General features: G+C 43.1%; 8 protein-coding genes and 1 long non-coding RNA gene across 23 annotated transcripts in view; 5 read left to right on the top strand and 4 right to left on the bottom strand.

The window, feature by feature from the left end:
• The window catches only part of BICRAL (BICRA like chromatin remodeling complex associated protein), a 23,634-nt gene extending 22,131 nt beyond the window's left edge, over positions 1–1,503 (bottom strand). The window contains exon 1 of one of the 2 annotated variants that reach the window (XM_081185973.1): positions 825–1,503. The gene's annotated coding sequence lies outside the window, so the exon portion shown is untranslated. Of the gene's footprint in view, positions 443–824 lie in introns of those variants that run through there. The other variant, XM_081185975.1, reaches the window with a different exon arrangement.
• A 9,725-nt stretch (positions 1,504–11,228) lies between these two features.
• Positions 11,229–15,183, bottom strand: LOC308584560. The gene is made up of 3 exons (XR_014006918.1): positions 14,816–15,183; positions 12,048–14,075; positions 11,229–11,452 (listed from the first exon to the last, which is right to left on the bottom strand). It is a non-coding gene; the product is annotated as an uncharacterized lncRNA (long non-coding RNA).
• Positions 15,184–16,043: 860 nt separating this feature from the next.
• TBCC (tubulin folding cofactor C) lies at positions 16,044–19,448 on the top strand. Its single transcript, XM_081187595.1, has one exon. The coding sequence runs from the start codon at positions 17,042–17,044 to the stop codon at positions 18,047–18,049; it is 1,008 nt and encodes a 335-aa protein (XP_081043721.1). The 5' UTR covers positions 16,044–17,041; the 3' UTR covers positions 18,050–19,448.
• A 6,974-nt stretch (positions 19,449–26,422) lies between these two features.
• Positions 26,423–46,006, top strand: PRPH2 (peripherin 2). Its single transcript, XM_081186099.1, has 3 exons — positions 26,423–27,629; positions 36,175–36,421; positions 43,431–46,006. Exons 1-3 carry the CDS (start codon positions 27,049–27,051, stop codon positions 43,662–43,664), a joined length of 1,062 nt encoding a protein of 353 aa, XP_081042225.1. The 5' UTR covers positions 26,423–27,048; the 3' UTR covers positions 43,665–46,006.
• A 5,245-nt stretch (positions 46,007–51,251) lies between these two features.
• Positions 51,252–106,214, bottom strand: UBR2 (ubiquitin protein ligase E3 component n-recognin 2). Of its 3 annotated transcripts, none has more exons than XM_081185949.1 (47): positions 105,930–106,205; positions 100,728–100,987; positions 99,325–99,403; positions 96,688–96,801; positions 96,001–96,131; positions 94,958–95,096; positions 93,009–93,071; positions 91,718–91,838; positions 91,010–91,117; positions 89,539–89,627; positions 88,085–88,183; positions 86,387–86,550; positions 86,200–86,299; positions 85,802–85,930; positions 84,095–84,278; positions 82,719–82,780; positions 81,530–81,640; positions 80,535–80,600; positions 79,646–79,768; positions 79,078–79,141; positions 77,926–78,050; positions 77,213–77,265; positions 76,057–76,159; positions 75,244–75,292; positions 74,416–74,570; positions 74,199–74,301; positions 72,483–72,592; positions 72,322–72,402; positions 71,567–71,748; positions 70,876–71,075; positions 70,286–70,379; positions 69,041–69,202; positions 65,973–66,070; positions 65,658–65,736; positions 64,551–64,699; positions 64,393–64,448; positions 64,006–64,102; positions 62,032–62,099; positions 61,541–61,676; positions 61,150–61,237; positions 60,228–60,358; positions 59,106–59,214; positions 58,440–58,496; positions 57,461–57,538; positions 56,581–56,751; positions 55,117–55,218; positions 51,252–53,536 (listed from the first exon to the last, which is right to left on the bottom strand). In XM_081185949.1, exons 1-47 carry the CDS (start codon positions 106,062–106,064, stop codon positions 53,395–53,397), a joined length of 5,319 nt encoding a protein of 1,772 aa, XP_081042075.1. In that variant the 5' UTR covers positions 106,065–106,205; the 3' UTR covers positions 51,252–53,394. The 3 variants fall into 3 exon arrangements, with proteins under 3 accessions (XP_081042075.1, XP_081042074.1, XP_081042076.1); XM_081185948.1 differs by lacking the exon at positions 88,085–88,183 and adding an exon at positions 87,917–88,015 and having other exon boundaries at positions 105,930–106,204; XM_081185950.1 differs by lacking the exons at positions 51,252–53,536; positions 55,117–55,218; positions 56,581–56,751; ... (13 more) ...; positions 70,286–70,379; positions 88,085–88,183 and adding an exon at positions 87,917–88,015 and having other exon boundaries at positions 70,876–71,067; positions 105,930–106,214.
• Positions 106,215–131,552: 25,338 nt separating this feature from the next.
• Positions 131,553–210,895, top strand: TRERF1 (transcriptional regulating factor 1). 9 transcript variants are annotated; one of them, XM_081185965.1, is made up of 15 exons: positions 131,553–132,540; positions 182,611–184,267; positions 187,376–187,425; positions 188,541–188,691; positions 189,451–189,711; positions 192,896–193,265; positions 196,531–196,597; positions 199,128–199,267; positions 200,456–200,559; positions 203,217–203,292; positions 203,632–203,720; positions 204,921–205,034; positions 205,395–205,592; positions 206,398–206,603; positions 209,289–210,895. In XM_081185965.1, the coding sequence occupies exons 2-15, from the start codon at positions 182,864–182,866 to the stop codon at positions 209,608–209,610; spliced, it is 3,552 nt and encodes a 1,183-aa protein (XP_081042091.1). In that variant the 5' UTR covers positions 131,553–132,540; positions 182,611–182,863; the 3' UTR covers positions 209,611–210,895. The 9 variants fall into 9 exon arrangements, with proteins under 9 accessions (XP_081042091.1, XP_081042087.1, XP_081042085.1 ...); XM_081185961.1 differs by having other exon boundaries at positions 189,394–189,711; XM_081185959.1 differs by having other exon boundaries at positions 188,538–188,691; positions 189,394–189,711.
• Positions 210,896–218,667: 7,772 nt separating this feature from the next.
• MRPS10 (mitochondrial ribosomal protein S10) lies at positions 218,668–223,666 on the top strand. The gene is made up of 7 exons (XM_081186119.1): positions 218,668–218,781; positions 220,245–220,303; positions 220,401–220,473; positions 221,541–221,680; positions 222,714–222,822; positions 223,166–223,255; positions 223,489–223,666. Exons 1-7 carry the CDS (start codon positions 218,704–218,706, stop codon positions 223,573–223,575), a joined length of 636 nt encoding a protein of 211 aa, XP_081042245.1. The 5' UTR covers positions 218,668–218,703; the 3' UTR covers positions 223,576–223,666.
• Positions 223,667–226,736: 3,070 nt separating this feature from the next.
• Positions 226,737–237,691, bottom strand: LOC308582696 (uncharacterized protein). 4 transcript variants are annotated; one of them, XM_081186131.1, is made up of 8 exons: positions 237,512–237,691; positions 235,750–235,841; positions 234,480–234,572; positions 233,728–233,859; positions 232,624–232,755; positions 230,639–232,324; positions 228,900–228,977; positions 226,737–226,949 (listed from the first exon to the last, which is right to left on the bottom strand). In XM_081186131.1, the coding sequence occupies exons 2-6, from the start codon at positions 235,827–235,829 to the stop codon at positions 232,237–232,239; spliced, it is 525 nt and encodes a 174-aa protein (XP_081042257.1). In that variant the 5' UTR covers positions 235,830–235,841; positions 237,512–237,691; the 3' UTR covers positions 226,737–226,949; positions 228,900–228,977; positions 230,639–232,236. The 4 variants fall into 4 exon arrangements, with proteins under 4 accessions (XP_081042257.1, XP_081042256.1, XP_081042258.1 ...); XM_081186130.1 differs by having other exon boundaries at positions 228,900–232,324; XM_081186133.1 differs by lacking the exon at positions 226,737–226,949 and having other exon boundaries at positions 228,917–228,977; positions 230,639–230,714; positions 237,512–237,690.
• A 410-nt stretch (positions 237,692–238,101) lies between these two features.
• On the top strand, positions 238,102–262,340 carry UTP25 (UTP25 small subunit processome component). Its single transcript, XM_081186002.1, has 12 exons — positions 238,102–238,446; positions 240,528–240,567; positions 241,778–242,030; positions 242,116–242,322; positions 243,954–244,042; positions 244,239–244,649; positions 245,782–246,001; positions 250,812–251,014; positions 252,673–252,855; positions 254,634–254,746; positions 256,751–256,996; positions 261,500–262,340. The coding sequence occupies exons 1-12, from the start codon at positions 238,340–238,342 to the stop codon at positions 261,744–261,746; spliced, it is 2,319 nt and encodes a 772-aa protein (XP_081042128.1). The 5' UTR covers positions 238,102–238,339; the 3' UTR covers positions 261,747–262,340.
• Positions 262,341–288,358: the final 26,018 nt, after the last annotated feature.

The following is a 288,358-nucleotide window of genomic DNA, read 5'->3' as shown; positions in this document are numbered from 1 at the left end:
CGGCCAGGAAAAAACACACAACACCCACCCCAAACACAACAACAACTAATTTTAAACCGGCTCAATCAATGAGTCATTAAAACGGGTTTTTTTTTCCTCCTTCTTTCGCCTTCCCCTCTCTCCCTCCTCTCCTAAATTTGCATGGCATCAGCGAGAGAGAGAGAAGGGGGGGAAGAGAGAGAGAAAAACCCACCCCAGTCCTCTCTCTCTCTCTCTCTCCCAGCCCCCCCCCCCCGTCTCTCTCTCTCTCAGCTATCAGCCTAGACCTGAAACCTTATCTGTCCTCTCCCTCTTCCTCCCTCTCTCTCTCTCTCTCTCCTTGCCTGTCTCTCCCCCTTTAAGAAACAACATTTTTTGGAAGTGCCCTCAGTAGCCGCCGCCGCCGCGGCCTCTCGCTGCAAAAAAGAAATAAATATTTCATTTCCCTGCGAATTAGCAGCCTGCCCACCCGCGCCAAATCGCCTTCTCCTCCTTCATCTTCCTCCCCGCGTCCCCCCTCTCTCTCCTCTCTCTCTCTCTCTCTCTAGATATATATTTATATACATAGCCCCGGAGCCAATAGCTCTCTGGGCTGAAACCTAATATCCTGGTTTTGGCAACTCCTGGTTGTTAATTTGCTCCTCTTTTTTTTCTTTTCTGTCTGGTCTGGAGATAGATTTCTCTCTCTCTTTCTCTTCTTCTTCCCCCCACCACCACCACCACCCCCGCTCGCTCTCTCTCTCTCTTTTCCCTCCCCGAAGGAAGGGAGGAAGGAGGTTGTGTGTTTTTTTTTCTTCCTTGAAATTTTTATCACAAAATTATAATACACTCAAAGGGAAACTCACCGTCATGAAAAAGCAGTGCCTTGTCAACGGGGTTTCTTCGCCATCACATCAGGGGCTGGCAGTGTAAGAGAGAGAGAGAGAGAGAGAAAGGGAGGGGGGAGAGAGAGAGAGAGAGAGAGAGAGAAAGGAAGAGAGAGAGAGTACAACAAGCACACAGTGCGGGAGTACCCAGCCAGCCACAAGGAGATGCGATCGGCGCACCAGGCTGGGGGAAGAAAATGAAACACCGCAGCTCGAGCCGCATTCACAGAGCATTATTAAGGAACGGCGCTTCGGCGAACTTGAGCGAGCTGCCTTTTGCCTTTTGCAAAGCGCGGCGTGAAAGGAGGGTCCCCTTTAAAAGAGCTCGCTCGCTCGCTTGTTTGTTTGTTTCTTGGTCGCAAAGAAAATCAAGCCCCCTTGATCGCTTCCGAGCTGTCATCTGCTGACCCTTTGCAAAACTTAAGTTTGCTCTTAGTTAATGGTGCAGCGAGTGACTAAGTCGCCCGGTCTTAATAGAACGTTTTGCAGTCCGCCCCAACCAGTTCAGTGTGTGACACAGTTGCGCGTTTTGGAAAGAGCAAAACGCCGCTTTTAATTTTCCATTCTTTTTTACATGCACACCCAAAATGATGCACACAAAGGAAACTGAGGTTTGAAATATTGCAAAGGAACTGAATGATAAGCTTTTTATTAATAAAAAAAAAATTCTGTCCGTACACAGTACCTAACTTTCTGAGTATTGTTACTTTGTGATGGTTGTTACCATACTTTGACATGCTATTGACAAGAGCCTATTATAAGTTCATAAAAGATTAAATTAGTGGCCGTGAGATTTCATGTTTTCTGTTGGGGGGATTATTTTAAAGTTAGTTTAAAATAGACCAGAATTCTTAACGCTGTCCATATTCACTGTTCTATTTGTGCAAAAAAAAAATGCTATTGTTCAGCAATGCCCACCTTTAACTTATTTTTTGTTTAAAAAAAACCATGCTAAAAACTTTCCAAAGAATTAAGAAATACTTGATTTCCTATTGAGAAACATAGCAATCCCACCTTGTTTTAACATTACAAAACCTTTTGTTAACTGCCTTTGAAAACACGCACAAAACCTTTTCTGGTGAGTAAAAAAAGGGCTTACAGATTATTTCTCATTGGGATAGATAGATGGATAGAGTCCATTACAATGCGCAAACTCATATACAGTGGTACCTCGGGTTACATATGCTTCAGATTACAGGCGCTTCAGGTTACAGACTCTACTAACCCAGAAATAGTACCTCAGGTTAAGAACTTTGCTTCAGGATGAGAACAGAAATCATGTACCGGCGGCACAGCAGCAGCAGGAGGCCCCATTAGCTAAAGTGGTACCTCAGATTAAGAACAGTTTCAGGTTAAGAACGGACCTCCAGAATGAATTACGGTAAGTACTTAACCCGAGGTACCACTATATCTTGTTCTTCATGTATGTTTCAATAGTCGAAGAGGCAATGTAGCCTATCTTCTTCTTTCTTCTTCTTCGGCAATCACTCATAGTCGAGTAAGATTGTCTTCCATAAACACGGTTTTAACAATGAGTCCGTAAGTGACTGTGGAGGCCAATTCTGGATTCACACATCCTTCCACAGTGGGGACATTGGTTTCCAGGCGGGAGTTGATCACGGTGTGGATTTGCCAAGCATGCCTTCCTCTTAGCATGTTTCTCCCTTGCTTCCTGAGTTCGAGTGTCTTCAAAGCCCATGACACCTTTGGTAAAGGCTGTTCTCCAACTGGAGTGCTCACAGGCCAGTGTTTCCCAGTTGTCAGTGTTTATACTGCATTTTTTTAGATTTACCTTGAGACAGTATTTAAACCTCTTTTGTTGACCACCAGCATTACGCTTTCCATTTTTAAGTTCGGAATAGAGTAGTTGCTTTGGAAGACGATCATCAGGCATCCACACAACTTGACCAGTCCAACGAAGCTGATGTTGAAGAATCATTGCTTCAACACTGGTGATCTTTGCTTCTTCCAGTACACTGATATTAGTTTGCCTGTCTTCCCAAGTGATGTGTAAAAATTTTCGGAGACACCATTGATGGAATCTTTCGAGGAGTTGGAGATGGTGTTTATAAGTGGTCCATGTTTCACAAGCATATAGTAAGGTTGGTAGTACAATAGCTTTGTAAACAAGCCTTAGAAAGTCCCACTCAGCCAGCGGAGAATGAGGTTTTCTGATGGACCGACATAAAGCTTCCCTGGCCCACCAGCCAAAAGTTCTGGCAGCATAGCTTTTCCTGTAGCGGATGCAGAGGAAAATTGAGTGTGCTGGATGCAAGCATGGATCCGTCAAATCTAAACCCACCTAATTCTGACATGCCCACACAAGTGGAATCAGTGTTAATTGCATCCTGCTGTCATCAGTGGGGGAGGAGGAAGAGGAAGGGACCCCCTACTTTCCCATCCTGGCCATAGTGAAATGGCAGGACAATGGATACCATGGCTTCTGCACCCATGGGTTACTCTGCCTAAGAGTGGAACCAGTGGTGTCTGAATGCACTTAAATCAATTGATGGATATGTAGGAAGGTAGATTTGTCATCCCATCTTATCCTTCCTGTATCTTTGCTCTGCTGAGAAGCCCACTCTGTCAGGTTCCTCCCTCCATCAACTGTCACCTGGCAGCCACCATTCCATCAGGCTGCAGGACAGGGAGAGATGCGAACAGTGCTGGTCCAGCCACTGGACAGAAAGAGGCAGCCACTTGAGGCAACAGATGCTGAGGGATGACAGCAAAACATTGGAGGGTGTAGTGTGCCGAGGTGTCTACCCTGTGCCCCTAAGATAGCCTGTTGTCAGTGAATACTTGTTCATGCCCAACTAAATTTGTATAAAGCGTATTTGCTGTTCTTGGTACAAGTGGGTTCAGTATGACTTTGTATTTTAGGTTAATAGGTTTGGTTTATACTAGCACTGGTTTTCTGTTTACATATGTGAGTTTGAGGGGCGTAATATTCAATTGGTTATTCTGAAGTGTGTTTCTTTGTTAAGATTTGTTTAAAAGTTTTCAAGATGTTCCAGTTAAAAAAAAAAAAGATACGTAATGTATTCTTTTTTATATGTTTTAGATTTCCCTGCAGAATCAAACTTTTTCCAAAATGCATTGGGAATGAACAACTATAATACACATTTTAGGGCACTTTGGAAAACCATCTCTTTTCCTTTATTTTCTTGCATCCAGTGATATATCTTCCTTGTTTTGGTTATGGTGAGAAGCAAAAGTTGCAAGATCTGCAACTTTTGGCTTTTCTTTTCCTTCACCTATTTCCATTGGTCTGTAAGAACTTTGTAACTAATAACTAGTGTCTTGATTTTTCCCCCCTCCCCCCAATCTCTTTTCCTCTCAAGTTGTGTATACAAAACTGAGGGCAGGGAGTGTCCCGTTACGGATTTTTGTAAGACACTCCAGAAACCTCTTGTGCTGAAGAGTAAATGCAGTTCCCCTGTTTAGGCAAATGTCCAAAAATTCTGTCATGGGTCTCCAATCCATATTTCAGAGTAACACTTAAGGTTTGGATGAAAGGCTTGGCACCAACCCAGCTTTAGCTTTACCAACCTAATAGTTCATTCCTTCATGGAGTGCAACAGTTTAAGGGATGGAAAGGCAAGGAACAGTACAGACCATGTGAGTTCTAGAAGTATAGGTCCCATGAGTGAAAGAACTTTGCAGGAAGCACTGGATATGTTAGGTAACAACTGGCTCAATATTAAGCAAATACGGTAAGTTCCTTTACCACAAAGACAAACCATAAAAACACAGGCCATGAGAACTTTGAAGGAATTATGTTAGTAGCAAATGTGAACTCTAAAAAGCAAATTTCCAAAATTTACCATCTGTTAATGACTCTGGACATGGAAAACTTACAAGATATGTTGAGATTGAGACCTAGTCAGAGTTGAGTGATACAGCTTCGGAAAAATACATGGAATAGTAAATCAGTTTGCTTGATGTCAGCACAAGTAAAGGAAACAGTACTTAAAATCATATTTTGCAGGAATCTCATATTGGTTAAATTATGCTGCATCTTCCAGTAAAATTCTCAGAAATGCTGGATGTGGGCAAGAATAGGACACATGCTTCCAGCTGTGGTGGAATTGCCCTCAAGTGGCAATCTTCTGAAGTGAGGTGTTGCCCATGAGTCATAAAGCAGTGTGCTCAGCACACACGCCTAGTAGACCTTCATCTTAATCTTGGCCATTAGCCTCACACTCTCCCATACCCATTTGGAAAGGTGTGCCATTGACATGGTTGCCTTGCCAATACGCTTGTCCAGCTTAGTGCTGATGAAACCCAGGTAGACAAAATCGTCTACCACCTCACCAATGATGCTTGGAGTGGTAGCAACATTCTGACCAGGTGGTTCGTCTTCATCAGGCTGATGGCCAAACTCTCTTCAGGCTTGGGCAAAATGGTTGGTGAGCTTCTAGAGTTTCCTTGGAGTGTGCTGTCAAGGCTGCATCATCTGTGAGGAACATCTCTTCAATAGAGAGAGCAGAGCCCCTGAAGGTAGGGATGCAAGGTATTATGAGCTTGTGGTACTCCTAACACCAAGAAATACTTTACATTGGAGATGCATAACTACTTTATTTGGAACTTGGGGTTGTATCCAACCAAGATATACTCAGAGGAGACCCACTGAATTTAATGAACTGGAATAGGGCTGCCATACATCTGGAATTTCCTGGACATATCCGGGATTTGTCCTCCAAAAATAGCATCCGGGCAGAATTTTCAGAAATCAGTTTAAAAAGCTGGACAATTTTGAGTGTATGTATGGCAACCCTATACACGGGACGCGGGTGGCGCTGTGGGTAAAACCTCAGTGCCTAGGACTTGCTGATCGTAAGGTTGGCGGTTCGAATCCCCGCGGCGGGGTGAGCTCCCATCGTTTGGTCCCAGCTCTTGCCCACCTAGCAGTTCGAAAGCACCCCTAAGTGCAAGTAAATAAATAGGTACCGCTTTCTAGCGGGAAGGTAAACAGCGTTTCCGTGTGCAGCGCTGGTGCTGGCTTGCCAGCTGCAGCTTTGTCACGCTGGTCACGTGACCCGGAAGTGTCTTCGGACGGCACCGGCTCCCGGCCTCTTGAGCGAGATGAGCGTGCAACCCTAGAGTTGGACACGACTGGCCCGTACGGGCAGGGGTACCTTTACCTTTACCTTTATGGCAACCCTAAATTGGAAGGAAGAATTCAACAACATGCCAAGGCCAGAATGAGCAACATCACCGGTCAGAATGAGCATTTTGGCTTGCCAGACAGAACAATTATCCTGATCCCTCACTCTTCTCCCCCAGCACACTGTTCTCCTGACTCCTCCCACAATCCATTTTATGGAGCCACACGGGAGGGAGAGAGGAAAACCCCCAATATGCAAGCAAAGTCTTTGTGCAGGGCTTCCACTGATGAGCCTCATTTAGTTAAATCCGATCCAGAGTTTGTCATTATCATTCTTTTCAATGGGTCTACTCTGAATAGGAGTAACAGTGAATAAAAACCCTCTATTGCGGCCCACTAAGGAGGCTTTGAAGAGAGACAGAATAATAAGATGAAATACAGACTTGTGTTTTGTATCCCATTTAATTTTACTTACCTTTGTTATAAATTCTGGGGATTTCTACCACGTGGGTTTTTTTATTATTTGAAGTCTCGTCTTTTACAAAATTAATAAAGATTAATTATTTTTTAAAAGAGTAGAGTAAATGCTACAAACAAACATGTTTAGTCTATATTGTTTCCTCTCCTTGTGGAAGGGCTTATAAAAATCCTTCCTGACACTTTCTTCATCAGCCATCCTGTTTGTTTTCCTGGAGGTCTTCACTGCTTTTCATACCAGTGATGATAGTTTTCTTCTGGCTTGTATTTTTGGAATGGGAATTGGGAGCATGGTGTTATGGTGACTCTGGGCCATCCTACTCAGAGTAGACCCACTGAAATTAATGGACCCGACTAATTTAGGACTATTAATCTCAATGAGTCTAATGTGAGTAGCACTTAGTTGGATATGACCTTGTATGTTGCACAGATGCCCCTCTTCTTTACATGGTTGTCTTCCATTCACTCTAGAATAGCCTAGGAACCCTAGGACCAAAGTGGCAACCCAACAGAGGTACTTGTCTGTCACTATTGCTGCTGCAGGCTTCCCTTGTGGTTGGAATGACAAAGGGTAGAGAGTTTTCTTACCTCTTCAAATGCTCGATGGCTGACTGGTTGCCTGGCGAAAGAGAAGGACAACATACAGAAAATAATGCACTAAGGGTAGCAGCTGCAACCAGAGTTACCTGTGAATGGCCACATGATGAAAATAAATGATTAGGAAAGGATGCCAGCACTGATGTGTCTTCATGGAGCCACACAGGAGGGAGAGAGGAAAAACCCCAGTATGCAAGCAAAGTCTTTGTGCAGGGCTTCCACTGATGAGCCTCATTTAGTTAAATCCGATCCATGTGTCAGCTAGGCTCCCCGACCAATAAATGTGATCTCAGATCTTAGGCCCCCTGGGAACTGCACCTTGTGCAGTGTCACCAGTTGGAACAGATAATATTGCCATTAAGAAAATGTTTCCTGAATTTAACAGTGATCAGAGCTCAGACCTGACTACTGAAGGCCATTGTGCCTGAGGCCGTTGGACAGGAGCCTCCAGAGAAACCTCCCTCTGGTCCTCTAGGGCCAACAAAGCCACAGCCCAGACCCTCATGGGCATTTCCCCTTGAGCCCGAAGAACCAGATGTGTCTCTTCACACATCACCAGTCCAGGAGTGCACCAAGTAGAAGCTATGGAAGAAGAATGGCGCCTGTTTTCAGACCAGATGGTTGGCTTTTTAAGGCTCTGGAATTATCTATGGGAGACAGAGTCTGGAGGAGGTAATCTGCAGACAGGGGCTAAAAAGCAATACAGTGGTACCTCGGGTTAAGTACTTAATTCGTTCTGGAGGTCCGTTCTTAACCTGAAACTGTTCTTAACCTGAAGCACCACTTTAGCTAATGGGGCCTCCCGCTGCTGCCGCGCCACCGGAGCACGATTTCTGTTCTCATCCTGAAGCAAAGTTCTTAACTTGAAGCACTATTTCTGGGTTAGCGGAGTCTGTAACCTGAAGCGTATGTAACCTGAAGCGTATGTAACCCGAGGTACCACTGTAGTCTGCTCTCAACTTTTGCTGGAGTAAGTTGCTCACATGGGCCTCCAAACTTGCCTTTTTCACTGTGGAATCTGGCATTAGTCCAGAACACACACACTCAGTGGAGGAATCTGCATCAGAACTCTTGCTGCTAGCTACAAATTGTTTTCCTGTCACATAGCCACTTCTCCCCATGTAAGCCCACCCACCAACTGTGCTCTAGTTAGACTGTCAGTCCTGCTGACTATATGACCTACATAACAGGTTTAGATGGCATTAGCTACAGCTAAGTCTTCCTGAAGCTATTACAAAACTTTGGAACCACTCTCTGGGAAGAGGTCAGGAAAGTTTCTGCACTAATTAGTTACTACAATCACACTCAAATTTTAACAAGCCCTGGTTCTAGAGCTTACTAAAAAATAAAAAAACACCAACATTTTGTTGTTGTTGTTGTTGTTGTTGTTGTTGTTGTTGTTATTAAAAAGAGTTCAGAGACAGCAGCTTCTTGAAAGCCACCCATTGGTCAGAACACCACGGTGGCAGCAACATTCTCAATATGCTTTCCAACTAAACTGGACACAATGATAATTTTCTAGATACCATAATTTACACTTCATCGTTATCTACACCAAAGTTTCTCAAACAGTGGGCCTCAAACAGTGTTACAGTCTGTCCACTGTCTCCCCACTTGCTGGCCCTATGCCCTAGCTGTGCTTTAACCATTTGGTTAGATCCATGCCAGTACCAGCAACTTATTTACATACTGAGTAAGGCTTTTGACAAAGTCCCCCATGATATTCTCACAAGGAAGCTGGTAAAATGTGGGTTGAATGAAGTACGGTAGCTGTTAGGTGTATTTGTAGCTGGTTGACTGACCGAACCCAAAGAGTACTCATTCATGGTTCTTCATCATCCTGGAAAAATGTGACAAGTGGGGTGCCATAGGGTTCTGTGTCCTGGGCTCGTCGTTGTTCGACAGCATTAAAAATGACTTGGATAAGGGAACTGAGGGGATGCTCATCAAATCTGCAGATGACACCAAACTGGGAGATGTAGCTAATGCCACAGAAGACAGAATCACAATTCAAAATGACCTTAACAGATTGGAGAACTGGGCGCAAGCTAAAAAATGAATTTCAATAATGACTAATGTTAGGTTCTGCACTTAGGCAGGAAAAACCAGATGCACAAATATAGGATGGGGGACACCTGGCTTACTAGCAGTACTTGTGAAAAAGATCTAGGGGTCTTGGTGGACCACAAGCTTAACATGAATCAACAAACAATGTGATGAAGCAGCAAAAAAAGCTAATGCTATTCTAGGCTGCATCACCAGACGTATAGTGTCCAGATCAAGGGAAGTAATAGTACCGCTCTATTCTGCCTTAGTCAGACCACACTTGGAATACTTTGTCCAATTCTGGGCTCCACAATTTAAGAAGGATGTTGACAAGCTGGAACGTGTACAGAGGAGGGCAACCAAGATGATCAAGGGTCTGGAAACTAAGCCTTATTAGGAGCGCTCGAAGGAGCTGGGTATGTTTAGCCTGGATCAGAGGAGACTGAGAGGAGATATGATAGCTATCGTCAAATAGCTTAAGGGCTGTCACATGGAGAAGGGAGAATGCTTGTTTTCTCTTGCTCTGGAGGGTAGGACTCGAACCAATGGCTTCAAGTTACAAAAAGGAGATTCCAACTAAACATTTTGGGGGGAAACTTTCTGACCGTAAGAGCTGTTCAGCAGTGGAACAGACTGGACTCTCCTTCCTTGGAGGTTTTTAAACAGAGGTTGGATGGCCATCTGTCATGGATGATGTAGCTGAGATGCCTGCATTGCAGGGGGTTGGACTAAATGACTCTGGGGTCCCTTCAAACTCTAAGATTCTATGAGTAAAGGTGGTGGACAGAGAAGTTCAGGGGGACAGGAAAATATGTCTCCCCACTCTGAGGAGAAAGGCCCCAAGGTGATGTTGAAAGAAATAAGAAATAAAAGGTTAATTGTTAATTGTTGTTGTTGTTTAGTCATTTAGTCATGCCCGACTCTTTGGGATCCCATGGACCAGAGCACGCCAGGCACTCCTGTCTTCCACTGCCTCCTGCAGTTTGGTCAAACTCATGCTGGTAGTTTCGAGAACACTGTCCAACCATCTCGCCTTCTGTCGTCTCCTTCTCCTTGTGCTCTCAATCTTTCCCAACATCTTCCAGGGAGTCTTCTCTTCTCATGAGGTGGCCAAAGTATTGGAGCCTCAGCTTCACGATCTGTCCTTCCAGTGAGAATTCAGGGCTGATTTCCTTAAGAATGGAGATGTTTGATCTTCTTGCAGTCCATGGGACTCTCAAGAGTCTCCTCCAGCACCATACTAACCACTTAATTGACTAAGTGAGAATAGAGAGAAGCTGTTGTAGGAGGAAGAGGTGAATGTAAAGGGGCCGGGGAAGAAGAATGAATGAGAAAGTTGGGGGGATTGGAGATAAGGGACAAGTTCATAGGCGCCGACTCCATGGGGCCTGAGGGGGCCCGAGCCCCCTCAAAAATTCGTTTGGGGGGGCTCCGCCCCCCAATAATCTCGGGCGCCCCTCCAGCAGAGCGCCACCGCCGCCCCTCCCCCAGCCCAAAATGCACAGGGTCGGGCTGCATGCCTCCTGCCCTCCCTCCCGAGCAAAAGCTCCACCCAATTTCCTTCGGAGCTGATTAATAGGCGCAGCACGCTCTCCCCTATTCGCTCACGCGGAGGCGGTGCCACTTTATCTGCATATTCATGAGCTTATTTATTATTCATGAGCTTTCGCGGGCTCCCCCAATGTTTTTTATAGGTCGGCGCCCCTGGACAAGTTGTATGTGCAAGGAGAATGGGGGAAAGGAATTCAGGAGAAGGGTAAAATTACTTTGAAAGGAATGTGCCAATAGGAAGGGTCATGGGGAGAAAAGGGGACGAAGCAACAATATGTGGGAAGATTAATGGAGAGTAATAAGTGGAAACTAGGTAGGGAAAGAGAGAAGCAGAAAAACAAACCTTTTTTAAAAATAAAAATAAAAGTGGATCCCATAAAGTAGGTTGTGCTAAATCCCAGGTCTCCAGATGTTGAAGACTATTCACACTCATAGTTAAAGTTAAGACAGTATAAACTGAAATGTTGACTTTTTGGGCCACAGCCAACATTATGCAGGACATCCTTCTGCGACTTTACAAAGTGGTACCTGAATGATACATGTCATTGCAAATATGTGTTTATCCCTGGAGGAGCCAGTGTGGTTTGATGGTTACAGTGTTGGAGACCAACCTGGGAGATCAAGGTTTAATTTTTATTTCAACAAAATTTGTATACCTCTTAAGTCCAAATAAAACTTGCAAGTGTGTATAAAATATGCATTAAATCCCAAATCAGCCATGAAGCTGACTGGGTGACCTTGGGTCAGTCTCTGTCTCTCAGTTATCTCACAGCAATGTGTTGAGGACAAATTGGGAAGTGAAAGAACTATGATGCCACCTTGAGCTCTGTGAAGAAAAGGAAAGATATAAATGGAATGAATAAATAAATAAATAATCATATTCACACTTTACATGCTTATTTTTATTAGTTCTTAAAATAACAAACGAAAGAGATGAGTTATTGCAAATATTACCATCAATATTGAAACAAAAGAAAACAATACCATCTGATAACATAACCATCAAAAGTTTCATTCCAAAAGGAAATTAAAATTGCCCAATCAATACATTATCTCTTGCCCGGATGGAATATGTTAATTTATTGTCATGTCCAATATTTTTAAAATATTCTGACCAGAGGTAGTAGTCTTCCCCTCCCCAATACATTGCAATCAACATTTTCACTCCTATCAAAATATTGGTAACTATTTCCACATTCACATATATCCATACAAACAGTTTAAAAGTCAATTTGCTAGATTTCTTGGAATTGAGTATCCAGCAATTTGCTTATTATTTTCTAAGGCTTGCCACCACAAACCTTGAATCTTATAATCTCCTCTATACATGTGTAGACAATCTGCAAGGGAAGTTACCACACCTCCAGCAATTATTATTAGACAGGTTATATATAGGTTTCAATTTGCAAGGCATCAAATACCATTCATGCAACGTCTTGCAATAGTCTTCTTTCAAATGCATTGACAAAAAGTCAAATCTCTGTGTTTCTTTCACATTTTCAGCATTCAGCATGCTTCCCAGGCATAAGAAACTCTGCTGATAAAAATCACAATTTTTTCATGTTCTTTTGAAGGCAGACACACAAACCCATTAAGTTGTGAGCACTGAGCCGGCTAAGTGCTATATAATACACTAAACACTACATTGCCCTTCTACAACCCATCCCCCCCCCCAAAAAAAGCAAAAGGCTATTACTTCTTATATGCTGGAAATCAATTACAAGATGGAAATTGAAATCATTTTAGTTATTATGTGCCTATCACTTTTGCTCCATGATGATTGCAAATCTCTTGCAAAATAAAATGCACTTACAAGCCTTCGTCAGTTTTGTACAGCTTAACATCCATAGCAGTAACTAGTCCAACAGCTCCTCTCGCTTGCAGGCCCCAGAATACTTAAACCCTGGTGAAATATTGCTAAACAAGCCATCCAGGTACAATGCAATTCCCTTGCTAGCTTTCCCTCCTTTACAATCCTTTCCTCTTAGGATTTCCAAAGGTTGGTATTACTACATGTGGGGCTGGAAAACTCCCTAACGTCTAATACTGTAATTTTACATCTGACATAAAAGCCAAACAGAGACTATCTCTAGACAGAAGATTATAGCTTACAACAGTTCAGTCAAATTCAGACAGTCACTCCTCACTGCGAGTATAAGGCTGAGCCACGTTTCTACGCATGTGATCCATTATAGCAGAGTGGAGGAAAACTGGTATTTTTCTGCTCAGGCTTCAATCCTATTCACATTTGTCTGGGAGTATATTGAACTCAATGGGACTTACCTCTGACTAAAAATATGGGGGGAAAGACATAAAGCCCATCACACACACACCCAGGGTATATCACACCCTGAAATTCATGGATGGCATCTACAATTATGAAATAAAACCAAAAGCTTTAATTGATTAGTTTATACTTAACATTAAGCTAGTGCATATTGATATATTTATTTATTCTAAAAATTAAGCTACTCACACTGCAATCCTGTGCACACTTACCTGAGAATTAAAGCCATTGAACATATTGGGACTGCTAAACAAACATGCATAGGACTGTGTTGATTAATTTTTTAAATTGGATTTTTTATCAGCTATCCCTTTTGACTGGTTCCGTGGCTTATCAGTGGCCCTCAAGATGTTGTTGGACTCAAACTCCAATTAGTTGCAGCTAGTATAGCAAATGGTCTGGGATGAGAGATGGGAGTCCTACAACAACTGGAGGAAGATAGGTTTCCCATCTTTAGTCTATAATCTGCCCCCAAGGTTTGCAAATTCCTCCAAACTGAGCAGCTTCAAGATAGGCAGTTGCGTTTATAGAGTACCAGTTGATGACCCATCCAATTCTAAATAATGCTTCCCAATAATGATCTTTGTAAGTGTGACCACAGATTCATACAAATTGTTGCCACAAAGTGGCAATTGTAACCAATAATGCTTTGGTCAGGCATTTCTTCTTCCAAAGGATTGCTTAGGCATCATTCTGCATCAGTAACTCCCATACATAAGAAGCAACGCTGGAGCTTTATTCAAGCAGCAGACTTAGAATGTGTCTCCAAACAGCAAAGCATTGTTCACACATGCACACTTATCACACCAAGGATCCTGCATGTCTGAACCAGGCAGCATAGATTCAACAATACAGAGGAAGCTTTCAAATCACCTCACACACAATTGTTTTTCAGTGTAGTTAACACATTCAGCAGCGAATTCTTAAGGAAGTACTGTAATCAAGTTATAGAAAGTCAAACACAGCAGGTGGTGGTGCATGGTCATTCTTCTTAGCTAGTAGAGGAATGAGACTGTGATTTTATAATTGTTGGAAGACGCCCAGAGTGGCTGAGGCAACCCAGTCAAATGGGTGGCATATCAATAGTTAATTGTTGTTGTTGTTATGATTATTACTACAGTATTAGCATGCTAACTAGTCATGGGATGCCTGTAATTATTTTCTTCTTGTAGCAGGAACCCCCCCACCCCAATCATTCAGTTTGTACAAACTTCACACACACTCACACACTACATACGCCACATTTCTGTTATAAATTCATAGAAAAAAATCAACCATACATCGGATTTGCACTGTTCCATTTTTATTTTACTCCATATGACAAGGACTATCAAAGGGGGGTGGCTTGGTCCTGGTCAGCCATAATCCCTTCACCATCCCAGCACATCCACAGGAGCCCTGCCCAGTTGCTATATCAACCCTGATGATCCCAGACAGAAGACAATCAAGATCACAAAGAACTTGCATATGGGAGTGGATTCAGCATGGACTGAAACAAAGGACAATGATCAGATCTTCCCTCGGGGGGGGGGGCAGGAAACTGCAAACTCCCCTTTGTCTCCTGGAAGTGACTCATGGGGAGGGGGAAAGGAGGAACCAGCCAGGTGACAAGACACTCAGGTTACCACCACAACTCCTCCCTCAACCCCTCCTTTCTGTAATGTATGCATAATGTTTCTGGGGGTGGGCTTGACCTAGAGGAGGGGAATTTCAAAAGTTTTTATAAGACCTTGCACACTATTTTTCTTGGTCTTTCCTCTCACCTGCAAGTGAGGGGAGCACCCTGTCGCGACAGTCTTTCTTCAATAAAGACCAAGCCTACAGGCTGCTGATTTGCTTCAATTTACTCTGGTTGGTGTCTTTACTTTTTGTCCAAGGGAGCCCTCGGATTTTTCCGGTAACATTCTCTAAATCCCTTTTCCTTTTCTAAGCCCAAAAACAAGGACTATCTTATAATGGTGTTTGCATTTGTAAGCTTCTTTGAGAGCCCTTTTTTTCAGCATAAACGTGAGTGAAAACCCATTTCCAACACCTTCCATGGCAGGCACAGATTGTGAGGAATGAGTAGTAATTTTCACATGAATGTGTTTAAGATATGGTTACCAAACGTCCCCATTTCCCAGGGACAGTCCCCGGATTTACAAATCTGTCCCCAGACAAAATCCATTCATGGAATGTCCCTGGATTTCATTTAATGTCCCCGGATTTATATTTTAAGTGTTGTAGTTTTATTAGTAGGCAATGAATGTTGCGTGATTGGTTCAATGGCACAAGACACATCATATGGAGACTTCTGGAGAGGCAAAATGGCAGGCACCACGGCAGTGAACAGCTCCTGAAGCCAACCAGAGCCAACTGGCTGGCTCTGGGCTTTTGAGACTGCCGCTGCTGCTGCTGCCGCCGCTGCTGAGGTGGAACTGGGAACGCCCAGAGCATCAACTGGGGGAACCACTGACCCCTCCCCTGTGACCCAAATCAAGCCAGGTGCGAGAGTGTCTGGCCACCCAGCCGACTGCCCAGCAGCGCTCCGGGGCCAGTAAAACCCTGCAGCCAACACAGGGAGGAGGAGGAGAGGAGAAAGAGAAGGAAGAGAGAGAAAGAGGAAGGAGAAAAAAGAGGGGAGCCCCAACCTTGCCACGCCACTGCCACCACTGAGGAGAGGTAGGAGAGCACCGGGAGGCAAGGACACACGGTCGAGCCCAGGCCCGACCCAAACCTACTCCAAGGCGGCTAATGCTCCAAGAGAGCAGACCAGGGCCCAGAGGAGACCACAAAAGAGATTACTTCTTATTTATTTATTTTTTTAAAAATTAATAACTTTTTTTTACTCTTTTTTTTTTTTAAAAAAAAAAGTGTCCCCGGATTCTTTGGGGGGAAATCTGGTAACCTTAAGAAAATTAGGATGTAACTTTTCTGGGACTTTCCATCACCTCCCATTGCTATGGGTTAAGAACCTAGGGAGTTGTCTTGTACCAAGACAACAGATCTTGGGTCCATCTAAGCTGAGCCTTTGCCAAACTGGTACACTTCAGATATGTTGCACTATACGTTCTATTGGTGTTGGGCAGCAGTTGGACAAGGCTGGCCTAGCATTTGTCAGCTGTTCTCTGGGGTTTCAGAAAAAGAATTTCCCCTACTGGACCTGGAAATGCCAAAAATGGAACATGGGACCTTCTGCATCAAAGCATATGCTCTAACACAAAACCAGTGGATGAGGGCAGTATCATCTTTCAATTGTTTACAGGGGTGCCTAAACTTTTTTCAAAGAGGGCCAGATTTAATGAAGTTTGATGAGTTGTTTTTAGGATTGAAGTTGCTGAGCTTTTTTTAGGATTTTACCCCAGGACATATGCTGCCATGGGGCGGACTTTGGACATCTATTGAATTATTTGCACCAAAATCTCACCTAGTGTTTTAATTATATTGAAGGAAAACAGCTGTTTCTTCTTCCTCTTTTTTTACAAAATGTATTGCATTCCTCCACAACCCTCTGCATCTTTATTTAGACGTGATAATTAAATGCGTGAGGGAACACAACCTTTTCTTTCCGGACAAACAGCAAACTACAAAATGTATGGACCTTTAGAGTGCTTTTGCGGCAACATCTATTACTCTAGAATCCATTTCTGAACACAGCAGCGCCTGATAAATCGCTGGAGCTTAAAGACAGGCTCAATAATTTGCAGTGGGGCAGGCACGCGATTTTCTTTGGTTGCAAATGCAACACCGAAGAGTCCCTTAAGGACTAGCAAACACTGAACGTTAAACAAGCAGGAGCCGAAGTTTACAAAACCCCTTTCCCCGCAAATCCCTCTCTCCTCTTCCGTCCAAAGAGCGCTCGACTTCCTCCAGCCCCGGCCACACCCAGCCGTGTTTTGTTTCGCTCCTTCCACCCTCCCTGAGGAGCAGCCGGATGCGCCGGGCGCGGAGCCTTCATTATTGCTACAACCTCCTCTGCCTACTTTTCCGAGCACCGCCGGCGCGGCGCCTTTAACAAACGAGGCTAGCCACGCCCACCCCTTGAGGCCTCCCCAACCAATCGCGAGCGAGGCCGGGCTTAGGGGGGCCAATCGGCGCCGCCTTTAGTGCGAGGCGCTCGAAGCCGCTCCCTGAGGCGGAGGAACCAAGATGGAGGCTGCTCCAGAGAGGAACGGGGTGTCTCTCGCCGCCGCCGCCTTCGCCCCCGAGGTCCCCGAGAGGCTCCAGCAGCGGGAAGCGGAGCGGAAGGAGGAAGCGAGCCGGCGGCGCCGCGAGAAAGAGTCTCTGGCGGTGCGGGAGGAGCAGAGCGACTACTTCGCTGCCGCCTTCGCGCGGGAGCGGGCGGCCGCCGAGGCCTTGCTGGAGCCGGAGCGGGACGCCGAGGCCGTGTCGGAGGCGGCGCGGCGGCTGCAGGAGCTGCAGCGGCTGCTGACGGACTCGGTGCGCTTCCTGGCCCCCTACGAGGTGCGCCAGGCGCAGGCGGCGCTGGGGAGGCTCCAGGACGCGCTGGCCGAGCGGCGCCTCCAGCTGCAGCCCAAGAAGCGCTTCGCCTTCAAGAAGGGCCTCAGGAAGGAGGCCCAGGAGGCGCCGCCAGTGCCTTCGGCGCAGGAGGGTCAGCCAAGCCGGGCGGAGGAGGAGAAGGAGAAGGAGGAGGAGGAACCCGGGTGCGGCTTCAGCCGGGCCGAAGGACTGGAGCTGGAAATGGGGCCGGCCGAGCTGCTGCAGCGGGACGTGGCGCTTTCGCAGCTGAGCCGCTGCCGGGTGCGGCTGCGGGGCAACCCCAACACGCTGTCGGTGCGCGGCTGCCGGGACTGCACGGTGCTCTGCGGGCCCGTCTCCACGTCGGTGATGGTGGACGGCTGCGACGGCTGCGTCGTGGCCCTGGCCTGCCAGCAGCTCCGCACGCACCGGGCCACCCGGAGCAGCTTCTACGTGCAGGTGACCTGCCGGGCCATGCTGGAGGACTGCAGCGAGGTCCGCTTCGCGCCCTACACGTGGACGTACGAGGGCATCGACGCCGACTTCGAGACTTCCCGGCTTGACAGGAGCAGGGACAACTGGAAGCAGGTGGACGACTTCAACTGGCTGGCTAGGAACGAGCCCTCGCCGAACTGGAGCGTGATCCCCGAAAATGAGAGGATCACGGACTGGGATTGAACCCGTGATTGTAGCCCCTTCGCCTCTGCAGAGGGGACTAGATAGTGCCTGCTGCATTCTGGAAACGGCCTACCAAAGGATGCAGTTAGAGATACCAGATTGATGTCCTTTTCTTTTTCCCGGTATTGGTTTAGGCAGTGTAATAATCAGGGGCCAAACACAGCCTGGTGGCTCTTGCTACCTAATGAATGGTGCTGACGCCTTCTGTTGTGCGCACTCTGTGTTATGCTGTGGCTGCCTTAATATTTCTCCAAATTCTGTTATGGTGGTGCTTTCTCATCTCTGCCCCCGCTTTTAAGATGATAAGATGTGCCATACCACTAAAGTACTCTTGGTTATCTGCCCATTGTGCAGGTTTAAAAAAAGATAGTGCTTTGGATGGTGAAGTGCTTCAGCTCTGTAACACATTAGCACCAGTGCAAATGTTGAGGAAAGTATAACCTTATCTAATGGCTAAATTGATACTTGTAGTTAAAGCTGAAAAAAACGTTGACAACAATTCGTATACCACATGTCTGCCAAATAAGCTTATTCAGGAATGTGGCACATGTATATCAGAGATGCTACAAGTCAGAATAGGGGTGTCAAACCATCCCTGCAAGTGGCTGCCTAACCTTTTAAACAATTCAAATTATGCTTTATTTCCAGAAGCAAACTTTGGATGGACTTCCACTTCAGTTTCAAATGTCCGTAATAGAATATACTTTCGTCTGCTAGAAGACATTAAGGGATTACCTGCACCACCTGCAAAATGTCACCAAAACGTGTTGCTGAATTACGGTGTTTGTAAGCTTTAGTTCACCTTTGCACCTAGAGCTGACAAATACTCTAATCCCGAACAAGTGCATATAATTGGTTTTGGTTTCAATTAACGCTGTACCTGCAAGTTTTTGAAAGGTCTGTGACCAGCCAAAAATGTATACATGCATTAAACAACTAAAGCACATGCTTAATTCTCCCACAAAAATCATTGTGAAATTAAAAGTGCTGAACTCTAGCTAGATTGTGCCCACACGTTTATTGTGCTGTATGCAAGAAAACTACTTTGACAGTAACCATACGAAACTTCATATAGCATTTTCATGTTTCTGTACAAATATGAAATGGTCTGGACATTTCAAAGTCTTGATGTTCTGTCCATGTTATTTCCGCAAATGTCATTTTGGATTAAAACAAACTAGTCACTGTTAGAGGTAATGCCTTTGAGCTCAGTATTGTTGGCCTGTCTATAAACTCTATAAAATCGGTCTTCATTACTGTTTGACTGTAACAAAAATCATTTCCGTTCCTTGTGTTATTTTAGTATTTATATGAAAGTAGTTAAGAACTTACTGGTTTTATAAAATATTGATGGCTTTTCCCTGTTTACAAGATGATCGGATTAAAAAGTCAAAAGTGACTGGTTTCTTGTGAATTTTGTTTTACAAGTGGTACTCAACCGCTTAATATCTCTGTGACTCTGGGAGAAGGTTACACTGTACCATTCCAGAAGATCCCTTGACTCTTGAAGCAGCTTTCAGAAGGGGCAAAGAGGGCTGTAGTGTGTGAATGGGGGAGAAACCAGGCAAAGCTCTGTTCAAGTAGAAGGCCTTTCATAGGTTAGAAAGACACTGCAGCTAGACAACTGACACGGGCAAGCTGATCAGCAGTCCAGTCCTTGCCTCCTACATCAGAACTATTGTTGTTAATTATTAAATTTATATACCACCCTTCATGTGAAGATCACAGGGCAGTTTACAACACAAGAATACAAAATGAAAACACAAAATGCATAACATGATAACAAAAAACAACACAATAACCCCCCCCATGAACACATTTAAAAGACCTGCTGAAGACCTTCCTTTTCCACCTAGCCTTTTATGTAGAAATTTTAAAAAAATTAGGTCCCATCTGCACTCTAGACTCCCCCCCCCAAAACAGCCTGGGAACTGCAGCCTGGTAAGGGTGCATAGGGCAGTCACAGAACTAACATTACCAGAATAAATAAAAAAATTCCTTCCAGTAGCACCTTAAAGACCAACTAAGTTAGTTCTTGGTATGAGCTTTCGTGTGCATGCACACTTCTTCAGATACACTGTGTATCTGAAGAAGTGTGCATGCACACGAAAGCTCATACCAAGAACTAACTTAGTTGGTCTTTAAGGTGCTACTGGAAGGAATTTTTTTATTTTGACTATGGCAGACCAACACGGCTACCTATCTACTACTATTACCAGAATAGTTTTACAGTCAATCACTCTCCCCAGGGAATTTCTGCAAGAAGAGTAGGGGCTTCTAGCAGCCCCCAGCAAGCCACAGCACTTAGGATTCTGGGGAAAACCATGGCAGCTCAAGGAGGTATGACAATGCCTTGAACTTAGGAAGACTAAACTTCAGGAAGTACTTCCTGATGAAACAATCTGATCAGTAACTGAGCAGATGGCTTTGGAAGGGGAAAGGACTCTCCATTAAGAGATTTATAAGTGGGGGTGGAATGACCACTTACAGAATAGTGGGCTACAATGTAAAAAGCATGTTTTGTTTTTTTTAAGCAAGTTGATTTTTCACTGAAAATAGTAATGTTTTTCTCCAGTGCTAAAGTGGTTGTCTGTAATTAAACCTCCCTCACTTAAGAGGAAGCTCCCACCTAAAGCCATATTACGTACAAAATGTTACTTATTTTAATAATTTCTATACCTCTAAGTGCACAAGAGGGATACATTGTACATAGTTAAATCAGTTAAAAGTAACCATATATGTTAGCCATAATTGTTCATATACTCAGAGACTGGCATCTACAGTGACGGGTTTTGTCATTCTTTATCCAGGCTCCTTCCAGTATGGTTTTATACCAAGATTGCTCAGTGCACTTCTGTGTCTCTTGCTCACTGTATTAATGAAGGCAACAGCTTCAAAAGTACACATCACTGGAAATCTACCAATGTAGCTTAGGACACAATGTATTTTTTTAAGTGTTTTTATTGAAAGTTTTCAACATAAAACTAATCTAAATTACAAAAATGGTAAGAAACCAAGAAATGAGAAGAGAGAAATGAAAAGGGAGTGAGAGAGAGAGGAGGGGGGAAATAACTATAAGGGCCCTTTATCACATTTATGAGGGACGCGGGTGGCGCTGTGGGTAAAACCTCAGTGCCTAGGACTTGCCAATCTTAATAATAATAATAATTTATTATTTATACCCCGCCCATCTGGCTGGGCTTCCCCGACCACTCTGGGCGGCTTCCAAAAGAATATTAAAATACTATAATACATCAAACATTAAAAGCTTCCCGAAACAGGGCTGCTGTCAGATGTCTTCTAAAAGCCTGGTAGTTGTTGTTCTCTTTGACATCTGGTGGGAGGGTGTTCCACAGGGAAGGCGCCACTACCGAGAAGGCCCTCTGCCTGGTTCCCTGTAACTTGGCTTCTCGCAGTGAGGGAACCGCCAGAAGGCCCTTGGTGCTGGACCTCAGTGTCCGGGTAGAATGATGGGGGTGGAGACGCTCCTTCAGATATACTGGACCAAGAACGTTTAGGGCTTTAAAGGTCAGCACCAACACTTTGAATTGTGCTCGGAAACGTACTGGGAGCCAATGTAGGTCTTTCAAGACCGGTGTTATGTGGTCTCTGTGGCCGCTCCCAGTCACCAGTCTAGCTGCCGCATTCTGGATTAGTTGTAGTTTCCGGGTCACCTTCAAAGGCAGCCCCACGTAGAGCGCATTGCAGTAATCCAAGCGGGAGATAACCAGAGCATGCACCACTCTGGCGAGGCAGTCCGCAGGCAGATAGGGTCTCAGCCTGCGTACCAGATGGAGCTGGTAAACAGCTGCCCTGGACACAGATTTGACCTGTGCCTCCATGGACAGCTGTGAGTCCAAAATGACTCCCAGGCTGCGCACCTGGTCCTTCAGGTGCACAGTTACCCCATTCAGGACCAGGGACTCCTCCACACCTGCCCGCCTCCTGTCCCCCAAAAACAGTACTTCTGTCTTGTCAGGATTCAACCTCAATCTGTTAGCCGCCATCCAACCTCCAACCGCCTCCAGGCACTCACACAGGACCTTCACTGCCTTCACTGGTTCTGATTTGAAAGAGAGGTAGAGCTGGGTATCATCCGCATACTGATGAACACCCAGCCCAAATCCCCTTATGATCTCTCCCAGCGGCTTAATGTAGATGTTGAAAAGCATGGGGGAGAGGACAGAACCCTGAGGCACCCCACAAGTGAGGGCCCAGGGGTCTGAACACTCATCCCCCCCCACCACTTTCTGAACACAGCCCAGGAGGAAGGAGCGGAACCACTGTATAACAGTGCCCCCAGCTCCCAGCCCCTCAAGACGGTCCAGAAGGATGTTATGGTCGATGGTATCAAACGCCGCTCAGAGATCCAGCAGAACTAGGAAACAGCTCTCACCTTTGTCCCTAGCCCGCCGGAGATCATCAACCAGTGCGACCAAGGCAGTTTCAGTCCCATGATGTGGCCTGAATCCCGACTGGAAGGGATCCAAATGGTCCGCTTCTTCCAGGCGTGCCTGGAGTTGTTCAGCAACCACTTGCTCAATCACCTTGCCCAAGAATGGAAGATTTGAGACTGGGCGATAGTTGGCTATCGTGGCCGCATCTAAAGATGGTTTTTTAAGAAGCGGTTTAATAACCGCCTCTTTCAGCGGGTCTGGGAAGGCTCCCTCATGGAGGGAAGCATTCACCACCCCACGAAGCCCATCGCCCAGTTCTTCCCAGCTAGCTTTTATAAGCCAGGATGGGCAAGGATCAAGGAGGCAAGTGGTTGGTTTCACTCGTCCAAGCAGCCTGTCCACATCCTCGGGGGTAACAGATTGGAATTGATCCCACTCAACTTGACTAGACAGGACTCTAGCACTCTCCCACCCCGGCCCTGCTCCCATGGTGGAGTCTACCTCTTCTCGAATCTGAGCGACTTTATCTGCAAAAAACTTTGCAAAGTCATTGCAGGAGATAATGTGGCCCCTACTGGGCCCTGATGGAGCAGGTGGTTCCGCTAAATTGCAAACCACCTGAAAGAGTCTCCTGCTGCTGTTTTCCGCAGATGCAATAGAGGCGGTGAAGAAAGTCTACTTCGCCGTCGCTATCGCCACTTGGTAGGCTCGACATTGAGCTCTAACCCGTGTCCGGTCAGATTCAGAATGGGTTATCCGCCACCGGTGCTCTAGCCGTCTCAACGATTGTTTCATTGCCCTCAGATCCGTGGAAAACTACGGGGCTGTCCGGACTCCATGCAATCGGAGAGGGCGCTTTGGAGCCAAACAGTCAATAGCCCTGGTTAACTCCACATTCCAGCGGGCCACCAGGAAATCAGCTGAAAGGCCATCAACATGGGATAAAACATCCCCTACCACTCTCTGGAAACCATTTGGATCCATTAAGTGGCGGGGGCGGACCATCTGAATCAGTCCCGCCTCCCTGCAGAGGGGAAGGGTCACGGAGAAGTCCAGTTGCACCAGGAGGTGATCTGACCATGGCACTTCTTTGGTTTCGCTTTTACTTAGTGTCAGATCACCAACATCCATAGAGGTGAACACCAGGTCTAAGGCATGCCCGTGGCTATGAGTTGGGCCAGACTTATTCAGGGACAGCCCCATGGAGGCCATGCTTTCCACGAAGTCCCGAGCGGCCCCTTGTAAGGTCGTGTCGGCATGGATGTTAAAATCCCCTAGGACAACCAAACTAGGTGTCTCCAGGAGGACATCTGCCACAACCTGAAGCAGCTCGGGCAGGGAATCCTTGGTGCAGCGGGGAGGTCGGTACACCAATAGGAATCCTGTACTGCCCCTATTGCCCAACTTCCAGAACATGCACTCAGAGAATTGGGTCTTTCCAATAGGACGCCTGGTGCAAACTAATGACTTCCTAAAAATCACTGCAACCCCCCCTCCCCCGCCCACAAGGCCTGGGTTGCTGTGCGTAAGAGAAACCTGGTGGACAAGCAGCGACAAGGACGGGCCCATCTGCTTCATCCAACCAGGTCTCTGTCACACATGCCAGGTCAAATCCTCCATCCACAATCAGGTCGTGGATGGCAGTGGTTTTATTCATCATTGACCTGGCATTGCACAGCAACACTTTCAGGTCATGTGGGTTTCCCTTGTTGATTCCAGTATCCTTCCGGTCAGGACCAGACCTGGAGGCAGGGATAGTCCTCAAACAACGACTAAGCCTGCTTCCTCGGTAATGACATGGTCTTAGCGTAACTCCTCCTCCTACCCCTGATCACTGAGATCGGTTGTCCGAGTGCATCCCCCCCTGTGGAACCTGCCCCAGCCATTTTGTTTGTTGAGACCCACTCCCAGGCAGCCGTGACCCCTCCACTTAAAATCAAATTAAAGCCTATACAAAAAACAAACTAACAGAACAATAAAACTATAAAAACAAAAAACAAAGTTACAAACACAACATAATTAAATTAAACAAATTCCCACACCCAACTAAACACCCACCCCACACACCCGAGGCCTCCCTGGAGCCCCATAAGCTGCGGAGGTGAGTATGGGGCCTGCCCCCAGGCCCAAGGTGGAAAATGGGCTTCAAGGGGGAACAGTCCTCCGCAAGACTCATAGGCAGAGCGGCAGCAGCGATGTCCCGAGGCCTCCTTGGAGCCTTATATGCTGAGGTGGAGTATGGGGCCCGCCCCCAGGCCCAAGGTGGAGAATGGGCTTCAGGGGGGAGCGGTCCTCCCCAAGACTCACTGGCAAAGCGGCAGCAGCAATGTCCCGAGGCCTCCTTGGAGCCTTATGTGCTGTGGTGGAGTATGGGGCCCGCCCCCCAGCCCAAGGTGGAAAAAGGGCTTCAGGGGGGGAGCGGTCCTACCCAAGACTCACGATGGTTGGCGGTTCAAATCCCCGCGGCGGGGTGAGCTCCTGTCGATCGGTCCCAGCTCCTGCCCACCTAGCAGTTCGAAAGCACCCCTAAGTGCAAGTAGATAAATAGGTACCGCTTTATAGCGGGAAGGTAAACAGTGTTTCTGTGCGCTGCGCTGGTGCTGGCTCGCCAGAGCAGCTTCGTCACGCTGGCCATGTGACCCGGAAGTGTCTGAGGACAGTGCTGGCTCCCGGCCTCTTAAGCGAGATGAGCGCGCAACCCCAGAGTTGGTCATGACTGGCCCGTATGGGCAGGGGTACCTTTTATCACATTTATATCATATATATTATATCATTTATCCACACAAAGAAAGGTAGACCCTGGGAGCCTACTTCTTCCAGTCTCCCACACTGGGAGAACCTTTCTACCTGCTGGGACCACCTTCCTCCAGCTATTCCCTTTCTGTGTGTGTGCTTAGAACACAATGTACAAACGAGTGTTCCTACTCACTAATTCCATTTTGGAATGAAAAATCTGAAGACGTGACAGTAACTGGGAAAATACTGTAATTTAGAAACATCTTTTTTATTGAATATCTGTACTTAGAGATCTTAAAAGTTTGTAGCCAAATTTTTTTAGCATGAGTTGATCACATAAATCTTACTGATGTCATGTTTCTTGGTAATATTATTAGCCACTAGATTGTACAGAGGCATGTTCCACAGCTTCTATTTTCTCCCTCTTTCCATGAAGATCTGCGATCAGTCAGAAGGATAGTTCTTCTTGCAATAGTTTGCTGTACAGAATTTGATGCTTTCTCCTGCTGTTTAAAAAGTTAAATTTTCATTTTCCTATCATTTTCATTTTGCGTATGTTAGGTGGATTGCAAAGATTTCCAAAAGCATGGGTTAGGGTCTACTGGTAGCCCACATACGTCTTTCTGATAAGTATTTCTTATCTACTAGGGTGAATGCAAGAACAAAGATGAGAGAGTCAACATGACTTACAAATTCTTGCACTGAAAATAAAGAAAATAAGGACTTCCCTTGTATTGGCATGTACGCTAGTAAGAAATTACCTATAGCGGGCACACAGTACATAATCATACTCATCCACAAATGAGAGTCTTTACAGCTACTGTCATAATGTATTCTGAGTTCTATTTCCACCACCGGAACACCCTGTTGAGGTTCTCAAGGTCCATAAAAGAAAGCCTTCTTCCTTAAGCAGTGACGTTGGAGCAGAGATTCCCTGCTTAATCTGTGGGGCAACTACATCCCTGGTCTCACACTGCACAAAAGGTTTTCTTTCTTAAAGCCTCAAGTTCTACTCCACTGTTGGCCCAGCGTGATTAGCCTATAAGCTGCTCACAATATCTTTGGGAATTGTTTTTGGTGAGGATCGAGACAGTTTCTCCCATGCTTTTGAACACTTCCAGCTGTGAAAAGTTAGGGGATGGGTATAACATGTCACCCACGCTTCCTAAAACATAAATTTTAGTTCTCTTAAAAGGTGACCTTAATTCCACCAAAAAAACCCCACGTAAACCAGAGGGATGTCATTAAAGGTGAGTGGCAGGACAGGATAAGCAGAAACATGGTCTTACTGGCTTGGCGTAATCGGAAAAAATAGCAATGTCTCTGATCCAGTTTTGAATTCGGAGAGTGTCGGCTTTTCTCCCAAAAAGAGCCTAGGAATGGGACATCCTTGAAATAACTTGGTTTTCAACTGCAGTGTGCTGTAACATATCATGTGAAAGCACAAATCCACTAACTAGTAAAATGAGGGATTATTTCCATTGCTCATCTGCTGGCAGAGATTTCTCTAAATTGGATCACGCTGATTAGTATTAGAATGACGCATTGTAGATCCAGCTTTAATCATTTGAAACCTTGAAGCTGTTTCTCCTTTGCATGGAAGGGACCACTAGAAATAGTTGCATGTGCTATTTGCCAATAATCCTTTTTTTTTATTGTGAAATTTGTTGATTCTTGCCCCTTGGAAAACCTACCCACGTTTCTCCTCCTTCAGGCTCGGCAAGATGGAGGGGCCAAACCGTGGCTCAGTTAGAGCAACGCCATTTGGAATCCCCAAGGCCTGAATGGTGGCAGATCTTCCTGAAGTTGTTCTCTTTCCCCAAACAGGATTAATTTTTGTGAAGTCTTGGTGAGCCTAACACAAAGATGGCTGTGATGAAAGTCAAGTTCAACCAGAAGAAAAGAGTAAAACTAGCACAAGGACTATGGCTCATGAACTGGTTCTCCTTGTTTGCTGGGATCGTTGTCTTCTCTATGGGATTGTTCCTGAAAATTGAGCTCAGGAAACGAAGTGAAGTGATGGACAACTCTGAAAGCCACTTTGTGCCGAATTCCTTGATCTTGGTGGGTCTCCTAGCCTCTGTGTTCAATGGTCTTGCAGGCAAGATCTGTTACGATTCTCTGGATCCTGCTAAATTTGCAAAGTGGAAGCCTGTCTTGAAAGTGTACCTAGTGTTGTGTGTGCTCTTTAACCTCTTCATTCTATTTGTGGTTCTCATTTGCTTTCTGCTGAGGGGTTCTCTGGATAGTACATTAGAACATGGTCTAAAAAATGGCATGAAGTTCTATCGAGATACAGATACTCCAGGAAGGTGCTTCATGAAGAAGACCATCGACATGCTCCAGATTGAGTTCAAATGTTGTGGAAACAATGGTTTTAGAGACTGGTTTGAGATTCAGTGGATCAGCAACCGATACTTGGATTTTGGCTCTAAGGAAGTGAAAGAGTAAGTAGTTAAGTATAACTTATGCTTTAACCCGTGTTTGCATTCCAAGTCCTACTATCGGAATCTCAAGTCATTGTCATCTGAATCCGTTTGGCACCTCTTGTCTTTTGTGTTTCTTCCTTTGCAAGGGCAGCCGCTCTGCATGCAGAAGGTCCCAGGTTCCATACCTGGCACCCCAAGGTACAGCTAGGAGAGACCGCTGCCTAAAACCCTAGACAGCTGCCAGTCAGTGTAGACTAAATGGAGCTAGATGGATGAAGGATCTCACTCAATATAAGGCAGTTTCCTGTGTTCTAACACAAAAAGCCTTCTTCAGGGTGGTGTAGTGGTTAAGAGCGGTAGTCTTGTAATCTGGGGAACTGGGTTCACTTCCCCGCTCCTCCACATGCAGCTGCTGGGTGACCTTGGGCTAGTCACACTTCTCTGAAGTCTCTCACCTCACAGAGTGTTTGTTGTGGGGGAGGAAGGGAAAGGAGAATGTTAGCCGCTTTGAGACTCCTTAGGGTAGTGATAAAGCAGGATATCAAATCCAAACTCCTCCTCTTCTTCTTCAACATTCCAGTGTAATGTGTGTTTTGCCAATGTTTTCTAGGTCATTTAGTTTTTAGTTTGTTTTGTTTTAAAAGTTTTATTGTGAATGGCTAGATGCTCAACTAAAACACACACACATGGAATTAGGGTGTTTTATCCCTCAAAGGAAGGACACTGGCATTTCAAGATGCCAAACCTATTGCTTTGCTGGCTGATTCAATCTCCTAGGTTCATTCATCTCTTTCAGACCTGGTGCTGTAATAAAGTAATTGTGCCAGTTTTGCTCTTAAACAGGTGAGGGAGTAAGGAGGTTCTCCAGCACAAGCCCCATTGAAACGAAGCGATTAACCTGGCTCTTGTTCATTTCAGCAGGGGCTGTGCAGGAGAGCTTCCTGCTTGCACTGAGCCCTAACGTTTGTCTTGACCTCTGTTAAGTCGCTCTGTGGCTATTATTGGCTTTCTTGGCTTATTGAACAGATGGAATCGTAGGGCTCTGCAAAACGGGCATGCCTTCAGAGAGACGCAGCCCCTGTCCCAGTTGATTTTATCAAACCAGCTGGGCAGATTGTCTTTGACGGTTTTGCAGATCTCGCAGTCCTTGTTGTTGCTCCCTTACAGCATGCCTGGACATTGAGATGCTTCATGGGTTTTGCTTCAGATAGTACGTTTTGCTAGCGATGTTTTTCAAGTACCGCATAATCACTGTACGCGCTATGAAGAGGTCTGGGTAATTTACCGGTGGGAAAACACACACCGAGTAAAATTATAGCCAAGGTAATTTTGCAAAAGAAACCCAACAACATAGCGGCAAGTACTTTCAGCGCTTCTGAATGTCACAAAATAAGCGTCACACATTTACGGCACACAGCACCTTTGGAGGTAAATAGATTGGTGGGATTTCCTAGCATTAAATTCCTCCTCCCACTCACTGCACTTCTTAATGTGGATCAGGGCACCACATGTTTGCTTTTCTCTCCCCCACATGAGAGTTGTAGTCACCGTCCCACACCACTTTCATGCAGGGACAGAATGTGAATATATCAATCAATCAATCTTTATTACGGTCCAGAGACCCAACAAATCGTTACAAAGCAATGCACAATTCAGACAGCCTACCTCCAGGTTAAACAAGCATTTTGTTCAGACTTAAAGATAGCGATCATTGGTTCTTGCAACCACCGATAAAAACTTCTCCACTGCTATTGTTCTAGCGTTTGTCCGGTCTTCCAGTAGGAACCTGACATAGTGAGCCTCTGATTTTCCCAGGAAAGGTACCAGCAAGGGTAATATCAGTTCAGCCCTGGCTTGCTCATATTTCACACAGTGCAGCAAAATATGTTTTATGGAATCGATGTCTTGAGCACACGAGCAAAGTCTGTCCTGGTAGGGAACTCCTCTCAACCTGCCAGAATATATGGATATAGCAGCACTTCCCCTCACTGTTATACACCGCAATCAGCAGGAAAAAAAGACACAAACACACACCAGGTTATCAGTTAGCATGGTCTCTGACAACTGGAGAGATTAAAAGAGTTGTCAAAGGCTAATCAGTGAATTGCTGAAAATTTCAGGATTTCATAAAGCTCTTCCAGCTCCTAAGCCGTCCAGCCTGTGGCACAGGAGTGCAGCTCATCACACGAGAAGCCTCTTTTGTTGCAAACCGTGAAAAGGCATCATTCGCTGTGGTGCTTCCAAGAAATGCCCCATTAAAAATAATGGGCTGGGTTCTTTTTCACCCGCAGTGACCAGAGTTAACAGCCCTTTTCTTCTGTGAACTTTTATGTGCCTATATCAAACTTTAGTTTCCATTTAATAACCAAATATTAATCTAGTTACAGATAGGTAGCCGTGTTGGTCTGCCATAGTCAAAATAAAAAAATTCCTTCCAGTAGCACCTTAAAGACCAACTAAGTTTGTTCTTGGTATGAGCTTTCGTGTGCATGCACACTTCTTCAGATACACTGAAACAGAAGTTTCAGTGTATCTGAAGAAGTGTGTATCTACTTCTGTTTCAGTGTATCTGAAGAAGTGTGCATGCACACGAAAGCTCATACCAAGAACTAACTTAGTTGGTCTTTAAGGTGCTACTGGAAGGAATTTTTTTATTTCAAATATTAATCTGTTTCTTTTCGAACATTGTTGGGCATAGCTCACTAGGCACGCAAGCTCCATTCATTTCAATGGAAGTCCTAGAGAAGAAACTCCTTGTGCATTGCGCCTGACAAGACTCTGTAAACCACGGCTGCCACAATACTTTCTCTTTTTTCCAAATCATTTTTATTGATTTTCCAAATTTTAACGAATCAACCACAAATTAAAACAGAATTTATACAAATTTTATGGCTACGGCAATTCTTGTTCACTTTTCATTAAACAAGCATCTTTCTGGGAAGCTGTATCATGTTGCTCAGGAACACCATTAAATACTATAAGATGACAGTAAGGAAGGAATTCATTTCCAACTCATGTTGGTATTTCCCAAAGCAATCAGTGAACACACATGAATTCCTTCGATGAGAAGAGCCCTGGAATATGATAGGCATTAAGGCACCAATCCAGGCAAAGTTAATGTGTTACAATACAGTTCAATCTATGTCTACTTGGAAGTAAGTCCCATTGGCTTCAGAGGGGCCTGATCCTTGATAAGTGTCGCCTAAATCACACTGAAATCAATGGGACAAGCCCATTGCAATTCAATTAATCCCATTACTTTCGGTGGAATTTAAGTATGGCTAATTTTCTTTGAATTGGTCCCTAAATACAAGTGAAAGTGGTAGATGGATGGTGAAGTTACATATACAGTACAGTGGTACCTCGGGTTACATATGCTTCAGGTTACAGACTCTGCTAACCCAGAAATAGTGCTTCAGGTTAAGCACTTTGCTTCAGGATGAGAACAGAAATCGTGCTCCGGCGGCGCGGCAACAGCGGGAGGCCCCATTAGCTCAAGTGGTGCTTCAGGTTAAGAGCAGTTTCTGGTTAAGAACAGACCTCCAGAATGAATTAAGTACTTAGCCCGAGGTACCACTGTATTGGATATGTTCATATTAGTTATATGCTAATGGCTAAGCAATTACATTTAAGTAATTGTATATTTAAATAATTGTAATTGTTTATCTTAAATGATGACAAATATATATAAATGTAAAATATTATACTCAGGTAGCATACTAAGGTTGTTTTGCTTGGTTTTTGGCAAGTTGCCCTGGAGTTTCTTAAATTTGTTTCTTTGGCTGCAATGGTTATGGCCAGAATTTTATTACCTTTAAGCCACTAGCAATATAATACTGTTATTAGCATTTTCTGAACTTTGATGCATGCTATGTCAAAAGTTATACTTGTTGAAAAAGTGTGGGGACAGTTTAAGTTGAAATACCCTTTGATATAAATAACTACTTGAGAGAACCTAATGAGATGTTCACCCTTGCCAGCATTAGCTGAAGATTTGTGAGCTTGCTCTTAATCCATCCATAGCAGAAAGGCAGGGCAGGAGGGGGAAAACAAGATTATGCTGTGCTTAAAAACGTGGGTGTGCTGAGAAATATTGAATGCTGGGCCTCCTTAGACACAGGTTTGGCCCTCAATCCCAATGGTGAAGTTAGGTGCCATAGAAGCTCCTCACCACCCTCATGGGAGTTCACAGAAGGCTCCATTTAGACCCTTAAGAAAAAGTCTGGCAGTTGTAGAATAAATGAATAAAATGAAGTTGCACATTTAAGTTTGGAAGCGAGCCCTTTAAAACCGTATCAGCTGCCTAGAAAACCATGGGTGTTTTGTTTGTGATGATGAGAGTGGAGGTCACAACTAGGCTGTTAAGTGTGCAATATGTCAGGGACTGTAAATGGATTCAGGGCTATTTCAGATGAAATGAGGCCATGTCTCAATATCTCCCAAAATTCACAGATGAAAACTAGGGTGGCCGTGTGTTCTACTTAAGGGGGAGCAGTCCTTTAGTTGTCAATATGAAGTGTCCAAATTGGGTTTATAAAGAACCAAGGGAGTAGGACGAGATGGTTGGATAGTGTTCTCGAAGCTACCAGCATGAGTTTGGCCAAACTGCGGGAGGCAGTGGAAGACAGAAGTGCCTGGCGTGCTCTGGTCCATTGGGTCACGAAGAGTCGGACACAACAAAACAACTAAACAACAACAACAGCAAAGGGAGTAGGGGTCTTGATGTTTGCCCATACTCACAGCAAGTTGCACTAACAGTTTTAAACAGGTCAGATAAAAGTGCAAAAATGGGACAAAATAGGACAGTGATTAACCAGAGACATTGTCCTGGTAAATAGGGACATAAGTAGGATAATGTAATTCTAAGTCCATTTTGGCTTGAAACAGATTCCACTATGTTCAGTAGGGTTTCCTCTTTAGTTAGGGGCTTTAAGATTGTACAAAGTGTGCTTCCCAAATTTGAATCTGCACCTGGCTTTCACGATACCTTTGTGTTTGTACCAATCACAATGGGAATCTATCGGTTCAACATCTCACAGTACCATTCAGGAAAGATGAGAGCATGAGTACAATATATAAAGTCCAATAACTCCTCCATTTCCTTCCTATTCCCCAATGCACATTCTTACGCTTGAATGTTTGGGACCCTTGGCAATAGATTAAGGGATGGCCCAAGGCTGCCTTGGTTGAAATGTCAGTGGTGACCACCCATCATTACCTGGTCAAGTTGCAAAGTACCAAGCCTGGCCCAGATATTTTGGCAACATCTGATGGAGAAAATCCTAATGGGACCTTTTTCCTGGGAGTAGAAATACAATAATAATAAATTTAATAACTAGCTATTTGCTGCCCTTTCACAATACCCCCCAAACTGCTGCCAGAGGCGGTTGCCTCACTCTGCCTAATGGTAGGGCCAGCCGTGAATAGCTTATGATTATACTTCTTCTTGAGCCATTAAAACTTGAGCCATAATCACAAATAAAGAGACACTTAATGCTGACCGACAAGTCTCTCCCCCCCTTATCTTCATGAAATAGGAAAGAATAGAAATACAAGGGAAATACACAGATAAAAAAATAAAAACTCACCAGAACAGTAGTTGAACTAGTGGTGCAGACTAGTGTAATGGGTGAGACTTAACGTCATCTGCAAGCTTCTCAAAATTAAGGGTATATGAGGAGAAGGTGATAATAGTGGGTGGTAGTCAACTAAGTTTTACTCAGAATAGACCCATTGAAGTTAATGGACCTAGATTGGTTCTGTTAATTGATTTCAGTGCATCTAAATGCCACCCAGTGTTTTTGCCTTTGCTTTCCTCTCAAAACAACAACTTGGGAACAACCAGGGGAAAGGTGATCTTCATTGCGATGTATCTGTACTGGGATCTCCTCCCCCCCCAAAAAAAATATGAAAATGAAACAAGCCCTGCTGTGGAGTATGCAGCACAAACAAGAAAAGGGTTGCCATACCCTAACCATCACAAAGTTCAACTGAGCCTCCCCTCAATTAGCAGCCTGTTCCATGTGCCAGCAAGCAGTAAAACAAACAAAGCAGCAATTGGAGGATTCCTGCGTTTCTTCCATCACACCCACATTTTAATAACATTTCTCAAGCAGCTGCCTGCTTTCTGTTCTATGTGTCCAGCAGGCCAAAGAAAGCAAGTGGCAGGCGATCTCACGCTCCTACTCTTACGCCAACACACAGGTTTCTAAAAAGCCTCTGTTGTACCTGGCTGCCAGCTGCTTCATGTGACTGGCAGGCAGCAAAACAAACAGAGCAGCACGTGGGTCTAGAAAAACAAGGCAAAATCAGGAAAAGAGGAGGGGGAAACAGCAGCTCTTTAAGACCGCATGGCGTTCTATAGTTTGGTGTCCAAACAACTAACTTATCAATTACTGTTCTGACTTCACTCTTAGGCTAAAAACACTGACAGACAGGAGCAGCCAGGCCATCTCATTTCACATCAATTGCTTAGAAAGGCGCCTGCACATTTTGTGCCATAGTTTTATTTCAAGGAGGGCTAGATAATTACTTTAAAATAAATAAGGAAGGAGGTCCCGCCAGGTTGGCCAATCCCCTGTGCATGCTGAGGAGCACAAGGATCACAAAAAGCAAGGTGAAGGTACATTTTCTTCTTGAGAAGAAAACAATTAGTTTCATCAGAGTTTATCAGGATTTACTGGTAAGGATTTGACAAGGATCTACTAAAGTTTGGGCACTGTTCAGAATATAAAGATATTTGATTAGTCATGTCCCGGGTTTGTTGCATGAGGGTTTGTTGCATGTTTTATCCACATTCACTGGACCATTCACTGACAATATTATTGTCATTTACTTTCATTCAGCTCCACCCCTCTGAAATATGATGCATACCCTGAACTCCTCATAGAGTCACTGAGCTTATCGAGGACTTGTCACCTTTAGCAGACAAAGGCATGCACACACACAATCTCTCTCTCTCTTTTAATCACTTACAGCAGAAATCTAATCATATCTATTCAGAATATTCAACTCCTATTGAATTCAGTCCGGTGTGCTCCCAGGTAATTGAGGTTAGGGCTCGCGGGTGGCGCTGTGGATTAAACCACAGAGCCTAGGACTTGCCAATCAGAAGGTCGGCGGCTCGAATCCCTGTGATGGGGTGATCTGCTGTTGCTCAGTCCCTGCTCCTGCCAACCTTGCAGTTTGAAGGCACGTCAAAGCGCAAGTAGATAAATATTTCTCTCCCCTCTCATGGATGGTGCCTCTGCCGGATCTTCAGCAATTCCCTCTCTCCACTGTTGCACTATAATTCTGGGAAGTTCATCGACCATCAGGGAATTTCCAGGGAGCTCAGGAGGCTGTTGTGGGGGGGGGGAATTGGTGGGGACGTCATCTTCTGTAGACCCCCTTCTGCCAGCACTTGTCAGGATCCAGCCATCAGGTTTTATTCAAACCATCAGTTAAATTTGTACAGGAGTAAAAACGATAGCTCTGGATGTACTTTGGTTTTGGATCAGGTTTGAGGGAACTGTGGCCCAGACAGCATGCTCAGGGTTCATGCATGATGGGTGTTGTAGTCCAACAACATCTGGAGGACCACGAGTTTCCCATCCCTGCTTCCCATGTGACATAGGAAGCGGCTTTCCCTCCCATGTATGAGAAAAGGGAGACGGCTTCTTCTGAGATGGCGCTTCCCAGATATTACACAAACACATAATATGAGTGCTTACACTGATTATAGTAAACTGGAGTATTCTTCTGGCCAATTATTAAATTATCAAACTAGCTGATTAAGCGTTGTGGAATTTGAGTGGCATTTCCCCCTAATTGGTGAGTGGGTGGGAAACAATGGGCTGTTCTCGACTGATCATCTGAAGGAACAGATAAGGTTCTCAGCAGGACATATGGTGGGACCACTTACCCCCTCACCCAGCATCATTGCTGCTTACCTGAGCGAGGTTGGGGCAGGACGGCGAAGAGATCAGTGGTGTGTGGTTGCGCCAGCCACGTCCCACTAGTGGTGCAGCTACACAGCCCTCTCCACCAGAGTCCCATCCAATTAAGCAGCAGTGACACCAGTGTTGGAGGCCAAAATTGCAGTTTCATCCTACTCCAGGTATCACTACTGATTTCAGGTAACAAAGAGCTATCGGATGTGGGTATTATTTTGGAAGGGAAAGCAGGATGATCATGCAGGGTTGGGTCCAGGTTTGAACACACGGAAATCAATGAGCATTATTAGTTAAGAATCCCCAACTTGACCCAGTGATTGCAATGGTCTACGCCTGTCTAAGGTTGCTCAAAGAGCACATCTGGGCCTTTGGAAACAAGAGTTTAACTTAGCAGATTTTGCCCAGAAAGAGTAAATCTAGATTTCAACGAGGGAGGGAAAATATGGGCTGGCATTTCAATACCAACAACATGATGTGGACTCTAGGGAAAAAGTTGCATGCAGGAGCCACAACCTGACTTTGGATGTGGCACTCTGTGGCCAAGAAACAGTGCGCTGAATAGCAGTAGGAATACATTTGGATCCAAATGCTTTTATATTTGTAACTTGCTGTGCTTTGCCTGTTTACAGCCGCATTAAAAGCAACGTGGACGGCAGATACTTGGTGGATGGCGTCCCCTTCAGCTGCTGCAACCCGAGTTCGCCACGACCTTGCATCCAGTACCAGGTCTCTAACAACTCAGCTCACTACAGCTATGACTTTCAAACCGAAGAGCTCAATCTATGGAACCGTGGCTGCAGGGAGGCTCTGCTTAAATACTACAGCAGCATGATGAGCTCCATGGGAGTCATTGTCCTCTTTGTCTGGCTCTTTGAGGTAATACATCGTCATAGCAGTTTCGGTGTCTTGCATAGAACCACAGTGAAAGGCCAGCCCTCCACACAGAAGAGCAAGAACGGGTGATGGTACCAAGTGGGGGGGACCCCAACGAAATGGCGTGGTACACAAACCCTCCAACATTTCTCTGATGAAAATAGGGACATTCTATTCCATAATGATAATTTTACTATTTATACCCCCCACATCTTATGGGGTTGCCCCAGCCCCTCAAGGTGGCTTCCAACATATATGAAAACATAATAAAACATTAAACATTTTTTTTAAAACCTTCCCTAAAAAAATTAAATATTCCCAGGATTGCCTTCAGACAGCTTGGGGGGTCAGATAATCCCATACCCTCCAACATTTCTCCAATGAAAATAGGGACATTCCAAAGGAAAAGCTGGACATTCCAGGATCAAATCAGAAACTGGGATGGCTTCTCTAAATCAGGGATGCCCCTGGAAAACAGATACACTTGGAGGGTCTGCATTACACTGCAAAAGGAGGGCCTTCTATTCTGAGCTCCATGCTGTTCAGGGCCTGCAGGGGAGGGGAGTCAAGGAAATTTTCCCCTGATCCCACACAAAACCTTCCCAATAGTACTAAAGAGCTTGGTTTTGGGCTTGCAGCTAGCCCCATCCTGAGTGCTTTACTGTTATATTCTGCAAGTAGGGAGGAACTCTTCCTGAGAGTGGGAGAGAGAGGCCTTTAATGCTATGATCCCATCCTATTTTTTCTTTTCCTTTCTGCCCCCCACCCTAAACCAAGTAAGTAAAAAAAAATACTTAACTGACCAATCACGCCCCAGATAGCTCAGTTCTGCCCCCCCCCCCCGCCCAATTCTTGCCTCCACAACATAAATCCTGGCTCTGCCTACACTCTTTGCCTTCATTTTTAACTTTCTTCTACTTCTGACTTAATAGTTTGTGATGTAAATAAAAAAGGACAATGTTCTTAGCTTAAATTTCTATACAGTGGTACCTTCGGTTACATATGCTTCGGGTTACATACTCTGCTAACCCAGAAATAGTACCTCGGGTTAAGAACTTTGCTTCAGGATGAGAACAGAAATCGTGCTCCGGCAGCGTGGTGGCAGCAGGAGGCCCCATTAGCTAAAGTGGTACCTCAGGTTAAGAACAGTTTCAGGTTAAGAACGGACTTCCAGAACGTGGACGCGGAGAAAGCCTTTGACAATATTTCTTGGAGTTTTATGAAAAAGAATCTCCATGGGATGGGGGTAGGCCAAGGATTTGAGAATGGTATGGGTGCGATATACTCTGAACAAAAAGCTAATTGTAAATAATGTGATAACGGAGGAACTTAAGATAGAAAAAGGAACACGACAGGGGTGCCCAATTTCCCCATTGCTTTTCATTTCTGTTCTGGAGGTGTTGCTGAATATGATTAGAAATGACCAGCAGGTTAAAGGTGTACAGGTCGGGGTTAAACATTACAAGTTAAAAGCCTTCACAGATGACCTAGTATTGACCTTACAAGAGCCAGACACTAGTACGAAAAGGGTGTTGGAGATAATCCAACAATTTGGTCAGGTAGCTGGATTTAAACTGAACAAACAAAAAACTAAAGTACTAGAAAAAAACTTAACAGGTACGGAGAAGGAGAAATTTCAAGAAGAGACAGGCTTGACAGTGGTTAAGAAGGTGAAATACCTAGGGTATCTGAAGAAGTGTGCATGCACACGAAAGCTCATACCAAGAACTAACTTAGTTGGTCTTTAAGGTGCTACTGGAAGGAATTTTTTTTATTTTGACTATGGCAGACCAACACGGCTACCTATCTACTACTATACCTAGGGGTTTATTTGACATCTAAGAATTTGAACTTGTATAAGGACAACTATGAAAAATGCTGGTCAGAAATTAAAAAAGACCTAGAAATATGGTCAAATTTGAAATTGTCAATGTTAGGCAGAATTGCAGTGATTAAGATGAATGTATTGCCTAGAATGTTGTTTTTGTTTCAAACTTTGCAGATTCTTGACAAGATGGACTGTTTCAAGAGGTGGCAAAAAGATATTGCGAAATTTGTCTGGCAGGGCAAAAAGCCCAGAATAAAATTTAAAGTACTTACAGACGCAAAAGAAAGAGGGGGATTTGCCCTGCCGGACTTAAAACTGTACTATGAAGCATCAGCGTTTTGCTGGCTAAAAGAGTGGATGCTCCTCGAGAAACAGATATCTTGGATTTAGAAGGTTTTAATAATACATTTGGTTGGCATGCATATCTATGGTATGATAAAATCAAAGTGCATAGGGCCTTTAAGAATCACATTGTCAGAAAAGCGTTGTTTAATGTATGGATAAGATACAAAGACTTGTTGGAAAATAAAACCCCTAGATGGTTGTCACCTTTGGAGGCTAAGGCAGTGAAGAAACTCAATATGGAGGCCGGATGGCCAAAGTATTGGGAAATTTTGGAACAAGATGGAGATAAATTGAAATTACAGAGTCATGAGAAATTGAAACCAAAAGTACAAGATTGACTCCATTATTACCAAATAATGGAGGTTTACAAACAAGATAGGAAAATTGGCTTCCAGGTGGAAAAATCAAAATTAGAGACTGAACTGTTAGAACCCAATACTAAGAATCTGTCAAGAATGTATAACTTGCTGCTGAAATGGAATACACAAGATGAAACAGTTAAATCGGCTATGATTAAGTGGGCACAGGACATTGGTCATAACCAGGCAGTGGTCTTCTAGGATGCTCCTCCTTGTTGGTAGAGAAGGCAGGATGACAGATCTTGTGGACTCATTTAAGAGAAGGAGAGTTTCCTGTCCAGGCTAGATCAGGAAAAGAAAAGGGAACCCTTTAAGCCAGCCTTTGCTAACCTGATGACCTCTAGATATTTTGGACTACAACTCCCATTAGCCCTACCTTGGATGTGTTGTCCTGGGCTTATGGAGGTTGTAGTCCAAAATATCTTGAGTGCACCAGGCTGGCAAAGGCTGCTTTAAACCCATTTCAAGGGCAGTCAATGGAAAAACACAGAAAGTAAATGAGCTGCAACAACCCATAAGAAAACATCCAAAATCCATATTAGGGCAGTATGAAAAGGTCAGAAAATAGTGCAAAAGCTTTCAAGTTAAACCAGAGATGTTCATCAGGCTGTTGTTGTTTAGTCGTTTAGTCGTGTCCAACTCTTCGTGACCCCATGGACCAGAGCACGCCAGGCACTCCTGTCTTCCACTGCGTCCCGCAGTTTGGTCAAACTCATGCTGGTAGCTTCAAGAACAGTGTCCAACCATCTCGTCCTCTGTCGTCCCCTTCTCCTTGTGCCCTCCATCTTTCCCAACATCAGGATCTTTTCCAGGGAGTCTTCTCTTCTCATGAGGTGGCCAAAGTATTGGAGCCTCAACTTCACGATCTGTCCTTCCAGCGAGCACTCAGGGCTGATTTCCTTAAGAATGGATACATTTGATCTGTACAAAGAAAAAAACCACATTCATTGCTTTGCCCATTTTTGCCTCTGGCTCCACCCACTCTGGCATTCCCAGAAGGGATTGTGGCCCTCAGTCACAAAAAAAGGTTCCCCATCTCTGCCATAGGGATGATCAGGCATGATCAAGTCTTTTACATGCACGTGGGCAGGGTGGAAGATGACAGAGGCACTCCACTGTGGACTGGCCCCTCAAGTCACAGCCCACCATAGCAGGAGGGCATCCCAGTAGGTACATTTGTGATAAGACTGTGGTATGGCAGGAGGAGTTAACATACACATACAGGCTAGATTCAGATGCCAGGAACATTGCAGATCTAGTCCCAGGATGAGGGGTGCCTTGAGACCATATTCTCAGATTGGGGTCAAGGGCCATATCCTGCCTAACATAAAGCAGAACCAAACTCAACATTATTTCCTCACTCTGTTAATTTATCTCAGGTTAGTTTACTTCTTTAGCATCAGTTTCGCATTAACACGGGGTTTCCCAAACTTGGGTCTCCAGCTGTTTTTGGACTACAAGTCCCATCATCCCTAGCTAGCCGGACCAGTAGTCATGGATGATGGGAACGGTAGTCCAAAAAAATGGCTGGATAACCAAGTTTGGAGAAAATCCTGGTCTAACAGAATAAGCCTTTTCAGAACTCTCTTAACTGCCCAGACACTATTGTTCTGAAGCAGCCATCCTCCTCTCTGATGGTCAACTTGGGTGACTGACTGCCTATCAGTCTCGAACAGAAATGGGGGCATCCAAAAATAAGGCAGAGGTTTCTATATACCTAGGCCTTTAGGTATGCACATTAAGTGACATTTTAAAAAAACAAAAAACCTCAAAGTGCCCTGACCGGAACTGTGAGCTTCTAGGATTTACAGAGGATTGATGCCGACAGTGACAGAGGGGAACAGTTCAGGACTCAGAAAGAACCGTCAGTGGTCTGCCATTCCCCCGCCCCTCCAGCTCTGCCTGACACCAGGGTTGGCTCTAGGAGAAAGGACATTGGCCTACTTAAGTCCTTGGCAGGATATAGTAAGTATCTTGCAGCAGGGGATTAGGTTTGGATGAGTGCTATGAGGTTAACCTCCCCCACCCCTGACAGCGCCGTGCTGTGCTATTAGCATAAAAAGGGAAATGAACTTTATTTCTCATTCATCCATTCACCTCACCACTGTAAAATGCTCGTATTCCTGGCTGACAGCTGTATAACACAGCAGGAGAAGGCACTGGAATTGGGTGAAGAAGAAGAAGAAAGTGCTCTTCATTCTTTTCCCACTCTAGACACACATAAAAACGACACGAGAAGTCAAAATAGAACTACAAGAAGCACTCCTCTTACCCAGTGGCATCATTCTCTCGGGTTCCACTTCTTATTTTTGAAATTCAAAGTTGAGGGCTTTGCAGCCAGGTGACATAATTGTAGGAGACACAAGCAGGCCAGCCAAGACGTGCAAGAGGGACCTGGTTTCTCTCAGGCTTGCAAGCAAATCCGGCTGTGTTCTTAAAATGGCCACTCTGGACTGCGAGTGGCCATTTTAAATGTTTCATGTTTGCATTTTGCTTTGTATTGGTCAAATCCAACCATAGAACTGCCCCACCCCACCTGGTAACTCTAAAACTCTTAAATTTTAATCTTCAGCAAATAATAGTAATCTGCCGCATAGCTTAATGGGAATGCTTAAATTTTACAATCTAGTTGGTCTGGGAGAGGAGTGGGGATATTCTGAATAATAATAATAATAATAGTAATAGTAATAATAATAATAATAATAATAATAATAATAATAATAATAATAATAATAATAATAATAATTTATTATGTATACCCCGCCCATCTGGCTGGGTTTCCCCAGCCACTCTGGGCGGCTTCCAACAGAACACTAAAATGCAATAACCTGTTAAACATTAAAAGCTTCCCTAAACAGGGCTGCCTTCAGATGTCTTCTAAACGTGGAACTCCAACTTCCACCATCCCTTGAGGGGAGTTATAATGCTACAACATCTGAAAGCCTACAGGTCCCCAACTCCTGTCCTTGACCAGATAACCAGACACTTTATTGTAAAATGTCAAGAGTTCTGGTTGATGGAAGTGACAGAAGTATAACATTTTCACTGAACTTCTACCACTTGCATTCTGAGATTTTACAATGCAAGGGCTGTAGGAGACTCCTCAGGTGACATCTAGCAGGACTGGCCCACCTATGAAGCAAGGTGGGGCAACCGCCTCAGGCAGCATGGTCCACAGGGGCAGCTGATTCCAAAGTCAATCTTTGTTCCCCTCTTCAACATGCTGTAGATCCCCCCTCAAGCCTTCTTTTCTGGTGGGGCATGGGGTGCCATTTCCGGGTCCACCTCAGGTGCCAAAATGTCTACTATCTAGACTAACCACCACCTTGCCCACAAAGAGCTTTCAGCGTACCTGAAAATCTCTGTTGAGATCTCCTCTGCCAGTTCGGAGGAAGTTTATAACCACAAACATCTACTAGAGTAAAATTATCGCTGCAGGACTTGGAAGTTATTGAAGGCAAAAACATGTTTCTTCCCTGCATATGGTTGAACAATTCAAGCACCAGATAGGCTACACTTTTTCCAGGATCTAAACAGGGATGGGGAACGTGCCAATTGAACTTGCCAGTGTAAGTTCTGCCAGCTTCCACTACTTAGGGTTGCTCTGTCCATCCTGTGGTTCTTTGGATCCAGGGATGGGGAACCTGTGGATCTCCAGATGTTGTTGGGTCTCACTGGGGCTGACGGGAATTGGAGTCCATCAACATCTGGGATGGTCACGGGTCCAGAGCAATCCTAAATATAGGAAACTTGCAGAATTTACACCAGCTTAAGTTAAACTTGCATAAGCTTACCCCTGTTTCAAAATCTATTCAGGAGAAGGCCTACTGCAGAGGGGAAACAATCCTTTTAAATAGTGTTTAACTTACCCTGCTGCTGGGCTGCCAGGTTGTGTGACTGAGTTGAAAGATGTAATCACAATAATTTATTATTTATACCCCGCCCATCCGGCTGGGTTTCCCCAGCCACTCTGGGTGGCTCCCAACAGAATATTAATAATAATTTTTAAAAACCAACAAAACATCAAACATTAAAAGCTTCCCTAAGCAGGGCTGCCTTCAGATGTCTTCTAAACGCCAGGTAGTTGTTTATTTCCTTGACATCTCATGGGAAGGTGTTCCACAGGACAGGCGCCACTACCAAGAAGGCCCTCTGCCTGATTCCCTGTAACCTCACTTCTCGCAGTGAGGGAACCGCCAGAAGATGCTTCTCCCATTGCCCCACTCTGCCCCCACTGTGATCCTGGAATGACCCCCCCCCCCATTTTACTTACACCAGCTAAACCCCAATTTGAAAACCTTTTTATTTAGACAAGACTTCCCAGATTTCAGCTGTTCTTCTGATTTCCAGGTTTTGAAAGGCACACTTTATAGTGTTTCGTTGTCTGAATGGCCTTTTGCGGATCACTTTGACATACTTGGATATGAAGGGATTTACACATTCTTTAAATAAAGGCATTTAAATTCTGTTTCCCAACCAGATGTCGGTGATGATAGGGTTGAGGCTGTTGCATACTTCCCTGGAGAGCATTGCCAATCCAGAAGATCCAGAATGTGAGAGCGAAGGATGGGTGCTGGAGAAGAGCCTGAAAGACACTTTCAAATCCACCCTGGAAAATTTAAAAAATATTGGTAAGATGAACCAAGTGGATGCAGGCGCAGAAGGGGCAGAAGGCGATGGCGCAAAAACCCAAGCTGTCTCAACCGTCAGTTGAGTTTATTGGCCGAAAAGACTGTTACCAAAGACTGAGATTTGTGAATATTCGGTTTTTTAAAAAGGTACAAGCTGTCGCAGCTATATATATATATATATGCATGCACAAAACATACACTTTTTACATACGGAGAGAACAGTATAAAGCACTTTGTGGATAATAAAAGCATCCTTACAGTAGACAGCCAAAACCACTTCTATGGAAAATGCTATAACATGAAGTTTAAAGCAGATATTTTCTAGGGTAATTCTATTCTTGAGGCAAGTGATATTTCATAAGAAATTCGGTGTGAATAAGTGGTCGACACTATCTTGTGTTTCGCGTCCCATCACCGGAAACCGAATGGGGAAGTTTAAAGCTAATTATTTTTGTACTTAAGTTTACAAATATATTTGTGAAAAAACAACAATATACTTTTCTGGGGGGGGGAGTAGTCAAAGCACTGCTCTGGATGTTCTTGCTAGAGCAAAATAATATTCAGTTGTCCAAGTAATGGAAAGACATAGAGAATGGTATGAGTTCATAATAGCCTCTAATTTTTTGGATAAACGCAAGTGTTGTTTGAAGTTGTTACTGAAAGGACTACCTTCTGCCATGTTCACATGATGCGCAAAAACAGAGAGTAAAATTGTACTGGATTTCTGTGCACTGAACACGAACTTGTCATTTGATAAAAATAAGATCACACTAGTTTGAACAGCAGATAAACTATAGCCCAAGCTGCCAGCGCTTGCTCAGGTGCTGTGATGCCAATACGTCATTCATTCATTTGGTAGGTATTTCTGTATCTCAACCACCTCAGAGTTTTAGGCTCACTTTGTTTTAAGATACGCACCAACTACAATAAATCGGACATGAGAATTCTGCTGTTTCCTGGGAAGCAATCATGGCAACCAACTTGTAGCGGTTTGGTTGTCAAAGGAAAAATATTGCCACAAATCACCACTTGGGTGTGAGCCTTTCCCCCTCCTATTAATAGGCACAAGCTAATAATCGGAGCAAGTTCATCATTTTTATTCAACAAACTGGATGCAATGCAGAAAAGTTGGATTTTCTGCAGCTTACATAAGACATCATTGGCTCAATGACCTCGTTGGCTCAGTGCACTGTGAATCCAAACACGTTATTCTGCATGACTGTATATTAGAGTAACACTTTTAGTGTTATTCTAAAAGTGGTGATCAGATAGCAAATACTTTTTAAATTTTAGAAGCTGGAATGAAGAATGGGAAAGAGCTTGCTGTGTAAAGAGATTTTTATCTTTGTTCTATATGAAGTTTTATTTCATTATTTGTACATACATGCATGTATTTGCCAGGCAAGCCTTTCCTGAGTGAAAGCAAAAAGCAGCTAACTAGCTTCAGCAGATTCCTAGGTGCTGTGAACAATTGTGGTTGGACCTGGTACTTTGTCCAAAAGACTTGACCATCTTCAGGAAGTGACAGAAGAAAGGGATGGGTGATTGAGAAGAGATTTTGAGTAGTGTACATGTGTGTGAACTTGTGGTAATAAAAAAGTGGGGTATGGTAGTTCAAGGAAGGTCGTTCTGGAAAAAGAGAAGCTCAGGAGGGACTTGCAGAAGAATGCATAGATAGCTTATGAAGCTGCCTTAGCCCAAGTCAGACCAAACGGGCCATCTAGGCTGGTGCTGGCGACAGCTCTCTAAGGCCTTTCCCAGCTTTCGTTATCTGTGCTCCTTTTAACTGGACATGTTGAGGACCAATGGGGATCTTCTGTGTGCATGGACACTTGACAAGAGAGAGTGCAAGGGGCCATAAGAGAAGGTGACCTCTGCTAGGTATGGCCACAAGCCGCATAAGGGGGAGACCTCTGAAATAAGGACCGTGAGACTGAAGCTGTTATGAAGTGAAAAAGGAGGCCAGGGTAGAAACTGAAGCACAGGAGTGATGTGATCACAGAGAAAGGAGCACCAATGTAAAGGAATCATACGGGAGAGATACAGCAAGTGGGGAATGTCAACAAGGAGTAGGGTTACAGTAGTATCCTTAAGTCATGACGGGAGTACAGCCAAGGTTTTTAGCAGCAGGTATCAAAAAGAAGAACGAAAAATAACATAGCGAAATTGACTTGTGAGGTGGTGTGTTGTTTGATAAGAGATTGAGTGTTGGGGGAAGGAGGGCTCATTTAATTTCATTGTACACAGGTTGTACAATGACAATAAAGGTATTACTATTATTATTATTAAGAAGAAGAAGCAGAACTTGGCGATGATTAAGGGTTTGCTGACTGCTTAGGTTCCAGAAGAGGACAAAAGGAAGGGTTCAATGGCAACCTTCATGAAATTCTAGGCAAATTGATGTGTGTGTGTGTGTGTGTGTGTGTGTGTGTGTGTGTGTGTGTGTGTGGTTTTAGTAGTATGCCATTGTCGCACACAATTCATCATCAGCGAGGTCGCATGTACAGTTTTTACTCTTTTTCCAAATGAAGAAGTTAGTTAAATTCAGCATATTCCCAGTTTCCAAATCCATTCTTGATATTTGCAAATGTTTAGAACATTATCATGAATCTTAGTACGAACCTCTTAAAAGAATTCTGCACTTCAGCTTTTGAAACGCAGTTTTTGAAACAGTGAAATATGGATGGCAGGACCAGTAAGCAACAAAACAAAAGATTAGGGAATACAGTAACTAAAGCTAAATATACAAAATCTGTTGTATATAGATCTATAATGGTGCTAGTTAGGTCAACATGAGACATTTTTCAAAGAACAGGCAGCTGGAAAGGAGTTTAATTATGAAAATTTCAAAATGCTCTCCAGGGAGATTTTAGTGTGCTGTGCTCTGTATCTGACATATGAGTAGTAGTCATGAAAAGTTCCAAAGAGTTTATTGTATTGCACCTAAGCTTATTGCAACCCTAGAAGTATTTGTCTGCAACCATCACTTCATACAGAGTTGGGTTATATCCCTCTAATTTGTGTGGGAGTTTTTATTTAACACATTATTTACTGTGATATCAGAATGTATCGGTTCACTTACAAAATCAGCACATTTCACAGCTAATCTCAAGTTACCTCATTATATTGTATTATATTAGGTTATAGAATCAGTTTTTGTTTAAGGACTAGCGATGGGGAACGATTTCATTTGAAGTCACATTTAAAAGTGAACCTACCTAATTCATACTTTCTGAAACAATACACAAACAGAAACACAACCATTTTATAAAATTTGTACTTATATGAATTTTGCAGTGAAGTTCTCCAGCCAAGAAATGTGTTCAAAAATGCATGTTTTAGGGGGAATTCTGCATGAAAATAGACATACAGTATTCGTGAAAATAACTTACAAAAATGCATGTTACAAAAAATGTATATATTCATCAAAATTGCACACAAAATTTGCACTTAAATTGTGTGTGAATATTTATGAGGATTTTTTTTAAAGAAAGGATTTTCAAACAGAGGTGGAACTGTGGAAAACGAAACTTAAGATTGGAATAATAAGAGACTGTGATAATAAGATACTGGGAGAAACCAACGCTGAAAGATTCACCCATTCCTAGTAAGGACACAGGAGACATAGACATTTTTGTTGTTTTTACAGAAATGGGAGGGATCCGTTCTTCTGAATGAATACTTTTTCTTCTTTTGCTGAAGGTGGATAACCTCCACCACTAGGTTGAGCAGATTCCTTTAGAACAAGCAAAAAATTGGAACTGTCACACCCCTTTGGCAGCAATACAACTTAGTGGTGAAGATTACTCATTAAGAAGGAAGGAAGGAATTGGTGGTTGAGAAATGAAACAAAAAATGCACTATCCTGCAAGATAAGATATTCCAGTTCATGTGGGTCTTTTGACATGGCTGTTTTGTATTAATTTGTAATATATATTTATCCTATCAAGAAAGAGGTTCTGTGATATTGTAAATGCCATTTAACATATGTTTGTAGGTGCTATTTTTGCAAATGTGAATGTAGATATTAAAATTATCTATATTTTAAGAGTGTGTACCTTATATATATTTTAAAGTATTATGTGGATTTTGTTTCTTTGTAAATAGTTTTTTGCTGTAAGGATTTGTAATTCACTGTCCAGTTCTCTAGAAAGGTAACATTTGCTCTGCTTTTTTTCAGCTTAAGACTCAAAGGGCCATTTGACATATTAAGTAGTGACAAAACATGCTCCCCCACAAATGCACACTTGACAGAACGGCAGCTGGGGCTGGGGGAGGATTGGCAAATTTATGATCGGCCTTCACCAATTTGGTACCCTCCAGATGGTTTGGATGCCAATTTGCATTAGCCAGAACCAGCATTGCCAGAACCAGTCAGAAATGATGGAAATTGTAATCCACTGTCAGCTAGAGGGCACCGGATTGCGGAATGCTGGACTGGAAGCTCATGATGAAATAACCTTTCTGGAGCTAGCTAACTAATAGCTAAGCACCTCTGAGTTTGGTGAGTCCTGCAATACTGCTTGGTGTTCCTTGATGGAAGGAAGAGGGGACAGAACATTTAGGAGGTATTCTACTAATGAGTTCCATCAGTGCAAGGATTTCCACTTGGTCAGTGGGACTGTCCCATCTCTACTCCCCTCACACATGCCCCCCATTCCCCAAATATGCCCCCAGAAGAGTGGGGGAACCCCTGGAACTGATTTAGGGGACTTGCAGAAGGAAGAGTGGAGAGAAACGGAGATCTTTGTGCTCATGGAACCTTCCCCTGAGCGCTGCATTGGATTCCGTCCTGTATTTCTATACCACCCTTCAGCAAAAATTCACAGGGCAATGAACAACAAATCACTATATACTCTATAACTAGTTTCAGCATCAATACAAAACAAGCACAGCATGAACTAAAATAGCAACAGAAACAAAACTACAGGTGCACACCACAAAACTGTGACCGACTTCACCTGTTTGTTAGCAAACGAGGTACCTGTTCACCTTCCTTCTAAAATAAAGGATAATGGCAAGGCAAGGAGCAACTCAATGAGAAGATTGTTCCAGTGCCTTGGAGATGCCCAAATGGTCTCCATATTGCTGATCAGGACCACCACATGGGCTTCATTGGCTGATCTTAAATATTGGGCTGGTTGGTATGCAACAAGGTATTTTGGTCCCAGAGAGTTCAAAAATTTAAATGTCAGAATAAGCACCTTAAGCAGGAATGGGAAGACAATTGGTAACCAGTGCAGCTGTAAAATGGAAGTAATATGTGAGTTCCCTGCTGCTCCCATAAGACTTGGACCACTGTGTTTTGTACTGCTTTAAAAACGACTTCCGAGTCGAGTGCATTACAGTATGGAAATCCATGGCCAGGCTACCCCTAGCCAGGAAAGTTAGTGCATCAGCCAAAGCGAAGCATAGCTGCTGCTGCTGGCTGCTTAGTTGGGACTTTGGTGATGAATATGGTTCCAGTAGTATCCCCCAAAGTGCACCTCTCCTCCTTTAAGGAAAGTGAGATTCTGTTCAGAACAGGCCATTTCACTAACTGCTGAACCCAGGAACCATCCTCCCTTGGCACATCTGCTTTATTTGGACTCAGCTTCAATTTGTTGGTTCCCCATCCAGTCCATTACTGCCTCAGACACTGATTCAAGATCTGGGCTTCCTTGAAGGCATGTAATCACTAATAAAGTGCATTGTGTAACTGATTTACAGCAGAAGGGTCTCAAGGTTGCTGGCTCATTTGAGATCAAGTGAAAAATATCCAAAATCCAGAAACAAAAATGTTCATTCAGACATGTGGCTCTCATGTAGCCACCTTGCGAACAACACAGGGCTGTTGGGCTGGTGTGCAGTTACTTTCTGTGTTCTATAAATGTCTAATACATCTGACTGAATTTACAAGGAAGTTCTGTGGAAGCAACAGCCCATCTTTTCTGCTCAAGTTTAGAAATGTGTTACTTTAAAATTCCCCAGTTCCTCCAAGACACAGAACACTTGGCGAAACATCCTAAGAGGGAGGAAAGTATACACACAGCTGCTCCAGAGCTAATCGTTTCTAAGTAACCTTAATACATTTTATAAGATTAACCATCATGCACTCCTCTATCCTGCACACGTAATGCTGGACAGTGATGGCTTCTGTGAGCATGTGCCGCTTAGCAGGAGCAGGAGACGGCTATATCAGGCTCCTCAGGCTAAGGATAACCTCTGCTGAACTGGTAACTGGCAGAGTTTACAATGATGCGAGTAGATTTTTTTTTTAAGCATTTCAGAGAAAGGGAAAAAATATTATTGCTAAGTTTGCTTATGTTAAAGCTAACGCCGACCTCAGCTAAATAAATTTAGGTGATGTGGTATTTTTAAAATGCTCTTTAAAAAGAAGAGCATTAGAGGTTAATTGATTAAGAGATAAGGCCAGAGAAATAGAACAATGTCACATGCTAACAGCTCCCCACTGAGAGATAAATGCCTGGATAAGTTTGTTTCCAGCAAGGCGACAGGTTGGGCGATGCAGAGATCTATTTTCAAGTCCAAAATCAAGGTTACCCTTCCAGTTTTGACCGTAATGTTATTTGTTGGTTTTAGAGTTTGCATTTTCAAGAATAAAAATAATTGTGTGTGGTAAGATGGGAGGAGAAAGGAGTGAAGAGCACAGAGTAGGAAAAAGAGAATGATTTATTTTTGTGGAAAACTGCAGTTTTCCATCAGGGAAATTCAGATATACAGAAGTAGATATATAGAAGTCCAATGTTTTGTTGAAACAAGTCCTGTTTTAAGGACATGATCCAATATAATAATAATGAACTTCTATACATCTGAATTGCCAGCATGAAGGACTTTGGATAAAATTCTCTTTTTCGTACCTTGTGGGGTTTTGTTTTTGCTTCTTTTCCTAACCCCACCCCCTTCCCAGCGTGATAAGGAAGATGTACTTAAAACAATGGGCTGAGTCACCACTCAGGTGCACTTGCCCCGTTGAACTGGGAACTAGTAAAAAGTTAAAGGGACCCCTGACCATTAGGTCCAGTTGTGACCGACTCTGGGGTTGCGGTGCTCATCTCGCTTAATTGGCCGAGGGAGCCGGCGTACAGCTTCCGGGTCGTGTGGCCAGCATGACTAAGCCGCTTCTGGCGAACCAGAGCAGCGCACGGAAACGCCGTTTACCTTCCCGCCAGAGTGGTACCTACTTATCAACTTGCACCTTGACGTGCTTTCAAACTGCTAGGTTGGCAGGAGCTGGGACCGAGCAACGGGAGCTCACCCCGTCGTGGGGATTCGAACCGCCGACCTTCTGATCGGCAAGCCTTAGACTCAGTGGTTTAACCCACAGCGCCACGCGTCACGACTAATTTTTAACACTGCTTGCAAATAGGCTAAAGAACCCAGCTCCTTCAAGCATTCCTCATAAGGCTTGGTTTCCAGACCCTTTAATGATCTTGGGAAAGGAGTCTTCACTTCTCCTGAGAAGTAGTCCTGCACTGTGTGGAGGCTTTCTTCTGTGCTTTGCTGTGTAATACTAATTTGCTAAAATGCTGACAAGATGCTTGAACTCAGATGTTTGAATGCAGAAAGAGATGTTGTTGATCCAGGCTATTAATCTTAAAACACAAAAGCTAGTAACTCAAAACATTCGGCACACCTTAAAAAAAAAAATCAACAGGTTTACACATCAATCGAATGTCAACACCTAAAGCATTTATTTTTATACTTTTTATACATATGATACATTTGAATTTTTACAAGTTGTCCACAGATATGAAAGTTATTACAGGTATTAATTCCCTGATACTGAAAGCTTGTTATATAAACATTTCTACAATGAACATAAATACATGCAAAAGGAAAAAAGTCAGAGAAGAAAATGGGTTGTTGAAGAATGAGCAATCCTACAAAAAAACAGGATAAATTTATACACTTTTCCTATGTCATAGGGTCATAATTCCATCAACCCATTTGACTGCCATCTTGGACTAGAGTACCTGAGGGGAAAAGACCTTATTCTCTCAATATTTACTTTACATAGAAACTTGTCAGTTAAATGGCAGCAGATCCTATTTTTCTGTTTTATGCACCCATAAAAGGGGAGCAGGGGAGACTGAGAATCTAAATGCATTGTTACTAAATGCCTCTTAAAGCAAGTTTGTTTTTTTAAAAATCCCAAAGAAACAGTATCAGAGCAGAACTAGTACATTAAGTGTAACATGCACAGCAAATAGCTTTATTCACAACCTAATCAAAGGGAAAATGAAGACTGAATATTTTCTTGCTAGTTACACAACACTCAGCAAAGAAGGAGACGCTCAGGAACTACTAGCAAACACGTGTAGGAAGACTGATCAGATGTCAAAAGTTATTCTCCCTAAGAAAAGGAAGCCGAACTGGTATAGCTTTGAATTTGTGTCCTATGTATTCACTATTCTGAGCCTATAGAAGACTGCTGTAAACACTACTTGATGTGTTAGATCACTGAAAAACCCCCAAACTTAGACTAATTGCTAGTATACTGGCTGTTCATGGGATGCCATCTCTGAACTGAAGATGAAAGCCAGGAAAAATCCCAAGAGTTATCAGAACTAAGATTACAGATTATAGCTATTTATTTTAAAAGGATGCTATTTGGCAGGGACAGAGAGAATGAAACCTCTAGAGAAAGTATAATGTTATTTTATATGGTTTTATTTGAGGCCCCAATGTATATTTAGAAAATTCACTGCCTTCAGGCACCCATGTGCAAAATCTGTGCAGTTATTTCAATATACTTACAAAATATACTATAGACAAACTTCTTTACAGAACGCCAGCCAAGTTCAAATAGATGTAGATGGCAGTGCAAATTAAAGGAAATTCATGTGGTGGGAGGGGGACTGTCCTTGGTTCTCACTTTGCCTTCTATGTTTTTATCTTGGAACTTTAAAAAGGGGAAAGGATCCTGAACCTTGAAGGCTGGTAATCAACAAATGTAAATGAAATGAAATGAAATAAAATTCTTATTTTCTTCCTATTCAATCTGACACCAAATTAATTTTTGCATGACTTCTCTGATGGGTGATGTTACTCAATATCTCAAATCAACTAAGCAGAATGTCAACCTTCTAAACATAGGAGGTTATCAATCACAGAATGGACAACAGCGTTCTGTTTTTGCCCACTATGTCAATATCACAATCCACACAATAATTCTAAAGAGGGCAATATTTCAAAAAAAGAAGATCTTTAAGTTAGTTTTCCTTATTAAAGTGTTCTCTTTTAAGAAGGAGAAAGACAAAGGCAAAATAGCCCTTCAAGGCTTCAGATTACAAAGTCATTTTAGATACAATGAGTGTTCTTCTGCACTCCTATAGATAAACCCATTGCTACATTTTTTTGCACCCCTATTTCATTCCATTACAAGTTTTAAGTCCTAAAATGCAAAATGGCTCAGATTTACTACAAAAGGGTGAACATGCCACTTCAACATTGTGCTAAGTTGCCATTTCAGCAGAGTTTTTCCTCCTCTTATCCAAAAAGTTTCATACTCCAAGGAGATGGCTACTTTTGTAATAGAAATGTTAAATTCAGTAGCCCAAGTTATAGAAATCAAAAGGTTGTGTACGAAAGAAGCAGTGCAAATAATACTATTGATCAAATCTGCTAAACAGAAAAGTTTACATGGTTATGGAAACCAGGAAATATACAAACATGGAAAAGTCATTAAAAGAACTAGACTCTTCTCTTTATTACTTCAATCCTTTGTTTCCTATTCCTCCTTCCGGCTGACAAATTTTGCTGGATTATAAAAGGATGACCATGAAGTTCCAGTCTTCAGAAAGGAATTAGTTATAAATGTTGCCAGTCGATTCCTACTAATGTTTGATTTGCTTCTTGTGCGTGTCCTATTTCCTCCGTAATGCTGTGTTGCTGCCAGAGTTTTTGGATCTTTTTAAATCGCTCTCTGCACAGATGTAAAGGATTCCCTCGCCTAGGGTAGAAAAGTCCATGAAAAAGCAACTATAAGAACATGAAATATTCCAAGTTCCAAATGCTATCTTGCATGTAAACATAAATACATAAAACCATTTGTTTGCAACGTTTATAAGCATGCCCTGGTCTCAGGGCTGAAACAATTAGGCAAACAATAAATCCAAGAAAAATAAACACATTTTTTAAAAAAAAACAATAATGAAAACCACCAGCAGCAGCACTTTATGGAAGCAGGTGACTAAAAGCTATCGGAGAAAAAGGCTCATAACAGCAAAGCTCACCTCCTCCCAATGGCCTGGACACATGCTGAAAGTTGATGTCACTAAGAGGCCAGAAATGCAAGTCACCAGCCAGGCATTCCTCATCATATCCACATCCATTAAGCATCACCTTGCTGACACCTTGGGGTTTCATCTATTCCCTCATATGCCCATGACCATCTGAAGTATTGCTCGACCTTACAAGGCTGATTGTAAAGATTACTTAGTTCAGGGGTCAGCAAAAGGTAGATCTCTGAGTGATCAGAAGGGCCCAGAAATATTTAAGTGTATGTTTTTATCTTGGTGTATATTTTGCACTTGGCTCTGGCTGGTGGATCTTGGGGTTTCAAAAAACAAAACAACCCCAAAGCAGATCCCACAAGCCAGAAGTCTGTCCGCACCTGAATTAGATAATGTACATGAAGCAGTTTGAATACTCAAGATGTGGTATATAGAATGTTAAGTCTTCTTTATCCGAACTAGATGAGGCAGGCAGAGATTGATGCTTTTTTCCTAATTCCAATTAGCTTCCCATATGCAACTGGTACTTAATCCTTGGGGAAATCTATGCTTCTTCAGACCTTCGTTGTTCCCCAAACTACACATTTTGCGGGCCAAACACCAAATAAGACTTGCCCAGTTCCCATGAGGCTGGCACCATAAGACAAAAGGTTCTGGTACATTTAGTAGTAGTAATAATAATAATAATAATAATAATAATAATAATAATAATAATAATAATGTAGAGCACAGGTAGATTGAAGCTTGCACCAGCCCCAGCCAATATGGTCAATGGCCATGGATCATGGGAACTGTAGTCCAACAACATCTGGAGGGCACAATGTTGGCTACCCTTGCTGTAGAGTTTAGCCAGCGTAGAGTTTCCATGATGCTCCCACATGATATTAACAACATCTGCACATTAAGCAGTGCCCTCAAGCTTCAGTTTGAAGGGCATCCGGCAACAGGATTCACTGACTGGATGCTTAACTTTTTGTTCAAAACTTGCAGTGACTTCACACTACCGGATTCAACTCTAGAAATTATATTTCCATATGCACCTGACATCTAGAAGCTATGGCAACAGTGGCCATCCTTATTAACTAGTAACAATTTAAATGACCTCATGGAAGTCCATTTTTGTGAAATGGGTCTATTTCACAGAACTGCGATTAACTTTGAAAATTAATATAACTTTATTGATGGTTTCATGGGGTTCACCATCACGGTGTTTTTCCTTAGTTCTGGCAACATAGGTTGTTTGTTTTGTTTTTTGGAAACAATCGAAACAAATACAACACAGAATACGGAAAGCTACCTGAGTCCCTGATCCGTTTCTCCATAGTCGTCAAGGTAAGGAGGAGCATAGAAGCAGCCCTTTGTTTTTCCAGCTAAGAATAGCACTTGACACTCCCGTACTCTGAAAAGATCACACAAAAGAGGACGTCCTGGTTAATGTAACTCCGTATGTCTCTTAAATCAATAATCCCACCAGCAATTAGAGGTTAAAGTTCATCAAAAGCAGAAGAAATGAGGCATTTTCACAGAACCACAGCCTGTGCCTCCTCAATGAGCAGCTGCGTGAGATGAGTGCAGAGTGAATGCGCAGGTCAATTCTGTGTCCAGGGCAGCTGCCTACCAGCTCCGAGACCCTATCTGCCTGCGGACTGTCTTGCCAGAGTGAATGCTCTGATTATCTCCCGCTTGGACTATTGCAATGTGCTCTATGTGGGGCTACCTTTGAAGGTGACATGGAAACTGCAACTAATCCAGAATGTGGCAGCTAGATTGGTGACTGGGAGCGGCCAAGACCACATAACAACTGCTAACAACACCTTGAAGATCCTGGGCCCCAGGGAAATTAGACTGGCTTTGACTAGAGCCAGGGCCTTTTAGGCTGTGGCTCCAGCCTGGTGGAACGCTTTCCCACAAGAGACCAGGGCCCTGCGGGATTTGACATCTTTCCGCAGGGCCTGCAAGACGGAGCCATTCCGCCAGGCCTTTGGGCAGGATGCAGTTTGATTTACTTTCCTTTGTATAAAACAAGCCTGAAGGAGGCCCCCAACCCGCTCACAGGTCCTTGTATGATCAGTGGAAACAGTTGCCCCTGGCAAGTATCAACCTCTCTGAGTTACAACCTGATAATTGCCACCTGCCCAGATTTTAACTTGTCTGAATTAATTTTAAGATGTATTTTAATTAACTGATGTCTGTTTTTATGCGTATTGTGTTGTTTTTATGATGTTATCCGCTCTGAGCCCAGCCTCAGCCAGAGAGGGTCTGAATCAAATAAATTATTATTACTATTACACTGGTCCTGAAAGACCTACATTGGCTCCCAGTACGTTTCGAAGCACAATTCAAAGTGTTGGTGCTGACCTTTAAAGCCCTAAATGGCCTCGGCCAAGTATACCTGAAGGAGCGTCTGCACCTCCATCATTCTGCCTGGACACTGAGGTCCAGTGCCGAGGGCCTTCTCATGGTTCGCTCACTGTGAGAAGCCAAGTTACATGAAACCAGGCAGAGGGCCTTCTCGGTAGTGGTGCCCGCCCTGTGGAACGCCCTCCCACCAGATGTCAAGGAAATAAACAACTATCTGACTTTTATAATACTCTGTTGGGAGCCGCCCAGAGTGGCTGGGGAAACCCAGGCAGATGGGCGGGATATATTTAATATATTACCTTATTATCATTAAAAACAAATCCTACAACTTAAGTCTCCTCTCGCTGTGGGAGAGGTGTGACTGTCCATTGGAACTATTCAAGTGCAACCACCCTCTTACCTGAGAAAAATTCCTACTCCAGAGCCACAGATAAACGTATGTGCAGTACAGGCTCCTACGTCTTCTCCTTCCAGCTCTGTTTGACAACAGTAGCTCTGAGAACACAACATGGTCCCACATACAAGGCACAACGTTGGTGCTCTACTTTTATCACCACCTGACTTCGGACACCTTTGTAAGAAACAAAAAGATGTGACATTTATATTTAATATCTACTTGGGTAAGTTTCACTGTGACTATTATAATATACTCCATTTAGTTCATGTCTTGGATCCAAAGACGAGTGAATGGAACTTCACTCAGGCAATGAGATTTTCTAACTCCCTTCTCCTAACTGCTTCCTGCTGTCATCACTTTCCCCTCCTCACAAAAGCTGATCCTTGAGTATGGAAGAACCTCTGAAACAGGACAGGATCCAGCAGGGAGGGAGAATGGGAAGAGACTGGAGTTGGGGCACAGGGAGATGCCTCTTGTGAGCCGAAATGCCTTTTTGCTCATGGAGGGGGGAGAAGCTAAGCAACAATGCACCTCACATAAGCAAGAGCAGAAGATAAAGCACTATTTGATACCTCTTTCACAACAAATCGAGAAATCCCCTTTTGCCCATGGAGAGCACATTTGGGCCCAAGCCTTTATTTTGAAAATTTAAAAACATGTAAAATGTGTTTAGTATTTTTAAGGTTACAGAAAGTGAGGAGCTGAACAAAGCATTCATGAAAGTTTTAATAAAACTTTCAACTTTTTCAAAACTTTAAGAACCCCTTCAACTGAAGATGCCAAGGACTGCAAAGGTTATATATCCTGTCGCTGAGCTGCAGCCTGGTTTCAGAATTATTTCAATAAAAATCAAGGTGGTCATAAGGAATTGCATAAGACTTACGAAAAGTTAGAAGCTTGATTGATGAGGCTACTGTAATCATCGGGAAGGTCTATTAATTTGTTAGATTCTCGCGGGTAGCTAAAATGAAACGAACCAATAATACACATTAATACATTTCAAACTTGGCTTCGGTATGTAAACAGTTTGATCTATTACTGTACATTTGGATTCACTGTTAAGCTATTATGTAGTATTGACAATTTTTTATTATTGAAAGACCTTTAACTACAAGCCTAGTGAGATCAGCTTGGGTGACCCTTGCCTTTTTGTGGGAGGGGGCAGTTCCTGCTGCTCTGAAGGAGGCGATGATACAGCCACGCCTGAAGACTACCTTCCCCAGACGCAAGGGTATGCAACAACTACTGCCCAGTCACAAATATCTCCTTCCTGGGCAAGGGGCCTGAGAAGGTGGTGGCTGCCCACATTCAAACATGCTTGGCAGAAATGAATGACCTGGCCTTATTTCAATCGGGCTTCAATTTCAATCTGTCATTATCTGCATCAGGACAGGCAACAAAAACACTGGAAAGATGTAAATGAGATAGCAAACAGAGGCATGCAGTAGAAAAGAGCAATAGGAAGGTATGGTAACTATTAGGAAGAGGGAAGCACCAATGGGACTGATACTTGTCTGCTCATTCAGCTGATGAACTTTTCCGATCATGTTCCCACATTGGTAGGCTTCTTTCAAGGACGGCATCACTGTATGCAATCCCCTTACTCTAGCACTAGAAACTCCATCATGGATTTATACACTCCCTTTTAAGAAAACAGCTAATTAGGCTAACTGGACCTACAATGTAAGAAGCAGGGTAGGGGGAGGATGGGGTACCCACACAGCCTATGAACAAACTCCAACTAAAGGCCAAAAGGGATGTGGCAGACTTGCAGTCTGCCCCATTCACAGATAAAACAGGGGTGAGCAGCATGTCTTACACACCCCTGAATCTTTCCCTCCTGCTGGTTTTCTCTTACTTACCTTATGGCTTGTCTCTGACCTTGCAGGTATCTTTTTACTTCATCATTATTACACCAGCTGTTAATGGAAAGGGGGGCGGGAAGGTTAGGGTTCATTCTTGTAGGAGCCAACTGAGAACTACATGATTCCAGATCCTGCATCCAGAATTTCCATTTGCGAAAGGGCATCTCTGGATCAAACCCGTTGTAATTTAAATACTCTTAATGCTGTGAAATTTCTCAAAAACAGCTTTTAGCATTCCAACAGCAGCAGAAGATTTCACATATTGGGGGGTTGGGGAGGAGATCTCCTGTGGTATAGGCTGTCTATTGCAACCCCATCACAAAATCTTGCAACAGCTGTATGCCACCATTAGAATGATAGCTATCTCCAAGATCTTGCATTTGGGAACTATACCTCAATGCAATGAGGTAGTACCAATCCTTATAGCTGTGTGATGCAAAATACTCACATTTGCCTGTAACAGCACAGGACAGTGCAATTGCTGCCCTGCACTATTTTAAATAAGCATGTGTCTGCTGGCACAGTGATTTATAATGTTTAACTATCAGGTTGTCTCCAAATGCACACACTGCTAGTTCTGTCATCTGATATAAACGCTCTGCAAAAAAAGGTGTTTTTCCACTGTATATTTATTTAAATTGAAATAATAAATATCATTCCCACCTTTCAACTAGCGTATCTGTAATTTTGCTGTTTTCTTGAAAAAGGCAAACGAGGTTGTTTGGCAAAGAGAGATAGCTACATAAATGTTCAAACTGGTTTGCCCCGCTGACTGCAACGGGAGAGAGAAAAAAGAAAGATATATTATGATGATGGTTAGATGAATCAATCATCTGTAAGGAAATCCCCAAACACACATGTACGCACGTGTATAATTTCCGGAGAAGTAGCCATTTTGCAGTCTTTAAGATTCCACAAAAATAGTTATGCTTTGTGCTGCAGTAGACTAACATTTAAGAGGGAATAAGCTTTCATGGACTACAGTTTGCGTCGCTAGATGCTTTTATTTATTCAGTTCATAAAATTTATATACTGCTGGGGAGGGGGGCAGACCTCAAAGAGATGCATTAAATGACATCCTGAGTTACAGGTATATACATTGTTGTGATTCAGCAGTTTCATATTGCAGTTTCCCTTTTCCAGCATGATCACCTTAAGGTTGGTTACAGACTATTTTGTGATTGAAAATTCCCTCCAATGGTTTGCATAGAGGCTCTGTGCAGAAGCTGACCTGTCTGTCCTATGTAGAATGTGCAAGGGGATTGTTGGTAGAGGATATGTATCATATTGTAAGATGTGCAGGTAAAAGAACCCATATTTCCAATGAGATGAACTGAATTAGCGAAATATAGCAACAACCAAGGGTAAACTAATAGGCCCACATGCAAAGCCCAACTGAAGTCCCCTTGAAATTAATGGGACATAAAATTAGTCATGACAAGCTATTTATTTTAATGGCACTTAAGCACAATTAATGTTCTCTGGATTTGAGCCACTTTAGTTTATATTTAGCTCTTTACACCTGGTATGGTAATTCTGCAAGGTTATTGTTTTTCATTTTTGTTCCTTATTTAATTCATATTTTGTTCACAAGTGTAAGCTATCCAAAATTTAATTATCCACTACTGCACTGCCTAGAAAATCACATTACACCTCACTTCCATTTTCAAGACAAATTAGTTATAATACTGAATATACAAAGCTGCAATTCATTCTTTAGTGTTTAAAATTACACTTCACCAGCCACTCACATTATTGCTTCAAAGTGGCTAACTGATTTTATACCTTGCAATTCTGGTGGTACTGGAACACCATTTAAATAGTGGAAGAACATAGCAGAGCACCTCAGAAAAGGCATGATCCCAGCTTTTATACTTCTCCATAGATGCCATCCAGAGGACATTTCTTTGAAGGCACTAAGAATAAAAACAGATATAGAATTTTTGTGAAATCAATCTTAAAAGTTACACAAAAGGCCACAAACATTTAATTGATTTTGCATTTCATCAATTAAGTGCCCCGGCAGGGAAATAAAGGGTGTGATCCAACTGGTGCCCTTGTGCTCACAGAATGACTATTTATCCAGCGGATGCCTTTGCTAATGGGATAGCAGGGCCCTGTTCTGGAATGTCTCCAAATTCTGTAGAGCTGTTTTAGGGGTGCTGTGGAGTCGAGGTGATACAGGAAAATCAGCAATATAATAATAATATTCCTTTATTTTCCATTAGTGAAAGCTTTCACTGGGTGAAACGAGTGCAAGGGCACCAATTGGATTCCACCCCAAATCTTCTGACTTCATTGTTTTTTAAAGTAGATTCAAAGTCAAAACACTATTGCCTGTTCAGTCCCAGGGCTACCCCCCCACATCTTTAATAACCCCACAGTAACTAAGGCCCCATCTACATTATACATGTAAAGCAGTATCATGTCACTGAGCTAGCCCTGAGCTCATTTGGTAGAACATGAGACTCTCAATCTCTGGCGTCGTGGGTTCGAGCCCAACATTGGGGTCTTTCAAGCCCTAAACCAGAACACCTGAAAGACTGCCTGCTCATCAGAGCTTATCTGAAATAGCCAGCAGAGAGTTTTCTCCATGTGGCTCCACCTCTGGAGAATAAGAAATGAGCTTCCACATATAATAAGCTTGGAGAAGGTAAGTGAAGTAGAACAATGTATGGAAAGGCTGCACCAAAAGTTATGATTTTACCTTCCTGCATACCGGCCAATACATTTATGCAAAGCAAGAACTGCTTCTTCTTCACCAGTAGGATTTTCTTGGTCCATGCCATTTTCTTCTGAAAAAGTGAACAAAGTAAGTCTAAACCTAATTGTAGTGACCACAGTTGTGGATGCTTCACCAGAGAACCTTGTGCAATTTGAAAACTTGCTAAATCTATATAACAAGAACATAGTAGCATTAACAAAAAGTTGCACTGGAGCTATGCTTTTCGTTTCATAAAGCATAACCGCAACTATCACAATATACACCTGCTTCACGGTTAACCATTATTTTGCCCAAGAAGCCATAATTATTTCTCTTCCCTTCTCCAGTTTCCCTTCATGCACAAATCAGCATAACTTTAAACAGAACACATTACCTGTGGATGAGGTAAGCATTATTTGTACAATATGTGCCATAGTAACAAGGTGGAAGATATGAATATCTCCAGTACCAAGACTAACTCCTGAAAAATCCTGACTGTGTACAGCAGGGAAAGAGAGCACCAAGCACACCTGTAGACAAGGGGAAAATCTATAAGAGACAGAACGATTGAATTCTCTCATCCATTCCCCATTTACGTCTGCTTAACCCAATCCCGCAAAGCCATCTTTTCAGCATCCTTACATAAAGCAACAATGTTAACTACTGACCCACTACTTCAGTAAACCAAAGGAAAAGTCACTCATACATCAAGTATTTACTTCCTGTTGCGAGACTCTGACCTGCAACCTTTCTTTTCTGCTGTTTTTCATAAAAATATTTTGCTAGACATTATTTCCAGTGCGCAGGACTTTCTTTCCAAAAGTTAAGCTAATGATATATGGCATACAGGATTGCAGCACTGTCAGAATTTATAAAGGTACTTACCAATAAATGAAACATGTCGATATCAAGAATGCAAGCAAGATTCCCACTTTTTTCATTAGGCACCAGCGCTGGATATTTAAAATACAAAATGGTTCCTGATGTCAGAATTTTATTATTCTACATTTAATTTCTGAAACTGTAGACTGTTTTCTAACCTATCTAATGGCACCTGAGCTTCAGAGTAGCATTGCTGAGTCTGAAGTAGATTTAGTGGGTGATAATACACCTAAGTCACACTCAGAAATCAATGGCTATTACTCAAGTCCCCAGTATTACCTTCAGTGGATGAAACTTTCAAAATATGGACCACAGTTACCATGAAGAAACACTCAGCTATGGACAATAATGCTTTGTCTCAGGAAAAATAAAAAAATTCCTTCCAGTAGCACCTTAAAGACCAACTAAGTTAGTTCTTGGTATGAGCTTTCGTGTGCATGCACACTTCTTCAGATACACTGAAACAGAAGTTGCCAGATCCTTCTATATAGTGAGAAGGTGGGGAGGGGTATTACTCAGAAGGGTGGTGGGAATGGGAGATTGGCAGATAGCTGAGATGAGCCTGTTGACGACTCTTAACGACTGCAATAGGTCTTACAGGAAAAGGCAAGGGGTGAGAAGGTGAAAAATGGCTTAGTCATGTATAATGAGATAAGAATACAATGTCTTTGTTCAGACCAGGTCTCTCCATGGTTTTAAGTTTGGTAATGAGTTGCAATTCAGCAGCTTCTCTTTCCAGTCTATTTCTGAAATTCCTTTGTAGTAAAACAGCTACTTTGAGATCTTGTATAGAATGTCCTGGGAGATTGAAGTGTTCTCCTACTGGTTTCTCTGTTTTGTGATTCTTGATGTCAGATTTATGTCCATTTATTCTTTGGCGTAAGGTTTGGCCTGTTTGTCCAATATAGAGAGCTGAAGGACACTGTTGGCATTTGATGGCATACACAATGTTAGACTATCTGCCAATCTCCCATTCCCACCACCCTTCTGAGTAATACCCCTCCCCACCTTCTCACTATATAGAAGGATCTGGCAACTTCTGTTTCAGTGTATCTGAAGAAGTGTGCATACACACAAAAGCTCATACCAAGAACTAACTTAGTTGGTCTTTAAGGTGCTACTGGAAGGAATTTTTTTATTTTTTGACTATGGCAGACCAACACGGCTACCTATCTGTAACTTGTCTCAGGAAGACACAGCACATCCACTTGGAAGACTATCAGCCAGGTGGGTTAGACACTGTCCTTGGATAGGTGGACTAATGGTCTCATGCAATTTAAATCAGCAACATGCTGATTGAGGGGAAGCCTATCTTGTCAGTTTGCATTTCTTAGTGCAGAAAGTATTGATCTGATGTGTAGAGATCTTTCCTATTCTAATTAATTCAAGAGGGTTCTGGAAGCTTCTCTGTGTGAAAGAAACAAACAAACAGAAGGTTCATGACGTTTGGGTTATTCCTTCAGAGAAACTGAGTACAGATGGCCTAAACTGGTTCTGTTCTGTCTTCTGTCAAGGGTCATGCTGACTATAAATGTAAGGCCAGAAGGAGCCTGGGCTTCACTTTCGCTTTCTATCTCTCTTCCTTCTGGTGTAGTGTTCTGTATATAGTGTTAAGCTTTACACTTATTATAAGTTATTATAAGTTTAAGTTAAGCCTGCTGCAACTGGATTTCTTATGGAAAGTGCCAATCCCGAATGTAATGGATTTGTGACCATTAAGCTCATTTGCCTTTAGTAGCAGTAAAGCTCTGCTGGATGAAATATAATTGCCTCTGGTCTATTTTTTGGGACTCTTGAAACGAGTTTAAGTTTTTACTCTGCTAACTATACACTGGAATCTACTCTGGATCCATATTGAGTAGAATTTCATAATTATGGATCCAAAATGTTATTTAAGAACGCACAAGCTTTTCTTCAAGTTTGGTTTCTCTGTCATAATTCTGAAATTGAGAAGAATTACTGTGATCTTGAACTTACATGAGAAAAGCCTGCCAAAGTGACCCTGTACTGCCGAGAGTGAAGAAACTGCCCAGTGTGCAGCTGCAAATCTCGTCAACGAAGTAAGGCAGTCATCCTGGAAGAGGACATAACCACAGTTGCAAGCAAGTACAGCAAACAAAGGGGCAGACAAAAGCAAACCTCGTTCCTTCACGCTGTTCAATGAAAATTAAGCCCTTTGGAAAATTCCTTGCTTTGCTGAAATTGTGGAGGTGACACATATTAATAATCTGTAACAGGTGGTTATTTTGTAATAGATGGCTATTTTTCTAAAACTACAGGGGATCCAAAATAAGTTAAAGTTATAACTTCACTATCTCTACTTATCCCTCAGTGCTTTAGCCTTAGCTGGTCGGCACATCGTACCTGTCTGCAAGATAAGTGTCCAAATAATGGTTTCTCTTCATCTGCTAAAATCCGTTCTGTGGAGGGCAAAAATAATAAGTTAAGTGAGAGTAGCAGAACACCTAAATGGATCTTGCTCCCCTGAGCGCCGACATTTTAACGAATGGTAAATTTGTTACCTATTGTTTGTATTGTATATGCACAACTGCCCCAGCACATTATAGGTACACGTAGATCGTCTTCATTGGGGTGAACCTTCAGGCCCACTTTGTATGTTGCAGTGCCAAATGTTTTCAGCATTTCCTTAATGCTTTCAGAATACGGATTCCTTAAATATGTGAAGAACACATACTATTAACTACAAGTTTAAAGCATGATTTTGAGAAGCTACACATTGGCTGGAATACATTCCTAGTCTAAAAGGTCAAGCATGCCCTAGACACAGAGTCTGTCCCAGCTAATGTGCCCTTTACATTATCTGCCATCCTTGTTTATTTGGATCTCAGAGTTTAGGAAGGTTTTAAACAGCATTTTTCAGAACACCTCTTGCTCACTGTATTCACTGTGAATAAATACTGCAAAAGTCCATTGATTTGGTGATACTGTTGTGCCAAAAGGGATAAGGACAATTAATTTATAATCTGGAGTAATCTTGGCTATGCTCTTTTTGCTAATTTTTGTTGTTGTTAGATGGCAATTTTATTCATTTATGTAAAGTAAAACTAAACATCCTTAATGATAAGTTATCCTCAGCTGTTGGACCTAGGTTTCCAACCAACTGAAAACCTTTGCAAAGTATTCCAGAGTGCTTTTATCACTCTCCACTGCACACTATTTTTAGCCTGAACTTAAATCAATATTTAGATTTATTGCAAATCTAAGTATCAGGATTCTGAACTGAATCTCCTTCTGCACACACACAACATTGGGTGATATCCCATGTCAGGCATACACAGAATATACCCACTGAAAATAAAATAATCTACTTTGAGTATGACTAACACCGGATATCACCCAGTGTCTGGATGTTTTGCTTTTTTTTCAACCACAGTTGCTCATCCTAAAATAAAAGACAAGTCAAGAAACTCACATCATATCCATTTGGCTTCTGTAAATGTTATGAACACCACATGCATTTTATAATTAAAAATGCCAAAATGTGTATATTTTGTCTTGTAGCTTATAAAAGAGTTCTTACATGCCCCTGGCCTGCTAGTGCTGAACAAAGTGTATTTAAATTGGTAGCAGGACAATTTGAAGTTCATTATTAATAAACAGATACATACTTTGGTTGGAACTCTGGTCTAAACCCTTCAGGTAGTTGCAGTTCATCCATTTTTTCTGAGCTACTACAAGAAGGTTTACCTGAAAGGTAAGCAAATGATACATTACTTTACTGTCATGTTAATACTATTGTTCATGATGTCTGCACTCTACAAACTGTAGAAAAAAAGCACTCTTGCCAACAGAGAGACCATCAGAACAGTCTCATTGCCAATTAGACACCCAAAAGGAAAAATCCCTTGAACCTGAACAGCAAACACACTATTTTTCACCACCTTTTCCTGAGAAGTGTGATAATGTAAGCAGAATTCACTTACTAGCACTTTCCTGATCTCGAAGCATACACAATGCTTTGATTTGCTGAGATATTGTTCTTATCCACTGAGCAAGATTTTGTTGACTTGAAAAATCTAACCTGTCAAGAACAAACATATACATATGAGCAGGGCATTCCCACAGGTGATTTCCTCACCAATTCAAGAACTCTGGGACAGGAAGAGAGAGGCAATGCACTTCCATTCCATTCCCTACCAGTTTCCTGAATTGTTTTTCTATCATGCTCTTGCATAACTCTGCTAGAAGGTGAACAAGAGACACAATGCAACCAGTGGTAGGAAATCAATGGTCTGAAACCAAGCATTATGAGGAACAGCTGATGGAATTGGGTATGTTTTTAGCCTCGAGAAGAGGAGACTGAGCAAGCTTGTTTTCTCCTGCTCCGGAGGGTAGGACCCGAATCAATGGAGAATTCAAGTTACAAGAAAGGAGATTCTGACTAAACATCAGGAAGAACTTGCCGATGCAACAGACTCCCTCAGGAGGTTGTGGACTTTCCTTCCTTGGAGGTTTTTAAGCACAGGTTGGCTGGCCATCAGCCATGGGTGCTTTAGCTGACATTCCTGCATTGGAGAGGGTTGGACTAGATGACCCTTCGGGTCCCTTCCAACTATGATTCTGTGAAATGACCACTCCAGGCTTTCATATACCAGTATAAATTAATACTAGCATTTATAAATATCTTGGGTTGGATCTATAGGTGCATGAAGAACTCTGCTAAATGGATGCTTCCATGGGCAGAAGAGAGAGAGAGGTTGGTTTTTGCCAATTCCCCCTTTGCCCTGAAGACCCCCATGTTTCCTGCAGATGGGTCCCATACTATGGAACAAGATGGAAGGTGGTGCAGGAAAGGGAATAGCAAAAATCAAATCAAATGCTCCTCTCCTTTCTCCAGTGGGTGTATCTGCTAGTTCCAAGTCACAGCAGGTCTGAATCTAACCCATTTTGTTTTTTCTCTGAACCACCACTACTAGTTGTTAAACATGTTGTATCTCAGACTTGGAGGCAGAAAACACAATGGATTCCTGTGGCGTTTGCCCTCCTAGGTGCGTGACATCATACTGGGTTCATAAGGAAAGGGTTAACTAATTGTAAAATGACTAACCAATGAGAACTCAAGGGGCAGAGTTAACTGTGTATAAGGTTTAAGCACAGAGGTTTTTTTTGGAGAGAGAGAGCTAGAGTTAGGGTGGTTGAGAAGACAGTCTGGAGTTAGACGAGACAGAGAAGATAAGTCTGTGGGTTGGGCTAGTCTGGTGCGAGAAAGGGAGTGAATTTGTTAAGAGGAGTCAGTCAAACAGTTGAGATAATCAGGCAGAAGGTATTAGGAAGGTATAGGCCGGTAAAGAAACTAAAGTTAAGTTACTGACAGGAATATTATCTGAGAAACCATAAACTTGTTAATGTTTGTAAAATAAACTTGTTTTTTGGTTCACTTTTAACAACTGTCTGGACTCAGTGTTTTACCAGAGAGTAACGGGTTGGTGGCAGCGGAGAAGCGAGCACAGTGGTGGCACAGGGATCAATAGACCGTTAATCATCCGGGGACCCTATGTGATCGCCACAATTACTATCAGAAATCAAATGGATTATGTTAAGAGCTGTTTCCTCAGGAGACTTAGTATCAGTTTCTCCAAAAGTATTTCCTGTGGCCATCATGCAGAAGCCAGTATTCAACAGAAGAAGAAAAACAACAACTATGTCATAAGGATTAGAGGGCGAGTGTGACGGATTCTACTCTGGCACAGCAAATCTTTTAATGCAGCTCTCTGACCTATTAAGCATATGATTACTGATGTTTACCTATCAGCGCTAAGGTTTTGCCACGTGTGACTTTGCTTTGCCAATCTTTTGCAGCTTTTGCTAGGGCAAACCAAAACAAGCTGAAAGCATGCACAACTTTTACAACAGAGCACCAATGATACGTTAGGACTACGTATGTTAAGAGATATCACAGTAATCTGTGACAACATAAAGCATTAATGTTGCCCTTAATGGACAACATTTTTTAAACATTAAGATAAAATGCTTTAAAAATAAAATAGGCTTCTAAATATATATGGTTGCATCCCAAAGCTGTGTAAAGGGAGTTGTGCTAATGCAATGGGACTTCTCCTCCTTCTCCTCCCTGCTGCAGTCCCTGTGTGTTGCCAGGATCTGCTTCACAGTCTTCCCCAACCCTCTGGGGCAGGTTTTGAGAGTGCATGGAGTGGGGAATCCTGGGGAAAGGAAAGGAAGGGGAAGTCCAGTTGTGGGAGCAGAAGTATTCTGCTGGCAACACCGATACAACTTCATGGCTTAATAGTTCTGACAATTGCAGCAGCACTTCATCATAAAACTCTTGAACTCGAATGTGTCCGCAGGCTTCAATCTACCCATCTAGTCTCCAATCAATACAGTCTGTTTTCTCCCACTACACATGTTAAAATGTAACACAGCCCAGAAGGTAATAAGTTAAAAATACAAGGCTACTATAACACAGACAAAAACAATAAAAAGCAGGCATCAACGCCAAATGATACCCTCTTTGGCTTTGCTGTTTACACATTATTTTTATATAAATGTATACATATGCATATACATTTATACACATACATTTCTATACCTATCTGCTAATTCCCTTGTAACTATACTCCTCAAAGGAGAGTAAGATTGCCAGGATGATTGGCCTAGGATTGTTAAGACTACTGAATGATTTCAAGACTACTAAGCATTTCATAACCACACAAAAATCTTTAATAAGCTGTGATGTCAAATTAAGAATACCTGATGTTTCCCCAACATTAAAGAGAACACAGCACACACCCAGCATCTATCAGACACTCTCCGGAGTTGCATCCAATTTGTGCCCTTGCACCAGATCTTTTGAACAAACAAGCAGCATCCACTAACAGAGGTGATTTTTTCCTCTATACACGCCCCTCCTTTCCTGCAGCTCTTGGGACCGATCCTCAAAATCAGTTCTGGGTGGTCCCCCCATCCTTCAGGAAAGAAGCGCTAGTTTTTTTTTTAATCAAACCAACAGTGTAGCTAAGAAAGGGTAACTGACCTGTTAAACAAACTCCTTGGGGGAGGAAGTAGAGGGATGACCGTGTTGCTTAAACATTCACAAAGGGGACAAAGGAATTCACCATTTTCTACATCGTAACTTGTGTGCACACGTAATCTTTGTTGTCGCCTTTGCTCTTTTGCTTGTACGGCGTCAAAATACCTATGGAGAGCAGCATAAGTTAAAACTTTGCAAAATGAATTCCACAAGATACCACTGAACGCTACTTTGCTGCCTTCATCAACACAATAGACATCTTCTCCAGCGTGTCAAGTCCTTCTTAGAAGGTTTGCAGTACTGGCCAGCCAAATGCAGCATACAGAACCTCTCAATTATGGGACACTTCAATACAAGAATAGTATCACCAGCAGGAAGCATGTCTCAAAATGGGAATTCACTGCGACGAAACCTTTCCATTTGGGCACATCTTTAGAAATAAGCTCAATGAGCAAGGTCAAAAACAGCTGGGCATACATAACCTAACATTAGTATATGCTTCGGGAATGCATACATCCTTGGGAAGAATGATGAGAAAACACATAAGTTTCCTTTCACCAAGGTTAGAGGAATAAAGGAAATAGTAAGACACGGAGTGCAAATGTTCTTTACCTAATTTAATTTTTCTTATGCAAGACTGCAGCAACTCAATTTATTTCGGGCTAATGAACAGTGAAGTTGCAGCATTTTTAAAAAAGATGTAGTGTTCTCTCAGCCATGCTTTACATTTGTCTTCAAAATGTTAAAATATATAGAGACAAAATGGAGTTTACTACAGAAACTTTTTTGTACGAAGAAAATTTAAACATTCTTCTGGTGTGGGGATGGTTATAGGTAAAAGGTATTTGCTGCCGGATTGGTCAGTCAATTTCCTTTTCTTCCCTTCATCCAATTCTTGCTCCTAAGCTTTGTTCCTGTTAGAGATTTGTTACAAAATAAAACCAGTGTCTCAAAATTCTTCTCTGCCCCATTAACAGGTAGGCAGTCTGCTGCCCAAAGTGACCCTAATCTTCACCTGACCTTCTGATCAGTCTGCAGATATGCACTATACGTAGAGCCAAAACATTATGAGGCCTGTAACATGCAGCCATGGACTTTGGAAGATGATCAAAAGGGGGGTGAACTTCTCAGGCAGGGACATCATGAATTACTTGAGTGGCTGTACATGAATACTTAGTCAAGTGCATCAGACCACAGAGCAAAACTGTGCTAAATTGACATCTCTTAAATGTTTAAAATGAAAGTTACCTTTGCCAGCAGTGGGCATGCATAATGTGTCCACAGCTACCAGTGTATGTTCCACATGACAGGTCCGGGTGCATGAACAATGGATCATATTTTTCTGCATGTAAAGACATTTTAAGAAAAACATTAGAAGGAAAAACTGCAAATTTTACTCACATCGATTTTGAAAATACTTTTAAATTATTAAGGAATTAACATCTTAAATCAAAGAATTATTTAAAATTTATTTCCCATGTAGCTCATGGCTAATACACATGCACTAGACTCAGCCACTGAGAAAATCCTGGTGGTCCAAGACCTATGTATTAAGCTAGAACCAGGGTAATTTTAAATATTTGATGATGATGATGATATATTTATTTACACCCTGCCTTTTCCCCTGATGTGGCTTACAGATAAAAGCAAGAATCACCAAAAGCATAGAAAAAACATCTATTAAAAACAATTAAACATTAATAGAATTAAAACTACAGTATATAAATACATACATTGAACAGAATCTTCCTAGTTATTATTCAAATCTAGGAGACCTACCGAAATCACACACAACGACAAAGATGGATATCCAGTATCACAATATTGCCTCTACTTACCAGGATCTGGAATCACTTTACTTCTGTTTTTAGACAAGACTGTCGATCTTTGAACAAATGCTGCCAGCACCATGGCTCTGTTATCCACCTTAACCTCCTGTTCTTCTTGGCATAAGATACAGGTAACAACTTGCCTCTGTGCAGTCACTTTAGTTTGCTCAGGACCCAAAGCTGTAAGCTTGGTATCTGAAACTGAAGGACTAGAATCAAATGATATTAGTAAGTATTTCACTGGAATGTTTTCCAAACTAAGGCAATAGTTCAGTTCATCGTATGCAGCTGCCAATGCAAACATTTTAATTTGGATATGATGAAGCATATGCCTTAAGAAAACTTTAAGAAGAGTCCTACTTTTTTAAAAAAATAAATAAATCTAAGGAGCTCTCCATAGTGTCACAGTTAAAAGCAGCACTCTTGAAAGTGTTTAGATTCAAAGCACATAGCATACACAAGCACATCTCATATTATTTTGGTAGAAGTGATTGTGGATGTTTAAGGGCTCCCTCCTCTCTTGTCCTTCTTCCAGCATCCTCCTCCACTGGATTGGAAACTCTTCTGTTTGCACATGACACTCTTAGGATCCAAGCTTAAGAAATTATAAACACCGGCTAGAGTGAAAATGCCGTTGCACAATGTCAAAGTGAAGTGTCTACTACAAAGGGAGAGACACTGCTTGTCACTTTCATCTTACCTATTATCATGCACTCTGGAGGTAGAAGTTTCAAGTTCATCCATAGTCTGCTGGAAGAGCTCTTTGTTCTCATCAATGAAGTGTCGCTGCATCTCAGACATCTGTGCCATGATCTTCTCTCTGCGCAGCCTGGCAATCTCGGCTTTTCTCTTTCTCTCGGCCTTTTCTTTATCTCGTGTGCTCTACAGAGTTGTTACGTTGACAAACACAGCTGATTTTAACCGATCATCGTTTATGCATGGATTTCACAATTTACGGGTGTCTTGACATTAAAAAAAAACCCGCGCAAAATAAGCCAAATTTTCTGTACTTGCCCCACACCTGACGTCAAATATCATGCCAGCTGTGGGATACGTGGATGTGGTTTATGAGAAATGGCCTCATGAGCCAAATATGTATCTGTGCCAGGCCTAACTAGCAGTTACAGTTGCCAGGGTGGTGGTGTTCATCTTATCCCGTTGCCTGTGTTGCTTCTGCTTATCAGGAGGTGTAGGGGCAAGGCAGTGGCAAGGTTGGTGCGGTGCTAATGCACCAGGAGCATTGGACATTTCCCTCCCTCTTTCCCTCCTGCTAGGCAACAGCTGCCCCACTTACTACTACTGCCGATCAGGCCCTTAGGACACAGGTTTCCCATCAACATGGGTAACATAAACTCCTCCCCGCACTACAAATTCCCCTAAATCTATCTGTTAAGATATAAGTGTATTTAATGAATGGTCACTACTAGGTTAAGTACTCAATGGTTTTATTTTTACCTCTTCCATAATATTTCCCTCTGTCTCCGATACAGGACTTGCAGAAGATCTCTCTCTGAGCTTCTTAACAGCATTAAAAGTCTGGAACAAGGAAATTCATATTGTTTGCAATTTAAATATTGTAACTTTCCTGTTACTCATAAAGATGGAGCACAATTTACCTTCAGTATCCATCTGATCATATCTTTGTGGACTTCCAGGTGCGGTGCATTTTGCAAAGTTTCTAGCATTGCTAATATACTTGGGGAATTGCGGGGTGTCTCACCAGGCCCTGTTTCAAACAAGGGTAAGAGGAAACAACAACACTATTACTATACACATTTGCTCTATTTGTTTGACTCCATCGTGTTAGCTTAAATTCAGTATAGCAGAACTGCATTTACTTACAGGATACATGTTGTTTTTAAATCCTATCCCAGGGAAAGTGGTGCATTTCCCCTTCATTCAAGCTCCCCCCCCCCACACACTGAATTGCAAAGTTTATCAATAGTTAATCTAATCAATATTAGAGCAGAGGAACTGAAGACCATTTCAAACATTACACACGAGGCAAACGTGCATTTTACACAGGGAGCCACAGACAATCTGTTCCTGATTTATGTGCCTGAGTCAAATATAGTGCCATATTTATCAGAAGCATACAAAAAATAGGTTTCCTTATTAAAAACCAACAGTGTATAAAGCATCCCTTGGGCATAAAGACAAAGGGGTGTATCCAAATTTGTCCATCTGTGAGCAGAATGGATTTCCTCTTACACAATGGGACTTCACCTTCCCTCGCCTCCCATGTGCCCTCAAAATTTGCTCTGGAAGGATGGGGATCCCTCCTAAACAGATTTTCTGCTCACATTACACTAAATTTTACCCAAAAGGAAATAAGAATTCATATACAGTGGTATCTTGGTTTAAGAACAGTCCAGCTTAAGAACGATTTGGTTTACAAACTCCACAAAACCGGAAATAGTGTCTTGGTTTGAGAACTTTACCTTGGTCTAAGAATGGTATTCGAACGGTGGAAGGGCACTGGCAGCGGGAGGCTGCATTACAGAAAGCACGCCTCGGTTTAAGAACGGTTTTGGTTTAAGAATGGACTTCCGGAATGGATTAAGTTTGGAAACCAAGGTACCACTGTATACAATAAGATGCTGTGCTTTGTATAATTTTATTCTTGTGTTTGAGTTTTACAGGTCTGCTACCTACAAGTTGTCTTTGATGTCAAACTGGCAGAAGGGCAAATTAAGGATGGTAATAAACATAAGGGCCCTATTTGCATAATATTGTGGTTTGCTGTCAGCGAGTGGCTTGTTGGTGCCTGTAGCCTGATCATTCCTGCTTCATTTCTTCCTATAAGAGCAAGATAAACAAACCCAGAAGCCTTGGCTTCCCATTTTGCCAGAGGAAATAATGGTTTGTTGCTCCCTAGCAAACTACAATCAGCAGGCCAACAAACTATGATGCAAGGTTGTCTGGTGGCTTGTTAGGGAACAGCATTACATCCCAGTTTGGATGAAATGAAAAACCCTGGTTTGTTTACCTTGTTCACATCAGGGGACAAGTGAAGCAATCGGGCAGCCAACAGGAGCCCACTGTTCATGTACAGAAAACCATGATAAGCCAGAAAATCTGGCTCATTGCTGCATACAAACACAGCCAATGCTTCTGTCACAACACATGAAAAAACAGATATATTATTCTTGTTCACTTTTGTACTAGTGAAATAGTAAGTATGCATTTTCTTAAAGTACTGCAGAATTAATGTTAGTTCCAGTAGCGTGTTTAATAAATAGTTTTTCAGACGCAATTATTTTAGAAGAGCATAAATGCAGGTACTATGGGAAAAATCAAAGTTTGCAATGCCTATACAACTATCAACCTACTTGAGATCTTCTGGCTGAAAGTAAATGTTATTACATTATCTTCATCAGCATTCTCAATGTGTTGTTTTTCTTCTTGAAGGGCCATTCCTGTCAAGTGCAGAACCTAAGCAAAAAATTAACACGCTTAGAGTTTGTATTTCTAGAAAAAGCTTTCTATACAATTTGCTAATATTTATAAGTGAATTAACAACAGCTGGAGTTTAAAGCTGAAACACACCCTTTGAAGCATGGACTCCGACCAGGCATAACCATTATGCTCTACTGCCCATTGCAGTATTGTCCTCATAATGCACAACATGACGTCACACTGCAGAATATTGATCAGGCTTTCAAACAGAGGGCAGAATGGAGGTAGAACAGGAGGTGGGAGAGCTGAAATAGAAATAAATGAATAAAATATTGTATAGCCCTGCTGCAGCAAACTTTGAAATGTGTATGAAATATTTAAGAATATGTCATGGAGCCTTTCAAGATGACAAAAAGACATTGGGAGTTTTTGTTCTTTCAATAACATCTACTCACTGAGTTTAGTGGGGTTTACTCTCAGGTAAGTGGGTATAAGACTGCAGCCTATCTGATCTTAGAGAATCAAAGCAGTTATGTTGTCATTCTCCCATATCCGGATCCTATGCTGTTCCTAAGAACTGCCGATGAATGAAATCATGCGGCACAGATCATATGCAATGTTTCCATGTCACCTCTCCATTTCTTATAAGGGCTGGTGGAACTAACACAGGAACTTCATGGGATTTCAACTATCCAAACAATACTGGACAGCAAAGGCTCTAAGTATGAAGGAGCAGCCACACCATTCTGATGTGCAGTATTTGTTTTTGCAAATCTCAAGGGAAGTCTTTCCATAGCCTTCATTTTCTATAATCCGTTACAAGCAGGAAGAAAATTTCAAACTCCCCCCCCCCAAAGAATGTACATTGTTGCAAATTTCTTATATCTTGAATTAAGCTCAGCACCAACTTAATTTTTGATGACATTTTAAAAAGCAGAGACAACTGAGGATACCCTCATACACTAGCAAGACAGGTACCTGTATCTTCCCGGTTTTGTCGCCTTATTTTCCTTTGGGCTTCCTCCGCCTTATAAAAAAAAAATATGTATATTTTTAATCTTCCAAACGCTGAAGGCAACAATATTATTTCTGCAAAATTAACAGACACTGCCATTTACTGTCCTCTTCTATTTTTCTGCATTACATTGAGTGCTACAATAATCCTGCAGCTCTGACTCAGGCTTCATTGTTATAAAAGACTGATTTGTAATCAGTTTCGTTTATTTTTGTAGCAGGCCTGTTTACATCCGGGTTTTTACATTTTGTTGCCCGGCATGAATTCCAAGAAGTAGAGATAGGTAATGCAATAAGCTTTATCTTTTGATATTTCCCAGTATTACTTTCAAGGTTTTCCTGGTAACAGAAATGTGGTTCAGCCAAAACTCAATGCCAGGCCACTGGCAGATCAAACAATATCAGATTATTTGGTCATATCAGATGGATCAACAGGAATCCAAAAGTGCTTGTATGGGCTAGGTCTTCCAACCCACACCTTTATATTTTCAATTCCCTTTTCCAGTTAAATGCAGAAGTCTGAAGGAAATGGGATGGAAGGGGCAATAAGAAAAACAAAGGAGGATTGGGCAAAAGCATCACATAGGCAAAGGAACTTCATTAAGGAGTTAGGTAGAGGCAGACATTCTTAGCATGCTAGGAGGAACTGAATGAGAAAGAGGGCAATACAGCTGGTTGAAAAGCTCAAGCGGAGAATGTTACAATTTATTTATATTTCATTGTTACCTTCGATTCCTCTGCCCTTGAAAATACAATTTATTTATATTTCATTGTTACCTTCGATTGCTCTGCCCTTGAAAAATGATAGAAATATAAATTGAAGTATTTAGCACATTCTGGTTTCAGCTCATACAATCCTCTGCCTGTTAGTCCTGGTTTCCTAAAACACAAACAGAACACTTAGAATTCACACCTTAATAACTGAACATTGCTTCTAAAAAGGTTCCATGTATATGAAATAGCAAGCCCTTTGAAAACTCAAGAACGAGGGATACTAGCCTATTCAGGCCTTGCTTTATCCTTTTAACTACTGCACTAGAAGCAACAGTAGTACTCTCTTAAGGGATTCATATACAGTTTCTTTCTGGTAGGTGTGTAGGCAAGAAGAGAGACAGCTATTGTTTCCCTTTACAGTACTCCTTCCTTCCTTCCTTCCTTCCTTCCTTCCTTCCTTCTTGCTTTTTATTTCCTTCTATATAACAAAGAGTCCTGTAGCATCTTAAAAATGAACAAACTTATTATGGCAAAAACCTTTGAGGATTAGAGGTCCACTTCATCAGAAGAATAGTGCATCTGATGACATGGATTTTAATCCACAAAAGTTTAGACTATAATTAATTGGTTAGCTTTTAATTTTAATTTTTCCTGCAAAAGGCTAACATGGCACACCCTTTTGAAGTTTTTTTGTATGTATTTTTTTTTAGCAAAATCCATTGATGCCCACTTGCTTGTATAATTAAAATCTGCTTCTGCTGTTAGTTTCTCATCTCCCTTCCCCAGCCCTCATTCACCCCCAAAATATGTTCAAGGGAAACCCCAACCTGCCAGAAAGAGAAACCCTGAGGTGGGAGCAGATAGTATCTGTGGCTATGTTGGATGTCACCTTTCTTTCACAAATTTGTATATACATTATTTTTTATTAAAAAAAGAAGGGTTTGTTTGTCAACAACTACTTTTGGCAAACAGTGTTCCTATACACCTTGTCAGATTTGCCAGCATGTATGTTGCGAACAGTTCATTCAAAGAATTTACTGTCTTATGAATGCAGTTAAGAATAGCCTTAAGCAATCTGTTGCATTATGATGTATTTGTAAATTGTGTAACCCATCCTGGTAACTCATTATGAAGAAACTGAAAAAAACAAACAAACAAGAAGGCTATGCTTTGTTGTTATTTTACACATTTAGAAAGACGATTGCAGAGAGGACATTACTTGAAACAGGCAACTGCTTCGATCACACTTTCCATTCCAGTCTCCTTGTTCTCCTGAATAATTTAAAAAAGGAACAGAAAATCACTGGATATGCCTATGACTAGCAACTACTTCCCAACTATTTCCACTAGAACACTGGTATATCTATAATCATCATCAAAATTTATCAATCTGAAAGGATACTTTGGTCCTATCTCAGGATCATGCTCTCTATCCTAACTTGCAAATGTGGTGGGATACCATAATTTCTGCTCTGGTTGCCCACTTTCCTGTTGTTTGACCTTTCACAGCGGCTATAGCTCACCGCTATATATATTAACCTGTTAGGATGCAGCAATGCAGATACAAAACAATTTGACGACTAGCTCTATCCATGTTTCTGCACACACCCCTCACCAAACATCCATTTTCCCCTCACAGCGCTGGAAGCTCTCTCACCACATCTGCACTCCCAACGGCAGCAAAATGACTTCAAGTTGCTAAGAAAGTTTAACATACAGTATTGACAGATTTCTAGGCAGCATTAAATTGTAGGAAAGAGTCAAAGAGGAACACAAAAGCCTATTGGCTGGAAAGATATTGTGTCCCATAAGAACAATTTTCTCTACGCCTGCCATGAAAACTGAACCTCTCCTCCCATCTCCACAGAAGCCAATCACAATTCCAAAAGTTCTTTCATCCACTGCATTGAATGTATTTTTAGTGATTCTTACATCTTCAGGCAATGCTTTTACTAATTCACTGTGTGCCATGGGTCTGATGCTCAGTTGATGGATGATCTCCCTCTTGATTTCATCTGTAGCAGTGACTTGTCCAACACCAGGGATAAATCTCTCTCCTGCAAAATAAATCCATAATTACAGCAAACAGGGATCAATTCCTTTTATTAATCATTCATATATTATGTTTTCTGCCTGGCTGGATAAAGACACATTAAGCCACTATGGAGATTATGCACAGAAGAAAAGAAAGCACGGCTGGTGTGCCATGGCAATCCAGACATTGAAAAATGCTGCAGACAAGGGCTTGCTGAAAGCTAAAGCAATGTATCTAAGCTTACCATACTGACAGGGTGGGCTGATGACAGAGCAAACACCAGAGTGGTGAAGAACACCAAGGGAGTGCTCCATAGTGACTGACACGTTAGGCTTGTAATCAGAAGGAATTATTTACCCAGAAAGCAAATCCCTTTTAATTCTTCCCATTGCCAAATCAACTTTTAAAAAGATGCCTAGCACAGAAGTCCTTGGAGCTAATTGTCTCCAATTTGACATTCATCTTACCAAAGGACACTTCCCCTGGGTCTCCAATTTTTAGAGCAATTGCCCACAAACCACTAGGGAAGGTTAAGTTAGGGGTGTGGGGTTTTTTGCATACCCTAAAACTGTAATGGCTACCCCTGCAAGTAAACTTCTTCAGCTGAGCTTATGAAGTTTGGCACAATATTTGCCTTCTAAATGGGTGACGTGTCTACAAATTTCTTTCAATTCCACCCAAAAACAGTTAAGACATTTTCATAATATATTTTTATAGTACCCAACATGAAAGCTCCTAAACCTATTTCCTGTAATTCAGTGGGTATCATATTCTCTGGAGGGTGCCTGTAAATTTCACCTAGTTCTGTCAAATAGAAAGAAGTGAAAGCCATTTTTTTCATTTCCCACTAGTGAACAGCAGAGGAATGGAGTAGGTCTCAGGTGGAACTTAGCTGAACTGGCCAGCTACAAATTGCTTCAGGTTAAGGCAAAATGATTTCTGAAGGGCTGAATTGGGATCCAAACCATTATTTTGTGGTCAGTGCACACTCTTGGTTTCCAAACCCATTCAATCCATAACACATAAACTGAAATAGACAACAAACTTACCAACAATAATTATAATTAGGTACAACATTTCTTCAATAAGTGTATTATTTTGTTGAACCACATCCTGAAAGAAAAGGAAAAATATATTCAGTGGCCTGGTTTACACAGAATATTCAGCCGTGACTGTATAGGCAAAGTATAGTTCGTCTGAACATCCAAACCCAGCCCAGCAGACTAACCATAGTTCATTTTCTGGTAAGCATGACACAAAACCATACACACTATGATTTGACTCTATGTCTGAATGGAACAGTCTTGCTTAATCAAACTTCACTTGGTTATACCACTCCAGACATGTGTCAAGCTATAGAAGCACGAGGCAAGAAGAGATGGAAAACAAACCAAGCTTTGGAGAAACCAGTCACAGTTGGTTTGCTTGTCTATAGCAGAACTTGTGGTTTGTTTAACAAACCACAGTATAGCATTATGCATGAATGCAGTCATTGTATGAGGAAAACTTTTACAAATATGCTATAGATTTCTTATTATAAAATAAGTCTAATGTACAGTAATCCATTTGCAACATTTGTTGTTAAAAAAGCATAACTTTCAACAGCTCATAGCTTACCTTATTGGAGTTTTCAGAACTGAATCTTTTGCCATAATCTGGAGTACTAAATATCTGATAAAGTTCAAAGCGACTCAACATTATCATCAGGAAGTGGTTTGGATCCATCATGGATGCACCTGTCTAATGAAATTTTAAATGTATTTATTACATTGACTAGGTGAAAATAAGAAATGTTTCTGCCTTTTAAAAATAAGCTTTCCATGCTTGTTTTGGAAACATGGATACTATAGTGTGACAAACTATGCAATGCTGGAAATATTCCTTAATTTATGAACGCAAATCTTCATTAGACTTTGCCTAGGAAGCAACACAGGATTTAACAAAACAGCCCTTTTTATTTTTGTCCATTTTAAGAATAAGTAGCAACATTGATAAATGCCTTTTCAAAATTTTGTAGTTTCGCTTATTACTGGTTCTGTTTATAATTTTTTCATATACAATACGTTCATAACCCAAACATGGCAGCTCCCTTAGCTGAAAATACAATGAGAGACTTCTCCAAAGTGTGCAAATGGATTTTAGATGTAGGTGCAAGCAAGAGGAGAAGTCGCAGAAAACCTCTTACATACAGGTATGTGAGGATTTTTACTGAAGCATCAAGCCTCAGGTTCAGGACACGCTGAGTTTGAAACCAAGTAGAGAAACAAAATATGCATCTAGGCATAAAACACTACGATACTGGGGATCCTGCAGCCACCTAAACAGAACCTAAATAATAAATTATTTTCTAAACATCTCAAAACAAATATGAAAATAAGAGAAAGCAGCCTAAGAAACCACCTTTCTAAAGAAAGCAATCAGGGTAGTGACATCTCAGGGTCCTTTAAACAACCATATTCAGGCAACAGGAAAGAGCACACATACATCAAAACGACATTAATGTTACCTGAAGCATCACTATATCTTTGTCAAACATCTCTCTTCTGCATTTCACATTATGATAGTAGTATATCTGTGGAGGAGCAAAGATAAGTTTTTCATAACTGAATAGGTAATTCATATGAAATACAAGATATGGATCAGAAAGAGATATACATAACCAGAATGAACCTGAATAAAGCCTTTCATGCTCACCCCAACCTCCCCTCTCCTTCTGCCACACAGCTGGGAGAAGAACTTCTGCTGGGTTTACTTCCAATTTTCGTAAATCTCATCTTGTAATTACCGTAGATACAAGCCATGGTTTAAAGCAGGGGTTGGCAACGTGTGGCCCATGGGCTGGATGCGGCCCACAAAGACCGTTTTACCAGCCCACAAGCCGCCCCTGAACCGAGCCGCCCACGTGGCAAGTCCCCCGCATGCTGCGCTAAACCAGTGGAGTGCGGCAACTCGCTGAGCGGCGCCGGAAATCACATCTGTGCACGCACAGATACCAGAAATCGCATCTGGGCATGCCAATGTTTGCTGCATTCCCAACTTGCTGATCAGGAACTTGTGGGTCTAGCATAAGTTGCCTGCAGCTTATTTAGTATTTTACTACTTTAAAAAAAAACACCCTTAGGATGAAAAAGGATTATATCTATTTGCAATGTTTATATACATAAACAGATCTTGCATGACAGTTTACAGGAACATAGAACTTTAACTTTCTTGTTCATTGTACATACAGGGTGGAACAAGAAATCACAAGTTCAGATTGACTTGCTTCTTGGTAAACATGTTTAGCAACCATATGAGGACAGAAATATTTGAAGACCCAGGAAAAAAATGGGAGCACACAGTCCCCTCCCCATGTCTTTATCTCTCTAGGAAGCATAACACAAAGCTATGCTGTGAGCTACTGATCTAGAACAATTAACTCCTTATGCAATAGTATCTCAAATTGCCCCGTGACTCTCAGAGATATACAGAAAGAGGGGCAAATAAATGTTCAATACTTACTTGGTTAACAAGTGAGAACCCATTCCGCCTCCACATCCCAGCATGTACTTGAGCACATAGAACGAGACATCGCAGGGGATGTTCTATTAGCATAGGTGGACTAAGTTCACTCTGCATTAAGTGAACATAACACAAGAAAAAAAGCTTTAGACATTCATCATGTTTGGTGAAGGCCCTGAAATATATTTATAAATAGAAAGAAAGCCCATTCTACCTCTTGAAAAAAAACTGCAGGTGTTTGTACAAAACTAGTGGCCAGGAGGGTACCATTTGCACCATTTAGCTTCATTTCTCCCTAATCTTAGAATCATAGAATTGAAGAGTTGGAAGGGACCCAAAGGCTCTTCTGGTGCAACCCCCCCCCCCCCCGCAGTGCAGGGGTGGCTTGTCATTTCAAATGACAAATTATTTTCCCAACAAGCCAAATTCAAAGTTTTATCATGAACTGCAATCTCTGGGTCACACATAATCACAAGCAGAGCTTAGAAGAAACTGAACGCTGCAGAATTTATCCTCCCAGTCATCCAAATGGAAGCGGGAGTGTAAGAGTACAAGCCTTGCTTGAGCTTATACCAGCTCAGGCATATAGCACTAAACCTGTGGACCTCCACATGCTGTTGGGCTACAACTTCCATCAACAACAGCTTATATGGGTCAAGGATGAGAGTTGACAGGCAGAGGGGTTCAGCAACACCAGCAAGGAACCATGTTGACTACCCCTGGTTTTGTGTTATGTGCAAACACAGTCATAGTCATCCCCTCCAGCTCTCTGGAGGGTATCACCCACTGATACCACCCTATAAACTGCTCCAGAGGTGGAACTCAGCACCATATATTCACTGTATCCTTGGGATCTTAACCAGATTTAAGGCAACAAAACATGCTTTAACACTATCTCATTTCGCCAGGCCTTACCTACCATTTGCTGTAGATCACTCCAGTCTCCCAAATAACAATTCTGATCTCCATATAACCCTCCACCAGTGCACTGAATGCTAGGCTACTCCAAAGGCATTCTGGCAGTTGTGGTTCTGGAAGTAAGTATTTAACCAACAGCTAAAGCAACTTTTCTCAAACACTGCTCCGTTTCTTCACCATTACCAGCAACACTTCTTTTTTGTACTCAAAGCAATTTTATTTATTTTTAAAATCTGAACCTCAGAGATACATTTATCTAAATATCACTCACCATTGGAAGCTGTTCTGGAAATTTGTATGCCACTTCACTTTTGCTCAGAAGCACATGCAAACCTATATTGACAAAAGACAAAAAAGGGAAGAATATTTTTTGCAATTTTTGCCACTCTGGGATCTACTGAGGTTGTCAAGCAAAGCTGAAAAGAACTAGAGCTTTACTAGGAAATGCAGTTTCTAACTCTGATATCTAGGACTTCAAAGTCACGCTCTGGAGTGGTCACCCCACCCTCTTCCTACCACAAGTTGTTCTGGAGGGTCTTGCAAGCCCCACAGAGCCAAAAGGGGAAGAGGGAAAGCACTGTTGCTCAAATGGAAGCCTTTCTGCTATACTTCAGATAATAATATTTAATGCAGGGATAACCCCTTGTCATTGTCAGGCTATTGTTAGTGAGCCCATTTGGATTGCCCACCTTTGGAGACCAATGGAGCCTGTTGGGTCATAAACTTAACAGCCTCTTACATGTGTCATATAATGCTTATTCCACACATGAAAGAAATCAATCTCAGTGTGGCAGAACCTACATTCTGGAGCCCCCTGCCCATTGATACAGGGCAGGCAACTTCACTGTTTTGTTTTTGCTGCCTGCTAAAATAGAGTTGCCATATTTCAAAAAGTGGAAATCCGGACAAAAATGATGTTTTTGAGCTATTTTTAAGAAAATTCGCCCAAATCTAGACTTCCGACACGGGTTGCCATATGTCCGGATTTCCCAGCAATTTCCGCCCGGACACTGCTTCCAATTGCTGTATTCCAGCTATGTCTGGGAAATTCCGGATGAATGGCAACCCTATGCTAAAAACTTTTGACATTTGAGCATTTGACGTCTTTTAATATGTAACTGTATATTTGTGTGTCATACTTTATTTATATTATTGAATTTTTTAGGTCAGTTTATATCTAACATCTGGTTTTATCAGTATCTTTAATCTATATTTTATATAAACTGGTTAGAGGCTTTGATGGTTGAGCAGTATACAAGTCCTGTCAATTAACGAAACAAACAAACAAACAAATCCAATGGTATAATACAAGTTAACTTATTTGTCATGATCTGGTTCATTTCCAAACATAATATGCACCAAATGAAAAGTAACCTTGTGCAGATATTAGTGATAGTCGAGTTTGGAAATATCCACAAACATGAAGTTGTTTCATGCAGATTGCAGGTTTATATCATAATCTTGTAGTGCACATAAAAAAAATAAAATAAAGCAGGGGTCTAGAGTTCATATGACTATGGAGAAATCATGATGACAGGAGTCAGCAAACAAACGAAAGTTTAGGAAAATATCTAATCTTTGAGTGAGCTTGTATAAACTGCTTTAAAAACAATCCAGCACAAAACCAACCAAATATGTAGTCCTTACCTGCAAGTAAACGAGAAACAGGGAGATGAATGCTAACTTTTTCCTGAGAAACACAGTATCTGATAGTCTCAACTGAGTGTCCACACATGTTGAGGTCAATCGGTTGCTCTCCATCAGTAAAACCGCTGTGGCATTGCATCAATGTGGTCAAACTTTTCTTATATGCTTCAATAAGCACTTTCTCCTATAAAAAAGATTGAATCTATTCAAAGAAAGCACAGCTCATCTACATAAAGTTACAGCATTATTTATTATTAAAATATACACATTAAGGATGTACCAAGATAAAACCTAGCCCCAGTTTATTTGGTTGAATACAAAAAAGTATGATGTGTGGAATGAGTTTACTCAGAATAATTCTGTGAAGACGTTACATGAAAAGGTATCTGGAGCTGTGTAATAGTAAGCAAAGGGATTATGGAACTACATTTCAAACATGGGGTATTGTGTAAACCAGTGCAAGCAGAAAAACATCTGTGTATTTCAGTTCATTTCATGCATAAAATGCTCTTCCACTAAATTTAAAAGAAGCCTTTCCACATGTGAAAGAGGCGTTTTGCTTGCAGAAGGGAATCTTGTATTTTATCAATTTTCCTTTCCATACCACCAATTTAAAACCCTAAATGGTTTTGTAGTAGGGCAATTGATATTAAGATCCTCCTCAGAAGCCCTTCTTCATGTTCCCCACCCACAGGAGCTAAGGAAGGTGGCAACCCGAGACAGAATCCTTTCTGTTGTAGTACCCTAACTTTGGAATACTCCCTTTTTTATTTCCCCAGGCCATTTCAATTTTTATGCTTTGAAAATTGTATGGCTTGGTTCTGAGATACTTCAGCTGCTCTGTTTATTTCTCTTGTTACAGTTCAGTTATTCAGTATTTAAACTATTATTAGCTACTCAGAGAATCTTCAGTCTAAAGAGTGAGAAAAGAAAGGTCCTAAATAGATATTAAAATTAAAGCTTTCATTAGCATGCATCTTTACACCAATACTCGGTGCACTTAAAAAAAAAGTAATTGCGTTGAACCAAAGGTGAAGTGTTCCAGAAACTCTGCAGACGCCATCTTGGTAGTCAAGATAACCCCACAATTAATTGGTGGTGGTTGTAGCAATGAGATCATATGAGTTTATTTTCACTTGCTTTGATATAAGCTAATTGGCTCGCTTTGATGTTATCCTTGAAGTGCTGGGCTCTGAGCCCAAAAAAGGGAACTATCTGCAAGATATGGGTATTTGCCATCTATGCCCTCATCTTGTCAGGTGGAGCGATGGGAAGTCCTGACCAAAGAGAAAGGCAACTAGATTCAAAGTATTTTATCATTTCTTATTCACAGGAGAAGCTGCAAAATTATGGGCATTGTTATGATCAGTCCTCCTTTTTAGATTAAGGACAGGGGAAAAATGGTTCAAACCAAGATGGCAACAGATAATTCTCATGTTTATATATATCCCCCTTCCTTCTACCCCTTGAGATATAAAGTACTAGTCCAAGTCTGAGTTCTTTTTGCAACATGAAGTCTACAATCTTGTCTATTCCAATAATCATTACCTGAAAAACGTGCACAACGTTGGAGATCCCAATGGTTAAAGCAGTTTGGTTTCACTGATGCACACCACACTGTTTATTTATATACAAGAACCTTAAGAAAATGCAGCTATTTTATTCATTCATATTAATCCAAACACATCTGAAGGAGGTACAACTTACATCTAAAGCGCACCAGTCCTGCATCATTGAGATGACATGGGTTAATTTCATCTGCAACGTGAATGCTGCTTCCCACTCTGGTTCCATTTCGATATGCTGCCCAACTTGGCGGGTTATTGGATCCATGCCCTTCAGAAATAGGAAAAAGCCAAATCATTTAGAAGAGAAGCATCAAAGCAACAGGGTAGGGTCAGTACTGAGACTCAGCAAAGCTTGCCTAGTGATTGCCTACAGAGGGAACTGTAGAAATATTTAGCTCTACTGAAATTGGGGCAACTGTAAAAAATAGATTTCAAAAGCCTAGCAATATTTTAACAGTAATATGAAGAGTCACCTATACCATCTCATTTGTTATTCCTTGATAAATATAAGTACCTTAAGAAGAAGAAACCACCTACCTGCATACACTTCAGTAACTCCAAGAAGACGTCAAAACCATCTAGAAATTTTTGCCTCAGATCATCAGACCACTCAACCGGTTTGCTTATCAACACATACCTGAAGTACAGCAGAAATAAGTTTTCAATCTGATTTTGGGCTATACATGTAAAAATATTTTTGTCTGATTACGTATAAAACACTCACTTTAAATCCAGAATCAGGCTTTGGACTCGTCTGAATTTGAAAGCCTGTAGCGCAGTGTACCGTTCGAACTGAAATCTGCCCTGTATATCTCGATGTCTTAAGTGGTCCATAAATGTTGAGATGATAGTAGTCATGAGGTTCTCCTCTATTATTAACATTCGAGCCTATGTCAAAATAGATATTTAAAGGTTTGTTTCAATCGTGTCTGCTAATGACAGTGATAAGAGACTCAACTAACAGAAGAATGCTCAGGTGTATGGTTTTTATGTGTATATAAGGTAGTCCTATTTCTGTAGCAAAAGCAGTCTGAACAGGAAAGCCAGTTACTAGGTGGGAGATCACCTGAGAATCCTCTGATCCTTGAAGGATAAAATAAAGGTAACTCCATGTCTATAGCTAGGAATTGTACTTTTAATGACTGACAGGGCTTTGTCTATCGCTCATATGAAAACAAGAGAGTCATAGAAGTACCAATTGGCATGATTTTTTGTTCTAAATCTCTATTACCTGCTTTGCATCACTTGGTTTTAATCAGATCTGTAAAAAGGTACCCAATTTGGGCAATATAACAATCTATTTAAATCTCAACCAAGGTGTACATAGGATCTTTTACCAAAAAAAAAAAAAAAAAAGTTTCAGTAACTGAGGCAAAATAAACTGTTGGCTTTAACCTTACACCAAAACATTACCCATATTTATTCAGTCTAACATATCTGAATCAGTTAACAGCCATAATTAGGTACTTTTCTCATTAAAAGGAGTACATTTTCTTCATACTATGTTCAGCACTTTATAATCTTCACTGGAAATTTTCAAGCAGTCACCTTAAATAGCTACACCCATAATTATGCTATTTCTATGGCACTGTAACCCTAATCCAATTTCAAAAGCATAGCACTGGAGCCATACAGGTATACAGAGATCTTTGCACAACTAATTTTGCCTCATTCAATTCCACCTCCTCACTGGACTGAGATACAGAGTTGAAATATAAAAAGGACATTAACATGTGTCTCAAAGAGTGTCAGATCATAATACCTATTATTGCCAAATGCCTCCAACACAAGCATGTTTCATGTATATTCATTCATTATGTTAATATTTCTAATTCCTCAGTACATTACTAAAAGGAGAAACTGTTGCAGCCATACCTGTCACTGAAGTTCTCAACCGAATAAAATTTGTATGAATTAAAAGTATACTAAAGCACCAACCTAATGTCTTGCCCATTCCTTAAAGCACAGATCCTCTGGGGATAGGAATTCATCTATAAAACTATTATACTCTAGTTACTAATTTAACATAAATGAGTCTTGTGATCTAATACTATCACAGAAGTACTAGTAGGGAATCTCTTTCCCCTCCATTTCCTATTTTGGACTGTAATCTCCTTGTGGGTAGAGATCTGTATTTTATCCATGAAACTATGCAAGACTGATTACCTGTGTATAAAACAATAACAAAATATTAATGTTAGATCTGAGTGGGAGTTGGGGCAAAGAGAGTTTCAGTCAGCATTTAAGTACTTACAAGTGAAGGCACTGTGAATATCTGTACCGAAAGGTCAGCAATTGAGTACTCTCTGTCGTGGTCATCTTTCACATAATCATTCTGCAATCGCTCATAATTCTATTAAAGAAGGAGGCAAAAAAGGCAAAGGGTGCCAACTATCAGTTTAAAAAAGGAACCACTACTCACCAGAGTAGGCACAGTGAAGAGCTGAACAGAGAGAGCAGTCACCGACACTGGCCGCTCGTGATCATCCTCCATAAAATCTCTCTGCAGCTGCCGATAATTCTAAACAACAAGGGGGAAATTCACCTCTAATCTGCACTGACCAGATGTTCTAACTAAATTTAAAGCTGGTGATGGGAAGATTTTGTAGTAAAAACTGCATTTGTGCAGAAGCAGTGCAAACAAACTTGCAGTATCATCACAATTTACCAGACCATTAATAAACACATTTATAGCAACAGTTACTTGTGTCCAGCAAAAGGAAGTCAGTTAGAAGTCGTCATAAGGAAATGCTATTGAGTTTAGCCAATATTTAGAGGTCATATTTAAGAATAATTCTTATATTTCAGATTGCATGGTTGACTACTCCAAGTTATTCGAAAATGACGCCTGACTTCATTCCACAACACAACAGCCCTCTTCAGACGATCTTTCAGGCGTCATAAGCCAGTTAAGCGAGGAATGAGAGCTCCTCCCTCCCCAAGCCATTTGCCAGTTTCAGCACAATGATTCCGGCTTGTATTAAGCCAGAGTTCACCATTACGCCTGGTTTAACCTTGGTTAACTGCTTTTTTATTTGGATTGTTAGGCACATCCAGCAAAAGTGGTAACATGTGCCATCCAAATCACATAGGAATATACATTTCCACATTTAGGCTGTGATCCAAAGCTTCCACATTGACTTTAATATTGAGGCCAGCTTTGTGCACACATCTAAACAGTACACGCAGATCTTCCCAAACATCAAGTCATCAGGCAGTCCTTTTGCATGTAGGAATACCATGTACAACCCAGAACTCCAAAATGCATAAGGAGCTTTTGGCACCAGGTTGTTACTATTTAGTGCAGGCATGGCCAAACTTGGCCCTCCAGCTGTTTTGGGACTGGTCCTGTTAGCTAGGGATGATGGGAGTTGTAGTCCCAAAACAGCTGGAGGGCCAAGTTTGGCCATGCCTGATTTAGTGTAGCAATCTATGTGTTCCACTATGTGGTGCTGACCTTTAAAACCCTAAAAGCCTCATCGCAGTATACCTGAAGCAGTGTCTTCACCCCCATCGTTCAGCCCAGACACTGAGGTCCAGCAGTGAGGGCCTTCTGGCGGCTCCCTTCCTGTGAGAATTGAGGTTACAGAGAACCAGGCAGAAGGCCTTCTCGGTAGTGGCGCCCACCCTGTGAAACACCCTCCCATCAGATGTCAAGAAATAAACAACTATCTGACTTTTAGAAGACATCTGAAGGCAGCCCTGTTTAGGGAAGTTTTTAGTGTTTGACGTGTTATTGTGCTTTAGTTTTCTGTTGGGAGCTGTTGGGAAACCCAGCCAGGTGGGCAGGGTGTAAGTAATTAATAATAATAATAATAATACCTGAAAAGTCACACTTTGCATTCTAAAGTAATTTTCATTAAGAAAGTTACTCACCCTTGCAAATCGGATAGCAAAGAGCTTCTTGTACTTCAAATCCATAAGTAGGCTGCTCATGAATAACTGATGGTACACACTTCTAGCTCCTGTTGTTGTTTAAAAAAAGAAAGATACATATCAATGTGGAGTACTATTATATGATAGCACCATCTAAATAACTTTAGAGCAATCATCAAGTTTTGACAATGTGCTGATGCAGAGACTGAAATAGTTAAATCATTTTGTTAAGTTGTCATGAAGATAAGGTGTCCTAACAACTTGAGTGGGGCTCACTCCCTATTAAGTGGGTTTAGGACTGCAGCCTTAAAAGACTTGTTTTACCAAAAAAAGCAACTCCAAGGGCCTTCTGGTGGTTCCCTCACTGCGAAAAGTGAGGTTACAGGGAACCAGGCAGAGGGCCTTCTCGGTAGTGGCAACTGCCTTGCGGAACGCCCTCCCTCCAGATGTCAAGGAAATAAACAACTATCTGACTTTTAGAAGACATCTGAAGGCAGCCCTGTTTTTAAGGATTGATGTTTTATCTTGCTTTTAGATTCAGGTAGGTAGCCGTGTTGGTCTGACGCAGTCAAAATATATTTTAAAATATATAAAAAATTGTCCAGTAGCACCTTAGAGACCAACTAAGTTTGTTCTTGGTATAAGCTTTCGTGTGCATGTACACTTCTTCAGATATCAAGATAACAATTTGTCTTGTTTTTAATATTCTGTTGGGAGCCGCCCAGAGTGGTTGGTGAAACCCAGCCAGATGGGAGGGGTATAAATAATAATCAATCAATCAATGTATTGTTTTTGTTGTTATGCAGCAGCAGCATCTTACACCAGCCATGTGGGAAGATGTCCAAAAGGGGGAAGCCTTGCACAGTACAGCACAGGAAGCATAGCAAGACGTGGCATAGCATTAAGAAGCACCCACAGTCTACATCTCTGCTGCTCCAGAAATTTGGAGGTGTAGGTGCTTGTTTGGCTTACTACCTGACATTCAGGAGACATCTTAAGGCAGCCCTGTTCAGGGAAGTTTTTAACGGGTGATATTTTATTGTATTTTTGGTTTTTATGGAAGCCGCCCAGAGTGGCCGGGGAGGCCCAGCCAGATGGGCGGGGTATAAATAATAAATTATTATTATTATTATTATTATTATTATTATTATTATTATTATTATTATTATTATTATTATTATCTGAGCTTGGCAGAGATCAATGCCTCACTACTTCTAGCCTTGCTTCTTATGATATCCTGAGCAGCACTTTCCTCTTGACAGTGCCTTCCACCAAGACTGCAGTAAACCAGGAGTAAACTAAGATATATGAATTTTGTATCTGAGTACCTAAAGTCTGTGCCCATCCCTCTCATCACAGCTGCTTTTTGCTCTGATTTATCTAGGCTGCTCTAGCTGTGTGAAAGAAGATGCGTTCCCAGCAACCGGACTGTGGTGCAGGTAGATTCTTAAAACAAGAAGGAATAGCCCACCTTTCCAGAGTTTAGAATCGGACAGCATTAGTTTATCCACAAGAGAAGAGTTTTCTCCTTCTGGTCCCTCCTGTAAGCCAACTTGACACAATATTCTTCGAAGGCCATCTAATTAAGGAGAAACAATAATACGTGAACCAAAAGGATTAACTGGTTTGCTTTAATCATCCGTTTTGTGCATAAAACTCAGTTGTACGTAAGACATTTAAATCCCCAACATGCACATTCTTAAAATAGAAGGCATTCATCTTTATTTTGTATGTACTACAGATATGCATGATCTTGCAGAATAGGCTGTCTCCAACATAGAAAGCTTAAGTGATGTAAGGTCATTAGAGGAGAATCATATTTAGAAAGCAGACAAGTGGGACCTGAAATTGCTCAGGGATAGGGATGACTTGCAGTCAGGAAATGGCATGGGAGAAATATAAAACTCTCCCCACTTCAGGTGCCCTTGTGGCAGATTTTAGGAAAGGAAAAGAATGTTGGGAGATTCTTTCAGGGACTTTCCGCATCACAAGTAGCTTCGCCCTCATGCTTTAAGTAAACTGGACCAATAAGCCTGAACACACATATTTTTGTTATGTTTGCACCATGTCCACAAGACCATGTCAGTCTATCATTCTGTCCCTAGAAAGAGGAATTTTCTGCTTTTCAATCACGACTTTTCTCTTTCAGCTATATCATAAGTGTTTCAAATTTCAGTACCTGAATATCCAATAATATTGCCAAGCCAAGTTAGAAGCTTCAAACCAAAACTCTGATGGGCAACAATAGATGAATGCATAACTTGAACCTTCAATGGCTTAGTCTGGCGACTGGTACTTCTCTTAAGGAAAGGAAAAAGGGCAGGGAAAAGAGAAGCCATTAACAGGTTTTGCTCAAACACAGCACTTTTCAAGTTTGTACAGTTAAGATATAGAACAATCCCAGGCAACTGGATTTTCATGGTTTTTACAAGCTTTCCCAATATCTCGTACCATATGGCTACATTTTGTAATGCAAGAATGGTAAAACTTGAATTCTGTTTCTAATACTGAAGGCAAACAGCCTTAGGAACAATTGAAATTAGTCCATCACCACATGTAGGTTCAACTTCCCTTACCCTTTCTGGCTCTGACAGATATGACTACAGCAAAGGGCTTCCAACTATCTGTAACTGCAGATGGAGAGCACATCACTTTTCTGAGAGGCATGGGGAGGCCATGAGTTCAAGGCTTCTTTCCCAACAACAGATTTCAGTCCTCAATCCCATTATGCAATTAAATGACATAGTCAAGGCCAAAAGTGCCAAGTATCTATTCACCACAATGCAGGTCCCAGTCTAGTTTGGACATTGTGCATGTAATTCAGTGATGACTGCAGAGAAACATTACGGCTACGCTCTTTTGAATACACATTTTTTGATCCAGTAGATGTATCTGCTGAACTTTGCTTCTTAGCATGAATCATACATGTTGGACTGGATTTCTTCATTAGACCCCCAGAATCATAGGGAAGACTTGAGCTGAAAATATACATTTTCCCTTTCAATCCTATGCATCTTTACTCACAAACAGTATAGCAATTTGAAGGAAAACATCAGCACTTTGAATTTTGCCTGGAAATAAGACTGGGAGCCAATTCAACACTTTAAGCACTTGTGAGCTGTCATCCCAATACCCACTTAACAGTCCAGCAATTATAATCTGAATTATATTTAGTTTCCAGTCTTCAAAGGCAACTCCATGTACAATACATTGCAGTAATCTAATCTGGAGGTTACCACAATTTTAAAGTAGAATGTGCCAATTTTTAGTTGTTGAAGAATGATAGAACCATCAAGCAAGTGACTTACAAGGCATGCTGCCACTTCCATCAGAGACATTTAACATTTCCTTAACATTCTTAAAATGTCACATACAGTTTTAAAATGTTAATGAGCAGATATGCTATAACAGTGATAATGAAGTAAGGATAGATACCATTCAGTTAAGGGAAATGAAGCAATGTCACTTACCACTATCACTGATTTGGCTTGGTCACAGTACTGAAAGTCTCCATAGCGAACTGACCTGCGTCCCTGTTAAACAGTTACATGGCTATTAACAGCTAATTAAAGATATAACTAAAACTTTAAATAATATGTTTTGATTGCACGTTGAAGTCACCTACATTTCTAACCCTTGAATTAGACTGCTTGAATTAAATCAACCCTATACCAACAATGACTTCTGCTAAATAGCACATATTAACACAATTAAGCTTGTGTTAAATATATTTAACATAAATTAAAATGTCATATGTTCAGTTTAAGTAAGCAGTATGTATATATGATTCACATATGTTTATCATGTAAATTGCATTTATTGCTGATATAGCAAATATCACCTATGAAAACCATGATAACTATATACCGTATTTTTTGCTCTATAAGACACACTTTTCCCCTCCTAAAAAGTAAGGGGAAATGTGTGTGCGCCTGATGGAGTGCACGCAGGCTCCATGGCTTCAGCGAAAGCAAGGAAAAAGCCTCCGGAGCGCAGCGGGAGTTCTCGCTGTGCTCCGGAGGCTTCGGGCGGCTATCCCTGAAGCCAGGAGAGCAAGAGGGATCAGTGCGCACTGGCTTCGCTTCGCTGGAGAGGCTCTGTGCAGCTTTCACTCTCAGCGCAGCGCCCCTTCAGCGAAGCAGGAGGAGAAACGGAAGGGGCTGAAGGGGCACTGTGCAGAGAGGAGGAGAATATTTTTTCCCTTGTTCTCCCCCTCTAAAACTAGGTGTGTCTTATAGAGTGAAAAATACGGTACCTTAAATTATGTTTTGAGCTGGGATTTATTTAAAGAAACAAATAAATAAAAGGGTTTTTTTTAAGAGCGAGAAAGAGAAGCATACGCGTTATGATATCACACCACTCTGGGTGGTTAAGGCTAACCAGGGCTATAGACAGGCAAATCCAGTTTCCTGCCCCTGAATTAGACTGAGGCCCATTTTGGTTTTAGTTGAGTTTCATGTGTTAAATACTTATCCTAAATTACACTCTAGCAGAGGCTTCCATAACTGGAAGGGAGAGAGAGGAGGTTTTCATTGGAGCCAAGAGCCTCTGTGAATGCAGGGACATAATTAAGATACAACCATAGGGTGTGTTTTCTCCCACCCTTCAAAAAAAACAAAAAACTGATTAAGCCATCTTACATGCAGTCTGATTACTGCATGAGAGGGAAATGGTTGAATAACCCTTAAGAAAGATCCAAAACACATTGGTGAGCAATAAACTCACTGATTCTTGTGCATAATTTTGAGATTTGCTCTTTTTTGTGTCCTGTGCTAGTGCTTTCCCTCTGGCTGGTCTTTTATTATTATTATTATTTTCAGATTTCAGCAGCAGCCACACACCCTCCATAATGAACTTTCAGCCTCAGAGTGCGCATGTTGCTTGTAAAATATTCAGTACTACAAAGATTGGAGAGCCTCACTTCGTTTTTTACAGGTTTTGCCTCTATGTTACATTAGAAAAGACTGGCTAAAATATGTTTTCTTGGTGGATGGTGTAAGAAGAGAGGAGGTTTTCTCAAATTTTAAAAAGTGCTTTCCCAGAGACTCACTGTGAAGTTAACTTGCTAAAGCATTGCCAAAGAATCTCAGGCTGGGAAGGCATCCAGGAAGGAAGTGTCCCAACTTTCACAGAATGATTTGCAAAGTGGAGGTGGGGGAGCAAAACTGTATGTTATCAAGTATGCTCCTGCCAAGAGGGCCAATTGCAGCAAGTATAATCAAGGAATGAACTAATGAACTATGCTCCAGTGTTGCTTTGGAAATTGCCTAGCTCCTTCTATTCCTCCAAATAAGGTAAATGGTTGATCAGCTAGAAGGAAGGAAATATGGAAGGAACTACAGGACTAAATCCTCTTAAACTGACCAAGCTTAATCATTTTTATCCAATATTTCAATGGAAGTCTAAAGAGCTTACTTACATCTCTGTCTACAGTTGTTGCGAAACCAATGGCTTCCTTTTGTGTGCAATTGACAGCTTTTTGAAGAGTGTAAATAACCTGTTCGTATGTGTGAACTTCATCATTAAAAAGCATGCAGAAGTAAGTATCCGTCTTCTCACTGTAAAGACAGTATTACGAATAAGGAATATAATTAATTTAAATCAATCAAGGTATTTTCTCTAGCATTTCAATACTTCTATTTACTGGAATCTCTATTAAGGAAACATACTGAATCAGCAATAGGAAGACGGAGGGCTCTTGTGATTTATTTTACTACCGTGCCTTGCATGAGTGGAAAACTACTTTTGCTTGTACATGACAGCCTTGCCAAATTCTTCTAATTTCCCAATCCAACTGACCCTCTGTGGACCATCCCACAGGGACTACCAAGCTTCAGGAGCAACTTGGGGAGGGGCAGAGGGAGTTATAGTGAGGAACATCCTACTGCACAGGTGGAGTTTTGTTTTATGTTCTCTGGATCCAAGTTATTATATTATCCTACGGGATATGCTGGATCCTATCACTATTTTCAATGACATTAGCTTACTATACTGGTGCCAAATTGCATTAGATACTATTGGCAAGAAGCATTATTCTACAAAAAAAACCCCAACCACTAATTTCTTTGGTAAATAAAGGAGGAGAGGGAGAGAGAACAGACTTTTCAATAAGAAAAAATCAATATAATTCTTTAGAGAAGTGTATTAAAAACATTTCCCTTTTAGCCTGAAGGAACAGCTATTTTAAGCATGTTTAGTTAAAGCTATGTCCCACTGAGCACAATAGCATTTACTCTCAAGTAAGATATATCTACTGAGTGCGATCCATAGAAAACTGATCACATTAAAGACCCGCTGAAACTGACGTGATGTAAATGTGTGTCACACTTATTTCAACGGGACTAAACCATTGGCAACTCTTTTTAGGCGGCACACAATCTCATTTATGAATTAAGATGCAGCTAACATTTTCCCATTAAAAACTGTGCCAGTCTTGGAAGTTCAAACAGCAATTTTACTTACACTGGCTCTAAACCAGGTGGTAAATCGTTTTCTTTTTCCCATGTTAAAATATCTACAGCATACTGAAACATGATAGCAAAAATATTGTAAACTTTTGCTATCATATCTTCTGTCAAATGCACAAGAGGATCCTAAAATGAAAAAAGGAGGAAAGTGTTAACATCAAGGTAATAATTTCTAACGTTTCCCCTACAGCTAAAAGAAGCTTAACACATCAAAGTTAATTATTTGAAAATTCTTATACCCTAGTCCAGGCATAGGCAAACTTGGCCCGCCAGATGTTTTGGTACTACAATTCCCATCATCTCTAGCTAACAGGACCAGTGGTCAGGGATGATGGGAATTGTAGTTTCAAAACATCTGGAGGGCCGAGTTTGCCTACGCTTGCCCTAGTCTATGAGATCTGGCTGCTAGTAAGGCTAGAAAAATCATTTTAGTGTTAAAAGCTCCTGAAGTGAAGAACAAGATACTTAAATACAGAAAACATAATAAAGCACACCTGACTGAAATAACAATCTTGATATATTCTCTTCTGCTTTGTACAGGAGGAAGCAAAGATGTCATTTGGGTGGCGTGGCTGGGCCTAGAGTTAGGCCAGAGAGTGAGCTCTCAAATTTTGTTCTCTGTCCAAATCGGAGTTACCTGAGCAACAGCACAAATTAATTTCCAAAACCTGTGTATCCTTACCTCCTCTTCTTCTGTTTCTGACGTGTTATGTTCATGCTTCTGGCAGTATGGACCTTCTTTCCAAGCTTCAGTATCACCACAGTCACAGAAACCTCCTCCACCAGATGTTGTCATCTACAGCATTATTTTAAAATAAATATGAATAAGAAAGTATGCTTCATAAATGAAAACCAGGGTGGTAAACGCTCTATCCGGAACTGATTGGCAATCTGGGACACAGTGAAGAAGACCTGAGAGACAATTTAGAGATTCGTGGTGGTTTTCCAATCCTTGTGATGCTAAGTTAAATGGCTGCTTTAAAGTTTTGTATAACAAATCCTATACTCAATGGAGCAGAGACTACAGGAATGTCCTTTGGGCTCACCACCAGAATAAGGCTCCATCTTCCAGTAATAGCCCTGACAGCTGGCTGCTCCCAGTGCCAAAGGATCAGCAAGTCTTATGAAAGGGCAGAGGGGAAGGAAAGTCATTATTACCTTTCAAAGTAAGGGTAAATCAATGATATGAGCTATAGCAAGCAGAATTCTCCTTGCTTTTAGAGCTAAGCAGGGCGTATTCTCCAGGTCTGTCCTGCCTGCTTTTTTATGAACAAGGGTTCAATAGATTCTGTTCCAGCTCAAGCCTCTACTCGTGATAAAGTGCCTACAGGAGAAGATCCTACTATTGTACTAAAATATGAGGTCATACAGACAAATCAGCAGACATGATCTTGGAATCATACATTATAGGAATTATTGTATAGAATAAAAGAACAAGAATCACTTGAGTTTACTGCATGACTCACTTATTCCAGTTCCAATTTTAGGTTAGATTATGGAAAATACTGACTGGTTGGCCTTATGATTATTAGTTCTGCTAACTTACATACTTCATGAAATGCACTTCCCAAAGAAATTACAGGAAGTTTCTCCCTGCTCCAGCAAGTGAATTAGGCGATAACAAGATAAGGACTATCTTATTCTTCTTCAGTTAGCAGCTATTCTAATGAGACAGTGCATCTGGCTGTTAACCAGTAGGTTGGTAGTTCAAGTCAACCTCGGGTCGGCTGTGGGCAGGATTCCTGTATTGCAGAGGGTTGGACTAGATGACCCTTGGGATCCCTTCCAATGCTGATTCTATGAGTCTATAATCTATGTTAAGCAATCAGAGCAAAAACAGATCCAACTTAAAGATAAGGCCAGGGGAATGGAGAGTGAAGCCTTTCCCTTACTTTAAGTCTGCAATTTATTATGTTTCATATGTGAACTTGTATGAAGCATATTATGGGATGGCAGTGTAGAGAAGCAAAATCTGAAAGGGGTAAAATGCCTGACGAAAGCTATGGGATTAATTTCAGGTTCAAAGTAAATAATAATAATAATAATAATAATAATAATAATAATGCAACCTACAGTATACAAAGACTGAACTACATAACTTCAGACTATCAGTGGTGTGGTGTTTTAAGAACTTGTGTTGTTTCATAGTGGGTTTTTTTTAACCTCATTTGACTTTGTAAGCTGCCCTGGGGCATGGGAAAGGGCATAAACCATTCTTAGAAAAACAAACATGATAACATACACAACGTATCTGCATTGTTGTGCCATCAAAACTGATCACAGCTGATTAGTAGGAATTAACATTTGCAGACCCCTGATAATTTCTGTAAAGGGGAAGGAAATCCAAAAGTTGGGCCGGGGGGGGGGGGGACTGAAGATCAACAAACCACCAAATCCAGAGCCCTACTGGGCACATGGCCTCAGGCTAAGAGGGAGAAGAACCATTTTACCTGTCCCCTTTCTGTTTTTTCAAAAATGATTTGTCTCCTATTGTTTCCAATAGGAAGGAACATGAGCCGGCTCCAGGGCTGTCGTATTAATTCCCTCTGCTTTTGGGGTGTGTGTATCAAGGAAGAAGGGGTATCAAGGAAGTGGGAACACTGACCCATCTCTGTAGCATCTACTGGTTTCAGAGCTCAAAGTTGGTAAGATAGGGCTGTAGAGGTTCCTGTGACAGCTTGGAGGGGGGCAAACTAGGTCAGATCTCTCATGAGTTTGGACCACTGCCTCCACCCTCACAGGGGGAACCGAAACATCCTTGGTCCCTAGGATGCCCTGTCTGGGACCATAGGATTGCAGCCAAAATACCTATTTATTTGTTAATTTCAGCCTTTAGTGCATCATATGTTCAGTGATAAATGGATATACTGGAGATGCTGTTTTCTTCTTTTAAATAACAGTGCTGAGTTATTTGTGAGCATAAGGCAGCTGCTGTGTCATAACTGGTTGACGCATTTATTTATTGTCTGTGATTACTCTCACTAAGCCCCTCTACCTACACCTACACCTATAATCTAAGGAAATGAACTTCAAAGTCAAACTTTTAGTTTCTGAAAGCCGCAACATTTAATGTTACTCAAAGTACTGATCTGTGTGAAAACATCAGGGCTGCCTAGGCAAGTGGGAGTACTTCCTACATACTGAATTTCATAGCTTTTGTAATGCTACATTTGCATTGGGGAGCAGAGGAAGAGAGAGGGAGGAGAGGAAAAGGTAATGGGGGGGAAAGTGTGATAAAATATACACTCATTTGATTTGACCAAGTCACAAATTTGATACTGAATGAGACATCACTAAAATCACACATAGGTTTACTAACCCTGTATCGATGCTCTCTGTGAACACTTCCCAGGAAACATTCCATGCAAAGTACGCAAGTTGGATCAACAGCACAATCTCTGACAAAAAAAGAGAGTAGAAAAATATGTTAATAAAAGGGCCAACTACACAATGTTTAGGATGAATTTCTATACATATTTAACTAAAAACAAGCTCCACTGAATTCAATAGGACACTTCTGAGAAGATCTGTATAGGATTGCACTGTCAACTGCTTGAGAAAAAGACTGTAATGTATATTGGACACAACCTAGGACCTTCTATGCAGATGGAAATATTATATTATGTTGTTGTTGTTATCATTATTTATTGAATTCATATACAGCCCTATACCCGTGGTGAAAAGTCATGTTTCTGCATGTGGGTGTGTCTTTCCGATTGCTTTTTTAAAACTACAGATATAAGGATTACGGTAAAATTTATAATGGTGCTCATTATGGGTGGCTTAGAGGAGAACTGCTATAACAGTGTGTGATTGGGAGGAGAGGGGAGATTGTTCCTTCTGACAAACTGAAATGTTTGCACTGATGGAACAACTCCCATAGTGCTATGTTGAAGTCCCCCCACAGTAGACCCATTCAAATTAATGGCCCCAACTTAGTTGTGTTCATTAATTTATATGAACCTACTCTTCAGTAAAATTTAGTTGAACACAACCCTATATTTCTCTGGGGAGGCTGACAAGTTGCTAAATCTGGAAGTTCTGTATGTATGTTGGGACCCAAGCCTACTCATTTATGTGAGAGGGAGAGAGGGGAAATAGTGTTTAAGTATGGACAACCCACCACAACTTCTGCATTCCTGACACCCAGTTTTGAGAAAGAGCTGCTGAAATTCCAAAGATTCGTGACACTTGAAACTATGAGGACTAAAACTACGGAGAAACAAAAACTGCAGTTCAAAACCACTACCTGCACAGAAACCAAAGAATTAAAAAGTACTAAATGGCAGCCACAAATAACCCAAACAGGTTGGGTTTTTGCTGTTCTTTGGAACCAGCGATCAGATATAAGAAGGGTATCAAATTGTGCCCTCGTGAGTATGTAGCCTGATCTAGTTGGGACCTAACAGAAAAAGGGGAGGAGGCGTTTTTTGCCAAAATCCTGCATCCAGTTACAACCTCCTACACCACCTCCCACGCAGCCCCAACCATCTACAGCATGTAGCTGCCTTTCTTCAACTTCAACTGGTATGCCAACTACGACAGTTCCTGGACAGGGAACCTGCTTTCACTGGATTTACTGGATTGCTTTTATTGTAAACTGCCCTCAATTTTTTAATGAGTGGTGGTATTAAAAATGTTTTAGATAAATAAATAAATAAATAAAGCTCAAATCATTCATCTGTTAAGGGGCTTGACAGTTTAAAAGAAGTGACTAGTTACCTGCAAGAATATGTAGGCTCGCCAACTTTAAATACCCGACCACAAAGATGTGAAGGTTTGTTGGATTGCTCAAGTTTCTGAAAGCCAAATGCAGGGTCTTCACCGCATAGGTACCATTCCATTGGTCCCAGCAAAACCTGTTGCGCAAGCAAATCTTCGCTTTGTGGGGCTGGATTAGGACCCCTACAGTAAATTTTGGGTACATAGTAGGCAAGGTGCTTGTATATTTCTTTTGGAAGATCAGGTGTTTGCAGCCATTTCTATAAGGGGGGAAAAGTTAATACACATTAGCACTGCCTCCCAGAGTTCTTTGCTCTCCTGCCTCTGTCACACGATGAGAGACAATACCCAACCCATTCAGGCTATCAGCAAACATCTCAAATTAAAAAATATTTCATAGCTTTCCAGCATATTTCTTTATGAAAATACTACAGTGGTGGTAGAACTTTCCTATGCAGTATAACATCTCTACAACTATCAATATAAAATTCAGTCAATTTTAATGTCTACAGTCCAGAGAGATACTTTGAGCATATCCAAGAGCACATCCATGACCAATCAGTTGTCAACTTTTTTCCTTTTAAAAGCTGCAAGTTTCAAAGTAGTTTACCATGTGGCAATGCGTACACAGAGATGTACAATAAATACAAGTCTAAAGTCATACTGCACAACTAGCTGTAAGACCCTTTGAAAAGTGGCTGTTGCCTCAAAACTGGTAGTTTCAAAAACCTTTCAAAGAAAGGTGTGACTACATACAAATAAACCCATAAACCTTTGTAAACAACCTCATTTTGGATAAGAGCGCTGCCCAGGAAAAAACCTGCATTTGGCAACAGCCACGAGAAGTCAATGAAGTTCTTTTTGTCGCACAGTTTCATAATCTGTAGTATTAATCCTGTTTACTCTAAAAGTTTTACTGCTTTTAAAGTTTTCTTCAATGGAATTCTGCTGACGGTGTTACATTTAGTATGGGGTGGGGTGGAAGAGAGCCAAGGTGAAGGAATGGAAGCCTTTGAAAGATTTTTTTTTTTTAAGTGTTAATCAGAAGACATGGCTTCAAAGCCCATTATATCACTGCTTTTCTTTTAAAGCTACAGTCATTAAATAACGAAGAATAAGCAAGTGGGTTTTCAAGGCATGCCAGGAACACAAAGTGATTCAACTTCAGTATGCCTGGCCTGAAGTAACCTCACTTGCCACGCTTGACATTTATGCTGTGCCTGCATGAGAAAAAAAATGTTAAGTGGCACCGCACAACTGTGCTCAACCTGAAATAGGGGAGGAGGTTCAAGGGAGTATTCCCCAACAAGCAACCATACCAATGCAGGAAGGATCCAACTGTCTTCTGACAGAAATGCATGAAAGTTATCCTGAAAACTCTTCCTGATTAGCTCTGGTATTTTTCAGCGGTAAAGGAATGAAATAATTTGGTATACCCACCACTGAGCCTTAACAAAGAGAGCGTAAGAATTGTTTTGCTGGATCAAGACAGGATCCAGCTAGTCTTGCATCTCTTTCTTAGCAGAAACCATCCAAATTCTTCTCAAACTTCACAAGCCCAGGGCAGAAAGGTGATGGGCAATTCCTATTACTTTCATCCTGGAATTACCAAACATTATACAGAGTGAAACTTGCCATTTCCAAAATTTAACCTAATATTTAGACATGCTGGTAGCAAAACTAGCTTCTTCTTTGGGGCTCATTTTTGGCAATGGAAAGGGGTAGGATTAGGGTAGGACTCGTCATTTTTATTGTAATGCTGGATGTGCATTTTAGGAATTTTATACTGTATGTCATTTTAAACATTCTGGTTTCTATTTGATTTCATCTGTTTGTATTTTATCTAGCTGTGAGACTTTTTTTGCATAAAGCGACTAACAAATATAATTAATAATAAAGAACATGGGTTTTCACAGCTCCATCCAATACTTCAGTTATTTTCTGGAAATATTTTGACTTGATAAAATATTCAGAATGCAGAACCCGGTTCTGGCCGGGGAGGGCGAGGTATAAATAAAATTATATTATTATTATTATTATTATTATTATTATTATTATTATTATTATTATTATGCATAAAGTACACAAATTACTTATAAGGGGGGAAACCCTAGCTTGAAAAGCTTGATATGTCAATCAGATCATCTGATTTATTTACTGATGAAGTTGTATAGCACTTTTAAGTGAACTCAAAGCAGAAGCCAAGGAGTTGCCATATAATTTGTATAAATGTGCTTGTGGATAGGTCAGGCTGGAATGATACAAAATTATCAACTTTTGCATGTAAATTATTTTAGCCACAATTCAAGAGTCTGAATTAAACAATTTGAATCACCTTCAAGAACTTGATCTTCCATTGATTTTAGATTTTTAAAAAACAATCACTTTGATTAAGAAACAACCTTAAATGAAGTAGATTTAAAGTATCATTTACAGTAAATACACAGAATATTTAATTAGGTTGTCAATGTCATTAATGGTTAAAAGTGCTATTTTTGTCATCACTAATCAGTGGGCTGAAAACAAGTGAACCACCTACTGCTTTTACAACAGCAACAAATTATCTATAAACAAATGTATTTATTAGTTGTTACTATTTATTTCAAAAGGATTACTGCCATAATAATGTTTATTGATGATATTTAAACATACTGTATCTGTAAAAATCCTATAACCATGCTTACAGATTCAAATATGCTACTTTTTACACGAAGATAAAACACTTGTATTTTTCAAGTGCAAATAATTTATAATTTCAAATAAAAATTAAAGCCACATTGTAATTATATTCTTTCTAGGTTTTAATTCTATGTACAGTATACTCAGAGAACATTTAATCATAATAAACTAGTCACATAAAATATATATTTTTAAAACCTATAAAGCTATAAACAATTCCATAAGCATAGTTTGTGATAACATTAGAAAAGTTAAACACAACTGAATATTAGACGTCTTTGGTGACTACACAGGAGTGTCTCGGCTACAAGTTTGCCTTCTACTGTACAAGATATACTTTCCTTTGTTTGACAAAAGGGTGCAAGATACAAAAGATAAGAACATACTGTTTTTTCACAGAAAAAGAAAAGGCAACTGTATGTTACCACAAGTTCCCTACAAAATTTCAAATCTCCACAGGAGAAAAAGAGAGCTTCACATACAAACAAGATTCAATTTTCTATACCAATCTATTTAATAATTAAAACCTTTTATTTAACATGTTACTGATAGCTATTATGAGGACTATAAAACACTCCATATTGCTAAAAGCCCCACAATGGGCAACAGATTCCAATTCCACAATTCTATGTGCCAATCCTGCAAACGGTTGTGGGTATGGGAAGAACCAAATCTGCAAGCACTAGATTCAAGATGTCTAAATATAAAGATTATCAATTACACAGGATGCTACTAAGCTCAATTGTGAATTTATTGAGCTTAACATATAAACATAAAGTAACAACAATTATGATAAGACATTTCTGGGAGTCAAGAGAGTACCATGAAAAGGTATCAAGACTTCAACAAAAAAAGCTAAAATTCAGTCCTGGGAGGAAAGTTTTTTACTTGGTAAAAGAAGTCAGGAGCTCAGTTATAAAATTAATAAATATTATCATGTTGTAAGAGAATTCTGGTCATATGAGGTGCTAAAATGAACAGGCTGTTAGAACATTTTTGACTTGTGACATCTAATTCATCTTATATTTTACGAAACACACAAAAGGAACAGAATGATGTCAAAACATAACTCCATATCCATCTATACAAAGTTACACCATGACACTCCATCAAACTATACATTCTCCAACCTTGCAGGGAACTGCAAATTTTTACTAGGCTGCTCATGTATTACTGGAGTGTTAAAAGTTTTAAAGTCTGGCAACTGGAAGGAATTGTTGTCTGCTTCCCAGAGCTGCTCATATGAACTAAAAGATGGGTCAGATGAACAATTTCAGAGCTACTTAAAAAAAAAACACGAGTTCTGTTTAAGGGGCAACTAGAAAGAATATTCCCCAAAGAGACAGAAGCAACCTGCCCTTAAGACTCTTCAATTATACCCTCAGCAACGCTCACTAGCAGTGACTTACAGACACAGAGGCTTGTGACGAAGTGGTTTAGATGGGAGAACACCTGCCATTTCCCATGATGGCTTTAAACTTAGAGACGAGGAGGGAAAGTGCGAAGCCACCGAATATGCAATATTTTAATGTCAACCACCATAGCCTATTTATGACTGGTACCAGAAGCTCTGTTTACAAATTACGTAAATACAAGTCAAAGAGATCAATCCCAAAATTTATTGCAGGAAGGAATCTATTCCCAATAGCCTTGGAGAAGAAAAAGCAGCCTAAAAATAAAAATAAAAAAGGAGCGCACTTCAGATCGCAGTTTGGTTCACCCGGCTGCCTTGTGCTCCCTCGAATGAAGTCCGTAACTTACCACGGACTCGTAGGGGGCAGCATGCAACCGATCCTGCTTGCAGAGGGGTCACCTCTCTTGCCCCCTTTCGCCGCTACAACCTGTCAGGGTCTCTTTCACACGACCCTTCCCCGCCCCCCGACCCAGAAGACCCGCCGCGTTGCTCTCTGGAGCATCAAGGGAGGGTGAAAAATCAACCCCAGGGCTCTCTCGATTCATGCTCGGTAGTAGCACTGCGGCACAACTCCTTGCCTAACTTCGCAGACCATTTTTATTTGTTTGGGGAACTTGCTTTTCCCCTCCCTCCTCCCTCGCCGTTTCCCCGACGCCAAGCAGCGAAGACCCTCCCGCCTTCCCCGCTAGGCAATAAAACCTTTTGTCACGCGCAACACCCCCTTTCTTTTTTTGCTCGCCGAGCTTTGTCTTCTCAACTCCCTCCTCCTTCTTTTGCGTGTCAACCTGCGTGTCCCCTTCACTGGACGTGGCTCCCCACCCCACCTCCATCGCTGGGGAGCGAGTGTCTGCCCGCCCCCCCAAAAAATTCTAACCTCTCCCCCCCAAAAAAAAACTCCAACTCACCCTCTCCGGCCCCTCGCCTCTTTCTCCGCCCGCAGCCCCGAGCATCCCCTCACAGCCTCCCTCCTCCTATCCTCGTCCCAACCCACACACCTGTCAGCCTTGCCGGGCCTCATAATGCCCAGGTCGGACGCCCACCCCCGGGCCGGCCGGCCAAATACCTCGGTCTCCCTTCCCTCGGCGTCCCTTCCCCCCGAGGCCTCTCACCAGGGCAGTCTCCTCAGCGGAGCACTCCAGCAAGCTCCTGTCAATAGCCGGGACCTCCGTCTCCCGGTCCGCCGCCATCTTCTCTCCTCCCGCGCTGCTGCTGCTGCTGCTCCTCCTCCTCCCCCTCCTTCTCATCCGCCTTCTCCGTCGCCAAGTCAGTGGCACCCGGAACCGGGCCCGGCCGGCCGGCCTGACCTGTAGTACCTGCCTGCCAGCCTGCCTGCCAGGGAAACCCGCTTCCGTTCCGAGGCCAACCCCGCCTCTCCCCAGGCGGCCCGGGCCCTGCTCTGCCTTCCCTTCCCGGGCGGAAAAGACGCCATTTCAGGGTCCCGCGAGGCATCCTGGGAGTTGTAGTTCTGAAGCAGAGGTGCGGTGGGGGGAGCCCTTCGGAGGGGCGAAGCGTCCCCACCTGCTGTGATCTGCCGAGCCTGTTTGTTGTGGGCGCAGCTGCTCAGCTTGCTATTGGCTAGTAAACAAGGAAGGCGGCTTAATTTGGCTTAATTTGTGCAAAGCTTAGGCTCCCCAAGGGCTTTGTTGGCTTAGCCCAAGCGTGACTAGTAGTAAATATTTGAGCAGGCCACTGAGCATGTACAGAGTGGGTTTGAGCGCTCTTTAGCGTGCACATCGTTGGGATTTCAGCGCGGTGCATGGAAGGTACCGCAGCGGAATTTGCTCGTCTAGATGAAAATAAGATTATTAAAACTATTCGTTCATCCAGCGATAGTACTGTACTTCTTTTTGTTTCCAATATTTATCTGCTAGCTTGAACACAGACAACTATAAATGAAGCTCTAGTCATTTTGCAAGACTTAGCTTGTACTGTATCACACCCTTAAGCTTACCCAATTTGGTATTTCTAGTAATTATAAAATAAAATAAAAATATTTAAAACGTAATGGATGAGAACGGGAGAGGCTTGTTTAACACTTTGTCCTGTAGGGAGCAGCAGTGTACCAATATGTATGTTTTTAATTACAGATAGGTAGCCGTGTTGGTCTGCCATAGTCAAAATAAAAAAATTCCTTCCAGTAGCACCTTAAAGACCAACTAAGTTAGTTCTTGGTATGAGCTTTCGTGTGCATGCACACTTCTGAAGAAGTGTGCATGCACACGAAAGCTCATACCAAGAACTAACTTTGTATGTTTTTAATGTGTGTGCATACACAGCACACTGAAAGTTTTAGTCTCTGAAACTGCGTGCATATGCATGCACAATATATTAATACCGGAGGCAATTTAAACTTGCAATGACTGATAGAGTTATCTGTCTTTTGTAAAGAAAGAAAAGACAAATGTCTCGGACAGTCTGGTGCATTTTTTATTTCTGTCAGAAAAGTCTAAAGGTCTGTTTCTAAGCACAATGTTGGAACAACCCCACCGGAATCAATGGGGCGTCTATTGATTGATTTACTAAAACATTTCTATCCTGCCTTTCTGTTGAGTGGCCTCAAGTTGGCTAACAATATACCTTAAGAAAAAACCAATAAACAATAAAGGAACACACACATAGCTATCAGAATAACAAATGGAGACAGCCAAACAAATCAGTAAGAACAACACATTACTTTCTGTACCCCAGGCCAGCTCTACCATTAGGCAGAGTGAGAAAGCCAGCTCAGATAGCTGATTTTGTGTGCCACAAAAGGGCAGTAAATTGCTGCAATTTACCTTCCTCTTATGGCACTCAAAATCAACTGAGTTGCATTATTGTTTTATTTTAACTGACGGGGCAGAGGTGCTTATGGGATTTCAAATATCTATGTGGTATGGAATATACTACAGAAGCTACTGTGGGCAGGGCAGGCTTTGAAATCATTCTCTAGAAGAGAATGAACTATAAATAGGCCCACTGGTGCCAACTATAAGGGGGGCCCTGAGGGGCCGGGCACCCACAAAAAATTGTTGCGGGTGCCTGGCACTTGCACTGTGGGGTCTCCGACACAATTTCCTGGGCCTCACAAAGCCCCAGAAGTTGCATCCAAGGCCTCACAGGTAACATCCAAGGCCTTGTGGGGCTTCCGACTCGACTTCTGGGGCTCCCAGGCGCTGCTGTGGCACATGCAACATAACATAACGTCATGATGTCACGGTGCAGTGTGACGTCATGATGTCTGTTATGTTATCCGTTCCGCTGGGCACCCATAATTTGGGGCCCAAGTCAGCGCCCCTGAATAGGCCTCCTATCGAGCCTTTTGGGTGCTCAAGGAAATGCCCCCTCCTGACATAATCTTCTTTTTTTGGACTATTTAGAATGTGTACCTTTATTTTCCTACGTCATAAACCTTAGCGCCTGCCGTCTGGAACGCACTCCCATCAGATTTCAGTGAAATAAACAACTATCTGACTTTTTGAAGACATCTGAAGGCAGCCCTGTATCCAGAAATTTTTCGTGTGTGATGTTTTGCAAATTTTTGTGCGGTAAGCGCCCAGAGTTGCTGGGCACAATTTTTTATTTTTTGGGCAAAGTGTGTAAGAATAAATGACCCTTCCTGTGCGGGGGTGGGTGGGAAACCCCTGAAAACTACTCTTTATGCCATAGATTCTGCACTGTAGAGAACCAGTGGTGGGAAAACGGACAGCAAAGAAAATTGCTTGTGTTTTACCTATTGTGTACAGCATGGACAGGAAACCTGTGGCCCTCCAGGTGTTGGACTACAACTCCCAGCATCCCTGACCATTGGCCATACTGGTTGTGTCAATAGCAATATCTGGAAGGCCAAAGGTCCCCCATTCTTGATTAACAGAATGCCTGTCTGGGCAATTGATGGAAAACTTTGTAGCTAAACTACCTCACCCAGGCAACTCACGAAGAGGGTGTCCCACTCTCAGCAATGCAGTAGCTTGCTGTGCTAATGCAATGCCCGCCTAGTCTTTCAAAAGGAAGGAGCGCAGGGGGTATGTTGCTCTTTGATTGAATGATTTATCCTTACTTTTGATCTCTCATGTAGTTGCTGACCCTTGCAATCTGTGACTGCCTTCTGTACCACTCTGACCTGAAAATAAAAGCCTTTGGCAAAACCTGTTCTGAGTTCCAGTTCCTCGTTGCGTACAGCTGTCAACCGTCCTTTATTTGGCGGGAAACTCCCTTATCCCAGCGCCATGTCCCGCTGCTGTCCCTTATTGATGATGTCCCTTAAATTTCCCAGGTTTCAAAGGAAGCAGCTCCTCTCCCTCCCTCCCTGCCAGCCAGGGAGGAGGGAGGCTCCAACTATGTTGCTTGGCTGCATTGCTCACCCAATAAGGAGTCTAAGAGCGACTGGGGGGGGTGGAGCTTGTGTTAAGTTGTGGGCGAACATAGCAGACGACACAGCGATTTCTCCAGAGCAGCTCTTTATTTGTAAGCTGGACAGAACTGAACAGCAAACAGCTCAGCCGGCCTGCTTTTATAGGCAGCCGGCTGTCAACATTGTAGCAACAACAACCCAGGGTTTCCCGCCTAAAATAACTGACGTGGACCTGAGGGGAAACTATCTACAGTATCCCCCTGCTGGCCCAGGGTGAGAACTTCAGTACATAACACCCCCCCCCACCGAGATAAGGCGTTAGTTACAATCGTAATGGTTTCCTTATATGCAGCACTACACGTAATGGTTCAATTAGGCACAAAAGCATATCGGTTACATTTCCCATACTTAGACCAACAGTGATACATGTCCAACAACATAGTCCTTTAAATAAGTTGGGCGCTTGGAAACTCTGCCAGACCGCCAGGGGCTGGTAACCAAGCCCGGGGGGCCACACAATTCTTGCTGAGGCTGTGGTGCGACCCTAGGTGGCATTGAAACCAAATCCCCTTGATCCGCTGCTGTGGGTGGAGCCTCTGCAAGTGGAGTGGTCTGAGTCTGTGGTAAGTCTGGCAGACCCTCTGAAGAGGCTTGGTTCGGCTCCACGTTGGCAGTTTGCGAGGGAGGTGTAGGTGGAGCCTCGCCATCTGTAAGTGTCTTTTCTGGAGCCACAAGCGCAGTTGGGGGCACCACAGTAATGTCCAAGTCCCCAACCCTGCGCCTAAGCTGGTCTATGTGCCGGCGCCACAAGCGTCCATCTTCAAGTGCCACCTGGTACGAGCGAGGTCCAGTGACTCCCACTACTGTGGCTGGCACCCAAGGAATGTCCCCCACATAGTTCCGGGCAAAGACCTGGTTTCCTGGAACAAATGACCGTGGCGCGTTGGCACAGCCTGGGGGTTCGGCTACGACAAAGTCCGGGTGCAGCCGGTCGAGCGGTGACCTGAGGCGGCGGCCAACTAGCAGTTCAGCAGGACTCCGCCCTGTGGCCGCATGAGGGGTGATGTGTTGCACGAACAAGTATTCGGTGACCCGCTCGTGTCAGTCTCCCCGGTCCAGGCGCGCCAGTGCTTTTGCCGAGCGCACCATTCTCTCCGCTTGCCTGTTGCTGGATGGATGAAAGGGTGCCATTAGGGCATGGCGGATGCCCAGTCCCAAAAGATACCGCTCAAAAGTGCCTGACGTGAACTGCGGTCCGTTGTCGGAGACAAGGACATCAGGACACCCATGCGTTGCAAACAGGCCTTGCAGCACCCGGATGACGGCCTCGGTAGGGGTGGAGGGCATCAGGGCCACCTCCAGCCATTTGGAATAGGCGTCCATCACTACCATAAAGGTCCGGCCGTGAAAGGGGCCAGCCAGATCGATGTGCACCCTCGACCAGGGTGTCTTTGGCGTCTCCCAGGTGTGTCCCTTAGCTGCCGGTGGTGCAAGCCTCGATTCTTGGCATGCTTGACAGGCGGACACCCAGGCAGTGATGGCATCGTCCATGTTAGGCCACCAGACATAACACCGAGCCACCACCTTCATTTTGATAATTCCCGGGTGGCCAACGTGCAGAGCCTCCAGGACGCGTTGACGGAGTCTTTGGGGAATCACGATGCGGTCTCCCCACAGCAGACAGCCGCGATGAGCCGAGAGTTCATATTGTCTGGTTGCGAAGGGCTGGAACTCCGATGCAAAAGGCCCTTGTAGCCACCCCCTCCACACCCAGTTGAGCACACGGCTGATGGTGCGATCCTGGGCAGATGCGGAGGCCACAGTGGCAGCTGATACAGGCGCTGCCAGAAGATCCTCAATCAGGAGGAGCGATGAAGCTGGAGCCGGGTCTTCCACAAACGCTGGAAGAGGGCAACGGCTGAGGGCGTCGGCATGGCCCATCGATTTCCCCGGGCGATGGACGAGCCGGTAGTGGTAGGCAGCCAGGAAAACAGTCCATCGCAGCATGCGTGGCAAGAGGACCGGTGGAGTTGGACGATCACCGGCGAGGAGGCCCAGGAGCGGCTTGTGGTCAGTGATGAGGTCAAAAGTCCTGCCATAGAGGTATTCATGGAACCTCTTCACTCCAGCCACAAGTGCCAGTGCCTCCTTGTCGAGCTGGCTGTAATTCCGTTCTGTCGGAGATAGCGTCCTGGAAAAGTAGGCGAGCGGTGCTTCTCTTCCGTCTGGAAAACGGTGACTAAGGACAGTGCCGATGACAAAAGGTGAGGTGTCGCAGGCAAGGACCAGCAGCCTGGATTCACTGTACTGTACCAGCACACGGTCCGATGAAAGGAGAGCCTTGACCGCGTTGAAGGCCGCCGTCTCCCAATGACCCCAGGACCAAGGCGTCTTTGTGCTGAGGAGTTGGTGAAGAGGCTCAGCCACCGTGGCTTTGTGGGACAGGAACATGTTATAAAAGTTCAGCAGCCCCAGGAACGCCTGCAACTCCGTCTTGTTCTTTGGGATGGGGGCCTGCTGGATAGCGCGAATCTTGGATGTGGTTGGGTGAAGGCCGGAGGCGTTGATAAGATAGCCCAGGAACTCTACCTGTGGAACGGCGATCCGGCACTTCTCCCTCTTTACCTTGAGCCCGGCCTCTTGGAACCTGGTCAGCACGGCACAGAGGAGCTCGAACAGCTGCTGGTGTGAGTCTGCGGACACCAAGACGTCATCAAAATATGGTACCACGCCCGGAAGCCCTTGCAGGAGACGCTCCATAAGGCTTTGGAAGATGCCAGGAGCCACACTCACCCCGAACTGCAACCGGCGGCAACGGAATGCCCCTCGGTGGGTGACGATTGTCTGGGCTTCAGCAGTGGCATCATCGATGGGCTGTTGTTGATAGGTTTGGGCAAGGTCCAGCTTAGCGAAGAGGACCCAGGGAATGCAGCAGGTGTTGGACAACAGGAACCGGATAAGCGTGCTGCTGAAGTGCCTTGTTGATCGTGCACTTGTAATCAGCGCAGATTCTCACCGACCCGTCTGGCTTGACAGGCGTGACGATGGGGGTTTCCCACTTGGCGTGGTCAACCGGCTCCAAAACTCCTTGGGCGATCAGCTTGTCCAGTTGTTCGTCCACCTTAGTCTTGAGAGCAAAGGGAACCTGGTGTGGCTTTAGCTTGATGGGGGCGACTTGTAGATCAAGGCTAAAGGAGATGGGCGTACCTGTATATTGCCCCAAAGTGCCGTCAAAAACCTCGGCAAAGTCTTTGACCAGACCCTCAGTCTCTGCGTTAGAGATGCAGTTGATGCCGGTGACTTCCAGGCCGAGGGCATCAAACCAGTCTAGCCCTAGGAGGCTTGGCCGCTGACCTTCGACCACCACCAGTCGGAGCAGGCCCGAAAAATCCTTGAAGGCGATCCGGAACCGGCCAACGCCTACCACGGGAATGTCGTTTCCCTGGTAGTCTCTCAGGTGTACGCGGTGAGAGTCGAGTTGCCTTTTGGACACTCTGGGTACCAGTCTTTTGATGGTGCTCCAAGACACGATGGACAGGGCAGACCCGGTGTCGATCTCCATGTCACATGGAGCTCCTTCAATGAGCACCGTGACGTTCAGCTTGCGTCGCGTAGGCATGTCGGTTTGGCCAATCGTGGTTCCAGACGGGCAGCAGCAGTTGGTGAGAGCGAAACAGCTTTCCTTGGCAGACTGGAGTGAAGACTTGGACTTGTGAGTCGGTGAAGGGGGGGTGTCAGACCTTAGTGATGTGGCCCCTTCTGGAACACTTCCTACAGATGGCGTCTCTGAATCGACACTTGGCACGGGAATAGTTGCCTCCGCAGCCGGCACATTCCGGTTGGCCCTTGGACTTCTGTTGGAACTTCCTGCGCTCCCGCTTTGTCTGGTGCACATCATCGTCTTCACTGGAGGATGCCTCATCACTGCTGGCCTCTTCATGATGCACTGGAACTGGCTTCCTAGCAAGACGCGGGCTGCTGGACTTGCGGATCTCCTGGCGGAGCGTTCAGCAGCTTCTGAGGCCGCAGCCTCCTCAATGGCTTTCTGTAGCGTGAGGTCTGGCTTGGCGAGGAGACGCCGTTGCAGATGGATGTCCCGGACCCCGCAGATGATTCGATCCATCAGGGCATCGTTTAAGTCTCGGAACTCGCAGTGCATTGCAGCCTGTCGCAGGGCGGTGGTGTAGTTGTTGATTGACTCCCCCTCTGCCTGGTTCCGGTGGTAGAACGCATGGCGGGCAGCAATCTTGGACGGCTTTGGTGCATTGTGGTTGCGGAGCTTCTCTTGGATCGTGTCCCACAGTGTTGCCTGGACTGCTTCAGGTGCAACCAATGCTCGGGCCGTCTCAAACACCTCAGGCGCACAGAGGCTGAGGAATAGGCCCCGCTTACGCTCCTGTGATACTTGCGTCAGCTCGTTGGCTTGGAGGTAGCAGTCGAACCGAGCGAGGTAGGAGTCCCATGATTCAGAGGCTGGCGCAAACGGCGGTAGAGGCACAAGTGAAGCCATGATTCCGATGCCAGCGTGAAGGGCAATGGATGGAACACCGTGCTCTAGCCAGAACAGTCAGCTCTGAATTGGTTCTGTTCAGTGATTTCGCTCAGTGATTCAGCTCTGCTCAGAGGGTGGCTGCATCTGGCTCTAATGTCCATCGATCCCACCTTTGTTGCCAGTGTTAAGTTGTGGGCGAACATAGCAGACGACACAGTGATTTCTCCAGAGCAGCTCTTTATTTGTAAGCTGGACAGAACTGAACAGCAAACAGCTCAGCCGGCCTGCTTTTATAGGCAGCCGGCTGTCAACATTGTAGCAACAACAACCCAGGGTTTCCCGCCTAAAATAACTGATGTGGACCTGAGGGAAAACTATCTACAGTATCCCCCTGCTGGCCCAGGGTGAGAACTTCAGTACATAACAGCTTGCATACCTTGTGCCGATCAAATCGGCCGCATTGCTTGGGGACTGGCTTTTGCTCAGCGCTTCCCAGCAGAGAGGTGACGGTGGTTTTCCTTGCTGCATCCCCTTTGCTGGGTTGCTGCGCTATGGGAACCACTGCTTGAGGCTTCGTTTGGCTGCTGGCTGGGCTTTCTGCCTTTGGCTCGGAGGGGCTCAGAAGCTGAACATACCTGTGCTTGGAAATCCCTTATTTTGTCTGCTGATCCCTTATTTTCAAGGCTGCTGGTCCCTTATTTTCAAATCTGTAAGTTGGCAGCTATGTCATTGCGATGGGAGGAGCCCCGTGGCATACTTGGCAGTTAGCACATGCACATGCTGAACAATATAGAGGTGCTTTCTCATGACTTTTGCTTAACTAGAAAACTGAAAGCTCTCCTGAAATATCACTGGATCTGGTAGCTGTGTATTTTGGTCATTCATTCATTCATTCTGGAGAATATGGCCCTTTAAAAAATTGTTCCTCCCTCTGTTTTAACCACACAACCCAATTGTCTTATTTCATTCTGTGTCAACTTAAAGCGTTTCAAATGGACAGCTTGGATGAGATTTTATTTTATGGCACAATCTTAAGGTTTCATGGCATTGAGTTCCTGTATTATATTTAATTGGCGGCTGTTTTTAGCTGCCTCATTTGGTTAATATTAATTATTTATTTATAGCACATAAGTGCTTATTTTATTATATGCTTGGTTCATTTTATTTTATCTTCTGTACCCTGCCTTGTTATCTTTATCAATGGGTTATTATTATTTTTTAAAGTAAAATTGACTTTAAACATTCTGTAATTATCCCACTCTCTAATCCAAAGTGATTAGAGGTAATTAAAGAGCTACTTAAGGTGCACTCATCACTATTTGGAAAGGCAAAAGCAAATTTAAAAATAAAAAATGGTCTCTATTCAAACCCATATGCTTCTTTTTTTAATATAAGTAATGATTAGTCACCTTTGACCATACCGCTACATGCCATTATTTATTATTAAGTGAGAAGAATCAGAAGGAACTGGGCTGTTCCCAGAACATAATTGCTGGTATGAGAGTGCATGGGGAGAGTGGGATCACACCCATTTGCCCTGTCTTATGGCACTGTGGGTTAAACCACAGAGCCTAGGACTTACTGATCAGAAGGTCAGCGGTTCGAATCCCCGCGACGGGGTGAGCTCCCGTTGCTCGGTCCCTGCTCCTGCCAACCTAGCAGTTCGAAAGCACGTCAAGTGCAAGTAGATAAATAGGTACCACTCCAGAGGGAAGGTAAACGGTGTTTCCGTGTGCTGCTCTGGTTCGCCAGAAATGACTTAGTCATGCTGGCCACATGACCTGGAAGCTGTACACCGGCTCCCTCGGCCAATAAAGCGAGATGAGCGCCGCAACCCCAGAGTCGGTCACGACTGGACCTAATGGTCAGGCGTCCCTTTACCTTTACGGCCTGTGCACATTTTGCCAAAGATCTGAAAAAGGCCTATGCATGCCCAAGCATTTGGGATGATACATTTTGCAGGGTTCCCAAGTTAACCAAGAGTTATGATGATTGTGCTGATTGCATGTAGGGACAAATTTGGATCTTTGGCTGAGCACAGACACAGCAGAGTCACACCAGCTGGCAGGATCCTGCACCATGGATTCGCATCTGTGACTCGTATGAATAATAATAATAATAATAATAATAATAATAATAATAATAATAATAATGTATTATTATTATTTATTTATTATTATATTATTTATATAGTTGGTCTGTCCCACCCATCTGGCTGGACTTCCTCAGCCACTCTGGGCGGCTTCCAACAAAATATTAAAATACAGTAATGCATCAAACATTAAAAGCTTCCCTAAACATGACTCACGTTTCCTTCACGTTTAAGCCCAGCGGCAAACATGCATTCCATCATCCCTGTGCCTTCAGAGACCACAGTGAAACTCACACAGATATTACTAAAAAGGGTCAGAATCTTTGTCTAAAACAATTATACTAGCTGGAAGACTTCCTTCGCTCCAAACATTTCAGTTTGTAAACTGCAAAGTCAAGCGAAGGACCTCAGCTGCAGTTCCCTTCAGGTTGCTGACTATTTGCTTTCTAGATTGGTGATTATATAAGATGAATTCCCCCATTTATTTTTTTAAAGGTAATCAGTATACCAATTTGAAAATACATGCATGACAATGCTACATTTCTGAGAAGTCAAATCCTGTTGGGGAGAATTTTAAAAAACACATGTTTACAAATCATATTACAGGTGAATTGAATCCAAATGTCAAGATATCTGGAGGACACTGAATTGAATATAAGAAGAGTCTGGAGGTTTGGGTGAATGGCCCATCTAGTCCAGTATCCTGCTCTCATAATGGCCAACCAGATGACTATAGAAAGCCTTCAAAAGTTCAAATAGGATCTGAGCAGAGCATCATTCTCTCCTCCTGGGATTCCCAGCATTCAGAGGCATACTGCATACTTTGCTTTTCAAATGATGTGATTCTATCGACCTACAATGTGACCCACTATTTAAACCAATTGGGTGTGCTGGTGGCACTGTGGTCTAAACCACTGCCGATCAGAAGGTCGGTGGTTCAAATCCCCGTGACGGGCAGAGCTCCTGTTGGTCTGTCCCATCTCCTGCCAACCTAGCAGTTTGAAAGCATGCCAGTGCAAGTAGATAAATAGGTACCACTGTGGCAGGAAGATAAACGGTGTTTCCATGCGCTCTGGTTTCCGTCACAGTGTCCTGTTGCCTCAGAAGCAGTTTAGTCATACTGGCCACATAACCCGGAAAAGTTGTCTGTGGACAAACGCCAGCTCCCTTGGCCTGAAAGCAAGATGAGCGCCGCAACCCCAGAGTTGCCCAGGGGTCCTTTACCTTTTAACTTAAACCAATAGTCAACATAATTTCATAACACAAAAAGACAGGATTTCAGACAATTCCATTTTCCTCTAGTTATATCATGCCATGTTGCATCCCACCTCACATTGTTCCAGAAGGTTTCCCAACCCTCCGAAGCAGATTTTCAGGGGGTCTCGAAGGACTGTGAGAGAAACTGGTAAAAATTGCCTCGCTTTCTTCTGCTAGCTGCAGTCCTCTGGAGCCAATCCCCTATGTTTACTGTAACAATGTTAATCTGTTGCATATTGCACTTAGTTCAAATTATTTAATAATTCTTAGAGATGCTCATGTTGTTGGTTTTTTGTTTTAAAGATTCCTTTACTTAACGCCTTCAGACTGGAATTGATTCCAAAATATAGACCTTCAATAGTCTGAATACAAACGGTCTGTGGGTGGATCTAGACACAGGTTAAAAACACTATAAATAAGTCAGAAATGAAATCGTTACAAGAAAAAAAAGCCTGTGTAAAAATCCTTATAACCTCCTTTTTGTTCTCTGGCGCCATCTGGTGTTGCATGTTTATAACATGTTCAAAACGTATTATTGTGGTGAATGTAAGAGGAAAGCACTCTCAATAATCTATTTTAGATTTCAAAATAAAGCACAAATAGAAGCTGATTTATTATACCATATGTCAGTCAAAATAGTTGCTGTAAACAGCAACTAAAAAAAATCTAGTCTCTTTCCAGCTTACTGATACCATCAAAGAACTGTTTTACCCTTTCCTATCTGCTTTTTCGTTCCGGCAGTGGTACAAACTGTGGTAAACAAAAAACAAAAAAATACATCTAAAGGAGATAAAACATGGTTGTACTTCATGGTCACAAATTCCAAGGTGGTTGCTGTGTTAATCAGCAACTACTACAGCTAAAAAAACAACAACAAGCCAGTGTTTTGTGGCACCATTCAGACTAGGGCTAGATGTGTTTCAGTTAAACGTGTTACAAACTTTGCATGAGAAATTGGGTAAGCAAAAACTGAACTCCACAGCGCCGTCTGGTGTCACAGTGTTAGAAGGCATAAACAACTCGTGTAAAGCATTTTTTCTTTGCCAACGCAGCTGAGTCCTTAGGGCTTAAATCCTATATGCAAGGCATCCCCAAACTCGGCCCTTGAGATGTTTTGGGACTACAGTTCCCATCATCCCTTTTTAAAAAAATAATAATATTTATTCCTTTTACAACAATTTAAACACTTACAGAAAAAACAAAGAAAAAACAGTACATTACAATACAAAAACACTACATAAAAATTAACAAAACAAAACAAAAACAATTTAAAAACACATCAAAAGAGAAGAAAAAACAACAACTTCCAATATCTTATCTTTCTTTCACATATTTCCACAGCCTCCTCACACCTCCCTTTTTGTATTCCACTTCTATTAATTATTTCAGCAATTCCTTTCCATCTTCCCCTGTTTTCTATCCTATAATTATCTTAACACATTTTAACCTTATTTTCCTTTAATACTCTATTAATCTATTTATACTTAATTCCTTATAACATTTCTACTGAAGCCATATAACTTCATTCCAACATTCTTCTAACATTCATTAATTTTACAATATTTCTATAAATAATCTTTAAACTTTTCCCAGTCTTCTTCCACTGACTCTTCTCCTTGGTCTCGGATCTTGCCAGTCATTTCTGCCAATTCCATCTAGTCCATCAACTTCATCGGCCATTATCCAACACTTCAGTGCTTCCAAGAGACAACCATTCTCTCAGCCAGCAAAAAGCAGATGGTTCACAACAAAGTTTAGGGGTCTGGCAGGGCAGGTCCACCTCCTTCTTTAGCATCCGTCAATATCTTAAATTTTACTTGAGGCTTCCTGCCCTGCCAAACAAATCCAGAAACATCCCTCTGCCACCTCCTGAAACAATCCATCTCATCCAAAACTTGCACTATTTGGAACAAAAGCAACATCCCCGGCAACACAGCAACCCTCATCCCCACCACAACAGCTCGACCCAACAATAGCAACTTCAGATTTGTCCATATTTCCCAATCCCCCTTCTCTTCAATCCAACGTCCTTCACAGTTACCCTTAAATAAATTCACATTTTTGGCGGTAATACTGACCCCCAAAAGCCTCTCTTTCTCAACCGATGTTAGTCCTGTCTCCTCCTGAAGCTCTGTCAAGCTTTCCTTTCCCAATTCAGGTAGGGCTCTGGTCCTCAAATTCATCTGTTTTTATTTAAGTTCCATCATAACAGATGTCAACTTATGTTCATTGAGTTGCCTTTGAATGGATGGGGCTCTCTCACACTCCAGTTGTATTGTTTTACATTCAGCAGCAAGGGTTTTCTCCCTGACTTCATCCGCAGTTTGCCGTGTCAAGGTAAATTCCTGTATCAATCTCTGGATGGTTTCTGTGTTGGTGTTCACCTTTTGTCCCAGATTGTCTGTTTTCCTGTGAAGCTGTTCCAGCGAATCGTTTATTTTCACTAATGCGACCACTAAGGCCTCTTCTGTCGACATTTCATCTGTTTTTTCCTTTCCATTTGCCATAACACTTGAGAGATTCAAGGTCAATCTCAGAGTCTCACAATTTTTATCTTGCAGCTGGAAATCCCCCTAGCCCAGCTCTTATAAAGTAACCAATTTCAGAGACTTCCACTAGGGGGAAACAGTTTCTATTTATAATCGTCAACAATGTCCCCTTTAAACGCAACTCATACAATCCAAAGTTAGTTTCAGATTTCAGTTACTTTTTACTCCTTTTTAGAAGCAGCCGGAGACAATAGAAACAATGTATTTTTTCTTACTTTGCTAGCTGTCAAGGAACATTCTAAGTGCTGTCAATGAACATTCCAAAACGTCAGTCCTACTGGCAGCCCGTTTCCAGGGTCAGAGCGGCGGTATTTTAACTCCCTTCACTCTCTCCTGCAGGCATACTCAGTCCACAACTTCCCCCCCTCTTCTCCTGCCTCCAAGGGGGGTTTTATGCTCTTTACCGATGGAAATTTAGTCTTTTACAAAAGGCTTTCCAAGACTTCAGCCTACAGCCTCCTTGCCTCAGTCTGTTTACAAATAGGGAAGGCGGACTTCCTGTTTTGAACCTCCCCGTTTCGATGCCAAATTAAACGTTTAAAATCCGATTCTCCCATCTCAGCTCTACTCATGGGTAATTACTTTGGAGTCAAATTGTCCACAGGAAAAAGTCAATGCTCTCCGGCAACAGCTATGCGGCTTCGCTCTGTGGAAGAAGCAGACGATTTGAAGCACCACGCCGCTCACCCCACGTTGCTCCGGATCCCCGAAACCGGGTTTCCCCGCGAGTAGGGAAGGCGCAAAAGGTGCCCACCGAATCCCACATTCACAGGCTTCTCCCGCCTGTGATTTTTACGGGTCTCCGCCTTCGCCGTGGCGGCCAGACCCAAATTTCCACGGAGCAGATTCCTCCCGGTCAGAGGAAATCCGCCATTGCCGGAGGCACCAACCCGGAAGTCTCCTACAGTTCCCATCATCCCTGACCACTGGTCCTGTTAGCTAGGGATGATGGGAGTTGTAGTTCCAAAACATCTGGAGGGCCGAGTTTGGGGGGTGCCTGCTATATGCACTGCACTTACCAGGGACTTACTTCTAAGTCAGGGCCAGCCCATACGTGAGGTGAGGTGAGGCAATCACCTCAGACTGTGCCAGGGTGTTCTGCCTCAAACAGCAAAACATCCCAGCCCAGCCCTGTTCTGCATAGACCTTTGCAGGATCACAATGTATCAGATTTTTAAAAATTCCTTCCATTAGTGCCTTAGAGACCAACTAAGTTTTTTTATTGGTATGAGCTTTCGTGTGCATGCACCGTCTCTAAGGTGCTACTGGAAGGAATTTTTTATTTTTTTCTGACTACGGCAGACCAACACGGCTACCTACCTGTATCAGATTTGTTATGGCATAAACTTTCATGAGCTGCTCCCCACTTCATCAGGTGCACAAAGCGTTACTTTAAGTTGGGAAACTCAGCGAAAGATACCTATGTAACCGTTTGCTTTCTGAACAGTTGGGCATGCCGTGCAGTACATTGGTCTTATGAGACTTATTTTCTAATTCTGATTAGTTCACATGTTTATGCCATCCCTCCTTGTATATACACAATCATGTATATGGTCTACCCCATAACCATTTGAATTTGGACACACTTGACCTTGACAGGTCAAGCTCATCCACTGAGCTTCATGGTCAAGTGGAGATTTGATTCTGGATCTTTCTACTCTGCCCAGGGCAGGTGTCAACAGAAGGTCCTGGTAACTGCTGAAGGATGCCAGGCCTGCTTTTTGTGGAATGTGCAAGTTAGAAAGCAAAGCAATCTATAGAAAGTAGTCTGTCTATCTTAACATGAAATGGCAATACTACTACTACTACTACTAATAATAATAATAATACCATTGGTAGGGTTGTCATATGTCCATAATTTCCTGGACACATCTAGAATACTGGTGTTGGAAGCAGTGTCCGGGTGAAAATTGTGATTTTCCTTTAAAATAGTCTTTTCTTTTTAATTGTGGATTTGCCAAAAAAGCTCAACAAATTTCTGTCCGGATTCTCACTGTTTGAAATACGGCAACCCTAAATAACCAAAGTAATGTAAGCTTAGCTGGAACGGTCTTCCATAATACCAATCAAGAAAGCACAGTTATTTAAGACGCTAACATTGTTTGCTAACTACTTCGCTGCTGCACATTATCCTTGACAGTGATAGCATTTAGTAATTTCTAATTCTCCTGTTGAGAGTAGGGTGGTCATATTTATTATCTCTATTTTGTAGCTCTTTTCTATAAAAGTTCGTCATAATAGCCTTGTGTGGCAGAGACTAATATTATCACCTTTGTATTTCAGATGGGCATTTATGGCTGAGCAATAATGGTTTACCTAAGACTACAAGGCCCACCAAGTACTGAAAGAAATCACAACTGCAGTAAAAACAGCCATAATACAAGACAATAAGCAGCAAAGCCGATAAGAATTCCAATAATGGGATGGAAGATTATTATGTTGTTTTGTTCCGATGTCAGGGACTTATTTTCTCTCAGTGGATTTAGGTCGACAATAGTCCCAACTGACCTTGAGCTAAATAAATGGCAACAAATTCCTTATACAGTACATTTACTGTTGCTTTGGTCATTGAGCAGCACAGACCTGAAGTAGATTATTGAATACAAAATACAGTATTTAAAACAGTTTAAAACAAATTACAGTCACAGTTAGAGTGGGCCCTAAGATATATATCTCAAGCGTCAAAGACCAAGGTAAAGAGGAGGGACCAGCATACCGCAAAAATCAGTGATGATTTTTGTGTCCATAAATCTCCAAGACAGGGGTGCCAACTTGAACTAAATATATGGGGGGGGGGCAGGTAAGCCCCTGTCACACATAATTGATCACATGACACTGCACACACACACCATTGAATGGCAATGCCCATCTACTTGGGGGGGGGTGCAAATCATTTATGGAGGGGCCGAAGGGACATTGGCCCCTTGGAGTTGGCTTCTATGCTCCAAGGGCAGACCATCCCAATCGGTCGTCCACCCCTGCAGAGTGCAATAGCCACATTTGACCCAAAGCTCACTAGGAATTGGTCCCTCCTTGACAAATGACTCACAACGAGTCCCACAGAGTATTACCATTCTACTCTGTGGCAAAAACCAGACTGAGGGTATGTCCAACCACAGGTGGAGGAAAGGTAAAAGAAGTAAGTGAATAAATAACCGGTAGGCAAGAGAACGGCAGAGCACAGCAACACACTCAGCCAGTGTTGTCTACTAAACCCATGCAGAAATAAGTATTACAATCTCCTCATCATAGATACTCTTTGTGGAGGCTGGTTCACTTGGGCAAATGAGACACTGCTCCAATATTATTATTTTATTATCCATTAAATTTATATTCCAACCTTCCTCCCAAACGAGACCCAACCTCAGTCTGCCCTTAGCCAGCCACCACCTGCCTTCCTTCTGACTTACCACCAGTTCAGGGGGTAGCATTACCTGTTAGCATCCTCATCCATGTTCTCAATGTTGCCCTCACCAGAGAGGACAAAATTAGAATTTGTTGGCTCTGCTTGTCATTGGCTGTCACTGGCTCCACCTACTTTTGGTCTTCCTCCTTTCTGCCCTGCCAGTCTCCAAGAGACACCAGACACCGTTGTGACCATTTGACCATACTCAGTGATGACTCATTGGACCATTTTTCTTCCAGCTTGCAGTTGCCTTTGTGAGTTCTTAGTCCTGTGAGGCCGCTAGAACCCTGATGATTCAAAATTGTCATCAAAGCTTGCCGATATTATCTTGGATAGACGTAGAAGAGGTGGTTTTGTGAGTCAATCTACTAACAGTACAAAGACTCACTTTAGAAAACCAAACCTCCAAGAAAAGAGCACTGAACCGCACAGCCATACAAAAATACTTTACCCTGTTTATGCAACCACTTCCCTTGTGGGTTTTAACTGCAAATAGTTACATCAGAATTGGTACGTGTGCCCATTATAGGCACTAATTCTCTCCCTGCCTGTCGTCCCAGCTCCTTGCAAACAAAAGCCTCTGGTGACCTTGATCCTATGCTATCTCACCGCACACGAAGCTTCAAGCACAATGGGAGGGATATATTTCCCCCCCTTTATAATCTCTTAGTCTGTGAACTTTCGCACAGAAGTATGGTTAACGTGACTGTGCATTTTTCAAAATGAAGGCTCTTCAATGCTAGATCCCTTCTGCCTGTAAACAATAAAGCAAAATTATGCATCTTCCATGACACCCCAAAGGATTTTTTTAAATTTAATTTTACACTTTACAAATATATTTATTTCATTCACAAGCAGGAGCTGAGATGAGGGACAAAGTAGGCATGACAGAGTCAGCTTCATGTATGTATTGAAACACACAGCTACCCTGTCACATAGAAGGGGAATGCAGAGGATCCCGTTAAAAAACCCCAGCCAGGAACAAAAGCCAAATTTTCCCCCAACGCTTGGCTTATATCCCATCAGCCCAGCTTTCTAAGCAACTTTCTGTCTCAACTAATCAGCTTCAGTCCTTTTATGAATCTCTGGTTCAATTCGATGAGAGCTAATAATTCTTTGGTGTGGCTGCAAAATGTTAGACTAGCCTCCGCAGGGTTGTTGTAAGGATAACTGCAGTGAGAAGCAGGGACATTGCACAGCTGCCTAGAAGCTGTGGAATGGACTTCTCTCTTGACTTTCCAGAGAGGGTGCAAAACATCTCTTTGGCCTTCAGTTCAGCCGGTTGATTTACTTGTTTTCTGCCGTTCTGTTCTTTCGTGAAAGCCTTACTGCAATGGTTTTGTTTTAGCTCTTTGTGCAGTACCTTGAATATGTGGAGAGGCAGCTAACTAGAGATTTTAATCAGTCTGTGGTCAGAGATGCTTCTGGTATCAGAACCTCCAGGGGAACACCTGGAGAGAAAAACAGGTTAAGGGCTACAATGAATGGGAGCATCTGCACTTGCCCGTTACTTTATTATTATTTTTTTATAATATTTTTATTTGCTTTTTTTTCTAGGTTCCAAGTTCAAGTACATCATCAATGACACAACAAAAGCATTTTTTACAGAAAGAAAAGAGAAAAGTTAGAAAAGAAAATATTCATCTTTCCAAGACAATTTTTCATGATCTACTGGACTTCCCCGCATCTTCCACACTCTGCCTTCCTTACAATAAAAATAACAGCAAATTGTAACCTTGTTTCATGCGTTTTTGTACTTTCCTCCAATTATATTTTAAGTTTAGAGTACTTATTGTTAAATCTCCTCTTATTTTATCATCAAACCTAGAAAGAGTTTTACTCTAAAACTTTGATTTTTTCATAGTTATAACTTATTTTCCACCATTTTTCAACTTTTTATGCTGAAGCTAATTCTTCCAAAACTTAGCAAATTCTCACACTTGCCCGTTACTTTATACATGGATTTTTTTCTCCTATCTGATTGGGGCAGTTCCATGTTTTGACATGAGGATATGTGACACAGCCACCTTGTTGAAGCTGAGCAAGTCTGGACTGCTTGGGAAAGGCAGCAGCTCAGGGAGGTAGATCATCTGCTTTGAATGCAGAAGGCCCCAAGTTCACAATTCCCAGGTAGGGCTGGGAGACTCATGTCTTTAACCCTAGAGAGTTGCTGCCTGGGTTAGCGGAGGAAGGATCTGACTCAGGAAAAGGCAGCTTCCTACATGTTTGTTCAGAGCCTGAATAGGAGACTCCTGGAATCCCTAGATTCCATGATGGAAGAAAAGCTAGACTGGTGACTGGGAGTGGCAACTGAGACCACTGAGGTGGTACCTGAGGTGGTACCTAAGGTGGTACAGTGGTACCTCAGGTTACATACGCTTCAGGTTACATACGCTTCAGGTTACAGGCTCTGCTAACCCAGAAATAGTGCTTCAGGTTAAGCACTTTGCTTCAGGATGAGAACAGAAATTGTGCTTCGGCGGCGCGGCAGCAGCAGGAGGCCCCATTAGCTAAAGTGGTGCTTCAGGTTAAGAACAGTTTCAGGTTAAGTACGGACCTCTGGAACGAATTAAGTACCTAACCTGAGGTACCACTGTAATACCGGTCTTGAAAGACCTACATTGGGCCCTGGTACCTTTTTGAGCACAATTCAAAGTGTTGGTGCTGTTCTTTAAAGCTCTAAACGGCCTTGGCCCAGTACAGTCATACCTCTGGTTACAGAGGCTTCAGGTTGCGTTTTTTCAGGTTATGGACCGCCGAAACCTGGAAGTACCAGAACAGGTTACTTCCGTGTTTCAGTGGTTGCACATGTGCAGAAGCGCCGAATCACAACCCATGCGTGTGCAGACGCAGGTTGCGAACATGCCTCCCGCACAGATCACATTCGCAACCTGAGTGTCCACTATATACCTGAAGGAGTGCCTCCACCCCCATCGTTCAGCCCGGACGCTGAGGTCCACCTCCGAGGGCCTTCTGGTGGTTCCCTAATTGCGACAAGTGAACCTACAGGGAACCAGGCAGAGGGCCTTCTTGGTAGTGGTGCCCGCCCTGTGGAATGCCCTCCCATCAGATGTCAAAGAAATAAACAACTATCTGACTTTTAAAAGACATCTAAAGGCAGCCGTGTTTAGGGAAGCTTTTAATGTTTGATGTTTTATCGTTTTTTTAATATTCTGTTGGGAGCAGCCCAGAGTGCCTGGGGAAACCCAGCCAGATGGGTGGGGTATAAATAAATAGTAGTAGTAGTAGTAGGTTACAAATTTGGCCTCAAGATTTAAAAAACGAGGCAAATGTTTTTAGGCATTGCATTGTTAAACAGGAAGGTGTATTATATGCCCTAGTACTTTTCAGCCAGCAAGCATCCCAGAGGCCCTGCATTTAAAATACTGAAAGAAATCACATTTTATAATAAAAACAACCATAATGCAAGATAGTAAGCTGCAGGGAGAAGTCCCAGTGTTAAAATGATGACGAGCTCTAGAAAGGGGTGTGTGTCCATTGAAGACAGTGTTCAAAGGAAGTGGGCTGTTCGTCCACATCCCACACTTAATCCGCACCAATTCTGCCTTTTCAATTCTCCAAGGACAGAGTGTGTAATAGTTATCAACAGCCCTCTAAATATAGGGAAACTGTCAACAAGGTCACCTGCATGCTCTTCAAACTATGTTGCTGCATCATATTCTTTCATAATATGCCTGGGGCGGAACGTGTCTCCAGCAAACCCTCAAGATTTATTTTCAGCATTCATTTTATCTTAATTTAACTTAACCTGTGAACATCTTTCTTAAAGCGGTCGGGTGGGGGCCCTCGAGGCCTCTCTATCTGCTTCCTCCCTCGCTACACCCCTTTCTAGCCCCCACTTGGTATCTTTCCAAGTAGTAATGCGTCCTTGAACTCTGATAATACTTCCTGCTTGTCTGAGCGCACTCCTCTGTTGTCTCCCGAGACAGATGGAAGCCAACAACCAACCAGCCTGGATGGATGGAAAAGAGTGAAGAAACAAACCCACTGCACAAAAAGGTAAAAATTCGCATTTAATGCTCTCCCCACCCTTGCCAGGTGGCCCTCAGGTGGTTGCCTAGAAAGGAATGTGGCCCTCGACATTATCTTTATTACTTTGCTTTACTCTTCCCTGCTCTGGGGTTGAAAATATTCAATAAAGAGCAGGTTAGGAATACTTCTAATTACTAATGAAGATGATGTTGTTCCCCAACCTTATTCTTTAGATGGCGATGCCCCCAAATGAATTTAGTCAGGATTAAACAAACTTTGCTCCTCTACATGATTCATTGGAACATCTCTCATTATAGGGCAGCAATCTCTAGGTTGGATTACTGCAACACATCAAACATAAAGCCACCTCTGAAGACAGTTCGGAAACTTCAGCTGGTGTAAAATTCGGCAGCCTGGTTGCTCACTGGGGTTAAGACCAGTTGAGCATATAACACCAAATCTGGCCTGACTGCACTGGCTGCTGATTAGTTTCCGGGCCCAATTCAAAGTCCTGTCCCCTTCCCCCCCCCAAAAAAAGTGCTGCTTTTGACCTATAAAGCCTTAAACAGCTCAGGACTGCAATACCTCAAAGAACGCTACTTTCCATATGGACCAACCCAGATCCTTCAATCATCACCTGAGGCCCTTCTCTGTGTGCTTCTTCCACAAGAGGTGCAGAGAGTGGCAACACAAGAATAGGTCTTTTCTGAGGTGGCTTTCTGCTTGCGGAATACTCTCCTCAGGGAAGCTTGCCTGGCGCCAGGTGATTTTTCTCTTCAACCAGGCATTCGACCGATGAATGTTCCAAATGTGTTTGTGGGGGGGGGGGTATTGGTTTGTTTCTGTATTATTACATATTTTATGTTCTCATTTTGTATTATTCCTGTCATGCACCACTCTGGGATCTTCAGATAAAGGGTGGTACAGTGGTACCTCGGGTTAAGTACTTAATTCGTTCCAGAGGTCTGTACTTAACCTGAAACTGTTCTTAACCTGAAGCACCTCTTTAGCTAATGGGGCCTCCTGCTGCTGCTGCGCCGCCAGAGTACGATTTCTGTTCTCATCCTGAAGCAAAGTTCTTAACCTGAGGTACTATTTCTGGGTTAGCGGAGTCTGTAACCTGAAGCGTATGTAACTTGAAGCTTATGTAACCCGAGGTACCACTGTATACATATTTGATTAACAACAGCAACAGAACTGAGAGAAGTTTAACTGAAGCTTCATTGAAATCCTATATTGAGTGTCTACTCCAGTAGTTCCCAGTGTTTTTCATGTCACCACCCCCTTGGTTCCATGCCCCTTACTCTATAAAAAGCATTGTTCATAATAATAATAATAATAATAATAATAATAATAATAATAATAATAGTTATACCTCGGAAGTCAAACATAATCCGTTCTGGAAGTCTGGTTGACTTTCAAAACGTTTGCAAACATGCGGCTTCCGATTGGCTGCAGGAAGCTCCTGCAGCGAAATGAAAGCCATGGAAGCCGTGTCAGATGTTTGGGTTCCAAAGAACGTTCGCAAACCAGAACACTCACTTCCAGGCTTGCGGCGTTTGGGAGCCAAAACATTCAGCTCGCAAGGTATTCGACTTCCAAGGTACGACTGTAATTTATTATTTATACCCTGCCCATCTGGCTGGGTTTTCCCAGCCCCAGAATAGCGGTTTGCACAGCCCACTAAAGAAGATAATGCACAATAAAATTAAAAACATTAACAATTAATTGCACATTCATTAAACATCCAACCCAAACTACTTAGGTTCATTAATTCAACAAAACTGAGAACTTGATCAAGAGATACTAGCTTTTCAGTTCGAGATCTACTTAATCCACTTTCCTGTTTCCAATAGTAACCAGCCAGCTGCTTCTGGGAACCTGATAGTAGGGAATGAAGGTCACAAGCCTCAGTGTCAGGTACGCCTAAACAAGATTTCCCCTCACATGTTTCAAGCCCCATGCCTCAGCAGCTGCATGCTGGCCCTGCCCTCTCTGTTGCAGTGTTAAGCAGGGAGCCTTCTGAAGCGGGTCTCCCAATTGCATGGAAGCTTCTACTTGTGTTCAAACAAACATAGATAGAAGCCCCCTGGGAAGGTCTGGGACTGAGCAAGCAGGGATGCTGGGGTGGGACCAGGCTGGATGGATAACATCAGAATAGGGCTATACAGTGATACCTCGGGTTAAGAACTTAATTTGTTCTGGAGGTCAGTTCTTATCCTGAAACTGTTCTTAACCTGAAGCACCACTTTAGCTAATGGGGCCTCCCACTGCTGCCACACCACGGAGCACGATTTATGTTCTCATCCTGAAGCAAAGTTCTTAACCCGAGGTACTATTTCTGGGTTAGTGGAGTCTGTAACCGAAAGCATCTGTAACCTGAAGCATCTGTAACCCAAGGTACCACTGTATTAGCTTCCATGTTGACTCTGGATACAAGGAAGCCGGGTTCGAATTCCGACTTGGGCCCCCTGTAGTGTGAATGCGGCAAAGGTGTAGATCACACAGGTACTCCTACCAGAGTCTGCTTGCTGACAAAACCCTGCTTAGTTTTTGTATGAGTGAAATAGCCTTCAAATGAGATCATGTTGTGGTTTTGAGCATGTCAGACTGACCTATTTCACAGGGCTGCTGTGAGACCAAGGTTGCAATCTTCTACCTACTTACCTGCAAGAAAGCCCTAATTAACACAGTAAGACTTGATTCCATATCTCTTTTCTTTTGTGTAAACACTCCAGGAGCTTTTTTGGCTCAAGAGTGAAGTTAAAAATGTTTTAGATCAATAATAACAGTGATTCTTGAGATGATTATCCAGAGCAAGGTTTGGGATACAAAACAACCCTCCCTTTCACTGGGTTGCTGACTGAAGGGGAGCCAAAATGAGCCCACAAGAGGAAAGCATCAGAAGTTTTCAGAAGTATGTACAATGAAAAAGAAAGGAAGCCTAATGAGACAATCCCTCCACCAGATTGTCCAAGCTAAGTAGCCCTGGAAAGCTGAGCATCAGTTGGGGGTGGGTGGGAATGGCCTTACTCCGCTTGGAGGAAATGGCTGGGTGAACATGAGTGCACCCATAGCTGTCAACTTACAGATTTGAAAATAAGGGACCAGCAGCCTCGAAAATAAGGGATCAGCAGCCAAAATAAGGAATTTTCCGGGCACTGGTATGTTCAGCTTCTCAGCCAAAGGCAGAAAGCCCAGCCAGCAGCCAAACGAAGCCTCACGCGGTGGTTCCCACAGCGCAACCCGGCAAAGGGGATGCAGCAAGGAAGCCACCATCACCTCTCTGCTGGGAAGTGCTGAGCAAAGGCGAGTCCCCAGGCAATGCGGCCAATTTGATCCGCACAAGGCATGCAAGCTCCACCCCCCAGTCGTTCTTAGACTCCTTATTGGGTGAGCAACGCAGCCAAGCAACACAGTTGGAGCCTCCCTCCTCCCTGGCCGGCAGGCAGGGAGGGAGGGAGGAAGAGCTGCTTCCTTTGAAACCTGGGAAATTTAAGGGACATCATCAATAAGGGACAGCAGTGAGACATGGCGCTGGGATAAGGAAGTTTCCCGCCAAATAAGGTACAGTTGACAGCTATGAGTGCGCCTGTTTAGGGAGAGAGGACCCCTCACCCTGCAATGTTTATTGATGGATCCCACTCCTGCCACCAAACAGTGACATTGCATTTGCTTAGCTCACTCCACCCAACTCCTCCTTCCTTGCATCAAAACTGGTCACACAACTCATTCCGGATCTGACACCTTCAGGCATGCTAGCAAGGAAAGGATTCAAACTCTGGGATCTTTCATCACAAATATACTGCCAGTGCCACGTTTACAGTTTAATAGTGGACGTTTTATGAATGTGCTGGATGTAGCAAATCAAGTCCCCTGTAACGTATTGCATTTGATGCTATCTGAGCTGAGCTTATACCTGCAAAGGTTCATTCGAACAGGAAGATCATGAAGTAATGAACACGCATGCATGGAACTCAGATCTAAGTTACTAGCCAGAAGCACATCCGACGGCGGCTAAGTCATGCAAACACACCGCAAGGTTGCCAACTTCCCCTCGCAGCTTGGCTCCTGTGCCGTTAACGGCAGGCTTGACAACCAAGAACTAAGCCTTCCCCAGCATGCTGATGTCAATACGTATAGGCAAAGCTCCCCCTCCCCCACTTAAAAAAAACACACGCTGCTTGCCACTCTACTGCAAAAGGCACAGGAGCCTTAAACAGGGGGGAAAGAAGACGCTGGCAACCTTAGGCAGTAATAAACGTCTTGCGCACACAAGCGCTCTTTTTAACCCGCGACTGCTTGCCAAAAAATATATATATGAAAATGGAGAGCCATCTGACTGCGACGAATACTGTACTGCAAGTTTCTTTTCTGAGAAGTGCTGGGGAAGGGAGGCGGGGAGAGAGCACCGCCCGCGGGCTCACGTCGGAGCGCTGCGCCAATCACAAGCCAGTGGGGGGCGCTCCCAGGAGGAGTCCCCCCACCCACCTCCCCACGTTTTGCAGTCATGGCGTTAGGGGTGGGAGGGTGGCGGGGAAGCGTACAGTACGAGGAGCCCACACCCTGCTGCGAAGCGGCACTGTCTTCCTGCGTCTCCCCGACAAGGGAGGGGGCGGGCACAAAGCCAAACTCCCCAGGGCGCTTTCTTGCAGCGCGATCCTGTGGACGTTTCCTCGCGAGTCCCCGTGTGAATGGGGCTTGCTGCCAGGATTACAGTCTCAAGACATCCATATATAGGGCTTCGGGTGTGTTTGTTTTGCGGGGGGGGGGCACAGTCTTATAAGCCCCGATAAATACTGCAGGCTTCATTTCCGAGCAAACACGCGTCGGATCGGGCCGCGTGCCTCCTCCAGGATGTGTTTTAAACGCACCCTCCTCCTCCGCGGCTCCTTTGCAGAAATGGAACCCGCCCTTCGCCCAACTCTGCTCGGATTCAAGAAAGATCCGAGTTACGAAGCAGGGAACGAGGAAACGGCTCGCCATGCACGCAGGGTGTGTGTGTATGTTTGCACACCCCGAGCCTGGAGCGTCACCGGGGATCTCCTGGCCCCCGAGTGCAATTGCTGCTCGCCACCCGGGAAGCTGGCCCGGGGCGCCGCCGACAGCTCGGACAGGCAGCAGCGCATGGGGAGGTGGGTTTGTCCTCCGTACCTGCTGCATGGGAACTGCAGCCCTTAGAAAAGGGAAACGAGTGGGGCAGTGCAAAAGAGAGAGAGAGAGAGAGAAAACACCCTCCCTACTGAAAACCCCAGGAAGACACGCCGCTAAATTGCCGGAGTTTGCTCCCAGCCCGCAGGTCACTCCTTAAGACAGGAGACCCCGGCGAAGGGTTCCGCGCTCTGCTACTAACTGCCGCCACTGACACCTTACTTCCTGGTTTGCAAACTCAGGACCAGACCCATCTCGGCGGAGTGATTCGATTTTCTCTCCTAGCCTCCTCCCCTTTTTGCTTCTGCTTTCTCTCCCCCCCCCCTTCTTTTGCACGAAAATAATTTGACAGCGTTTTGCTGACACGGGGATTTTGCACCAGAGATTAAGAGAGAGGGGGGCAGAGCCCCCACCCTAAAGTGGCATGCAAGGAATTTCATGCACAAGGTAAGTCCAGCTCCCTTGAGCTTCTCCTCCTGGCGTGGGCTTGGGAAAGAGCGAAGATTAGTTATTTCCACCTCTCTCTCCCCGTCTCCCCCCTGTACAGTCGCGGAGGGGAGGAGGGTGCATTGCACAGGGGGTGGGTGGGTGGGGGGGAGAAGAGGGGGCGGAGGCGGCGGGGTTGCGTGTAGATATGCAAGTATATATTTCCTGGCGGAGCGATATTTGTTTACAGCAAGAGCTTGTACTGTAAGCAAAGTAGGACCCGAGTAAATAGCAGCTCAGTAATAAATTAAAATTGCAATTGCCCCGTCGCTGCACAATATAGATCCATTATATGTATTAAAAACTGCGCCCACACGGACCCTGCATGCACTTGTTGCAGACTTGGCACCAGGTAGGCAAAACGCTTAACAACTTCCATTCTTGCACGGAGCTTGCAAACTCAACTTTTTCTTCTTTTTTTAAAAGTTTGTAAGTTCACTCACTTTCGGTATGTAGGACTGAGTGGGCGAGGCCCTCCCTGTCTCCTGCTCCTTCCTGCAAGATATCCCAGCAGAAGGAGAGAGAGAAAAAGGAGATCATTAAGCCTGGCTATTATTATGATTATTATTTTATTATAAATAAATGTCCCCCTGGCTGCGTGCTTCCTTAAGTAAGGTGTAAGGCCGCGTTATTTTAAATCGGATCGAGGCGAGTCCTCGCATTGCGGGGGGTGGGGCGGGAAGAGGGCAGCGTGATCTTTTAAATCGAGTGCGTGTACAGGGAGCTGCCCGCGGTGTGGCAAGAGAACCATATGCGAGGATCTGGCAACGGCGGATCGCACACGCTTCCTTACCTACCTGCTCCCAGTCGGTGGGAAATCAGAAAGCGAGAGATTTGCATCTTGGCCACTCCCTAAGCCCGCACACCCATGCTTTCTTTCCCCGTATCGCTCGCTTAGCATTCATCAAAAGGAAAGAGGCACTTAAAGTAAGATGGATGCATTTTTTAAAAAAAAACCAGAGATGAGTCAGTGCCTGAAAAAGCCCATAAATGAATACGGTTGTGTGTTGCGGTTGTGTTTCATATAAAAATATAGCAACCGGAGAAGGGGAATATGCAAGGCCGGTACTGAGACCATCTATATTTTCCTTGTTTCCAGAGCCTTGACTCCGAGAGCGTTGCATGAACAGAATCCATATCTGCTTGTGTAATTTGGGTTAATGCAGGATTCACATGCTTCACCCAAGAGGTTAAAATGAGATCTGCAACTTTTCTTTGATTAGTCAGTTTTAAAAAATACCCTTTGACCACCCACAAGAGTTGTCTGGGTTAACCTGGTAGCAGTTTATTTTAAACAGAATGTTTAATTATTTTTAAAACAAATATATATGAAATTGTAGGCAACTGGGCTCCATGTTAGAAAAGCCACTTGTCCTTTTCTTGCATATTCATCCCTGAATTGTGCCTATGAGCATTAAACTTAAAAGCAAAATATGCCTGTTTTTCTTTTGTTTTAATTCATAAGCAGTTTTTTTAAATTAATTAATCGTCTAAGGCATCTTTAATCATATGTCCGCCCTGGTTTAAAATACTCCAGAGTCAGTTTGTAGGTTTCCAGATGCATAGTGTGAATGTGGTTCTTGGCTATGAGATTAAAGTATATTAATGTGGGGAAAACCATGTGCCTAATTGGTTTGGAATCTCTTGCCAGCTGTCTAGTAGTTTTCAATGTGATATAATCTGCAGTGTTTACTAAAAAGCTGGTGGAGCACTGTGGTCAACAGCAAACCTGCATCCCTGCTCAGAAGTTAGTCCCACTGTGATCAATAGGACTTAACTGTTTAGTGTGTTTAGGATTGGAGCGTGGAGCTAGATCTCCATTTTTAGAAGACCCAAGACCAACCCACTCTTGTGGCACCTTCAAGACTAACCTTAAAGGTTAGGAATTCCTTAAGGGTTGTTATGGCCTGAGCCAGAGGTCGGAAACCAAGGTATTTTTGTGTGGCTAGAAAATGGTGTCCTTCAACTCCTGCCTCATATTGGCCTGAATGGAAGCTAGATTTGGGTGTAGAGAAGCTAGCCTACTGTACAAAGAAGGTAGAACTTGTGTTTGTTGCCCCTTCCATTTTTGCTTCTGGGCTACTGAAAGGAAGCCTGGAAGTGAATGTGGCCCTGGTAGGTTCCCCATCCTGGCCTGAGTCTTGGTGGAACTAGTCTGCTTCCATCAGCTGCATGAATCGTCAGCGTAGGTTACCAGACATGTGCACCAGTGATTGGGGTGGGGCATTTTTCTTTTTAGGGAGTGACATTTGAAGCATTGAGTTTTAGAGGGAAACGAAATGCTTTCCAAATGAACCTGCCCAGATCCTGAGATCATCTTCTGAGGCCCTTCGTCGTGTGCCTCCTCCAGGAGAGGTCTGGAGGGAGGCAACACGAGAACAGGCCTTTTCTGCAGTGGCTCTCCGTTTAAGGAGTTTTCTTCCCAGGGAGGTTCTGCTGGCGCTTTCGTTACAGACCTTTAGGTGCCAGGTGTAAACATTTCTCATTAAGAAGGCCTTTGGCTGATTGACATCCAATGCCCTTTTAAAAGGTAGGGGGAAGTACAGTGATACCTCGGGTTACATACACTTCAGGTTACAGACGCTTCAGGTTACAGACTCCGCTAACCCAGAAATATTACCTCGGGTTAAGAACTTTGCTTCAGGATGAGGACAGAAATCATGCTCTGGTGGTGCAGCAGCAGCAGGAGGCCCCATTAGCTAAAGTGGTGCTTCAGGTTAAGAACAGTTTCAGGTTAAGTACGGACCTCCGGAACGAATTAAGTACTTAACCTGAGGTACCACTGTAGGTTGTTTATTGGGTTGCTTTTATTTTTATTATGTATTTTGTGATTCTATATTGTGATTTTATGTTGTAACTGCCCTTAGAATTGTGGGTATAGAGTGGTATACAGATTTAACTAATTAATAATAATAAATGCAAAAAGTACAGGCTCTGACTGTTTTGTTGCAGAGGTATTGCAAGGTTTATTCACATATTGTATGGTAAGCAGTTGTTCAGATGCAATGTGTCTCTACTCTGGTCTCCATGTTTCTCTATCGCCGCCAGACACAGTGGTCCAGCCGCTTTGGAGCCCATCTTTGAGAGGGCGCTTGGAGAAAGGTCTTTGTAGAGGACCTTGGGGCATGGGTACAGGTGCATGGGGGGCGTTCTTCATGTCCCAAGCCATCTTAAGGTTTTCTATGTCAAAATCAGCATTTTGAATCCTGCTGGGAAGCAATTTGGAAGTCGGCGAAGGTATATGTTCTGAACATGTTCAGGGTTGCTATATAAATCAGAGTCCCGAGAAAGTATCCTGGGAACTATAGTTTGTTAAGGATATACAGTCACTTTCCTTTAGTGTCAAAGAGGATATAAGGTTGTTTTAAATGTAAGGTGTTGATGTTAACAGTTGAGGTGAGGCATGAGCCCAACTACACCTTTTTGGGGGTCTGCTTTTGTGTGCATGGGTGGATGTAAGAAAATTGCCAGGCTTCACCATGCTTTGACCCGAGTACTACTCCTCTTTGGAAAGAGTGTGTATGTATGAGTGTGAGAAGTAATAAGTGTGGTGGTGTGGTGTAGTGGTTAGAGCGTTGGACTAGGACTTGGGAGATGAAGGTTCAAATCCCCTGTCCACCATGAAAGGCAAACATAAAATGAGGAGAATCATGTATGCCACCTCGAGGTCTTTAGAGGAAATGGGGAGTTGTAAATGTAAAAATAAATTAAATAACAATGATGAGAGCTGCTGTACCCCTGATAGCAAAGAGTGAGTTATGAGCAGGAAGTTTTTGGCTCAAATGGTAGCTTACCCACAAACTTGTTGTATGGCCTAAGCTAAGCTCCTATCTCTCAGCCACCCCATTGGGTAAGTTGCTGTTTTTCTGTCCACGTTTGCAATACAGTGATAATAAGACTTCATAAGTGCTGTTCATAAAAAATCATAATATTGAGATAGTTATTGAGAATGTGCACTTGAAGCACTGTGAACCCTTAAAAGCTTTCTTACTAAGAGTGTCCCTGAGCATGTGCAGTGTCTCACAGGCTTGGCTTGAGTTTAGGAGACAGAGCATTGCTTCTAGAAATATCTGTTTCTGCACCTGTTTCTTTGGAATTGAACCACTGGAATCTAGGGCGCTTATCTGATCAAAGGAAGTCGATAAATCAGTTGAGTTTTTAATAGATTAAAAGTGGCATTTTCTCCTTTGCGTAAGTACTTCTAGCAACAATGATCAATGCTTGCTAAAAGAATATGTTTTGCGTGATTTATCTGCGATACCTTTTAAGTTTATTAAATGTTGTTTAGCTGATTAAACAAACTGTTTATTTGACTGTAGGTGGTATCCATATTGGAAACCACCTCAAGCTGTGTACTTCTTTATAAGTTCTGTAAAGATTTAAGAAAAACATGGTGGGATATGTAGGAGGTACCACCAAGTAGCGTCTCTCAAGCTTCCAAGACTTTGAAGGACCTGAAAGTTTGACACACTTCCTCTTGTGGGAATGGATTACCAGCCACTTGGTTGGTTTGAAATTCATTTAATTTTTGAATTTTCGGGGGGGAAACGTTTTCAGTAATACACCCAGGCATTGTGTTGTATTAGCATCAGACGTTAGGGGCACTGCAGGGTACTTAAAATGCTTAGTGCTTAAAATGCTTAGTGTGCTCAGCATAGCTCAGATATGCCTCTGGGCAGATAAAGATGGTGGATGGGGTCTCATTGGCACTGTGTTTGCTGTGCATTGCACACAACCACACTGCAAGCAAAAGATGTGGCTGCTTCATTCCCTAGCCTTCTTATGGCACGTGCAGGTCCTATATATGCAGAACTAGATTTTCGCCTTTTTGGAGAAAGCTTTTCCTGTGCAAAAGTTAATGCTTTTTTTAATTTTCCGTGTTTGTGGTGTTTTCATGAAGAATTATCTGTATGTTGTTTTGTCTTCCCCCAGCATACGTCTCTGGTTTATGATAAGAAAAGCTTATACATAAAATAATAGCAACGACACTGTGCATTTCAAAGGCATTTGCTTGTAAACCCTCAATTTTGCATTTAAAGCAAAACTGAACGATGCGCTTGATTTTGTGAGATCCACGTGTGTCTGACAAAATGAATCGTTCACTGTAGTTTTTCAGCACATCTCTGCAATTTTAATTCGCTTTGAAATAAGGCAGGTTGTGGGTGGCATCCACATTCACTTGTTCTGTAGCTGAAAAGATTAGAAGACATTGTGAGTCCTGTGTTCCGTTCTGGCACCACATCCAGGTGTAGACCAGTGATTCCCAAATTTTGGGGGGCCACCACCCCATTGGTTCCGTAAACGCATCTCCAGTGCCCCCCACCTTACCCTGTAAAAAGGCATTATTCAGGTTTGCAGGACCCACTAAGGAAGATAATAACAAAATAAAATTCAATTAATTGCACATTTATTCAAAATCCAATCAAAACTATTTAGCACAATCAATTCAGCAAAAGTGATGAGCTTGGTCCAATGATACCAGCTTTCAAAAGTCTGAGAGTCATTTACACCTCTAGGTAATCCCACCTACTAGGGGTGGTATCATTCACTTTAGGAACCACTGGTGTTGACCAATTGGAATGAGTTCACTGAGGGCAGCAAAGATGGTCAGGGGTAGGAAATACATGTCCTAAGAGGATTGGAAGCCTGCAGCTCAGTAGCAGAGCATCTGCCTTGCGTGCAAAATATGCCATCTTAAATCCTGTGTATCTCCAGGTAGGGTTGAAACCCTGGAGAGCCATTGCCAGTCAAATAAGACAGTATGGAGCTAGATGGACCAGTGGACTGACTCAGTATGGCAATTTCCTATGTTCCCAACTGGGTAGAATTATGGAATTGTAGTGATGGAAAGGGACCACAAGGGTCATCCAGTCCAACCCCCTGCAGTGCAGGGATTTTTTAGCCCACTTCTAGTCTGCGGGGACCTCACCTGTCTCCCAAGAATTCTCAAAGATCAGGATTCCTCAACCTCGGCCCTCCAGATGTTTTGAGACTACAATTCCCACCATCCCTGACCACTGGTCCTGCTAGCTAGGGATCATGGGAGTTGTAGGCCCAAAACATCTGGAGGGCCGAGGTTGAGGAAGCCTGTCAAAGATCATGGACATACTTCTGTTGATGCAGCCCAGAATAGCATTAGCTTTTTTGGTTGCTACATCACACTCTTTACTCAGGTTAAGCTTGGAGTCCACTAAGACCCCAGTGTCCTTTTCACATGTGTTTCCAGTAAGCCAGGTGCCCCCATCTTAGGTTTGTGCATCTGGTTCTCCCTTCCCAAGTGCAAAACGTTTCATTTGTCCCTATTGAAATTCATTTTGTTAGTTTGGGTCTAGGTCTCCAATCTGTTAAGGTCTCTTCCTTCTCTGGGTAGTGGCATGAGTCGTTCTCTGCAATGTGCCTTCCCCAGCCACCTTGGTGTATTCTGAGGTCTGCAATTGTCCTTGCTCCTCCGGCTGTTGCTTTGGATTTCCTGCATGAAGCAGGCTGCATTAGAGAACCAGTGGCCCTTTTGATTTTGTTAGACTCCCAGCTCTCATCAGCCCTAGTCAGCACGGGCAGTGGTCAAGGATGATGGGCGTTGTAGTCCAGCAACATCAAGAGGCTTACAGATTCCCCATCCCTGGCCTACAAAGTCTTGCATGATGCTGTATTGGGGGTTGCTGCTCAGGCTAGGTCTACAGTATTCCTTCATTGTGCCATACAGTGGTACCTCTGGTTGCATACTTAATTTGATCCGGAGGCCTGTTCTTAACCTAAAACCATTCTTAACCTGAGGTACCCCGCCAGACTAGCATGATTTCTGTTCTCATCCTGAGGTAAAGTTCTTAACCCGGGGTACTACTTCCAGGTTAGTGGAGTCTGTAACCCAAAGTGTTTGTAACCCGAGGTACCACTGTAGTGTTATGTGCTTTAAAAATATATAAGAACTATACACCATGCTATGACATTTAACATACATTTGCCCAAGAGACCTCATTATACTAAGAAAATTCAATAGTAAAGGCAGCTAATTAGATGAGGGAAAAGTTTGTAGCGGAATCCAAAAATGTATACTCAGAAACAAGCGCTATTGAATTCAAGAAGTGGGGTTAGGATTTCAGCCTTAACAAAAGTGATTTTATCTATATATAATTCTCAAGAGAGTGTCTTTAAAGAACTATATTTGTGGAGTTCGCATTGGCATGGGCAAGATCGATCCCCATATTTGACAGCTGCATTGACAGCTGTAATACTAGATGATCCTCACGGTGCCTTCAAACTCTACAATTTTATGACTTTATGTCTTGTAAAAATTTCAGTATTTTTGTCTGCTTGTAAGATATAGTGATGGCCTGGCCACCAGCTTGGATGGGGAGAGGAAGAACCATGTACTTCACCTTGAACTTTGTGGAGGAAAGGTGGAATCTAAATTTGATGGTGATGATGATTTTTTTTTAAAAAAACACCCCATAGTTTTTGCTTAGTTCAGATGTAATGGCAACCTATAATTTGCCACAAAACTGGAAGTCAAGGAACATGCAAGCTAGGGGCATGTCATGTATCGTCACAAGTTAAACATAGTTTGCTGCTTCGTTGTAGTATGCTAAGCACTTGAGAATGCAACTACGTGTGCATTTGAGGAAGTCTGCAATGTGGAATGTAGAAGAATGTGGGCAGGCACGAAGATATGGATTGTTCATGCTGGATCAGTGCTCTGCGTCAGGATAGGGGAACCTTTTTTTTGACATTCTATTCTGAGCAACCTTCTCAGGGCAACATGCCAATTGTAGGTGGAGCCAGAGGCAAAAGCAGGCAGAGCAGTGACTCTAAATTTCATAGAATCATAGAATCATAGAGTTGGAAGAGACCACAAGGGCCATCGAGTCCAACCCCCTGCCAAGCAGGAAACACCATCAGAGCATGGATTTTGCTTTCATGTAGTGGGCACTCCTATCTCCATTCAGGCAAGCAAGAGGCAAACACCAAGAGTTGAAGGACACAATCCAGGGAGGGAAAAACAATCAAGGCCAGAGAGGGGTGTGGCCTGGGGAGAGGAGGTGTGGCTTGGAGAAAGTGCCAAGGGCCAAATAGAGAAGTCCAGAGGGCCACATTTGGTTTGCCAACCCTTCTCTGCATGGACCCTTAGTCTAAGGCAGGCATAGGCAAACTCGGCCCTCCAGATGTTTTGAGACTACAATTCCCATCATCCCTGACAACTGGTCCTGTTAGCTAGGGATGATGGGAGTTGTAGTCCTAAAACATCTGGAGGGCCAAGTTTGCCTATGACTGGTCAAAGGTACCATGGGCAGTTCATATGTTCTTACCTGCTGTTTGCATTTTCCACCCCTGTTTCTACGCTGCGTGTGGCCACGTTGGAAAGGTGCGCATATGTTACTTGGTTTATGACATTGACTCATAGCTGAATGTGTGCATTGTTGTTCCATGCCCTGGTAACTTCCATCTTGGTCTACTGAAAGGCGCTTTGTGTGGGGATACCCCTGAGGTTGGTCTGGAAGATGCACCGAGTGCAAAATTCAGTGGCTCAGCTGCTCAGTGCAAGGGCCAAATATCACCTCCATGTTACATAGTGCTGAGAGTCTTGTACTGGCAGTCCTCTATTGGACTTAGTTGAAGGTGCTGATTTTGGCGTACAACACCCAGTGCAGCTTGGGAACAGGATACCTAAACAATCATCTCACCCCTTATATACCCAGTCAATCATTATGCTCTGCAGATAGAGGGACTCCTGCAGATACCATTTCTCTTGCCACTTACCATCTGGCCTGTGGCGGGGCCTGGGGCCTCACAAGGACTGCTCTGCTGCCCAGGAAGACTCCCCTGTGGTGAGTGCCTGAGGGCCCTGCTCTTGCCACTTACCATCTGGCTTGGGGCGGGGCCTGGGGCCTCACAAGGACTGCTCTGCTGCCCAGGAAGACTCCCCTGTGGTGAGTGCCTGAGGGCCCTGCTCTTGCCACTTACCATCTGGCTTGGGGCGGGGCCTGGGGCCTCACAAGGACTGCTCTGCTGCCCAGGAAGACTCCCCTGTGGTGAGTGCCTGAGGGCCCTGCTCTTGCCACTTACCATCTGGCTTGGGGCGGGGCCTGGGGCCTCACAAGGACTGCTCTGCTGCCCAGGAAGACTCCCCTGTGGTGAGTGCCTGAGGGCCCTGCTCTTGCCACTTACCATCTGGCTTGGGGCGGGGCCTGGGGCCTCACAAGGACTGCTCTGCTGCCCAGGAAGACTCCCCTGTGGTGAGTGCCTGAGGGCCCTGCTCTTGCCACTTACCATCTGGCTTGGGGCGGGGCCTGGGGCCTCACAAGGACTGCTCTGCTGCCCAGGAAGACTCCCCTGTGGTGAGTGCCTGAGGGCCCTGCTCTTGCCACTTACCATCTGGCTTGGGGCGGGGCCTGGGGCCTCACAAGGACTGCTCTGCTGCCCAGGAAGACTCCCCTGTGGTGAGTTCCTGAGGGCCCTGCTCTTGCCACTTACCATCTGGCTTGGGGCGGGGCCTGGGGCCTCACAAGGACTGCTCTGCTGCCCAGGAAGACTCCCCTGTGGTGAGTGCCTGAGGGCCCTGCTCTTGCCACTTACCATCTGGCTTGGGGCGGGGCCTGGGGCCTCACAAGGACTGCTCTGCTGCCCAGGAAGACTCCCCTGTGGTGAGTGCCTGAGGGCCCTGCTCTTGCCACTTACCATCTGGCTTGGGGCGGGGCCTGGGGCCTCACAAGGACTGCTCTGCTGCCCAGGAAGACTCTCCTGCGTGAGTGCCTGAGGGCCCTGCTCCTTCTTGCCACTTACCACCTGGCCTAGGGAGGGCCTGACAGGCCTCACAAGGACTGCTCCTGCCACTTACTATCTGGCCCAGGGTGGGGCCTCACAAGGATGGTTGTTGCCATTGATGCTGCTACTGCCCAGGAGGACCCGGAGGAGTGCAGAGCTCTTTTTAACATGTTTTGTTTTGTTTTTGTTTTTTAATATTTCCCTTTCCCTTTCGATTCTATATATGGGGGTGGGATGGATGTTTGGGTGGGCTGGGGAATTTGTTAGATTTTGATGAATTTGTAATTTTTGCAGTTTTTGTTTGTATTGTTTTATTGTTTTCTGGGTTGTTTTTGTTTTTTGTTTTTATTGTTTTAAGGTTTTATTGTTCTAGGCTGCGAAAGAATAATATTAATTGCCATCAATGGAGGCCACTATGAGGCCTGGGATTGCTACCGTGGAGGGGCGAGGGAGGTATGGCGGTGGGGGCAGATGTTACAGGCGAAGGGGATCGAGATACGGATACGCTCGTACCCTTTCCAATCTGCGCCCCATCCCGAGGGACGAGGGTAGGGTGAGCAAGGATTACTCACCTCCGTCACTGGTGCTGTGCAATGCCAGGTCTATAGGCAATAAAACCGCCACCCTGCGAGATTTCTTTATCTCGCAGGGGGTCGACCTGGCTTGTGTGATGGAGACCTGGGTGCGCAAAGGGGCAACAGTTACCTTACGAGAGATGGCGCCCCCGGGTTTCTCTGTCCTCCACCAGTCGCGGACTGTGGGCCGGGGGGGGAGGGGTGGCATTATTAATCCGGGAAGATTGTCCTTTCAGGGCTCTACCATCACCATCGATCCCCGGCATCGAATGTGTTGGCCTAGTGTGGGGCTCCGAGGAGAGCTTGGCTGTCTGGCTGGTGTACCGGCCACCTAGCGCACCAGCAGCCACACTGTCAGGCCTATTGGAGGCGGTGGCCGGCTGGGCCTTGGAGTTCCCTAACCTATTGGTATTGGGGGACTTCAACATCCATGCTGATGCCACTCCCTCCTCACAGGCTCTGGACCTGGTGTCTTCCATGGCGACACTAGGGCTCTCCCAGTTTGTTTCGGGCCCCACACATCAAGCAGGCCACACGCTGGATTTGATCTTTGGCGTCGGTATAGATGTGATCATGTCTCCTTTGATTAAGGTGCCATGGTCTGATCACTACGCTCTGAAAGCCAGGATTGACTTTCCACCCCCACCCTGCTTAGGTGGCGAGCCAATTTGGGCTCGCCCGCAGAGGCTGATGGACCCTGAGAGATTCCGCCAAGCCTTGCGGGACCTTGCTCCCCCTGGCGACTCATTGACTGAGCTTGTTGAGGGCTGGAATGCCCAGCTCCTGGCAGCCATCGATGAGATTGCACCTAAGCGCCCTCTGCGACCCCGCAGAAACCGGGCTCCCTGGTTTACTGAGGAGCTCCGGAAAATGAAGCGGGACCTCAGACGGCTAGAGCGAGTATGGCGGGGTGCCCGTGACGGAGCCTCAAGAACATCTTATAGGGCTTTTATGAAAACCTACGAGATGGCGGTGAAGGCTGCTAAGAAGTCATACTTCTCGGCCTCCATTGCATCCGCTAGCTCTCGCCCAGCGCAATTATTTAGTATAATCAGGTCTTTAACGTCCCTTGAGGGACAGCCAAATTTAAATAACAAATTGACACGCGGCTGTGAGGCATTTGCGAGCTTTTTTGCGGAGAAGGTCTTGTCGCTCCGCCATGACCTCCCTGCCAATTTGGATACAATAAAGGAACTGGAGGCCCCTCGACTGTCCTCGGGTCCAGTATTGGACCACTTCGACCAGATATCCCCAGCCGATGTGGACAGACTCCTCCGAGCTGGAAAGCCCACCACCTGTCCTCTCGACCCGTGCCCGTCTTGGCTGATTAGAGCGTGTCCAGACGAGGTGCGGGCCCTCCTGGGGGATATCATCAATTTGTCCCTTGGCACGGGGACATTCCCAGGGGAACTGAAGGAGGCAGTGGTGCGCCCGCTCTTAAAGAAAACATCATTAGATCCTTTAGATCTATCCAATTACCGCCCGGTTTCGAATCTTCCGTTCCTGGGTAAGGTGATTGAGAGAGCGGTTGCTGAACAGCTTGGTGGGTTTCTGGATGAAACATCGGCTCTGGATCCATTCCAGTCCGGCTTCCGCGCTGGTCATGGGACCGAGACGGCTCTGGTCGCCCTAACAGATGACCTTCGTAGACAGCTGGATCGAGGCGGGTCAGGGCTGCTGATTCTTCTAGATCTATCAGCAGCTTTCGACATGGTCGATCACGAACTTCTGGACCACCGCCTTGCCGACGTGGGGATCCAGGGCACAGTCCTTCAATGGCTGCGCTCGTTTCTCTCTGGTCGGGGACAGAGGGTGGCGCTTGGGGGGGAATTGTCATCGCGCCACTCCTTGGTGTGTGGAGTACCTCAGGGTGCGATACTCTCCCCGATGCTTTTCAACATCTTTATGCGCCCCCTCGCCCAGCTTGTTCAGAGTTTTGGGCTGGGTTGTCATCAGTATGCCGATGACACCCAACTCTATCTGTTGATGGATGGCCATCCTGACTCGGCCCCAGACACACTGACCAGATGTTTGGAAGCTGTGGCTGGATGGTTACGTGGGAGCCGGTTGAAGCTAAATCCTTCGAAGACAGAGGTCCTGTGGCTGGGACGGGGCGATATGGGATTGGGGGGGCAACTCCCATCTCTTGCGGGGGCGCAATTAGTGCCAGCACCGTCCGTTAAGAGTTTGGGTGTAATCTTCGACACCTCCCTTTCCATGGAGGCGCAGATTGCAGCTATAACAAAGGCGGCATTTTTCCATCTCCGCCAAGCTAAGCAGTTGGCTCCTTACCTCTCTCGCCCTGACCTAGCCACTGTGATCCACGCGACGGTCACCTCCAGACTGGATTATTGTAACTTGCTCTACGTGGGGCTGCCCTTGAGACTGACCCAGAAACTCCAGCGGGTGCAGAATGCTGCAGCGAGACTCCTTACGAGGTCTTCGCTGCGAGATCACATTCACCCGGTGCTATACCAGCTGCACTGGCTCCCGGTGGAGTACAGGATCAGGTTTAAGGTGCTGGTTTTAACCTTTAAAGCCCTATATGGCCTAGGACCCTCGTACCTACGGGACCGCCTCTCCTGGTATGCCCCACAGAGAAACCTACGGTCTTCAAATAAAAACATCTTGAAGGTCCCAGGCCTCAGAGAGGTTAGGCTGGCCTCAACTAGAGCCAGGGCTTTTTCGGCTGTGGCTCCGATCTGGTGGAACGCTCTGTCACAAGAGACCAGGGCCTTGCGGGACTTGACATCTTTCCGCAGGGCCTGCAAGACAGAGCTGTTCCACCAGGCCTTTGGCCAGGGCACAGCCTGACTCCCTCCCTCGGCAATCTTCGCAGAGCTCTGGCCCAATGGTTGCCAGTGGCTTGAATTAATTAATTTTTATAATGAATGATTTTAGAATGTTGTTTATGTTGTACTTTTGTACTGTTTTATTGTTGTTAGCCGCCCTGAGCCCGGCTTCGGCTGGGGAGGGCGGGATATAAATAAAATTTATTATTATTATTATTATTTCATCAGGAGGTCCATTCCATTTGATGCAGAAATTGGACCTTTAGTGTTGTGGCATCTACGTCTTGGAATTCCCTCCAATTATGTATCAGACAGGTGCCATCTCTGTTGCTTTTGGTGCATATTGAAGATTGTCCTTTTCCAGCAAACCTCTTAAGTGAAGGTTTTTGTCCTTTTTCATCTACATTGGATTAGAAATAGTGTATTTTATAAACACACACATTTTTGAAGCACTTTGGGATGTTTTCTAGGAAGTAATTTATAAATTAAATGAACAAAATTAGCTTGTACTGATATGAAAACTCCAAGAGCTTGGCAGCAACTCTTGGCGAGTTGAAGTATTGCGGGTTTTTCTGGAAAATTTTGAATTGGAAAATTTCCCTCTGTGTGTTAGGGTAAGCTGCCTTGGGAAAAAATCATTTTGCATCAGAAAATGTTGTGGTGTCTTAGAGAGGGATTTAATTTAGCATCTTTATGATGTACTTGCTCTGTAATACAGATGGTTATAGCTATGTTTTATGTTTATGTTGAGTGTTCACTGACGGTTTGGTTTGTCTTCAACAAGTAACAAAAAAGTTAGCATTTCTATTTTACTCATAGCTGTCAACGTTTCCCTTTTTTAAAGGGAAATTCCCTTATTCCGAATAGGATTCCTCGGAAGAAAAGGGAAAAGTTGACAGCTCTGATTTTACTTGCAATTAGTAATCAAAGCTAAAAACTTTGAAACTGCTAAGCTTGCTTCGTGTTGTATTTGAAGTTGGCACCCGTTCATGGTTAGTCATGAACTTAGGAAACAGAAGATTTTCTATGGGGAAAAATCACTGGGGAGAAAATTCCAACACACATTGTTGGTGGTGAATTGTGAGGCAAAGGGTATTAAACACAGCGATACACAGGAGGTTGTCAGAAGGCTCCAAACTGAGATAACAAATGCGATTGATGGTCCCCTTAGGGTAGTTATTTTCAAAATTCCTGCCGGCTTCCTTATTGCTTTGTCTGATGTGGGACCTTGAAACACTACGCTGACATTCACACAAAAAGGTTTTAAAGTTGCAGGTGCAGCCTCTACTTAAGAATTGAAGGCATCACTAACTTGTATTACTAGGGCTGTTTGTTGTCAGGCTGCTTGGCATAAGTGAATGCAAATCTTGAGAGAAGTTGTGAAACTACCTCCTGAGGGAAGTTTGTCAGGCCCTACTCTTGATTGGATATCAGGAGCGAGGTGAAGACTTCAGTGTTCTGGTGAGCATTTGAAGTGTCTGTTCGAATGTTTAAGATTATGCTGCAGATGATGTGCAGTTCTGCTGCTACAATCTTGTTTTTCACCCTGGTGCTGTTGGGAATTTTCATTATGCGGTGTTTTAACGAAGGGAAGTTTCTGTTTATTGAAAGTTACGTATGATGAGAGGCAGAGTTTTGTGGTGGAACACAAAAATTTAAAATGTGTGTGGACAACAGCAGAGTGCTCCATTCTAGTTGAACAGTGGCTGGGATTTCGCCAGTCTCCACATGTGTATTGACTGTTGACTGTAAAAGGAAAGCCAGTTACACAATTAGACTCTCTGACTTTTACTGCATATATTCCACTTTGGTTTACTTCTGATTGATCTGATGTTTTTCTATATAGAGTGTACATTTCCCTTGCAGTAATTACTGGCAAGATTGAACACCCTTTTTGGAACGAGTGAGTGGGCATATAAAATAAATTTGGTGGTTGGTTGTTTAGCCAAAGTGTTCAGTTTGTAAGTCCAATGGCTAATAACTAAAATGAAAGTTAGGAAGTTACCCTGTGCAGTTGTGGCATCGTAAGCTACTGTTGACTAAGACTCCCCAAGCTGATTAATGATTTGCTATTTAGATTCAAATCAACTCATAAAAAATAATCAGTATTATAGCTTGGAAGGGAAGAAATTCCAAAGGTTGTTATCGGGAAAGGAGAAATGAACTCATAGGCTTTTACTTGCACCAGGGTTTTATTTCGGTAAAGTAAGGGCATCTGTACTTGGCAACACAGAACTAAAGTAGGACAACTCACTAGAGTAGGTGTGAAATGCTGTCTTAAGAGATGTGAGGCATAGTTTGAGTGTTGCAGGTAAAAATGAAATGTGATGAACTTAAGCTGCCTTTATACTGAGTAGGGATGGAAGGATCTGTCATTCTGCCAATATTAACCCCCCCAGCACAAAATGCAGTTTGTGCATTTTCTTTTAAAAAAATACACATGCAAATTATTATATGCATTTCTGTATGTAGTTTTGACTGATGTACACATTTCTGCAAGCAGTTTCTTTTAATATGATTTTTTGGTAATTTTAACTGGGGCTGATGGGAGTTGGAGTCCCAAGTTCATACCACCCAGCTCTCCCTTCTGGAGCTGGGTCTAAAAGTTTACTTCAAACTGCAGAAAAGATAGGGAAGCAAAATAAATATTGTGGTACATAGTCAGCTGCTAATGACATAGAAAAGAAAGCACTGTTCTATTTTGTCACCTCTGAAGTGTTGACATCCCATGTTTTGGCTGAATACCAAATGTATACGAGAAAAGTACAAAAGCAGCGTTACCTCAAAAAAGTTGTTTTTGAGTGATGAGGGTTTTAAAAAAGGATTGGCTTGGTTTTGCTTCAAACTTAACTGGATATGCAAAATCCCTCCAGAATGGGATCTAAGATTTCCAGTTATAGCAAAGTAATAAAATTGTATTTATTTCTTTTTTATGGATTTGTCTGTTAGGTTAAATTTTAGGCTCCTTTCAAATTCACACGTTGGTTCAAAACATAAACAATGCAATGAGAGCTAATTGAAAAGCCAAATCCAAACAATGTTATTTCTTTTTCTACCTTTAATGTAGCAATTTGAAGTCAAATATGGTTCAGGGCTTGAAATGTGCTTGCAGAAAATCAAGTTGGGACTTGTGCAGTTTTGGCGGTTGGCATCGTTAAAATAATGCAGAGGCAAAGTGCATGCACACAAGCTGAAAACAACCCAAAGTGTTAGCTATGCAGCTTAAACTATTTAATCAGTTTTTATTAAAACTTACTACTGCTGGACTCGATTATAGACTAAAATACTACAGAAATGATGTGCAGTCAAGTCCTAAGCATGTTTACTGAGAAGTCAGCACTTACTGAATCCCAAGGGGCTTGTTCCTAGGTACATAAGTGTGGTTAGGGCCAAAGCTTTAAACATTACCCAATCTCTGATATTTCTTGTGTTGGTCTTAAAGCCTATATTATTCTTAGTGTTGAATAACCAGTGCCAGTGAGATGATATCTTACCCACTGCGTAAAGCAGAGGAATAAATTTCTGTGGAATTGGAGCTTTTAACCTTGAAAGGGGTACGTGTCTGCTGTGGAAACAGAGCAGACATAACATCCAAGAATTCGTTGCAAAGAATGCAAGGGGGCAGAAATTGAAATGGCGAGATATAAATGTAGCAAACCAACAAATTGTTCGCCTTTCCTCCAAGGAACTTGAGGTGATGTTCATGGTTCTTGCGCAGGTGCTGCCCCCCCTCCCACTATTCTATCCTCTCACAACATCCCTGTGAGGTGAGTTAGGCTGTGAGATTGTGTGACTGGTCTCAGGTCACCCGGGGGGGGGGGGGCTTGTGGCTGCAAGAGGATTTGAACTTTGGTCTCCCTAATTCTTGTCTGACACTTGAAGTGTCAAGCAGAAGGTAGACAGGGATCTGGGTAAACCAGTAAGGGAATCTGGGTAGACCAGAAAGGGTTTCTGACTCACAAATAGGAATAAAACATTTCCCTCACCTAAATGCAGCTGCTGAAATGATGAGAGCTAACCAGAGGTGCTGCAAGAGGACCATGAACTGACTTCAGTTCTGGTACTGAAAGCGTAATTTTAGGCTCAGAATATGCTCAGAAGGACCCTTGTTTTTGAATCTTTGTGTGTACAGTATTTAGCTCCTGGCTCCTGTTGGTAAATATTGGGGTTCCAGAAAATATCAAAGGAGATCAAAGAAACCTAAAGTCTGCCCATTGCTGCTGTAACCCCAGTACCACAGCGGCTTCTGAGATTTCTTCAAAGAGCTTTGTGAGAGCTTGGTTAAAAAAACAAACCATCAAATTCACAAAATGGTGTTGGAAGGGGGAGTTGCATTGCTTATTTACCAGCATTCAGCACAGGCACTAGCATGTCATCGTCCTCATGGCATAAACAGAAGGAATTAGTCCCAGGTCCTAGTCCAGCATTCAAACCACTTCCCCAACTGGCTTCCTTGGGATGAAGTGTTTGATGCAAATCCACTAAATTACTGGAGGAAGATTTGTTTAATGCCTGGAATTGGCTTTTTAAAAAGAAGATGTGATCAAGATGCAAGTGTATGCTTTAAACCAATGGTTGGGTATTATTAACAGCAAGACTTATTGCAACTAGGTATTGGAGATATATGGAAGGAGCCTCTGACGGATTGTTATAATAAAGTCTGGGAATCGGCACTTGTTTAGAAACTCACCAATAAACTTAGAAGAGCACAAGGTTTAAAACAAAAGGACTTCTTTGCGGTAGAATGAAACTGCTTCATTAAGCATACAGTGAAGAATGACTATACAGGACTTCATATCAGCATTCTAGGTTGCTTTGATCATTTTTTTGGGTTATCCTTTGAGGAACCTGTGAAAATAAGGATTTATGATGTGGACTTGTGTGGACTTCAGATTTGGATGCAGACTTAATCTCTCGGCGAGGGTTAAATTAGTCACTTCTCTTTTCAATTTCTGCATTTATATTGTTTTGTAATATACTTACAAAAACAATAGCAACAGCCCTGTGAGGTAGGTTAGGCTACAAGGCCAGTGACTGGGGCAACGTCACCCAGGGAGCTTCATGGCAGAGTGCAGATTTGAATCCTGACCTCCCAGGTCCCAGTGCAGCATGCCAACCATTACATCAACTGACTGCCTTCTGATTGTATGTGGATATGTTTTTTGGTGGAAGGTTACATTTTCCCATTGATAAAATGCTATAATTTAAGTGTGAGTGTTGGTGTCTTCCTTTTAAGCAGCAGTAAGTTCTTCAGTAACTACTGTGCATTTAACACACAAGTAAGTCATTATAAAGTAAGTCAAGTAAGAGAGGTCATTTGAACTGGGTAGGACCCCTCTAAACTCTCCCCAGGCTAAACCCCGTACTGTCACTGCATCTTGCCCCAGTTGTTCTTGTCTGACTGGAATCTATGTTTATTAATTTATTTAGACCACTACTGTACTGCTAGAGAGAGAGCAGTGCACAGAAATCTAAAACAGCAACCAGAAATCTGACCAAAAACACACACACAATAAAAAGATAAATACAAATTACTAATAAATGTATATTGATATCTGTTCCTTTTCCTTCTGGCACAATTTCCCAATCACCCAGCCTCTTGGCTCTCATCCATGATCCAAACAAACTCACAGAATCATGCCCCTCACACACACAAAATAATCTCACAACGAAGAGAATTCCTGGAACCTTCTGACATCACCCTAGTCTCTCACACTAAGCTTGCTTTTATGGACAGGCACCATGATTGATGGAGCTTTCTCGGGTTGTCCATAGCTGTGCCCCTGCTCAGCACCTTGTTTGCTGCATGGCACACACACACAATCACAATGGTGAGTTTCCTGTGTTGTGTGTAAAACAGAGAGCAAATAGGGCACTCTTCCACTCTGTGGTCTTGAACTCTCTTAATGCCTCTTGCTTGGCTGGGTGGTGGAAACGGAGGGGGTGTGAGTGTGTGTAGACACTGGCCTACGTACAATACAAAGGTAACCTTGACATTTGATGCTCCATCTACTTTTGCTTCACTGTGTACTGGCATGTGGTCCCTTGCCCTGAAAATGGTTCCCCATCTCTTGTCGTAGAAAGACAGTTGCCCACAAAGCAACCGGAGCTGATTTCATGCTGAAAGGAACTTTGCTGCAAGGCTGGCCTGTAATCTTCAGTTGAAGGTCATCCCTGGTCTCCCCCATTTGGGATTTAGCCCAGCAAGCAGACATAACAATTCTGTGATTGCCACGTTTATTTTGCCCTCCTTCCTTTTCAGTGCTCACCCCACCTTTTTTAAAATTAGTCTAAGACTGAGTTTTGACCAAGCTGTGGGAGGCAGTGGAAGACAGGAGTGCCTGGCATGCTCTGGTCCATGGGAGTCGGACACAAAGAGTCGGACACGACTAAACGACTAAGCAACAACAACAAGACTTGAGTCTTCAGACCAGACAGCGCAGAACAGTAGTGGGGATTCTGTGGCCCTCCGTATGTTGTTGGACTCTAGCTTTCATCAGACTCATCCATCAAGATTAATTGACGAGGTTGATGGGACTTAGTAGCACAACAGCCATTGGAGTTAGGCCTCTATCCCTGGTTTAGAATCTAAGCAAGCCTAATTGCTGTACAGGGATGAGGAAAATAAGGAGTAGAATAGATCTTCTGCTGCTCTTCTGCCAGAATAGCACCTCCTGCTGTAGCGTCGTTGAGATTTGCTTCCTCAGAAGGCCGACTTTTCTCCGTCATTGAATAGGTATCGGGAAACGGTGAGAATTTATTTTCTGTCCTTTTCTGTGCTTCCGGAGAAGCTTACTATCTCGGCATGTCATGCTATCCTTTCAAGTTTATCTCTATAGTCTTCCTATTTTAAGATTTCAGTTGTTTCATCTGGCTTCTTGGTGTTGGGTTAGATCAAAGCCCTCTGTTGCGTACTCTGAAAATAGATAAATCAAGCAAGGCTTGTGAAAATATTTCAAGGCTTATTATGGTGTGAAGTGCTTTTTGTTTAATTCTTTCCTGTTAATTCCCCCCCCCCCAAGAAAGCAGTGTTTTTATTGTAAATGTTGCTTTTAAACTTTTATTAGGATATACATTCTATTTTTCTTCAGCTTATTAACAACATAACCTTTAAGAACTGCTACTACTTCTTATTTCTTAGCCTTTTTATATGTTTATTATACTTGGTTATCATCTAAATAGAATCTAAAAACTTTTTTAAAGTGTAAAATTATATCTTATTTTATTCATAACTTCTTACTAAGCTTTTATTTACCTTTTCATTTTAGAATCTTTATGTGAAAACTTTGGACAAAATGAAACTTTTATACAAACATTACTCAATACTCTCTTTCTTTCTTTCTTTCTTTCTTTCAAAAACACTTTCCTGCTTTATAGTTTTTTCTTTTTTAATGCCCGTGTTCATTTTAGATCTATTACATCAGGCTGGTTTTTAAAGGTCTGAGTTAAAGCCGCTTCACAGTTATTGATTTCTTTTGTGCAAAGTCATCAACCTGGTTTCTGTGTTTCTGTCCCGGTAGCTTAGGGTGAATACTTTTAATATATTTATAATGCAAATGAATTCTATAAGGGTTAAAATGTTTTGTAACTTAGCTTTATACATTTTCAAATGTGTATCATTCAGGCACACATTCCAAGGAGCTAGAATTAGCTGTGTCTCACTTTTGTGTATGTATTTGGTGTCAAATGTGGGTTTGCAACTGCATAATGTGTGAATTAGGCCTTACTCATTTGGGTTCTCTATCTAAAGTACCTTTAACTTGAGTGACTCTCTGCTATGATTTGCTTTCCTCCACCTCCTTCATTTCATGTTTACCAAAGCATTCATTAATGTTCCTTTTCAAGTGCTGTGTGGGGACCATATTAAGTAATGACTTACTAAGTGGATATATGCAGAAAACATCTGCCCATTCACATGGCCATTTTGATTTTACTTTTGCTGCAAGGAAACCCAGAAGCTGGAACCCTGAATTCACCATAGTTTCTTGTTCTGTCTGAAATTTTAAGCTATAGTTACCAGGCTTTGTTTAAAGTTGGTTTGATGTCCTGGCCTGTTCCGAACTTGATAACCATGGTTTCCTCCTGGTTGATGAAACAGGAAACTATAATTAATTAGTGGCTTCTTGGTTTAGTTATGGCTCTCATAAAGGGGAGAACAAAGAGCAAATTTTGTGAGCAAGATGTCGATTTACTAAGCTGAGATAAAGATATCCAGACCAGCTCAGTGAGTCAGAAATTCAGTTGCATGAAGTGAAAACACATAAGCATTGTGAATTTGGGGCGATGGGGACACCTGGATTTGAGAAGTTCTTTAATCTGCAGGTTGGCTGCATGGGCAAAGGAAGGATTAATTTCAGTCTTTCCAGGCATTTCCTCCCTGTATGATAAATGCACTGTGATCTGTCTGTAGCTCTAGCCCCCTCACCCACACCCACACCCAGCTCCATTGCAGGATAGCACATTTTCTTACTGTTCAGATTGCAATATTTTGTCACTGGAAAAAGATTTTCAGCTGTGCCGCAAATGACAAAACTCTTTATTGTTTATTGTGATGCAAATTCTCTGTTCCCTAGTTCCCAATCAAACAAAACTATAATTCTGCTTATAGACGTTTTTAAATAATAAAAAAGCAGCAGTATTTTCTGTTTGTGTGGCTAATTTTTTTAAAAAAACCTTATGCTTTTGGAACCTTAATATTAGGAGCTGTGAAGAAGCTGTGTTTTCTAGAAGGTAGGAGTGGGAGTTGTGTTGATGGCTAGACAGGAAATTAGCAGGAACAAAAGCTATTGAGGATTTATTAAAAACAACTACGATTGTCAAGTAGATATTTTGCTTTTGGACTACTTGTGCATTGAAGATAGGTCCAGGGAGCATATTTAACTTATTACTTGCATTTGACAAAGCACAAGTGAAACGTTTGTTAAAATGTTTTATCAATTTTATTTTGTGTCTTGGTTTGTTCCTATGCTTCGTTTATATAAGGATTATATATTTTAACTTGGTGCATAGTAGAAAATGTATGGTTTTGTGCTCTAATTTGCTTTTATTGGGTATGTGGCAATATTAAAAACGACTGTAAAATGTTTGCTGTTTAAAGAAGATATTTCCTGGTGTGTGTGAATATTGTTCTACATTCTTGAAATTGCTTCTCCTAGCTTCAGAAGATTTAAACCTTTTGCAAAATCTTCTTTATTTTTATTTCTGGAAATTGTTCTTCATTGGATATGATTCTCGCCAGCTTAGGGATGTTAATTTCAGACAGAGAGCGTTTTTGAACACTGGGTGTTCTAATTCAGTGTATTGGATACAAGCCGCATGTGAACTTCTACTAAATTGAGTTGCAGATGTGGGAATAGCAGAAGCAGGGCAGGTGCTACCTGCATGATTCAAAACAGGAACATAGTTTGTGTGCCTTCCTTATTGTATGCTTTTCTACCACTCTCGGTTTAGTATAGTACCGTAGTGCTAAGTCAGCATGTGGGAAGAAGATGCTCTGCGGACATGGGCTAAAATGTTTCAGGATGGTCCTCATATTGTAGATCTGCCGTTATGTAAGAAAATAATTACAATTGTGGTTTCTTTATCTGGAGAAAAAATCACCCGCTTTGTAATTATGCATGCGCACACATTGTAATTTGCAAAAGTACAATTGTCAGCGGTAAGCCTCTTGCCTCACTTAACCATAGTAGCTTTTGTTGCGTGTCAAATTAAATTTCTATATTCTTTTGGGGAGCCTTCCAGTTCTAATCCTTTAAGTCAAGAGAAATGAAAAACAGAACAAAAGAACACATGCAATTTATTTTAGGCAATGTGGAATGCAAATCTGTATCTGCATGCTTTAATAGCTGCTAATTCATTTGCCATAGACTATTTCTATTAGAAGCCCTGGGTTAGCTGTAAAGCAAATCTCCGCTTAGAAGAGGAAAACCAAACCATCTCTGTCCTGGGCAGTATTCTTGTGCCTGACAAATGTTGAGCAATCCTCTAAACTCTTAACCTCGTGTATCAAAATATGTGAAATGACCTGACCTTTCTTGAACAGCAGAAATATCTGTGAGTGCAGACTCATGGCTTAGGAGCACCCAATATTATAGAACAGTTGAAGTGGATGTGACGGGTATCAGTATGGGAGCTTGCGGGGCTGTGTGAGCCTTGCAGAGCTTTCAAAGGAGGTGTGAAACGTAAGGCAAGTTCATGCATTACGCAGCAATGAACCTGCTCAGTGAAACTCAAGCAGGTCACAGTTCAGTGGTAGATCACAAGCCTTCCATGCTAAAGGTCTCAACTTCAACCCCCAGAATCTCCAGTTAGGACTGGGAGAGAGCCTGTAAATGGTACAGTGGTCTGACTCAGTATAAGACAGTTTCTTATATTCCTGTCCTAGGTTTTCCACTGAGCATGTGCTCAAGAGGGTGCAATTTATTATCTGTACCCCACCCATCTCATTGATTTGCCCCAGCCACTCTGGGCAGCTTCCAAAAAATATAGCAGCATAATAAAGCACTATTGAAAACTTTCCTATAGAGGGCTGCCTTCAGATGCCTTCTAAAAGTTGTATAGCTATTTATCTCCTTGACATCTGATGGGAGGGCATTCCACAGGGCGGTTGCCACTACCAAGAATGCCCTCTTCTTGGTTCCCCGTAACTTCACTTCTCTCAGTGAAGAAACTGCCAGAAGACCCTCGGAGGAGGACCTCAGTGTCTGGGCTGAACAAAGGGAGTGGAGTCGCTCCTTCAGGTTTACTGGGCCAGGGCCATTTATGGCTTTAAAGGTCAGCACCAACACTTTGAATTGTGCTCGGAAACATACTGGGAGCCAGTGGAGATCCTTTAGGACTGGTGTTATATGGTCCTGGTGGACCATAAGATCTCCTGTTTTTCAGTGGAACAAGGGCTAAAAATCAGTAACATTTTCTAGTAGATTGGATGGACTTCTGTTTTCAAGTCTTTAATTTTATGTGAGTTACTGAAATGAGCACAGTTTTGGTTTTAATGTAAAAAGGCAGAAGTTTGGAGCTGGGCTTCTTTGATGACACGCTTAAGTTTGGTGTGAATGAAGTACACTTTTTTTTTTTGTCTGAGCTTCTGGCATATTCACAACGAATGATGTAAATATTGGTCATCACTTACTGTAAATCTTCACGATGCTTGGCAGACGTACGGCTTGATTGAGCTACACAGTGATGCATGCTGGGAAGTAATTTACTGTAAGTGTTGTCTCCACAGTGACTCAAAATTGGAAGTACTTTGATATGTACAGATTTTGAAGACAAAAGAGAGCAGAAGAAAAGTCACGGCAGTCGTGTAGCGCTACTGTTTGTTTAACCTCTACATAGCTGCAATATAGAAAGTGCTATTTGGGTTCTTTGACTTGGCCACACATATGTAAGCTGAGAGCACAGGCAGGGGATAGGTGTCTGGTTTTCGGTGCGAAACCTTTTTTGTAACACTTTGAAAACAGTATATGAAAATCCCAGATCAAAATCCGTTGCTTATCGGGTCATTTATAAAGTAGAGGTGGGGAACCTTAGGTCTGGGGGTGGGGTTGAACGCGGCCCCCTCCTGTTACAAATGGTTCTCTTCATTTATCTGTTCTGTGGCCTGGGCACTTCAAGTACTTATTTGTGTATGAACTAAAAGTGCACTTTTACGACTTTGGAGCCGTCTGGCCTGCGGAAATGGCAACTAGATTTTCTGTTTTGGCAACTATAAACCTGGTTTACAGAGCCATTTGGCACCTAGCTTATATATCTTGAGTTTCTTAACACTGTAAGTTGTTAGCTGCCCTGGGCTCTGTATGAGTAGGATATAATAAAAACTACTACCACTACTACTACCAATAATAATGATTTTATTATTTATACCCCACCCATCTGGCTGGGACTCCCCAGCCACTCTGGGCGGCTTCCAGCAGAATATTAAAATACAATGGTTAATCAAATATTAAAAAGAGAGACTGGTTTAATACAAACTCCAAACAAAGAAAACACAAACACAGGATAGTTCTTTTTGTGTGATTGGATGAATTAAAAGAAAAAGAAAAAAGACTGGTACTCCAGGAAGCTTTTTGTGATGCACCTATTTGGCTTCTGTTATGATAAAGATTTGTCGCTTTTGTTGTTGTTGTTGTTGTTCTTGACGGTAATTCTAAATGTGTGTATATACTTTCTGTGGAAAGGAATTGGAGAAGTAAGGCTGAATTCAGTAAGGCTTGTAGCTTGCAGCACCCCAAGGAAAATAAGAGGAAGTACTGCTACTGTGTGTAACAGCACTGCACCAAAAATTCATGTGTCCTTCCATGTCTGAAGAGGCTATTGGGAATCAAAGGGAGGGGAAAACATGGAAGGGGAGAGGGGGAAACATGTATGAACTTGGCACTCAATGTAAGCATCTCCTTCTCTTTCAAGTTCCCCAACTCTCATTATTTGAAGGAAAGGGTGTAGGGCCTAGCTCACAGTGGAAGCATGGTGGGATAAATGCTGGAAAGTGTCTCAAAACTCATCTAGTGATTCAGGACTACTACGGCATTGCTGATAGGTAGCCATCCAGCCTCCACTTAAAAACTTCTAGTGAGGGACAATCCACTGCCTTCTGAGGCAGTCTGTTTCTCCGTCCATTACCACTAGGAAGCTCCTCCTAATGTTTAGACTTGAGTCCTTCTCCCCTTTGTAGTTTCAACACTTTGGTTCAGGTAAGTACCCTCTAGAGCAACACAAACCAAATTTACAACCGTCCTTCAAATATTTGAAGATGTTTTTCCTGTTTCAGGGAGCATTTAATATTTGATCCCCCCCATTTCCCCCCCTCTGTATTTTGTGGGAAGCTTCCTAGAGTGGCTGGGGTCACCCAGTTAGATGGGCAGGAGTCAGTGAGAGTTGTGACCTGGGAAGATTTCTGAGGGCTGGTTAGAGACACCTGGATTTTTCTTGTTTGGCCGCCAAGCCTGAAGCGTCTGCTGTTGACGTTCAGATGTGGAGGCATGTGTTACCTGTGGCTTTTACATGTTGTTTCCTGTTCTGACCCCTGCACAATCCCTTTTCGATGACATAAAATGATTTTGGAAGGCACAAATTTGTGTGTGTGTATGTATAAATAAAATCTGTCGGTAACCAGTAGAGAAGATGATAAGAATACAGAGCACATAAAACAATAAAATACATTAAGTATGCTATTAAATGTAGAGTTAAAAGCAATGTAAAATATTGCACACTTGTTTAATGTTTAAAACCTCAAAGTCTGCAATTGTGAGAGTGAGTTAGCATGCATGCATTGGAAATGAGAAAAAGATTATTTTGAGGCCAGTGAGGAAAATGAGAAGTGATGAAACAGAATGTGCTCGCAGCCTAGTCTCCACCTACAGCTATCCAGATTCGTATCAGCATGTTGAAGGTGAAAGACTCTCTGTTTTACTCTCGGTCCCAAAGAGCCATTTTGTTCTAGATAATCTCTCCTCTCTTTCTCTCTCTCGTTTGCAGCAATGTACACCAGCAAACACACCAAATTGCTTACTCACCAACTTGGTTTCTCTGTGATTCGTATATTGTGGAAAAAGATGGCTAGTTTAGTGTAGCTGGTGATGTCTGGTTTCAGGGTGATGCTGGGCATGTTTGAAAGGAACAAAACTTAGGGCTGAGTGTGCATTGCGTCACACATGAACCTGGCAATGCACTAAGGGACGCGGGTCCACAGAGCCTAGGACTTGCCGATCAGAAGGTCGGTGGTTCGAATCCCCGCGATGGGGTGAGCTCCCGTTGCTCGGTCCCTGCTCCTGCCAACCTAGCAGTTCAAAAGCACGTCAAAGTGCAAGTAGATAAATAGGTACTGCTCCGGTGTGCTGCTCTGGTTCGCCAGAAGCGGCTTAGTCATGCTGGCCACATGACCAGAAGCTGTACGCCGGCTCCCTTGGCCAATAAAGCGAGATGAGCACCGCAACCCCAGAGTCGGCCACGACTGGACCTAATGGTCAGGGTCCCTTTACCTTTAAGGGCCTGCACTGGGCAGGCACCAGATAAAATTTTACAATGAATTAACTAGGTGACTAGGAAAGCGCGCTCTCTCTCTCTCTCTCTCTCTCTCTCAGCACATATTCTCCCATCCACAAGACAGGACTAATAATAGTTCAGTTCACTAATAGGGGTACTGACAATATTTATTTACATGAAGCTCCTTGAATATTTGGCGTAATCTTCACCCTTTTAAATATTCAAAGAGCTTCATGTACATAATCTTCACCCTTTTAAAGGGGACACAGGTGGCGCTGTGGTCTAAACCACTGAGCCTAGGGCTTGCTGATCGGAAGGTTGGCGGTTCGAATCCCGGTGATGGGGTGAGTTCCCGTTGCTTGGTCCCAGCTCCTGCCAACCTAGCAGTTCAAAAGCATGTCAAAGTGCAAGTAGATAAATAAGTGGCTTAGTCATGCTGGCCACATGAACTGGAAAAACTGTCTGCGGACAAACATCAGTAAAGCGAGATGAGCGCCGCAACCCCAGAGTCGTTCACGACTGGACTTAACTGTCAGGGGTCCTTTACCCCCCCCCTTTAAGACTGGGGCACTGGACCAGTCTTAATTTTCTGCTTTATGGGTTGTATTCAGTGTTGCCAGTGTGTGTTATTTTGTTGGCATCCATCTGTCTCGAAAGACAATGGAGTGTGTCTCCAGGGGTGAAGTCAAACCGCTGGAGAATCAGAGTGCCATATAGAACTATTATCCATTCTAGCTAGTATCATTGACAATTTTCTTTTGGCTCATAAGCTACTGCAAAAAGGAGTTTTAGGATGAAATCTTGTGTAAAGTAATGCAGTCAGAGTAAATAGAAAGGGGTTCAGGGAAATCAAGGAATATAATAATTCCAACTATTCCTTTGAAATGACAAAGTGCCCACTTCTTATTTTAGCCCATGAATCTAGATTTGCCAAGTTCTAAATTAGGATGCGGCAATATTTATTCAGCAAGGCATAAATCTCATTTTACACATCATTCGAACTGCCTTATAATTTAATAGGCTACAAATTTTACTTGGCCTTGTTAAAAAAACCAAATCAGAAGTGAGTATCTGGCTTAAAGCCTGTTTTCCATCTGTCTGTATTTATAGAATTATGCATGTTTTTAACATGAAAAATGTGAGGTCTATGTAGTTACAGAGGCAAAGCAAATTAAGTCATTTAGTTGTTAAAACAGGTCAGTGTGAATACCACAAATCCTTTTCATCCTGTAAATACTAGCAAAATGCCTGTCGCTATGATGGGCTTGAAGAGAAGCAAAATTAGAAAGAGACTGAACATCAGCAATGCCTGAGAGCAAGGGGACGGTATTTCAACTATGTCCCAGATTGCAAGCCCCCGTCGAATTTAGCGTCTCCACTGGGAGCCACTAAGAACTAAGTCCTCACTGACATCAGTAGCCATATACCCTGGCTTCCCTTTCTTAGTTACACTAGAACACGGGTGCAGAACATTTTTCAGCCCAAGGGTATTTATCAGGGCCTTGTGGGCTGGGGCAACACACCACTTGTGAACAACAGTGAATGTAGATTTTACATTTGTACAGTAGGCTATTTTATAAACAAGACCCTTAAACACTCCTGTCTGGCTCCATCTGGGCAAGGAAGAGTAATCACCAGAGTTCAAGTCACATTGCAGCTGGGCAAAAGCACCCAAGAAGCCTGTGACTGATGAGGGAGATTCTCAGGGGCCACATAGAGGCATTTAGCCCCCTGGTTTGAGCTTCCTCACTCCTGTGCTAGTCTGTGACAATGAGAGGGAACCCTGGAAGCAGTGGTTTCATATACACCGGGGTGGAGACCCTGGTATTGTCCAGCTGTTGTTGCACTGTGCCTCCTATCCTCCCTCACCACTGGCTGCACAAAGGGTGGGGCTGATGGGAGTTGTAGTCCAGCAAGAACTAGATAGTGACAAGTTAGGAGAAGCTGCCATAAAACAGCTGTCATATTGAAAACCACATTGCTTTCAGTGAGAACTACTTTCTGAAGCTTTAGTCAAATGGAGCCAAGTCCCAATTCTCTAGCTTCATGTGATGTTCTTCGAGCCTTCGACTGAAGCTGCTACGCTCTTTGTTTTTATTCGTTACCAAACAATACTTCCTCTCCGGTGACTCTTTCTGCATTTTCAGATCAACTTGCCTGCTGACTCAGCAGCCTTTCATTTTATAATACGTGAATCTTGAAATATTAATCCTATGTGTTTTGATGGTTTATGTTAGGCCAGGCATAGAGAGCGGGTTCTTTGTGGAAACTGGCCTTTGCTCCTGAAAGGTTTGGATATTCTAGATTGGTATTCTTTATAATGTACTGGTGACTGACAAAACAATGGGTGGTGTGTGAATATAGAAAGGGTGGAGGATTCTTCCAAAATCAGGCTTGAATCCCAACTTAAGGTAACTTAACAATGCTCACAGGAGAAAATCCCCCCCAATACCCATCCTATGTTAGGGGGCTTCACTGAACTTTCAAAGTGCCTTAAGGTACACAGATAGGTTCGTGATGGAAGGAAGAAAGGGTTAACTTGTCATGGAACCCGTTGCCGTATTTTAAAAATAAAATAAAATCCAAACGCTATAGAGGGACTGCATATCTTTAATATGTATTCTGTCACCATACTTTCCTGTGTCTCATTAACTTTTTGTTTTTAAACGCAAATATAGGTTGTGCTCCTTTGTTTCTTTTATTTTTACGTTTTCATTTATTTTCTCAAATTACAGTGATTGACTCCTTAACACGAATCAGCTATACCTTCAAGCATTTTGCCCAAATATTTGTCTACCAGCTGCTTTGTTTGTTCAGTGCAATTTGCTGAATCAGACTATAAATTGAGGGTGTTCCCTGGAACTAAAAGCAGGTGAACAGTCTAAATGCATGACTTTGAAATGTTTAAATTTGTGTTTCAAGGACTGTCCTCTGAGAGGGAGGGTTACAAATTGGGATTAGTTTTTTTTCAAAAGTGCAACCATATTTTTACTGAACTGAAACAAACTTGTTTACAATAACTCCATGGCATGTTTTGTGTTCTTTCTGGTAGTCAATATTTAACCCGTGAAAGGAAAGATAGTATGAGATCCCAAAATGATTGTCAGAGTGTAATGCACAGTATGATCGGATTTGAGTCCTAATAGCCAATATGGCAACTCATAGACCCTTTTTCATCCCTATTTATTTTGTTGATCATAGAAACATAGAATCTTAGAGTTGGAAGGGACCCCACAGTTCATGTAGTCCAACCCCCTGCAATGCAGGAATCCCAGCTAAAGCATCCATGACAGGTGGCCATCCGACCTCTGTTTAAAAACCTCAAAGGAAAGAGAGTCCACTACCTCTTGTGGAAGCAAACGTCAATCCACTGAAAACCTGATAGATGTTTGCTCCAATTCAACTGTTAAAGAGTGGGTTTCCCCAGGGGAAATTGGCAGGACAAGTGGAAGTGTGTACAAGCCCTGAGTGAGCACTGAGGGAGGAGAGGTCCCATTCCCTCACTGCAGCGATAGGGAACCTGTGGCCCTCCAAATATTTCTGCACTCCAGTCTCCATCATCCATCCCCAACCATTGGCCACACTAACTGGGGCTAATGTGAGTTGTGGTCCAGCAAAATTAGAAAGGCCACTGGTTCCTTATACATGGAAGGAGATTCAAGGCAGCAACTGAGGCAGGTATGGGATGCATCAGCACCTTGCAGATGCATTGCTGCTAAATAACTAGCAGCATCCTACAACAGCCCATTGATGTCAATGTATCATCCAGGTATGCATCTGGCCAGTCAGTAGCTATGGACCTGTGTGGTGCTGACGGATCTGATCTCTGCTGCAGCTGCCACCTTGTGTCTCCTGTTCCTCTTAGCTGTTGCACAGGGGAAATGGGTAAGTAGAGCCTCTGCTACAAACCTCCCTAATTTGATAATGACAATTTGATGTTTTAGTATGCTTTTATATTTGCTGGAAGCTGCCCAGAGTGGCTGGGGCAACCGAGTCAGGTGGGCAGAGTACAAATACAATAACAATAAGGACAACAACAACATTGTATAAGAGGCCCTGCAAAAAAGCAGTTTCACAAAAGCGGAGCAGTTCCGCAGTAACAATCTAATGTGGAAGCACCCTAAAATTATTGGCACTTGGAAAATTGAAATAGCGTTAGAACTTGACTGCCCTGACATTATTTTCCTTCCTTTAATTGAATACCTCTATTTTTAGCTCGACTTTAATGCTAGGCAGCAGACAATTAAAAAATTTGCATACATTTAAATGTATTATGCAAGCCAGCAATGACAATGCTTTAAAAAATAATCTGTAAGCCTTCACGGGCTTGCATTACACCAGTATTGCTTTGTGACAGAGTAGACGTGTAGAGCTCCTTGGACCTCCAGGACATCTGAGGAAGCAAAGCATATACGTTGTCCTATGTGCACTACAGACCATGCATGCCACCCTGCTCCTAGCATAGACAGAAGGAGATGGACAGGCCATGGAATCATTGGATTGTGACCAGGCTCTGCTGATTGAAATGAAGGCTGGCTGTGTAAACTGATGCCAGAAAGCTGGAGAAAAATGAATATGTTCTTGGCAGGGTTGGGGATATATCTGGAACTCTTATATGCTCCTGCTCTTCTTTGTATGTTCAGAGCAGAGTAAAACATTGGTTTAGAGAATAGGCTGGCAGTGTAATAGTATTAGCCCCCAATAATTTTCAGCCTTTAAACCCGATCTCAATGCAAAACCCTTTCTGTTCTTCCTTGCCTTTTAAAAGCCTCTTTCCAGAGTTTTGGAGCAGTATTGGATATGAGCACCCTTGCTTCCAATTCGGAGATGTAAAGTCCTGGGGAGTGGGAATGGTGGAAAAGTGTGCCCTGCCCCACGTTCTTTTCTGTCACTCTATTTCTTATTATTTATTAAATTTGTATACAGTAGTACCTTGAGTTACAAACGCCTCAGGTTACAAACGCTTCAGGTTACAGACTCCGCTAATGAAATATACTCTGAGTCTGTAGTGATTTCATGCTCTTTATTGCAGCTTGTAAAGCAGTGATTGGATTGCCCTCCAAACCTCAGGCTTTTATAAACATTATTTACACAATGAGTCCCATCTGATTGGCTGATTCTGCTGCCCTCCTGGAGCCTGATTGGTCATTTCCTGCAGGCCAATCAGTTGTTGCATTCTACAATCCTACCAGCCTAATAGGCTGATTAACTTCTTCCTGGAGCCTGATTGGTCTTCTCCTGGAAGCCAATCAGTTGCTGCATTGTAGGATCCTACTTGCCTGTTGTTCTAGGATCCAAGCTTAGTACATAACAGCTAACCTGAAAGAGTTACCTCATGTTGAGAACTTTGCCCCAGGATGAGAACGGAAATTGTGTGCTGTCGGCGCAGCGGCAGCAAGAGGCCCCATTAGCGAAAGCACGCCTCTAGTTAAGAACAGGTTCAGGTTAAGAATGGACCTCTGGAACGAATTAAGTTCGTAACTAGAGGTACCACTGTACTGCCCTTTGCCCGCAGATCTCAAGGCAGTTGTTTCAGTGGCGGAGCTTCATGCTCCAGCACCGGGGGGCGGAGATCAGGCAGGGGCGGGGCTGGTGCTTGTCCTGGGGGCGTGGCACGCCGCCTGCGGAGGCATGGCGCCCAGCGCGGGGGAAGGGGCAGCCTCTATGGCACCCCACCGGGATCGTGCTGCCGGGGCCGGTGTGCTTCCCCCACACTCCTCTTCCTCTGCCAGTGAGTTGTTTCCTTCCACCCCCACCGCCCAATTCTCTGCAAAGAAAACCCAACTCCCCCTGGGCTATTTAGATCTCTCCATAGCAATGAAATTTCTTTTTTAAAAAAAATGATATTTATTGAAAAAAGAATTTTTTTTAAATTACAAAAAAAGACAAAATTACAAAGAAAAAAGACAAAAACAGAAAAACAAAAAGAAAAAAATAAAACCATCATTTTCAAATTCTCCAATTTCATTACCTTCTTTCCATGACCTCCTCCTCCCATCTTTTGTATCTTGATTAATAATTGTCACAGCAAATCCTTTCCATAATTCATAGTATTCTGTCCTTACATTACCTTACTCTATTTTCATCTTATCTTATAAAAAACCTTAAAACTTAAGACTTAAGTCTTATTTTTACCAGCTTCTCATAACCATAACCTTTTTACCTGATTCTTAAAACATTTTTACAAGAGCCAAGTAATTTCATTTCAACATTTTTCCAACGTTCATAAAACATTTCTGATAATAAAAAGAAAAAAAGAATAAAAACAATCCAATTTTCTTCCAGCGTCCCCTCTCCCCGGTCCCGGGATTGTCAGTCCCTTTTTTTTTTTAACCCATTAGTCTGGCACATTAACCTGGTGATCTTATATCCGAGGCCTTCAAATCTCTTCCATGTCCCTTCCGCAGCTCTTCTTCATATTTTCCTTTCACTCGTGGGAACTCCAGCTTGGTAGTGTTTTTGACCCATTTCAACAAATCAGCCCCTCATAGCAATGAAATTTCATGGTCGGCTATGAGCATATCATTGTTTCCAGATGTAATAATCCCAGCCTGATAAACCATGGTTTACCAGACCATCAGTGAGCTGGCGCCCACATACTTCTTCCTTGTGTGTTTTACTCCATCCTCTCCTCATGCACCCACCTTTAGCAGTGGCTGTCTGGGTTTCTGAAATCAGTTTCCCGAGATGTCTGAACCGGGAAACTGGTTTAAGAGTTCTCTCCAAACTAGGATATGAAGCAAGGATCAGATCCTGGAATGCGACATCTGTCGGTGCATGGTTTGTTACTAGTTATTCCAGCCTCAGCCTATTGTGTGTCGCTGAGTTGCCCAGGAGGATAATTGGAGATAAAAGAGGAGGGAAGAAAATTATGTGATTGCTGTACAAGCAGAAACAGCTTTTTCCCCTGAAAACGTTGGTTTATAAAATAAAGCCTGCTAAGTTTGTGAGCTTCTGAGCAGAATGCAATTCACCAGCCATGTATGGTGATCTCTCAAATCTTGTGGGACTGCTACTCCCATCATCCCTGACCAATGATCATGCTGGCTAGGGATAATGGGGATTGGATTACAACCACATCTGGACTGGGGGAGGCTGTTTTACTGTCTTCCAGGGTCGACAAAAACAGAGGGATTTCCAACTACCTGATTCTAGGGCTGCTGGTGGGCAAAGTTGTGTAAGTCCCCTCCCCATAGTACTGTAAAATACCATAATCAGGATCTAGGTGGATTGGTGGAAATGTTTTTATACAATAGATGACCTTCTGTGGACTATAAGTAGCCTGCTGTAAATTGCTTACTGTCAGAAACCACAACCATTATTTATGTCCATTTAATCATTAATGAGATTTAAGGTGACACATCAAGTCATAAAACTCTGCTCTTTGACCATCCAATATTTTCTTACCGTGGAAAAGTTCTGAACTGCACCAATTTCCAGTGGAGTAGCTGTGTTTTTATTATGTTCTTTACTCTTTTACTACTTACAGTGCATGCTTATTACAACTTTTAGAACCAGGATTCTAAGTATATTGCTAGTAATTTACTGGAGGTGATTTTCTGTAGGTGTAACTTCTGAATGTTCTTTATGCTTACAAAAAAAATAATACTAGATTTCACTTTCTGATTTACAGTTTCTGATTTACAAGATGTTTGTTCCTGCAGCTTTCCAGAGATTACAGAACTGTGTTTTTTAATTAAAGACTTGCAGATGGCCTCAGTAGGTTTGTTGCTCAGGTTCACATTTAAGGTAGTTAGATGTGTACCAAAACATTTTTTAGTGGTGTTTGTGTTCAGATATGTGTATGTTAATTACTTGTTTCTTTTAAAAGCAGTCGTGCTTTTCATGCACCTGGTCATAACAAGGTTGTTAAAAACCAACAAAAAGAATAATTCAAACCATGATTAAATTCAAACAAGGAAAAACAAATTCACACCAGAAAGCAGTGGCAGCAGAAAAAAATTCCAGCTAGGTGGAAAGGTGGCAGAATGAGATGGCCTTTTATCTAAGAGACAGAAACATAAGGCGCCAGCTCTGTAACCAGTGTAGGGCAAATGGGCGCACAACCCCCCTAGATTTGTGCTTCATCCATCTGTCTCTCCAGAATTTTCGGAAAGTTGTCTTAATTTGTGGCATGACAGCCTATGGCAGCCTCCATTTACAGAATAACAGCTTGTTATAAGGACAGGAGAAATTTAAGAATAGGACCCTCTAAAAAATTCAGGCAAGGTCTCAGAAGTCTCATCTGGAAGAGCCCCCCCAAGTCTGCTTACTCAAGACTTTTCCCCAACTGAGGGTGGATTTTTCATGATCACAATCACTCTGCAGTCACTTAAGCCAGGGGTTGAAAAACAGACTCGGAACTTCCTTCCTTTTTAAAAGGTAGATCCCTAGACTTCCTAGTGAGAAAGTTATGGGGCGACATGTATAACTTTATAAATGTTTTCTGTGAAATGAGAGTAAGGTATTTTGTACTTTGTATATTTTTCCTGGTACCGAGGAAAGCTTCAAGTTAGAAAGCAGGAATATAAATGTTTGTGTGTGAGAGAGAAACATGATTGTGTGATTTCCACAATCAGGACCAGCAGGACACTGCTGACTTTCTATGGTAAGAATAAGGGTGTCAAAGGTGGCTGTCTCTCTAATTCTATGTTATGCTGTGCTTCCCATGGCAGTCGGTTTTGTGTTATGTCATGATCCCCACCATAGCAGCTATTTTGTGGGTGGTGCACTTAGCACTTTGTCAAATAAAGTGAAATAAAGAGAGAACTTAAAGTGATCTGAAGAAACATCTTCCCTAAGTTACCCTTTACTCTCTTAAAATACTGGATACTCTGAATACTGGATCATAGTGGCTATTTTCCCTTTTTTTTCTTGAGTGCTTGATGGCAAAGGATGAAACCAGCTGTAGAGGAATATAGTGGTACCTTGGTTCTCAAATGCCTTGGAACTCAAACAACTTGGAACCCAAACTGAAAACCCAGAAGTAAGTGTTCCAGTTTGCAAACTTTTTTGGGAAGCCAAATGTGCTCCGATTTGAATGTTACGCTTCCGATTTGAGTGCCACACTTCTGCTTTGAATGTTACGCCGATGATTTGAGTTCCACACTTCCGTTTTGAGTGTTAGAGCGAGGTCTGTCTGTTTTTACTAATTATTTTTTGTTTTTGTTTTTGCGGCTATTTTTGTTTTTTGTGTGTGACTGTGTGGAACCCAGTTCAGCTACTAATTGATTGTGTGACTGCAGTGCATTGTTTATTGCTTTCATTTTATGGATCAATGGTCTCAATAGATAGTAAAATTCATGTTAAATTGCTGTTTTAGGTTTTTTTAAAAAAAGTCTGGAATGGATCGATGCATTTTGCATTACTTTCTATGGGAAAGCGTGCCTTAGTTTTAGGATGCTTTGGTTTTGGAAAGGACTTCCGGGAACGGATTAAGTTTGAGAACCGAGGTACCACTGTAGAATCTGTCAGCTGCAGGGATTTTTAGTGACCCATAAGGGTTTAGCAAATTTGGTTTTTCTTTCATTTGACCCATGACTTCTGTGTTTGTGTGGATTTGCTGCCTCCGGCCCTGTGTGGCACTGCCACAAAAGAGTCTCTAACCCAAATGTCTATGAAGTTGGGAGCATTTGTTCAGAGTCAGGTCTTCAGTAAAGATCTTAAGTTAGGGATGGGGAACCTGTGGTCCTCCAGATGTTACGGACTGTAACTCCCATCAGCTTCAAGCCACCATGACCAGGGGTCAGGGATGATGTGAATTGTACTCCCAACATCTGCAGGGCCATACCTTCCTCATCCTTTTGGTACTTAACTAGCAGCAATGGGTAATCTTCAGCTACTTTATGTATGATGGTAGCTGCTTCTCATACATTCATATGAATATACCTCCATGGGATGTGACGTTTTGTGTGTGGCAGCTCCTCACATCGGTTGCAGTTGTTTTGTTCATGCTACTGAAGATGTTCTTTTTCAGGGCTTGATAAAGTCCGTAATGCATTAACAACTCATAGTGAGTTTATAATCCATACGCAAGGACTGTGTGTGTGTGTGTACACGCGTATTCACAATGTTGTTATGGTTGCCATGGCACCAGAGAACCAGTTTTCTCTTGTATTAATTGGCATTTGTGCCTTGGTAATTTTATTTAATTTAAGAGTATTTGTTGCTACTCTGAGGAGCCATGTCAGATCACTGCACAAAGTGGGTCCTTATCGGATATGTGGCAAAACTTGTTGTAGGATTGAAGTAGTCCGTGCCTGTGAAATTTGTGACCTGCTAACCACACAGAGGCCACTAGCCATGTTTGATGGCTTTGCTGGGAAACTGTCTCACTAGTCCTAAGCAGACAGCAACAGCTTGCATTGTGAGCTCAGAATGCCTTGATGCAGAGGCACACACATGCTACAACCTAGGTGGCATCGTCGAAGGCTAGAAATCGGTGCACAAGGCTTGCAGGAGAAGAAACACGCTGGTGTATGTTTTGGTGTTTGGAGGTACAACCCCTATAATTGTTTTGCTGGGTCTAAGTTCCACTGAAACTAGTGGACATGGTTCTGAGTAGATGCATCTAGAATTGCATTGCTCATTTTTAGTCATGAGCTTATGTTTCATGTTGTTGCATCAGAACAGTTGTGAACTACCTTAGGTGCAGTAATTGAAGCCAAGGCCAATGTTACTCAAATGGGCCTTCCACATACATACACACATGCAATGCATACACATTGTTTTATCTGTGTGCCACTTTTCCACAGTTTAACACCATGCTCAAGGAGGTTCGCAACATGAAAAAATACATAATTACAGCATAACAAAAATAGTCATAAAGAATAAATAAAACATAAAAAATACACAACGAAACTGAACAATTTACATATAAATCATAAAAAGATCTGTTGAAGAATCCTTGCAAGGGAATTCTTTTTTTTTATGAACATCTTTGAGTAAGCAAGCAAGAAGCTCCAGTTTTTAACTCAACTGTGCAAACAAATTACTCGTTAGTCAATTGTGGCCTGGAAGCAGTTTTGTAAAGCTTCCCTTACTAGTGACCAGGTAAATAGACACTTCACAAGCCTGAATTAATCCATGTGCCAGAATCCAGTATATCCCAGTGAAATCATTGGTGAGTAAACACTCCAGAACTCTCTGCTGGATCATAACCTAAGGGCCTGACCACTATGTTTGAATAATAATAAAAATGTAGAAGAGATACTATGATCCCTTTCTGATGTGGGCCATTTTGAGCATATTTAATGACAGCAACAGCCTCCTAGCTAAAACAACACAGACAAATTATGGCAGGGGCCATTTTGAGGATATGTAATGATGGCAACATCAGTTCTTTTGCTAAACAATTCAGACAAATAATTTATCACTTGGAACAGCATTTAAAAAGATGTTGCCAAGATCACAGGATGCACACAGATTGTTTATGCCTGTACTCTAATCATGGAGCATTTGGCAGGGTACAGCCTCAACTAAAAATACACATTTTCAATCTGATTAATTCATTAATTAAGACTTTAAGCCTGTTCATAACTAATTGCAGTTGAAGCGCCATGTGGATCTGATTATTTTCTCCACACCACATTCCCGCGCCTCCAATCTCACAACATGGAGAAAATAGCCCAATTAGTGTGATGAACAGCTGCACGTGAACTGTCTGATGTGTGAAGGCATCCATTGGAAGGAGCAATTTGGAGTGGCTTCTGTGTGTGTGTTGTTCCATGAAGAAAAGCTGTTACAGTGGTTCAGATGCTTCTCCCCACCCCTCCTTCCCAAAATTGGGCTTGAAATCTGGCTGGGATCTTGCGGAGTTGCATGTAGCAGCCTCTTGTCATGCCTCTTGGGATTTGTCTCATTGGAGCCTCTTTAAAAGGCCTTCCATGGTTGCATAAATTGCAGTGGTCAAATGTGAACCCCCCGTGGGGAGACACACCTCCATACAACCTATGCCTGCCAGCAATTCAGCACCTGGACAAGGTGATGCAGGTGGGATATAATGTTGTATGTGGACATGGCCCTGGCACTCGCTCTTCAAGGGGTCATAATTTTATCAGCCTCAGTTCCTCATTTGTAAAATGGGGATAACAGCAGCCTACCTAATTTGACTATTGCCAGAAAAGCCCATTAAGAACTCTGTGAATACAGTGGTACCTCGTGTTAAGAACTTAATTCCTTCTGGAGGTCCATTCTTAACCTGAAACTGTTCTTAACCTGAGGTACCACTGTATTCACAGAGTTCTTAATGGGCTTTCCTGGCAATAGTCAAATTAGGTAGGCCTATGTGGGACAAGAAGCTACAGTTAGAACTGGATATGAAACAACTGATTGGTTCAAAATTGGGAAAGGAGTACAGCAAGTCTGTATATTGTCTCCCTGCTTATTTAACATATGCAGAATTCATCATGCGAAAGGCTGGGCTGGATGAATCCCAAGCCGGAATTAAGATCGCCGGAAGAAATAGAAGGGGAAGAAATGGAGGCAGTGAGAGATTTTACTTTCTTGGGCTCCATGATCACTGCAGATGGTGACAGCAGTCACAAAATTAAAAGACGCCTGCTCCTTGGGAGAAAGGCAATGGCAAACCTAGACAGCATCTTAAAAAGCAGAGACATCACCTTGCCAACAAAGGTCCGCATAGTTAAAGCCATGGTTTTCCCAGTAGTGATGTATGGAAGTGAGAGCTGGACCATAAAGAAGGCTGATCGCCGAAGAATTGATGCTTTTGAATTATGGTGCTGGAGGAGACTCTTGAGAGTCCCATGGACTGCAAGAAGATCAAACGTATCCATTCTTAAGGAAATCAGCCCTGAGTGCTCCCTGGAAGGACAGATCGTGAAGCTGAGGCTCCAATACTTTGGCCACTTCATGAGAAGAGAAGACTCCCTGGAAAAGACCCTGATGTTGGGAAAGATTGAGGGCACAATAAGAAGGGGACGACAGAGGACGAGATGGTTGGACAGTGTTCTCGAAGCTACAAACATGAGTCTGACCAAACTGTGGGAGGCAGTGGAAGACAGGAGTGCCTGGTGTGCTCTGGTCCATGGGGTCACGAAGAGTCGGACACGACTAAACGACTAAACAACAACAACCACTTTAGCTAATGAGGCCTCCCACTGCCGCTGCACGATTTCTGTTCTCATCCTGAAGCAAAGTTCTTAACCCGAGGTACTATTTCTGGGTTAGCGGAGTCTGTAACCTGAAGTGTCTGTAACCTGAAGCATCTAACCTGAGGTACCACTGTAATATTTTTTCTGGTTGAGTAGCAGCTCCCACCATTCCTGACTGCTGGCCATGCTGACTGGGGCTGCTGGGAGTTGGGAGTCCAGCAACTTCTGAAGGGCAACAGGTTCCCAATCTCTATATTATGACTTAGCGATGCTCAACAATCATCCTTTTTTTCCTTCTTCTTTTTTTGAAACCCCGGCAGCCAGCTTAAATAGCAGCAGCTTGGTAGGTTGGATATTGAGATCAAATATCAAATTCCTACTTGGGTACAAACTTTCCTGGTGGCCTTTGACTTCACACTTGAGCCACGTACCTCACAGACTTGTTGAGTGGATATAAGCCACTTGTTGCTTCTCTGTGGCTGGAAGGGTGAAATAGCAATTTGGCTATCAAGGCAAGACCAACTGGTGAGAGTGTCAGGTTGGTGCAAGCTGAGCATGGGCTGGAAAGTGATGGCAAATTTGTTATACTACCCTCATTTGTCCCTTGGTGCAAACAGAACAACCTTCTTTACATGAACAACTGGTTATATCAACCCTATAAATGTTTGTTTGTTTGTTTGTTGTGTTAGCTTTGAGCCTCACCTTTTCATATTAAACATCCAAGATGGCAAACGACAAAGCTAAATAGTTGCAGAATAAAATCAGATTTGGAAAACAAGAACAGATGAAAACAGAGCATTAAAAAAAAAGAAAAAAGCAGTCAACTGAAAATGAGCAACAGAGGAAACAAATCGCTTAATAGCCAAAAAGCCTTTCCATACAGGAAGTTTGGAACAGGAAGCCTGAAAACGTTAGACAGTCTCAATCAGCAGTTCTCAACCTGTGGGTTCCCAGATGTTGTTGGACTACAACTCCCATCATCCCTGAGCTCTGGCTTTGCTGGCTAGGGGTGATGGGAATTGTAGTCCAACAACATCTGGGAACCCACAGGTTGAGAAAGGCTGGTCTAGATGGACTTCCCTAGTGAGCAGGTTCTAGAGCATGAATTAGGAACCTTCTATCTGTAGGCGGAATCAGCAGGCCACAGCCCTTTGTTCCTTTCTGACACACTGGCCGTGTTGCGCTCCCTTCGTGGTCATCCCAGCATCAATGGTCATTTACATGGCATTGAAAATACTGAGAGACCCAGGGCAGTGGAAGATGTGGGGCTGAGCAGGAAGCAGTTGCTCCCTTCCTGTACTGCTGGCTCTCTTGGCTTTCTCACTGAGAAAGTAATGCAGGATCTGTGTGCCAAGAAATGGGCTCCCTTTCCTCAGCATGGCTTCTTCGCTGTTCCCTGAGGAACAAGACTCCCAAGGGAATTCACTTTCAGAATGGAGAGGTTCCTCAGCCCTGTTTTAGAGCCTAGGGAATGTAAGAGCATAACAAGAGCTTGCTGGATCAGACCGGTGGCCCATATAGCCCAGCATCTCCTACTCACAGTGGCTGAATGAGTTGCCTATGGTCAGCCAGCAGGATTTGAGCAGAAAAGCACTGTCCCCCTCCTGCGGTTTTCATCTACTAGGAAGGCGCTTCCTCTTGTCTGTCCACAACGTGCCTCACATGTTGGCAGGATATAAAGAAGGGCATCTTGTGAAGGCAAGTTTGTAATGAAGAAAGCAGTCTTCCAGATATCAGCAGTATAGACATTTTCTAATTGCAGCATTAAACTGATGGTGGGGGAAATGTTCATGCCCTCTTAGCGTGCCTTCTTTCCAGGAAAACCTTACAGAAATTGCTTGGCTTTAGACCTTAAGAATTGTGCATCAGGATTGTTATTTTTAAATGGCCTTCTCCGCTTCTGTGCCAGGATGCCTGCAGATCTGATAATGAAGCTACTTTTTTTATGACAGATGCAATTTCAAACTCTGAAAACTGGGACATAGGCAGAAATGCCCTTCTGCCCACTAACTCCTCCAATAGAATGCCTTTCAAAACAGAACAAAACATAGCAATGAACTCTGTGTACAAAAGCGTACAGTTGGGTTTTCAGGGGACCTAGTCTGAACCAGATATGGCATGTATTTGAATCACTTGTGGCCAGAATAAGTTATTTCTTTTAATACTCCCAGGTCTTTAACTATACAGTCATACCTCGGGTTGAATGTGCTTCGGGTTGAGCGCATTCGAGTTGCGCTCTATGGCAACCCGAAAGTAACGGAGCGCGTTACTTCCGGGTTTCGCTGCTTGCCCATGCGCAGACGCTCAAAATGACGTCATGCGCAGAAGCGGTGAAAAGCAACGCGTGCGTGTGCAGACGTGTCATCGCTAGTTATGTTTGCTTCTAGATACGAACGGGGCTCCAGAACGGATCCCGTTCGTATCCAGAGGTACCACTGTATAGAAATAGCTCTCTATAAATTCTTAGTGATGGTAGTGTACTAACTTGAGCAATATTTACATTCTGCACTGTGTGACAAAGGGCCCATTGGACTGGATGAGAGAAATTAAGTGGCAGCAGTTTTATTACTTTTATTAATTTATTTGTTTTCATTATTTGTTACAATTTTTTAAGTACTTCCTTCCTTCCATGGAACTCAAGGTAGTTAGTGTGCATTGCTTTCCCCTTCTCACAGCAAACCTGCAAGGTAGAATATGCTGAGAGTTTGTCCCAAAGTCACTCAATGAGCTTCATAATTGAGATTTAAACCTGGGTCTTGCTTGTAGGAAGTGTGACACTTAGTTTAACCACTATGCCGCAGTTTGAGAAGGCTGATAAAGCCCCTTTTCCTATAGGAAACCTAGATTTATTTGGGCATTTCCTTTATAAAGTATGCATAAAGAGAGATCCAGTTCTTTTCCAGAGGCATGTATTTTAAACAGGACTGTTGCAGATGCTTACATATTGCATCTGTGATATCTGATGGAAGAGTGTGTGTGTGGTTTTTGGATATTGGAATCTAGTTACAAAACTTTCCAGAGGGATGGCTGGTTTAGTTTCTTGCAGCAGAAACAAAACCCTTGTGGCACTTTAAAGACTAACAAATTTATTATGGCATAAGCTTTTGGGGACTGTAGCCCATTTTTTTGGTTACAGCTGGGAATAATGGGGATGTAGCAGGGTAGTGGGAACAAGGGAGGGGCAGTGCATGTGATTTCAGCTGTGTGAACCGGCACATTGTGCATTCGCCTTCAGACATTAGTTTAAGTATGGTTTAAAGCAGGGGTCAGCAAACTTTTTCAGCAGGGGGCCGGTCCACTGTTCCTCAGACTATATTTTGGGGAGAGAAAAAAATGAACGAATTCCTATGCCCTACAAATAACCCAGAGATGCATTATAAATAAAAGCACACATTCTACTCATGTAAAAACACCAGGCAGACCCCACAAAAAACCCAGAGATGCATTTTAAATAAAAGGACACATTTTACTCATGTAAAAACGCTGATTCCTGGCCCATCTGCGGGCCAGATTTAAAAGGTGATTGTGCCGGATCCAGCCCCTGGGCCTTAGTTTGCCTACCCATGGTTTACCGTACTTTAAAGTGACGTGTGAACCTGGCCTAATACAATGAAATATAACTGTGCTTTGCCTCAGTGTTCATGTATGTCCATCACAGTAAAGGAACATATATTATTAAGATTCTTTGGAACTGGTAAGTCTGGATAGTGGTTGCATTACCCTTTTAATGTGTGAAAATTTCATAGTTTATTACTTCTTTATTTATATTCTTTAAGGCATCTACTTGGGTATAAGGCAAATTGATGTCATTCTTTCAAATACAGTGGTGCCTTGCAGGACGAAATTAATTCGTTCCGCGAGTTTTTTCGTCTAGCGAATTTTTCGTCTTGCGAAGCACGGCGTCGAAAAAGTTTTGGAAAAGCTTCAAAAATCACCAAAAACCTCAAAAAAGGCTACCACGCCGTGTTCTATGAGTTGCTCCTCGAAGTCAAGTCGCAACTGTATTAACGGTGTTAAGAAAAAGGAAACAAACTTGCAAGACGTTTTCGTCTTGCGAAGCAAGCCCATAGGGAAATTCGTCTTGCGAAGCAGCTCAAAAACCGCAAAACCCTTTCGTCTAGCGAGTTTTTCGTCTTGCGAGGCATTCGTCTTGCGGGGCACCACTGTAAGTCCTATTTGGTGTCCTTATCTCCTTACGATATGTACTTAGGCTCACGACCTTAATTTAATTGCTTTTTGTGTGTGCCTTAGATGAATCATTTTGGGGCATATGAATACAACGTAAAATGCTACAAAGAACAAATTGCCTCAGAGTAATTGAGATTTCTGAAAACAGGAGTTGCTTCACAGATTTATGTGTTGTTTATCAGATTTATAATTGGACTATGAAGCATGGCACATTTAAGGAGTCTATTAAGCAAATCTTCGTTTGACAAGATGGTATGTTCTCTCACCTTATGGTTAGAAATAACAATGGAATATAAGAACATCAAAACGGACTTGATGGATCAGAGCAAAAGGACAAGTACCAGTTTACTTAGAAGTAAGTTCTGCAGTATTCAGTGAGGCTTATTCCCTAATAAGTGTGATTATGATTGCAGCCTTAGTCTACAAAAAATGTAGGTGGCATTGTTGGTCCACGAAAGTGGGCGTAGAATCCAAAAACCACATGGCTTTATTAGGACTAGCCAAAATGTCTCAAAATCACAAGCAAGCTTTTGATTTGACCAGAACTCTTCCATCAGGGGAGAAGAAACTAGGTGTGATGATGTTAGCTCAAAGCCAACAGTTTATACAACAATCTACAGAATGCAGAAAGAGTTATGCGGACACAATTAGATTAGCCTCACCAGCTGCAAGACAGATTGCAAGTTGTACCCAGGGCGACATGGACAAAGAAACAACAATGACCTTACTTTCCAGCTATGGTCAGTCAGTTTCCCCTGGAAGCTCACAACCAGCCACTTGTAAGGGATGGGGCTGGTGATTATTGGGATCTCACCTGACAATGATAATAATAATAATAATTTATTATTTATACCCCACCCATCTGGCTGGGCCTCCCCAGCCACTCTGGGCGGCTTCCAAAAGAATATTAAAATACTATAATACATCAAACATTAAAAGCTTCCCGAAACAGGGCTGCCTTCTGATGTCTTCTAAAAGCCTGGTAGTTGTTGTTCTCTCTGACATCTGGTGGGAGGGTGTTCCACAGGGAAGGCGCCACTACCGAGAAGGCCCTCTGCCTGGTTCCCTGTAACTTGGCTTCTCGCAGTGAGGGAACCGCCAGAAGGCCCTCGGTGCTGGACCTCAGTGTCCGGGTAGAACGATGGGGGTGGAGACGCTCCTTCAGATATACTGGACCAAGGCCGTTTAGGGCTTTAAAGGTCAGCACCAACACTTTGAATTGTGCTCGGATGGTGGAGTTTAAGCCTTTTGATCCCGGCTATGGTCCTGACGAAAATCTCTCATCTGAAGCAGCTATTTGCATTGGGAGGAAATCCATCACCATTGTCAGTGGCAAATGGCAACTTTTGATGAGCCGTTTTTGTCAGGGCTAGGGGTGTGGGGCAGGGGGAGATTTTTGATTTTTTAAAAAACAACAACACCATTCTCTGCTGCAGTTCTAATAACTAGCAGTTCCTTGCGGCACCTGCTGTTTTACATTTAAAAAACACCCATGCTGAATTCAAAGACAGTATTTAGCATCCTGCTTGGTTTTGCCATTCCTCAGCGTCCAGATCACACAGTGGTGGGGATTTTGCTCCATATCACTAATGTTGATGGTAGTGGTGGGGAAACACACTTATGTAATGAGATTGGCCTAGATATTATGGAGGGGAAGGTGGCACATAAGCCAAAAGACAACCTGAACTCATCTGTATTCGTTAAATGGAAATCAGCTAACAGAGTACATTTTAAAAAAATAAAAAATCAGCCAGGCTCTCCCTACCCACCCTTTAAGCACTTTATCAAACATGCCGAACTTCCTTTTTCAACCATAGGAATAGCCTTGCTGAAGGCCCATCTTGGCTAGCCTCCTGCTTCCCATGTGGGCTAACCAGATGCGTTCAGGAAGCCCACAAGCCACAGGCACAAAGGCGGTGGCCTGTCCTGCTGTTTTCTTCAAAAACTGGTATATAAGTGGCATACCTCTTCTGCTCACACGTAACGATGAGCCACACTTTCTGGCTTATTGTGGTTGTCAAGAATGAGCAGCACGCTTGTGCACGCTGTCCAATCCTTCCATAAGCAAACCAAGAAACCCTGGCTTTCCATTATGCCTGAACCGGGTGGTTTGTTCCGCCATAACAAGACTTGAAGCCGTGGTTTTCCTGGTTTTAACCCATAAAGCCCTAAGTAGGTTGGGACCAGGTTACTTGGAACATTGCCTCCTCCCGTGTAGGTCTTAGGCTCCTCTGCAAAATCCCTGCTCCTGAGGCCAGCCAAGGAGAGGATGGTTTCAGTAGTGGTACCATGGCTACGGAATGATCTCCCAGGGGAAAGGTTACCTGGTACTTTCTCCAGTGTCTTTTCAGCACCAGATGAAGACCTTTTCGATCACTCAGGCCTTTTAATTTGTTCTTCTTTTCTTCTCCTTTCTTTAAAATCTAGCCTGTTTTTTATTACAAGAGAAACCGCATTAAAAAAACAAACCAACCCCTGGCCATCTTTTATTGAGCAGGATTCAGCTAATGAGTCTTATTAACAGAAGCTTGTGTTAAGGACTTCTGCTTGCCTAGCAGGGCTTCCCCCACTTCTCTTCCCCCTGCAAGCCCCCAAAATTGGCTTGGGCAGGGGTTTGGGGGAACCCCTAAATAGTGTGCAGGGGAAAAACAAGGGAAACTTTTGTCTGACAAGTGCTCTTTCACTCTTATCACACACATAGAGCATTGTAGTGTTCATAGGCTGCCAGGGAATATTTGTTTGGTGGCTATATAAATTCAAATATTACTGCTACTACTAGTAGTATTAACCTTCCCATTAGTATTCTCTATTAGTATTAGTAGGGAAGGTATATTGCAACTCCTTAATAACTTTTGGTCACCCATTGCTGCACCTTTCCCAGCTCTGTGATACCCTTTTCGATATGTTTCATATCTTACGCATCTATTAAAATTTGAACCTTGCCTCGTTTTTTGAAATCCATTTTGCATTTTGAAGCAGGCGCCGAGTTTTCCCTCCCCTCTAATGCATGACTCCCAGCAGTGAGAAATATTTGAAGTATCTTGAAAAAAAATTAATAAAGCAATTTAGCCAAAAGATAATAGCTGACATTTATGGAAGAGAATTGCTTGGCTGCTATGGGAATAATTGTGTCCATAAGAAATTATCTCTTTTGCATTAAATTAAATAAATGCAATTAATAAGAAGTTAATATAGTCCTCCCATTTCAGAGTAATGATGGCATTGGTTTTTGTTTTTAAAAAATATATATCTTGACACAGTTATCCCTTTATGTAGAGGGAGGGGCTTTTATTGTGGTTTCCACAATGGTTCTTTAAAGAAGATGAGCAATATCCCCCCCCCAAATTTTAATAAAGAAGATATTAAGAACTGCATTTTTTTCCTCCCCTTCTTTCTCAGACCGTCAGCTTAATCACATTTGCAGTGCTGTAACTGTTCTAAATCAAATGTTTTCAAGATTCTTGCAGTGAGCAATCCTTAGACAAGAAAATATCTGAGCCTCTGTGCTTTTCAGTCTTCCTCACTGCCTGATTTCAAGGAAAAGGTCAGAAGTAGTCTATGGTCCTTTAAAAGAGAGAAAATACTTCTGACATTAAATTTAATCTCCCCCCCCCCCCAAAAAAAAACCAACAACAACCAGCTTCAGGAATGAAATTTGACATTGAGATTTGCTAAGCAAGCCAGTGTGGTATAGTGGTTCTGTTACAGGCTGGGAACTGGGAGGCCAGGGTTCAAATCCTACCTTAACCATGAAGCTCACTGGGTGGCCATGGGCCAGTCACACCCTTTTAGCCTAACCTACCTCTCAGGGTTATTTTGAGGGTAAAATGGGGAGAGGGCGAACAATGTGTGCTACTTTCCTGGAGGGAAGGTGGGATATAAGCAGGATAAATAAATAAATGTGTTTGTGCTGGTGAATCATTCAAGCCCTCTGCAGTCTTCCACACACACAGGATTAGACATGCATTAGCAGAAGAAGCCCATTGACCCCTCCCACTCTGTTAGCCTCTCATCACCAGTCCCCATCATCCTCTGCAAAGTGAGATCTGAACATCCACAGCAAGGAATCTTCACAAGTAGAGAACTGCAGGAGTTGAACCCCCTTGGTGGGTGTGGCAAGAGAGAGTAGGACCAAAGGCCTCATTCCTGCTCTCCACCTCACTGTGTGAGGGGTGTATCTTCAGAAGAAGGCTGTGGCCTGGGTAGCGATGGAGACTTCAGTAGATCATCCCAGGCTGAGGCCTAGCACACATGCACCTGTTAAAATGTGGTGGTGTTGGGGCACAAGGGAACAAGGCTCAGCACATCACTCTTTGATGCTTGCAGAATAAGGCTCAGTGGGTCTCCCATCTGGAAAATTTCCAGAGAGCTTCTTGTAGGCCATTCTTTACCCACTAGTGAATAGGTTGGTGTCAGCTAGGGTCTTCAACAGCAATGGAGAGCTTCTCAAAGAAGAGAAGGGTAAGCCCAGTACAATTTGAGAGACCTGTTGTCTGCTCTACACAATGGCAAGAGATTTTCCCAAAAGCCAACTTTGGGCACATTGATAGGTGTGGTTTCTAAGCTGGACTCAGACTTTAGTAAGGTCTTATTGGACACCAAGTTTACCCATGTGGCCAGCTGATAGACCTAGTGTCTGCTCTGGATACCTTCCAGGGGCAACAGAAGAAGGTCTGCCAGTTGGTAGACCAAAGGTAGACCAAATGTTCTTTGAAAAATAAACCTTCAGAAGGGTTTCTTGGAGATTGCACACTGTAGCTAACCAGTAGACCTTCAATGTGTTTCTTCTCTGCCATGCAGAATGTGAATCATTGTCATCTCCAGGTAGGACTGGGAGAGACCCCAGTCTGAAACCCAGGAGAGCCGCTGCAAGTCAGTGTAGATGATAACCAACTAGGTGGACCCCGTATGAGACAGCTTCTGATGTTGGTAGCCACCTCTAGGTTTTATGTTACATCACCCCCACTAACTCACTCTGCCTTTGCATTCTTACTGCCTTCGCAATGTTAGACTTCTCTACTCTGACCTTCATATACAATTGGGTGTGTGTGTGTGTGTGTGTGGAAGAAGGAAGCCAGAATCTGGGGCAGACTGGAGGGAGCAGGAGAGAGTGTGATGGCTGGGTGCAGTTTGCTTTTCTTAACTCTGGGTTGAGACACACCCTGTGGAAAAGAAGTGGAGAAGCACTCTCCATTCTGTTAGCCAGACAGCTTGCTTCTCCGGGGATTCCATAGGGAGGTAAGGGGATTCTTTGGCGGGGAAGGCTAGTGGATGGAGCAATGATTATTACCTGACATTTCCTTTTGGAGAGTGGAATTCTTCATCTGCATTCCAGCTACTCACCCCACTAATTCATTGTATTTGAAATCCTAGGGGTGTGGCATTGGAGTTGTATTTAGAGCATAGAAATGAAGAGCAGAAAAATGTTTTTCTCAATGATAACAGATTTAATTACCTTTTCTTAAAAAAAAAACCCTGCACTTTTGCATAGGGTCAAGTGTTCTTTCTTTCCTTCCTTTTTCTGTTTTAACTATGCTAGGTGCACTCTTGTCCCAAGGAAAGTTGATAAGGCTATGCGGAACAGAATAAAAACAATGACACCTTTTTCCTTTCCTTTCCCAGGTGTCCAGAGTATGCCGAGTAGATTCTTAGAATGAAGACTGATGCTTTTTCGGCCCATTTAATGAAGGAATGAAACATTCTCTGCTTGAAAGGGGAACAGCCATCCAGAAAGAATTTAGTTCCGTAGTGCAGATGGAAGGGCCAAAAAAATAAATAACTTCACAGACGATTTCTCAGGGATTACAGATCTTGGTGTGTGGTTTCTTTAAAAAAATAAAAAATTAAAAAATTAAATGGTTTTTGTTGAGAGAAAATGGGAGATCAGCAAATGTACAAAACGAGCCATGTTGTCAACAACAACGAAAGCTTGTATTACCAGCAGCAGCAGCAACAACAACACCTAAACTCCCTTGCACCGTTAAACCACAGCTATGGAACATCAGCCATGGATGCAACTCAGGAATCTCCGCTCTCCCCATCGTTCCCCCAAGACACCAGGGAAAACATAGCTTTGAATGCTGGGTCCAAAACCCTTGGGTTGATGGATTCTCCTAGGCAATCCAGTTGGGCCCATTTGGGTTCCGGGAACCACGCCCCAGTGAGGAACAACCAAAACGTCATGTGGGGCTCAGCGGGGCAAGGCGAAGTAACTGACGGATACGAGCATCTATGTTCCCAAGCCAACGAGGTCAGGCCGCAGAAAATGACGAGTGGCGTTTTGCATAAGCTGGACTCCTTCGCCCAAGTGTTTGCAAACCAGAACTTAAGGATCCAAGTCAACAACGTATCTCAGGTCATCCAGCCTTCGGCGATGGGCGGCACTGGCGACAGCGCCCTTCGGCAGCTGCTGTCTCAGAAGCCTGCGGTGGAGCAGCAGCCCGCCGTGCAGAGATACCAACAGGTGCCGCAGCAAGTCCACCAGGGTTTTGTCGGCGCGCCGCAGAAGCAGCACATGCACATGATGGCGCACCAACAACCCCTCTATTACGACGAACAGCAGCATTTAGCCCATCTGCAGATGCACCCTGCCATGCATCAAGGGCAGGCCCACTTCCAGCAAATGCACTCTCAACACCTGCTGCCACAGCAGCTACAGCAAGATCAATACTATCTGCAGCAGCAGCAGCAGCAGCAGCAGCAACAATCCCACCAAGGACAACATAGGCTTTTAATACACGAGTTGCAGCAGCAGCAGCAGCAGCAGCAGCAGAGGCAATGCCCAGTGCAAACAGCTCAGTATTATTCAATACAGCCTATGATGCAACAGTTGCAGCAGCAGCAGCAGATGCAAATGCAACTTCCTGCCTTTCACAGAGATCCTGACCAGAAGCCTTTGCACGAGACTCATCAGTACTCTCAGGATCGGGGTCATTCTGTGCAGCTCATTCAGCTGGGAGCAGTGCCTCAGTACTTCTATCAAGATCAGCAGCAGCCCTTCAGGCATTTGTATTCACAAAGCTTATTGCAGCAGCAGCAGCAGCAGCCGCCACCAGGAGATGCCAGTCAGCCAAACCATTACCAGAGCAACAACAAGGCTCAGGCACTGATGGATTCGCACCTTGGATTCCCCTTGGCAGAAGGGACGGAGGACCCAGTTCAGCAGGACATGAATTCTGTCCCTGGTGGCGTCCCTCAGCAACCTCTGATGCCCCCAGAAGGTATCCACGTGGATATCAAAGGGCCACGGCCATTGTCCCCTGGTCCAATGTGGCCTCAGGTATGTAATACTTTCTTTACTGTATCTGAGTTTGGGAAGAAGCAGAAACCAAATTCGCCTCTGCCGCGTGAAGTGGAATTCCATCAGAAGTTTTAGACTCCCATTGGCACAGTATTTTGGTGAATCCACAACTTATTAGCCTGGGCACTGAGGTCCGGCTGCGAGGGGCTTATGGCGGTTTCCTTACTGCAAGAAGTGAAGCTACAGGGAACCAGGCAGATGGCCTTCTCGATAGTGGCGCCCGCCCTGTGGAACATCCCATCAGATGTCAAGGAAATAGACAACTACAGTCGTACCTTGGAAGTCAAACGGAATCCGTTCCAGAAGTCCATTTGACTTCCAAAACGTTCGAAAACCAAATTGCAGCTTCTGATTGGCTGCAGGAAGCTCCTGCAGCCAATCAGAAGCCCTGTTGGATGTTCGGCTTCCAAAAATAGTTCGCAAACCAGAACAGTCACTTCCGGGTTTGCCAAAACGTTCGGGAACTAAGCTGTTTGAAAACCAAGGTACACTGTATTTGACTTTTAGAAGTCACCTGAAGGCAGTTTAGGAAGGTTTTTAATGCTTGATGTTTTATTGGGGTTTTTCTTTTTTTGTTGGGAGCTGCCCAGAATAACTGGGGCAATCCAGTCAGATGGGCAGCAAATAATAAAAATTAAATTATTATTATTAATTTTAATTAATTACCATATTTTTCCGTGAATAAGATGCCCCCATGTATAAGATGACCCCTTATTTTAAACTTTAAAAAATTAGGGAAAAGTATAGTCTTATACACGGAAAAATACAGTAATTTGTTGGCCTCCTAATACAGGGCAGTCTTGAAGGCGGCATAGTTTAAAAACATAAAAGTTTGTGCTTGTTTAAATTCTAATGGTGGCGGTTGTTTTTCTTCAAAAGAAAAACCCAATACATAGCATAAAATGCCAGCTTCCATGCCAAAGGCACTGACAGAAAAACCTTGACCTGGCTGTGTCAAATTCCATTAAACGCCCTGTCTTTACCTGGTGTCAGTGCTAGCAGGCCTCACTTGGGAGGGCATTCCCACAGGCAGAGGGGCTACAACTGAAAAGGCTCTGTCCATCCTTTCCACCCTCTGAGCCTCTCTTGGCAGTAGCATGTAGGGAAGGGCTTCGGATTACACTCGCAAGGTCCAGGCATGTTCTTTTCAGGAGAAGCAATTAGTCAGGTAACTACTTAGCATTCATTAGCACTATGCCTACCACTCTCCCAAATAGGCAACGTGTTGCTAAACTAGAAAAAATGCCCATAGTTCTGATGGCTGGGATATGAATTAGTGGAGGGTCTATATATTATATTACAGAGCTCCCCAAGTGGAGAATTCAGCAGCATTCTGCATTCAAAGATTAATTATCACCATGGGGTCTCTTTTAGTGGAAGCCAAGCCGACCACAGGTAGAAGGGGGAACATTTTGCTCCCACAGTGATATTCCCTGTGCAGCCCCTGTAAACCCAGTGTCTGGGGTGCGAGGCAGGCTTTGTCCCCTCTCACAAGTCCCAGATTGCATCCCATTTAGACCTGGTTTATGCAGGCAGCAAAAGGAGGTGGCAGAGTGCTGAAAGTTCTCTGCAAGCATAAACAATTTTCTACAAAGGTTCTGGCTTCTTTGTGCAATGCTAGAAAAATGGCATATGATGATGATGATGATGATGATGATGATAATTTATTATTTATACCCTGCCCATCTTGCTGGGTTTGCCCAGCCACTCTGGGCGGCTTCCAACCAAATATTAAAAACAATACAGCGTCAGACATTAAAAACTTCCCTAAACAGGGCTGCCTTCAGTTGTTTTTTAAAAGTAAAACAGTTGTTTATTGCTTTCACATCTGCTGTGGGAGGGCATTCCACAGGGCAAGTGCCACCACCGAAAAGGCCCTCTGCCTGGTTCCCTGTAACCTCACTTCTCGCAGCAAGGGAACCGCCAGAAGGCCCTCAGCGCTGGACCTCAGTGTCCGGGCTGGATGATAGGGATGGAGACACTCCTTCAGGTAAAGGTAAAGGTAAAGGTACCCCTGCCCGTACGGGCCAGTCTTGCCAGACTCTAGGGTTGTGCGCCCATCTCACTCAAGAGGCCGGGGGCCAGCGCTGTCCGAAGACACTTCCGGGTCACGTGGCCAGCGTGACATCGCTGCTCTGGCGAACCAGAGCCGCACACGGAAACGCCGTTTACCTTCCCGCTGGTAAGCGGTACCTATTTATCTACTTGCACCCGGGGGTGCTTTCGAACTGCTAGGTTGGCAGGCGCTGGGATCGAACGACGGGAGCGCACCCCGCCGCAGGGATTCGAACCGCCGACCTTTCGATCGGCAAGCCCTAGGTGCTGAGGCTTTTACCCACAGCGCCAAATGAGCACCCCTCACGTGTTGAAGGGGGAACAGGGTCAGTCCGCCATCAATACATGCACCAGCTACAGTCTGTCTCTGCAAGCCAAGCCTGGATGTTCTCTCTATTCAAGTACATTTGTGTGTGCATACAGCTCCTTCACACTAGCACCAAATGTGCAGCTGGTCAGGGGCTTCACAAACATACACATCATTGCGGATGGGACATGACTAGGGATGTAAGAAGGCGTTTCCCCACCTGTTCTGCCCTATACTTACTGCATGCAGCACTGTTTCCATTCTGCTGCAGCTTGTCTTGCTGTCTGATGCGGTGGAATTAAGCATATGTGAAGCAGTTCACATCATTAATTAGGATGTCACTAAGTTATTCCAGCCCAAATATTTCAGTGCAAAGGAAACACAATGGAAGCATGATCATTTATGTGTAATTTGTGGGCTGAAAGCAACGGCAACAGTGAATGCTGATCATATTTGCTAGACTGATTTCCATTGGGCATGGGTCAAATAAGGAAACACAATGGCAACTTCCACTTCCATAGCTGTTGGAACCTTCTGATCTCCCTAGATAAAACCAGTTAGCGTAACAGCATCGTTCACCTTCACGCCTCTGTGAATGGGCAGGGGAGGTTGCGTGAAACTCTTTAAATGATTATTTGAATGAGTCATTACATGTGTGTGAGTCTAGATAGATGATTCTTCAGCGTGCTGATATATACCAGTATTTTCATCTCTTCCTTTAGCAGCAGGTCCATCTGCCTGATGGAAGACTCCAGTCAGTTTCCCCCGAGCAAAGGTATATTTGTTATATAGCTACATATGTATTCTTAACTTTCGTTTTTTCAAAAGTCCTCAAATAGTGGCCTCTGTACAAGTCCACCTGTATGTTTATTGGCCATGTAGTGGAATCTTCTAGAGCTCTGAAGCATCCGGTACTTATTCTACCAATCTTTGACTGAATGGTTTTGGTGCCTGTTGCTTCCTCAGTCTGTGGCCCATGGGACTAATTTAGTGATGGAACCAACCAGAACTCTCCAGAACTCATTTCTGGCACCTCTCAGGTGGGCGCCATTGCCATTCTAAGAGAACAGCGGAGGTGTTCATTGTAAATTCTGGCACCTCTTTTTCTAGGAAAATAGCACTGGATGGAACCTTCTGCATAAAAGCATAAAAGTGACCCTTGAATTAATGCTTGTCTGCTCTCCACCTTTTCACTAGCCGTGAATTGGATCAGGGCCAACCTGCTAAAACCTCACAACAGTAATAAATGGCAAGCACTTTCAGCATTTGAAGGAGAAATTTCATTAATCCTCACTCAAAAATAGTTTAGTTGTGATTGCTTAAAAAATTGCTTAAAAAAAGAAGAAAAGCACTTGCTCACAGAATTGATTCTGACAGTGGATGTTTTTCTGAGGAAAAAATGGCTCACGATCTCCTTAGATCAGGGGTGGGCAGACTCGCAGGATCTCCTTTTTTTTGTTTACTAGAACTATTCAAAGCTAGGTGCAAAATAATGGTTCTGAAGGGTGGATGCACAGTAAGAATTAAACACAAGCACACCCTCAGCCCAGGTTAATAAATGTACATCTGTTTCCCCACCAATCTCTCTTTTTCTCAGCAGCCTAACTTATGGTCAGGAATCAGCAGGGAAAGTTTCTGTTAGACATTTGGGAGTCAGAACCCCATGCCAGCCCACTGAAGATCTGCCAGCAGATCCCCATCTATTTTCTGCCTGCTCCTGCTCTAGAGTAGACCTGGTCCTTCACTTCAGGCAGCAGAATGTCTCAAGCTGGCCCTGTCAGAGAGAGAATCTGTGATCATTATTTTTTAAGAGTACATGTATGTGGCTGGATTAAAATGTATTTGGGAACATTCTCATCAAAACATGTCTCTCCTTCCTTTCTGCAGCAGCATTCATGATAAAGAAACTCATAGTGAGAGATCTGAAACAAAGAGCAAACTCACATGCACTGTATGCTTGAAGGAATTTAAGAGTTTGCCAGCCCTAAATGGCCACATGAGGTCTCATGGAGGGATACGGGCATCTCCTGCCTTCAGACAGGTAACACTGTGGTGTTTTGCTGTATGGCCTTCACCCTTTTTTTACTAAAGTTCGCTGCTTGCTTTGCTTTGCAATTTTCCTTTTTTTAAAAAAATACAGTGATTCTCAATCTGATCCTGCTATTGTCCAGGAAATGTGTCTTTCTCCAGTTTCGTTTTCTAGTATGTTCATTCTCCATCGATGGAGATCTGTCAATGTCTGATGTCATGTAGACCTGAGAGCTATTCTGAGGTGCAAGGTTTGGCTAGCCTCCAAGTGAAAGGGGCTCCTCGCTGTGAACACACCTCGACACTGCCTTATGACACCATTATTATTATTATTTATTAAATTTGTATACCACCCTTCATTTGTAGAGCTCACAACATAAAATTACAATGTAAAACCCACAAAATACATAACAAAAATAAGAACAACAACAAACCAATAATCCCTGCCCCCAAAACAGGGATTTTCTCCACTCACCTCACCTGAGTCTACTTTCTGTTCTGTCCTGAGGCGTTTCTGCTGCCTGGGATGTGCACGTGCCACATTTCACGCTGTGTTTTCCAGAGAAGTAGCAGTGTTGACGCCCTACTGCCTACTGAGACTTGACAGATCCGCTACATAGTGGGCTCCAGCCCACAGTGGCCAATGCCTCCATAAGCTGGCTAACCTTGAGAGTACCAGAAGACTCTTTTATTTGTTGTCTGTGCTGCCTTTTAGTGTTCTAGTTGGGAGCAGTCCACGGTTGAGGCTGAATGCCTTTGGTTGTCTGCACAGGACGAAGGGGAGAGCCTGCCGCAGCCCCAGCACCAACACCAGCGGGAGCAGCTGCCCTCCGAGGCGGAGAGCTTCGTCCCCATCGTCATGCCTGTGTCGGTGCCCGTTAAGCTGCCGTCACCCGATCCCGGCAAGCAGGCCGCTGACAGCAGCGCCGTGCTTAAAGATAAGCCTGTCTCAGATGATGAGATGCCCGTTCTTGTGAGGATGACTTGCTCTCCGCCATGCTCCCCTAACATGGCCAGCCCCTGCCTGTCCTCTGTGAGTGGTTCTCTTCCTACTAACTGTGCTAGGGGTGCCTTGTGAATCCCTCTGCATTTTTTTTTTTTAAGTGCTTCCTGTTAAACATCATCCCTGTTTGGACATATGCAATACTGGGTACTAGGTAAAGGTAAAGGGACCCCCGACCATTAGGTCCAGTCGTGGCCGACTCTGAGGCTGCGGCGCTCATCTTGCTTTATTGGCCGAGGAAGCCGGCGTACAGCTTCCGGGTCATGTGTCCAGCAGGACTAAGCCGCTTCTGGCGAACCAGAGCAGCGCACGGAAACACCGTTTACCTTCCCGCTGGAGCGGTACCTATTGATTTACTTGCACTTTGACGTGCTTTCGAACTGCTAGGTTGGCAGGAGCAGGGACCGAGCAACGGGAGCTCACCCTGTCGCGGGGATTCGAACCGCCGACCTTTTGATCGGCAAGCCCTGGCTCTGTGGTTTAACCCACAACGCCATCCGCGTCCCAATACTGGGTACTAGGACTGGGTGATTCCTGGATTTCAACATCGTGATATATCACCAGCTAAATGTCACGATATACCGATATATTGCCATGTCTGAAGTATGGAGTTATGTAGAGGTATTGGCTGGCTTCACAATTTTTTCCACATTGTGATTTATGATGATGTTCATCATCAACAATAATAATATAATTATTTGTACCCTGCCCATCCAACTGGGTTGCCCTAGCCACTCTGGGCGGCTTCCAGCATATATTAAAATATAGAAAAATATTTCAGGCACCCCCAAACTCAGCCCTCCAGATGTTTTGGGACTACAACTCCCATCATCCCTAGCTAAGGACTAGTGGTCAGGAATGATGGGAGTTGTAGTCCCAAAACATCTGGAAGGCCGAGTTTGCCTATGGCTGATATAATTACTCATCCCCTAGACACACACACACACACACACACACACATCATGATTTGCAATATATTGCCAGGTCAAAAATTATGAAACCAATACCACAATATGGACTTCAGTTTTGGATGATATATTGATAAATCGCCCAGGCCTAACGGGTACCCTGGTCTCTTCCAGTTCAGGCAGAAGCAGCCTTTTTCTTTCTGGATTGTCCCAATATTCCTAAAGGGGAAGCTTTACTTCCCTCCTCCAAAAAAAGGCAGAGGGATTTATTGCCTATCAGTGTTATTTGTGCTTGTTTGTTTTTAATGTTGCTCGAAACCGTTTTCTTCTTTAATAATGTGGGAGCAGGGCTGAGTGGGATTTTGCCTAATATTGTCTCCTGCAGATAAATAGCCTTTATCACCTAATTATTATTGGAAGAATAATATACTCCGGCAGGTATTGTGAAGGACTTAATTAGTCTCCTCCTTCCTTTCCTCCCTATACATACAAACACCACCCCCCCCAAAGCAGATTATAGATATCTTTGTGTGAATTCTCAAGGACACAAATCACCTTCGGGGAGTCGACTCCCCAGTGCGAATGTGGGTGGGGGGAGCAGGGATGAGTGTGCTAAGCTCAGTCCCCCTCAGTTTCCATGCCTGTCAACCTCTGTGAGTTCGTGGCATTGTCTGAATCGCAGAGGGAGCCCCCCTGAGTCCTGGAAGCTCCCTGCTTCAGATATTTGACCTCCAACTCATGCAGGGGGGTAGCAGTTGAGGGGTAGGGAGCTTAGTGTTCTCGTCCCCATTTTGCCCTGCGTAATGCTTCTTGTGGGAGGGATTCATTTATTTTCACATTTTTATCCCTCCTTTCCTCCAAAAGAGCTCAAAGTGACATACATGGTTCTTCTGCCCTATATATTTTACCCTCAGAACAATCCTGTGAAGCTTTCTGCCTGCAGAAACCAGCAAGAAAACCACTGGCAATAGATTTTCTGCTTGCCTGGGTATGGTTGGCAGTGTGGTGTAGTGGTTAAGAGCGGTAGATCCGTAATCTGGGGAACCAGGTTCGCGTCTCCGCTCCTCCACAGGCAGCTGCTGGGTGACCTTGGGCTAGTCACACTTTTCTGAAGTCTCTCAGCCCCACTCACCTCACAGAGTGTTTGTTGTGGGGGAGGAAGGGAAAGGAGAATGTTAGCCGCTTTGAGACCTCTTTGGGTAGTGATAAAGCGGGATATCAAATCCATCCTCTTCCTCCTCCTCTTCATAGCTGGGGGTTTCTCAGCAGCTGATGCTTCTCTCCACATGTGGAGGTCAGCAGAGATGCACCAGGACACCATCCTAACTCCATTGGTTTTAGGGGCAGGCAGAGGTTAGGATTCCACTCTTACTCCCCCCCCCCCCGAATATGGGAAGTTTTAACAACAACAACAAAAACACGCACATATTTGTCTTCAGGAAAGCAAACTTATAGCATAAGCAGTGTACCACTTTGGTGCTTGCTGAAAGCTTTTTCATATCAACAAGCCAGCCAAATGCAGTTTAGTTTCCTGTATTGATTTATTTTAAAATTGATTCTTTTTATCCATGTTTTAAAGATGATTATTGTGTGTATATTTGTCTTTCAGTTTTTATGGATCTTAGATATGCTTTGGTCAATTGTTTTATTTCTACGCTGCTTAGAGAGCTCTTTGATTTAGTAGTTCATGATTTTTCTCTCTCTAAATAATGAAATATGTGAAAATAAATGAGGATGGTATCAATTAAAACAACTGGAGTCTATACGTAAAATAAGCAGCAAACGAGGTCTGCAGCACAGGTCATAAAATCAGTGTCATACATACCAATAAAGCCAGTTAAAGACTAATGATGAGCTGAAGCATGGTTTCATGAACACATTTGATAGTGGAAATAAATATCAAAGATAAGTTGGTGACTGAAATTGCAAGACTTTGTGTATACATACATAGCTCTATATTTTGGGGCTGTTCTGCGGATCTGTCAAGATCCCTGTCAGGCTGCCAATGTACATAGGGAGGTCTCTGGTTTAGCTTGGCCCATTTTAACTTAAGTTTGCTAATCATTTCACCACTGGGAAAATCCCACACTCTGCCAGACCATTGAAGAACTGAGAGAAGGTGGGTGGAAAAAAAAATAGGGGAGGTTGTTTTGGGGTGTCGCCTCATTGATGTCAAATTATAGGCTGGTTCATAGAGGCTCATGCGTTGGTTCAGGTTTTGTGTCCGCCTGAGACTCTCAAGTACATGATGCCATTTGCCCATGTTACGTCTTAAGTTGTCTGAATGCTGAAAACCTTCCATTCAGGACCTCAACAGAAAACAGCACCAAAGCACGGCCAACTCCGAAGAAAGCTTCAAACCGTTTCGAGACAAGAAAAAATACCGCCACAGACCGGAGCCTCTGTTCATACCGCCACCTTCTTACAACCTCGCTGCATCCCACCTGGGCGCGACGCTGTACCAAAGCCAGCTTCGCTCTCCCCGCATCCTGGGAGACCACCTGCTTGACAGCATTCACGACCCCCCTCCTTACACCCCACCTCCCATGCTCAGCCCGGTACGTCATGGATCTGGCCTCTTCAGCAGCGTTATCACATCCGCTCATGGTGCGTCTCACCCCCAGCTGCCGCTCACACCTTTGACACCCACACCCCGGATGCTTCTCTGTCGATCTAGTAAGTATGATGGTGCGCTGTAAACCAGGGGGTCCCAAACTGTGGTCCATGGACCACCTGTGGTATGTGAGCTTCGTACAGGTGGTTCACGACATGTCCACATGGAATACACATACTGATTTTTAGTTGTGTTTTGTCGTATGTTTTATTTCTTGCATTTCATTTTACTGTATCGCGATGCAGATTCTGTGGAATGCAATTAAATGCAACCCAAGCCATTAAAGGACAATTAAAAATCATACGGTATCTAGCCCCATTGCATTACAGTTGCCACAACAGGCAGAAATTAAGTGTTTTGCGAAGGCCATTTTTTCAAGTGGTCCAGCCATTTTCAAGTGGTCCACAGGGGAGAAAGTTTAGGAAGCACTGCTGTAAACATCCAGTTTCCATGCCTCACTTCTGTATAGCACACTGCTGGTTTTTACATCATGCGGCATTTTATTTTCATAGAATCATAGAGTCATAGAGTTGGAATAGACCACAAGGGCCATCGAGTCCAACCCCCTGCCAAGCAGGAAACACCATCAGAGCACTCCTGACATATGGTTGTCAAGCCTCTGCTTAAAGACCTCCAAAGAAGGAGACTCCACCACACTCCTTGGCAGCAAATTCCACTGTCAAACAGCTCTTACTGTCAGGAAGTTCTTCCTAATGTTTAGGTGGAATCTTCTTTCTTGTAGTTTGGATCCATTGCTCCATGTCCGCTTCTCTGGAGCAGCAGAAAACAACCTTTCTCCCTCCTCTATGTGACATCCTTTTATATATTTGAACATGGCTATCATATCACCCCTTAACCTCCTCTTCTCCAGGCTAAACATGCCCAGCTCCCTTAGCCGTTCCTCATAAGGCATCGTTTCCACGCCTTTGACCATTTTGGTTGCCCTCCTCTGGACACGTTCCAGTTTGTCAGTGTCCTTCTTGAACTGTGGTGCCCAGAACTGGACACAGTACTCCAGGTGAGGTCTGACCAGAGCAGAATACAGTGGCACTATTACTTCCCTTGATCTAGATGCTATACTCCTATTGATGCAGCCCAGAATTGCATTGGCTTTTTTAGCTGCCGCGTCACACTGTTGGCTCATGTCAAGTTTGTGGTCAACCAAGACTCCTAGATCCTTTTCACATGTACTGCTCTCAAGCCAGGTGTCACCCATCTTGTATTTGTGCCTCTCATTTTTTTTGCCCAAGTGCAATACTTTACATTTCTCCCTGTTAAAGTTCATCTTGTTTGTTTTGGCCCAGTTCTCTAATCTGTCAAGGTCGTTTTGAAGTGTGATCCTGTCCTCTGGGGTGTTAGCCACCCCTCCCAGTTTGGTGTCATCTGCAAATTTGATCAGGATGCCCTTGAGTCCATCATCCAAGTCGTTGATAAAGATGTTGAATAAGACTGGGCCCAAGACAGAACCCTGTGGCACCCCACTAGTCACTCTTCTCCAGGATGAAGAGGAACCATTGATGAGCACCCTTTGGGTTCGGTCAGTCAGCCAGTTACAAATCCACTGAGTGGTAGCATAGTCAAGACCACATTTTGCGGTCACTCGGATAGCAGTTTCTCTCTTGCCCACACGGGTCCGAAGAGGAGGGATTGTAGAATATCCCCAGGAACATACCACCCTGAAAGACTCCTCCATTTCCCCTGGAATCCATCCAATCCATTTTAGGACTGGACTACATGATCATTTGCCCCACATAATACAGTGGTACCTCGGGTTACATACGCTTCAGGTTACAGACTCCGCTAACCCAGAAATAGTACCTCGGGTTAAGAACTTTGCTTCAGAATGAGAACAGAAATCATGCTCTGGCGGTGCAGTGGCAGCAGGAGGCCCCATTAGCTAAAGTGATGCTTCAGGTTAAGAACAGTTTCAGGTTAAGAACGGACCTCCAGAACGAATTAAGTACTTAACCCGAGGTACCACTGTATATCTGTTGATGAACTTGAGGCTGCAGGTGTGAGGTAGAATGTATAAATGGTCACTCATATTAAAAAACAACAACAGCAAATAGCTTGTATATACAAAACTAGAATTTCTAGTCAAAGCCAATGCATTCCCCTCAAGCAGCAGCACCTCTTTTTGTTGTTGTTAAAAGGTGTGGCACTTCCTGTAACAACATCGTGATGAGTCCTGGCACCTACTTCTCTAGAAAAAAAGGGTTCTAGCCTTGTCTTCTCTCTACCTCCTAGGGAGGTTTTTGCACAAAGGAGCCTTCAAACTTTTGAACCCCAGCCCCTTCACTTGCAACCTCATGTGGTATAGTCCAGCAACAAAGATGCATTGTGTACAATTGTCGCTGGTTGCGGTTGGCCATCCTGGTCTGGTTTTGCACTGGTCTCTTATCAGCCCTGTGGACCAGGTGGGGCTTCTTGAGCAGGGGGGCCATGATGTCACTTCCACTTAGGTTCTTGTCATGAAAACTGTCTGGATGAAAGGTGTGTGCAAAAAAAAAGGGGGCATGTTCTGAGATCTTGGGTTCTGGAGCACCATTAAGAGATGAAGATAGCAGATAACGTTCAAAGGGGGCGGACATACATTGTTCCATTTGTAGAACCCCCACTAGTTTGCAGTGGGACAGTTTTCACCATGGTTACACAATGGTTTAACAACCCCCCCCCCCATTTCATCAGTGTAGAATTTTACTTGCTTGTGGCCTTGAATAATCTCTTTAGTAGTTTTAACCTCCAATTCTTTTTTACAAAATAGTCCCAAGTTGAAGTTCATATATACAGATGCCACCGAACATACAAATCTTTCTTAAGAAGCTGTGGCCATCCAGATCTTGTTGGACTCCAACTCCCATCGGCCGCAGCCAGCATGGCCAATAGCCAGGGATGATGGGAGTTTTAGTCCAGTAACTTCTTGAAGGTCGCAGATTTGCCATCCCTGTCTACTTTGATGGATCTCAGGGAGAGGCTTTTCCCCATTCCCTGCTCTCTTTATCCATTTAATTGGAAAGGCCAGAGATTGAACCTAGGAATACCTGTATGAAAATGTGTATTCTTATCCTTGAGCTATGGTTCAGGCAGTCAGTGGCTTGTATCCAGTCCTGGTTCTACTCAGAGTAGACCAGTTGAAATTAATGGCTCTGACTAACTCAGGTCAAATAATTTCAGTGTTTCTACTCTGAGTACTGCTTAGTTGGATACAACCCTTTGCCCCGATTAAGTTTTATTTTCTGTTAGGTTTTCCCAGAAAGATGCAAATCTGTACTAGTGAAGGGAGTGCCTGCCTGCACACAGAATGACATATTCTTGTTTTTCTTACAGATAGTGTTGATGGAGTCAGTGTTCCGATCACCCCAGGACCTGGAGAACAGACCATTGACGTAGAACCGTAAGAACTAGTCTTATGTATTCAGACATCACTTGGTATCCACTGTAGTTTTATAAATTGAATGTGATCCAAAACATCTTGGGTCTAGTACAGTCATACCTTGGTTCTCAAACGTAATCCGTTCCAGAAGTCCGTTCGACTTCCGAAAAAGTTCAAAAACTGAGACGCAGCTTCCGATTGGCTGCAGGAGCTTTCTGCACTCAATCAGAAGCCACACCGGATGTTTGGGTTCCAAAGAGCATTCGAAAACTGGAACACTTAGTTCTGGGTTTTCAGCGTTCGAGAACCAAGGTACAACTGTAGTTTACATGTTCACTGTAAGCCATAGTTAATGGTTTGCCATGAATGCAGAGGTTGCTTCTGCCTCACTTCTTCCCCTAGTGAAAGGAACAAACCATGACCCCTGGTTTCTGGTTTGGATTTAACGCTTAACATTGTGCTGTGTTTGGGAGTGAAACTAACCACGATCCCTGTCTCAGATGTAACACTAAGCCAGGGATCGGGGTTTGTTGCTGCGCAAGGTGGAAAACAGAAGCGATCTGCCTGTTCTCGGTAAAAACCACTAAGCATGGCTTAGTGTGACATGTGAACGCTGCCAGTGGTTTGCCTTGACATTTATATTTTTAAAACAACAACTGCAGCTTCTTATGCTGCTTCAGAAACTACTTCTGGAAGGACCCCTGAGTTTCAAGAACAATTATATCTGGTGTTCTGCCCTGGTCATGCACAGAGGGTGATCTCTGAAGTGGTACTTTTCGTGTGAAAGAACCCCCGTGCAATGTTTTGCATTCTTCAACCAATATACAGTGGTACCTCGAGTTACGAACTTAATTCGTTCTGGTGGTCCGTTCTTAACCCAAAACCGTTCTTAACCTGAGGCGTGCTTTCACTAATGGGGCCTCCTGCTGCCACCGCGCCATTTCTGTTCTCATCCTGAGGTAAAATTCTTAACCCAAGGTACTACTTCTGGGTTAGCAGAGTTTGTAACCCGAAGTGTTTGTAACCCGAGGTACCACTGTAAATAGCTCAATCAGAGGTGATGGGGGAGGAGGTATCTTTAAGCGCAAAATGAAGCATATGGAATTGACACTTCATATACCACAGAGGAATGTATTCTTTCCTAAGTTTAGTGACTTCCCATCCCTCTGTGTGGCAAACTGATGTAGTCAAAGACCCAGATTTCTCCTGGGGGCTCCTAAAACCTCGCACTCATTGGGCACTATGTTTAAGCTTTTCAAACCATTAATAAAATCCCTGTCTCACTCAGCTTAACTATTAATGGAACGACGTTCAGCTAAACTAAGCATACATAACCATTTTCAACTGGTTGCTTGGCAGATAATAGCCAAGATGGGAATTCCTTTCCGCCTCACGTCACAATTGCATTTTATTCATATTGTTTTTCGTTACAATTATATCTGTTTAAAAAGTCCACGTGGGAGACTGGAGAGTGAAGAACTGGAACAGCTCAGTTTTTAAAGCTTCCTTGTTTGCTAGCATTTTAATTCCCCTAACTCCGTTCCTTAACTCTTCTCTCAAGACAGAGCTTTGCCGTTGAATTCCGTGACTATTTAATCACCCAGTTCTGTTGGGGCAAGGGCACAGTTTTAAAGACTTAGGTTAATATGAAGCTTCATTTTGAGAGGTCCCTTGCTTTTCCTCACAGATTGTGCATTTTACGCTATGTCTGGGCCTGTTTGTTTGTTTGTTTGTTTATTACTGTATTGGCCTGAATGTAAGCCGCCCCCAAATATAGTCCACACCGCTAAAAGCAGATTTCTTAAATCATGGTACTTTTAAGAGTGCAACAATAGACCCCACTCAGGTTTTATACAAGTTAGGTTGAGCAGGGCGGAGTGTATCCTGTTTTCAGACCGGTATGGCATGGGACGCAGGTGGTGCTGTGGGTTAAACCACAGAGCCTAGGACTTGCTGATCAGAAGGTCAGCGGTTTGAATCCCCGCGACGAGGTGAGCTCCTGTTGCTCGGTCCCTGCTCCTGCCAACCTAGCAGTTCGAAAGCACGTCAAAGTGCAAGTAGATAAATAGGTATCGCTCCGGCAGGAAGGTAAACAGCGTTTCCGTGCACTGCTCTGGTTCGCCAGAAGCGGCTTAGTCATGCTGGCCACATGACCTGGAAGCTATACACCGGCTCCCTCAGCCAATAAAGCGAGATGAGCTCTGCAACCCCAGAGTTGGCCACGACTGGACCTAATGGTCAGGGGTCCCTTTACCTTTATCTACGGCATGGGTATATTCCATCTTTCCTCCAAGGAGCTCACAGTGACATACATGGTTCTCCCTCCTCCTCTTTATCCTCACAACAACCCTGTGAGTTAGGTTTGGTTGAGAGTTAGTGACTGGCCCAAGGTCACCCAGTGAGTTTCCTGGCTGAGTGCGGATTTGAACCCTATTCTTCCAGGCCCTAGTCCAACGCTTTAACCATAGTAGTTTGCCCACCAAACCTCAACGCCAAATTTTGGTGAGTGAGTGAAATGGGGAGGAGATGAAGTTTCTTTATATGCTTTCAGGCATATCAATATTGGATCGAGATTCCAAGCCGATATTCCTGAACTTGAAGACAGAGCGTTGGTGGGGGAAGAGGACCACAAGGCAACTTTAGTTTGGAAACCAGGGCCAGAACTGGAAGATGAAGATATCCAACAAAGAGGTACTGTGTTTTCTAACCCTCTTTGCAACTGATCTAAGCATCTCTGCCAAGTGTCCTGTCCTGGTTTATCATTCCACCTCTGTGTCTTATGGTGCAAAAGTCATTGCTTCATTAAATGGGTACTGACCTTCACATGACTTGTTGTGTATCTGTGCAGAATAACACCTCTTGCTGTCCTTTAGCCTGATCGCCACTTTGAAACTCAGCTCAAAATGTGCCTTTTTCCTCAAGCCATGGGAGTTTTTCGCCTGGCTGCTGGACTGTTCATAATTTTTGTTGGGTATTATTTTAATGCTTCTGTTTTCCTTATTCCTGGTTTATATAGTTTTCATATTTATTTGAACATTTATTTTGTCACTGAGAACCTTGCGGGTTGAAGGACAACATATAAATCTTATAAAAATTATTACTGTTACAGGCAGCGAGACCATTTTACATTTTACATTCATCCAAGCAACACGTGACTGCCAACACGTGTGGGGGGGGGAGGACTCATAACGGAACCCCCCCCCCAAAACAATTGCCACCTGTTTTGTTTTTATTTTATTTTATTTTATTTATTTTATTTTATGTTATTTTATTTTATGTTATTTTATTTTATTTTATTTTATTAGATGTTCTAAATAGCTTAATTAATATTTAAGAGTGTCTAAGTACTGTACAAAATACAATATAAAAACCCGTAAAACAGGTAAAAGCAATATTATTTTCCCCAGTGTTTAAAATAATGCTGGTAGATGCATTTCAACTTATATATGCGTTCGGCCACCCCCTCTGAAACACTTGTCTGGTACAGTTGTATCTTGGTACTCAAATGCCTTGGTACTTGCTTGTTTTGGCTTCCAAACGCCGCAAACCCAGAAGTAAGTGTTCCTGTTTGCAAACATTTTTTGGAAACCGAACTTCCGACGCGGCTTCTGCTTGAGTACAGGCAGCCCCTGCAGCCAATCGGAAGCCACGCCTTGGTTTTCGAACCGTTTCGGGAGTTGAACAGACTCCCGGAACAGATTAAGTTCGAGAATCAAGGTACCACTGGTTTTCTGTTCCAACTTTCTCAAAATGAGAATCTGAGCTTGTAAGAATTAGAAGATTTGTGCTGACTTCATGACACTTTCAGATTTATGTTTTTGCTTACAGGCTGAATATTGGACAGGTTTGACAATACTGTTTTGAATTGTTTTCTTACAGTGACCAGCCTTTTAAATCTGTGTTGTTCAAGTGTATTGACTGGTGGGGGAACCAACCTTGAATATGGCTTGCATTCTCTCTTTGAGGCTAAAGGAGACGTTATGGTAAGAGCAGCTTGTTTATCCTCTCCCAAATATGTGTTAAAATATGTGTAACAGGCTTCATGAGGAAACCGGGCACAAGAAAGCTTTTTCCAGTGACTAATTGGGAGAATTTAGCCTCACTCTGGCACCCACCACTTTTCTTTCTCAAAAGAAATCTTTTATTTTATTATTCCTAGTTTTTATTTGTTCATTAAAAACACATACCTTGCCTTTCTTTAGAAAAACATTCAACACCGCCAGTTGACTTGTTTATTTCGTAATGTTTATACACTGTTTGTTAAAAAAACCCAGAAACAAAACCCTGGATGATGCTCGTTTAAAATACAGTTAACTAAAATGGCAGAATTACAGTAATACTCCAAATCAACAGTAGTTAAAATCATACTCGTGGAATACAAAATGCAAAACCAGCATCAACTAAAATCACACAGAACATCCTGGGTCTAAGGCCCATTTAAAATGGTCAGAATGAGACAGGTGTATCTCGTGCAAAAGGTTGTTCCATTGGATGGGCTTTTCCATCTGTAACATGGGGCTAATAAGACTGGCCTGCTCACAGGGCTGTTTTAAGGATTGCTGAGGTCCCAGCAAAGGAAGAATGGATACAGAAACTTATGGAATATGCAGAAATGGTGGAACTTACTGGAAAAATAAGAAACCAGGCAACAAACGTTTTATAAAAGAATGTTGTTGTTGTTTAGTCGTTTAGTCGTGTCCGACTCTTCGTGACCCCATGGACCAGAGCACGCCAGGCCCTCCTGTCTTCCACTGCCTCCCACAGTTTGGTCAGACTCATGTTTGTAGCTTCAAGAACACTGTCCAACCATCTCGTCCTCTGTCGTCCCCTTCTTCTTGTGCCCTTAATCTTTCCCAACATCAGGGTTTTTTCCAGGGAGTCTTCTCTTCTCATGAGGTGGCCAAAGTATTGGAGCCTCAGCTTCACGATCTGTCCTTCCAGGGAGCACTCAGGGCTAATTTCTTTAAGAATGGATGTGTTTGATCTTCTTGCAGTCCATGGGACTCTCAGGAGTCTCCTCCAGCACCATAATTCAAAAGCATCTATTCTTCGGCGATCAGCCTTCTTTATGGACCAGCTCTCGCTTCTATACATTACTACCGGGTAAACCATGGGTTAAACTATACGGACCTTTGTTGGCAAGGTGATGTCTCTGCTTTTTAAGATGCTGTCTAGGTTTGCCATCGCCTTTCTCCCAAGGAGCAGGCGTCTTTTAATTTCGTGACTGCTGTCACCATCTGCAGTGATCACGGAGCCCAAGAAAGTAAAATCTCTCACTGCCTCCATTTCTTCCCCTTCTATTTACCAGGAGGTGATGGGCCCAGTGGCCATGATCTTCATTTTTTTGATGTTGAGCTTCAGACCATATTTTGCGCTTTCCTCTTTCACCCTCATTAAAAGGTTCTTTAATTACTCCTCACTTTCTGCTGTCAAGGTTGTGTCATCTGCATATCTGAGGTTGTTGATATTTCTTCCGGCGATCTTAATTCCGGCTTGGGATTCATCCAGCCCAGCCTTTCGCATGATGAATTCTGCGTATAAATTAAATAAGCAGGGAGACAATATACAGCCTTGCCGTACTCCTTTCCCAATTTTGAACCAGTCAGTTGTTCCATATCCAGTTCTAACTGTAGCTTCTTGTCCCACATAGAGATTTCTCAGGAGACAGATGAGGTGATCAGGCACTCCCATTTCTTTAAGAACTTGCCATAGTTTGCTGTGGTCGACACAGTCAAAGGCTTTTGCATAGTCAATGAAGCAGAAGTAGATGTCTTTCTGGAACTCTCTAGCTTTCTCCATAATCCAGAGCATGTTTGCAATTTGGTCTCTGGTTCCTCTGCCCCTTTGAAATCCAGCTTGCACTTCTGGGAGTTCTCGGTCCACATACTGCTTGAGCCTGCCTTGTAGAATTTTAAGCATAACCTTGCTAGCATGTGAAATGAGTGCAATTGTGTGGTAGTTGGAGCATTCTTTGGCACTGCCCTTCTTTGGGATTGGGATGTAGACTGATCTTCTCTAATCTTCTGGCCACTGCTGAGTTTTCCAAATTTGCTGGCATATTGAGTGTAGCACCTTAACAGCATCATCGTTTAAAATTTTAAATAGTTCAGCTGGAATATCATCACTTCCACTGGCCTTGTTATTAGCAGTTCTTTCTAAGGCCCATTATAAAAGAATAGAGATGGTTTATTGACTATTTACAGATAAATTGTAAACAGATAACCTGCAGTACAGATAACCTGCAGTTTTATAAGCGTATATATTTAAAGCAGATGAGTAAATGAGCCAATTAAGTTAATTTGGATATTCAGAAGGTATCAAAAATAAATTTAAGGAACACCAGAAAGAGGGGGAAGGAAGTCAAATTTTGAAATGTTAAAATTGTATATTGTAAAATTATAGTGAAATGTATTAATCTGAAAAGCATAAATAAATTTTAAGAAAAAGGATTGCTGAGAAAATGTATAAGGAGCTCTTAGTGCATATAGAACAAATGGTATGTAAATATTATTTTAATACATTATTAAAAGAAGCAAAAGAGTCATAGCAATTAAGTGTCACATAGTCTTAAAAGAAGATAGAGTCATAATAATTAAGAACAAATTGTATACAATTCTGTTTGCCTCTTTTTGTCCTGCAGGTAGCTCTGGAGATGCTGCTTTTGTTGAAGCCAGCAAGAGCAAAATCGCATCCTCTGGCAAGTTATCACTATGCTGGTAAGTTCCTGAACGGATTGCCTAATAAAGGCTAGTTCTGTGTGTGAGTCCTTTGCTCGTGGAAGGAATGCAGCTGCCTAGTGTCACTGATGAAGTTCAGAGAAAATAGTTATTCCATTGACAGTATACATACACACCTACTTGCAGAAACCATAGAATCTTCGAACTGTAGAGTTGGAAGTGACCCCTGCAATGCAGGAATCTCAACATGCGGTTCCCCATCCAATTTGAAACCATACCGGAACCTGCTTAGCTTTGCAAATGTGACAGCAGTTTTGTTTTTGTACCATGGTGCAGGCACACCCCCACCCTCGATTATTATCTGTTTGTTTCTTTCAGGTTCAGACCAGTGGACGCCCGTTGAAAGAAAGCTGTTCAGCAAAGCATTATACACATACGGCAAAGATTTTATTTTGGTACAGAAAATGGTAAGGCTTGTTGTCCTTGTTCTTGCTTTGTTGACATTCCTGATCTTGTGGTTTTCAGCCACTAAGTTAGTTTCATCATATGAAAGTAGAACATTATCAACATCCTTTCGTGTTGCTTTTATTTGCCACTTTCCTGCAAAAACTAGGCCCAAAGTGATTCACAACGTAGCAAATGAACAATAAATATAATGACTGGAAAATATGAGTATCAATGAGTTTAAAAAGAAAAAAGAGAGATCCACACAGCATTGTATAAAACAGTGCAAAAAAGTGAAACAGATTTAGTATTTCCATTTAAGCAATAACGTCAACACACAAATAGAATAGTAGGGTGCAAAACATCGCCCTGTTCCACACAATGCACCTGTATCTAATTGTTTGGTTCCGAAACTCAGTCTCCATTCCAAGGACCCTAACCCCATCTCCCACACAGACCCTGCCTCCCTGGCTCTCACCCAGAGGGGCCTTATGCTCACCATTATCATGTGCTCTTACCCACATGGTGGACCTTAACTTTCCTTCCACACTCTCCCACCAAGCACTGCTCATTCATCCAGGTTGGGGGGAATTCTTACGTTTTAGCTTATGAGAGACTCCTCTAAGCATTCAGTTTATTTTACTGTGTCTGTGATACCGAGCAAGAATTTGTTGCTGAAATTAGAGCGGGGGAGAGGGAATGTTGAAGGGTGGTTGGGGCAGAGAGCATCTGCACTGAAGTGGGGAGACCCAAGTTCATATTCCCTACTCGGTAAATGAATCTCATTGGTGACATAGAGCCCAGCCCCTCTCCCAGTCATAGCTGTCAACCTTCCCTTTTTTTGCGGGAAATTCCCTTATTCCAGCGCCGTTCCCCGCTGCTTCCTGCTGCTGTCCCAGATTGTTAGATATCCCGTAGACTGTCCCCAGGACAGGTGAGGCTGCTGATCCCTTATTTTCAAATCTGAAAATTGACAGCTGTGCTCCCAGTCGAAACAGGACTGTCACCCAGTGCTCCATAATGGACTGGCAGGATAAAAATGAGCATGTGACTGGGAGCATAGGTAAAAATACTTCCATAAGATCTGTAGCCCAATTCATGCTTTCAAGCCTTCTTCCGCTCTTTGTGATCAAGACACGAGTGAGTGGTGTTTTTGGTGTTGCGCTGAACGCTACACAATTGTAGATCAATGTTGCAACATCTGAATTACTGTTTGACTGTAGGTGAAGTCGAAGACGGTGGCCCAGTGTGTGGAATACTATTATACCTGGAAGAAAATCATGCATTTAGGACGAAAGCACAGAACACGCTTAGCAGAAGTGAAAAATGAATGCCTGGTAGGAGCCACCCTCATTTTTATTTTTCTAGTTTGTGAACTTGTTCTCTCCAGATATTTATTTCTGACATTGCTCCAAGGTTCAGAAATTCCCTGGCACCTCCAATTTAAAGGATCAGATAGCAAGGAATAGGAAAGACCTCTTACCTGGAGAGCCACTGCTAGCCAGAGTGCTCCAAGTTGGTGAAAGCAGCTTTTACCAGCTGTTCAACTTGATTTTTCAAGCTGGGAGGAGGTCAGCCAGCTAGGGGAAAGACTCCTCCCTCCTTCAGAGCTGAGAGAAGAGCTTTCCTGTCTCCCATTTATTTAAGGCATGCTTGCTCTCCAGCCCACCTCCCCTAAAATCCCTTTTGAATTTCAGACTAGCGGCGAAGATGATGAATTAGAGGAAGAGGAGCAGGCAGAGGAGGACAAGAAGTCCATCAAAGAAGAAGCCGAAATTCAGAATTCTCCTGAGCCGCCTTCAATTATTGCTGCTGAACCTATTAACCTGCCTTCCTTGCAAAGCCCCACACTTCCAGCGACCTCATTTACATGTGAAATGCCAGACTGCGGAGCGGTAAGTGGACCTGGAAACATTTTAATTCAATGGTACAGCTGTGCTTGGAATGTTACGTCCAGTTCGGGTTGCCCCACCTCAGAAAGGGATATTGTAGAGCTGGAAAAAGGTCAGAAGAGGGCAACCCAAAACCGTCAGGGAGATGGATCAACTCGCCTATGATGAAAGGGTAAAACATTTGGGGAGGGCTTGTTGAAGTGGCTGACCGCTATCATAGGAAGAAAAAAGTTGGAGATCTCCCAAGTACACAAGAAAAGGTTTATTAAGCCCAACACATTTTGGAGAAAATCCTCCTCATTGAGCGCTCTAGGAACCAAGCTGCAGCTGTGCTTTACAGACTGGGTCACAAACTGTTATTCAAGAGTCCCCCCGAAGAAGGATTTATTCCAAAACACATGAGGCCTGAGAAGTCTCTTCCTAGGTGCCTAGAGGTCTCTTCCCTTTTTCTTCCTTCCCCTTTCTGTTTAAGACGGTGGTCAAGAAAAACAAAGTTGGGCTAGATGGAAGTTTTTAACTGGTCCAGCAGGATTCTCCTTATGTTTTTAAGCAAGCAACCAGAACAGGCCAGTGGCCAATCGTGGTGCAAAATCCAGTTGTCACAGTGGCCAACCAGTTGCCTGTGGGAAACTCTTGATTTCACTTCATTTTTGTGATTTAGAACTGTGGCGTTGCAAGGGACCACGAGGGCCATCTTGCCCAACCCCCCGCAATGCATGACTCTTTTGCCTAACATGGGCCTTGAACCCACAACCCTGAGATTAAGAGTCTCGGGCTCTACCAACTGAGCTATCCTTTTGCCCCCTAGATGTTCAACTCCAGACCAGCTCTGAATGGCCACGTTCGCATTCATGGCGGTACAAACCTTGTGACGAAAACCCGTGGTGGGAGCCACAGTGCGAAGCAGAAATCCAGCTCCCAGAATGATCACCCTGCCAAAAACTCCCCAGCTCACAGCACGACAAGTGGCGAGACAGACCCAACTACACTTTTCCCTTGCAAAGAATGTGGCAAGTGAGTAGATGTGGGAAACACAGAAAGAACTTAGTTGTTTCATCAGGGGAAATAAACCAAGAGTGGGGCTCCCTAGAATGGTAACTCCACTGTATAAACCAGGGGTAGGGAACCTTTGGCCCAGGTTCAAAATGTGCCCCATCAGGCCTCCCTGTCAGGCCCTTGGGATGTGCCTGAGGCCACACACCTTTCCCAGACCACACCCCTGCCTGGTCCTGCTGTGATCCCTCCTTGGGTTACCTGCAGTGTCTTGATGCCTAAACAGAGGATGGTAAACTTCTTGATGTAGCCAATCCCAGGGTAGTACGCTGCCAGCACCAATCAGCTGATAGGCACTGACAGCAAGACCCCTTGGCTGCACCAGGGAGTTCTATGTCATCAGCGCAGCCCGGGGAACTAGATCTGAGCACTGGACTGGATCCCCATCTCCCCCACTTGCTGTAGACCAAGTTTGAGAAGTGGATGGAGCCACCTCTCCATCTCTCCACCTCTGAAATGTGCACAGAGCTATGCAAGCTTCATCAATCGACCGGCTATTTCAAAGTAACGCGTGACATGCAGGCCCTTTTGCAGGAACTGACAAGCAGGTGATGGTTGTTGCTTGCGAAGTACTTTGTATGGTGTACCACTGGACTATGAATCTATGGGTGGTCTGCATCATAGCGGCAGAAAATTGGCTGTGCTTGCAGGATGTCCCAGGTTCAAACCCCAGCATCTCCAGGGAGGGCTGGAAACATTCCCTGCCTGAATTACCGGAGAGCTGCTTCCAGCTAGTGTAGACAGTCCTGAGCTAGATGGACCAGTGGTCTGAATTGGTATAGAGCAGCTGTGTTTTGCAGGTACCTCTGATCAGCTGGTAAGTTATGCCTTTGACCCAGCTGCATCTTTTACCCGTCCCACACCTGGCATTGTATATAATGTCACAGGTTGGACAGGTGTGTGCGTGGTGTGGCCAAAAGAACCTCACAGTCCAAATCTGGAGGCCTGGCAGGTCTGATGAAGACCAGATGGTTCCCTGCTGCTAATGCAACTGATCCGTGCAAGGCTTTGCTGTTGGTGCCCACCAGGACTTCTTGTAACAACCACTCTTTCAGCAGTGAGACCTGCTTGGCCCAAAGGATCCTGGAGAATGAGGGAACTGCTGTGTGAAGATGCATACCCTCTGTTGCTCATTATTTCAACCCAGAGTTCTTTTCTACAAAGGAACTTTTAGCAGCAAAGGTCTGCCTCCATCCCTTGATGACCGGAGAGGTGTTGGGAGAGCAGAGGGCACATACCAGGGGGCACCCATCCCTGGAGCCCAGTTCTCCCCTCGCCTTCCAGTATCCTTCCATTGGTAACAAGGCAGCCTCCTTCCCCCCTTGAAATGATCATTCAAGGGTTTAACTAACACCTTAAGTTTATTCTGGTTCCCTTCTTGTGAATGCTTGGAAACAGTCCTGGATTTAGGGCACTGTGGGCAGTTACCCCAAACAGGCAGCTGAGCTGACAGGGTGCAAAATAATAGTAGTAATAATAATAATAATAGTAATACAGTGGTACCTCTGGTTGCGAACGGGATCCATTCCAGAGGCCCGTTCACAACATGAAAAGAATGCAACCCGCAGCGGCGCATCTGCGCACGCGCGGGTTGCGATTCGCCGCTTCTGCGCATGCGCGTGACATCATTTTGCACTTCTGCACATGTGCGAGCGGCGAAACCTGGAAGCAACCCTTTCCGGTATTTCTGGGTCGCCGCAGGACGTAACCTGAAAGAACGTAACACAAAGCGGATGTAACATGAGGTATGATTGTACTAGCACTACTACTACTACTGCTCCTGCTACTACAGTGGTGCCCCGCAAGACGAACGCCTCGCAAGACGAAAAACTCCTAAAACGAAAGGTTTTTTCGTTTTCGAGTTGCTTCGCAAGATGAATTTCCCTATGGGCTTGCTTCGCAAAACGAAGCTTGCCCCGCAAGCTCCAGGGATAGCAGGAAGCGCAGCGCGTCTTCCCCGCTGTCCCCGGACCTCTTTTGAAGCAAGGGGCGGCGGGGAGAAGATTACTTCTCCCCGTTGCCAGCCCCGCAAGCTCCGGGGATAGCGGGAAGCGCAGCACGTCTTCCCCGCTGTCCCCGGACCTCTTTTGAAGCAAGGGGCGGCGGGGAGAAGATCGCTTCTCCCCGTTGCCAGCCTCGCAAGCTCCGGGGACAGAGGGGAAGGCGCAGCGCCTTCCCCTCTCTCCCCGGACCCCTTTTGAACCAAGGGGCGGCAAGGGGGAGAAGCGATCTTCTCCTCTCCGCCCCTTGCTTCAAAAGAGGGGACAGAGCGGCGCTTCCCCTCTGTCCCCGGACGGTCTCCATAGGAACGCATTGATTGATTTTCAATGCGTTCCTATGGGAAACCGTGCTTCGCAAGACGAAAAACTCGCAAGAAGAAAAAACTTGCGGAACGAATTAATTTCGTCTTGCGAGGCACCACTGTACTATTAGCCAGATAGGCAGGATATAAATATAATAATAATAATAATTTTATTATATTGCCAGTCTGCCTGCTTGAAAATGCATTTATCTGTATAGTCAACTAACACCTACACTTTCTGGATGTTCACAGTAGCACATATACTCAAAATAATTGTTTCTGAAATCTGCTCTCTCTCTCTCTCCGCATTCCTTTCTCTTCCTCTCCCCCCCCCCCAACGCTAGGATGTTTTTCAAAATCAAAAGCCGGAATGCTCACATGAAAACACACCGGCAACAGGAAGAGCAGCAGCGGCAGAAAGCCCAGAAGGCGGCTGTTGCAGCTGAAATGGCGGCTACGATTGCAAGGACCACGGGGCCCTCTGGGCATAGCTTGATACCCTTGGATCATTTGGACTTGATAAAGCAGGTTGAGGAAGCCGACGACCTCAGCAGCGATGTTGTTCAGGAATTGGGAGAGGTCATGGACGGTACTGAAGTGATAGACCCTGACCTCTTACTGGATGAAGAAGACACAGATTTGCTTCAGGATGATGTGGAGCTGTAGAGAGAAAAAAAGCCATTCTGTAAAATTATGGATGCCTGTTGGAATTATTTTCCTTCGGCTGGGAGGGTTAAGTGTTTACTTCCCTTTTATTTTAAACTATCTGAATAGTTTGAATGTTTTGTTTTTGTTTTGTTTTGTTTGTAACTCGGGGGTGGAGGAGGGTGGGATAAATCTGGTTATTGCTGTTGGTCCTTTTACTTTTTGCAACTATGATTGCAAAAAGATTCATATTTTCCCTCATTCGAAAGGTATTTTTTGTCAAATACCTTGCAAGCTAGTTGGTTCTGAGAAGTCTTATTTCCTTACTGTTTCCTTTCAGGCATTTACGTGACAAGTCCCCAAATTTATTTGCAACACCTCAGGGTTTTTGTTTTCCCTCCCACCACACCCCCCATACGAGTAGATTTTGGTTTCTTTTTCTTTTCAAGACGTGTTTCATTTTGTGCCTTCAGCTCTGGCCTCAAAACATCTGCCACAACAAAGAATGCTGCCTCTGCAATAAACAGAAGCTGAGACTTAGGATTGTTGGCATCTGAAAGTTTTGCTCTAACATGTCGCCGGGCCTGTTAGAGGGCCTCTCTGCTGATGGGACAAGTAGCTGTGGCAGGTTATTTCCCATTACACGGAATGTTCTGTGGTGGATGGAGGCTTCCAAGATGCCTTCAGATTTCCTTCTTAACAAGAAGACTGGCTTTGTAGAAATGGATGGGCTTGGCGGCCTATTCCGCTTTACTTTGACCCGGAAGAAATTTGAGCGGCCCTGAAACGAGCGAGAACAGCTAGATTAGCCCTCTGTGAATCTGCATTCACTTCCTTCTTTCCCTTTTATGAGGCAATCTGTTTCTTTGAGAAGGGCTCTACTTGCGTTGTGCACTTCAGAGCTCCTGGTTAAACAGGATTGAGGGAGGGATACAGTGAAATCAGAAGTCCACCGGCTTCACCACGGGAGATGCTGCTGAGGCACATCTCAAAAGTCTTTTGACTGGAGACTACTGGCTTGGGTACTTGGACTTGGATGTGCATTCATGATAGGAATGCACTGAAATATACCTCCATTTGCAAAAGTTTTATCACTTTTTTGTTTTAAAAAGGTTATCCTTGAGAGTATGCAGGGATTTATTATTGTTAATTATTATTATTATTTGCTGCCTAGAGGCAGTGGTACTTATCAAGACCTTTCCTCACAGAAAGAAGAGGGGGGAGATTTCCACTTTGAGGTAGAGCACGTTAAGATATTTCATCATGGCCAGAGGCCGTTTATGTATGTATGTAAGAAATAAATAAAAATTACATAGCTTGGCTGATAACGTTAGCATAAATATACACAGTGGGGTTTTATGCCTGCCAGCACTCTCTTATGGAGCCATAGGTTTGCTCTGGGAAGCGATAAAGCCCAGCAAACATTCAGCAGTTTGGGTCAGGGGGTGGCGAGTATGGAAACGCAATAAATAAATAAACACACACACACACACACACACACACACACACACACACACACCTCTTCTATATGAAATTTTTATCAGGCCACAGCTTCCTCATTCCTGTTCAGGGAAGTCAGCATGTTCAACTTTGGAATGACTTGGCTAGGGAGCTTGCACCTTTTTCCTTCCCAGAGCTAGGAGTGGGATCATTCCCCAGGCCACGGTCTTCTTGTGCATCACCTCTATTGCTTATAAACAGACAGTTACTATATCTTACGTTTGCACCTAAGAGTCAAGACCAGAGCCCTAGAAAAAGTTAATAGTCAGAAACGTCTTTATTTTTCTCATTCAAAGCCAAACTGTTCATAGCCATGCTCCCACTTGGTTCAAAAGCTGCGCCAGTCTTGGGTGACACTGGTGAGACCTGGCTCTTGGATACCCCCAAATCAGATGAAGATTGACCCTCTTAAGCCAGGGCCGCTTTAGACAACTGAAATTGTCTCCACTTGGCACATTCCCCAGGCATTTCAGAAAAAAGTAGCACCTGTCCCAGGGTGTTCCCAGTTTACACCCAATAGTTCTCGGTGGTGATTCAGGGTTGAAAAGAAATGCGTTGCTTTGTTCACTTAAATTGCTGCCAGAAAACCATAGTCAGATACTAGTTTTCCACGCAGTTGCCTCTCCAGTTGGAATTGCATCCTCTGTGTGGCCGTGTCCCTGAGGATCTGCATGGAGACAATCTCTGAGAAGATGAACTGGCTTTCAGTATGAGCGGACCGATTTAATAATCATTGAAAGCATTTTGATAAATGCAGAGGAACTATTTGGGTGTTCCTTGCAAGCTACTCCTCTCTTTTCCCCAAGCTTTCTCCCTGAGAATCTGTTCTCATCAGGGAATAGCTAGTGTCACCCAGGTTGTCTTTGGAGAGTTGGATATGATTCTTCAGTGTGTCTGCCCATCTCAGTCAAGGGGTGTGATTTGCCTTCACCTGTTGCTGTCGCCCAACATAGCTGATGAAGAGAACTGGCAACTTGCACGCTGTGTGAGATGTTTCTCATAGGTCCAGCTGATCACAGACAGCCTTGCATGGTTGACCCTTTTCCAGGGGTTAGCTAATGTAGGGAGTTACGTGACACCTATAAGCATGCCTGCTCTCATATGAAATGTTTGCTGGCAAGTGACATTTTTAGTGTTCTTAGCGAGATGCTGGTACCTGCATGTCTGAGCAGAATATTTTCTCTCTCTCGGTATTATTTTCAAAAGGAATGTAATGTCCCTCCCAGTTTTCATTGACTGGCATCTACTGGGACAGACCCTTAAGAATTCTCAAAAGTCAGGGATTGTGTATTTTCCATCTGTTATCTAATCGGATTCTGTTAACAGCTTGGCAGGGGACTGGCATAATGGTGGTGTTGTGTAGGTCAGTATCTGATCAGCTTACTGAATATTTGTTTTAGCCATTGGCCATAACAGTTACATGCGGGTGCAGTAAAAAAAATGCATCAAAAACAAAAAATAGAGGAGCATCATAAAACAAAATATATCCAGCCTATAGGCAACTAATTACACAAGCATCCAGATTTTTTTGTCAAAAGTTTTGTAGCAGCCAAGGCAAACATAGCCACAGTTCTAGAGATCTCTATCCTGTTTGCAATGGAAAAAATATTATTTCTGCTGATTTTACCAGTTGATATACTCCTTCAGTAGGCAAAGGAATCATTGTACCTTTAGGATAAAACAAGAACAAACTAAATAGATACCACAGACTGTCTTCTGTTGCTTCCTCATCACAAATGCAATAATGTTGTGGTATTGCCTGGCTAACACAGCAGAGGGCATCAGCTGAAATCTTACCAATGTGTATTCTTTCCTGTAGTGCAAATCTAGACCAATCAGTTTAACTAATTCTTTTGCCATTTGCCATTAAAGTACGGTTACATGGACAAAGATTTCTTGCATTTCCAGTTTAACAGGGTAACACAGAATCTGAATGTAATACGCAGGAAAGACCAGCTGAGCTATTCTTTGAAACCAATTGGACAGTCCTAGGCAATCAGGTTGCAAGTGTTTGGAAGCCTATTGTGACATATGCATGATCTGTAACCAATAAATAAAGAGAGGAGGCTAATGTGTATATAACAATAGCTCCTTCCAAACAGATTCATTGGGTTTATATTTGACTATATGATGCAGCATTACACCAACAAGCCCATGTAACAAATGTCTGTTCTAGGTCAGGACTTGTTGAAACATGGAAGGTTTGGGGTGATACATATTCTTGTCAGCAAGCAATGATTTTTCCAATGTGAAATTGCAGGGTATAGGCCTTTCCTTCAGATTTATAACCACAAAGTTGTCCTTTAGCAGTAGTCTTACATCATACTGGAAGGTGTTACAGGGAAAATTGCCATCTTGTAAAAGTATTGCGGAGCAAATGATGTGGCTTAAAATAACCAAAGAGAATCTTAGAATAATTCTTGGAAGAAATATTGATCCTCGTTTAACTTCTATACATAGGTTCTGTATTTCTAAGACAATTGCAGTGATAAATAACATCTAAATATGGTCAACATTTTGCTGGAAAATCTGATATTTTATTTCCCTTTTTGTTAATGTTTCATGTTTATTGTGGTATAATTCCAGTAGAGAATTAGAGAAAAATTGTACATAACAAAAGAAAAAATCTATTTTATGGGGGAGGAAATCTTATTTTCAGACATATTTAACTGCTGTTATATTGTTACAGAAAAGCTGTAAATAATTTCAGAGTTACAGTGTAGTGTAAAGAATGTTCTTTGGGGATAAAATAATAAACATTTTAATGTAGTTCTTTTTATTTTTGTAAAGAAAACTTTGCCTGTTACGGCTTAATTGCACCTGAACTGCATGTGGTTTAACTTCAGGGTGTAATTTTATTCAGGTTTGCACTAAAATGTTTAATTTCATACGATGATGTGCCATGGTGTTTTTTCTTTCTTTCTTTTCCCCCTTTCCTTTTTGTTTCTTTGGAGGGGGCATGAATCCCAGTTAGTTCATGAGAGCACTATGTACTATATAGAAATATTTCAGCTTTTTCTTAAATCGACAGAATATTGTATTTGTAAAATCAAAGGGATCCAACGTAACGCTGCCACAGAACAGTATTTTATACTTTTGATAAAATGTACTTTGCTGATTTTTTTTTTCTTGTTCACGTGACAAAAGAGTTCTTTTAAATAAATTAATCTTCATTTGAAATATGTAGCATTTTTAAAAAGTTGGGATGTTTATCTGAGTTGCCTGTACAAAAATGGGCCCCCAAACGTAGAGGTAGTGCTCCGCTACATATGTGAGAAAAAATAGCTGTGTGCATAACTGCCACACTAACATTTCAATCATTTCCAGAGGAGTATCTGTGTTTGTCTCATGTCCCAAAAACAAGAGACTTGTGACGCTATAAAGATTTGACACATTTATTGTGGCATGAAGTTTTGTGGGCTGTAGCCCACTTCATCAGATGCCTGAAGTTCATACTAAATTTGTTGACGGTTGCATCCAGCTAACGCTGTGGCCACATTTGAGCATTATTTAGTTGTTCATCTCCCTCCCCCCCACCCCAGCACACATTTGAATTAGAGCAGAGTAGTCCAAACCCATAGGTATTTGTGGAGCAACTTCAGTCTTTACTGGTCATCCAAGTAGGTGTTGCTTTATGTCTTTGACCTTGGGGGAAGGATGATGATCACTGTTGTTGCTGCTTTAAAAATAATACAGTGGTACCTCTGGTTACGTACTTAATTCCTTCCGGAGGTCCGTTCTTAACCTGAAACTGTTCTTAACCTGAAGCACCACTTTAGCTAATGGGGCCTCCTGCTGCCGCCGTACTGCCAGAGCACAATTTCTGTTCTCATCCTGAAGCAAAGTTCTTAACCCGAGGTACTATTTCTGGGTTAGCAGAGTCTGTAACCTGAAGCGTATGTAACCTGAAACGTATGTAACCTGAGGTACCACTGTAATAATAATAATAATAATGTGCCATTTGAGGGTAACATCATGTTGACAACACAAATGCAAGGAGCTACAAACCATAGTGTGGTTCTGTGCAGATTAGACCTGCTGAAATTACCTGGCCTCCGTCATGTCCGTTAATTTCAGTGGGTGTGACTAAAGCATACAACATTAATCAATGCTACAAAACTCATGTCTTTAGCAGCATTTTAAAGTACTATTTAACAATCCTGCTTGTGTGTACAAAAGGGTGGGGTGGGGGTGGTTTTGTTTGGTAAAGAAAATGTTTCTTTATTAAAGCCTTTATCAAAGCGGGGTTAAGTAGCAACTGTTCTGAAAGATGGAGATCATAATAAGCCGTAATAAACTTAACTCCACCCCAATCTGCAACCAGACAGAAGTTAAATCCTGGAGTACATTCAGGGGCGCCGACTTATAAAAAATATTGGGGGGGCCCATACCGGGGTCCTGCCGCTGGTTCGCTCGGGTAGCCGGGAGAACGCAGTTCGAGGTGGCGGTGTTGGGGAGAGACCCTCGCTCAGGGCGCCACTAGACTTGGCGGCCGGCGGCCTATCTGGGGGGTTTTGGAGCGTATTTCGGCGGAGCGATTGGGGAGGAGCGGGCTTGTTGCCGGATTCTTCAGCTGGGCCGGAGATCCGCTGCTGGGGGGTCCCTGGGCCGAGTTGTGAGCACGGCCTGCTGAAGGGAGATCCAGCCGATTGCGCGACGGGGACGGCCGGGGCTCTCTGGCTAGGGCGCGCGGCTGGCTGGCTGGCGAGGGAGCAGGTGGGGAGGAGGTGGGGGTCCTCACTCTCTTAGGAAACGCACCTGCGCGCCCGATTGCCACGAAGTCCGAAGGGTGCGTGTGTGGAATTAAAAAGCAAAAACGAGATACGGGCAGGGCAGGCAAAGAGTTTTCTGCAAGAGGATGGAGCGCAGGTTGAAGAGAAAATCACTCAGGATGAGACAGTCAAATCAGCCATGATAAAATGGGCTCAGGATATTGGATATAACATCATGTTTGAGGACTGGGAAAGGTTATGGACCACCGGAATGAAATTCACGGCATGTAATGCCTTGAAGGAAAATATTATGAAAATGATTTATAGGTGGTACATGACCCCAGTCAAGCTTGCAAAAATATATCACCTGTCTGATAATAAATGTTGGAAATGTAAGGAGGCTGAAGGGACATTCTTTCACCTCTGGTGGACTTGTCCAAAAGTGAAGGCCTTCTGGGAAATGATCTATAATGAGTTAAAAAAGGTATTTAAGTATACCTTTCCCAAGAAACCAGAGGCCTTCCTCTTGGGCATTGTTGGCCAGAAAGTGTTAAAGAAGGATAGAACTTTCTTTATGTATGCAACTACAGCAGCAAGAATACTTATCGCAAAATATTGGAAGACACAAGATTTGCCCACACTGGAAGAGTGGCAGACGCAATTGATGGACTACATGGAACTGGCTGAAATGACTGGCAGAATCCGAGATTTGGGAGAAGAAACAACGGAAGAGGACTGGGAAAAATTTAAGGACTATTTACAAAAACAATATAAGTTGTATGAATGTTAAAAATTTACACGATTCGGAAACTATAGCTTCAGCAATTAGATTTGGGAAACAGGAAATTATATTTTAAGTAAGAAAAGGTCAAAATCTAAGGTAATACTATGTTTAATTTAAGATATAAGTAACTGATGAAAAGTATGTTAAATTTAGAGGTATAGTATTTGAAAAGTACAAAATAAGGTACGAAACAAGGTAATAATTTGCTGATATCTTTATTATAAAGAATGCAGGGTAAGGGAGATGCGAGGAAGTCCAGTTAGTTATATAAAAAATGTGTTGAATGGTTGGTTTTCTTTTCTTCTTTTTCTTTTTTTCTTTTTCTTGTTCTTTTACTTTTTTCTTCAGTGTATGTTTCTAACTTTGTATTTGAAACCTTAATAAAATATTTATAAAAAAAAAAGAGAGAGAAAATCCTTTCGCTTTTCTGGGGCGCAGGGAAGTCTCAGAGCCGGAGGTTGGGGAAGGGACCCCCTTTGCTCTGCCCTCTTCTCCCGTCTTAGATTCGCATGGGGGTCCCCGCCCGAGCTTGCCTGGCCACCGGGCCACACAAGGGCCGCGCTCTACGCGGCGCACCTTGCTAGCCGCACAGCTGTCCTCCGCGGCTGCGGAGCGGCCCTGCGCCGGTGCCCAGCCCCTCTGGGCGCCCGCTGCGCTGCCAATGACAAGCGGGCGACGTCGCGGGCGGGGAAGGCGTCGCTTTCTTTCCCGATCCTTCATCCTCCCAGTCTTCCAGCCCTTTTTTGGGTTGGAAGCTCGTCTCGTTCGCCCTTCTCCTTTCTTCACCCTGCGCGCAATTTTCCTCCCTCGTCTCCCTCCCCATTTCTCCTTCCTTCCTGACTGACTGACTGACTGACTGACGGGCTCGGGCTCAGGCTCAGGCTCGGGCTCGGGCTCCGGGTCGGGCTCAGGCTCAGGCTCAGGCTCGGGCTCGGGCAGCCACAGCGTCGGCGGTGTTGGCGATCGGCGGCGCGGGGGGATGGCCCTCCCGGGGGAGCCGGCGCTGCTCAATGGGGTTGCCAAGGACACAGGCCGGCCGCCCCCCTCCCCCGGCCCGGCGCCCCCCGCCGCGCCGGTGCCCGTTATCGAGCTGGTACGCGCCGGGCGCCCTATAAAAGCCGCGGACGCGCCCACCGCCGCCCGAGATTATTGGGGGGGCTGAGCCCCCCCAAACGAATTTTTGAGGGGGCTCGGGCCCCCTCAAGCCCCATGGAGTCGGCGCCTATGAGTACATTACATAGCTGTACATATTCTTAGGCACCAGGTAAAAACTTTCCTCTTCTCCCAGACCTTTGGCTAAATTTAAAAAATATGTGGCCTTTTAAACTGGCAAGAGGGGGAGTTATTGTTTTGTTTATTGTGTTATGTGGTGGTGTGTGTTTATACAGTAAGCAGTCCTGTGATCCGCGAATGAAAGGTGGTATAGAAATTTAATGAATAGTAACAAATTCTTCAGCATCCCCATCTTCCCCTCCCAGCTCAGCATTGTAGCTAGAACAACCCAGATCTGCAGCGCAAGGTTGCTCTCGGAATGCCATTTACACTTCATTTATGAACCACTGACTATGCCGGTAGGGTTTTTGCGAGCAGGGATAGCAACCTGCGTCTTTCCCATCTGCTGTTGGACTACAAATCCCATCATCCTTGATGCTGAGGTTGATGGGAATTGTAGTTCTAAAACACAATTCATCCTCAAGACTCTGGAATATGGGTCTTAACTATTCTTTCGCAATTTTAAATGGTTCTCCCTGGAGCAGGGCGAATTTGCAGGTCATTAAGATGATGATGATGATGATGATGATGATTACTAAAATGCCGCAGTTCTTAGAATAAAATAGTAATAATCAAATTTTCCCCACACTGGAAGATCTGCTTGTACTTCCCTTTCCTAGCCCTGGTAGTTATTTGTTACATTGCTGCCAAAGGCACTGCAGCAATAATGAGCAGCTGCAGCTTTTGCCGCTCTAGCGAGAAAGTCACACGACCAGAGAAGGAACTTTTGTTGTTTACGCCTCTATGGTTTCTTCGGCTAGAGAACTCTATGATTACCTGGATGCCAGGGCCATAGAGATCGACGCCGTCGCTCAGGCCCTACAGGAAATCGAGCTCTATGATGTCATGGCCGTAGGAAGTTGCTTGAGGAAGGGCAAGATGGCGGCGCGGAGGGGAATGAGCTTCTTGTGCCGGCTATGGAAGGTGATTGTGGCGTCCCTTGGGGCAGGGTTCGGCTGAGCAGCGAGGAGGCTCCCCGGGGCGGTATAAGTGAATGTCTAAGCCGCTAAATATAGGGTGATAATCTTAAAAAGCCGACGTCAGAGCTGCCTTTGGATAATATATATCTGAGCGGGAGGGATGTGTCAGGAGAGGGAGGCTGGCGAAGATGGTCACCTCAGAGCTGGGCTTTTATGTCTCGCCGCCACCCTTCCTGTGGGAAGGACCACCTCATCGACGGGTCTGCTCCCGCAGGATTTTATCCCTTCCCCACCACAGGGCCCCGCTAGAAAGCGTCATACGTTGATATCGTTTGCTGTGGTGTGATGGTTTTTCTGTAAGCTGCATTGGAAAGATTAGCATTCCGAGGTTACTGCAGGTGTAATAAATGGCAATGCATGCTGTAAATACGTATGTGCAAACTAGGAGATCCGGGTTCAAATGCCTACTGAGCCACAAAATTCACAGTGACCTTGGGCCAGACACTGCCAACCTAGCCTACTTTGCAGGGTTGCATTCGAGTCTTTGCAATGGAAAATTGTTAAAGGCTTTTACTGGCAATGGCTCTATGTTATTGGAATTATTAAGCACCAAAGCAACGGTCTGTTGCTTAAATGGTGATCTCTAAAACCCTTTGAGTAGCTTTGCCATTCATCTCAGTTGACATAGTAAACAAAAGAGAAAAATAGTCATTGTCACTTTTGCCTTAGTAAGTCTCCAGCACCTTTATCTGTCTTTTATCAGGCAACATTCAAAGAGGTTTTCCCGGTGACCACCTTCACACTGGAAAAATACCTATTTGCTGTGGTTTTGCCTGGCTTTTCTCATATGTTTTAGAATGCATAGCACTCCCAGAATCCCAGTGGCAAACTTTATTGGTGGCTGCTTATGGACTGATGTGCGTATCTCATAGAGAAGCATGGGACATAGATGCTTCCATGTCATTGCAGCCTGGTAAGGGAAGTAGCTATGCTATTGCCCTTTCCCTCTCCTGTTGCACTGCTGCCCTTTACAGCTTTTACTACATCAGGTTCGGAATCTACTGCTAAGAAACCCCAAAAGCAGCCAGGGGGCAATGAGTGGAAAATGCTGTGCTTATGAGGGGGCAGGTTTGGCCTCAATGGATGAGCAGCAGCCCATTTAAACATGAAGGCCTTGAAGGGGATTGTGTGTAGAAGATCCAGTTATGAGAGTTACAGAATATGTGAGGAATCTAGAAAGAACTGATGTGATAGTTTGTAATTGTGGACTGCCTTTTGTATGAATAATGTTCTAAATAAAGTCTCCTTTCTCATCAACTGCCCACCTTTTTAATGTATTTTAGATGGGGTGGGCATCTAGGTATTTATTTTCTTATTTGACTAAATAAATCTGGAAAGCTGAAGTAGCTGGCCAACAATGTAGCAACATTGCTATCTTAACATACCAATCCTATATTATGTTCTTAGGGACCAGAGGCTTGCCTTTCAACAAGAAGAGTTCCACTAAAGCAATGTAGCTTTCTTCAGTAAGTTTATCACTTCCAGCTAAATTCTTAAAACACTCATTTTCTTATATTGCTCCTGTCGTGATATTATCACACACACCCCTTTTTCCTATTTCAGCAACAATCACTTGATGTGGTTTCAGTTTTCAGGCGTGCACACCAATATTCAGCAGCCCAAGGAAAAATCCCTGGTAAGTCTTGAGTTTTGAACTTCTTATATCTTGCCAGTAAATAATAATATGTTCTGAAAAATATTAACTTCGAGATTGGGAGTACAGGTACTTTACAACTTATGCATATTGAACTTGTGCACATTCAGCTTTACGTACTTGGCAAATTAAAAATAAATAAATAAAAGGGGATGGAAAGGGGGTGGGCATCCTGAAAACAAAATACAGTGGTACCTCGCAAGACGAATGCCTTGCAAGACAAAAAACTCGCTAGACGAAAGGGTTTTTTGTTTTTTGAGCTGCTTCGCAAGACGATTTTTCCTATGGGCTTGCTTTGCAAGACGGAAACGTCTTGCAAGTTTGTTTCCTTTTTCTTAACACCATTAATACAGTTGCGACTTGACTTCAAGGAGCAACTCATAGAACGCGGTGTGGTATCCTTTTTTGAGGTTTTTAAAGACTTTGGTGATTTTTGAAGCTTTTCCAAAACTTTCCCGACACCGTGCTTCGTAAGACGAAAAAAAATCGCAAGACGACAAAACTCGCGGAACAAATTAATTTCGTCTTGCGAGGCACTACTGTACATTGGTTTTCCCACCTGCCATTTATTCCTATGTGTTTTGGCTATGTGCAATTTTGGCTTTATGCGCTATCCCCAGAATGTAACCCCCATGTAAGTTCAAAGTCATTTTTATACTCAAGTACCTTGGTACTTGAACGGCTGGGCTCCCCAAAAAATTGGCTCCCAAACGCCGCAAACCTGGAAGTGTTCCGATTTGCAAACATTTTTCGGAAGCTGAACATCAGACGCGGCTTCCGCTTGAGTGCAGGAAGCTCCGGCAGCCAATCGGAAGCCGCACCTTGGTTTTCGAATGGTTTCATGAGTCGAATGGACTCCTGGAAGAACCAAGGTACCACTGCATATATATTGATAAGGTTTAAACAATGTTGGGGCACAAAAAATGCATATAACAACTTAATTTGAACTCAATGATTTAAAACAAGACTTTAATGAGCCATGCATTAAGGCTGCCAAGCCTTAAAATATGAGTGCTTCTTTGCTTATTTCTCATTGTTTTTACATCCAGGTATCTGTTTCAGATGAACCAGACGTGTTATATAAGAAACTGGCTGTTTTGGTGAAAGGTCATGACAGAATGGTGTTGGACAGTTATGAGTATTTCATGGTGCTTGCAGCTAAAGAACTTGGTCTCTCCATAGAAAAAGTGTAAGTACAATTATCCATTGTAGTTAGTCAGTAATTCTAGAATCTCATTTTCTAATTGGTCCAACCAATTATCCAACTATAGCTCGATAATTGTAGATAAAAGACGTAGCAAAATTGCATTTTAGCTTAATGCTTTCAAATCTAATGGTTTTATTGACATTTGAAAAACAAGAGAGAATGCATAAAGCACACTAAAACTGTTTTATTGATTGGAAAGAATCCAGGATATCAAATTACTACCCTTATATAATTTTGAGGGCAAGTGTGGTGCAGTGGTTAGAGACAAGGGTCTGTGAGATTAAAGTTCAAAATCTTCATTCAGCTACAAAGTTCACTGGTTGACCTTCAGCCAGCTACATCACAGAGTTGTTGTAAGGATAAAATATGGAGGGCTGAACCACATATGACAGTTTGAACTCATTGGAGTTAAGATGGGATATAACTGTAGTCATAAACAGACAGTTGGGCTCATTGATTCTAACTTTGGAATATGGACTATTAGATAATTTGCTTAAGGACTAGTAAATTATGCAAGACACTTTCTTGCAAATTTACAGTCCAGAAGTACATCTTGTGGCTGCTGTTGCTAAGAAATCTATCATATTGAACAACAGTTCAATGTTTCTGAAGGTAGAAGTAACCTTGTGTTTTAGGCAATGCATATTTACTCAAAAGTATGATTTTAACTAGCAGTATTACTGTTAAGATTTTTTATAAAAAAAGTTTGTCATATTTAAATTGTTGACAAAAGTTCTTGAAGTCAGCAAGAGTTTTGCTACTGACTTAATGAGGTTTTCCCTTGCCCATTTCCATGATCCCCCCTCCCCCAAACCTTAGGTTACGTGCATCTCTTTGAATACAGCCACAAAGGCCAACCAGTTGAGCTGGAGGCTCAGTTGTTTCTCTCCCTGCTCCCCACTGCTTGCCAGGCAACTTCATTATTGAAAGCTGTCAGTGGAGTGGCTGTAATTTCAGAAATAAATGAATATACTAAAATGACCAATGATTCTATGAAAACTACTCTATCTCTTAGAGAAGAACCTCCAAAGAAGATAGAACGATTCACACTTCTAAAATCAGTGCACATATTCAAGAAGCACAGAGTTCAGTATGAAATGAGGACGCATTACCGCCACGTGCAGGTGAGTGAAGAGCTGTATGTTTAAATATGAGACGTGCTTAGCAAACAGATGAACATTTTTATTATTATTCAGGAAATAACAGCTGTCTACCCCCTCTTCCACCATACACATGCACATACATACTCGTGTGTAAAACATTAAACATAATAGGTGGTGAATAGCTTGAGAGCCATATTCAAGCCTCTAATGTTTGACCTAGAATGGTCATAACAGTGGTATCTATATTGCTCCAAGTAGGGCTGCAAAAGCCGGGGAAAAGACAGATACAGCCTACAGATTGGTTTCCTTTAGCACATGTCTTATTACTTGCTATGTGAAAACTAAAATACTGTTTTTGTTTCAGTTAAAGCATTTAACCGGCAGCACAGCCAATGTTTACTTGGAATACATTCAACGAAACCTACCTGAAGGGGTTGCTATGGAAGTAAAAAAGGTATTAGTGAACTTTGTTCTTGCTTCTGTAGTATAAACTCTTAGTTTTATCATTTATCGGACAAAATGGGATTTTTGCCACTTGGTAGCCTATTGGCATGTCATACATGTGTTGAATTTTAGGAATAGGATTCATATAAGTATCACAGAAACGTGCTAGGATTGTTCTAGCATAAAAATAGCTGTTGCACGTGCATGATTTTTTTAACCTCATTTTTGATACTTTCTTTTTAGACAAGGCTAGAAAGACTTCCTGAACATATCCAGAGACCTGTCTGGGACACACTGCCTCAAGTAGAAGAATCAACAAGTAAATCCTAAATGCCTGGTCTGAAGATCCCACCCCCTAGAGTTGAAATCAAATGTAACAATGTCATTCTGTTAGAGAGAAATATACTATTTCTTAAATGGACCTTTAATGAACTAGTTTTTAATGAGCCTGCTTTTCGACCAGATTAATTCTCAAAAAAAACCCACTCATGTTTCGGAAGAGATTGTGGACAACAGACACTTGACAGAAGTTGTGTTAATCTGTTGTTGTGTATCATGTCTTGCTGTACAGTGGACGCTCGGGTTGCGAACGTGATCCGTGCGGGAGGCATGTTTGCAACCCGCAGTGCTGCGTCTGGACACACATGGGTTGCGATTTGGCATTTCTGCACATGCGCGACCGCCAAAACCCAGAAGTAACTCATTCTGGTACTTCCGGGTTTCGGCGGGTCTGTAACCCGAAAAAACGCAACCTGAAGTGTCTGCAACCCGAGGTATGACTGTACGTGGATAAAAGGTTTAAAATTATGCTACTGACACTGTTGCTTATAATCAGAATATTTACTACAGTATGAACAGCATAATAATAAAGAGGCCCTTAGCAGAGTACAGTTGAATTTGTAAACCATCTGCAACCAACTGTATTAATAACCCTTACTTCCTTCTATATAACTCTTAGAAAAGCTGTTAACATAATACAATGGCACCTCGGAAGTTGAACAGAATCCATTCCAGAAGTCCGTTTGACTTCCAAAATGTTTGGAAAGCAAGGCACAGCTTCCGATTGGCTGCAGGAAGCTCCTGCAGCCAATCGCAAGCCACGGAACCAGCATTGGATGTTTGGGTTCCAAAGAACGTTTCAAACCGGAACACTCACTTCCAGGTTTGCGGCGTTCAGGAGCCAAAATGTTCGACTCACAAGGCGTTTGGGATCCAAGGTATGACTGTATTTTGTTCACAATATTATAAGAGTCACTGTGTTCTACATATGAATCTTTTATGTGTACCACTGATAAGAAATGGAAGGTAACATCAGCTAGAAGGACCAGGTGTGTGGTGCCAGATATCCATAGTTCTTAGTGCCAATTACAGCTAAGGACCATGTTTGCCACAGCTTCCCCTCTACCCCCACTGATGTATAGATGTTTGCTGCTACATTCACAGCACACGAAATTAGCTGTGGACGGGCACTATGATTCATGAAAGAAGCCTGAAGCAGCCTCATGTTAGTGTTTAAACAATCATAGAAATATGTCCTGCTTCTCTGCAAAAAACACTGGGCAACTGTAGATGTATAGTGAAATCCTTTGTCTACTTAGAAGACAGAGTTCAATGCGGCTTACTCTAAGATGATTAAATCAAGGTTGCAGTCCTACAGAGACATGGTTCAATTGCTTCGACTGAAAAAAAAATCCCCTCAATTTCAGTGCAAAGGTGCTTCTTTTATCTTCATTCTCTTTATTACCAAATGGACATTAATTGTAGTGGATAAAAAATTACCCTGTTAACCTGTTACTTAATAGGCACCAAATTCCCAAGTACTTAATGTGTAATAACCACTTCTAAAAAGAAAAGTGACCGCTTTTTTGAAAGCCAGATGAGAACTAGTCAGATGCAAAATGCCTAATTGCTTGAGACGGAGCTTTGATTTCACACGGCTAGGATGATTTTGCAGGATTTATGACTTTCCTCAATTGCTGTTAGTTCTGATCCATAGTGTCAGCTATTCTTGGAGAATTGGGCATACTGCTGGAACAGTAATCTTAAGCTGATTTTTCCTTCTTTTTTGTTGTTGTTGCTAAAGAGGAAGTGTAAGACCAAGCTGTGCCAAAGAGCTTGTCTTAATTAGGCCAGCCCTGAGCAGATGCTAATCTCCCACATAGAGCTTACTAATAACCACAGGATGTTTATGAAACAATCAAAAGCCTACAGAAATATTTTTAATTAGGGCACAAGCCAATCTGTTTCTCCCATAAACACACTTAATAATTTGATATGTTAATCTGCACCCCCACCCCAAATATCTCAACTGCCCAGCAACCATATTCTTGTTTTACAAATCAGTGAAATCACTCAGTTTGCTAAAGCATTTCGATCTCTTGGAACCAAACCCAGAATGCTCCAACCCCATAGTAGTTATTGGCATTCCTGGAAAAGATATTCACCAACCTATGAACAAGATTCATTTAACATACCAATTTTTATAAAGGATTGCATTGTTAGTCTCACTCAGGGGTTTTTTTTTAATTAAAAATTTTGTTTTTAAAAAATACGCAAAATGGATAATTTTGAGAACTGCATCTCTCCCCTTTTTCTATTTAGCTCAGGAAATCAAGTTCTTTTTCTCATTATTGCTTTGAGCAACATTTGAATAGTATTCTTTCTTTACTGAAACAGTGTTTCAAAGAAAGTTGTTTTCCTAAGAAAAAGAAAATCACAAATAGCCAACGCTTTCCTAGGTATAGGCTGTCTCTTAGCAACCAGACTCAAGGTAGCTAGGATACAGAAAATACAAAGGGAAAAAGGTTTCTACTCTGCCAGAGCACAAAAAAGACGCCTGATACAGGGATTGGTCAGTACATGATCCTACTGCCGTAAAGGCAATGAGTGTCTAGCTAGGTATCTATTTGTATTGAGAGCTCCCCATGTGGTTTGGCTCGCAAGAAACTACAGCAGGGAGACCGAATTACCAGTCATGTTTAGTTAATGGTGGGGTTACTTTTACTCCACCCCATGTTGATAACTTTAGCCAGAAAGTTAAAAGTGCTACATATCTTCTCAGCAGCCATAATAGTGCCAGGGCAAAATAAGCCAGCTATGTATCTTGTGCCAGTTTAACAGGAGCTCCATTGGACCTAAGCAAACCATCTGACATAAGCAGCTTGAGTGCAAGAGAAGATGAATAGGGCCATAGACAAGAGCATAATGTAATCTTGGGTAGCAGTTGTTCATTTAAAGGGGTTTGTTCGGTAGGAATAGATGCTGGATTTTATTCAAATACAACTAGGATTATTCTGTAGACCTATTCATCCAATTCATCTCAGGTCAGACAGGAAACTATATCCACCACTGCGAGTTGCAGCATGGAAGAAAGCATGCAGTGAATAATGTATATATTCATATGAGCCATTTCCTTCTTCCCAATGATGCTAGACAGAAGAGTAGTATTTCTGTACTGTATACACCTTGTAAATACTTCCATCACACAACAATCACAGTGCTTAGATACTTTATTAGTTTCTCATTCATTGACAACAAAATACATTTTTGTCTTTAAAATGAATTGATCTTGGGATGTAATTTATTGCAATAGACAAAACATTCCTAATATATTACACACACACCTTGGCTCAAGTTTGAATCAAGATCAGGCTACTGTGAAATATTTATCTACCGTGTTTCTCTCAAGGTCTGTGAAATGGTCCCTATGGAAAAAAATTGAGTTAACTGTACTTATAGAGTTACCGACAAGGGGAATAATTCAGCAGGAATTTCTTCTGCAGAGACCCCATTGAAATTAACAGGATCAGTGTAAAAATACCAAAGATGAGAGATCTATCAATGACTATTCCTCCTGGTAACAGAAACAGTATCTCTGAACGCTGGGTCCCTGGGGCAACCTACCACATTCATGCTCTGCTTATGGTTCTTAAAACATCCAGATTGTGGCTAAAATAACAATACACTGGCCTTTCTAAATAGGGCGATAGACTCTCAGAGCAACTTACAAAAGCTTCTCACAATACAATTCAAGTATAGTATCAGAAACATAAATACCATGGAATTGGATCTGGACTAATTCTGCAATCCTATATAAATCCAGTGGGACTAACCTCTGAATAAACAAATGTAAGATTAGTGCTAGTTAGCTTAATTTATTAATGAGTAAGTCTGAATAATCTTATACATGCCTAATAAGTGATACAACAAATAGGGGTGGGGGGAAGATGATTATAAATTATGTGTTCAGACATCTAAATGTTGTCAATTGGCCTTACTCCCAGGTAAGTCTGGATTCAGCAAATGATGCTAAGATAATTCAAGTAGCGTGTTTTGCCCTCATCCTTGCTTTGTCTTTACTAGTGTCAGCCTTTGACCATCATGTACAACATCATGACCAACAATACCCACTGAGGACTTCTTAAGTTAAGGAAGGAGAGCCAAGCAGGTTGAACTTGCTTGGCCAATGATGAAGGCATGTGTTGCTCATATTAGGACCATGTTTCCATCATTTCACTTTGCATCAGAGCACTATTACAGTTTATACAGGCACTAGACACTAGCTCTTTCTGCACTCAGTTGCAATTCAGTGCAAGTAGAATTTTATCAAAAGGAGCAGGGAACCTCAACCTAATCTTCCTGAAAAGTTAAAATAGCTGCTGTCAGGGGCTCAGGAACAGAGGCACAGGGGAGAGAGGAAATGGAGAGCGAAGGGGAAGAATCTGAGGGCAGCGTAGGGGAGTATGGCAGTGACCCGAGAGATTCCATGAGCTTCTCCAGCAAATCAGAAGATTCTCAGAAGGAGGCGCCGATGGTCAGGGCAAGGGGGGTCCCAGGGGGGACACACCAGAAACAAGGGGCCAGCGGGGACTCCCAAAGCAGCAGCTGGAAATCAGGACCAGCTTCCCCACCAGAGCGTAGTGGGGGGGGAAGAGTCCCATATGTCAGGGGCAGCGTCTCCTCCAGCAGGGAGAGAACATGAGTCAGGGCTGACCACTCCTCTATCGGAGAGTGGGGGAACGGAGGGGAGGTCAGGCCCAACTAGCCTCCCCGAAGGGGGAAGCAGTGACAGGAGCAGTGTAACGGTCAGGAGGAAGGTTGCCGGCTGGGCGCACGCGCCAAGTTCAAATGTACAGGCGCGCGGGACAGCAGAAAACCCGGATTGGGAACCAGGTCCTAAAGCCCGCTGGAGGCAGGGGGAAGACTCAGGGGACTCAGCGTCAGAAGAGTCTAGGAAGGGCGAGACCCCAGCTGACAGGCGGAGCCAGAGGAGGAAAGAGCAAAGGAAGAGGTGGAGCAAAGCTAGAGTCTTAAACTGGTGTCTGGGGGGGAGGAGATTCAGACGGAGCTTCAGCGGTCTAGAGTTTCAGACGTAGAGCTGCACGCTACGGCTGTGAAAGCGAAACTGGACTTCAATAAAGACTTTTGTATATAACAACGAACTGGCGTTGGTCCTTTGTGAGCTGGGACCTCGGGCAGCTCTGACAGCTGCACTCTCTGAAAACTGATACACTGTTTTGCAGGCTGTTAAGTTCACATCTGCAATGGATGTTCCCCACAGAAATATAGAAGAAAGGTCAGAAAAACAGTTTCACTGTCAAACCATCATCATCATCATTTTTTTGAAAGAGGGCAATAATGAAAGCAAGTGTTACCTTAACAATAGACTTGAAATCTTCCTGCAGAGTAGTATGCTTATACACAATTCAGATGGCTGCAGCAACTTTAATACACTAGAAAGGACAATTAATTCTCAGTCTATACAAACATTTGTGTGATTGCAAGCTTCCAAACTGATTGCTTCTCCATGAACATTAAAAATCAGAAATATGTTAAGTCAGCCTGCTACTGTATTTTAAATTTCTGAACAGTAATCTCATGCAGCTAATAGTAAAAGAAAGGAAAAAGAAAAGAGGAATTCCAAGCCCCAGATCTTTAGTGCTGAATGGGATTAAGAGACAACTGAGGTACTACACCTCTGAAATGGGGTGCAAGCAGAGGGCAAAGCCAAGCTGACTATGTAACAGCATCAAAGCTGTTCCATTCCCCTTCCTTCCCTCAGCTATGCCAGCCTGAACTGGTGTACTGACAGAGAACACCCACACCACCTACCCTGGTTGGCATGAGCTAGCAGGACTTGGGATGTAGTGGTAGATATGCCATACCATGCTACCTTATCATTTTGGATTGCTCTGCCCATCATGTAGGTGAATTGCTGTACTAGAGCACTAAAAGTGTTTGTGTTCTCTCTTATGCTTGGGTTCAATTTCTTTCCATATCAACAGATAAAATTCAGCAATATATTCCTGCTACTAAATGTACAGGCTAGTACTGATTTACTATTACCAAAGCAGCTTTGCTTCGCTTGCTCATTACTCTTGTCAGCAGTTGGTATAGAATAATATAGAAGACTGAACATACTAATCCTTTTCTCCTTGCATTTTCAAATGCATTGAATGGAGAACAGCAAATACTAGTTCAGTTTAAGGGGGAAATCAAGGGCATGTGGTTCATCTAACAAGATGGGCCACACTCAGTGGTATTTGCAAGCAGAAGGCCAGCTTCAATTTCTGGAAGCACCAAGTTACAGCTATCTCAGAAAACAAGTCTGGGGGAAATCTTAGGAGATCCATGGTCAGTAAGAACAGACATTACTAGGCTGGATCAGCAGGAAACCTATGAGGCCCTTTGGGCTAAGCCACACGAACTTGCCGTACATGCAGTCTCAAGTGTGGGTTAGATAAAGACGCATCTGTGCCAAAAGTGGGTTTGCAAGCGCCTGCAAAGCCCAGTGCACAGCCAACCTTTTGCAAGCCCCAATAATAAGCATGGCACTTGAACCACACAGCCAAAAACAGGTCATCTGACATCATGAGGTCAGGTGACTAACAGATGGCCAACCCCACCCACCTCACAAAGTGGATCTATTATATGTCTCTGTGTTGCAGAGATAAGGATATAGCCTGGTAGCTAGATCATTCCCCACCCCTGGACTAGACAGAGGAATGTTCCAATTCAGTGTAAACATGGCTTTATATGTTCAAATGTTATTCCAAGTAACAGAATTTGTGTATTGCTTAGTAATTTCTGACAGTAACCTTTTCGGTAAAGATCTGCATAAAGCCCAGATTCATTGGACACACACCTGGTTGACCCACCACCATATGCTTGGCAGCTCGGTTTCTCCAACTGAACCTGATGAATCCCTTTTGAATGACTGGGTTCCACTAGGAGATAACTCTGTATATTGGCCGCTAATGTTCTGAGTGAAACAGAATCGAGACTGTGTGTTGTGTATGTGCCCCACTTCAGACATGAATCAAACTCGGATGAATGTGCACTTCACTCAAAGAAAAAGAAAGTGAGTGGGGAAAATGTTTAAATACTGTCTCACCTCAAGGCCTTGATGAAAGCTCTCCCAAAGGTCTGCATGCCATCTCCCACTGGCCTCAAAGGGTGACTATGTTACCCTTCAGAAGATAACAACAGCATCATTCTTTCACCATTGGGCAACATTAGATTACTTTTTTTAAAGTTGCAGTCAATACTGTGTTTTTAAACCAACACAAAGTCAAAACAAAGCATCGTTGCAGTATAATGATTTAACCAAATGAATAGAATAAAGTATTTTCTAATATGTTATACACAGCTGAATTTTTTCACTTTTAAAGAATAAGTTGTGAAGGCTAAATATTAGCTTTCGTGATTTATTGGGAACGTTGAGGTTCTGATCAAGTATCAATCTAAGTCGGGGTTTTGTTTTGTTTTATCAAAGCTAAGGTTAATACAGTTTGTTCATATACTAATTTAACTGGAAGCCAAGTGTTAAGAGTAGGCTATAGACATCTATATATGCTTTCATACCTCAATTTATTGCTTTTCTTCATTTTTTTTACTTTGCTTGTAGACTTTGGACCCAGTGTAGGAACTGCTTAAGTTAAAAAGTCCCAAACTGCACCAGACTGGTAAAAAAAGTTTCTATTCAGCCCTCAGCACAGAAGAACACAGACCGTATTAATGAATGTAAATTTACTGACTGTGATCATCCTTGACATTAAACAGCACTGTTTCAGAATTTTACAATTTTATCTGTCATTTTAACAAGCAAAAGAAGATTTACATGTTCCGTTTTTGTTAAGTTTTTCTAGTGCACAACAAAATCAAATCTAAAGTGATTATGTAATGTACAGAAATCTGTCATTTAAAACAATATGCACACTGCGGATTTTAATATAGCCTTTCATTTTATGTTTTTGATAACATCACCAGTTGTAATTATACAATAGGTCAATTGTTTAGCCATGTACTACACTTAGTTATTACATGCTAGAAATTTAAACACCAAGGTCAAGCTGAGTAACAGAAACAGTAATTAAAAATTTAAACAAAGTCCATAAACTTCTGTTCATTTATAATTTTTTTCTCTATTTCTTAAATTAACATCCACAGTTTGTTTTATCCATTACATTTTGTGCATCGCTTATATTTCCCCACATGATACAGAATAATTGCCCCTTTGAAGTAAGAAGCATCTTGATGAATTTATTGTTACCACATGTAAGTGCATTTGAAACCAGAGTTCACAAGATTAAGAACAAACAAATACATGTTACTGAAACAGATCAAGATGTATTTCCAAAAAAAGAGCTGCACACAAGTTAATTGAATATTAAGTTAAAGCTTGACCTATTCTTAAGATATGCTTCTTTTAACTTTTAGTGTGCAGATGCCAAGGTCCACAAACAACAGGCTTCAAAAGGATATGCTTGAAAGTGTCCAAGGAGTCACAGGTCTTTAGGATATTTTTAAAAAATATATGGCTTTTACCAACTTGGTGCATAAGGGCTGCTGGAAAAATATGGAATATCAAGCACTCTGTTATTTTCTTTGCCTTCTTTAATACTTTATAGGCAATTCTTAGTCCAGCCATTTCAAATGGTCTTAAGGTAAAAAGGATGTATCCCAGTTACTGAATTTAAAGAATAAGCCTCTTTAATAGTATCTGCCACCTGGCGGCCCAGGCCATCTCTGGCCCCGCACAGGTGGCGGAAGGGCTGGTGCACCGGGTCCACTGGGAAAGCTGTATAAAAGGATAAAATCATAATTGTTGTTTTTTCCCCTTCTCAAAAGAGTTACTTTTTAAAAACAACAGACCTAAAACCCTACATTACAATTTGGGAGAATGCTTCCAACATGCATATTTAGAAAGCTTCCAATGTGGTTAAATATTATGCTAACAATAAGTTCTGACTTTTTAAGTCTACGTGATAAGCCTCGTTCTGAATACTTAACCCTCCTCAAGTTTTAAACATTGTTACATAAAATTCTTTAAGTGTAAAGTAAAATGAGCTAAAAAAGGGAGTGGGAAAGGAATCTTACCTGCTTGGAGGTGGGAAACGGCCTCGTGGCCATGGCAGCATCCCTCTGCCTCTGGGGGGAGGAGGAGGTATTCCTCTGAATCCCATTGGTCCAGGTGGTGGGGGAGGTGGAGGTGGGGGAGGAAGCTCAAAACTGCAGAGACAGACCCAACTGACCATCATCATATGACTACTAACCCAGTTATATATCATGTAACTATTAGTTTTGTTTTCCCTGCTTCAGACAGGCATTTTCTTTAAATAATAATAAAAACATACCATATTTCTCCGTCTATAAGATGCCCCAATGTATAAGACACCTCCTACTTAAGAAAATGGGGGGAGATGGCCCCTGTGTACAAGACCCCCCCAATTTTGGACATTATTTTTTAGGGGGAAACCCCAGTCTTATACACAGAAAAATACAGTAATTTTTATTAGAATTTGCTCCTTCATTCAGTTTACATTTTGCCATTCCTCCCAAAGGAGCCCAGGACAGCAATCATATCGATAATAAAACATTTTTAATCTAAAAATTGTGCTTTCAGAGTTGCCAGGAATAGTTGCATGTTTTAACATATTTTCTCCAAATTTCAGATGAGTGTGTGTTCACAAAGAAGTAGATAGATAGACAGATAGATAGATATGGGGGGGGCGCGTAATTTCTCCTTGCATGTACAGGAATGCTTGATCTAACTCAGTAGCTCTCAATCCTAGACTTATCTGATTAGCATCAGCTTTCTTGAGGTATATTTTACAACCCCAAATCTTTCCAAAGAAGCACTCCTGATATTGAGTCACATACAACCTTTCGGTTGCATAACTTAGATTCCAAAAAAACATCAATTGCAGTGTCATCTCCTCAGTGGAAAATCCCCAAAACTTGATCTCCAGCTCTTGAAACTTTTTTTTTCTTTGTGGACCCTCACACAACCAATTCTATGGAATCTGACAAGAAAACAGGGTCTTGTGAATTTTGCTTGCAGAAAGCCCCAAATTCTGCAACTAATGCAAATTGCATATATAAAACATATGGCTAGGTGAATCAACCCCAAGCACAGCCCTGCATTACCCAAAACTACAGTCACTGTTTTTAAATATATTTGCAGTTAACCTCAATACTAACCATGGTGGGGGTGGCAGAAAAGGCACTCTCATCATTCCTCTCCGAGGAAGAGATGGCGAGAAGAGAGGTCCGCCTCGTACTCCTCTTCGCCCTCTTACATCTGAATATGGGCGCATTCTTCCCATTCCACGTCTACAAAAACAAGAACTTTTCAGCACCAATCTAAAAGCATGAGCAACTCAGCAAATCTTAATAAAGAGACAAAAGTCCAGGTTTGCAAATGTGCAGGCTCCTGGAAAAGAGCTTGCAGCCATTTTGGTCCTTTCCGGTCCCTTTTGCTCCTAAGCCATGTGTGAGGTAAGTCAAGGTTTGGCTTAGCTGATCTTCTGAACACAAGCTGATGATTAAGTTCTAACCACATTCTTGGTTACAGCTCAACATATGAAGCTGCCTTATTCCATAACCAAGGGTCAGGAATAAGAGGGGCTACAGTCCAATGACATCTGGATGACCCCATTTTGGCTACAGCCTGAATGGCAGTCACATTCCGGAGTTTCAGGAGCCTTTCCCAAGCCCTACTTGGAAATGCTGGAAGTTGGACCTGTGACCATCTGCAAGCAAGTGCAACACTCATTTCAGTAGGGGAAACGTACCTGCATGCACATCCCTTTAAGCCTGCAAAACCATCACAATTTGAACTTCAACTGTGTATTAAAGCTTTACCAGTTAGGAAGTTTGCACCCTGAAGTTAATGTGTACAACATTATACAATAAGTAAATAATGTACATTAGGTAAAAAATAGAAAGATTACCTTATCGGCCCAAAGCCATTCAGTGATCTGCCTCGCATTTTTCCTCTAGTATAGCCTCTGCCACCTCGGCCTCTTCCCCGACCTCTTGGGCCTCTGAGCATAACAAAGGAGAACATATGAAATTCTGACCACTTTTTTTTGTTCTAAGAACCACAGACCAATTACTATGGCTAGGGGTGCCAACAGGATTTTTCAGGTCCACATTGTATGTAGATTAGGCCCTCTGCCCTACCCATAAAAGAGAACACAAATTTGCAGCAAACTTGCAAATATTTTGTGCCATATGGAAAGCTGTATCCTCCTTTAGCAAGGGTCAAAAGTAACCTGTGGGCCACACAGAACTAACTAACAAGACAGATGAAGTTCTTTGCAGAATTGCATTTCCATACTAGAAGTCTTAACCCACTGAATTTGTGATTTCCTCATAGCTGTGGCACATGAGCCTGCTCTCCCTTCCTAAACCATGCACAGAAGCAGAGTTGCATGGGCTGTCAACCTAGGGTTGCCGTATGTCCGGAATTCCCCAAACATACTGTATATGGAATACTGCAAATATACAGAAAATCTGGAAGTATGGCAACCCATGTTGGCAGTGCAGTTTTTCCATAAAACTAGCTCAAAAACGGCTCACAAATTTGCCCCCCTCACCCTCCCCCAAAAGAAAAAAGCTCGACAACTTTCCTTTCTGGATTTTCAGTTCAAAATATGGCAACCCTATGTCACTCGAAATCTTTCATCAATTGATCTTACCTGGTAATGCTGCATTGTGCCTAGTACCAGTCATGCTCAGAGTGGATCCACTGACAGTAATAGTCAGAGTTAACTTCAGTGAATTAATTTCTATCGGTCTACTCAAAGTAAAATTTAGTTGGATACAACCCACTATGTTGGTACATGACCGAGGGCACTTAGTTTCAGATTACATATATGTAAAAATATACACAAACCCAATGGAAGGGGGGGATGACTGCTTACAATCCCAGTACATATGTACTTGCAACTCAGGATAACGCTTAATGCAGCTGATGAACATGAAAATATACATATATGTTAACGTGGTATTCAACCAAATTTATTCAGAGTAGACCCACTGAAATTAATGAACACAACCAAGTTATTTCCATGAATTTCATTAGAACTACTCTAAGAAAAACTTAGATGAATACCACCCTTCAAGATGCCATAAGACTCTTTCTAGATTTTATAAAACATTTTTCATTGTTTAAATATGACATTTAACAACATCAGCAACTTAGGAATTATGTCTCACCTTTTTTTTGTTTCAGTCACTTGTATGTTTTCTGGAGCAGATTCAGGCTGATCCATTAGGTCTTCAGCTCCTTCCTCCATCTATTAGAAATACTGGAAGGGAAAATAAAGTCATGTTTCAACATAAAAGTTTAAGAATCAAATTTGCCCTAATGTAATTTTGGAGGTTTCAGCAGAGTCTTAAAAATAGTTACCAACAATTATGCACCATCTTATTGATACAAAGAGAAATATCAAAGCAAGTCTTCTAGATAATCTTACCCAAGTCTGTGCCTTGTACCATACGATGCAACTATGAATACAGTTTCAAAACGAAGATGTCAGAAATAGGCAGATGCAAGGCTGCTGGGCCAACAGCAGGGGTGGGGAACTGGATCCAGCCAGCCAGAGGGCCAGCCCTCCACAGGCAACTTTAATTGGTGGGCACCCCTGCCCACCTATCAATCACAGGACATTGTATGATGTCAGGTGATTCTATCTGTAGATTCAATCAGATCTTCCCTTGCAGCCACAGCTTGAAATCAGTTGCAGTGCAGACAGGCAAAACAGCTCATTTTTTATCTTGTAAAGGAAGAATCGGGAACACAACCATCGCAACATCTGCTACTTGAACTTTCCTAAATCTGACATCATATATGACTTCAGATGGAAGGAAGGTGGATGTGACTGACCTGGTCAACCATGAGGCTTGGGAGATGTAATGAGACTCATGAGCCACTTTACATTGGCCAACAGGAAAATTCCACCACCACTCTCAGTGAACGCATGGAAAGGTACTGTGTAGGCACTACTATCGGTAACACAGAATCAGAGAACAATAGTCCCCTATTAGAGAAGAGGGGAACATGAACCACACATCTCTCTTTTAAGAAATTATTCTTTGCATTCTATTAAGTATTGCTCAAAGATGGCATGTATCATGAAACTGACTAGCACAGTTGTAGTACAAGAGGGTAGGAAAGTGGAAAATGGAGTTTATTCATTATACATTAAAACAATAAAGTTTTATGCTTTGTTCAAGACAATTTAAAGGTATTTTGTTGTTGTTTAGCAAAGTTTAAAACAGATTACTTAGATTTCTTGTTGTTAGGGATATAGCAGAAGAAATGGGCTTGAAGGATTCCTGTCAGCAGAGGTCGGCACTTTTGGTTACCCTAAAATTTTCCATTACAGTGGTTACTACAAGAATTCTCTAACCAAGAACAAGTTTGTGGTTTCCTCATCCCTCCGCATCCCTTTTTCTTTTTGTGCCATTTATTTTCAATTAAAAGTCTGACATTTCTAAGCTGCTCTGGAAGCCTTTTTTCAGCTGAAGAGCTGGCCAAAGGGGTTTTTAAATAAACTACGTTGCATATTTTGCTGTATTTTATATTATATGACCTTTTTTGTATAACTTACTGCAAACTTCTGATTGATGTTTTAAACTAATTCCCACCCCCAGCAGTCTGGCTCTGTTGATCTATTGTTTATCAGGCGGATATTTTAGTTCTAAAAAGGTTTGCTGTAGATCTCTTAGGTGAGAGTAGATACTGTATATTTGTTGGTCAGTTGGTTTACGGTATAAGGTGGTTGTCTATACGCCCATCCTGTATTTTTATAGTAGTGTCCAAAAATTCTGGCCGGTTCCCCTGAGGGAAAAGACGCATCAGGATCAGGCCTTTTATGCCTGACGCAGCGAGGCGACGGTTACACAGTATATGCTCCAGGCGCGCGGAGGAGAAAACGAGGACGGAGCAGAAGCCGCGGAGCGAGGGAGGACTTACCCGGCTCGACGCTTTGCCAAACGGCTGACAGAAACAACGTCGCGGCCGCGCCGAAAGGGGTGGGAGGAGAAAGCCGCCTCTCCTTCTCTCGTCTTTCTCGGGTTCAGCCCACAAACAAAACGCTTTTCAAAATGGCGCCTCGGCAAAGTCTCAGGAGAGGGACCGAGCCGCGAAGCCACGCCCCCCCCCCCAGGAGGAGGAGCCCGGGGAACAGCTTCGTTTCGGCAAGCAGCTGCCGTAGCTAGGCCCCGCCTTCTCTTACGTCCAAGTTGCGTCAGCGGCAGGGCTGCGATTGCCGCAAAGGATTCTGGGCACTGTAGTCCGCCCCCTCACAGAGTTACAATCCCCAGCGAGGCTCAACGAACCCTAGAACTGTCTCAATAATACGTGTATTAAAGAGAGCATTCAACGAACAGGGGTTGGGGGTGGATAACCGATATGGGCTGCGATTCTAAACACAGTTACAGAAAGGTAGCCGTGTTGGTCTGCCATAGTCAAAATAAAAAAATTCCTTCCAGTAGCACCTTAAAGACCAACTAAGTTAGTTCTTGGTATGAGCTTTCGTGTGCATGCACACTTCTTCAGATTCTAAACACATTTACTTGCCAGCAAGCTCACTGGGACCCCATGAAACTTCTGCATAAAGGTGCAAAAAAACCCTAACTATATGCCCTTACATGCCAGGTACCAGCCACTCCTCCTGGAGGAGGAGCCAAGGAACCCACAGCAGATTCAGCCCAGCCCACTGTCGTAAGCGGCGGTCTTGGGGGGCCGTAAAGCGACAGGGGAGGAAATCCACGTGGGAAGCGGAGCAGGAAGTTCGACAACATGGGGAAGAGGAAAGCTCGTCGGCAGCAGCAGCTGATCAGCAGCTTGAGTAAGAAGCAGAAGAAGCACCTCAAGGATTTCGGGGAGGAGCACCCATTCTACGACAGGTGAGCGGGGCTTGTTTGAATAGCGTCTAAGGTGAAGGATCTGTTTCTTGCCTGCAACGATTTCCCTACAGTAGCCTTCCCTGAGTCGGCGCTCTCCTGGTGTTGTCGGACTACGACTCCCATCGTCCCTGGTAACTGGCCCTGCCGGCTAAGGGTGATGGGAGTTGGAGTCCAACAACGTCTGGAGAGCCACAATTTCCCCATCCCTCACATAGACTGAATTGCTAAGGCAGACTGCTCCGAGGATTTTGGCTGTCCTAAATGCCCTTCTCCCCACTCCTGCAGCATTTTCAGTGATCCATAGCTGAGTACAGTATATGTATTTTCATTTTTCAATGGCCTTTGCCTCCTTTCTTCCTGTGTCTCCATCTCTCACAACTGATAGAGAGCAGAAAGTTTTTAGTTATCTGTCCCAGAATGCAGAGGATATCGCCTCCCCAGCCAGAGGCAGTCCAGTCAGCATCCATCTGTATCCGGAGACAATGGAGGAATGCACCTATGGGGTTGACAGCAAACTGTTGGAAGGTTACAGAGCCTGCTACAGCTGTAGAAACCAATACTGGGGAGATAAGTTTTGTTGCAGTTGGGGCAGATGAAGGCGTCCGGTTGTGCTGCTGCAGATGCACCATTGTGGCTTCCCATGGGCATCTGGTTGTGTGATAGGAATTTTATGGTTTTAGATATATAGTAATGTTCATAACTGCACATACATAGATCAGCACAGGAACCATTTTGATTCCTAAACTGACCAAATCCTTTCTCTGCAAGGTTAAAATTGGAAAAGCCTCCCCATTGTCTCTTCCTTTAATCTGTGTTTGAATAAGGTGTGAGCCTGTGACCTGGCCCAGGAAATAAGTATTTTAGCACTACAAAAGAATGGCCAGGCTCCCCAGAAAATCCAATCAAGTAACCTGCTAGACAGGAGATAAACAAGGACAAGAGAAAAACAACATTTAAATTTCTGTGATGTAGGTGGGATGTATCTGAGGGGTGGTCTTAGGTTACACCCCTTCTGTGATGTATGCATAATGTTTCTGGGGGTGGTCCTGATCTAGAGAAGGGGAATTTCAAAAGTCTTTATAAGGCCTTGCAGGCTATTGTTCTGGGTCCTCTTCCTCTCCTGCGTGTGAGGGGAGTACCCTGTTGCAACAGATCAATAAAGATCAAGCTTACTAGCTGCTTTGCTTCTCAATATTCTCTGGTTGGCCTCTGTTATTTTCTCCTACCAATAGGGAACCTATGTAAGGACTCTATATGGGCTCTTGGATACCCCATAAGGGAAAAGGGCATATTTTTATTTACAACAGTTGTGATCCTCAGTGTGTGCACATTTATCCCACACTCAGCCTCTGTTCACTGTTTTTGCATGGTTCTGTAGTGCTTCAAAACCCCGCAAACACTACAGTTTGACAGGAGTGAGCACTGGGGCAAGAGTTGTGCGATCCACCACAACTCTTTTAGACTGCCGTTGTATGCACACTTACCAGGGACTAAGCTCTATAGAGCTCAGTGGGGCTTACATCTGACTAAACATGCTTATTAAAAGCTATTGCTTGTACCCAGTATAACTGTATCTCTGGGCTCCTCTCCTTTCCAATTATTCAATGCCAGATTCTCCACAATGTATTAGGTGATGCAGCAGCAATAATAATCTGGGACTGATGCTTTTTTTTCCTTCAGCCATTTGGGGGCACAGAAAGGACAACTCACTTGGGATGGTTTGATCACAGCTTTCTGTAAAGTTTCCTCTTTTTCGAAAGGTGCAGTTCAGCTTTGAGCCATCAGTGATCTCCTTCCAGCTCCCAGGTGGTGTCCACACAGGTGTGCAAAGGCTGCACACAGTAGAGTGGTGCAAGCATTAAGGAACTCTTAAAACATTATTCTCTTTTGGAAATCTCTTGTTGTTCTGGTTCCAATCAGGACATTATAAGTTGTGATGGGCAGCTATGTGCAGTAATGCTCACGTCTTCTTGTGCTAAACTCTCCAAATATTAAAAGCTACACACCATTTTGATTATTTTTATTTTTTTTCCAATCTATGTATCAGTCGCTAAAGATAAATTCAAATGGTTTCCTTTTAGGGTTTCTGGGAAAGAAAAACCAACTCAAATCTGTGAACTGGTAAGAGTGACCCTACCTTTTTTAAAGCATGCCTCTTTTTATTTGGATAAATTAATGGGAAATGCTAATGCATGAAAACTGACTAATTGTATTAACACAGTTAGTTCAAATTCTATAGCACATCCCTCCTTACTGCCTTTGCTGTTTCCATCCCTGGTTGGAGTGTTAATTTGATAGCTCAGTGTGGTGCTAATAGTGCCAATGTTGCAGGTTCGATCCCTGTATAGGACAGCTGCATTGTATTGCAGAGGTTCGGGCTGGATGATCCTCAGGGTCCCTTCCAACTCCACAATTCTATGATTTTATGTGTCTGCTCTAGCGCCTGGTATTTTACCCAGAATTTAGGCTTCAGCATATCTTGTTGGACTCCACTCACATCACCCTCAGCCAAGCACAGCCAGTGGTCGAGTATTGTAGGGATTGTCATCCAACAACATTTGAAAGGCCACAGGTTCTCTATTCCTGTCCTAGCACTTGTTACTTCAGAGGAAAGCTTGCAAATCTGAGAATCTGAAAAAGCTGGGGAGGGTTTGTGGAAGCTTGCAGTAATAACAGAGTAGGACTTCAGCAGTCCCACCCTCTGGCTCCAGCTCATTCTCTATCCCTGCCCCAACCCATCCCGCTTGCACAACACATTTCTGCTGTTGCAAATGGGAATTCCTTTCCCTCCTTCCTGCAGCTCCCCACAAGCCCCAAACATCTGCTCCAATGAGTTCAGGGATACCCTAGAGCAGATAGGTGTGCAGGGGAAGAAGAGAAGTACCGTCACGGCCCGTGGCGTGCCATTGGATCTCACCCATAAGTTGGATTTCTTAACACTTGAAATATTTATTAGCAGTTTAAGTCCCATGATGAGGCCTGAATCCCTATTGGAAGGGATGCAAGTGGTCCGCATCAGTCTTCTCCAACCTGTTGCTTTCCAGATGTTTCAGGCTACAGCTGAACACAGCCAGGAGTTGCCCATCTTGAGGGCACCATGTTGTAGGAGGACAGTCTACATGCATGAGATCCTAAGTTCAATCACTGGCATTACCAGTTAAGAAGGAAACCCCTCAGCCTGTGAACTTTGGAGGGTTGCTGGCATATAAAAGCTGGATTTGGATAGAATAGTATAGTATAGAAGGTAATACTCGGCTCAGCATCCAGTGATCAAAATCTGTATCAGTATGTTTGTATTATATGTCCTGGGTTATTTTTCCCCCATTTCTAGTCAGACACTTCTGAGCAGTCAAGCTCAGAAAGTGACACAGAGAATGATTCTGAACAAGCCTCAGTATATCACAAGTTACTGGCCACCTTAAAAACTGCTCCATATTCGGACAGTGAGGATGATGAAGATGAATCAGAAGGAGGAAGCAACAAAGGTGATGCGGAAGTGGGCAGTGATGATGAGTACGAAGAAGATGAGGGAGAAATGGAGGGCGAAGACAATGACAGCAATGCGCCTGACCCCCCAGAATCAGGTAATCCAGTGCATCTCAAATTCTGTGAACCACAGCTCTCGTACAAATACAACCTACGACTCTTCTTCTTTTTGATCTGGCATAGATCAAGAAACACCACTGCAGAAAAACATCCAAGAGGAACCTGGAGATCCAGAGGCTTCTAGCGACCTAAAACATGAAGCTACTGAAGAATTCACAGACGTGCAGCACGAATCTGAGTTTAGCCTGGAAACCAATTTCATAGAAGAAGAGTGCAGTGATCCTTCTGCAGATGGGAAAGAAAGCAGTAGTTCTGCAGATATTGCAAAAGGTAAAATGCATGGTCTTTATATTAATTGTTTGTTGGGCGGGGGAGAGTACCTACATACAAGCTTCTTGACATCTCGAAGGACTGCCTTCAGCTCTTTGGACCAGTCTGAGCCCTATGGCTGAATTTGGAGGCTCTGTTCATTGGCATGCCACTAAGTCCAATTAAAGTGGCAGACACTAGAAACAGGTCCTTTTCAGTGGTGGCCCCTGCCCAATGGAACTCCCAAGGAATGTGTGGTTGGCCTCATCTGTACCTGTTTAAATTAAGAGGATTTTTATTATGGTTGTTACTGTTTTTTAGAGTCTTGTTTCAATTGCTTATGGAAATTTTGGTCATTTTTATGCCTTTATGTTTTAAAAGGTTTAGTAATTCTGGTTACTGTTTGCTGGATTCTTGATATTTTATATGTAATATATATATTATTATATTGTATTATATAATTGGAGCTGTGATGGTCTTGGTTATAGGTTCATATGTTGCTGCCTAGGGGAGGACATTATTCCTTAATGTAGCCTAAGAACCTTGAGAAATTGATTTAAAGCAGATCTGAGCAGCTGATGAGCCATAGAACCTGTTGCCTTCCACCTGAAGTCAGATGAACCTCTTCTTTATGCTGCCTGATTAAAACTACACAAAGAAGAGTTTGCCATTGCATCTGGCAAACCACACATAGCGAGCTGCGTTTAACTTAAAAGGTCATCAATTGTGCAGATCAGACTTGAACACTAATAGCTAATTTGTTTTTTATTGTCACTAAGTTCAGTTCTCTGGTGGTGGAAAAAATCTCTTGCCATTCCTTCTAAAGCCTGCTTGGGTTTGCCAAACCTCTTGAGAATGGGTGTTCCTTTTTTGAGGAATGACAAGTGTTATGGTTCCAAGGGGTTGCTCGAGAGCAAGCAGGCAAATACCTCCCTGCTCGGCTGTGAAGCCTTGCTTTTGATGCCAAAATAAACTTTATCTGTCCAGAGCGCCACTCTCCCATGGCTGGCTCATTCACTGGCAGAATCCGTGAGTGGGCGGTCCTTAAACCCAGTCCTTGATGCCCAGTCTGTGCCTCCCCTCTCAGCATGAAAGCTTATTGTGCAAGGAGGGCGTGGGTAACAGAGGACCTCTCTCCTCCCCGCTTTGCCCAGGCAAGGTGTCCTGGCACCTCTGAGCCCTGAAGCTCCTCTCCACTGGAGGCGTGGTTACTCTCCTCCGCTGAGGAGGAGCTGCTTCCCACGATCTTTGGGGGCTCTCTGTCATCCATCCGGCTTTTCCTCTCTTCCCCCTTGAACCGATGGCAGTTCCCTGACAACAAGGTTTATGTGTATGCTCATTGTAGAACAGGGGTGGACTGCACTGACTGAGGCAGATGGGAGCTGGAGTCCTACTACATTGGGATGAGGCAGAAGTTCCCCTTTAGCCATGCTGTTGTTTTCTGTACTGTAGAATTGCCTTGTCATGCCAGATTCTTTTATGATTACATTCTTCTTCTTCTTTTACTGTTTGATGTAGCATTTGAGATCTCTGACAGACGTCTAACAAATTCATAATTGTGATAGCAATTTCCTCCTTCTGATCAGATTTCTTTTTAAAATGTGTAGAGCAGAGTCTAGTTTTCATAACATTGTTTTTATCTCTCCACACAGATCCATTTAAGTGTCATGTCGAAGAAGAACTGAAAGAAAAACAAATAGATAAAATTCTTGCATGTTCAAAATCTACCAGCCAAGTCAAGGTAATAATGTACATTTATTTCATATTCACTGTGGTTGGTTTCTATTCCTTATTTGGTTCAAAACTTGCTAACTCATCTCTGAATGTGTTGTGTTCATCCTCTGTAAAAAAAGAGAAATAGGGTCTTTTACAGCGTATCTGAGACTATTAACAGGAGTTGTGTTTAACCTTATGTTGTGTTTGTTTCTCCTTTCTAGTGGCCAGCACTGGGTCAGTTAGTTTTTTCTTCAAAATTGGAGAAGTTCGGAATGGTTAAGCCAGACAAAGAAGTTGATTTGAAACGGCTTCATCTTCGAAAGCCTTTAGGATCTGCTTGGCCTAAAGTCAACAGCCCATTCCTTTCCACGCAGGTGAAATCAAAAGATCAGCCATTTACTCCACTGCAGAAAGAGCTTTTCTGCATCATGAATTCATACAAGGACTTGTTCTACCCAGAGAGGACTGCTTTAAGCAATGGGGAAGAAGTCCGTCAAGTCTACTGCCTGCATGCCCTGAACCACGTCTTGAAGGCAAATGCCCAAGTACTTGGCAATAATGCCAAGCGAAGGGACCAAAAACCTGGGACTGACGATGATAGCTTCAGAGATCAAGGACTCACAAGACCAAAGGTGAAAGGATTTCCTTAATTTCTCGTCATTGCGTGGAAAACATGCCTTGGTGTATGTGGTATTCCCTAAACAGAGCTGCCATTGTACAGTAAAGGCGTCCCTTCAAATCAGCCTATGAATCCCTGACCAGTAGGGGAATTATTAAATCTCTTACAACTTGGAAACTGTAAGGTGCCCATGCTTGGCCAACTGTCCATGAGTCCATAATCATCATGCAATAAGACTTCAATTGATTCCACCCAACAAGGTTGGCCTCCCCCAATATTTGCTTCTCTTGTATAGCAAACGATTGACCAATTTTCTTTTTGGACTTGAGTAGAAAACGTTAGTGGAATCTCCAGGATCTATGCCTTGGAGGATGTTTAAATCTTGTATCATAACACTGGGTATGTTTTTTGTTTGTTTGTTAGATCTTCATTTTAATGCTCAAATGACAGGGACAGGGAGTTTGACAATGAATGACATTGTTCAGTATATCCCATGGAGAATGCTCCTTATTTCTGTATAGTTATCTAGAACTCTCTCATTCATATATATGGACCCAGGTATTTACTGAACTGCCTTCTCAAGCAGTAATCTGCCTGCTCACTGAGATTTATCATCTGAGACCATTATCCAGCCCAACACCACTGAGGATAAAATGCCATTTCATTGGTGGCTCCTCACCTTTGGAATGCCATCCACAGGGAGACCCACCTAATGCCCTTATTACTGTGATTTAGGCACCAGGCATTTTTTTCTACTGTTTCCCCAGGCTTCTTAGAATGGTAAATTTTATCACTTACAACTTTGAGCAGCTCTGATTTTCACTGGACTGTTTGAACAGACAACTGCTGTTTTAGTTTGTTGTTCTAGTTATTCTCATTACAATATCCCCCCCCCCATTTTTCTGCTTTGTTAGCTGCCCTGGGTTCAAAGAAAAAATTGTGTTGTAAGTTTGGTAGGATATGAACTCTGCAAATAAATACCTATTTTAAGGAGTGTTCAGTCAGCTAAAGCTAGATGAGGAGCACATAATTTTTCTAATGGCTAGCCCTAAATAACTACAATATAGTATCTCACTCTCTGTGTGTCTTCTATTGAAAAATATTTCTTGCTCAAAATAGATTTGCTTCTGCATTTCCCTGCATAGGTGTTGATAGTGGTGCCCTTCCGGGAATCAGCTTTACGCGTGGTGCAGATTTTCATCAGCCTCCTTGAATCGACAAGTCAAAAGAAAATTGATGTTAGTAACAAAAAGCGGTTCAAGGGGGAGTTTGGCTCAGATCCAGAAGAGAAACCGCCCAATCTGAAAAGGCCAGAAGATTATGAAGCTGTCTTTGCTGGGAACATTGATGACCACTTCAGGCTAGGTACTGACATTTTAAGATCAGTCCTTTTTTGTTCTAAAAAAATAGTTCAAAGCATTAAGCACGTTTTACAAGTTTAGGGTTGTTTTTTTGAATACCCAGTGGAAGCCCACCATATCTCCAAAATAGTATTCAATTTTTTGCGTTGATTTTTTTTTCTTGGTAAAGCCAACACTGTCTTGTTTTAAATGTAATTCTCCCTCTTACCACTTAGACTCCTTAGGGCTGCTTCATTTATAGGAAAAACAACAAGGAGTCACTTGGCACCCAATTTATTATGACATTTTGTGGAGTACAGTCCATTTCATCAGATGCAGGAGTTGCAGGTGTGGTTTGGTGTGTAGTGCTGCAAACAGTGATTTTAAAAGAAAAAGATAGCACAAAGTGCTAACCCCACTACTTTGTGTATCTCATTTGCTTTAGATCTCTCTGTTTATAATCTTCCACAAACCATACACACCCACACACACCTGCAATATTTTTACCAGTCGTCAGTGATGTGGGTTTGCTGGGAAAACAATTCCAGTGCCAAAAATGATTTAAATGTGGTTTAGCATGTTTGCTTTCTGTTTAGTTAGTATGCGGTAATAATGTTTTACAAAGCATGCAGTGTAAATTTTATACACTGGATAACTATCTCCAATTTTTCTGCAGTTGCCAAAATTATTTGTATGGAACAATTTCCTTAGTGGGGAAAAAATAGTCAATTGCAATTCATGCAGCTTAGATGTTTCATTCGAAGCCTTACAGATATTATTGAAATACTTGAAAATATTTAAGACATTATAATGACGACACCAAAAACTGCTAGCATGCTAATTTCAGCATGCCGAAAGAGCTGTACAATTATATTGTATGTGTGTGCATGCATTTATGCTTTTTTATGAACAGTACTCTGAAAAACGTACATTGCAAACTTTAAACTTTCCCAGTTTCACTAATAGCGTATTTGTTCATCTTGTTACTATGTAATTTTGAGGAACAAGGCATTTTCAGAAATGGACACTCGTTTTCCATGGAAAATTCCATTGCATTGCAAACAGTTTGCATGGAAAATTTGATTGCAGAACCATTTTTTTAAAAAACAACAACAAAGGGCTCAAGCTTGGCCCTGCTTGTAACATTGAGGAAAATGCACAAGCCGGACCACATTGTGCAGGTTGGATGTGATTCAAAACAATTGGTGCTTCAGAATTATGGATGAAGCTGCCGCTACTTAATTGTCTTTCATGCTCTCCTTCCTCTGCTTGAGACATTGCTGCCAAGCAGAGTAGACAGTACTGGCTGAGATGAGCCAGTAGTCTCAGCTCAGTGGAGGACCCTATATCCTGCTCCTTTTTGTTTCTTTTAAACTGCTCTGATCTCCCTTGTCTCTCTACAGCAAGATTGACTTAAGGTAACAAAAGATGGTAGGGAGATGCAGGCTAATTCGGAATCTCACTGAGCATCAGCACTGAGAGCTGTACTGGATATATAGCTCCCGCAGCTGCGGGCCCAACCACATTGTGCAGGGTTGAAAAGTAGATGCCTTGGTGTATTTCCTCGCTGCCACCTACCGCTGCCTAGCAACTGCATCACTTGTCCTTCCTCCTCTAAAGTGAAGAAGAGGTGGATGTGGACTAATTTGGAGCGCACAAGAAAACGCTTTGCACAACCGTGGGAAGATGTGCTCAATATGGAGAAAGTGGCAGGGACAGAAGCAGTATGCGGCTGTGTCTTGTGCTGCTTTTGGTCCAGTTGTGCCTTTACCCTGCACAAAGTTGGACCGTGCCCTGGTTTTTTAGGAGTTAAAATCTTAGACACAGAGAGTGTGTCCCCCTCTTCTCAATCAGCTGGTTGTTGCTCTGTGCAAAACAGGAAATCTGTCCATTGGTCCTCTGTGGCAGTGCTGCGATCTTTGGAATACCCTTGAGAACATCTTCTGAGGTCCTCCTTTATGTGCCTCCTCCTTGAGAGGTCCGCAGGGTGGCAACATGAGAATGGGCCTTCTCTGCAGTGGCTCCCTGTCTGTGGAATGCTCTCCCCAGGGAAGTTCGCCTGGCACCTTCATTATACACCTTTAGGCACCAGGCGAAAACGTTCCTTTTTAACCAGGCATTTGGTTGATCTGATTGATATCCTAGGCCCTTTTAAAATGAGACCCCTGGGTATAGAGTGGTATAAAAATTCTAATAATAATAATAATAATAATAATAATAATAATAATAATAATAATAATAATAAATTTAATATTAATAATAATTTGTGCCATGCCTTCTCCTTACAAACTGGAAAGTGCCCAGGGAAGAGAGAAACTAGGATAGTGAAGGGTCTGGAATCCATTACCTATGAGGAACAGTTGAAAGAGTTGGATGTGTAAAGCCTGGAGAGAAGATTAAGGGGTTTTGTTGTTGTTTAGTTGTCTTAGTCATGTTCGACTCTCCATGACCCCATGAACCAGAGCATGCCTTGGAAACTCTCACTTTCTTCTCAGAGCTTCTCCTTTTTTATGTCCATGAAGTTTTCTTGGCAAAATACTGGAGTGGTTTGCCAGTTCCTTCTCCAGACGGGGTTGTTAGCAGTCTTTAAATATCTGAAGAGTGATCACACAGAAAATGGAGAAGACGGGTTCTTCATTGCTGCTGAAGCCAGGACTTAGAAAAATTCGGAGAAGCTTCCAGATGATAAAAGAGCTATCTGAGGATGAAACAGATTGCCTTGTGTGACGGTGGTGGACTTTTATTTTGCTGGAGGTGTTTAAACAGAAGCTGGGCAGCCATTTATCAGGAGTGCGCCTTGCATTGCAGATTCTTCACTGAGCAGCGCATTGGACTAGGTGAATTCCCAGGTCCCTTCTAACTCTACACTTCGGTAAGCATAGAGCAAAGCTGTATGCTTTTGTATGGAACATGCAGCCTGCTAATCTACCACCAGCACAAGCACACCCCAGCTGCAATGGTGTGCAACAAACATTGTGGATGCCAAGGTGTGGAAGCTGCAATAATCGTTGTGGAGGCAGCCCTTATTCTAGAGTTGTTGAACCCCTAACGAGCCCTGCACTGCGCTGAAAGTAGAAAACCGAAATGGAATCTGATGGCAGTGTTGTAACCGTCACTCTTCTTTGTTGCCCTTGAGGACTGGAAAAAGCAGAAATTCAGCAAATGATCTAGATGTTGTGTTCGTCTGCAAAATGGTGTTTGTGCAGCTAGAATGCCTGGGGCTTCCAGCTGAGCTCTGCTGTACTCTCCCCAGGTGAAGTGAGTCCAAATGTTGGCTAAACAGAAAGCGTCAAGACTCTTCCAGAAATTGCAATTTCATACTGGTTTATCGGTGCATTAGGCAGAGTCTTTCCCTGTGGCTTGATGTCTAGGACTCTTGCTATGAGAAAGCTGCTTTAAAACTTAATGTTACTTGAAGGTATTGTCTCATGAAAGATATTGCTTAATAATACAGCCAAGAGATGCAAGTAGTGCGTCATTACTGCCGCTGATGGTGTTCCTTTTGATTAAGTCCGGTTGCCAAATGGTTCCCTTCAGGATTCCCTCCCCCCCCCCTTACAAATGTGTCTTACCTACTTACTAGGCATGCTGAAAGAAGCAGAGAAGTTCTCTTCACCATAGTGACAAACATGGCTTGCGTTCATTTTTGTGATACTGGTTGCTGCATTAAGTGTAACTTAATGTCGACCCTGTAGGTGTGTTTGGAATCAGGGAAACAACTGATCCCAATTCAAACAAGGGAATTGGAGGAAGGTCTACTCTATCCAGTTCATGTCATTGGTTCCATGTATTTGGACCCACCAGTGGGCTTTACACCATGGCGGTGGTTGCATGGAGATGGGTTGTGCCTCCATTTAGGATGGGGAACATATTTTACTCCATGTGCCAGGTCTTTATCAGGATCTGCCGTGCAGACTTAATTTGACGAGTGGGCAGGGCTGCCCACCTGTCAAAATGCCTTTCACTCTGATGGGAGTGGGAGAGGAGCTTTTGTGAGTTTCCCTCACCCTTCCCCTTCGAGTCTCTAGTCTCATGATGATCTCGTTCTGCTGCCTAGGCTGTGCATTTCTTGCTGGGAACAAGATCATGCAACCAGTGCAGGATTAAACCCTGCCTGTCAGCTGGTGTCACCAGTGATGTCAGCTGATGGGTGGATGGTCATAGGTTTGGGGAAGATGGCCCGGCAGTCCAAGATATGCTCATGGCCTGGATGTTCCCCATCCCTGACTTAGGGCCTATCCCAAGGGCAGCATTCCCTCATGGGCAACCCTAGCTAGCAATGGTTAGGACCAGAGAAGGAGGAGGAGGAGGAGGAGAAGAAGAAGAAGAAGGAGGAGGGTTTGGATTTGATATCCCGCTTTATCACTACCCGAAGGAGTCTCAAAGCGGCTAACATTCTCCTTTTCCTTCCTCCCCCACAACAAACACTCTGTGAGGTGAGTGGGGCTGAAAGACTTCAAAGAAGTGTGACTAGCCTAAGGTCACCCAGCAGCTGCATGTGGAGGAGCGGAGACGTGAACCCGGTTCCCCAGATTACAAGTCTACCACTCTTAACCACTACACCACACTGGCTCTCAGAGACAAAACTGGGCAGAGTGACACATGTGATCATTGCCTTTTGTAGAGTAAGCTGCATCCACTCAGAGGTTTCTGTGCACACCTGCATGCTCACACAACTCACCCATACATACACAGCCATTGCGATCAGGTGCGATGGTTGTGATGGTTCAGAGAGAAAGGAACAGCTATACACAACCGTTCTGGGATTCTGTGAAATAATGACTGTTGAAATAATGACTGACTGGTGACTGGCTTGCTTGTCTGTGTTTGGGCAGGTGTTTCTGTTCTTCAGAAGAGCATACGGCTGTACGCGCCTTTTTACTCCTCCGATATTATCATTGCATCTCCCCTTGGCCTGAGGACTGTTATTGGAGCTGAGGGAGAGAACAAGAGAGACTATGATTTCCTCTCGTCCATAGAAATTCTTATCATCGATGAGGCCGACATCTACCTAATGCAGAACTGGGAGCATGTTTTGGTAATGCATCTCCTTACCCCTTCTTACTCTTTCCCCTCGCATATCATGCCTCACAAACAGGGTTGACAAGATCGGTAACGCAGCAAACAGCCAGCGGATTTTAACACTGAGAAACGCGGGTGTTTAATTTGAATTCATGGGATGGAGACATGTGTTCTGGGTTTCTTGAGTGCGGCTGCATTCTTAAAATTTAGTGAAGCCGATTCTCCTTTTGGACTGCCTTCAACAGGCAAGGCTTCCCTCTAGAAGTAGCACATTGCTTAGAAATTCTCCTGGCAAGTCTTCCACAGGTAGCGATGGCCACCAACTTTAAAAATAGGATTACAGTGGTACCTCGGGTTACAGACGCTTCAGGTTACAGACGCTTCAGGTTACAGATGCCACTAACCCAGAAATAGTACCTCGGGTTAAGAACTTGGCTTCAGGCTGAGAACAGAAATCGAGCGGCGGCAGCAGCAGGAGGCCCCATTAGCTAAAGTGGTGCTTCAGGTTAAGAACAGTTTCAGGTTAAGAACTGACTTCCAGAACGAATTAAACTGTAGTCATATCTGTGGAGGATAAGGCTATTCTCTACTTCCACTGTCAGGGGCATTATGCCCTGAGTACCAGTTTCTGGGAATTTCAGATTGGTAGAGTTGAGCTGTACTGATGTCTATGAGAAGCCTGCCAGCAGGGCATCTGGTTGAGCACTGTGATAACAGGATGCTGGACTCAATGGGCCACTGGCCTGATCCAGCCAGCTCTTCTGATGTCATGCTAGAAAATAGTGGGGAGTTCTTTCTAAGGGCAAATCAGTTGCAAAGTCGTGGAAACTATGAAAAGCAGTATAAATAGCTCCTGTGATCTCTTCTTGTACCGTATTATTTCCTGCGGGCCAGTTGAGAACATTAGAACCAACTAAAAGATTTCGTTTTGTATGGTTTCTAACACTGGATGGTTCAAACAACACTTAGAGCAAGCCAGGTGTCGAATGACCCTCGTTTCACTAAACACATGCTGCAGTGATCGTTGACAGTCTCTTGGATGCTGCAGAACGATTTTCCAGAAATGAGCTTGAGAGGCAACAAAAGCCTCCTAGCAACAACAGCCAAAGAGCTGTTAGGAACATAAGGAAGCTGCCAAATACTGAGTCGGACCTTTGGTCTGTCTAGCTCAGTATTGTCTAGGTGCCAGGCGAGAATGTTTCTCTATACACCAGGCCTTTGGCTGATTAAACAATCTATGGCCTTTAAAATGTGCTCATGGGAGGGGGGTTATTGATTTGTTTGTTTGTTTCGTTACCTATTTTGTATTCTCATGTTGTATTTTTATGTTGTGAAGTGCCCTGTGGTCTTTGGATGAAGGGCAGTAAACAAACAATTCTGTACTGGCTGGCAGTGGCTCTCCCAAGTTTTCAGACGGGTGACTTTCCTCTCCCTGGAGATGCCAAGGATTGAACCTACGACCTTCTGTATTCAAACTGGTGCTCTACCAGTGAGCCAAATCTGTCGCTCAGTTTCAGCCAGGAAAGGAGTTTAATAGTTCAGATTTCCATTCACGTGGCTCATTTTAGTGCAATGCATGAACTTTTTAGGGTTCTCTTTCCTTGATTTTCCTCTTCCTGCAAACCGATCCAGATTGACGGACATCTTTCTTTTCTTTTTAAAATCTGCTCACAGCACCTGATGAACCACATTAACCTGTTGCCTTTGGAGTCTCATGGGGTGGATTTCTCGCGGGTGCGAATGTTCAGTCTGAACAACTGGTCCAAGTATTATCGGCAGACGCTTCTGTTCAGCGCCCTCCAGGATCCACAGATCAACTCCATCTTCAATAAGCACTGCTTCAATTACAGGGGGCAGGTTAGTGTGCACATGTGTCTATAACCCTTGTATAGAAGTGAAGAAGGCCTTCCAACATGACCTTGCAGGGTGATGGGAGGCGATGGGCGATGGGAGGGTGTGCTTATGGACTTACAGATAATAAATCTTCCCATTCCTAATGTGTTTTAATGTCTCCAGCCAAGCTGACCTCAGATTATTGCTGCCTCCAGTTATTACATTTGTCACCTGCTGCCAAGCTAATATTGAAGCTTGTATGTTAAAATATCCCACCCCTCATTGTCCCGTTAAAGATATAAACCTTGACAGGCATCCTCCTCAACAGTCATGTCCTATTTCTATCTTCCTTGCATCAACACAAATCTTCTTTTTTCGTGTAAAATAAGGGTTGGCAACTAGTATCCCTGGGGCCAAGCACAACCCTATGATGAGTACCCTCTGTCTCTCTTCCTCCTTGAAATGGTAATTTAGAAGTGCAAAGGTACAAAGAGAAAGCATAGGATGCAAGAGACTTCCCTTTAAAAGGAAGTGTTTCTTTGGCTCTGGATTTATGACAGGAAGAAGGGTCTCCTTTCCCCACAATTCTTGATTTACTTGTCGAATTCACCACTCTCCTTGACAAGTTGATGGCCACTAGTTTAGAGGGTTTTTAAAAAAGGATTAAGCAAGTTCATGGAGGATAGACAAATGGGCTTATTAAGTACTGCTAACCTTGACATCTGAATGAAGAGTCCTTTTTCACAGGCAACTTACCAGTTGCTAAAGCTAAATAATGAAGGTAGCTGTCATTGCCATGCCCTACTTGTTTCTAAGAGCACCCGGCTGTCCGTTGCTGTTGAGAACAGGATTCTAAAGTAGACTAGGGGGACGTACAATAAAATGTTGCAGTTCCTGTTCTGTATTGGTTTTATTCTGCTTTAAGGGCAATGGCATCCTTCAGTGAATCCTGGGAATTGCAGTTGTTTGTTTTTATTTTTTTAAGTTTTAAGTTTTTATTTTTTTAAAAAATTGTACACTCTTTACACCAGAGGATTTTACAATCAAAATAAACCATAATACAAACAAGAACATGACTTTGCTTTTCATTCATGTTAATCTCCTTCTTTTAACTCCTTGTTCTTAACCTCTTAAATCACATGTATATCTTTAACAATTTTCCAAATACTGCCCTATACCTCCCGCCCCCGTTCCCGTTACTTCCCTTCACCCGTGTGTGATCTTCTCAACCTTATATTGTTTCTCGTTGTGTTAACAAAAGTTTGTATTTGTTGTTCCATATATGTCATGATATCGTCTTGTATCCTTGCGCATTTTACCTACTGCATGTTAAATTTAAGCTCCAAAACCAAATCTTTCCATGTATTTCTTTACACACTCCAACTCTTTGTAAATTTTTTTGGTTGGAACATGTTGCAGTTCCAGTTCAGTGTCCCCCTCCTTGATAGGATGTTCCATTCTGTTTCCCCCTCCTGTGTAGTTTTCCATTTTTCCACCCCAAGAGGCAGCCAGTGTTCTGGGTCTATGAAGCACGCTCAGTCCTCATTAGGCTGTTTTGCGTCTCTTACTCCCCTGAGCAAGGAAAATATTGTTTATACATTTGCAAACCTTGGGCAGAGGGAGCGTTTGGGTTACATAAGCCAATGGCACTCATGCCTGAGTGCTGGAAATAGAGGGAATGAAGAACCGAACTGTTCCAAGCCGGCAAATCAACTCTTACCCTTTCCATGAGAGTTGATCTCAGATGTAACCTGTCTGGTCTAACATTGCCTTCATTTGCCTGTTGTGTTTGCTTCTTGCAGGTAGCGGTAAGGAACATACCTCTGAAGGGCTCTATCAGCCACGTTGTAGTACAGCTTCCTCATGTTTTTCGCAAGCTGGAAGCAGAAAATTCCGTTTCTGCAATAGATGCCAGGTAATGTGGTCATTTCAGCTGTGCTCTTCTGACATCAGGTTCAGATTTGGTGCTCAGTAGAGTGTAGCATTGTGGAAAGAGTGTGTGTGTGTGTGTGTGTGTGTGTGTGTGTGTGTAGGCAGTGGGCGGGGGAATAAAATTTAAAAATCCAAGGAAACCAACACAGCCTGCTGAATGGCAACATTATGCACACCAGAATCTTCTGCTAACTTCCTGCGGTGCTATAGAAACCTCAGTCCTATATACTAATAGCAAACTCCTTCTCCAAGCACTGATCCTTATGCAGGCAAAACGGCACCATCTGCAGACAAGGAGGAGGTGTCAGCAGGGAACCTCAAGCCTTGCCAAAGTGCAGTGAATCTTTAGCCAGGGGGCAGGCAGGGAAGCCTAGCGGGCAGACCCCAGAAACAGCACAATGAGGACTGGGCACACTCCGTAGGCAAAGATTGCTACCTACCAGGGCTGTGGGGAGATTATTATTATTATTATTATTATTATTATTATTATTATTATTATTATTATTATTATTTATACCCCACCCTCCCCAGCCAAGACCGGACTCAGTGCGGCTAACACCAGATATAAAAACAATGGATTAAAATACAACTTTAAAAAAGATTAAAATACAACATTAAAATGCAGCCTCATTTCAGTAGAAACTCAAATCAAAAACTTTTTGGGGATGAAAACATCAAATCTTTACCAAGGCCAACTATCCAGACTGGTCCTACGTGGGCCAGAAAAAAGCCAGGGAAGTCCCCAAATAGGGGTTCCATCACAGAAGGAAAAGGAAAGAGGGGAAGGGGATCAGGCTGGTCCCAAGCCAAAGGCCAGGTGGAACAGCTCTGTCTTACAGGCCCTGCAGAAAGAAATCAGATCCTGCAGGGCCCTGGTCTCACGAGACAGAGTGTTCCACCAGGCCGGAGCCAGTGTTGAAAAGGCCCTGGCTCTGGTTGAGGCTAATCTAACTTCCTTAGGGCCCGGGACCTCTAGGGTGTTGCTATTTATGGACCTTAAGGTCCTCCGTGGGGCATACCAGGAGAGAATAGAAAACCAGAGGATGGAACTCTGGAAGATGGCAACCCTGAACAACTCTGCACTGAAACACTCTGTTGCCGGTCCCAATTATTTTCCTTTGGCGTTAGACACTTGCCTTGTGGAGGACTCCTAAACGTTTCCTTATGGTTAAGTGCTCTGCGTTGCAGCTGCAACATCCCTCCCCAGTCTGATGCCCTCCCAAGTGTTTTGGACTGCATCTCCCATCACTTGAGCAACGTAATCACTGCCATCGTGGAAATTCCCCCTGCTCCCAGCAAAGCTCACCAAGAAAGATTGAGAGCCAAGTGCCCACTCGGTCTCCAAAATATCGTGGGGTGTCCTTTGACCCATCACCATCTATCCACCTAAGCAACCTCACAGGGGTGTTGCATAGATAAATGGGACAGGAGAAACCATATAGGTCACCCTGCGGTCCTTGAAGGAAAAGTGGGATATGAATAATAGTAAAAATGCGGAGACTCCACACAATGTTAGATGCAGTTAGTGGTCTGTCTGCAGTGTTTTTACTATGAAGACTCTAGTGATCTGTGTATAAATCATTTTTATATGCATTTACGATGTTTTTAATAAGATTTTTTATTGCTTTCGCTAGAAAATACGATCAAGAATAAGATAGCCTGTGGTGCATGTAAAAAATAGTCATAAAGACACGTTTGTGCGTATCAGTTAAGGGGAAGACCCTCCTTTTGTATTAAGCAGCATTAATAAAACCTCTCCCAAGTGAGAGGAGGGTGACATCTTTCCCTTATTCTGCTTATGTAGGAAATAAATTGGAACTCAGCTCCTTCAAAATGGTCCCTTTTGCAGTGTGTTGAGTAAGACGTGTATTTACAACGTAAAGAAAGTGTTTGTGTGTGATATATATTCTACATTTGCATTAAGTGAGATGCTGGGATTTTTTTATATTTTTGGAGCAGAATAACGTGCTTATGTTTCCTTAATCAGGTTTCATTTTTTCATTGAGAAAGTGTTGCCTGAGTATCGTGATGCCGTCATGTCGCACACACTCATCTACGTCCCGTCGTATTTTGATTACGTGCGCCTTCGGAACTACTTCAAGAAGGAAGAGTTGAGTTTTGTGCACATCTGTGAATACACCAGTAAATCTGGCATTTCCAGAGCGAGGCAATTCTTCCTAAAGGGAGTGAAGCAATTTCTGATTTTCACGGAGCGTTTCCACTTTTATAAAAGGTAGGCTGGGGTGGTTGCTAAAGTCCAAGTCTTTAATAGAAGAGGGTGCATGAGGTCATACTTGCTCCCCCCCAAAATTAATAATGCTTCATAATTAGGCTAAAAATGTGGAATTTTTCACACAGCACTGGAAGATTTCTTAAATGTGTATTATTTTCATCACCTATGCAGCACCATCAATGTAGATGCTGCTCCACAGATCATAAATATAGGCTAAAAGACAGTACACTTCTGGTTTGATTTCTGAATGTGTTAATAACTGGTGTTCCTTGGGCTCATATTTCTCCCATAGAAAGGTAAAATGTGTCTTGAAAATCATTGCCAGCTGATCATTATGTGATGCTGTGTATACTTCCTTTTGAACCAAAGCTGTACGTATTTATTTAATAACAAGGAAGGGCCATAGCTCACTGGTAGAGAATGTGCTTTGAGTGCAAGTCTCAGGTTTAATCTGTGACTGCTCCAGATTTGGCTGGAAGAGACCTCTGTCTGAAATCCCTGAGAGCTGCTGTTAGTCGGTGTAGACCAGGGGTAGTCAACCTTTTTATACCTACCGCCCACTAATGCATCTTTCTTAATGGTAAAATTTCCTTACCACCCACCAGCACTCGATGGAAGGAGGATTCAGCTTGTGCCGTAGAACCCCCTACCGCCCACCTAGAACCCTGAAACACCCACTAGTGGGCAGTAGGGACCAGGTTGGCAACCCCTTGTGTAGACAGGGCTGAGCAAGAGGGACCAAAGGTCGGACTTGGTATGAGGAAGTTTCCCTTGTTCCAGAAGTCTGGATTAAGTGGTAAGAACAAAGGTGGATAGAGATGATCCAGTTACAGATAGGTAGCCGTGTTGGTCTGCCATAGTCAAAATAAAAAAAATTCCTTCCAGTAGCACCTTAAAGACCAACTAAGTTAGTTCTTGGTATGAGCTTTCGTGTGCATGCACACTTCTTCAGATACACTGAAACAGAAGTTGCCAGACCCTTCTATATAGTGAGAAGGTGGGGAGGGGTATTACTCAGAAGGGTGGTGGGAATGGGAGATTGGCAGATAGCTGAGATGAGCCTGTTGACGACTCTTAACGACTGTAATAGGTCTTACAGGAAAAGGCAAGGGGTGAGAAGGTGAGAAATGGCTTAGTCATGTATAATGAGATAAGAATCCAATGTCTTTGTTCAGACCAGGTCTCTCCATGGTTTTAAGTTTGGTAATGAGTTGCAATTCAGCAGCTTCTCTTTCCAGTCTATTTCTGAAATTCCTTTGTAGTAAAACAGCTACTTTGAGATCTTGTATAGAATGTCCTGGGAGATTGAAGTGCTCTCCTACTGGTTTCTCTGTTTTGTGATTCTTGATGTCAGATTTATGTCCGTTTATTCTTTGGCGTAAGGTTTGGCCTGTTTGTCCAATATAGAGAGCTGAAGGACACTGTTGGCATTTGATGGCATACACAGTGTTAGACGATGAGCAATTAAATAGTCCCGAGATGGTATGTGTGATGTTGTTGGGGCCAGTAATGGTGTTTGATGGCATACACAATGTTAGACGATGAGCAATTAAATAGTCCCGAGATGGTATGTGTGATGTTGTTGGGGCCAGTAATGGTGTTTGATGGCATACACAATGTTAGACGATGAGCAATTAAATAGTCCCGAGATGGTATGTGTGATGTTGTTGGGGCCAGTAATGGTGTTCTGTGGCTTCCGCCACAGAATCCAAACAGATGTGACCAGAAAACACCATCGCTTACAACAAAATCTAAACCATGCTGAAAGGAGAGCCATAGATAATCTCAGAAACAACCCAGACATTATAATTAAAGAAGCAGACAAAGGTGGAGCTGTCGTCATCATGAACAAAACTGACTACATTCAGGAGGCTCACAGACAACTTTCCAATACCACCTTTTACACAAAATTGGACTCAGACCCCACACAAGAATACAAGAAAGAACTGAACAAGATTGTTAAGGAGCTACCCCCACACATCCAAGAACAGATCCTCACCAACACACCAACAGAACCTCGACCAGGAACTTTCTATCTTCTACCTAAAATACACAAACCAAGAAATCCAGGATGCCCCATCATTTCAGGTATTGGCACCATTACAGTGGGTGTCTCCGGTTATATGGACTCTGTTCTGAAACCATATGCCACCAGTGCTCCCAGCTATGTACGTGACACCACAGATTTTCTGAGGAAAATACAATCTTTAAATAATCTTCCCAACAATACTATACTAGCTACTATGGATGTGGAATCTCTGTATACCAACATCCCACACAACGATTGTTTACAAGCTATAAGGAACACCATTTCAGATAAAACCACAGTGGACCTTGCCACCAAACTCTGCCAATTTGTCCTTACCCACAACAACTTCAAATTCGGTGATGACCTGTTCCTTCAGATCAGCGGCACAGCAATGGGCACCCGCATGGCCCCACAGTATGCCAACATCTTCATGGCAGATTTAGAACAACGTTTCCTAAACTCCTACCCACTCAAACCTCTCTTGTACCTGCGATACATTGACGATATTTTTATCATCTGGACACATGGTCAACAGACCCTGGACACCTTTCACCAGAAATTTAATGATTTTCACCCCACAATCAACCTTACAATGAATCAATCTATGCAAGAAATACATTTTTTGGACACTACTATAAAAATACAGGATGGGCGCATAGACACCACCTTATACCGTAAACCAACTGACCGACAAACATATCTACATGCCTCTAGCTACCATCCCAAACATACCAAACAGTCCATTGTATATAGCCAGGCACTACGTTACAGCCGCATCTGTTCCAATTCTACAGACAGAGACTCTCACCTAAGAGATCTACAGCAAACCTTTTTAGAACTAAAATACCCAGCAGATGAAGTTAGACAACAGATCAACAGAGCCAGACTGATACCCAGAGAGAACTTGCTGCAAGACAGACCCAAAAAAGAAAATAACAGAACACCTCTAGTCATCACATACAGCTCCCAAGTTAAAACAGTACAACGCATCATCAGAGATCTACAACCTCTCCTGGACAATGACAGTTCTCTTTCTCAAGCTCTGGGAGGAAGACCTTTCATTGCCTACAGACAGCCACCCAATCTTAAACAACTCCTAACCCACAATAATATTACAACCAAACTTAACACAGACACTGGCACCAGAGCCTGCAATAAACCCAGATGCCAACTTTACTGCCACATACACCCGGACAACACCCTTACTGGCCCCAACAACATCACACATACCATCTCGGGACTATTTAATTGCTCATCGTCTAACATTGTGTATGCCATCAAATGCCAACAGTGTCCTTCAGCTCTCTATATTGGACAAACAGGCCAAACCTTACGCCAAAGAATAAACGGACATAAATCTGACATCAAGAATCACAAAACAGAGAAACCAGTAGGAGAACACTTCAATCTCCCAGGACATTCTATACAAGATCTCAAAGTAGCTGTTTTACTACAAAGGAATTTCAGAAATAGACTGGAAAGAGAAGCTGCTGAATTGCAACTCATTACCAAACTTAAAACCATGGAGAGACCTGGTCTGAACAAAGACATTGGATTCTTATCTCATTATACATGACTAAGCCATTTCTCACCTTCTCACCCCTTGCCTTTTCCTGTAAGACCTATTACAGTCGTTAAGAGTCGTCAACAGGCTCATCTCAGCTATCTGCCAATCTCCCATTCCCACCACCCTTCTGAGTAATACCCCTCCCCACCTTCTCACTATATAGAAGGGTCTGGCAACTTCTGTTTCAGTGTATCTGAAGAAGTGTGCATGCACATGAAAGCTCATACCAAGAACTAACAGAGATGATCCAGTTTGACAAGAGGAGAAGGGACCTAGGGGATGTTACTTTGCTGGTCCACTAGAGGAGTGATGTTTGAATAGGAAATCGCAGCCCTTCCTTATAAAAATGATGCCACCTTTGTGATCTTTGGGGCACCAACTGAAGCTCTTTTGATTCACCCAAACCTTTTAAATTTTGAAGGCTGGGCCTCTCAGCATCTATATCTGTATTTTAATGAGGGTGGGGCGTACAGTGAGGTTTGCTTTTGTTTGCATTTATGTAGATAACAGTTTGATTGTTTTTTACTTATTCACTGAAAGTCGACCAGATACCTTTATGATATAGGGTGTCCAACAAATGCCAAACATATGAAAATAAGGTGGGGAGGGAGGAGGTTCATCAAATAGCTGCAGGAAGGTTTCAGGCATCCAGAGACCCTGTTTTTTGGTGGCTAGCAGTCTACAGAATCTATTCTACCTCTCTGCATTGTAACTTTTAATCCTGCTTCGCTGCCGGGGGGGGGGGCAGGTTCAGGAAGTCCCATTTCCCTTGTTGAAATCCCAAGTCTGTAAAATTAAAAAAAGGGGCTGTGTTCTGTTTCATCTATAAATGGTTAAAGTTTCAAAAAGGGATTTCTGTGTTGCATATTAATCATTTTGTGCCCTCTTGTTTGTTTGCTTTATTCAGGTACTCAATTAGAGGCATCCGGAACCTTATTTTTTACGAACTGCCCACCTATCCCCATTTCTATAGTGAGGTCTGCAATATGATGAAGCTGGCAGGCAGCGAGGAAGAGGCCACCTTGACCTGCACAGTGCTTTACTCAAAATACGATGCTCAAAAGGTGGCTGCGGTGGTGGGTGTTGACCGGGCGGCCCAAATGCTCCAGTCTTCCAAAAATGTGCACCTTTTCGTCACTGGAGAAACAGAGTGAAATAAGTGGTGGACTGAGATTTAGAATGGACTCCGTGACCTGTTCAGCCTACTATTTGGGGCTTGTGCTTCTTCCAGAACAAATGTTAGAAAAAGAAAGGCCATGTCCGCACCATGCATTTAAAATGTGATTATACCACATAAGCAGTTATGGCTCCCCCCACCCCAAAACAATCCTGGGAACTGTAGTTAAGGGTGCTGAGAGTTGTTCTTCCCCACCCCCACATTTGCTTTTAACTGTTTTGAATACACTGTCTAATACAATACAGCTACAGTAGGGATCAGCAACTAGCAGACCCTGGGTCCAGTCCACCCCTCTAGCAAGCACCCTTTAGCCCCACAATGGCCAGTGGTTGCCAGCTGTTCTTTCGGGTCTGGTCCATCATTCTTCACCTGTTTCTTGATGTGACCTTCGGTAAAGCTAGATGCTGACCAGAGCACTACGGTGCCCAGAAAAACACAGCCAGCCAGTCACTCACCCTTTGAATAACTATAAACATCAAACATGTGAGAGATGTCTTGTTAAAAAAAAAAAAATGTTCTATTTGTGTTTTGTCATTGCATTTATTAAAAAAAAATGCCAAACTTTTTAAAATCTTTGTATAGTGATTGTGTCCTTTAAATGTCAAAATAGGCCTGCAGAGCTGTGGTTCACTAGTCTCCGCCATTGCATTGCTGTCTATTTTAGTTTTAAGCTGATTAACTGTGTCTAATTCCTCTAGTGCAGGAACTAAACACCAATAAAGAGGCAATTCCATTTCAATCCCTGAATTAGCCATCATTGATATAGGAATGTTCCTTTAAAAAAGAGAGAGAGTGTGTGTGTGTGTTTATTTTTGCATTTTCAGGTTTACAAGCAACAACAAAGAAAATAATTAAAATATAATCAGTAAATCCCCTTTGACTTCCCTCCTCCCCTTTTGTGGATCCTTATGCCAACATTTTTTTCCTGCTTCTCTTCTATTACTCCAATTTTATCAAATCTTTAAACAGACCATAATTCAACTTTCAACTACAAGTATTTATTCTTCCTGGTTCCTAATTCTTCTGGTCAGTTTTGCCATTTCAGCGTAGTCCATCAGTTTTATCTGCCATTCTTCCTTGGTAGGGGCTGTATTTTCTTTCCCATCTCTGACCTAACAAAGTCTGGGCAGCTGTAGTCACATACATAAATAGTCTCTTCTGGTCATTTGGAATCTCTGCACCTAAGACTCCTAAAAGAAAAGCTTCTGGTTTCTTAGAAAAAGTTATCTTTAACAGGAATGTTCCTGTTTTTGTACTGAGAGACTAACTTACTTTATTTCTAAATTCTACATGCTTCTCAGGCTGACTCATGGTTAGAGACAGAAAAGCAAGCTGCTAAATTAAGATTAAACGTCTCCTGTCCCTCTCTTCAGGGTGTATTTATTAGAGATGAGTGTCTGAGCAACCTAAAGCAGGATAACAAAGTTAGGGAGCAATGGAAAGATACAGCATGTTGCTTTGTAGTTTCTTGGCAACAACAGGGATGTCATTGAAGTCACCCTGTTCACGAAAGCTGATTTTCATTTTTTTTTAAAAAAAGATCATAACTTTTGGTTTTAAAATGAAAACGTGAGAAATGGTAGCTACATTGCTAAGTGATGGGCCCAGGTCAGAGGAGTGGGCGTCCTTTGAGCTGGGTTCTGTGATACTGTTTGACTGACTTGTGTGAGCAGAGAAGAAGAAGAAGAAGAGTTTGGATTTGATATCCTGCCTTTCACTCCCTTTAAGGAGTCTCAAAGCGGCTAACATTATCCTTTCCCTTCCTCCCCCACAACAAACACTCTGTGAGGTGAGTGGGTCTGGGAGACTTCAAAGAAGTGTGACTGGCCCAAGGTCACCCAGCAGCTGCATGTGGAGGAGCGGAGACGTGAACCCGGTTCCCCAGATTACGAGACTACCGCTCTTAACCACTACACCACACTGGCTCTCATATGCCTTGCTCACACACTGTGTCATTTGTATTGTGCTGGGAACCAGCGCTGCTTAGGTCTGGATCTCCACCACACAAAATACATTACTGTCGGCTGTAAATTGGCGCCCCAAACAGGTCTCAGATACCATTTTATAGTTGCAGAGGAGTAGAACTGGCCTAGAGCCATTTTACTCTCAGAGAGATTCCTGCATATAAAATGTCAAAAGGCTAATCCCTCTTCCCTGTATCTTCTCATGCCACTGTTCTGCTTGAGCTGAAATGGGACTGCCCCTTTGACTTGGCTGATTTGACCTTACTCTGTTTCCTGAGAGCCTATTAAGCTAAGTAATACCATATTAACTGTCTCCTCTTAGAGCGCTGATGATGCCCTGTGTAAAAAAGCTTTCAGCATTAAGGGCTGTGTGCTAATTTCTTGGTTGTTGAAAGCCAGATAAATTGTGGTCCAAAACACTTCATGGGAAACCACCAAGAAATTATCCCTCATCCCTGGAATGAGAGCACACATTATTGGAATTAAATGTTTGTGAAGCATTAAGCAATGACAATGTAAGACAGCCATTCAGAGGAAGGAGCGTGATTTGTGCCAGAATTGGGGAACCTGTGACTCTCCATGTATTGCTGGACCACAGCTGTCATCAGCCCTAGCCAGGATAGCCGGTGATCAGGGATGATGGGAGATGAAGTCCTGCTACATCAGGAGGGCCACAGGTTCCCCATCCCTGGGCTATATTAATGCTCCTTTCTCTGAATAGTCAACTCTACAGCTAAGGAGACAAATTAGAGAGTGTCTGCCCAGATGGCACCCAAGGGAATATATATGGCATTAAGATCTGAGCAAGTGGGATATTCCTCAGGTGTGTGGTAGGTGAAATGCTTCTCAGATAATACGACAACAAATTTGAAATGGTAAAAAACAAGTATTTAAGGTTCCCAGGGTGACTGAATAGTCATTTGCACCCAAATTGCCCATGAGAACACTGCCATACTGTCTATTTCCAGGGGCTATCCAGTATCTCTCATCCACTGGGAAGTTCTCCACTGTGGCAGTTAGTCAGGAACCTCATCTCATTTCCCACCCTCAAGAAGTTTGGGGTCTGTTAGGCTTGAAAACAGTTAGGCACTAGAGTGGTACCTCGGGTTAAGTACTTAATTTGTTTCAAAGGTCCGTTCTTAACCTGAAACTGTTCTTAACCTGAAGCACCACTTTAGCTAATAGGGCCTCCAGCTGCCTCCGCGCTGCCGAAGCACGATTTCTGTTCTCATCCTGAAGCAAAGTTCTTAACCTGAAGCACTATTTCTGGGTTAGCAGAGTCTGTAACCTGAAGCATATGTAACCTGAAGCGTATGTAACCCGAGGTACCACTGTACAAGTACAGTTTGGAAAGGCTGGTGTCATCACTTCTTTTTTGTGCACACAGTCTTGGTAGATGAGGCATGGGGGGCTTCAGGGCCAGGGGCCATTCCTTTTGGCCCTGGACTGGCACACTTCTTGTGACACACACACACACACCTCCCCATGGTAATGTCTCTTACGTGCCTGGATAAGTAGCAGACATATCTGTCCATTTCAGTTCTCCAACTTTCTATTTTATTTTTTTAATCTTAATTTCACTTCTCAACATTTCCACAATTTGTGGTTATTATTTTTGTGATCCCCATGAAAATCCACCAGCCTTTAGTGCACATTTTACTAATAAAAACTTTTTTGTATACAGTTTTGACTAATAGCATTTTGGCAAGCAGTTTTCTCTAATGTCCATTTTTGTAAGATAGTTTCACAAATATATGCACTTTCATGTGCACTTTACCCTGGAATATAGAGGGACATGGGTGGCGCTGTGGGTTAAACCACAGAGCCTAGGACTTGCCGATCAGAAGGTGGGTGGTTCGAATCCCTGCGACGGGGTGAGCTTCCGTTGCTCGGTCCCTGCTCCTGCCAACCTAGCAATTCAAAAGCACGTCAAAGTGCAAGTAGATAAATAGGTACTGCTCCGGCGGGAAGGTAAACAGTGTTTCGGTGCGCTGCTCTGGTTCGCCAGAAGCGGCTTAGTCATGCTGGCCACATGACCCGGAGGCTGTACGCCAGCTCCTTCGGCCAGTAAAGTGAGATGAGCGCTGCAACCCCAGTGTCGGCCACAACTGGACCTAATGGTCAGGGGTCCCTTTACCTTTACCCTGGTATATATATTATGTGGCTGAAGAAATGCATTGCAAAATTTGAAGAAGTATGAATTTGAAAGGGTGGCATTGCATATTGTTTCAGAAAGAGTGGTTTTGGCTCATCTTTAAAAGTGAACTGAATCAACTTTCTCCCCCACGCTTGTCTCTGTCTGTCTGTCTGTCTGTCTGTCTGCCTGCCTGCCTGCCTGCCTGCCTGCCTGCCTGTTTGCCTGTCTGCCTGTCTGTCTGTCTAGAAACCTGACTTTATTGCGTGGCTAGAATATAATCTTAAGAGTCACATCCATTGCAGCTCCCATAGGGCTGCCCACAAGGGAATGTGGCACTTAGTCTTTAAAAAAAATCTCACCCCGTGGTAGATAATATTTCTGTGATGCCCTGGTGATCATAGATATAGATATAGGTGTGTGTTTGTTTAAAACAGCTTTGAATAAATGGCAGGGAATCTCTGATTCCCACCTACAGTGTGCCGTTCACAGAGTATTTGGCTCTTTGTTCTCAAACTGTGAGGGAATTAATGCAATTTGTGCTGGTTGACTGACTGAACAGTTTGAAATGAACCATAAAGCCCATCTGTTCACCCAGATGATATCAAGCGTGCTGGGAACAGTGAGGGAATGTAGCGAAGAGGAATTTACAAGTGGTCGTCTTTTCTAAAGTGTGGAGCAAAGTCTTAGTAATTGGGACAGATCTTTATTATATGTACTATATCTGTGACAAACAGCGCTTGCTTGACGATACCATTGGCCTGATCAAGAGAACAAGGAAGTTATCCCAACCAGGGACCACCTGTTCCACATGACAATTGGTTTTGAAGCAGTTGGCCAGAGGGATAGGCTGTGATAACTCAATCAAGATCTGGCGTAGTACTTGCCCGTTTCCCAGAGTTCTTACGGATTCTGGGACAAAAGGCTTTGACTAAAGATTGAAGTTGCTGCTGCTGCTGCTTCAGTTATTTTTGTAATGGTACTTACTGGCATGGAGTACATCCTCTCTCCCCTCCCTCCCTCCCTCCCTCCCTCCCTCTCTTGTTGTGCATGGCTTTTACCAGGCTCCTTTTCCCCCTTTCCATCAGCCCAGTGTCTGGTGCTTTAAAGCCCTAAACGGCCCCGGCCCAGTATACCTGAAGGAGCGTCTCCACTCCCATCGTTCTGCCCAGACACTGAGGTCCAGCGCTGAGGGCCTTCTGGCGGTTCCCTCGCTGCGAGAAGCCAAGTTACAGGGAACCAGGCAGAGGGCCTTTTCGGTGGTGGCGCCCGCCCTGTGGAATGCCCTCCCATTGGATGTCAAGGTGATGGACAACTACCTGACATTCAGAAGACATCTTAAGGCGGCCCTATTCAGGGAAGCTTTTAATGTATGATATTTTAGTGTTTTTTGGTTTCTGTGGAAGCCGCCCAGAGTGGCTGGGGAAACCCAGCCAGATGGGCGGGGTATAAATAAATTATTCTTATTCTTATTCTTATTCTTATTCTTATTCTTATTCTTATTCTTATTCTTACTACTACAGTGGTACCTCAGGTTACATACGCTTCAGGTTACATATGCTTCAGGTTACACACTCTGCTAACCCAGAAATAGTACCTCGGGTTAAGAACTTTGCTTCAGGATGAGAACAGAAATCGTGCTCCGGTGGCGCAGCGGCAGCATGGAGGCATCAGGAAGCCCCATTAGCTAAAGTGGTGCTTCAGGTTAAGAACAGTTTCAGGTTAAGAACAGACCTCCGGAACGAATTAAGTACTTAACCCAAGGTACCACTGTATTATTATTATTATTATTGAGAAGCACATATTTCTCTCCCAGTCCCACTGGCAGCTGATGCTTTCCTTCCCCACTGCCTGTCACTTGATGGGAGCAGGAGAAGGAAGTGCTTTTCCCAGTGCTATTTTTCTAGAAAAAGAGGTGCCGGAACTCAGCACGAACACCCCCCTTGTTCTCTTATAATGGCAATGGCACCCACCTGAGAGGTGCTAGAACTGAGTTCTGGTAAGTTCCCACTGAGAAAAAGCCCTGGCTTTGCCAGCCCTATATGTGTGGAACTTCCCAAAGTGTCACCTAACTGCCCCAGTGCCATGAATCAGGGACACACAGGTTTGCTGAAAATAAAAATAATTTCTAAAAACACAACCGAGACCCTTTAGCCTGCTAGGCATAATCTTGGCATGCTTTGAGAATGGATGGTGTCTGTGGAGCCTCTCTGATGAGCAAAGCCCAAAGCATAGCCACTGTCAAGAGACGGCGTTGCCTCTGAATACCAGTTGTTGGAAATCATGAGTGGGAAGAGCGCTGTCATGCTCAGGACTGTTTGTCCATTCTGAGCTGTTGGCCTGATCCAATATGGCTCTTCTCATGTCATATGGCTCCATTTGCCAGTAAGCGGCAACAGCTTGTCAATAGACGAGGGCTAAGGAGAAATCTGTATCGTTCCTCAGACAAATTTCACTTAATAATTTAAAGCAAAGAAGCATTGGTAGTTGTCTCTCCACCCGCTTTTGACTTGGCATAGGAAAGCAATTGGATGGTGACTCTTGAGATTATTCATGAGCGTGCCAGGTTTATGCACTGCAGTAACTTAATGTTTTGCCAAATGGATCTCTCAGTTCTGGTGCCTGACAGCCATTTTTGAGTAAGTGGGTAGATAAATTACCAGTTTGTCACTTTTTATATATTTTACGAAAACTTTTACATTTATTTACAGCACTTTGGAGAAGAAATGATAAGAGCTTTGAATACAATTTAAACTCACATATCATAAATAACCAAATTCTCAATTGTACCATTTTACCACAGAACGCAGATTCATCTTTCTAAACTTTTTCATCTTTTCTTCCAGGAAATTGACAAAACTGGAAGAGTTATAATGTGAATCCCTTCATTTTCTTTTCTTTGTCTTATCTTGCATCCCAGAGCTGTTGAGGAGGGAGGAAAGATATATAGGGCCAGGGCAACCCACTCCATCCCACATGCTGAAGAGTGCTGTTTGAAGGAACAAAACCTATTGCTCTAGAGCTCACTCTGAGTTAGGATTGCCAACCAGCTAAGATCTTGCTTGGTCTTAATAGCAGTCTTGCTTGGTCTTATAGCAGCAGTAACGCCATGGCACTCATGGGCACCATAGTGTGTCCTCCATGTACGGTGGTACCTCGGGTTAAGTACTTAATTCGTTCCGGAGGTCAGTTCTTAACCTGAAACTGTTCTTAACCTGAAGCACCACTTTAGCTAATGGGGCTTCCTGCTGCCGCCGCGCCACAGGAACACAATTTCTGTTCTCATCCTGAAGCAAAGTTCTTAATGTGAAGCACTATTTCTGGGTTATCGGAGTCTGTAACCTGAAATGTATGTAACCTGAAGCGTATGAATCCTGAGGTACCACTGTACTTTCAGTGGCATTGCAAAATGTCTCTGTAAATATCCCTTCAGAACTCCACAGTGCCTGAGAGACTGTTAACTCTTCCTGCTCAGTTCCTGTTTGCATTGGCTTGGTCTCTCCTCTGAACGACATGACCAGTCCAACAAAGTTGATGTTGCTTTCACGCTGTTGATCTTTGCTTCTTCCAGTACACTGACATGTGTTCACATAATCACTTACGGACACACAGTTAAGACCAGTGCTTTTCTGTGGGTACGCAGGGGTACGCATACCCCTAAACATTTTGTGAATCTAATGGGATGAACCATCAGTTCCGTTGCTACCCCGATGGTGGCCTCATTTCCCTTCACGGTGTTTCCTGAGTCAGTCTCAGACGGAAGCAAGTGTTTAACGTATGAAGCAGTGTGGAATGTGGGTGTGTTGTCTTTTACTGATGAGGTAATGCATGTTCTTTGTACTTTTGTCCATTTACTGTATTTATTTCCCCCGATTCAAACTATAAAAGGGTGATTTTCTTGAGTCAAAATGTGATTACCCCTAAACATTTTTAAAGAAAAAAAGTACTGGTTAAGACCATATTCATGGAAGACATATTCCTACACTGAACACACCCCCCCCCTTATGATTACTGCCATTGCGCCCGAAAAAGGGAAATATATTTGCAAAATGTGTTGGGTTTCAATAAACTTTGGCATTCTTAATAATCTGTGTCTCCCTTGCTTTCCTGTCCTGCTACTTTTAAAGCTGAAAAAGCTTTATGATTTTAAGATCTCATGATATTAAGACCGGCTGGCGAGGTTCTTCCCTGTTTCTCATCAAGAGGTACATCTGGCCAGGACTTAAAGGAGCCCCCCCCCACTGTAGTTGGACAGAGTGTGGAACTCCCTCCCCAGGAACAGCTGCCTATCCCTTTCCTGCATAGTATTTCACTGCCTCAGAAAACCCTTTTTATTTCAACAGGTATTTAACCTTTCAGTTTGCAGGTGTTTTATTATGATCTGATGGTTTTATAAAGTTTATTTAAAACCTGCTTTTCTCTCTGCCCCTCTCCAAACCCCGACATTTCAATGGTTTCATCGTTCTGAATTGTTTTATTTCAACTCATGTTAACTGCCTTAAGTGTCTCTTAAGAGACTGAAACACAAGCTATAATGAAACATTAATGGCATTGGATGACATCCAACACTATGCAAATAGACACTGGCTCATGTACTTCCTCATCCTCTCTTCCCCACGCAGCCCCACTCCCCCGGGAGGCTCTAGAGAGTCCCCAACCTTCTGGAGCAGATTTGGGGTGTGCGAAGGAGGTTGCATGGGGAAGAGAAATCTGTTCCGCTGATAGTGTCCGTTCCACATGCAGATGGACACTATCGGCTCTCATCTTCTGCATGCATATCACCTGAGAAAGATTAATCTGTCCAACTATGTTGCTGCAACAAGTGCCGGTCATTGAAATAAAACATGATGTGGCTGTTAAAACACACACACACACACATTTCTCACCTGTCAGTATACACAGTGTGGTTTCCCTTAGGGCGATGGCTTGTCCACCACTAACAAACATTGACAGATCAATTCATCACCGGTTTTTGTGGAGCGGTGCCAGAAATAAATCTGACCCAGTTTGCTTTTATTCCGTGATGTTTCCGTTCAGTTTTCCTGCGCAAGGCTGCAATCTGATCAAGACTGCTCCCTTCTATCTGGTCTCTGCCAGCTGCTCACTTGCTAGGCAGCCACAAAGGGAAGACATTCCAGATGCTTTCATTTTGGTTTCAAAGTACACGGGATCTATTAATTATAGGGAAGTTAGCAGATGATGAAAAGCAAAGGCGAGCCATTTTTATATTGCTTGGCTGCAGTTCCTGGGAGACAAACAGATCTGGTGCTAGAGACAGGCACAGTTCCCTGGTGACTATTAATATTTTAGGGCACGTGTAATATTTTCAGGATTGCATTACAACTCTTATTCATAGAATCACAGAGCTGAGGAAGTCTTTGCAGGCCATCAAGTCCACCTCTTGCTCAGGCAAGTAACCCGGATGCCCCAACAGATGGCTGTCCGCTTGAAGACTTCCAGCAAGGAACAGATCACCTGACTCTGGAGAATATTTACATTGTCAAAGGAAGGGAGCAATAAAAAACAAAACAAGGGATGAAATGAAAAAGAGGGAGGGAATAAAATAAAAAGGGAGGCCAAAATTTGGGATGATTTTGCTCATCATCTAGGAATTTGTATTTGCCAATATGATGTGTGAACAGGGATTCTAATAAAACAAGAACAGAAATAGTATGCCCCCCCCCGGTGAATGATTATTGCATCAGATGAGAAGAAAGGCTATACAATATGATTGGTTTTTCTGCAGAAAATCCAGGCTGCCTTGGAGTGGGAGGAGCCTTTCCAAAAGAAGGTGGAGCAGAAATTTAATAAGCAAATAATAAAAATGTATGCATCTTTATGTGGAAATGTTTCAGGGATGCTTTGCCCAGACAGGCATTCCAGACATGTGTATCCACATATGTATCAGCTGTCCACAAGCATTTCTCCCCAACTTCACTTTATGTGATCGCGGCAGGAATCACCAATGAGTAGAATTTCTGGATGTGCTTAGGAGAGCCACAAGCACTAGATGGCGCCCTAAGAAACAGCAGGGGCTACTTCGAAAGAGACCTGATGGTGCTGTGCAAGGAGGAACTGTCCATTTCATAGAACAAATATTGTGAGTGGGGTGCCTGTGCAACATTTTTCTTTGCATTGTAAAACGCCTCAATCGAAGGAGCGACAATATAAGTAAAGTGCTCAGTACATTTACTCCATCCTTCTGCTATAAGATTGGCTGTGGGAGGACTCCTTAAATGTCTACCATCTCTATGTACCCTTATTACCTAGAATCATAGAATCATAGAATCATAGAGTTCTTACCATACATTTTGCGAGGACTATAGTTGGTGACTAAGGCTGCAACCCTAACCCCACTTATCTGGGAGTAAGTCCTATTGAATGAAATAGGACTGACTTCTGAGTCAACGCAGTTAATATTTTGTTATAAACCTCACATTGTCTGTAAGCTCCCTGTTTTTGTTCTGTTTCAAAAACAAGGGACTATTTTTCCATGGCTTAAAGCACCTCCTTGTGCTTTCAACGTATTCTTAACCTATACGCACTGTCTATTGTATCTGTTACATATCAAAAATTATCTACATTTGTCACTTTCCTTTTAATCTTCAGGATTCAATCTAAACATCACCGGCACAATATTGTTTTAAGTATTCTTTAAATATTATCCAGTCTTTGCACACTCTCTGATTTGAATTTCCTCTTATTCTCCCAGTAATTTTAGCCTAGTAGCCATTGGTAGTCTTATGCTAATTCCTTTTTGTTTCAACCGCCCTGACAATTCACCATCATCAGCAAATTTGGCTACCTGACTACTCACCCCTAGCTCTAAACCACTTATGAACAAGTTGAGAAGTACGGTTCCCAGTACCAATCTTTGTGTATCTCTGCTTCCTGTTTCTTAACCAGATCCACAAGCAGATATCTCTTATTACATGACTGCTAAGCTTATTCAGGAGGCAGCCTATAGGTTATGTTACAGTAATGCCACAAGTCTCCAGCGACCTTCAAAAGAAACCTTCCTTGGGGCACACACTGGAGTCCCTGAAATCTCTCACCTTTAGAAGATTGGGGTATGTGGTGGGTGGCGCTGTAGTCTAAATCACAGAGCCTAGGGCTTGCCGATCAGAAGGTTGGCAGTTCAAATCCCTGTGACGGGGTGAGCTCCCATTGTTCGGTCCCTGCTCCTGCCAACCTAGCAATTCGAAAGCACATCAAAGTGCAAGTAGATAAATAGGTACCGCTCCAGCAGGAAGATAAACAGCGTTTCCGTGCGCTGCTCTGGTTCGCCAGAAGTGGCTTAGTCATGCTGGCCACATGACCCTGAAAAACTGTCTGTGGACAAACGTCGGCTGCCTTGGCCAGTAAAGCGAGATGAGCGCCGCAACCCCAGAGATGCTCGCGAATGGACTTAACTGACAGGGGTCCTTTACCTTTACCTTTTTTTACCAATATTGTGCTTTTTGTGTATATTAATTATAAGCTATCTTGGCTGGGAAATGAGTACAAATATCAAAATTAATAACTGAGATAGGCTTGAGTCCAACTATGTAACTGTGCAAGAAGCAAGTGCCCCCCTTCCTTTTCTCCAGCTGCACATCCCCCTGCACCTTCACAAATCTGCTTGGGGGGAGACCTCCAAAACAGATTCTGGGGGTGCACCAGGGACAGAGGGAGGGGAAATTCCATTGCACAAAGGAAGTTGTTCTGCTTGTGCAATGACCTCATTGGATACAACCCATATTTTCCCATATGTAAAGCTAAACTTGATGCCTCATTAGCTTATTTTTTATTTAAGGCCACAGATATTTCTAGATGTCCCTGCAGTATACCTGAAGGAGCGTCTCCACCTCCATCGTTCTACCCGGACACTGAGGTCCAGCACCGAGGGCCTTCTGGCGGTTCCCTCACTGCGAGAAGCCAAGTTACAGGGAACCAGGCAGAGGGCCTTCTCGGTAGTGGCACCCTCCCTGTGGAACGCCCTCCCACCAGATGTCAAAGAGAACAACAACTACCAGACTTTTAGAAGACATCTGAAGGCAGCCCTGTTTAGGGAAGCTTTTAATGTTTGATGTATCATAGTATTTTAATATTCTTTGGGAAGCCGCCCAGAGTGGCTGGGGAGGCCCAGCCAGATGGGCGGGGTATAAATAATAAATTATTATTATTATTATTATTTGCCATCTTCGCAGTCATAATTCAGGTTCAGTAACCTAGCAATTCTGACTGCAGCTCGGTGTCACAAGTCCAAGTTCAACTTACCTTGCGCTCTTCTACAGAGCTGTGACAACTTAATAAATAGCACCTTGTTAAAGCTAATGAGAAGAATAACTAGAGTGCGAAATGGAAGATGAAAGAGCAAGGCACCATTTGACAATGTCTCACAGAAATTACTTGGAGTTTTGCCTTAATAAAGCTGACAACTTCCGATTCTCTTTCAAAGGTTGGGTGGGAAGCAGCAGTGGCTATTAATCTATCAGGTAAAATGTTACAGTTGGGGCAGATTTGTTATAACCTGTCACAATTTTTTAATGCAAGATGGTACTGAGGCAGCTCATTAATTTCCACACAATTTAAATTTCACATGTCATTATTTTATAATACTCAGAGGATTTTTAAAAATAATAATTAATGAGGAAGCCCAGGGGGCTGAATTTCCCTCGGATGGAAACTTATATGTTATGACAACTGATTGCCACATAGATTTCAAAATAGCCCACCTATAATATATTACCTGAAGTCTTAACTTGCCATGTGAAACGACTGTATTACAGTAGGGTTTGGTTTTTTTAAAATGTGCAACATTTTAGACATTTTATGCAGAATTCAGGAAGGTGTGGATAATTTCCTCATTACTCCAATTTCATCCTTACAGCTATCTGTAGCATACGTTATGCTGCAAAGTTGTGAGCCAGTTCTGTCTTGGTTTCTAAACCCCAGTTTATTAAATCAATACTGTACAATCATCAGTCATATCTGCTCTCTTCCTAACCCTGTGCATCAACTTCTGTGTTTCTATCATGGTCTGTTTAACATTTAAACCACAGTTTTCTGTTGCACTTGAACTGGGAAACCATAGTTCAGTCCTGGTCTATTGCTTGTTTGTTTATTTAATTCCATTTATTAATTGCTGCCCATAAAATACCTCAAAGTGATTTCACAATAAAAACATCAGCAACAAAACCGCTAACACAATGTCATGTATACAAAAACATAACAATGGGGGGGGGGCTGTAAAATGCAATTTCAAATCCAATACACATACTGTTTTAGATAAAGATATCAACTTAGAAGGCTTGTAAGAAAAGAACTTCAACAGGCACTACAAATACAATAGGGATGGTGCCAGTCTGATATGTACCAAAATACACCTTTGGATTCTGCCCCATCCAGCCTTAGAATTGCCCCCTAATGCTGCAATTTTATATGCACTTACTTGGAAGTAAGTCTCCGTGGAATTTCTCAGTGTGGGATGTAATCCATTGGAGCAGTCAAATACAACATTCCTTGTTTCACTAGAGTGGACACAGGCAGGGGAATGTTACTCCAGCCAGTATAACTTCCTGTTCCACTGGTCTGGAGCGTCCTCGCCTGCATGTGACCAGGCAGATGGTCATGACCCTGACTGACTCCAGAAAAGAGCCAAGTCACACAGCCATCTTTCTCTTGATGCCATGCTGCTCTCCTGCAGCCATTTTGTTCTCTTGGTGCTGTTCTCTTAAAGTATTTTGCTGTCTGCTGGCTCTCAGCCAGCAGCACACGGGCTCAGTCCCCATATGGGATGAACTCACACTTTGTTCTGTAATTACAAGCTAAAGCTTGCCTTCAGGGATCATACTGGGAACTGAATGTGAGTAAACGTCTTGTTACTTTTAAGGAAAGACTCTTGTGTCTTTATTCTTTTAAGAGGGATCATAGGGTACTTACCAGGAATCATCCAATCTGGGCAAGCCAGGTTGGATTGCTTAAATTGTTGTTGTTTAGTCGTTTAGTCGTGTCCGACTCTTCGTGACCCCATGGACCAGAGCACGCCAGGCACTCCTGTCTTCCACTGCCTCCCACAGTTTGGTCAAACTCATGCTGGTAGCTTCGAGAACATTGTCCAACCATCTCGCCCTCTGTCGTCCCCTTCTTCTTTTGCCCTCCATCTTTCCCAACATCAGGGTCTTTTCCAGGGAGCCTTCTCTTCTCATGAGGTGGCCAAAGTATTGGAGCCTCAGCTTCACGATCTGTCCTTCCAGTGAGCACTCAGGGCTGATTTCCTTAAGAATGGATAGGTTTGATCTTCTTGCAGTCCATGGGACTCTCAAGAGTCTCCTCCAGCACCATAATTCAAAAGCACCAATTCTTCGGCGATCAGCCTTTTTTATGATCCAGCTCTCACTTCAATATACATCACTACTGGGAAAACGATAGATAGCTTTAACTATACGGACCTTAGTTGGCAAGGTGATGTCTCTACTTTTTAAGATGCTGTCTAGGTTTGTCATCGCCTTTCTCCCAAGGAGCAGGCGTCTTTTAATTTCATGGCTGCTGTCACCATCTGCAGTGATCATGGAGCCCAAGAAAGTAAAATCTCTCACTGCCTCCATTTCTTCCACTTCTATTTGCCAGGAGGTGATGGGACCAGTGCTTAACTAAAGACATTCAAACGAATCTGCAAACTAGCTTCCTAGTTTGAGGGGAATCTACATGACTCACTAGTGTGAGTGAAGGAATGATAATATTTAATCAATATATTCTCTCCTACTATTCTTAACATCCCCACACTCAGTAGCCATGTGAAGGACTGCGACAGGAAGGACTGCAGCTCCGTTGCAGAGCATCTGCTATGCATGCAGAACGTCCCAGGATCAATCCCTGGCACCACTAGGTAGGGCTGGAAGAGGCTCCTATCTATAACCCTGGAGACTGCCAGTCAGTGTAGACACAATATTGAGCTAGATGGATATAAGGTATGATGATATGGCAGCTTGCTATGCCCTATGATAAAATATATCCTTCATCAGGTGACAGTCTTAATTAGTAGGGTTGCCATATTTCATGCAAAGTTGTTGATCTTTTTTGGCAAAATCACAAAAATACCTATTTTTATGGAAAATCGGCAAGAACTGCATTGCTAACGTGGGCTGCTATTTCCACACGACATTGCCGCTACCAAGTGCACTATTCCAGATATGTCTGGGAAATCCAGGGCATATGACAATCCTATTTCAGAATTATTGAGGAACACACCTGGCAGGAGCCGCTTAGTACAAATATTGAATTCAGTGGGACTTCTCAAAAGCAAAAGACTTTAAGGATCTAAGGTACTAATGAATAACTGCTGAGGCAAGTCATAGCTCTTCAGCAGAACTAAAAAGTTTTCGGATTAGCTGACAGCCATAATTCCCCCCATGTCTATTTGAAAGTCAATTATGGTTTCATAATTTAAGTCCAGTCCCAAAGGTTAACAAACTCTTCGAGATCTAGACTTGATATAGATTGGGCTTGCAAAGGGCACATTGATTTTTAGACCTGACTCATAAAAATGCCAAGCGGTCTTGAAGGAACTGAACTTTCTCCTCACCTTGCCAGGATTAGATTTACAATAAATCTCCTTTATGATTGTTTTTCTGTATTCTATGAATATTCAACAGGATGGAAAACACTTGCTCAAGTCTCACCTAGGGATAGGGGGGGGGATTTGATTCAGTTCACATTTAAAGCCAAATGTATCAAATTAATGCTAGAGAGAGAGAGAGATGTTTGTAAAGCATATATTGAAAAATGTTACAAAAATCAGAGAGGGAAATGGATAAATGAAATTATTCTACTCTTGGTATTATTTTTCTACTTGTACATAGAAGCCATGAATATCCTAACAGAGATAAGGCAAAGGACTGTTGTCAGATCTGAACTACTGCAGCCTCATCCCAATGGAACATCCATTTATCTCTCTATTGACTGGAACAGAAGAAGCTAACACCCTTACACAGTTCATTGGTCCCCTCAGTTGTTAGGGACATATTTTTGAATACTTGCATTTGGCTCCAAGTAACTGTTTTTCTGATTTATGGAGACAGTAAAAGCTATAGAAGATGTATAGAAGATGCAAAGTGCTACCGCTGAGATGCCATCCATGACCAAAAGTGCTGAATAGTGAGAGGCTGACTCCAAGGATAATTTTTATTTATCTCTCCAAATCACAGGAGACTAATTTAAACCACTCGTGCTGTCCTTTTCCGTTTCAACATTTACCTTCATTAACAGTGTGATCCTCTACATGTCTGCTCAGAAGTAAATCCTGCTGAGTTCAATCTAGCTTCCTCCCCAGTAAATAGCTGGGATGAGGAACCTTTCTACAGCACAAGGGCCACATTCGTTCCTGGGAAGCATTCTAAGGGCCACATGCCAGGGATCAGCGAGGCCAGAAGCCCATGTAAAATTTATGTCTGTACTATAGGCTAACTTCTTACGCACGCTCACACACAACCTCCATCCGGATAAGCAAGCAGCATTATCAAAGTTCAAGCTTACTTGGAGTGGTTTTAAGCCTGCTTCCTGCAGAGATCGGCTGTGTGATCGAGTTCCCCATAGGGCTTAGAGTTGAATAGCTGGTTGAGCCATGTCTCTGTACCTGCTATCACATATGATATCAGGTATGGAGCAAATGGCCATGGTTTGGGGAAAACAGCCTTGTGGGCCAAAGAGGAATCCATGCTCAAACAAACTTGGCTAACAGCCCACATCCTTCCTCATCCTTGGCTCAGCATGTCATCCAAACCAGGCCAATGTCTTCTTATGTTGGCTCTGTGCTCACATCCCTGAAGTCTGATTGTTTTGTCTGTTTTGTTTATTAGAACCCCATGACTTTGCTGTTAGCTTTTTAAATGACTTGCATTTAGGACAGCAATCTGTGGTCAGAAGAGTTTTTCAGGGACTTGAAGGTAGCAAACCATAGTAAAGGTAAAGGGACCCCTGACCATTAGGTCCAGTCATGGCAGACTCTGGGGTTATGGCACTCATCTCGCTTTACTGGCCAAGGGAGCCGGTGTACAGCTTCCGGGTCATGTGGCCAGCATGACTAAGCCGCTTCTGGCGAACCAGAGCAGCGCACGGAAACGCTGTTTACCTTCCCGCCAGAGCGGTACCTATTTATCTACTTGCACTTTGACGTGCTTTCGATCTGCTAGGTTGGCAGGAGCAGGGACCAAGCAACGGGAGCTCACCCCATCGCGGGGATTCGAACCGCCGACCTTCTGATTGGCAAGCCCTAGGCTCGGTGGTTTAACCCACAGTGCCACCCACGTCCCAAAGCAAACCATAGTTGCTACAATTTTTTTTTTTAAAAATCCTTCCAGTAGCATCTTAGAGACCAACTAAGTTTGTTATTGGTATGAGCTTTCATGTGCATGCACACTTCTAAGACCAATAACAAACTTAGTTGGTCTCTAAGGTGCTACTGGAAGGAATTTTTTAAAAAAATTGTTTTGACCACGGCAGACCAACACGGCTACCTACCTGTAACATAGTTGCTACAGTATACTCACTATTTTTTCTCTCAAACAATAATTGTGTTCCAAGAGGTTTTGCAATATTTTGACTCCATCCAGAAACCTGTAAAACCCTCCTCGCATTAATAAAATATCTCTTTCTGCAGCTATCCTACTTACAAGTCGTTAAAAAATAAATAAACTGGAACCTGGGCTGTCATCAACTGCTAGGGAACAGACGATTCTGTGGAACACATCCCAATTTATTCTTATTATATCTGTACATTCATGTGCATTTTACTCATAAGCGGCTTTGGGAGCCAATTTTGGCTGAAACATAGGGTGTAATGCAGCAGAATAAATGAATAAATAACAGACATAAACCCAAACCACCTTCACGTTACTGGTTTGAGTGCCTTCTGAGTTGTTAAAAACCTACTTAAGAATCTTAAGCAATCATTTAAAAAAACCTGTACCTTAAGAATCTTAGTGGCAATACAGTAAGATTGCCTAAAACCAAAATCGTCTATAGTCAAAACACGCTGGGTTCAGTGGCACGTGGGATTGCCAGTGCATTTATTCCTGGATGCATGCTGTTTCCCGCTCCCTTATTTATTTTTTATTATTGTTCTGCCAAGTGCATAAAGCTGAATGCGCACGAGTTAAATGTGTGCAAGCTGTGGGCTGACTGTATAACATTCCTCTAAAGCATTTATTTCTGTCTGTAATTCCTTGGATCAATCAATAAACAACAAGCACTATAGAGGTTCAGACAAACCTGAATCTGGGGACTGTGTGGAGCTCACACTAGATCCCATAGGAGAAATCTGCCCACAGTATTTTTTTAATCTCACACTCCTCCTGCATCACTTGACCATTTATTGATTTCTCATAAGACCAAACTTCAACTGGGATACATGCTCAATTGGGTATAGCATGGTGCTGATAATGCCAAGGTCGATAGCTACATGTTCCTGCATTGCAGGGGGTTGAACTAGATGATTCTTGCGGTCCCTTCTAGCTTTACAATTCTATGATTCGATGATCTGGCATTACCGTTAGCAGTATTGATTTACCACTGCGATAAATTTTGAACAGTAAGATGAATGACCGACAAATGGAAGAGAGTCCTTTGCCAGGCATTATTCAGTCTGCTACATAAATAAGCACCTTAAATAATGTAATGAACCACTAAGAAGACTCTAATGCAAGGATAGGGCCCAGCTACACATAATGGTATATTAAACCATAGACATGTGGTTAAATAAACCAGCCAGTGATTAATTTGTGATAAAGAATGGTAAAAACAAACTGATCTTTATTTCGTTTTCTATATGCTGGACCATGTATGACTAAATCAGGTAAGGTAAAGGTAAAGGACTCCTGGGCAGTTAAGTCCAGTCAAAGGTGACTATGGGGTATGGTCAAAATGTATATATATATAAAAAAATTGTCCAGTAGCACCTTAGAGACCAACTAAGTTTGTTCTTGGTATAAGCATGCACACAAAAGCTTATACCAAGAACAAACTTAGTTGGTCTCTAAGGTGCTACTGGAATTTTATATATCTATATAATCTATATACCGGTATCTATATATATCTATATATCTCTCTCTATATATCTATATATCTATAGACTGAGTCAGACCAACATAGCTACCTACCTGAATCTAGAACTATGGAGTTGCAGCGCTCATCTTGCTTTCAGGCCAAGGGAGCCGGCGTTCGTCCACAGACAGCTTTCCAGGTCATGTGGCCAGCATGACTAAACTGCTACTGGCACATGGAGAGCCGTGACGGAATCCAGAGTGCACGGAAATGCTGTTTACCTTCCTGCCACAGTGGTACCAATTTATCTACTTGCACTGGTATGCTTTTGACCAGGTGGCTGAGGATGCACCGGACAGATTGTGGTACTTAGACCCATCTGAAAGGAGGCCAAGATCTACCAGTAGGTCCACTGTTTGAGAAACACTGGTCTAATGCAAAAATACACACCAAGCAATAGGCTGCATGAGGAGCACTAAGGAAAGTTGAGTTGTTCACTTAAGTCCTTCACCATGGAAAAATGTTTGGCTGTCCATTAACGTACCAACTGGGAGTCAGGCTTCTCACGGTTTCCTTTGTTCTCAGAACAGCATAGTCAGGCAAACTACAGCAAAATCAATTTCATGCTGTGAACATCTAGTCCTACAGTCTTCAAACTCAAACACCGGAGCTGGAAAGCTCACAAAATAGGATCAATAAAATATCTTAGGTCACTTATTTTATTATTCTAACTCTATGGAGCCAAAATGATTGCACAACCGTCTTTTCTGTTTAAAAATTACCCCCGCCCCACCAATTCTAGCATTCTTTAGATTTTAGACAATTACCCAAGAAATGTTGTTTGCAATAGCTTCACTAAATGTGCTGTCAGGGAATTAGCTAGGTCACTAATTGCATTATGTGCATGCTGGAAAAAAGTGTGTTTAATGTTCTGTTATGTTAAATTTGATCACACACTTCCAGTTCAATTATTTGCTGCAAAGAGGAAGAATGAAAAGTACCTGCATCATGTCAGATGACATGATTTTAGGATTGTCAAAGAATCCATTTTCTTCTTATTAAATATCTTTGTGGTGACCCCAGGGTATGTTCTACTAAGGTAACAACTTGCTAAACCAAACCAGGTCTTAAGATAAACTATGTTGCTGCATTATATGTAAGGGATCAACACAGCTGCCTGCACTTTGGACTCTATTTGGGGTATGGTGATGGGGGCTGGCATGATGAGCTCTTGCACTTCAGAAATTACCTTTCATTGATTGGGTTGGAATTGAAATTAAAAATTACCTTTTGCGTGGAAAACAGCGTCAGGGAGTAGATTAGGCGAGAACCAGTCAATAGTGAAGCAATACTTGTTTTTTAATTATTATTAACTCCTTTCCTCCATTGCATTCCTGGAACTGCCATTTATTTCTCCTTCTTCCACTACATGTCCACTGTGGATCGATCAACTGCACTGCCTAGTCTGCCTAGCATATGAAAAGGAGCCTACCTGGCTTCCTGCTCAGAGAGACCAAATTAGCTTTAGAGGAAACAGAATTCTCTAAATAAGGGAGCGAGTCTGGGTTTATAAACAGATGTCCTTGGCAGCAGGGCTTTAGCAGCGAGGTGACACTCTGAAGTGTGGAACATATCAGGAGCAGTGGAAGAGAAAAATCTTACTTGACTCATGTGTTCCTCATTCCACAGCCCCGGAATGACACTCACTAGTGAGAAAAATGAGGTGGGGGCCAGGAAGAGAAAGGCATGTTTTCCAATACAAGTACCCTTTGTCATGATTATACAGTGGTACCTCGGGTTAAGGACTTAATTCGATCTGGAGGTCCGTTCTTAACCTGAAACTGTTCTTAACCTGAGGTACCACTTTAGCTAATGGGGCCGCCACGCCGCCGCACAATTTCTGTTCTCATCATGAAGCAAAGTTCTTAACCCGATGTACTATTTCTGGGTTAGCGGAGTCTGTAACCTGAAGCGTCTGTAACCTAAAGCGTCTGTAACCCGAGGTACCACTGTACAGAGCTTAATGTGAGCTTGCACAATTTGCGAAGCCAAATGCACATCCTTCTAGTGTATTCAGCAGTGTATTCATTAGCCTGCCGGCTGCTTCCCAATTCTCTTGTTTTGGTCACTCTCAGGCAATAAAACCAGGGATTCTTAGCTGCTATGAAGGACAGGCTGATGGTCAGCATTTGGCTCATTGTGTCATCCATCCATGCATGGATTAGTAATCTAGAGTAGCAGGTGTTTCAAGAAACAAGTATGCTTAGCATGTTTGGGAAAGCCTTGCCTTTGAACATAAGAGGTTATCCTACAAAGTGATGTTCAACTCCCTCAAGCAAAATGTGGTACACTGAGGAAGCAGAGCTAGCAATCGGCTTTTGGCATCCAAACGGTGCCAATTTTCTGAATAAACTTTCTTCTCATATAGTTCTCCCTCTTAATGGTGTCTCAAAAATGAAGAAATCCCACCACACACAGTGACATCCAAAGGGAGCAAATTATTGTTACCACAAACCATAGCTTTCTCTGTGAAATCAGACCAGGAAATCATGCGGGTAAACTATGGAAGCTTGTTCAGTCAATATGTCACACAAGAAGTCAGGCAATCAGAGCACACATAGATAAAAGGAAAAGAGAAAAGGGAGTATGAAAGGCTTAAGCCTGTTTCGCAACCATCAAACCATGGTTTGGCCATGATTTGTGAGTTAATAAGTAAGCAAATGATCCAGTTTTAAAGCAAGAAGCAAGGCTGGTCCAGAAATAGTTAAGACATTAATAATACATTTTTCTTTCTTTCTTTGTGTATTTTTTGCTGGCTGCAGAACAGAATACAAAACAGTAGCAGCTGCTCCCAAGCTGCCATTTCAACAGCATTCAGCTGCCTTCATGGAATAATCACAAAATGTTGAAAAAAAATCAATGATCTCATTTATTCAATACTACCACCAATTATTTTTAGGAACCCATGGGGTGGAATTCAATATAGTGCTAAGGAGATCATTCCAATATAGTGCTAAGGAGATCATTCCATTTCTGCTTGTCTGATGGGACAATCTCCCCCGCCCCCCTGCCCAACCCTCCAGAGTGGATTAGGGAGAGGAGGGGGAACCTTATTGTTATAGTGGGAGTCCTTTCAGTGGCTGAGGTAATACCCGTAACACCTGACCAGTGTATTGGACTTGACAAAAGAGTGTTGATAGCCTATGATGCTCCAGTGATGCAATCCCAAAGCAGCAAAGAAGCCTAGGTGATAAAGGAGATGACTTACCCTGATTCCCCAAGTTGGTAGAATCTGTCCCTAGCGATCCCTGGCGTCTTCAGTTAAAATGATCAAGTAGCTAATGACAGAAAAGGCCACTCTGCCTGAGGCCCAGGAGAAAAATCCTGGGCTCATTAGACCAAAGGTCTCTCAGAATATGGCAGCCTCATACCTGCATAAATAATATTGAGGAAATTAGTGTTAATGCCTACAATTTTGCAAAACGCTTTAAATTTTTTTATCAAAATGCTTCAATTTACATAGAATTTAATCTAACTTTCTTAGCAGCTTATTCCCACCTCCCACTCCTCTCCAAACAACCTACAGGGGAAATCAATATAGATCTATGGTCTTGAGTTGTGAGATGCACAGCTCCACTTGAACGATCATAGGGAGATCCTGTCTGCTATGGAGCCCTTCCCTTCCTCAGTTTCAGTTTTGCTAGATTTTGAATGAAAGGGTTGCTAGCATTGTGATAAATGGTTCTGAGAGTCTGTCTTGTTTCGATTCTGAAATTGCCTTTCTGCTCTGTTGAACCACTGATCTGTAACACCTCACAGATATGTCTTTACAATGTACAGCAGCTGATATCGGCACACTTGCTATGATACTAGACTATAGGGCAGTGCTAGAAAGATACTGCTTTCATAGTGCTGCGTTAAACTAGGATACAGGCCCCTCACCTCCAGTCATAGTATGTAATGCTGTTTTTGAAATGTCCATTGTACTCATGATTATTTCATGCAGCAGTACACCCTGTTTCCTTTCCTACCTATAACACAATGTTATAACCTTAAACTTGTTACAACTCCTAGAAATTTAATCATTTAGAAAAGAAGGTGTACCCAGTGGGATTGTAATATGATGTGGTCTCACTGCCTCAACTGCTGCTGCTGGTTTTATTGCTAGTTCACAGATTTAAGTGCTTTCCTCCAGTTCCCAAACCCGCTACCAGTACAATCTGAAATAGCCAATATCTACAGTTTGATTGTTTTTTAAGATGTGAGGAAGAAGCAATTAAACTGGCTGTTTTCTCACAAGTAGCCCAACTAGCAATCAGCCAGGATAGTTCAGAGCTGAGTAAGGACTAGCAAGCTGGGAGGCACTGGGAGGATGATGTAATCTATAATGGAGTTTGTGTGTTAAGTGGGCTTGTTTAGCACCTCACCAGCAGGGCTTCAATGGTCTGACAAGAAGGCTGAGAGAAGATAAGGAGATCTGTGCCTCAAATAAGAAAGGACTGCTATCTAAGTTCGGAGGGGTCTGGGACCCTGGGACAGTGACATAAAAGTATTCCGTAAAAGCCTAATAATCTGATTGCAATATGCTGGCCGTTTTCACAGAATTGTAGAGTTGGAAGAGACCACAAGAGTCATCCAGTCCAACCCCCTGCAATGCAGGAATCTTTTGCCCCAAATGGGACCCGAATCCATGACCCTAAGATTAAGAGTTTCATGCTCTGCTGTCTGAGCTTCCAAGGGTTACCAAGCTACATTTGCTCTAGGATTACTTTATGCGGAGGGTGGAAGTCTGAAAATTGTGACAGAAATGTGGAATTACACTAGATCTATGTGCCAACAGCCTCTTGAAATTCTCTTCCATATATATATTTACTAGCAGAAAGTTCAGCACAGCTCAGAAGATATTATAAACCAAAAAGTCTTGTGTGTTTTTGGACTGCACACACACACATACACACACAATTCAGTGCATCTCATGGCATCGAAATGTAGACGAAAACCATCTCCACCACCTTGGGAAACCTCATTTGTAACCATCATGCCAAACTGGGTGACCTCATGCCAAATTCATGTTTTGGTCTGCCATCTTAATTCAAAATGGCACTTGGCATCCAAACACAGAGGAAGATCTCTGCCTCCTCCTCAGGAACCCTTGTACCAAGTTCAGTGACCATATATTAAGAGACATACAAACTGACACAGTTGCAACCCATCATGCCAGATTGGGTGACAGTACCTTCAGAGCCATCAAAATTGGTGCAGATTGAACCTGTGATGCCAAATTGAGTGAAGTCCCACTAAATGGGGGTGATGAGATCTTCAGAGGCATCCATACCAGTGCAGTTTGGACACATCATGTCAATATTAGGGTGAAGTCATGCAAAGGCTACACTTTGGTCTGCCATATTGACTCAGAATGACACCTGGTGTCCCTACACCTCACCCGTCCCATAGCCACAAACCCATGCTGTAAAGAAAGCTATATAGTAGTATATCAGAGACAGGAATCCTGAGAAATTGACTGACCCATCAACACAAGCCTTCTTCATAAATGCTGCAATCCTCCAAGGTCATACATTACGTCCCATGGGATTAAGACAGGGCTGCTTTTGAGGGTAATTCACACAAGCAAATGCTGGTTTTAAGTTAGTTCAGACAGACTTTCTGCTTTTGCAGGAATGACTAGGAGACCTTGACTCAGGGTAATAATAATAATAATAATAATAATAATAATAATAATAATAATAATAAGTTTATTATTTATACCCTGCCCATCTGGCTGGGTTTTCCCAGCCACTCTGGGCGGCTTCCAACAGAATATTAAAATACGATAATCTATTAAACGTTAAAAGCTTCCCCAAACAGGGCTGCCTTCAGATGTCTTCTAAAGGTATGGTAGTTGTTTTTCTCTAGCCAAAGATACCCCAGTTGTGCCTTCATTCCAGGTTTAGAATTAACAACCAAGCTGTTTTAGATCTGTCATGTTCTGGAGAAGTATCAGACCTTGAGGATGCACCATGTCAGGCTTCAGGGAATCGGCTCCCTCCCCTGTGGCAGTAGATAAGCAGAACAAATGAAAAGGAGTCTTCTTACTAGTTAGAAACTTTAATAATCACAGTGAGAGAACAAAGAACCCACCTCCTAGCAATGGCCTGTGCTCCCAATTAAGGATCCCACCCTCAGCCATCCCTATTAATCTATGTCACTTCTACGTCTTGTAATCTGAACTTGTACCCACTGTGCTTTCTTGTTCTGCCACTTTCTGAGCTCTCCGTGACTTTGGAGAAGCGGGGTGGATGCTGTCCAGAGACTGTGAATCTGTTAACCCTCTCTCTTCCAGTGTTTCTTCTCCTAGCTGTTCCCCATCCAGTATTTCCCAGCTTCTGCCTTCTAAACTATGTCCCTCTGCAAACCACTGTTCCAAATCTATACTGTCCTCCTCCTCCTGGGAAGATTCAGGGTCCAGATCAGGAGCAGGGGGAGGGGGAGGCTCCCACACACCATTAGCCCACTTATTTGCTGAATAATGTCTGTTTACTTGAGCCTTTGAACACAGCCGTTCCATTTTTGGAGCATAAACCTGCTTCCTTCTTGCCTAAACTTGTCTGTGCTTCTTTTCCTCCCTCCCTCTTTCAGAGAAGTGTAGCAAGATGCACCACCTACTGCATTCTGCCTGTATCCTGACATTGCCAAGTTGCCTGGCTGTAACTGAGGCAGAATGTACCAAGCAGTGTGAAACACTTGCTCATAAACCATTAAAACATTCTGCTTGACTGGCATCCAAAAGCCAAGGCAAGCAGCATGGCTGGGAATTGCACTCTGACATTGACCCCTCGTGGCTAAGGGGGTCTAGGATGGGGTGGGCTGCTTCTCTGGGCCGGAAGGATTAGCTAGCACTCCATATTGCCCCATGGACAGATCTGAGCAGATCCAAAACCTGCACACCCCACACTATTTTTGTTCATTTAAAATATCTCTGTACAACTTTTCATTTGCAAAAATTGTTCAGATAACCAAAAGAAGAGAATAACTCCATAAAAGTCAATAGTCATTAGACTAGGAGAAGTAGATTTTATAAAAGGCAATACCTATCCTCTGCTCCAGGACCACTGTGAATTTTTGAATTTTCAGTAGCTAATTAGTTATACCATAATTGTTCAGGGTGTCTGAATAAACATATTTAAAAAAAAGAAATATACAGATGTATAGGAAGAGAGTGTGTGCACTACTTCTGAAAAATATTGCATCTACTGTGTTGTCTTCTATCATTTTTCCAGAATGCAAGCTATGACCTTGCTATAGAATAATGTAACTTCAGTGAAAAGTTCAGTTTTAATGTTTTCTGTCTAGACTTCCCCATATTAGCCTCATCTAAGGGAATAGTTTTCTGTCTGTGTCAAAGAGAACAGTGAGCTGTTATGAATCCTACTGGGTTGTTTATTTGTAAATTGTGGCTCCCCCCCTCAAAAA

Source organism: Podarcis bocagei (genome assembly GCF_964188305.1).
Source record: "Podarcis bocagei genome assembly, chromosome: 3".
Classification (NCBI taxonomy): domain Eukaryota; kingdom Metazoa; phylum Chordata; class Lepidosauria; order Squamata; family Lacertidae; genus Podarcis; species Podarcis bocagei.
The sequence above is the reverse complement of the archived record's forward strand: the minus strand, read 5'-3'. Positions and strand labels throughout refer to the sequence as shown.

Bases quoted from the DNA above. Each gene is read 5' to 3' on its own strand.
- UTP25 (XM_081186002.1), top strand. From the start codon at position 238,340: ATGGGGAAGAGGAAAGCTCGTCGGCAGCAGCAGCTGATCAGCAGCTTG. The intron at 246,002-250,811 runs GTACTGACATTT...GTGTTTGGGCAG, and splicing joins TGATGACCACTTCAGGCTAG to GTGTTTCTGTTCTTCAGAAG. The intron at 254,747-256,750 runs GTAATGTGGTCA...TTCCTTAATCAG, and splicing joins GTTTCTGCAATAGATGCCAG to GTTTCATTTTTTCATTGAGA.
- PRPH2 (XM_081186099.1), top strand. From the start codon at position 27,049: ATGGCTGTGATGAAAGTCAAGTTCAACCAGAAGAAAAGAGTAAAACTA. The intron at 27,630-36,174 runs GTAAGTAGTTAA...GCCTGTTTACAG, and splicing joins GGCTCTAAGGAAGTGAAAGA to CCGCATTAAAAGCAACGTGG. The intron at 36,422-43,430 runs GTAATACATCGT...TTTCCCAACCAG, and splicing joins TCTTTGTCTGGCTCTTTGAG to ATGTCGGTGATGATAGGGTT.
- LOC308582696 (XM_081186130.1), bottom strand. From the start codon at position 235,829: ATGGAGGAAGGAGCTGAAGACCTAATGGATCAGCCTGAATCTGCTCCA. The intron at 232,756-233,727 runs GTTAGTATTGAG...CTGTCTCTGCAG, and splicing joins TTTCTGCCACCCCCACCATG to TTTTGAGCTTCCTCCCCCAC. The intron at 232,325-232,623 runs GTAAGATTCCTT...CCTTTTATACAG, and splicing joins CGTTTCCCACCTCCAAGCAG to CTTTCCCAGTGGACCCGGTG.
- TBCC (XM_081187595.1), top strand. From the start codon at position 17,042: ATGGAGGCTGCTCCAGAGAGGAACGGGGTGTCTCTCGCCGCCGCCGCC.
- MRPS10 (XM_081186119.1), top strand. From the start codon at position 218,704: ATGGCCGTAGGAAGTTGCTTGAGGAAGGGCAAGATGGCGGCGCGGAGG. The intron at 220,474-221,540 runs GTAAGTCTTGAG...TTTTACATCCAG, and splicing joins AGCCCAAGGAAAAATCCCTG to GTATCTGTTTCAGATGAACC. The intron at 222,823-223,165 runs GTGAGTGAAGAG...TTTTTGTTTCAG, and splicing joins CGCATTACCGCCACGTGCAG to TTAAAGCATTTAACCGGCAG.
- UBR2 (XM_081185949.1), bottom strand. From the start codon at position 106,064: ATGAGAAGGAGGGGGAGGAGGAGGAGCAGCAGCAGCAGCAGCGCGGGA. The intron at 86,551-88,084 runs GTGAGTAGTGGT...ATTTTGACATAG, and splicing joins TCTTCACTGTGCCTACTCTG to GCTCGAATGTTAATAATAGA. The intron at 56,752-57,460 runs GTAAGTCTTATG...TTTCTTACAAAG, and splicing joins AATCAAGCTTCTAACTTTTC to GTGTCCGAAGTCAGGTGGTG.
- TRERF1 (XM_081185958.1), top strand. From the start codon at position 182,864: ATGGGAGATCAGCAAATGTACAAAACGAGCCATGTTGTCAACAACAAC. The intron at 196,598-199,127 runs GTAAGAACTAGT...ATATGCTTTCAG, and splicing joins CAGACCATTGACGTAGAACC to GCATATCAATATTGGATCGA. The intron at 206,604-209,288 runs GTGAGTAGATGT...CCCCAACGCTAG, and splicing joins CCTTGCAAAGAATGTGGCAA to GATGTTTTTCAAAATCAAAA.